The sequence below is a fragment of the Anomaloglossus baeobatrachus genome, chromosome 5 (genome assembly GCF_048569485.1).
Source record: "Anomaloglossus baeobatrachus isolate aAnoBae1 chromosome 5, aAnoBae1.hap1, whole genome shotgun sequence".
In the NCBI taxonomy this organism is placed as follows: domain Eukaryota; kingdom Metazoa; phylum Chordata; class Amphibia; order Anura; family Aromobatidae; genus Anomaloglossus; species Anomaloglossus baeobatrachus.
In genome coordinates, this window is record NC_134357.1 from 574,062,904 (window position 1) to 574,351,261 (window position 288,358).

At 45.9% G+C, this 288,358-nt stretch overlaps 4 protein-coding genes across 4 annotated transcripts; 2 read left to right on the forward strand and 2 right to left on the reverse strand.

Moving 5' to 3' along the window:
* Positions 1–539: 539 nt before the first annotated feature.
* LOC142310453 (uncharacterized) lies at positions 540–3,170 on the forward strand. Its single transcript, XM_075347979.1, has 6 exons — positions 540–558; positions 648–722; positions 880–957; positions 1,066–1,282; positions 1,362–1,521; positions 1,648–3,170. The coding sequence occupies exons 1-6, from the start codon at positions 553–555 to the stop codon at positions 3,089–3,091; spliced, it is 1,980 nt and encodes a 659-aa protein (XP_075204094.1). The 5' UTR covers positions 540–552; the 3' UTR covers positions 3,092–3,170.
* A 10,241-nt stretch (positions 3,171–13,411) lies between these two features.
* Positions 13,412–56,017, forward strand: LOC142313084 (uncharacterized). The gene is made up of 4 exons (XM_075352070.1): positions 13,412–13,470; positions 17,098–17,290; positions 51,145–51,244; positions 54,246–56,017. The coding sequence occupies exons 1-4, from the start codon at positions 13,412–13,414 to the stop codon at positions 55,034–55,036; spliced, it is 1,143 nt and encodes a 380-aa protein (XP_075208185.1). The 3' UTR covers positions 55,037–56,017.
* A 15,774-nt stretch (positions 56,018–71,791) lies between these two features.
* LOC142310454 (uncharacterized) lies at positions 71,792–74,260 on the reverse strand. Its single transcript, XM_075347980.1, has 3 exons — positions 74,024–74,260; positions 73,102–73,253; positions 71,792–73,024 (listed from the first exon to the last, which is right to left on the reverse strand). Exons 2-3 carry the CDS (start codon positions 73,218–73,220, stop codon positions 71,905–71,907), a joined length of 1,239 nt encoding a protein of 412 aa, XP_075204095.1. The 5' UTR covers positions 73,221–73,253; positions 74,024–74,260; the 3' UTR covers positions 71,792–71,904.
* Positions 74,261–80,948: 6,688 nt separating this feature from the next.
* Positions 80,949–220,363, reverse strand: LOC142313085 (uncharacterized). Its single transcript, XM_075352071.1, is given in 6 exon segments — positions 80,949–81,297; positions 170,534–170,541; positions 188,002–188,593; positions 213,706–215,104; positions 219,937–220,060; positions 220,142–220,363. Coding segments are annotated over 6 exon segments (2,694 nt in total).
* Positions 220,364–288,358: the final 67,995 nt, after the last annotated feature.

The window sequence follows — 288,358 nt, forward strand, 5'->3', positions numbered from 1 at the left end:
GGCAGCAAGCCAGCACCTCGCAGCGGCAGCAAGCCAGGCAGACGCCCAACTTCATTACTTATGTAAGTATATGTTCATCCCAACTGAACAGGTGAGTGTTCCAAAGCTGTTTAATTTTTTAATGTGTATTTTTTTTTCTCCAATAGATCTGACTAACAGCGGCAGCAAGCCAGCACCTCGCAGCGGCAGCAAGCCAGCACCTCGCAGCGGCAGCAAGCCAGCACCTCGCAGCGGCAGCAAGCCAGCACCTCGCAGCGGCAGCAAGCCAGCACCTCGCAGCGGCAGCAAGCCAGGCAGACGCCCAACTTCATTACTTATGTAAGTATATGTTCATCCCAACTGAACAGGTGAGTGTTCCAAAGCTGTTTAATTTTTTAATGTGTATTTTTTTTTCTCCAATAGATCTGACTACCAGCGGCAGCAAGCCAGCACCTCGCAGCGGCAGCAAGCCAGCACCTCGCAGCGGCAGCAAGCCAGCACCTCGCAGCGGCAGCAAGCCAGGCAGCAGCAAGAATGTCTTCTGAGGACAGCCCCCCAGAGAGACATCAGCGAATGGAGGTGAAATGTTCAAGTAAATTATTTTTTTTTTATTTAGGAATATGTTGAATTAATCAACTAGTACTAACAGTTTTTTATGTTGGATATAGGAGGAAGCTGCAGCCGAAGCGGGGGCGCCAGAAGCAGGACAGGGTGGAGAAAATAGTGGAGAAGGCTCGCAGGATGTAAGTGTATCCACAACAATGACATCATGACCATTACACCAGACACGCAGGACCAATTTACACAACAAAACTTAAAAGTTGCTATCATTACCATATCATGCCACATATTTAAAAGTAGAACTACACATATCGGTAATGTATTTTTTCATTTTTTCAGGTTGCACTGCCTGTCCGTCATAGAGTTCCTCCCAGGGGCTCCCGGGGTCGTCGAGGGCGCGGCGGTGGTCGACGGCATGTAAGTATTTTTTCTAGAACATATTTGGTTCCATTAAATTTTTCAAATGCATTATACCTAAAATACAGATTTTTAATTTTTTTTTTTTTTTTTTTTTCCTTGCCACAGGTTTCACAACGGCAGCAGGACGAGGAATCTGATGGGGGGGGGCGCGGTATAGACGTGGAACTCCTCATCAACCTCGTCCATGAACGGCAGCCGTTGTGGGACATGCAAGACCACCGCCATGCTGATTCTGTCATCACCCGACGGCTCTGGGAAGAGGTTGCCTCCGAAGTCGAAGATGGATGGGAGAATCTCAATGAAAGGGCAAAATCAAAAACAGGTAAGTAATCTACTTCAAAAATCAATGTTCTCAAATTCCCTATTCAAAGGCTAACCTTGTGCTTCTATTTTATTTTCAGTGCGTCGTCTGATAATACGGTGGCGGTCACTACGTGATCGCTTCAGGAGGGACTACAACTTGGAAATGGAGGCTCCAAGTGGATCGGCAGGACGCAAGGGCTCCCAGTACCGATATGCCAGAGCCCTTGCGTTCCTTAGAAGCACTATGCTGCCAAGACGGTAAGGAAACGATTTGTTTTTTGGAATGTTTTTAATTGTCTATAATTTTTTCTCAAACAGCATGTTATTGAAAATTTCATGAACAAATTTTAATTGTTTTTTTCCTTTTTGTTTTCATTCACACAGAACATTCACGAACACATTGGAGCCTGCATCCGGCCAACACCCTCCTGGAGCGATCCCACAAGTGACCGTTACCGGTGACCCCTCCAACATGTCTGGTGATACCTCTTCTGCTCTCTCCCTCCCTTCCACCTCTACCTCTGCTCCCTCCGTCCCGTCCACCTCTACCTCTGATCCCTCCGTCCCGTCCACCTCTTCCTCTGATCCCTCACAATCTACCCTCCCATCTTTCCCATCTTACCCACCCTGCCCATCAGCATACTGGCAGACCTCATTACATGAGGCTGGTCAGCGAGTAGGTGTTCCCTTATCCCACCCCTCTGACGCTCCCGACACTAGAACCGTGTTAGGTTCTGGGCGACAGCGACAGAGGGGACAGGATCGGGGCAGCGCCGAATTCTTACATCTGAATGCATCCATCCATAGTTTTATTAAAGTATTATCTGACCAAATTCTTGCTGGCTTCAACCTGATAAACCATAGTTTACAGGAGTTGACCAGCAAGATGGATCAGGTGCTTTCAGCTGTAAGACAAACACCTAGCCAGCATTATTTTCATTCAGTAATTGGTCAGCTGGAAAACCTACCGTCTGAACAGCAAATACATGTAATGAGGGCTTTCCAGAATGCTATTATGCTACTGAATCCACTACCCCCTAACACCACTGCCCCTCCTCAGCACCCTGCCCCTCCTCAGCCCCCTGCCCCTCCGCAGCCCCCTGCCCCAATGCAGCCCCCTGCCCCAATGCAGCCCCCTGCCCCTCCGCAGCCCCCTGCCCCTCCGCAGCCCCCTGCCCATTACCAGCACCCTGCCCATTACCAGCCCCCTCAACATTATTACCACTCTTCACTACCCACCCAGCACACAATCACTTCCCAGCATAATTACCCTGTACAAACATCCCTTCATTCCCTGTCTCCACATGTCATGCCTGTCACAAGTCCATGTCCTTCATCACTGTCTTCTACAACTACACTCCATTCCCCATACCATCATTCTCATTCTTCACCACTCTTAATCCAAACCCAACCATCTTTTTCAATTCCCACCGATACACCTTCCGCACAACACCCATCTCCCAGCCCTCAGTCATCTCCAAGCCCTCACCCATCTTTTGCAATGCCCACCTATACACCTTCCATACATCACCCATCTCCCAGCCCTCAGTCATCTCCAAGCCCTCAGCCATCTTTTGCAATGCCCACCTATACACCTTCCATACATCACCCATCTCCCAGCCCACAGCAATCTCCCAGCCCTCAGCCATCTCCTGTTGCTACACAATTTTTTCCACCAACTTCCATTTCTTTTTCAACACCCTCACCTTCTTCAAATGTCCAACCTTCTCCCTCCCCATCCTCTCTAAATACACCGCATGTTGAAGGGGTCAGTCCTGCGAGCAACACCAGCGATATCTCCACCCCACATAAATACTTAAATTTATAACTTTACAAATTTTTCTACTTTAAGAAATAAACAAACAATGGAATGTGTATTCAATAAAAATCTGTTTTTATTTAACTTATATATTGTCTGTTGGTTTTTAATAAAATAAGACATTTTGATACAATTAATAAACACAACAGGTGGTTTGCATTACATAACTGAAGCAAAAAAAAAGGGTTACAAAATACAATATTGCAATAATAAAATCTCTGTTAAGTATACACATTAAACAGGGACAAAAAAAAAATCAAATCATTCGGTCCTGCCACTCCAGTCGCCCTGCGTCAGTAACAAAATATGCAGCAAATTGGTCGCGGATTGCTAGGACTTCCCTACCGCTGCGGAAGGTAATGTTGCTGAAGTCTTGCAGATTACAATCTGACAGTTCCTCTTCTACAGGGGTAACTCCATTGCTTAAAAGATAGTTATGCAAGACAATGCATGCTTTAATGATGTCATCCACGGTGTCAACTTTTACATTGATGGCAGTGGTTAGAACTCTCCACTTTGCGGTAAGGATGCCAAACGCGCACTCAACCATACGCCGTGCGCGACTCAAACGATAATTAAATATTTTTTGTTCGTATGTCAACCCACGACTTGAATAAGGTTTGAGTAGGTGTGTGTGCAGTTGGAATGCCTCGTCAGCAAGGATGACAAAAGGCAGTGGTGGACCAGACGTTTGGGGAAGTGGGCTTGGTGGTGGGAAGCTGAATCTGTCTCCATAAAGATTACGGCCCATGATAGAGGTTTTAAAAATCTGTGAGTCATTGCTTCTTCCATAGGCTCCTATGTCCACTGCCAGGAATTTATAACTTGCATTGGCAATAGCCATCAGGACTACGGAAAAGTATTTTTTATAATTAAAGTGTTCGGATCCAGTGTTTGCTGGCTTCACTATCCGCACATGCTTGCCGTCCACCGCTCCGCAGCAATTGGGGAAGTCACATATTTCATAAAAATGTGCTGCTGTGGACATCCAGAGTTCTTGCGTAGGTTGAGGAATGTATTCTGCATTTAATGAATTCCATAATGCACTGCAAGTGCTGCTTACGATGCCGCTAATAGTAGAGATTCCTACCCGGAACTGATAATGCAGTGAAGAGTAAGACTCCCCAGTAGCCAAAAATCTGAAAAATTAGAAAAAAAAAACATTAGTTAACAGTCACAAAAAAACAACCATTACATCAGATGATGTAAAGCACAAAAAATGAATGTTGTGCTACCCATCACATGACGGGTAGCATAATACATTTTTTGGCCTTAACATCACATGACGGGTAGCACAATACGTTTTATGGGCTTAACATCACATGACAGGTAGTACAATACATTTTTTGGCCTTACCTGAGAGTGATCATGAGACGCTCTGCAGGAGTTATTGCCAGCCGGCAAAAGGTGTCGTGGCGACAAATGAGAGGCTCCACACGCTCCACCAAGGTGTCAAACATTGCCGCTGACATTCGAACGTATCGGAAAAAATGGTCTGGATGGCTCCTTAGCTCTAAATAAAGGGTTGTAAAAACTCCATGGGCAAGACGGACATCGTTGATGGGGTGGACCCAGAAGCGGCGTCGACGACGCTTCCTACGTTGCCGCTCCTTTTCAGCAATGTAAAATGCCAAAACATTTGCTTGATAAGAATAATCAAGGTACGCTTGGACGATTCTCCCATTAATAACATCCATCTCTCTTCTCTTTGACAGCCTCTACAGATGGCTGGTCGGAACACATCTATATATATATGTCTCAAAAATGCACTCCCATTGGGCTGTCCCAAGAGAAAAAAAAAAAAAAAAAAAAAACGGATCCGACGGATTCCGTTTAACGGACGCACAACGGACTTAACGGCAGCAACGGATCCGTTATTTCACTGGAATCCGCTAACGGATTCCAGTGGAATAACGGATCCGTTGCTTCAATTGACATCTCAAAAAAAACGGATCCGTTAAAAAAACGCAGCAACGGAACAAGCGGATTTAACACAACGCAAGTGTGAAAGTAGCCTACGATAAAGTAGAATATGCCACAGAAAAAAAATCTCAGAAACACTGGGATCAGATTCAGCATTACAAAGGTGTTATCATGTAAAGTGACAGATGTCAGATTGGAGAAATGGGGCCTGGATAGGAGCAGAAAACTGGCTGCAGTGGAAAGCCATGAAATAAGAGCGGCTTTGGTACTAACTACTATAGAGAAAACTGTGACTATAGACAATAACACATCTACTAAAATGACCGCCCTCCACCCCGACAGCCTTCACCGTCAGTGATTTAGTAACTAGAGGTGACATATCTGGAGTAATTACAGTATGTGGCTCGGGGGCTCTCGGCAATCCAAACTATTGTAGGGGCCAATATCTTCTGTCAGATGAGTTTCTTGAAGAAATATTAGACATTTACTTTCTGCCTCTCGGACTACACAATGGACGGCTCCAGTACAAGGTCTTATGTAATGGACATTTGTTGAATCCGGGAGAAAATATCTTTTAGGCTCTTAAAAGGTAAAAATATCAGAACTTTATGTGTTATTACTTTCCTTTTTTCTCCAAGTACATTTACTGTGGGATAATCCTAACCTCCCTCATGTGTTACAGTTACCCTGTGCACATTCAGCAGAAGGGAGAGAAGGAAGATCCATCAATAAGATGCCGAGATTCTAGGAAGATGGATTCATTGCTCTCAGTGGAGAAACAATAAGAATCTTGTAGTTATGATACTTATTAATTGCAAATAAAGATAAAATAAATGATGTTACAAAGCAAGCTTTCCAGACTACTGAGGTCTCTTCATCAACTACAAGATTATTATTTTGTTTCTCCCACTGAGAGCAATCAATCTTTATTCACCTGGAGAACACGGCACCAAACTAAGAATCTAGGACGTCTCCAGCATCACTACCCTCCGCTTTCTCTTAGGGGTCCACCACACAGATTAGATTTTTCTTCCCATGATTTTCTAAGTTGTCTGCACATTCTACGTACGCTGTCATTTGGGTTTGCAGATTAGAGATCTGGGCAGCTAAGGGTCAACATCTTCTAATTTCAGAGGATAGGATGGATCCTACCTGTGAGATCCGGCTGATACAGATCTCACTCCAACAGAAGGGCGTCCAATGCCCAAAATAATGGGGACAGTTTTGGGTGGAGGAGCATGTGGTGGTCTAGCAGCAGAATGGTGACCATTTGATATGGCCGGACTACAACCCTGATAAAGCAGCCACAGCCGGTGACTGAGAAGAATCTGTGACTTCTCTGCGTTCAGTGGTCACTACTCACCTGGGCGGTTATCTGTAGGAATCTCCTCTTTACTCCGCTCATCACCCCTCACATATGTCTCTGTAGTATTAATATGGGTCAGATCTTCCCCCTGAAACAAATATTGTAAAAGTCACAGACAGATGGAGAAGTCACATCTATGATCAGCTCTAATCCTGCCATCTCCACCACTCTCATTACACAAGTATAACACATATAATACTGGAGGATAAAACAAGACTGAGCACAAGACCTTCACAGCCGTCTACACATCATAGGGAGATTTCATGGCACCTTCTCTCCATCTACCTGATGATCCTGAGGAACATCGGGATCTTCTTGTTTACAGTCCTGTGGGAGAAGAGGACGGGGACATCTCTCTGGTGTTGTCCTCTTACTGGATAGACCTGGAGGAGACACATACAGGGACTGAATTAATTCCTTACATACAGATAATTATAGGCCGTGTGTATTTAGTCCTGTCTATTACCTGGTGATGTGATGGGCTGGGGAACCTCCATCATGACGTCCTTGTACAGATCTTTGTGTCCTTCTAAATACTCCCACTCCTCCATGGAGAAATAGACGGTGACGTCCTGACACCTTATAGGAACCTGACACATACAATGATACAGTCACCCCCCGATCCCTTCATAGCGTTACTGTATAATGTCCCAGCATTCCCAGCAGTGTCACCTCTCCAGTCAGCAGCTCAATCATCTTGTAGGGGAGTTCGAGGATCTTCTGGTCATTGATGTCCTCATGTATCGGGGGGTGAGGTGGCGGCTCCGTGATTGGGCTCAGGGGTCTTCCCCATCCCTCAGACACAGGGGCCTGACAGCGCTCACTAGAGGTCTTCTTCACTACTGTGTAATCCTGGTTATGGAGAGACACAGTAAGAAATCTCACTCCAGACATTTCCAGAGTCCTCACCTCTCCAGTTCTGTCCATCTGTTATTCCCATAGATAAGAATGATGTAATGTGACGTCATCAGAATCTCTCACCTCTCCAGTAAGCCGGAAGAGGATCTCTAGGGTGAGGTGTAATATCCTCTCCGCCATCTTGTCCCTCTCCATTTCCATGCTTGATGGGTCAATCAGAAGAATTCTCTTATATAGAAGATCTCCACTGAGAGGATCCGATATTGTAGGGACCTGAATGGGGAGAAGATGACGATGTAACATCATAAAGAATACGCTGTAATAATACAATTACTGGAGAGAATAAGGGGAAACATATAATGAGAACATTCTGGGGGAACATTATACTGTGTGGGGGCAGAAAGGGGCCGAGGACCAAGGGCAGAAAGGGGCCGAGGACCGAGAGCAGAAAGGGGCCGAGGACTGAGGTCAGACGGGTTTCCACACTTACGGCCTCTCATAGTTGGGGGAATCTCCACACACCTCCACCAGCAGAGCCGCACACTAGATATATAATACCCTGCACCTACCTCCACCTGCAGAGCCGCACACTAGATATATAATACCCTGCACCTACCTCCTCCTGCAGAGCCGCACACTAGATATATAATACCCTGCACCTACCTCCGCCTGCAGAGCCGCACACTAGATATATAATACCCTGCACCTACCTCCACCTGCAGAGCCGCACACTAGATATATAATACCCTGCACCTACCTCCACCTGCAGAGCCGCACACTAGATATATAATACCCTGCACCTACCTCCACCTGCAGAGCCGCACACTAGATATATAATACCCTGCACCTACCTCCACCTGCAGAGCCGCACACTAGATATATAATACCCTGCACCTACCTCCGCCTGCAGAGCCGCACACTAGATATATAATACCCTGCACCTACCTCCACCTGCAGAGCCGCACACTAGATATATAATACCCTGCACCTACCTCCACCTGCAGAGCCGCACACTAGATATATAATACCCTGCACCTACCTCCACCTGCAGAGCCGCACACTAGATATATAATACCCTGCACCTACCTCCACCTGCAGAGCCGCGCACTAGATATATAATACCCTGCACCTACCTCCACCTGCAGAGCCGCGCACTAGATATATAATACCCTGCACCTACCTCCACCTGCAGAGCCGCACACTAGATATATAATACCCTGCACCTACCTCCACCTGCAGAGCCGCACACTAGATATATAATACCCTGCACCTACCTCCACCTGCAGAGCCGCACACTAGATATATAATACCCTGCACCTACCTCCACCTGCAGAGCCGCACACTAGATATATAATACCCTGCACCTACCTCCACCTGCAGAGCCGCACACTAAATATATAATACCCTGCACCTACCTCCTCCTGCAGAGCCGCACACTAGATATATAATACCCTGCACCTACCTCCACCTGCAGAGCCGCACACTAGATATATAATACCCTGCACCTACCTCCACCTGCAGAGCCGCACACTAGATATATAATACCCTGCACCTACCTCCGCCTGCAGAGCCGCACACTAGATATATAATACCCTGCACCTACCTCCACCTGCAGAGCCGCACACTAGATATATAATACCCTGCACCTACCTCCACCTGCAGAGCCGCACACTAGATATATAATACCCTGCACCTACCTCCACCTGCAGAGCCGCACACTAGATATATAATACCCTGCACCTACCTCCACCTGCAGAGCCGCGCACTAGATATATAATACCCTGCACCTACCTCCACCTGCAGAGCCGCACACTAGATATATAATACCCTGCACCTACCTCCACCTGCAGAGCCGCACACTAGATATATAATACCCTGCACCTACCTCCACCTGCAGAGCCGCACACTAGATATATAATACCCTGCACCTACCTCCACCTGCAGAGCCGCACACTAGATATATAATACCCTGCACCTACCTCCACCTGCAGAGCCGCACACTAGATATATAATACCCTGCACCTACCTCCACCTGCAGAGCCGCACACTAGATATATAATACCCTGCACCTACCTCCTCCTGCAGAGCCGCACACTAGATATATAATACCCTGCACCTACCTCCACCTGCAGAGCCGCACACTAGATATATAATACCCTGCACCTACCTCCACCTGCAGAGCCGCACACTAGATATATAATACCCTGCACCTACCTCCACCTGCAGAGCCGCACACTAGATATATAATACCCTGCACCTACCTCCACCTGCAGAGCCGCACACTAGATATATAATACCCTGCACCTACCTCCACCTGCAGAGCCGCACACTAGATATATAATACCCTGCACCTACCTCCACCTGCAGAGCCGCACACTAGATATATAATACCCTGCACCTACCTCCACCTGCAGAGCCGCACACTAGATATATAATACCCTGCACCTACCTCCACCTGCAGAGCCGCACACTAGATATATAATACCCTGCACCTACCTCCACCTGCAGAGCCGCACACTAGATATATAATACCCTGCACCTACCTCCACCTGCAGAGCCGCACACTAGATATATAATACCCTGCACCTACCTCCTCCTGCAGAGCCGCACACTAGATATATAATACCCTGCACCTACCTCCACCTGCAGAGCCGCACACTAGATATATAATACCCTGCACCTACCTCCACCTGCAGAGCCGCACACTAGATATATAATACCCTGCACCTACCTCCACCTGCAGAGCCGCACACTAGATATATAATACCCTGCACCTACCTCCACCTGCAGAGCCGCACACTAGATATATAATACCCTGCACCTACCTCCACCTGCAGAGCCGCACACTGGATATATAATACCCTGCACCTACCTCCACCTGCAGAGCCGCACACTAGATATATAATACCCTGCACCTACCTCCACCTGCAGAGCCGCACACTAGATATATAATACCCTGCACCTACCTCCACCTGCAGAGCCGCACACTAGATATATAATACCCTGCACCTACCTCCACCTGCAGAGCCGCACACTAGATATATAATACCCTGCACCTACCTCCACCTGCAGAGCCGCACACTAGATATATAATACCCTGCACCTACCTCCACCTGCAGAGCCGCACACTAGATATATAATACCCTGCACCTACCACCACCTGCAGAGCCGCACACTAGATATATAATACCCTGCACCTACCTCCACCTGCAGAGCCGCACACTAGATATATAATACCCTGCACCTACCTCCACCTGCAGAGCCGCACACTAGATATATAATACCCTGCACCTACCTCCACCTGCAGAGCCGCACACTAGATATATAACACCCTGCACCTACCTCCACCTGCAGAGCCGCACACTAGATATATAACACCCTGCACCTACCTCCACCTGCAGAGCCGCACATTAGATATATAACACCCTGCACCTACCTCCACCTGCAGAGCCGCACACTAGATATATAACACCCTGCACCTACCTCCACCTGCAGAGCCGCACACTAGATATATAACACCCTGCACCTACCTCCACCTGCAGAGCCGCACACTAGATATATAATACCCTGCACCTACCTCCACCTGCAGAGCCGCACACTAGATATATAATACCCTGCACCTACCTCCACCTGCAGAGCCGCACACTAGATATATAATACCCTGCACCTACCTCCACCTGCAGAGCCGCACACTAGATATATAATACCCTGCACCTACCTCCACCTGCAGAGCCGCACACTAGATATATAATACCCTGCACCTACCTCCACCTGCAGAGCCGCACACTAGATATATAATACCCTGCACCTACCTCCACCTGCAGAGCCGCACACTAGATATATAATACCCTGCACCTACCTCCACCTGCAGAGCCGCACACTAGATATATAACACCCTGCACCTACCTCCACCTGCAGAGCCGCACACTAGATATATAATACCCTGCACCTACCTCCACCTGCAGAGCCGCACACTAGATATATAATACCCTGCACCTACCTCCACCTGCAGAGCCGCACACTAGATATATAATACCCTGCACCTACCTCCACCTGCAGAGCCGCACACTAGATATATAATACCCTGCACCTACCTCCACCTGCAGAGCTGCACACTAGATATATAATACCCTGCACCTACCTCCACCTGCAGAGCCGCACACTAGATATATAATACCCTGCACCTACCTCCACCTGCAGAGCCGCACACTAGATATATAATACCCTGCACCTACCTCCACCTGCAGAGCCGCACACTAGATATATAATACCCTGCACCTACCTCCACCTGCAGAGCCGCACACTAGATATATAATACCCTGCACCTACCTCCACCTGCAGAGCCGCACACTAGATATATAATACCCTGCACCTACCTCCACCTGCAGAGCCGCACACTAGATATATAATACCCTGCACCTACCTCCACCTGCAGAGCCGCACACTAGATATATAATACCCTGCACCTACCTCCACCTGCAGAGCCGCACACTAGATATATAATAACCTGCACCTACCTCCACCTGCAGAGCCGCACACTAGATATATAATAACCTGCACCTACCTCCACCTGCAGAGCCGCACACTAGATATATAATACCCTGCACCTACCTCCACCTGCAGAGCCGCACACTAGATATATAATACCCTGCACCTACCTCCTCCTGCAGAGCCGCACACTAGATATATAATACCCTGCACCTACCTCCACCTGCAGAGCCGCACACTAGATATATAATACCCTGCACCTACCTCCACCTGCAGAGCCGCACACTAGATATATAATACCCTGCACCTACCTCCACCTGCAGAGCCGCACACTAGATATATAATACCCTGCACCTACCTCCTCCTGCAGAGCCGCACACTAGATATATAATACCCTGCACCTACCTCCACCTGCAGAGCCGCACACTAGATATATAATACCCTGCACCTACCTCCACCTGCAGAGCCGCACACTAGATATATAATACCCTGCACCTGCCTCCACCTGCAGAGCCGCACACTAGATATATAATACCCTGCACCTACCTCCTCCTGCAGAGCCGCACACTAGATATATAATACCCTGCACCTACCTCCACCTGCAGAGCCGCACACTAGATATATAATACCCCGCACCTACCTCCACCTGCAGAGCCGCACACTAGATATATAATACCCCGCACCTACCTCCACCTGCAGAACCACACACTAGATATATAATACCCTGCACCTACCTCCACCTGCAGAGCCGCACACTAGATATATAATACCCTGCACCTACCTCCACCTGCAGAGCCGCACACTAGATATATAATACCCTGCACCTACCTCCACCTGCAGAGCCGCACACTAGATATATAATACCCTGCACCTACCTCCACCTGCAGAGCCGCACACTAGATATATAATACCCTGCACACACCTCCACCTGCAGAGCCGCACACTAGATATATGGCTGCTCTGTGCTTACAGGACCTGTGATGATGTCACATGGAGGGGAGGAGTCAGGGGTCACATGATCAGCTCCTCAGTGTAGTCCTATATTGGCGCACACACTGGATGATGATTGCTCTCAGTGAGAGAAACAAAATTATAATCTTGTAGTTGTGATTCCTTTTAATGACTAACTAAAATAAAATAATATAAGATGATGTTACAAAGCAAGCTTTCGAGATTTCTCAGGTCTCTTCCTCAGGCATGGTATGACAAAATATCTGAAGAAACACAAATATATACACAAACAGGTTAAATGCTGTAATAAGTTTACATTTATTAAATAATTTATAATATAATACATCCAGATAATAGATCTATAGATGGCAGAATTTATTGATAACAGTACTTATTGAAATTAATATTAAGGTATCTGTGTTGAATATAGATAGATACTGACATAGTCTTGTATATATTTATTTGCTTGGAAGGTTCTAGTGGGTTCTAGTGGGTTACCTCATGCTAGTTAGAATCCTCTTATATGGACATGAACAGTTGCATTAGGAATCTATATATACCATACCATAGGACATTGAGAGGAACTTCTCGGGGGGAGGGACACACTCCTGGCCCAAAGAGTCAAGCTACTTGTCAGATGCGCACGAGGGATGCTGGGAGAGAGGGGGGTCGCTTCAACACATGCTGGCAGACCATCAGCATGTCACCATGGCCTAACCCATTCAGGATCCAGGAAAAGATGAATGAAGAATAAGACTTCTACTGATTTAGTAAAGAAATGGACTCTTATTGAACTCCTCACGTAAGCTAACAAAGAATACTATTTTTCATTTCTGTAACTGAACTAATGAACTGTTCTATTTTTTGTCAATCAGTTTTACTCAATATAAAATACATCTATTTATTGTTACATTTTTGAAGTTTGTCTTTCATGCGCCTTATCATGTATTTGAAGAAAAATACATTTAAGGGATATATTTTTAACATTTTGGTGAGCAAGCCATTCTTGATTTTTTTTTTCATTTTTTGTACTGATTCCTTTACTTTGCACATGGGGGGACAGATACAGAAGTAATGCTAATACCTCTTGCAAAGTATCATAAATCGACAATTTAATGTTAAAAATCACGCAGAACCTAAAAATACGGATAACGCTTCAAGTCACATGAGTGTTTTTTGTTTCAATGAAGTTTGAAAAGTTCGCACAGCCATCCGTTGACGTGTCTTTGGAGGAAAAGGTGAGTCAAGTCACAAAAGAAGTTCTAAGCCAAGGTAAGAATGAATTTAAATTATTTTTCTGAACAAAATAAGCATTTAGATAAGTCTAGCTTAGCGAATTTATGGTTAGGCTTATATGGTGAGTGTGAACTTGCAAATTCACAAGTAAATTCTAAGCTGTCTTTTCAAAAAGAGAGAGCGAGGCTCAGAAATATATTGCATCTAGTCCAGGAATTCTACAAGTCAGTGGTAGAGAAATTCAAAGATTGTGAAACTTTATAACCTGAATTGTCAGGTGATATTGACTGTACTTCTGGAGAGGATTGTCCCCAAAATGGCTGCAGATATGTGACATCCATTCAAGGAGACTTTGAGGACGCTGGAAATGAGGGAGGAAATTACATAGAGGATCCAGAAGGGGGAGGAGCCAGAGAAGGACACATGCAGAGAGGAGTCAGAGAAGGGGGGGGAGTCAGAGAGCATGGCGATAGTCAGTTACTAAAAATAGAACAGGTGAAGCTAGAAATTAAACTCAGAAAGAACCTATTGGATTGATGCAGTCATATGAAAAAGTTTGGGCACCCCTATTAATGTTAACCATTTTTCTTTATAACAATTTGGGTTTTTGAAACAGCTATTTCAGTTTCATATATCTAATAACTGATGGACTCAGTAATATTTCTGAATTGAAATGAGGTTTATTGTACTGAAACAGAACTGAACAGAAAATGTGCAATCTGCATTTAAACTAAATTTGACAGGTGCATAAGTATGGGCACCCTTATCAATTTCTTGTTTTGAACCCTCCTAACTACTTTTTACTGAATTACTGAAGCACTAAATTGGTTTTGTAACCTCATTGAGCTTTGAACTTCATAGGCAGGTGTATCCAATCATGAGAAAAGGTATTTAAGGTGGCCACTTGCAAGTAGTTCTCCTATTTGAATCTCCTATGAAGAGTGGCATCATGGGCTCCTCAAAACAACTCTCAAATGATCTGAAAACAAAGATTATTCAACATAATTGTTCAGGGGAAGGATACAAAAAGTTGTCTCAGAGATTTAAACTGTCAGTTTCCACTGTGAGGAACATAGTAAGGAAATGGAAGAACACAGGTACAGTTCTTTGGACAAGCCAGTTACATTTTGGACGAAGGTCCTGTGGACTGATGAAACAAAGATTGAGTTGTTTGGTCATACAAAAAGGCGTTATGCATGGAGACAAAAAAACACGGCATTCCAAGAAAAGCACTTGCTACCCACAGTAAAATTTGGTGGAGGTTCCATCATGCTTTGGGGCTGTGTGGCCAATGCCGGCACCGGGAATCTTGTTAAAGTTGAGGGTCGCATGGATTCAACTCAGTATCAGCAGATTCTTGACAATAATGTGCAAGAATCAGTGACGAAGTTAAAGTTACGCCGGGGATGGATATTTCAGCAAGTAAATTATCCAAAACACCGCTCCAAATCTACTCAGGCATTCATGCAGAGGAACAATTACAATGTTCTGGAATGGCCATCCCAGTCCCCAGACCTGAATATCATTGAACATCTGTGGGATGATTTGACGCGGGCGGTCCATGCTCGGCGACCATCAAACTTAATGGAACTGGAATTGTTTTGTAAACAGGAATGGTCAAAAACACCTTCATCCAGGATCCAGGAACTCATTAAAAGCTACAGAAAGCGACTAGAGGCTGTGATTTTTGCAAAAGGAGGATCTACAAAATATTAATGTCACTTTTATGTTGAGGTGCCCATACTTATGCACCTGTCAAATTTTGTTTAAATGCAGATTGCACATTTTCTGTTTGTACAATAAACCTCATTTCAATTCAGAAATATTACTCAGTCCATCATTTATTAGATATATGAAACTAAAATAGCTGTTGCAAAACCCCAAATTGTTATAAAGAAAAAAGGTTAACATTAATAGGGGTGTGCAAACGTTTTCATATGACTGTATATTCCCAAGATACATGTGTGCAGAAATTCAGAAATATTTGAAAGTTTTGTTGAAAAGTTCAATTTAACCAATAATGAGAAAACTCAGATATTCCATATGTGGATACCACAACAATTTTTCAGACAGCTAGCTTTAAAAAGGTCTTTTGAAAATGAGACATGTGAGTGTCCAAATGATAATGGTATCAATAGGCTGAGGAATTAGATTTTTGTGAAAGGAATATAGTCCAAATTATGAGATGCTGAAGGAAATACAAATTGGACAGAATGAATGCACGTTCTTATTTATGTCCGTTTTTGAACGTTTGTATAAGACAGTGGTCATCAATGTGAAATTATAATCTATGATTCACACATTTGTAAAGAAATTTAAATTTCTGGATGATAAAACCTGCACGATTGCATTACAGAAAAATTCCATATTTGAAAGCGCAAGATTTATTGATTTTGTTAGCAATCACCAAAAACAATCAAAACAGAAATTAATTAATGCTGTAAAACGAAAAAAGGCGACATTTTCCAAAAAAACAGCATCAACGCCTCCAAGATTCATAGTTTCATAGTTTCATAGTTTCATAGTTTTTAAGGTTGAAGGGAGACTCTAAGTCCATCTAGTTCAACCCGTAGCCTAACATGTTGATCCAGAGGAAGGCAAAAAAAAAACCCAATGTGGCAAACAGGTTCCAATGGGGAAAAATTTCCTTCCTGACTCCACATCCGGCAATCAGACTAGTTCCCTGGATCAATACCCTGTCATAAAATGTAATATACATAACTGGTAATATTAAATTTTTCAAGAAAGGCATCCAGGCTCTGCTTAAATGTTAGTAGTGAATCACTCATTATAACATCATGCGGCAGAGAGTTCCATAGTCTCACTGCTCGTACAGTAAAGAATCCTCGTCTGTGATTATGATTAAACCTTCTTTCCTCAAGACGTAGCGGATGCCCCCGTGTTCCAGTCGCAGGCCTAGGTGTAAAAAGATCTTTGGAAAGGTCTCTGTACTGTCCCCTCATATATTTATACATTGTGATTAGATCCCCCCTAAGCCTTCGTTTTTCCAAACTAAATAACCCCAAGTTTAATAACCTATCTTGGTATTGCAGCCCACCCATTCCTCTAATAATCTTGGTCGCTCTTCTCTGCAGATCAAAATATTCCTGTGACAAAATATATGAAATTCGCAGGAAATTGCATGTAAATTACAAATCATACAATCCGCTCCAATTATTATCCTTTTTCACAGGAAAAAAACTTCTCTTTCCTTGTCTCCAATGAAGGAGGGAATTGTCATAGGATCTGACAAATTTAGACAGATGGTGGATCCTCCTGAGGGAGACATTCTGTCTCACATAAAGGAAATAGCGGAGTTACAAAATATTTTCAGAAATTTCAACAGTTTGAAAATGACCATAATAGATCAAATCTTTGAAGAAAAGGTGAGATTGGCATTTAGAATTGGCTAATATGTAAAGTTGGGAAATTCATAATTATTCATATACAATGAATCTATGTATTACATAACTATGGATAAATCTATACAAAGTATGTTGTATACTTAAAATTAGTTACAGTATTATTGCGCAGGCGCGAGATTATGGGCGGCGCTGTGAATGTCATCATCAGCGTCATCCAATACCCGCCCATAACATCGTGCCCACGCTTTTCCCTCTGAATCCACCGTTATGCGCTAGCGCTGGCCATATCATCCACATTACCTATTACCGCGGGCACGAGATTATGGGCGGGTACCTGGATGACGCTAGTGATGACATTCACAGCGCCTCCCATAATCTTGCGCCTGCGCAATAGCCTCACCAGCACTCGCAATTTGCACAATGCTCAGTCCCGCGATACACTGCGTTACATGAGGGCGGCGTCCTCATGTATGTAAATGAACAATGGGGGACGGCAAACAGCGGCTGGAGGGGGAATAGCGGACGAAAAACAGCCTGCCCCCGTGGCCAGAAAACATCATTAGCATAAATGAAAAGGTAAGATTTTATAAAGTGTTTCTTTAGGTCTGAAAGGGGGGCCAGTAGCAAGAGGAACCTTTCTAAAATGCAGCATAGGAGATGCAGAAGGGGATTCTTTTAGTTTAATTCCGAAAATTCTGGTGACAGGTTCCCTTTAATATCTCAATTGAGAAAATAATTTAATATTTAATTAAGTAATGTCTAATATAAGAATATTACTTCATTAAATATGATTTTATTCAAATTATCATATTAAAGAAAAAGTTTCAATTTTTGGAAAAAAACACTTCATTTATTAATATATTCATTCATTTGGTTTCTAGTTATACATTATTCTTACATTACTATGTTAATGCACTAAGGATGAAATATTGATTATTGTTACACATTTTCTTATATAGAAGGTTATTTAATAAATAATAGACAGATCAAATAAATTAAATTAGAGTAATAAAGATGGGAAAGACCTACTTCGGAAATACTTTCCAAATTTGACGGCTGAATATGTATTCAGTGTAGTTGGTACTTCGGTTTTACACAAAACTGAGGAGATGTGTGCACATATTTAGGGATCACTTAGTTATAATATTGAGCTCCTTCTCCCTTCCGAGTCAGATGTGTGATGTGAAGTTACTCACCCTTCACTTGATTTCTAATAGGTTCAATATATGATGTATCTATTTCCATACTTGGGAAATGTTCCCTTTACATGTATTATGGTTTTTTCTTGTATTGTAACACATGTGTAAAAAAACCTTTTTTTCAAAATAAAAAGTTGATAAAAAAAAAAATAAATAAACATGGGAAAGACCAAGGTACATCTAATTCTACCTTTCTACATGAAATATATTTTTAATCAATTATAATCATTTATAATGAATAATATTGTGGTTTAATGGAATCATCCAGTCTTTCTTAAAGGTTGACTGTCATAATTACCCCTTTGGTTTAGCATTTTACAAATGATCTAACTAAGAAGCCACATAGTTGCCTTTCATATTTAGTATTACATTTTGGTTACATTCAAACACATTGCCACCTATGGGTTGGAAAAGTAATTAGAACAATGACGTAAAAATGTATTATTACATGGAAATACTATTGTATGTATCATTATTCAGTATTATTTAATCACTTTAAGTATCAATTATATTAATACTTTTACGATAATAATAATGACAATGTATTATAATATCAGAGTTATGATATGCCGTGACATTTATTAGTGGTAGTACTATTATCATATTTTGGTATCTAGTCTTCAATCAAGATTACAGAAAGATTAAAGACTTTTATTTTTTTTTTTAAAGTTCAAGTGATTCTACAAAAAGTTGCAAAAGCCGATATCTAAAAGTCCAAAAGGTAAAATCCCAAATAAGACTGTGTCAATTACAATACACTTACCGCTTCTGGACTGCAGCAGAACGGTGATCTTATGATGCCAGGATGGACAATGTTATATAAAGTCTCTGTTTTGTTATCATTTCCAAACCTTCAAGATGCGGTATTTACAGGAAGCTGCAACCCTGACTTATGTTCTGTGCAATAAGACTAAAGCCTGCTTTACACGTTACGATTAAGCATACGATATCGTATGCGATCATACCCGCCCCCATGGTATGTACGGCACGTTCAATTTGTTGACCGTGTCGCACAAACGATTATTTCCCGTCACACGTACTTACCCGTCCATACGACCTCGATATGGGCGGCGAACATCCATTTCCTGGAGTGGGAGGGACGTTTGGCGTCATAGCGACGTCACGCGGCAGCCGACCAATAGAAGCGGAGGGGCGGAGATGAGCGGGACGTAAACATCCTGCCCACCTCCTTCCTTCCGCATTGCCGGCGGGAGCCGCGAGACGCAGGTAAGATCTGTTCATCGTTCCCGGGGTGTCACATACTGCGATGTGTGCTACCTTGGGAACATTGAACAACCCGACGTACAATTTTTAGCTTTTGAACGACGTGCGTGCGATGAACGTTTTTTTCGTTCAATCGCATTCGCACATAGGTTTTACACGCTACAATATGACTTACAATGCCTGATGTGTGTCACGTACGACGTGACCCCGCCAACACATCGTAAGATTTATTGTACCGTGTAAAGTCCGCTTTAACCACAGTTGCCAAGGAGAGCAGAAAACTTTCAAAGTTAACCCCTGTCATGCTGACAAAGACGTACCACCACCTGTTCCAGGAATGACAACAGGCAGCACAGAGGATCCAAGGTGACTAATGAAAATTTCACACTGCACAGATATCAAAAGCCTATGCTATTCTTCTACAATTAGTATGAACTTTGTGTCTTTATCAACATTTGATCATAGACTTTCATTAAATATATGGACTTTGCAATAAAGAATAAAGTTTATGGACTTAACAATGATAAACGCAATAATGGATTGTATTAAATCGATAAGAATTCATCTTTTATCAAAGGATCTATTTTAAAGGACTATGTTTATGCCGGAAATAATTAACAAACGTCAGATATAAGAAGACATGATGCCAGATGACATCAGATGATGTTTTGTATTTTTTAGATTTAGGAAAGTATAATTATGTATTTTGTATGACCATCAGCCACGGCCTACCATAACATGAATCTACATTATTATATTGTTCAACATACAACATGAATAATGCAAAATTGATTATTATTATTTTTATTATTCTCATTGACATTAATACAATATCACCAAAGAAGGAAAGAAGATCTGTTATCTTTATGATGTATTAATTTATTTGGAGGGTTTCATGTAAATTTTCCCTCCACAGGGGGAATTGTAAAAATATTAAAATTATTAATACATCTAGATATCAAACTTAGAATAGGACATATTGAGTATAGATGCTGACAGTCTTGTCTATATATATTTGCCTGGAAGGTTCTAGTGGGTTCTAGTGGGTTACCTCATGCGTACAGTAGAATTCTCTTATATGGACATGAACACTTGCTGTAGGAATCTATATATACCATACCATAGGACATTAAGAGAAACTTCTCGGGAGGGTCACTTCCCTCCGGAGAGTCAAGCTGCAGCGTGTGAGATGCACAGAAAAAAAACATCCACCCAAGACTGTCTCCACATTCTACATACGCTGTCATTTGGGTTTGTAGATCTGGCAGCTAAGGGTCAATGTCTTCTAATTTCAGAAGATAGGGTAGCTCCTACCTGTAAGGTCTGACATACAGATCTCAATCCAACAGAAGGGTGTCCAATGCCCAAAATAATGGGGGTAGTTTTGGGTGGAAGAGCATGTGGGGGGTCTAGCAGCAGAATGGTGACCATTTGATATGGCCGGACTACAACCCTGATAAACCAGCCACAGCCGGTGACTGTGAAGAATCTGTGACTTCTCTACATATAGTGGTCACTACTCACCTGGGCGGTTATCTGTAGGAATCTCCTCTTTACTCCGCTCATCACCCCTCACATATGTCTCTGTAGTATTAATATGGGGCAGATCTTCACCCTGAAACAAATATTGTAAAAGTCACAGACAGATGGAGAAGTCACATCTATGATCAGCTCTAATCCTGCCATCTCCACCGCTCTCATTAAACTTGTATAACACATATAATACTGGAGGATAAAACAAGACTGAGCACAAGACCTTCACAGCCGTCTACACATCATAGGGAGATTTCATGGCACCTGCTCTCCATCTACCTGATGATCCTGAGGAACATCGGGATCTTCTTGTTTACAGTCCTGTGGGAGAAGAGGATGGGGACATCCCTCTGGTGTTGTCCTCTTACTGGATAGAACTGGAGGAGACACATACAGGGACTGAATTCATTCCTTACATACAGATAATTATAGGCCGTGTGTATTTAGTCCTGTCTATTACCTGGTGATGTGAGGGGCTGGGGAACCTCCATCATAACGTCCTTGTACAGATCTTTGTGTCCTTCTAAATACTCCCACTCCTCCATGGAGAAATAGACGGTGACGTCCTGACACCTTATAGGAACCTGACACATACAATGATACCGTCACCCCCCGATCCCTTGATAGCGTTACTGTATAATGTCCCAGCATTCTCAGCAGTGTCACCTCTCCAGTCAGCAGCTCAATCATCTTGTAGGTGAGTTCTAGGATCTTCTGGTCATTGATGTCCTCATGTATCGGGGGGTGAGGCCCCGTGATTGGGCTCGGGGGTCTTCCCCATCCCTCAGACACAGGGGCCTGACAGAGCTCACTAGAGGTCTTCTTCACTACTGTGTAATCCTGGTTATGGAGAAACACAGTAATAAATCTCACTACAGATATTTCCAGAGTCCTCACCTCTCCAGTTCTGTCCATCTGTTATTCCCATAGATAAGAATGATGTAATGTGATGTCATCAGAATCTCTCACCTCTCCAGAAGAGGATCTCTAGGGTGAGGTGTAATATCCTCTCTGCCATCTTGTCCCTGTCCATATCCATTCTTCACGGGGCAATCAGGAGAATTCTCTTCTATAGCGTGATTGTTCTCCCCAGCATCTAATGTGTCTGGAGCCTGAGACCAGTAATGGGGAATCTCCACACACCTCCTCCTGCAGAGCCGCACACTAGATACCGTATTTTTCGCTTTATAAGACGCACTTTTGTTCCCCCAAATTTTGGGGGAAAGTAGGGGGTGCGTCTTATAATCCGAATATACGGGGGGTATATATATATATATATGTATACTAGAGTCCAGGGGAGGTTGGGGCAGCTCTGGAGTGCTGCTGGGGGCTGGTGAAAGCTGCAGGAAGGCAGCGTTAGATCTCCTGCTCCCGCTCATATAATATGCACTGCCGCTGTCCATCACCATGGTGCTGAAACCGCACCGCGGTGATGGACTGGGGCAGCGGCGCATATTATATCTGCTTGCGCCCCCCTTTGATGGCACATGCCCCCCCTGTGTTAGATATGGTCCCCATGCTGCTGCCCATAGTAAAATAAAAAACTCCTTATTTACCTCCTCCAGCGCTGATCTCCTGGTGTCTCCCCGGTCTCCCTGCTGCTGCTGTGATCAGGCACGCAGAGATGATATCACTTTGCTGTGCCGATCACATGACCGGCACCGAGAACCAGGAAGTGGAGGAGCCCAGCACCACGGAGGGAGACACGAGGTAGGACAGCACTGGAGAACGTAAAGTGTTTATTTTACTATGGGCAGCAGCATGGGGGCGATATCTAACACAGGGGGAGGTGTGCCATCCATAGGGGGCCATATCTAACACAGGGGGAGGTGTGCCATCCATACGGGGCCATATCTAACACAGGGAGAGGTGTGCCATCCATAGGGTGCCATATCTAAAACAGGGGGAGGTGTGCCATCCATAGGGGTCCATATCTAACACAGGGGGAGGTGTGCATCCAAAGGGGGCCATATCTAACACAGGGGGAGGTGTGCCATCAATAGGGGGCCATATCTAACACAGAACGAGGTGTGCCATCCATAGGGGGCCATATCTAACACAGGGCAAGGCGTGCCATCCATTGGAGGCCATATCTAACACAGGGGGAGGTTTGCCATCCATAGGGGGCCATATCAAACACAAGGGGATGTGTGCCATCCATAGGGGGCCATGGGCAGCACAGGGGGACGTGTGCCATCCATAGGAGACCTGTGCCAGCTGTAGGAGACGTGTTCCATCAATAGGAGACATGTGCCAGCAATAGGGGACGTGTTCCAGCACAGGGGGACGTGTGATATAAATAGGGGACGTGTTCCATCAATAGGAGACATGTGCCAGCAATAGGGGACGTGTGTCAGCAATAGGGGACGTGTGCCATCAATGGGGAACATGTGGCATCACTGTGTGACATGTGCCAGCACAAGGGGGCTATATTCAATATAAGGGGGCCATATCCAGATTAAGGGGGCTAATTTTAGGATGGGGGGCTATGAGGGACATATACCCTATATGATTTGTTAGATAGACACTGGCATTATAAGACGGACCCCATTTAACATTAAAAAAAATAATTCTCTTTTCCTTCACCAAATTTGGGGGTGCGCCTTATAATCAGGTGCTTCTTATAAAGCAAAAAATACGGTATATGGCTGCTCTGTGCTTACAGGACCTGTGGTGATGTCACATGGAGGGGAGGAGTCTGGGGGGTCACATGATCAGCTCTTCCATGTGCGGTAGAGGTTAATCCAAAAGGGCTACAGGACCTGTGGTGATGTCATGCCCATGTGACCATGTTAGGAATGATATCACAAGAAGGGGCGAAGTCTTCTTCAGTTCAGTACAGACTAGTGATGGGAAATCTAGTTCATTTTGGTGATTAGTTCATTGAAAAGATTAGTTCAAAAGATTAGCTCATTTAGTTGAGTATTTCTCTCCTGTGAGGAGGTGACAGGAAATGCATCATGTGACCTGTGAACTAAATGAACTATATGAGCTGCTGAGCTAAATGTTGTATTGAGAATGAATCAGGACAGTCTAGTTCAGTCTGATGCATCTCACTGAGCCCAGCAGCGCCCCCTGTGGTAGTGTAGAGTACTGACTCATAATGAATGTGTATGAGGGAGCCCAGCAGCGCCCCCTGTGGTAGTGTAGAGTACTGACTCATAATGAATGTGTATGAGGGAGCCCAGCAGCGCCCCCTGTGGTAGTGTAGAGTACTGACTCATAATGAATGTGTATGAGGGAGCCCAGCAGCGCCCCCCTGTGGTAGTGTAGAGTACTGACTCATAATGAATGTGTATGAGGGAGCCCAGCAGCGCCCCCTGTGGTAGTGTAGAGTACTGACTCATAATGAATGTGTATGAGGGAGCCCAGCAGCGCCCCCTGTGGTAGTGTAGAGTACTGACTCATAATGAATGTGTATGAGGGAGCCCAGCAGCGCCCCCTGTGGTAGTGTAGAGTACTGACTCATAATGAATGTGTATGAGGGAGCCCAGCAGCGCCCCTGTGGTAGTGTAGAGTACTGACTCATAATGAATGTGTATGAGGGAGCCCAGCAGCGCCCCCTGTGGTAGTGTAGAGTACTGACTCATAATGAATGTGTATGAGGGAGCCCAGCAGCGCCCCCTGTGGTAGTGTAGAGTACTGACTCATAATGAATGTGTATGAGGGAGCCCAGCAGCGCCCCCTGTGGTAGTGTAGAGTACTGACTCATAATGAATGTGTATGAGGGAGCCCAGCAGCGCCCCCTGTGGTAGTGTAGAGTACTGACTCATAATGAATGTGTATGAGGGAGCTCAGCAGCGCCCCCTGTGGTAGTGTAGAGTACTGACTCATAATGAATGTGTATGAGGGAGCTCAGCAGCGCCCCCTGTGGTAGTGTAGAGTACTGACTCATAATGAATGTGTATGAGGGAGCCCAGCAGCGCCCCCTGTGGTAGTGTAGAGTACTGACTCATAATGAATGTGTATGAGGGAGCTCAGCAGCGCCCCCTGTGGTAGTGTAGAGTACTGACTCATAATGAATGTGTATGAGGGAGCCCAGCAGCGCCCCCTGTGGTAGTGTAGAGTACTGACTCATAATGAATGTGTATGAGGGAGCCCAGCAGCGCCCCCTGTGGTAGTGTAGAGTACTGACTCATAATGAATGTGTATGAGGGAGCCCAGCAGCGCCCCCTGTGGTAGTGTAGAGTACTGACTCCTAATGAATGTGTATGAGGGAGCTGAAAAGCAGTTCAGCAGCCACCATTTTCAGAACACAACATGAGCCAGTGGTAAAGATTTTAGCAAGACTGATCTAGGCTACAGGAGGCTGCTCCTCTACAAGAGGCTGATCTTATCACACAGACAGGTGAGGGGCATGAACCACACACAGAAAAACTCTCTCTCATACACACATATGAGCTGTGTCTGTCTACTCTGCAATTTCAGTTTTTATTATTATTATTATTATTATTATTATTATTATTATTATTATTATTATTCTATTTGTATTTGATGTGTGGTATAGTGTTACTACCTTCTTTTCCAGCATCAGGAGCTATAAGGAGCCAGTGTGAGAGCAGGAGCCTCCTGGAGCTGTAGAGGATCACTCTGTCTCCTCACACTGCTGTTTAGTTCAAAAGATTAGTTCATTTAGTTCAGTATCTCTCTGGAGGAGCTGACAGGAAATGCATCATGTGACCTGTGAACTAAATGAACTATATGAGCTGCTGAACTAAATGTTGTATTGAGAATGAATCAGGACGGCCTAGTTCAGTCTGATGCATCTCACTGAGCCCAGAAACACACACAGAAACACACTCTCTCATACACACATATGAGCAGTGTCTTGTCTACTCTGCAATTTCAGTTTTTATTATTACTATTTGTATTTGATGTGTGATCTAGTGTTTTACTACCTCCTTTTCCAGCATCCGGAGTTATATAGAGCCAGTGTGAGAGCAGGAGCCTCCTGGAGCTGTAGTGGATCTCTGTCTCCTCCCACTTTCTGTTTAGTTCATAATGAACTAATCTCTGTCAGGATGGTGAACTAGATGAACTAGTTCACTCTGAGGAGTAGTTCATTTTGAACTACTCACTCACGAACTACCCATCACTAGTACAGACTGAGCTATGAGACTGAGGGGCTGCGTACATTACACTGAGAGGACCTAGGGGCTGCAGAAGATACAGTGTGAGGACTAGTGTTGAGCCCTCCCCCTAGTGTTCGAGTTCAGTTCGGTTCATCGAACGGCGGCTTAGTTCGGCGAACGTTCGACGAACACCTTCGAATCCCATTGAAAACAATGGCAGGCAAACAAAAACACATACAAACACATTGTACATGTACACATACAGTTAATAAACATTGCCATTACACGTACATGTCCCCGCGACGCGTCCTGCACTCTGTCTCCCGCCGCTTTTCCTTACGATCATCACTGCACCATCCCGGTAACCAGCACTGATGATAGGATCTTCCGTGACGTCGTCATAGCATGTGATTAGTCACGTGTCTATTATCTCATTGGCTGCAGACTCACATGGCTAGACGTCATGCTAGGTCCTGTCAGTGCATCTCTCCGGTACGCGGTGCTCCTTTGAGAATCTCCGTGTACGGCGAGATGCTTGGGCACATGGTCGACTCCCCGTCCCTGCATGTCAGCGCTCTTTACAGAGTCAGCCCACATGCAAGGACTGGATGCCAAAGCCTGTTACTATAGCAACGGTGGCAGTGGTGACATCACCACTTACAACCCGCAGCCTCTGCTCACTTACTGAGTGATTAGACTGCACGGGGGAGCAGCAGCGTCTTCCTCCCATGCAGTGCTGTCTGATGTAGCAGAGCTGTATGGGTTGAAGGAGAAAGAAGACAGAAGATCAGGATCGTGGAGGGGTGAGAGGGAGTAATAAACATGGAGCCTCTAAGTGTGTCTGTGTATTTATTTCTATTAAAGTATTTTTTCTCTGTGTGGTGTCTTTTTTTAACCCTTTATTGGAGATTCTTAATGGCCGGGTCAAACTTGCCTGACATTAAGAATCTCTGGCTTAATACTATCTAGTAAAACAAAGCTAGTATTAACCCTTACTACCCAGCAAGCCACCCGGCTTCAGGGCTGCTGGAAGAGTTGGATACAGCGCCAGATGATGGCACTTCTACGAAAGCACCATTTTCTGGGGCGGCTGCGGACTGCAATTCGCAGCAGAGGGGCCCAGAAAGCTCGGGTCAACCTGTGCTACGGATTCCAATCCCCAGCTGCCTAGTTGTACCTGGCTGGACACAAAAATTGGGCGAAGCCCACGTCATTTTTTTAATTATTTCATGAAATTCGTGAAATAATTAAAATAAAAAGGGCTTCCCTATGTTTTTGGTTCCCAGACGGGTACAAATAGGCAGCTGTGGGTTGGGGGCAGCCCGTAGGTGCCTGCTGTACCTGGCTAGCATACAAAAATATGGCGAAGCCCACATCATTTTTGGGGGGGGGGGCAAAAAAACTCCTGCATACAGTCCTGGATGGAGTATGCTGAGTCTTGTCATTCTGCAGCTGCTGTCTTCTCTCCTGCATACACTAGTGGATGAAGTATGCTGAGCCTTGCAGTTCTGCTCCCCCTGCCTCTCCCTCCAGCATACAGTCCTGGATGGAGGATGCTGAGCCTTGTAGTTCTGCAGCTGCTGTCTTCTCTCCTCCATACAGACAGACAGCAGACAGCAGCTGCAGAACTACAAGGCTCAGCATACTCCATCCAGGATTGTATGCAGGAGTTTTTTGCCCCCCCCCCCAAAAAAAATTACGTGGGCTTCGGAGATGTTTTGGTATGCTAGCTAGGTACAGCAGGCACCTACGGGCTGCCCCAACCCCCAGCTGCCTATTTGTACCTGGCTGGGAACCAAAAATATAGGGAAGCCCTTTTTTTATTATGATTTCATGAATTTCATGAAATAATTAAAAAAAAAAAACGTGGGGCTTTGCCCAATTTTGGTGTCCAGCCAGGTACAACTAGGCAGCTGGGGATTGGAATCCGCAGCACAGGGTGCCCAAGCTTTCTGGCCATCCCTGCTGCGAATTGGAGTCCGCAGCCACCCCATAAAATGGCGCTTCATAGAAGCGCCATCTTCTGGCGCTGTATCCAACTCTTCCAGCTGCCCTGTTGACGGGTGGCTCGCTGGGTAATAATGGGGTTAGGGATAAATGTATATTATCAACTGGCCCTAAGCCCGAAATTCATGGTGTCACACCAATATTAGACCATGAATTTCTAGTACAGATAAAAAAAACACAACACATCAAAAAATATTTTTATTAGAAATAAAACACAACACAATTAGTGACTCCATCTTTATTGAAATAAAGAACCCCCCCTTTGCAGTAATCCTGGGTCAAGGGTCCCGCGCCGTCCAATCTGGATCCAATATCATCTAATCGGTTTGCTGGAAGGCAAAGCGATCAGATAATGTGTCAGGTTCAAGGGCCTGAATCACATGACACAGCAGCTGATTGTATAAACGGCTTTTATACAATCAGCTGATGCATCAGTGCAAAAAAAACAAAAAACAAACTACACACTGCAGACTCCTGTCCAACAGCAGCAGCTGATAGTTTAGCCGGCCGGGCAGTAAAAAGCCGGCCTCACCGCTCGACTTATAGTGTCAGCTGATTCCGTCAGATGATCGCATCAAATGATCATTGCCAGGTGTGAGAGAGAGAAAAGACAGGGAAAAGATAGAGAAAAAAAGAGAGAAAAGAGAGAGAAAAGAGAGAGAGAAAAGAGAGAGAAGAGAGAGGGAGAGAAAGAAGAGAGAGAAAGGAGAGAGAGAGAAGAGAGAAAGAGAAGAGAGAGAGGAGAGAGAAGAGAGGAGAGAGAGAAAAGAGAGAGAGGAGAGAGAAGAGAGAATGAAAGAGAGAGAAGAGAGAGAAGAGAGAGGAGAGAGAAGAGAGAGAAGAGGAGAGAAGAGAGAGAAGAGAGAGGAGAGAGGAGAGAGAGGGAAAAAGAGAGACAGAAAAAAAGAGAGACAAAAAGAGAGAAAAAGAGAGAGGGAGAGAGAAAGAGAAAAAGAGAGAGAGAGAAAGAGAGAGAGAAAAAGAGAGAGAAAGATAGAGAGAGAGAAAGAGAATAGAGAGAGGAGAGAGCAATGCAGCCTCATTCCGTGAACTGCTCCGATTTTAAAGGTGTCTCCCGCGGCTCACAGCTGATGTCTGGCTCCTCCCCTCAGTGCATAATTAAATTAACTTATAATTATAAATAAATAATAATTATAATTTAAAAATAAATTAAATTCTTTACCGAGACGGCCTGGACTCGAACTCATGAACTAATTCTTCTTAGGCAGTAGCTCTATCCATTGAGCTACTGCCTCTAATGAAAAGCATAGGAAGATTTGGTAATCTTGACGTCCATACTGCAGTAGAGAATCTAGAAGCAGATTGTTCAGCTGCAAGGATGGATGGATGCATGGTTAAAGGAGGAAACACTGGCACCATTCAGCGAGCTAACCGCTCAATCTTCATATTTCAGGTTTATGCACGCATTTTATGGCTTGTAAATTTCCTTGCATTCTGGCCATGGTGCTCATTCCAATGAAAGGTCACGCCTTTCCCCCTGACCTGATGGTCGAATAAAACAGTTTTTTTTACCGCATATTTGATGAGTGCCTTCCGTCTCTTTCACATGGACTGGATGGGCGGATGGATGGATGGATGGGCGGATGGATGGGCGGATGGATGGATGGGCGGATGGATGGATGGGCGGATGGATGGATAGATGGATGGGCGGATGGATGGATGGGCGGATGGATGGATAGATGGATGGGCGGATGGATGGATGGGCGGATGGATGGATGGATGGGCGGATGGATGGACGGATGGATGGGCGGATGGATGGGCGAATGGATGGATGAATGGGCGGATGGATGGTGGATGGATGAATGGATGGATGGCTGGATGGATGGGTGGATGGATGGATAGGCGGATGGATGGGCGGATGGGTGGGCGGATGGACGGGCAAGCACCGGCAATACCGCAGTCATCATCCTCGCACACACGCAGGCACTACAACCCCCATCATCACTGCACACGCAGGCATTACCTCAGTGACGTCCCTGCTGACAGCGCGGCTCACTTCATTGCTCCGTGGATCTGACACAGAGCGCTCGTGTTCTACGGCGCTTCTGTCAGCTTCATGTAGCAGAGCTGGATGCGTCGCGGGACCTCTGTGGATTACGTCGGAACTGGAGGGGTATTTGGGGATTTTAATAAAATGATGAAAGAGGGTGTTTTTTGTCTTTTATTCCAAATAAAGGATTTTTCGTTGTGTGTGTTTATTTACTTTCACTTACAGGTTAATCATGGAAGGTATCTCAGGGAGATGCCTGCCATGATTTACCCCGCTATTACCCCAATTGCCACCGCACCAGGGCAATTCGGGATGAGCTGGGTAGAGTCCCGGGACTGTCGCATCTAATGGATGCGGCAATTCCGGGCGGCTGCTGGCTGATAGGGTGGTGGGCTCCCCATAACGTGGCGCTCCCCATCCTGACAATACCAGCCTCCAGCTGTGTAGCTATATCCTGGCTGGTATTAAAATTGGGGGGAACCGCATTTTTTTTTTATTATTTATTTTACTGCACGATATAGACCAGCCCGCCGGCGGTTGTGATTGGTTGCAGTGAGACAGCTGTCACTCATCGTGGGGGCGTGTCTGACTGCAACCAATCATGGGCGCCGGTGGGCGGGGAAAGCAGAGAATACCTGATTGCATAATGAAGCGGCAGCCATTTTCAAAAGAGGAAAAGCCGCCGGAGCTTTGTGACAGCCGTGCAGCCTCGCACCGGTGATCGGTGAGTAGGAAAGAGAGAGGGATTGTGCTGGGGACGCAGGACACATGCAGATACGCAACTTGCTCACATACAGTAGCCTTACTGTGAAAAGACACGCTTTTGGTGATCGAACCGTTATCGAACGGTAACTCGAACTGCCGAACTTGAAGCAAATCGTTCGAGTTCGTGGAACGACTCGAACGTCGCCCCAAATCACTTGAATTTGAAATTGGCGAACCGTTCGACTCGAACATTGCTCAACTCTAGTGAGGACTGAGGGACTGTTTAGGGTTACTTGCTGGGAGCGTTGCTTGGGGAAAGGGGTAGACATTTCTTCCATATGCTGCTGGTGTTACTTTCTTGCAGCTGCATGCTAGGGACTGATGTTACTCGTGTGGAGCGTGTGCTTGGGTTTTGCATGGGTACTGAGAGATTGATGTTTCTTGTTGTGGGGGAAGGAGGTGATGTTTCTCACATGGAGCGACGTGGGAAAGGAAGGGGTGATGTTATTTGACTGCTGGTGGGCTGTATAGGGAAGAGGGTGATGTTAGCACAGGGGGCTGCATTGGAAAGGGGGGGATGTTAATCGCATTAGGCTGTGTGCTATGAGAGGCTGCGTGGGAAAGTGGGTGATATTACTTGCATGGGGTTGCATTCTAGGTGCTGATGTTACTTGCGTTGGGTTGCGTGCAGGAGGGCTGATGTTACATGTGTGTGGAAGGATGATGTTATGTGCAGGGGGCTCTGTGCTAAGGAAGTTGCATGGTGGGGGGTTGCATAGAGAAATGGGTGATGTTAGTCGCATGGGGCTACATTGGCAAGTGGCTGATGTTACGTGTGTGGTACAATGTGCTTGGGGGCTGTGTGGAGGAGGGGGTTATATTCTTAGCATGGGTCTCTGTGGTGATGTATGGGGTGATGTTACTCCCATGGATCGAGATGACAGAGCAACCCAGGATTAAGTTACATAGTTAATCGCCTTCAGGGCAGACTAGACAAAACACTATATGCACAATGGATATACAGATACAATGGTCAGATAGGCAGACACAGGAGGTAATACAAGTGGCATAAGTAGACTTACATAAGTCACTTACCAGGTAGATGTTTAGGCCTTGGTGCAGGCAGCCACATGGGAGCTGTGTGGTATCAGGGGTGTCCGATTATTTCCACCATGATACACAGCGTACCCTCCCTAAAAAAACAACACTTGGTGACTGCCTGACCCTGGAAATGAGCTCTTGGTCAGTCACTCCCTTTCCCGCCCACTGAATGGTCCTACTACCTCCCCTGGGTCTGATGGATGAAAACTCCCAAAAACCTATAATAGGTCAGAACTTCTCACTGGGAGGTCGTAGAAAGGCTATTCTGGTGCCATTGGATCCAGACAGGCCCTAATCACGCTTGGAGGCCAAATACAGCTTCACTGCCTGGCTCCTACTAGCCATTCTCCGTATCTCCCCACCCTAGGGTGCTGGAAAGAGTTGAGACCCATGTGCGTGTACGGCCTGTCCCCACAGTCCCGGAAATATAATCAATGTACGGTTAGGACATATGATAATTTCATAAAGCTGGGTTCACACTAAGCGACAGCGACAACGACGTCGCTGTTACGTCACCATTTTCTGTGACGTAACAGTGACCTTGTAAGTCGCTGTTATGATCGCTGCTTAGCTGTCAAACACAGCGACGCAGCAGCGATCATAACGTCGCTGTGCTACATGTGCAGAGAGCAGGGAGCCGTGCTTAGCGCTGGCTCCTTGCTCTCCTAGGTACAGTACACATCGGGTTAATTAACCCGATGTGTACTGCAGCTACATGTCACAGTACAGAGAGCAGGGAGCCGCGCACACTGCTTAGCGCTGGCTCCCTGCTCTCCTTGCTACAGTATACATCGGGTTAATTACCTGATGTGTACTGCAGCCACATGTGCACAGAGCAGAAGCCGGCGCTGGCAGCAAGGGCGGAGGCTGGTAACGAAGGTAAATATCGGGTAACCAGGGAAAGGTCTTCCCTTGGTTACCCGATGTTTACGCTGGTTACAGCTTACCGCAGCTGCCAGACGCCGGCTCCTGCTCCCTGCTCGCTTCATTTCATCGCTCTCTCGCTGTCACACACAGCGATGTGTGTGTCACAGCGGGAGAGTGATGACCAAAAAATGAAGCTGGACATTCAGCAACGACCGGCGACCTCACAGCAGGGGCCAGGTCGTTGCTGGATGTCACACACAGCGACAGCGACGGGACGTCGCTGCAACGTCACAGAAAATGGTGACGTAGCAGCGACGTCGTTGTCGCTGTGTGTGACACCAGCTTTACTCTTTATAGCATTACGTCTTCTGTTTGTCTGAAGAATGTGAAGTCTGAACTCACAGCAGGGGGTTCATCCTGACAGAAACTTGTTCCAGCTATCAGCTGCTGGAGAGGTGAGGTTTTCCCTTTGAAGCTGGTTAAACTGGACCACCTGCTGACCCCAATATCATGTCTCAGATTCACTCTTTGAATAGGAGTCTATAGCTGCTCATCCAGATACAGTGTACTGACAAGGCAAGATATCACCCATATTTTTCACAGCGGCCAAAGTCAGAAAGATGAGTATAATTCCTCCTGACGGGCATAATAATAATATGGTTTTGACAAAAAAAAATATTTTCGTTAATCAATTTTATTTACAGAAGAAAAGTACAGCGATTGGGTCTAACGTGGCCCCACAGTATGCCAGCATTTTTATGCCCGCCTTTGAAGATGACTTTGTATATCAACATTCTCTGTTTAGACAGTATGCGGTTATTTGGAGGCGTTTTATAGACAATGTGTTTTTGATTTCGTAGGGTGACGTACAGTCACATAATACTTTCTTTAAAAATATTAATGAGTCTTTATCTGATATCACCTTTACATTGCACCAGGATGCATCTTCTATCAATTTTTTGGACACACAGGTGACCCTCGACACTGATGGTATAATTAACACTAATCTTTTTGTAAAATCTACAGATTATAACAGCCTGCTCCACTTCACAAGCTATCATCCAGCCCATGTAAAAAAATCTCTCCCTCAGTCACTACACCATCGGATTGACCACATTGTAAGTAATGAGTGTGAGACTCATGTGGGATTAGTGGATGAGGGCAGGTATATCTCACCCCGGTATCGGTCCTATGTGACTTAGCCTGGCCAGGATCACCTGGCTACTAATGGATTAATGGGAGGTGAAGGACGGAGGTAAAAGGAATCTGGGAAGTTGGGGGAGGGTCTCCATCTGGGAACACAGTAAGCCTGTCTGTGTAGGAGACACTTGTGAGGAGCAGTGCCTGATGTTTGTATGGTTTAGCTGGAAGGGAGAAGCCCTCCAGTTGGTAGTTAGGATAACACCGTGTATAGTTAGATCCGGACAGGCAAGGATTTATTTTGTTGGTGTTTTTTTTCTTTTTGTTTATGCTTCACTGCAATAAACCTGACCAAGCGTCAGTTACACCTTGATTTCGGCTCTCTGCCTGAGGTGAATACGTGCCCTTTGAACCCAGCAAAGGCGATCCCGGAGCGTGTTTTCACATGAGGTAATACGCAGCCAATGATACAAAGAAATGGACCAGAAGTTTAGATCTCGGGGGTAGGTGGATATTATTCTACAGATAGGATCTACATCCAATATTGTACAGATAGATAGAATAACATTTGTTAATACAGTTCATCCTTTTTAGTCACTTTTCACCCAATGCAAAGAAAACATTGGGCATTATTCCAGGAAGCGTACCCTACGATTACTGGATTTCAAACACAACCTCTCATTTATAATAAGAGGCCAGGTAATCTAAGAGATGCTTTAGTCAGAGCTGACATTGAGTGACTGTCTGGTAAAAAGGTCCAGCGCACATTATCAGCACCCCGTAGGGGCACATTACCTTGCCTTGGGTGTTTACTAGAGATGAGCGAACCGGTCCCGGTTCGGCTCGAGGTCGGTTCGCCGAACGGAGGTCCCGTTCGAGTTCGGCTCGTCGAACGTTCGACGAACCGAACTAGAACTGCATAGGAAACAATGGCAGGCAATCACAAACACATAAAAACACCTAGAAAACACCCTCAAAGGTGTCCAAAAGGTGACAAACAACTCAAACACATGGGAAAGTGACAAGGACATATACTCATGCGAAAACAAAAGAGCTGGACAAGGAAAAAGAGGAGGACACACAGATATATGAGTATATGCAAGGAAACGTCGATTCCATTATTGTGCAACTTGAGCCCTGCTCATTTTAGGCTTCCAATCTTGATAAATTGCCTGAGCTCGCCACGTACGCCTTGGGGATCTTGTCGTGTCCTGCAGCCAGCGTTCTCTCGGAACCTGTCTTCAGTGCTGCTGGGGGTCTGCTGGCAGATAAGCACACGTGTCTGTCCACTGACAATGTGGACATGGCTCTCAGAGGACTTTTCTTCCCCTGGGTCAGCCAGGGGACAGGAAAGGCACGCGTATTTTTGAGAGTGCTTCATGCAAAGCATCTTTTTCTTTTTCAAAAGGGGGCTCAACCGATGCCAGGCAAGTGGGGTGTGTGTGGCCCAGTTAGTGGAAACGAGGGAGACTGTGGTTGGAGTCCCCTCGCTGTGTTTCTAAAAGAACCAAGATGAACAAGTCATGGCTCTCAGAGGACTTTTCTTCCCCTGGGTCAGCCAGGGGACGGGAAAGGCACGCGTATTTTTGAGAGTGCTTCATGCAAAGCATCTTTTTCATCTTGAAAATTGGGTCAACTGATGCCAGTCAAGTGGGGTGTGTGTGGCCCAGTTAGTGGAAACGAGGGAGACTGTGGTTGGAGTCCCCTCGCTGTGTTTCTAAAAGAACCAAGATGAACAAGTCATGGCTCTCAGAGGACTTTTCTTCCCCTGGGTCAGCCAGGGGACGGGAAAGGCACGCGTATTTTTGAGAGTGCTTCATGCAAAGCATCTTTTTCTTTTTCAAAAGGGGGCTCAACCGATGCCAGGCAAGTGGGGTGTGTGTGGCCCAGTTAGTGGAAATGAGGGAGACTGTGGTTGGAGTCCCCTCGCTGTGTTTCTAAAAGAACCAAGATGAACAAGTCATGGCTCTCAGAGGACTTTTCTTCCCCTGGGTCAGCCAGGGGACGGGAAAGGCATGCGTATTTTTGAGAGTGCTTCATGCAAAGCATCTTTTTCTTTTTCAAAAGGGGGCTCAACCGATGCCAGGCAAGTGGGGTGTGTGTGGCCCAGTTAGTGGAAACGAGGGAGACTGTGGTTGGAGTCCCCTCGCTGTGTTTCTAAAAGAACCAAGATGAACAAGTCATGGCTCTCAGAGGACTTTTCTTCCCCTGGGTCAGCCAGGGGACGGGAAAGGCACGCGTATTTTTGAGAGTGCTTCATGCAAAGCATCTTTTTCTTTTTCAAAAGGGGGCTCAACTGATGCCAGGCAAGTGGGGTGTGTGTGGCCCAGTTAGTGGAAACGAGGAAGACTGTGGTTGGAGTCCCCTCGCTGTGTTTCTAAAAGAACCAAGATGAACAAGTCATGGCTCTCAGAGGACTTTTCTTCCCCTAGGTCAGCCAGGGGACGGGAAAGGCACGCGTATTTTTGAGAGTGCTTCATGCAAAGCATCTTTTTCTTTTTCAAAAGGGGGCTCAACTGATGCCAGGCAAGTGGGGTGTGTGTGGCCCAGTTAGTGGAAACGAGGAAGACTGTGGTTGGAGTCCCCTCGCTGTGCTTCTAAAAGAACCAAGATGAACAAGTCATGGCTCTCAGAGGACTTTTCTTCCCCTGGGTCAGCCAGGGGACGGGAAAGGCACGCGTATTTTTGAGAGTGCTTCATGCAAAGCATCTTTTTCTTTTTCAAAAGGGGGCTCAACTGATGCCAGGCAAGTGGGGTGTGTGTGGCCCAGTTAGTGGAAACGAGGAAGACTGTGGTTGGAGTCCCCTCGCTGTGTTTCTAAAAGAACCAAGATGAACAAGTCATGGCTCTCAGAGGACTTTTCTTCCCCTGGGTCAGCCAGGGGACGGGAAAGGCACGCGTATTTTTGAGAGTGCTTCATGCAAAGCATCTTTTTCTTTTTCAAAAGGGGGCTCAACCGATGCCAGGCAAGTGGGGTGTGTGTGGCCCAGTTAGTGGAAATGAGGGAGACTGTGGTTGGAGTCCCCTCGCTGTGTTTCTAAAAGAACCAAGATGAACAAGTCATGGCTCTCAGAGGACTTTTCTTCCCCTGGGTCAGCCAGGGGACGGGAAAGGCACGCGTATTTTTGAGAGTGCTTCATGCAAAGCATCTTTTTCTTTTTCAAAAGGGGGCTCAACCGATGCCAGGCAAGTGGGGTGTGTGTGGCCCAGTTAGTGGAAACGAGGGAGACTGTGGTTGGAGTCCCCTCGCTGTGTTTCTAAAAGAACCAAGATGAACAAGTCATGGCTCTCAGAGGACTTTTCTTCCCCTGGGTCAGCCAGGGGACGGGAAAGGCACGCATATTTTTGAGAGTGCTTCATGCAAAGCATCTTTTTCTTTTTCAAAAGGGGGCTCAACCGATGCCAGGCAAGTGGGGTGTGTGTGGCCCAGTTAGTGGAAACGAGGGAGACTGTGGTTGGAGTCCCCTCGCTGTGTTTCTAAAAGAACCAAGATGAACAAGTCATGGCTCTCAGAGGACTTTTCTTCCCCTGGGTCAGCCAGGGGACGGGAAAGGCACGCGTATTTTTGAGAGTGCTTCATGCAAAGCATCTTTTTCTTTTTCAAAAGGGGGCTCAACCGATGCCAGGCAAGTGGGGTGTGTGTGGCCCAGTTAGTGGAAACGAGGGAGACTGTGGTTGGAGTCCCCTCGCTGTGTTTTACATGCTTTTAGAAGGGCATGACATGGCTTAGAGGTTGACTTTCAGCATCTGGAAACTGTTGGCTACCAAAATGCTGCCTTTCCAACCTTTTTAACCGAGGATTTTCGAGACCTTATGCCCATCGCAGTGCCCCAAGAGCCGATGCCCAGGCGCCACTCCTTCTCCAACAAAGGCGTGCACGCGCTACACCAGCATGTCGCACTAAACATCACTGATTCCTTGAGAAACTCTGTGTGACAGGGTGCTTTTCACCACAGATAATTGGCCCAGTAAGCATGGACAGGGGCGTTACATGTCGCTGACTCTGACTAGGCAATGGGTTACTGTGGGGAGAGATGGAGAAGGGTCTGCTGTACAAGTCTTGCCGTCCCCACGAGTTGTTTCAATCCTTCTTCTGTATGTAGAAGTTAATACACTGCTTCTGCCTCTTCAACCTCGTGTGGGTCCTCCACCTTGGCGCAAACCCTGTGTGGTCAGGCCACCCTTCCTTGTAACTGCGCACAAGGACTACCACACACCTCCTTACTATGCTGGCAGCAGAGCTCAATGCCATCAGGCGGTCAAAGTTTTACTTTGAAATGTATGGGAAATGTGAGTCACACCGCTGAGAAGTTGTGGACGGTTAGCTCTGGAGACCGAGTTTCATCAATGGTTGTCTCCACTCAACCAGCAGCCAGGGAACGCCGGGTGCGACAATGATGCAAACATGGGTGCGGCCCTTCGCTGTGACAATGTGACACACGTGCCTTGTGTGGTTCACGTGTTGAACCTGGTTGTCCAGCAATTTTTAAAGCACTATCCTGGCCCACATGGCCTTCTGCAGAGAGCACGGTGTAACGCCTTCCTTGATCCACACACTCAGATGGGCTGTAAATGATAGGCTAGAGGGAAGCCACTCACCAAGCAGGACCCCTAGAACCCTGAAACCCTTTAACCCCTATACAGGGATTAGGAATTGCACAGGGCCCAAGGTGATTAATACCTGTGGAAGGCTGCAGTTCCAGAGAATAGTAGTCAGGCAGGGTCAAAACATTAATTGAGGAACAGGAACAGAATGGGACGGCCAGGACTTAATCAGAAAACAAGCAGAGGTGAAATGCGGATCGGCCAACAAGGTACATAAACAGCAAGCAGGAAAAGTAGTCAGGTAACAAGCACACAAAATCATAAAACTGAACTGGGGGTAAAAGCAGAGCTATGTCTGGCAGTGGTCTGCAGACAGGATGGGCATAAAAAAGGGTGTGGTGTCTTCCCATTGGTTGTAGCTGAATGATGGTATTTCATCTGTGAGATACCCACCAGCTACATTCAGCCAGAGATTCTGCATCTGTCAAGGTAATGCAGCCCAGTGGGTGAGCATAACCTGCGTCCACCTGCGCCGCTGGCATCGACTCCTCTCCCATCATCAGCACTATTCATGAAAGGAACACGTTGTCACCTGGCGACCGGAGTACAAATTGACGGACCGGACTCCGTTGGTGACTTAACAGCCGTGTGCGGCAATGATGCAAACCTGGCTGCGGGCCATCGTCAGGGCAATGTGACACACGTGCCTTGTATGGCTCACGTGTTGAACCTAATTCTCCAGCAATTTTTAAAACACCATCACGGCCTACATGGCCTTGTGCAGCGTGCACGCTCGCTATGTGCTCACTTCCATAGTGCGCACACAGCAGCTCAACAACTTTCATCGCTACAGAAGTCTTTAGGTCTGGTGGTTAAACGCCTGAAATGCGATGTGCCCACACGCAGGAATTTGAATCTGCACATGTTGCAGCGTTTGTGGCAGCACCGCCGAACCCTGCTGCAATACGTTATGACATATAGCCTGGGATAACTTGATCCAGAGGTGGTGCAGATCACGCTGCTGGAGTGGTGGCAGATCAAGGACCTATGAACCCTGCTACACAGTTTACAAATGTCGACGAAGATGTTTAGCACTGGCAATGTCATTCTCAGCGTGACAATTCTGGTCATCTACATGATGGAGCACACTGTAATTATTATTCGGAGTCAGGTGTTGGGACAAGAGGAAGGGGAGGAAGTACAGGAGGAGTCATATGCGGAAGGGATAACAAGATCTACGAGGTCCAGATGGTCAGCGGCACCTATGCGGCAGTCATGGTGAGGGAGAGGGATTAACAAGGGCGCATAGTATCAGCAAAAAGTGTTGAGGAAGGTGCAGGAGCCCATGAAGAAATGGAGGACGAACTGGCGATGGGCATGGAAGACTCAGCAGATGAGTTAGAGCTTGCTCACATTTCGGTTGTGCGAGGTTGTGGGGAGAGGGCAGAGGAAGGAGGCACGATTCTCACCTCTCTGCCACCAACACACCAAGGACTTGGTCCTCCTGGATGCACAAGACACATGAGCGCCTTCTTGCTGCACTATCTACAACATGACCCTCGGATTGTACGAATTCAAAGTAATCCAGAATACTGGGTTGCCACACTGTTAGATCCCTGGTACAAGACAAAATTTGGCAAAATAATTCCTGCCATAGAAATGGACGCACGTATACAGGAGTATCTGCAGAATGTGGTACGCAATCTTAGATCTACTTTTCCACTAAACACCAGTGCTGCACAGAGTGAATCTCAACACTTTGTCATGGATAGGAGGAAATGGTCTTTTACTTGTCCACATCTGAGGGACCGAGGGCTGGCTGCTGTGCTGAGATGGCGTTGAGTACGGTGTCCCTGCAGAGTTGCACTTTTGGTCATATACCAAAATGAGTTGAAAAAGGACAGATGCTGGTGGAAAGGGGAACAGGTGTGTTGGAAAGGGGAAAAAAGTTTTGGTCCGTGGATTTGGTGGTTAAGCAACAGTAACATTTGCTGAAGAAACACCATCTGTTACAGTGGGACTGGCAGATTTGGATAAAGTGGTATATACTATGTTACCGCTATATAACGAAAATTAATAAGAAAAGAAAGAGAAAGGTATATATCCCCATCAGCAGTCGGTGTCCACCGTGCTCCCAGTTGGAAAAGGAGAGGTTGGCAACTGGAAGGTTTGGTGGAGGATACAGAGCTGTGTGGCTATGAATCTAATAGTAGCCTTGAACCGAGTTAGACGCCATTCGGATCTGGAGACTGTGAGCCCTGTTAGCGTCACAGGGTCCACATGCCCACCCAGCCCAGGAACTCCCTGTTAACAACACAGGGGCCATTGAGTACGCTGACCGTGTGCGTAGGGGCACACCTGTGGACAGCAGGCGCATCAGCAGCAGGCCTGTTAATGCCACTGGGCTGCACAAGCAGGACTGGTAGGACAGGAGCTGGTCTTAACCGTTCTGCGTTACCAACTGTGGTGGTGGCCTGCATCGACACCCTATCCTTGCCTACCTCTGGCCTAAAGCCGCAATGGGTTCAACACATGGAGGTGTGCTCTTTCGGAGCATAATAGAAGACTGCGCACCTCCTTGTTGGCTCCAGCCCCTTTTATAACCTGGGTCCGCCCCAAACCAGGGTGAACCACAATGCACCTCCTGGAGACAAAAGTAGAGTGACACGTCATGAGTGGCATAACTAGCGTCCTATTTGGAACCGCAACTTCAATGATGACCTCATGGCTGCCATGACCCAAACACCTCACCAGTCATCGTCTGACCATCAATAATGCGGTGACAAGTCATAGGGGTGGGCCTCTGCAAGCCATTTGGGAGGACACCTGATGCCCTGTGGTCTATATGGGACCCCCACATCAGGGGCAGGGCCAAAGAGTTCATTACCGGACCTAGTCTCTGATGCAGTAAGTGCCTGAGCATGCTCAGTAGCATGAAATACAGTCTCTGAAAAAAGACTATCAGCTTTAGCATGGTGTCTAGGCACAAAACAGGACTTAGACCCGGCACGGAATGCAAGCACCTGTGCAAAGAGGCTTTTCACACTTAGTGTGGGAGCATGCGCTGTATCCCGAAATGAAGACTTAGCGTCAGGAATAGCACAGTCAGGCTGAGCATACTCACTAGGCGAAACACTGTAATTAGGCTGCAGCTGGGGTAAATCGGCACACGCATGCGCACTAGCTGCCTCTCCACACTTAGACGTGGAGGGGAAATTGCTCTTGGAGATGCTGTCTATGAACAGAAGGAAAAGCTAAAGGAAGCCTGACTTTCTATCCCTCCGAATTATCAAATGCAGCAATGAATTCCATGAGTTTGCTATAACATTAGCATAGCAAAATGTGCATGAGGGTGTCATGTAGAGGTGCTATAAATAGCTTGGCACCAGTGGGGCACTAATGGAATACAACAGCCAGTTCTATGATGCCACTAAATGGCAGTATTTTTTGCTATCATTATAGCTTATTAAAAACAGAGCAGGAGGGTGTCCTGCACAGGTGCTAGAAATAGCTTGGCACCAGTGGGGCACTAATGGAATACAACAGCCAGTTCTATGATGCCACTAAATGGCAGTATTTTTTGCTATCATTATAGCTTATTAAAAACAGAGCAGGAGGGTGTCATGCACAGGTGCTGCACATAGATTTGCACTAGTGTGACTAGACAAAAGTCCAATAGCCACGTTTAGGATGCCACTAGGTACACTGACTGTTTGCTAGTATAATGGCTTAGTTAAAAAGAGTTGGAGTGTGCAATGCAGGCAGACATGCTGCAAATATCTTTCCACTAGTTTGACTACACAAAAGTACAATAGCCACGTTTAGGATGCCACTAGGTACACTGACTGTTTGCTAGTATAATGGCTTAGTTAAAAAGAGTTGGAGTGTGCAATGCAGGCAGACATGCTGCAAATATCTTTGCACTAGTGTGACTACACAAAAGTCCAATAGCCACGTTTAGGATGCCACTAGGTACACTGACTGTTTGCTAGTATAATGGCTTAGTTAAAAAGAGTTGGAGTGTGCAATGCAGGCAGACGTGCTGCAAATATCTTTCCACTAGTGTGACTACACAAAAGTCCAATAGCCACGTTTAGGATGCCACTAGGTACACTGACTGTTTGCTAGTATAATGGCTTAGTTAAAAAAAGTTTGAGTGTGCAATGCAGGCAGACGTGCTGCAAATATCTTTGCACTAGTGTGACTACACAAAAGTCCAATAGCCACGTTTAGGATGCCACTAGGTACACTGACTGTTTGCTAGTATAATGGCTTAGTTAAAAAGAGTTGGAGTGTGCAGAGGACAGGAGGGTACAGTGGCAGGATTGTGGGGCTCTGGGTAGAGGAATGGAAGCCTGCCTTTCTATTCCCTCCTAATGGTGAAATGCAGCGACGAAATCCCTGACCTTGGCTACACAGACGCTGTCTCTGTTTTCAGGACCTGTCACCTATGGCTCTGACCCTACCGGTTTGAGCCCTTAAAAGGACTGATAGAAAGTGCTCTCCCTAAGCTGTCTAACGCTGTGTATGGAGCGCATACAGCTGTATCGGCGATAGGACTCAGGAGGACGGAGCTGCGACAATGATGTCTGACACCAAAGACGCAGAAGAGATAATGGCGTCCTGGAGGAAAATGTCCGGTTTTATAATGCAGGGACATGTGTCATGGACATCCTATCACACATGCCGTTGCTTCTCTGGCTAAAAGTCCACTTAGCTGTGTGTGTGTCTGGGATTGGCTGACATGCTGGCCCGCCCCACTACAAGCGCGCGCTTAGGGAAGGAAGACAAGGAAAAAAAAAAAAAATGGCGATCGCCATTATACATACAGCAGTGATCTGAATGCGCTGTTCCCGCACACTATAAACTGAAATGTCATAATAGTGTGATTCACAGAGTGACTTACACTATTACAGCGGAAAGCCAGCTAGGAATTAGCTGTTTTTTTGCTGCTAGAACCGTTCTCGAACGTTTCTAGAACTATCGAGCTTTTGCAAAAAGCTCGAGTTCTAGTTCGATCTAGAACAGGCCCCAAAATCACTCGAGCCTAGAACTGGAGAACCTCGAACCGCGAACCGCGCTCAACTCTAGTGTTTACATTGCTCTAATATTACTAAACGGGAATTTTTTACTCACCCAAGATCAGGCGAATAATTCCCAATCGATGGATTACTAGAGTACTAGAACATGTACCTTTATCCCATTGTGGAGGCAATAGAATTGAAAAATTGAAGATCCGTGAAGCATTTTGGATATTCACTCACTTTGGGTTTGAATAGAGAATATGAGATATTCTATTATGGCATGAATTTACATTAAGTGGTTGTGGCACTACGATTGATAAAGTTGAGGGTTTTTTTTCATATTATACTGTATATTTACTAATGTCTATTGCCCTTTTAGGTCTCACATTGAATATAGTAAGCAGCTCCTTTATTTTCATTCTATAATTCCATTGCTTCCTTATTCTCTATTTTTCTTTCATAATTTCTTATATTCCACTTGGAGTTGTTCCTTTTTCCTTTATTTTTTCTATATTTGTTTTTCCATTTGTTAATCTCACTCATTATTGTCTATCATGGTTTATTGTAGTTCTTTATATCTATCTCACCTCATCTGTATGGGTTCTTGTTACTACCTGCTCTGTGTCTTCATTTACATTGCTCTGTAGTTCTTCCTTCTGTATAAAGGCCCAGTCACACACACGACTTACCAGCGATCCCGACAGCGATTCCACCTGATAAGGATCGCTGGTAAGTCGCTGGTAAGTCGCTGGTGAGATGTCAAACAGTCAGACCTTACCAACAACGCAGTAACGATACGGGTCGCAGTAGTGACCTGTATAACGATCTCGGCAGTCACTGGGACCCTGTCACACAGCGTCAAACACAGCGATGCATCCTACCCAGCAGGACATCGCCTTTGAAGAATATGGTCCAGACCATTTGGCAACGACTAGTGATCTCACAGCAGGGGTCTGATCGCTGGTAGGTGTCACACATAACGAGATCACTAACGGGATCATTACTGCGTCACCGAAACGGTGCCTCAGCAGCGATCTCGTTAGCGATCTCGTTGTGTGTGACGGGGCCTTTAGGAGTCCTGCGCAGGCGCTCTGAGGTCGTTCACTTGATGACATTCTCCTCCAATGGGCTATTTACGCTGAAGTGACCTCGGGTACGGCCGCGGCTGAGTTCCCATAATCTGCGCCAACAAAATCCCCACGCTCGGATTTTATGTAAGGGTACATTTCTTTACTGGTAAACATCTCAATGACACACGCCGCTGGCTTAGCAGCACACATAATCAGGGTTTGCTATCCGGGTCTTTAACTTCAGACGCGCGGCGCAGAACACAAAAAAAACAGCAATGATAAACAAGAATTCTGTCCCTGACTTGCCCTATAGGTTATATTACCAGTCCAAAACACAAGGAGGGAGGGCTCCCACGTAGCGGGCCTGGACTCCGGGTAACCGGCGGCGACTCCAAGGGAGAGAAGTGGGAGGATCTTCAGCCCTCTCAACAGAGGACTAGCTTACAGTCTCTTGGTACGGAGGAAGGAGACGGTCCGGAGGTCCCTTGAGTCCAGTATCCCATCTGCAGCAGTTCTGGCAATCCCTCACACTTCAGCGATGAGGGCAGTCCGAGGCAGGTCTGCTCAGGTCCAGCTCCAGTAGCTCAGTGTCCTTTTCCCGCACTATTACTTCATGTACACCAAGTGCCTGAGGGAGGGGATCAGATTTTACAGTGTCCACCTCTCGAGCAGTTTTAGCACTTGTCCACAAGGTGGCAGCACCATCCTGTGTAATGTCAGTCTCCATGTCCATTTTAATCTCACAAAACAGTCAGAGCTGCTCGCCTCGTTACAACGCTATGGTTCGGGTATCTCCGCTCTGACTCACGCATGCGCACTGAGCACTCACACCTACAGGCTCTCCTGCTATCAGGGCTTGCAGATTATTTAGCACTCACTCACACTGGGTGCCTGCTCCTTGTGACTTTGATAACCTCTTATACCTTCAGATATGTTATCTGTATTATCTCTGGGTGGTATCCTTTTGTCCTCTCTGGAGCATGCTGTACTGTATTTCCTTTAGTAGATGTAGAAACTTGCCACTCAAGATAAATGTGAATAGTTGTCTTTTATTGAGAAGAACGTGTAGGACCAGCACAAGCACAGACTTTTTGGTCAAAGACCTTCATCAGTGTGCGTGCAGAGGGTCCTCAGAAAGTATAGCAACTTGGCAAACGGCGTAGCCGGGTATGATGTGGTGTCCACATAGACAATAGAAGATCACTATTCACACTGATCTTGCGTGCCAAGTTTCTACATCTACTTGAGATGGTTTTGGACCCTACTTGAGCACCACCCCAGAAGTGCCGTGTGTATACACTCACTACGTACTGTATTTCTTTGTGAGATATAAACTTATAAGGAAGGACAAAAGCTGAATAACAAGTAGAGCAGAATATATAATATATACACATATTCAATGATTTCCATAAAAAAACTATATAACTATACATATATATATATATACATACAAATAAAATCAGGATTTATATAATGCATAATAAATTCATAGAATTAAAAAGACACCAGCAAAATTACATCAATATAATATATATATATATATATATATATATATATATATATATATACATACAGTATATATATATATATATGTACTGTATATATTGTATATATACAGTGCATGATGTGGATATATATAATCCAAATCATCGGGGGATCTTATATTTCATCGCATGATCTATAAAGCTTCATTTACAAGAAAGACCTTCCCCCAATTTCCTCCCCTATGCGGTTTATCTATTTTGATTGCACCAAAAAAAACACAAAAAGTTTTTATGCAACAATTCTCATAGAAAAATTATACTTACTTATATAAATGTAATCAAGGTCTACACAAGGTCAACTATATTTATAATAAATTCATGTAGAGAAAAAAAACCAAAACAACCAGCAAAATTAAATCAATAAATAAAAGATAAATCACTGCGATAATTCAGACCATGGGGAGATGTTGTGTTTAATCGCGTAATCCATAAAGCTTCATTTAGAAGAGGAACCTTCCCCCAATTTCCTCCCCTATCAGGTTTATTTATTTTAATTACACCAAGAAACACAGAAGTCTCCAGGCTATCTGCATGTTTCTCTACAAAGTGTTCAGCCGCACCCGATGTATTAGTGACTTTATTTTTGTCTGATCATACATCCTACATATAAAAGATTACTGCAGGTACACATGATTATATAGATGACGTATGTCGCTTCATGATTGATTAAACTTTTGAATTTAAATTCACAAAGCCTTGCGTTTTGTATGCAAATTGGCATACTGATCATTGATTTCCTCCACATTTATAAAAACCACCTAGGTGTAACCAGGTTTTATTTAGTGCTGATATATTGCAAAATAACCTGGGAGACAAAACGTCTCTCAAATATTTGGCTCTTTTGGCAACAAACTTACACCCTGTTTGAGTATTTTCTCTGGGATTTCATCCTACTATAAAATTGGTAGATATTTTGCCACTATATGTTTTATTTTGTTAAGCTGTTTACTAAATGATGTTAAAAATTTATTTTATTGGTAGAATTTGTTCCAGAAGAGCCACATCTATTTTTATTGCAGGTTTTTTTGCAACAATTGGGTCCTGGAAATCTGATTAATTTTTTATTCTGCACTAGTTAGTAATCCCTTACTATAACCTCTTTGCAGCCAACAAAAGATGCCCAGTGTGGACAGCAAAATAGAAATCTCAAAGACTTTGCTGGGAGAGGGAAATGCATGCATTTAGGTGCATCTTTGCGACCTCAAAAATGCACCAAAAATGCAACATGCACTGTGTGAACATAGCCTTAGCTTTATATATATATATATATATATATATATATATATATATATATATATATATATATATATATATACATATAAACTAAGGCTATGTTCACACAGTGCATGTTGCATTTTTGGTGCATTTTTGATAATAATGCATGTTAGAGTGCTGTATATAAGAGCCTACTGGTCGAGGCCGCAGGTTATAGGCCACAAATCTGCTGACAGGTTCCCTTTAAGTTGAGAAATAAAATGTTTTTTTTTCTTTGAAATGAAGGGACAATGGTGACGACACATTCCCACATCTATGTTCATTAATGCGGCTCCTACATGCTGCGTCGTCTCACCAACATATAGGAGCCGCATGGACACTTCACTATATAGACAACATCCGATGATTCACGTGGATGAAAACCTCGGACTTAATACATTTCTCCAGTGTGGGGACGTGAGAATCATTCTCCTCTAATTACATTGTTGCATTGTGAGCAACTGAAACAGGGAAAAGTCCTTTTTTTCCTTGTGAATAAATAACTGGATTGTGTGGTATTTTTTTGCTCCAATATCGGCCCCTACAAGCTTATCACGAATAGTAGGTAGGTAGTTTTATTACAAAACAGCAGGAAATTGTGCATAAATAGTACTTCAGGATGTGATTGATGCAGAATGTTCCAATGTGTTAAATAATTCATCAATTCTGCAATGTATCGGAGTAAAATTCAGAACAAAAGCTTTTCTATTCCTAATCTCCTCGGATTCATTAGAGCTGTCTTCAGACTGTCTGGGTTGTGTAGTAGATGCAGAGGATAACCTCTTAATAAACTTCCAGAAAACTGGACCCGTAACTATTCTCTTAATTCTTACATATTTGGACTTGGGAATGGCTTTCCTTGTGGAATAAGAATGGGCTCTAGAGACATGGAGACCCCTGTCCCTTCCGTGGGTTTCTTATACATATCAGTAACCAGTTTCCCCTCCTGATTATTAATAACCGGGGGACCAAGATAGTGGATTTGTGTTACACTATAAGGCCCTGTGCGCACTAGAAAAAGGATTTTTCTCAAGAAATTTCTTGAGAGTCTGAAAGATTAGCCCACTTGCGGTAAAAAAATGCACCAATAACGCACCAAAAAACGCATGCGCTTTTACCGCGGTTTTGATTCGTTTTTTCCGCAGGTTGGTCCCTGTGGTTTTTTACCATTATCTATGGCAAAAAACGCGGATACCTGCAGAAAAGAAGTGACATGCACATTCTTTTTCTCAAGAAATTCTGCAGAAAGAATGTTCTTGAGAAATAAACGCAGCGTGCGCACAGCTATTTTTATTCCATAGGTTTTGCTGGGGAATGTCTGCAGAAAGGGAACAACCATTTTCTCAAGAAATTTCTGCAGCCAAAAAAGGGGGTAACAACGCAGTGTGCGCACAGGGCCTAAGATGCAGGAACTTTTACCTCATCCCATATATTATTGATGTAATCCATAAATTGTAATAGTTCTCCAGCCCCTCCCATATGCAAAATACATCATCAATAAATCTATACCATACATTCAGGGTGAGAAAGTGCCGGAGCCCTGTACACCTGGGGGCCACTCACTGTCGTCAGGGGGCGGTGATCAGTTCTGTGGTCCTCGGGTGAGGTTTGGCTGCCGACCCTGTAAGCTCAGCACTTACACCCAGTGTTCAGCTGAATACAGCATGCACTGTATAGAAGATCATCTATGGGTGAAGATATGCGATATGCTGTGCTCTAGGCCCACAGATGAAGAGAGGAGCCGCAGCGCTGCGCCAGGGAGCATCACCTGGGCCCAGAGCTGTATGGGCCCTCCCCCATCTCAGCTGTAGGGGCTCTTCAGAGTTATATGTGCCCCCCTAGAGCTGTATACCCCCACCCCAGTAATGTCTATGCCCCCGTAATGTCTATTCCTCCCAGTAATGTGAATGCTGCCAGTTATGTCTATGTCCCCAGTAACCTCTATGCGTGTGTATAGATAAATACAAGTGCAGGACAGAGTGGAGCATTCCCTCACTTTCAGGAGGTCAAGGCCCTAACACCTCGTACACACACGGCTCCGCTCCGTACACACACGGCTCCGCTCCATACACCTCGTACACACACGGCTCCGCTCCGTACACCTCGTACACACACGGCTCCGCTCCGTACACCTCGTACACACACGGCTCCGCTCCGTACACCTCGTACACACACGGCTCCGCTCCGTACACCTCGTACACACACGGCTCCGCTCCGTACACCTCGTACACACACGGCTCCGCTCCGTACACCTCGTACACACACAGTTCTGCTCCGTACACCTCGTACACACACGGCTCTGCTACATTCACACTGTAAACCCCTCCTGACCCCACACATAAACTTCCCCTCATCCAGCACCATGACACCCAGCACAGCAGAGTCCTGCATACACTGAGGAGCTGATCATGTGACCCCTGACTCCTCCCCTCCATGTGACATCATCACAGGTCCTGGCAGCACAGAGCAGCCATATATCTAGTGTGCGGCTCTGCAGGTGGAGGTAGGTGCAGGGTATTATATATCTAGTGTGCGGCTCTGCAGGAGGAGGTAGGTGCAGGGTATTATATATCTAGTGTGCGGCTCTGCAGGTGGAGGTAGGTGCAGGTTATTATATATCTAGTGTGCGGCTCTGCAGGAGGAGGTAGGTGCAGGGTATTATATATCTAGTGTGCGGCTCTGCAGGTGGAGGTAGGTGCAGGGTATTATATATCTAGTGTGCGGCTCTGCAGGTGGAGGTAGGTGCAGGGTATTATATATCTAGTGTGCGGCTCTGCAGGAGGAGGTGTGTGGAGATTCCCCATTACTGGGCTCAGGCTCCATACACATTAGATGCTGGGGGAGAACAATCGCTCTATAGAAGAGAATTCTGCTGATTGCCCTGTGAAGGATGGATATGGACAGGGACAAGATGGCGGAGAGGATATTACACCTCACCCTAGAGATCCTCTTCCGGCTTACTGGAGAGGTGAGAGATTCTGATGACGTCACATTACATCATTCTTATCTATGGGAATAACAGATGGACAGAACTGGAGAGGTGAGGACTCTGGAAATGTCTGGAGTGAGATTTATTACTGTGTCTCTCCATAACCAGGATTACACAGTAGTGAAGAAGACCTCTAGTGAGCGCTGTCAGGCCCCTGCGTCTGAGGGATGGGGAAGACCCCTGAGCCCAATCACGGGGCCTCCACCTCACCCCCCGATACATGAGGACATCAATGACCAGAAGATCCTAGAACTCACCTACAAGATGATTGAGCTGCTGACTGGAGAGGTGACACTGCTGGGAATGCTGGGACATTATACAGTAACGCTATGAAGGGATCGGGGGTGACGGTATCATTGTATGTGTCAGGTTCCTATAAGATGTCAGGACGTCACCGTCTATTTCTCCATGGAGGAGTGGGAGTATTTAGAAGGACACAAAGATCTGTACAAGGACGTCATGATGGAGGTTCCCCAGCCCCTCACATCACCAGGTAATAGACAGGACTAAATACACACGGCCTATAATTATCTGTATGTAAGGAATGAATTCAGTCCCTGTATGTGTCTCCTCCAGGTCTATCCAGTTAGAGGACAACACCAGAGAGATGTCCCCGTCCTCTTCTCCCACAGGACTGTAAACAAGAAGAGCCCGATGTTCCTCAGGATGTGTTTCCTCCAGCTCTATCCTGTAAGAGATATCTACTCATGTACTTTCTGCACTAATTTTGTGTTTACATTTTTAGACTTTCTGCTCTGGTTTTTTTCAGCTGTATTTTCTTTGCTTCTGCTTCTTCTGCTGGTTGTTTCTAGTGCCTTCTCTATGTTGTTATGAAGGCAACTCAAAGACCTGCAGAGGGTTCATGAATACCCTGTTTCCCCGAAAACATGACCAAAACCGAAAATAGGAACTAGCATGATTTTATGGGATTTTTGGAGAATGAAATATAAGCCCTACTCCATAAATAAGCCCTAGTTACAGTCAGGACCAGTGTTGGGAGGAGTCAAACTGCGCAATTTCTCAGGAACCCCACTCTCTTAGGGACCCCATCATTTGTATTCTAAGGTTGATTGTTTAAGGGCTTTTGATGACTTCAAAGTCATGTGACATGATGTAACCAAAGGTCAAATTGCAGGAGTCTAAATGAACTAAACAGGACACAGACTGGCATTAGGGGAAAGGGAAAGCAAACTGGACAATTTCACAGGGCTCCCATTCTCCTAGGGGCCCCAGTGTTTATATGCCAATTATAGGACTGCTTAAGGACCTTTTAAACATCACGTCATGTGACCAAAGCCTGGTGTGTGTTCACCCCAATTTTAACCAGCTTTACCAAAATAAGCAACACTTGGCCAGAAGAAGGGTGTGATGCCACAATTTCTCTAATTTATAACAAACTGCGGCGTTCCCTATGCTAGAAACCTCACTCCAGTCCCTGACGTCATTTTTCAGTGTCCATCACCGGTCTTGATGAACTGGAACCCTAATGTTTATCTGCACAGACATCAAGACCCTGCTACCTGCTTTGGTTAGAAAGCCTAAAGGGTGCTTTACACGAGACGCTCTATCGTGCGATAGATCGTCGGGGTCACGGTTTTTGTGACGCACATCCGGCATCGCTTGCGACGTCGGCCTCTGTGACACCGAGCGATGCAGTATCGCTCACAAATCGTGAGTCGTGTACTCGTCGCTCGGTTTCATAATATCATTTAATTAAAATTGCGCCGGTTGCTCATTGTTCCCCGGGTAGCACACGCCGCTCCATGTGACACCCCGGGAACGATGAACAGCAGCTTACAATCTTCATAGATTGTGCTGGGGACGCAGGACGCATGCAGTTACGCTGCGGTGCAAAACGCAGCGTAACCGCATGAAAATACGCTATGTGGGCACATAGCCTTACTTTCTTGCGGCTGCATGCTCGGGGCTGATGTTAAGTCCGCTTTACATGCTACAATATATCTTACGATGTGTCGGCGGGGTCACGTCGTAAGTGACGCACATCCGGCATCATAAGGTACATTGTAGCGTGTGACAGCTACATGCGATTGCGATTGAACGTTTAAACGTTCATCACATGCACGTCGTTCAATTCCTAAAAATTGAACGTCAGGTTGTTCATTGTACCCGGGATAGCACACATCGCAGTGTGTGACACCCCGGGAATGATGAACAGACCTTACCTGCATCCCGCGTCTCCCGGCCGGTAATGCGGAAGGAAGGAGGTGGGTGGGATGTTTATGTCCCGCTCATCTCCGCCCCTCCGCTTCAATTGGCTGGTGGCTGTGTGACTTCGCTGGGACGCCGAACGTCCCACCTCCTTCAGGAAGAGGATGTTCGCCGCCCACAGCGACGTCTCATAGCAGGTAAGTACGTGTGACGGCGCATTTGTTATTCTCTGCTGGGCTGCTTGTTAATGTCTTTGATCACATGCTGTTGAGGAGAAAGTATCTATCGCTCCCCTTCTGTATATGCTGGCTGGACTATTTCATTAATGCCAGCTATAGGTTACCTATACAGGTCTGGTGAGGTGTTGTGACCCAGACTTACAGGTGGTTGTTGTGTATTATTGCTGTGAGCTGTTGTGGTGTTAACCCTTGTTGTCTTTTTGTTGCTGCCTTTCTGCTCTTGCTTTTCTCCTTAGTTTCTCACTGTTTATTTGTGTGGGTTTGCATTGTGACCCATTTGTCTTAATCTGTGTTTCCTGTGTGTCTTAATCTTTGTTTCCATCATATTCCTGTCCCTGTCTTCCCCAGGAGATAACCGATTTAGATTTGGTCAGGAGAATAGTAAGTCACGGGACTCGGGCATCTCCATCTTAAGGGGTAATCGAGAGGTTAGGAATAGTTTAGGGTCCACTAGCGTGAGGGACAGTATAGGAGCCTCCTGTCCCTCATTATCCTGCAGTCACATTGTGACAATCAATCAGATTATTTACTGTAGCACATTCCAGAGAACTGGTGCTAGGAATGGGAGATTCAAATTACTGAGGATGTAACTCTTAAGGCTGCTTTACATGCTCCGATTTCATGAGCGATCGCATGTGGATTGCACCCGCCCCCATCGTTTGTGCAGCACGGGCAATTTGTTGCCCGTGTCGCACAATGTTTTACCCCCCCCGTCACACGTACTTACCTTCCAAACGATCTCGCTGTGGGCGGCAAACATCCTCTCCCTGAAGGGGGAGGGGCGTTCGGCGTCACCGCGACATCACACAGCGGCCGGCCAATCGGGGCGGAGATGAGCGGGACGTAAACATCCCTCCCACCTGCTTCCTTCCACATTGCCGCAGGTAAGCTGCAGTTCATTGTTCCCGGGGTGTCAGACGGAGCGATGTGTTCTGCCTCGGGAACATTGAACAACCGGACGTTCGATTTTTAGAAAATGAGCGACGTGTCAACGAGCAACGATAAGGTTAGTATTTTTGCTCGTTCACAGTCGCACGTAGCTGTTACACGCTACGATATATCAAACGATGCCGGATGTGCGTCACTTACGACGTGACCCCGACGACATATTGTTAGATATATGGTAGCGTGTAAAGCCCGCTTTAGATGTCGAAATTGGACAACTGATTCAGAATACATTTTTTCCTAATTTAATTTCTTATGTTATGGTTTAAAAAAAAAAAAAAAAGTACTTTCAAGATAATATCATTAAAAAATAATAACATTGTGTTTATTTTTAACAGATGACTGTATTCGGAGTTCAGATGGAAATCTATTAGAATTTAAAACAGATGATGAAAGTATCACACATGATAAAAGTTACAGAAGGGATGTGGAACATGAAACGGCTCCTACAAGGGAGAAACCATTTTCATGTTCAAAATGTGGGAAATGTTTTACCAGGAAATCAGAACTTATTGAGCATCAAAGAATTCACACAGGGGAAAAGCCATTTTCATGTTCAGAATGTGGGAAATGTTTTAATTTCAAATCAGATTTTGTTAGGCATGAAAAATCTCACACGGGGGTGAAGCTATTTTCATGCTTGGAATGTGGTAAATGTTTTACTAGGAAATCAAGTCTTGTTGACCATGGAAAACTTCACACAGGGGAGAAGCCATTTTCATGTTCAGAATGTGGGAAATGTTTTATTCAGAAATCAAATCTTGTTGTGCATCAAAGATATCACACAGGGAAGAAGCCATTTTCATGTTCAGAATGTAGGAAATGTTTTATTCAGAAATCAAATCTTGTTGTGCATCAAAGATGTCACACAGGGGAGAAGCCATATTCATGTTCAGAATGTAGGAAATGTTTTATTCGGAAATCAGAACTTGTTGTGCATCAAAGATGTCACACAGGGGAAAAGCCATATTCATGTTCAGAATGTGGTAAAAGTTTTACTCAGAAATCAGATCTTGTTAGGCATCAAAGATCTCACACAGGGGAGAAGATGTTTTCTTGCCCAGAATGTGGTAAATGTTTTACTAGGAAATCAGGTCTTGTTCACCATGAAAAAAATCACACAAAATAAACAATTTTTATGTTCTGATTGTGGAAAATGTAATTCTCAGAAGTCACATCTTGTTAAACATGTGAAGAAGCCGCACAGGGAAGGAACCTTTTTCATGTTGTGAATAATTGAAATGTTTAACTGGTAAATCAAGTCTAAAGTGCTTATCCTAAAATTGGCTACAGTTTCTTGGTAAGAATTTGTGAGGAAAAGAACCATTTTCTTTCTTTTTAGAGCTTTATATTTTTTTGGACCATAAGACACACCTAGGTTTTGAAGGAGGAACATAAGGAAAAAATTAACGCAAAAAAATGTGGTCATGAAGCACTGTTATGGAGAGGGATCTGCTGCTGACACTGATACGGGGATAAAAGTCACCAATTCTGTACTAATGTCCCCCATCCTGGGCCCGTTCCAGGTATGTGTCTCCCATACTCGTATATACGTCTTTCATCCTGGTATATATGTTGCCCATCTTTATCCCATCCTGGTATATATGGCCCTTGTCCTAGTGTATATGTCCCCATCCGTGTATATATATAGCCCTCATCTTGGGCCCATTCTGGTATAACTTTCCCCATCACACTGCACACATAAGAAAATAAATGATTATACTCTCCATCCCTCCGCTCTCCCTGTGCACGGTGTTCTCTTCTGATGCTGGCAAGTGACTTCAGCATGTAAGCGGCACAGCGCATGACATTACTGCCATGTGCCCCCAGTTACATGCGGATGCCTGCTACCAGAATATTCACTGCTCCCCACGCAAATAATACCACCCACCTTTTGGTTGGCACTGGCTTCATTGCCTAGAGGTGGGCGGGATTATGGCGTGGGGAACAGTGAATAATCATTTTCTTTTTTAGCAGGCACACTGTTAGCCCTTTTGAGAGCCTTTAAGAATATTTTTGAATAGTTTTGATACTGGATTATATTTAGATAATTCACTAATCTCAGGTTGCCCACTACTTTATTTACTAAAAAGCGCAGTCCCAGATTGGAGATAGGAACTCTGAAGTTTATCACATTGTATATAATTGCATTTCAAAACTTGTTGTTTTGTCAATAAATGCTTGTAAATATATATTCTTCATGCTTCGCTTTCTCTATTGTCTAGATTTGATGATTTTGCCTCTAAGCCTCTGGAGTTGGTGCACACCTGTAGGCATTTCACACAAAAATAGTGAGGGGAGAATTAAATCACACTGGATCCTAGATATGTGGAAGTTGTAAAGACGCTCTGGTCCCAAATCATCAAAGCTTTTATGCCAAAAAAATTGTCACAAAAGCTCTGAAAAGTCTCAAAAATTCGGAAAGTTGTGTCAACATTTGGTGGCTTTTGGCATTTTCACTCCAAAATTGGCAGAGCTTGGGTGGGATCACTGGCGGACATATAGCTGGTGCAGTATGTGCAGTCGCACAGGGGCCTCGAGCGGGAGGGGGCCCCTATGACCTGAAAACATGTATAACGTGTTAATATCCACTGTCGACATCAGCTTTGAATACTAACAGGAGAAGCAGGGGCCCGATCAGCTGACCGCATATAGCTATGCTGAGCTGACATGGTCCCCTTCCTCACCTGATAGGGGCCTGCAGGAGCGAAGATTCATCTCTGCAGAAACTGCCGGCCAGCGTGCAGAGGAAAGAAGACTGTGAGGCAGAAAGGAGGCTCCGCCCATAGCTCCGTCTGCAGCATAGAGGACTCTGCTGGATATATACATGGCTCCCTGCCTCCCATGCCGTCCTCATCATTGCTGAGCTGCTTTCATCCTCCTGCACTGAAACTTGGCGTACCGTCAATAGAGGCAGACCACGCCACTGCTATGGGGCCTGTGACTTGAAGGGGGTCCATGATGGCTGCCCGCTGCATCTGTGATTTCACTTTTCCTCATTCCCAGCACGGACGGGCTGCCCCGGGACGGTCAACAAGCAGCTGATTAAGGCCACATGGGGCCCGCACTTTGTATAGCTGCAGTCAACCGCAACACAGAGGAGCAGCCGACATTACACACCTTGTGGCCTTTGCTGAAGAGGAGGGAGTGGCTAGGCAGCAACTTCTTTCAATCAGATAGGTGTGAGAGATGCCAGGAGAACAGCCAATCAGGAGAGGGGGCGGAGCTTGTTCAGTAAGCGCTGGAGAACAGAAAATATGGAAAGCAAACCGGGCAGAAGGCGCAGAGACCTGAGCATTGCACGCAGAGAAAAGGAGTAGAGAAAACGAGGAGAAGTGAGAACAGAAGGAATAGAAAGAAAAAGCAGGTGAGTATTATATTGTGCAAGTGTTACTGCCCTGTCCTGTCACATCCCTGTGTGTTAACCCTGTACTGTGACATCACTGTGTGTTAACCCTGTACGGTGACATCACTGTGTGTAACCCTGTACTGTGGCATCACTATGTGTGTGTTAACCCTGTATTGTGACATCACTGTGTGTGTGTTAACCCTGTATTGTGACATCACTGTGTGTGTGTTAACCCTGTATTGTGACATCACTGTGTGTGTAACCCTGCACTGTGACATCACTGTGTGTTAACCCTGTACTGTGACATCACTGTGTGTGTGTTAACCCTGTATTGTGACACTGTGTGGTAAGCCTTTACTGTGGCATCACTGTTACCCCTATCTCTGTACTGTGACATCACTGTGTGTTAACCCTTTACTGTGACATCACTGTGTATTATCCCTGTACTGTGACATCACTGTGTCTGCTAACCCTGTACTGTGACATCACTGTGTGTGTGCTAACCCTGTACTGTGACATCACTGTGTTAACCCTTTACTGTGACATCACTGTGTATTATCCCTGTACTGTGACATCACTTTGTGTATTATCCCTGTGCTGTGCAGTGATTTATTATGGTACCTAAGACTATAAAGAAGGTCATAATCATTAGTATTATATGGGAGAGACGTGAAAATTTATTGTGCGTGTGCGTGCGTGGTGAGGGGCACAAAAGAGGACATCGCTACTTTAAGCCAAGTTCACACACTGCAGATTATTTTTGGGGATTTGCGGTGTGAACCCACTGGTCTTGGTGCAGTGGGCTCTGCTCATTAACTGGGCGGTGGTTATGTTCAGACTCCATGTGGTGATAATATTTGGTCATGGTGTGGCGGCATTATTTTGCAATGTATAGCAGTGTTATTGGTGTTGGTATGGTGGGTGCTGTTCAGTAACACTATGTAGTATGCATTATTTGGTAATTGTATGACTAGTTTGTCTGAGCATTACTTAAAAAAAAAAAAAAAAGGTAGACATTTATATGTTTCTATTATTTAATTTAATTTATTTTATCTTGGCAGTAAATGTATCAGTAATTACTGTGAGACACTTTGGTAGGAATATGTTTTAGTACTGTTTACTCTGGAGTTCTTTGGTTTCTTGGCTGCGTCTGATTCCACTGTTTGCAGACTGTGCGATGCTCAGCGACTGTCAGGCTCTGCGGTGCTCAGCGAGTGTCAGGCTCTGCGGTGCTCAGCGACTGTCAGGCTCTGCGGTGCTCAGCGACTGTCAGGCTCTGCGGTGCTCAGCGACTGTCAGGCTCTGCGGTGCTCCTGACTGAAATTACTGCAGGAGGACACAGCAGTCGGACCCCAGGAGAAGATAGAAGTGCAGGCTCCAAACAGCCATTCTGGGCACCATGTGCAAATGTGGCGCCCCTGACCTCGTCAGGCGCCACTGACTACTGCACCCATGCTGTGTCAGTACAAACAGGTAATCCCAAAGCCATCAGCCGTATGGCTTTATCTGGCTGGTATTAAAATTGGGTGGGACCGCACGCCGTTTTTTTTTAATTATTTATTAATTTATTTTACTGCACAGTATAGACACGCCCACCGGCTGCTGTGATTGGGTGCAGTGAGACAGCTGTCACTCAGCGTGGGGGGCGTGTCTGACTGCAACCAATCACAGGCGTCTGTGGGTGAGGAAAGCTGGGAATACGAGATTAATTAATGAGCGGCCGGCATATTCAAAGTAAATGTTGCCGCGTATTCTCTGCAAAAAACGAGCGCCAATGTAAGTATGACTGAGAACAGCAGGAAAAAAGGTAAGTATACTGAATTTAATTTAAAAAAAACAAAAAATAAGATCGCTAATGTAAAAACGCACACGCACGAAACGTGCTGAACATGGACATACTCCGTGTGCGGTACGTGCAGGCACGGACCCATAGACTAAAGCGGGTCCGTGCCTGCGTGCTGCCGGCCAAAAACGGACATGTCATCCGTGTAGAAAAGTGCACACACGTACTTACCACACGGTCACACGTTCCGTGTGATTTTACGTGTGTGTGCCATCTACCATTAAATAACATGGGTCTCCGTGTGTACGTGTCTCCGGTACGTGCAAATACGTACCGCACACGTACAAATTAAATGGATGTGTGTTGCGGGTCTAAACTGCAGTGGCGGTTACCCCTCATACTGACCGCAAAACCGAGAGTGGCATCACGATTCAAATTGAAGTTAACCCGACATACCTGTGGCCAGAAGGTCCCCAGCACGTGAAGACCCTGTGGCGTCCCTGGAGGTGGAGAGGAGTCCCTGAAGTCCATGAGGCGACCGCTACAGGTAAAGACCACTGTTTGAACAGTTTCTGGCGTCACGAACAGGATAAGGACTAGACCTGTTCAGACAGGTGGCCGTGCGCCTTGGCGGTCCGCTTGAAAAATTTGAAACGCCGCCATATTGCCACCGCAGAAAGCGCGCCAAGAAAACAACAGCAGCCTGTGCAGAAAAGAAGTAACCGCCCATGAAGGGGCGTGGCTATTGGAGAACCCCTGGAATGCTCTGACCGAGTGCACGGAGAAGATGAGGGCGGATCTGACCAGCGACGGCAGGAACATTGCTGTCTGGGAGAAACAAAACTTAAAACTTAGGCTGCAGCGAGACCAGAACTTGGTGAGCAGCGACGGAGAGAGGATGGCGTCTGCAAGCCGCGAGCCAGAACTAGGCATTGCCGCTTGGTGGGACTGGGAGCTTGCCAGTTCTGTGACTGGATGCAAGCACGGATCCTCCAGCAAGTGATGGAATGTCGCTCGGAGCTGCGGGAGATGGCGGTGGCGATTCAGGCCCATGAGAAGCGGGCCGCGCAGCCAACACCATGCAGAGAGGTGACCATCCAGACCCCCTTGCTGATACCGTAGGGTGAGTCCCACGCTGCCCCCACCCAATCGGGTGCGCTGACCCTGCCGGTGCCGCTACCGGAGGCTGAAGTGATCCCTGCTGTGATCCCGGAGGCGACCCCTGCAGCGGCGTCCCAGACCGCAGCGTCTCCACGCCCGGCCAGACCAGACCAGGCCGCAGCAACGTCCCGTCCGGCCAGACCAGACCAGGCCGCAGCAACGTCCCGTCCGGCCAGACCTGACCAGGCCGGAATGCCTTCTACTTTTACCCCCAGACCAGAAGCGGTCACAGCGCCCCAGTCGCTGACTGGGGATGCTGCCTCTACCTTCCCTCCAGAAGTGGCTGAAGAGATGGCGCGACTTAAGCAAGATTTAAAGGCTCGGTTCCCAGCCCACCTGGTGGACAAGTACTTGGTCCCAAGGCTGCCGGCCGGACCCGGAGCAGTCCCGACACCCTTTGTGGCAGAGAAGGGTCCACCACCCTGGCCCTTTGATGAAAGTCCGTCCCCAGGGCTGCTGCCAGAACAACCGGAGGAGTACTCAGCACCACTGAGGGGAAGCATGGAGGCTGAAGTGACGATCCCCAAACGGATGCAGGAGGATGCAGCACCCTTTGCGAGAAAGGGAGGCCCTGAGGTCGTGCTGTGCCCCCCCCCCCCCGACAATGGGAAGAGGTTACAACACCCCCTGCTGAAGAGGAAGAACTAACCGCCTTTATGCCCAGCCTGCGTGTGACCTGGGAGCCTGCAGACAGCGAGGTGATAAGGAGACCAGCCAGCAGAGGACAGCACCGCGTGAGGGCAAGGCAACCCCACCCCCTGAGCAGCTTACCCTAGAAAGAGCAAGTGGAGGCCAGGGATTTACAGGAGAAGTCCCTGCGGCAGTCCGGGTTCCAGACCCGAGGTCCTATCCACCGCGGAGTTTTTGAGGAATTCAACCTGCGCACTGGCTACGATTTTATTGTAGAGGCCGGTGTTAAGTAGGGCAAATTTGTGTCCAGAAGGGATGTCCAGTCCCACTTGCCTAGAGGACACCCTGGTCGAGACCTACGTATGGGAGACATCATTGAATTCACCAGGCACAAAGGTGAAAGGTGCTGGTTTGCCCTAGACGTGGTGCTACAGCCCAGCAGATTCCACCAAGTCTTCAAAGTTATTGCCACTAGGGGATCCCAAAGTTGAAGAAGTGGATGCTAGAGATGTTGAATATGTTGGAGTACAAGAATTAGCTCAAGACACAGTTCCAGATACAGAGGCACAAGAACCAACCCAAGACACCACCTGCCAGGAGCAGAGCACTGCAGTGCCAAGCACCAGTGAAAGGAGAAAGTCTGTTTGAATGAAGAGAAAGTAAAGAAAAGTTTTACCAGTTGAAGTTGAAGCAATGTTACCTGTTTAAGAAGATGTGCCCACAAGTACTGTTGTGAGAACATTTGAAAAATTATTTTTTTGCACTTGGTTATGTGCAACTACAAATGGACCATAAGGCTATGAACTGGCTATAGCCACAAACTCCCACAGTGTGTATAGTTAATCCAGAGGTACCAACCAGAGCATGCCTGTTTATGGGGCCTGACTCTGCACCAGAAAACCAGAGCACACCTGTTTATGAGGTCTGGCTCACCAACGTCAAGGGAGCACGCCTGTTTAAGGGGTCTACCTTTAACCACCATTTCCAGGAGAGGAAGATTGGAGGAAAGGCTGGGATAGAGCTGGCCCTGACCTGGTCACCAAAATGAGTGGTGACCTGCCTTCTGAAAAGTTTTTGGGTGGGTTACGGACTTGTGGGTGGAGGGTGGTGAAAAATGGTACTTGGAATGTTTTATGATGTTTTTATGTGAAAAGTTTGCACTTTAAAATTTTCTTGTCTTTACAGCCCGAGGACGTACTGTTGATAACTAAGGGGGAATGTGGCGCCCGTGACCTTGGCAGGCGCCACTGAGTACTGCACCCATGCTGGGTCAGTACAAACAGGTAATCCCAAAGGCTGAATAGGGTGTGGACACATACAGGCACCCTTTGACAGGACACATGCACATTAGAGAGGACCCCTGGGCAGACCCAGGAGGGGGCGGAGCCTCCACATCTCAGTTAGTGTGATGCTATAGTGAAGCTGGAGGAGAGTTGTGCAGTGGCAGTCAGAGGAGAAGGAGTAGAGCAGCCGTCTCTGAAGTGTAGGGCTGAAGAGTGGAACAGTGTCGGACCCTGCACGTGCAGTGGCTGCTGGCAGGGGATAAGATTACCACCAAGTCAGACTGAAAGACACCTGAAGAAAGAGAGCAGTAAGGAGCTGATTACGAGGACTCCTGGTAATGAAGGCACACACGGGGTACAGGTCCCTAGAGCCAGACATCCATTTAGTGGTCTGCTAAATCCTGCAGGTGGTGGGACTAGAGGTTCCACACCAACCAACACAGAACCCGAGCATCAACAGCAACGAGGGGGCCCATAAGGAGGATCGAGCCTGGAGCCATCTTATCCTTGGTCCACGCTATCAGCAAACGGGTCAAAAAGAGGAGGAAGGTAGCAGCGACTTCCCTGGATGCATCCCACGGTACTCTAAGTCCGGAATGGTCTGAAACCAAAATGCTAGGAAGGCGAGTCAGCAGTCACCCCTATAATCAGCCTGAGGGACACCTGGTTCCACCTGGTTCATCATAGCATTGCCCGGGTTGCCTCACAACTACAATCTGAACGTGAGTAAAAACCCTGAAAGACATTTGGACTCTGTTTGCATTTATTCGGCGACCTATGGTACTACGCACCCACACCCGAGCCCCTGGGGCCAGCCTCACTCTCGGGAGGCCACACCATCTAACTGCAATCACCACCAGCCGCAGACGCTCACTAAACTGCAGTGGCAGTCACCCCTCATACTGACCATAAAACCGAGAGTGGCGTCACGATTCCCATTCAAGTTAACCTGACATACCTGTGGCCAGAAGGTTCCCAGCATGTGAAGACCCTGTGGCGTCCCTGGAGGTGGAGAGGAGTCCCTGAAGTCCATGAGGCGACCGCTACAGGTAAAGACCACTGGGCGACACACAATCATCTGCAGAGAGACAGCAGAGAGGGTGAGTCCATGTGTAATGTGCATTTGTCTGTCTATCTATCCATTTATCTATGTATCCCTCTATCCATCTATCTGTCCATCTAGCTATCCCTCTATATAGCCCTCTATCTCTCCATCTATGAATCTATCATCTATCCCACCCCTCTATCTATCTCTCTATCCCTCTATCTATCTAGCTATTTACCTATCTATCATCCATCTATCTATATATCCCTCTATCTATGAATCTATCATCTATCCCATCCCTCTATTATCTATCCCTCTATCTATCCATCCATATGTCTGTATAAGTGTCATGTCTATGTATTTCTGCACATGTGTATGTGATGCCCATGTATTTATCTGTATACATCCTTGTATTCACCTATGTACTCATAGTATTTCAGCTCTATTACAAGTGTGAGAAAGGTCGGATGTGGTGATGCATGTGAACATATAGGTGAATACAGTCATATACAGAAGCCTCCTACTCTTTTTTTTTTTTTTTTTTTTTTTATTGATGCAGTGTGACCTACCGCCGGTCTTCTCCTCTACTCATCTGTGTGATGTCCCCACTCTCCAGTATTTCGGGTCACACTACACTCTGAGTCGGAAGTCTCTTTTAGGTCCTGTGTTTTTTATTGCAGTTTGGGTACAGTTTGTGGCCCTAAATTGCATGCATTTCCTTCCCCAGCAAAGTCTATGAGAATTCTGAAGTGCTGTGTGCACGTTGTCATTTTTGCGTGCAGTTTTGGGTGCAAAAAAAAGAAGCAGCAGCATGTCACTTCTTTTTGCATTTTTCCCAACATTTTTGCATTTTTTTTCTGCCAGAAGGTGCCTTTTACACTGGAGAAACAAAATTATAGTGTGCGCACATAGCCTTACAATGAAAGTCTATAGAGCCTCTTTCTAACACTCCATAGATTTACATTTTATAAGTCACTTTAGGGTCCTGCAGAGCTCAGTGTGACCTGGAGATGCTCGTGAGCGGTGATGTCACTGAAAAGAAGAGCAGAACAGCGCTGGACACCAGAGATACTGGAGAGCAGTGACGTCACTGAGAAGAGGAGCAGAGCAGCACTGGACGCTGCAGAGCGTGGCGGTGACATCACTGAGAAGAGGAGCAGAACAGCGCTGGACGCTGGAGTGAGCGGTGGTGACCTCACTGAGAAGTGCAGAACAGCGCTGGACATCAGAGAGAGCAGCTGTGACGTCACTGAGAAGAGGAGCAGAACAGCGTTGGATCCCGGAGAGAGTTAGAGAGGCTTCTTTAATGATGTCTATGGTGCTGGTGTGTTTTGTTGTATTTCCTCTGTTTCTCTTCTGTCGCCTCCTGTGATATAGAGCACTGCATAAAGAATCTTGACAGCAGATGCATGTCACATGTCACCCATTGATCAAGCAGCATGTATCAGACATCACATCTGTCCGACTAGCATTTCATGTCGCTCAGTCCCCGGCATCTATTAGGGCATGTGCCCACGGGACTATTTACCCGCGGATTTTGCCGCGGAAAACCTGCGGATTTTTCTGGATTTTCCCGAAAAATCTGCAAGTTTTAGCATGTACAGACACTCCCCATGTTACCCTATGGGACCTGGGGAGTGTCTGTGTCCACGATGCGGATAGTGCGGCTGCGGAATCTCCTGCGGATGTCCCGCAGCCGCACCTAACTGCATGTCAGTTATTCCTGCGGAATTACCTGCGGAAATCCCGGCCCTCCACTATGGAGATAGGGCCGGGATGTCCGCAGGTAATTCGCATGCAAGTCCGCAGGTTTACCGCTGCTATATCGCTGGCATCCCGCAGCTAAAAATAGCTGCGGATCGCCGGCGTTCGGCTGCGGGAAACCTGCGGCCGTACCTGCGGAGACATCCGCAGCTACGATCTCCCATGGGCACATGGCCTTAATGTCTTTCTCTGAATCTCTGCAGCGTTTTGGGGTCACACACCTGGCGGAGATCATATACCCACTGCCTGGTGCAGGCTGTCCATGGCTCATGGGTATCAGCTCTCAGGTTCCCTTTTAAAGGAGTTGTGTGAAATAATACATGTACTGTAAAGAAACTGTGTGGCAAAATAATCTATGGGGGTTACATTTTCTAAAACTAACAAAATAAATTATTCACACCTGTAGTCACCCGCCTGGATCCAGCGCAGGCCGTCCTGTGGTCTGTGCTACTATTAATTATGTCACTGTTCTACCAGGAACACGACCATTGCAGCTTGTGATCGGCTGCAGCGGTCAGGTGACTTGAACTGCAAGTATCACAAGCTGCAGCAGTCCTGTGTCCCGTAGAATGGTGAGATAATGCTGGCACAGACATCAGGGCGGCCTGCGCTGGATCCAGGAGGTGACAGCAGGGGAACACAATTTTTTTTGTTATTTTTACAGAATCTGGCCTCCAGGTAATGACCTTGTGTCTGGACAATCCCTTTTAATAAACTATAAATCTTCATGTTTCTTCCACCTGACAGCTCTAGTGTTACATTCCTTGATGCTTCTGTTTACAGTGGCTGCAGACGTCACAGCCCAGGTGCCTCATGTGACCGCTGCAGACAATCACTGGCTTTAGACTTTTGAGCTGTATACCACTGACAAGCTGCAAATCACTCAGGGTGTCCAAGCTGTGCCATTTCCAGCCAATGTGAACAAAAACACTGGAGACAGCGCTGAAGCTGCAGCAGATAGTATGAGGGCAGGACTGTGCTGTTTTTTTCAGATGGTGAATATGGAGCCTATTTATTGTGTAGATTTAGTAGTTGTGTCCTAGACTAAAGGCCCTGTCACACACAGAGATAAATCTTTGGCAGATCTGTGGTTGCAGTGAAATTGTGGACAATCAGTGTCAGGTTTGTGGCTGTGTACAAATGGAACAATATGTCCATGATTTCACTGCAACCACAGATCTGCCAAAGATTTAGCTGTGTGTGTGACGGGGCCTTAAGAATAAACTGCAATCTATATGTTTACATCATTTTGTTGTGGTATGAAGGGGGGACCCTGAAAGATTTCTTGCACAGGGGCCCCCTGCAGTCTGTGTCCGCCCCTGGGTGGGACGGGGGCGTGACAGCACATTTACTTTAATTCATGACGAGCTGTGGTGTTCCCTATGCCAGAGATCGCACTCCAGTCCCTGATGGGAGTAATATTTCTTGCATGACACAAGGAGGCACATGCCACTTGTCAAACGCTCCAGATTCATGAAGAGGCATGCACCACTTTATCAATCAAGAGTGGCTCCCGAATAAATTGGGCTCTTAATTTTTTTAACATTATCTTTTTACAAAGGATAATTATTGCAATAAAAACACTAAAGGATTTTAGATTTCTGATATCCAAGGGATTGATTATGTTTGTTGTGGGGCTACCCACAAATAGAGATGAGCGGAACCGTTGAAGTTCGGGTTGAGCTTTTTCAGTCGGACATTAGATAAAGTTCAGTTCGGGAACCGGACTGGTCCTGAACCCCATTGGAAACTACTGATTGGGCAGTTCGGGTCTCCGCCCACATGCAACCGGCCATAAACAGAGCATTTAGTATCTTGGGAGGACAGGTTTTTTTTCTTGTACACAATACATCCTATAACGATGTTTTTACCTCCCCGTGAAATCCATTCAAACACTGCAAGCGGCTCACACTGGGCCGAGCACTGAGTGTACCCGAGCACACCGATGCTAGATCGAGTGGTTAGGATACATACAGCACCTGAACTCCGAACTCTAACACTGATTTTTTGTATAAAGTCTGTATTTGGTACAAACCCCGAACTTTACTATTCAGGTTCCCTCATCTCTGCCCACAAACCTTTATTACAGTTTAGATTATGGGTGTAGAAGAGACCAGAACTGAAAGGGGCCTATCTCTTGGTGGAGAGGAAGTAACATTTATGATACCTATGCTGGGGTTTTATGAATTTTATGGGATTCGGTCACTAAGTTTTTACCCCTTAATTAAAAATCAGAATAATATAAAGACAGTGTCACATTATGTATGGGGAAGTACCAAGTGAATGGCGAAAGGGAAACCCTGTGTATAGCAAAAGGGGAGATGATGACCTCAGACCAAGCCTATCGCTGGACCCTGGGTTCCCTCACCACATTAGATAGGTTCCACATATGTGCCGATCCGGATACCTAACCCTAGGCTGACTCTGGTTTTGGCCCTAGGTAGGGAGCGGATGGGATGAGGTCTTTATCAACCCCACTATGCAGTAAAGGACACACAGAGATAACAAAAAAGGGGAAATAATATAAAACTTATCACTAGACGACTCAGTAAGAAGTTTGGTAAAGAGCAACAACGATCCTACTGGTGTATGCAAGCCACCTGCTTGCATCCAGAGCTTGTAAAGGAACTGAATATCACTAGTACAAGTTCAGGGAAAATGAGAGTATTTAAACCCAAGGGGAAATACAGATTATTAGCAGCTGAAGGGAAGAGGAGCTCCCCTGGGTCCTAAAGAAAAAAGGATGAAAACCCAGCAGAGGAGATATCAGTACACTGAATACTGACAGCAGGAACAATAGAAAGTCAGGGAACATTTTGCGCAGCCAAATGCTGTGACCTTCTAATGCCAAACACCACAGGACTGTCTGTTACCCGTGCTAGACAGGGACTATGATTCCAATTATGTGTCATTTACTGGGCTGCTTGCTGTAGTTTTGATAAAATCTAGTAGTAAAAAAAACTACTACTACAAAGCAGTATTATGTAGTAAAACTGCTGCAATGTGTCCTCTATCTCCATTAGCTCTGTATAACCCTGCCCCCACTTGATTGGCAGCTTTCTGTCTATGGCTGCTGTGTACAATGAGCAATCAGTGGTGTGGGTGAGGTTATACACAACAGCATTTTGAGAACGGGTAGATCTTAAGCAGATAAAACTGATTTTTATCAAAACTTCAGCAAGCAGCCAAGTAAGCGACACATTGCTGGAATCAGGGTCTCACGTTACAGGTAGCTGTAATGTTCGGTGCAAAGAAGGATCCACGGGACCATGCACCGTACTCCCCCAGTGAGCCCACCAGGAGCGAATCCCTGTACAGGGACTATCTGGCAGCCACCAAAGAGGGCCTAGATGCACAGCAGCTGGGACACGAGAGGAATACGGGTTAGTGTCCTTAAGATGTCCGTGGAGGATATGGAGGCTGGTCCAATGGTAGATGTGGGCTGAAGGAAATCATAATGGATGAGTGGAACCGGGTACAGGTGCCGACTGGTGGTAACAGATGGAGTCCGAGACCAGCGAGGGTGCAAAGTGATGATACCAGGTGGAGTCCAGAACCGGCGGCGAGTATAGACTGGTGGAAGATGATGGGATCCACAGCAGACTGTCACCGGGGAAACTCCTGGGAAACCGGAGGACTGGACACACTCAAGCTGGCATTCGTGATCTGTGGGCAGAGACAGAGTTAACCTGGGTGCAAGATACAGAGGGACCTGAACACCTAGCACAAGAGACAAAGCTACTAGTACATGTTGAACAGGCACCGCCCACATGTAAAAGGAAGTCTTATATACCCTGTACCTGTTATCAGCCATATCCTGTTTCAGAGACGCTGGCCCTTTAAGACAAGGTGAGAGAGCGTGCCTGTGGCCTAGTGCGCATGCGCAAGGCCCGGGAGCCAGAGATCAGTACAGGATGCAGAGGAGGAGACGCAGGACTGCTGGAGGCAGAGTCTCGGGCTGCAGCGAGTGTATTGCAAATCTAAAAATGGCTATTTTTGAGTTTATACATTATGTTAAACTATAACATATTGTTTAATCAGACAGACAAAGTGTACATAGTTACGAAATCTTGCGTATGCTTAAGGGTTTCTGTGTGTTTGTTGTATATGTACAGACAGACAATATACCATTGTAACAGAAACCTTATGATTTACTTTAGTTCAACCTGATGTTTTATGGGTTTGCTATAGGCCTAAAACACACTTCCGCAAAAAAAAACGTCCGTATGACACGGTCCGTTTTTGGGTCCGTGTTCCGTATTTTTGGGGCGTTTCTCCGGTACGTATGGTATCCGTGTGATGGCGTATGCGAGCCGTGTGTACGTGTGGAATGTCCGTATTAACATAAAATACGTACGTGTGCAGTCCGTGTGCCGTCCGTTTTTTCAGATACGTATTTTCACACAACCTTGTTAGCCCATCAAAATGTGCTCCTGGTGTGTTAAATTGGTCAATTAACTACCCAATTTAGTTAGTTTGCTTAAAAAACCTTAAAAAACATGGCTTCTAAGCTCATTCTCACATTAGACACACTCCAAAATGTCTCTCTCCAATGAAGCAACCATGTATTTGCTCTGGTTGATATCTAGGAGATTTGGGGTTAGGCGACATATGATTGAAGAAGAGCTACCACTGGAGAAAAGGATGTGGATTCACCCCCTTGTGAAGCTCAGGAAAACACATGGCCATTTTAATATTTTATATGGCGAAATGCGGAAATTTCCACCTAAATTCCAAGCCTACTGCCATCTCACCATGAATTCATTTGACAACATCCTTGACCTTGTGTACCATCGTTTGAAGCATCAGGACACCTCTATGCGCCTCAGCATCTCCCCTGAGGAACGACTGTTGGTGACTTTACGGTAGGTGTTGTCATGTATACTCATGCTTTATCTGTTATATTGAAATACATGTTAAGTCGCTAAGGCATCATTTTGTTGAAATTATGTAATTTAAAATTATGGTCCTTGTAGAAAACTTATATTGATCACTTAACCACAGTGCAATTTCAAAATAAGATCTGAGAAGTCACATCTACCATTCTATCTCTACAAAAATTAAAGAAACAAGAGGCTTAACTCAAACAAGCTTGTTTATTAAACACAAAATTAAATATTTTTTCCAATATGGAAAGTAAAGATCACATATGTTTTCCCAACCAAAGAAATTTATAAAAAAAACATACACAGTATCTCGCCAGTCATTGGATGATACAAATATTTGGTGTAAAATACAAATTACATGAATAGTCAAAGTAATGTCATGTTTTTATTCTATTTCAGTTACCTAGCAACTGGCCAATCCATCAGCAGTCTGCATTTCGAATTCTTATTAGGAAGGTCCACAATTGGCAAGATTATCCTGCATACCTGCACTGTGCTTTGGGAGACCCTTAGGCATCATGTCATGCAGCTGCCTTCAACACAGGAATGGATGCACATTTCAGATGAATTTTTGGAGAAAACAGCTTTTCCAAATTGTATTGGTGCCATTGACGGGAAACACATTAGAGTGAAGAAACCACCAAACTCTGCATCAAGATATTTTAATTATCATAAGTTTTTTTCTGTAGTTATTTTGGCCATGGTAGATACAAACTACTGCTTTTTATTTGCTGATATTGGGGCCTATGGCAGTGCCTCAGATGCACGCATTTTCAGAAGTTCACGTTTAGCAAGACGATTAATGTCTGATAGTTTAAGTTTGCCTGCACCAAGACCATTGCCTGGTACTAATTGCCCTATTGTCCCTTTTGTAATGGTTGCAGATCAGGGGTTTGCATTGTCTAGGCATTTGATGCGTCCATATCCCAGAAGAAGGCTGGACAGATCAAAAGCCCTATTTAATAGCAAATTGGCCAGAGCACGTTGCCATGTTGAAAGTGCCTTTGGCATTTTGGCATCAAGATGGCGCATTTATCAAACCACCATCCAACTCCAACCAATCACCGTCAAGGCGGTCATTAAATCGACAGTAGTGTTACATAATTACTGTAGATTACATGAAAGCAATGACGAAGACATTGAGGAGTTGCCAGCTTTAAATGCACCATTTGTAGAGAATGGTAGTGTCAGAACCACTGTGTCCACTTCTGGTCTACAAGTGAGGAATCAGTTTAAAGATTATTTTAGTTTAAATCGCCATAGTCATGTATAATTTTGACATTGTTATAGTTTTTTATCACTTGGTTACATAAGCACAAACACATATGTAATACAAAAGAGAAAATAACCATACATAGGTATAATGTGTTTTTTTTTGTTTGTTGGTTGTTTTTGCGGTCCCCATAAGCTATTGTGATATAACTATATTGCTATAACATCAGGATTTTTGGTTATTCTAAAAACTGTACTACTGAATGTACATGACTAATAAAAATATGGCAAATTGTTTTTGAACAAATTAGTCCAGAATTATTATTTTACCTATGTATGTATGTTATCTTTTGCAATACACCCTGTAATTTTTTTTTTTTTTTATAAACAATTTTGTCAGGGACATTAGCCCATACAAAACACCATACTTTATTATGCAATAATGTCACGCAAACATAATTTGTTGGACACTATTGGATACAAGTATGGGACCAGACCATATGCAGATACTGCATAGTGGCTGGATTTTTAATAATAAAGGTGTCTGAATGTTAGTGTAGTAGTTTATGTGCGTGCATTTTTTCCCTAAACCCAGTTTTTTCTAATGGATGGTCCAAACAACATGTCCAGAGCAAGGCAACATTCTAACAGGCAGGTATTGTTTTTGAAGTGATAGAGTAATTTCTATTGCATTTTTGTAAAGGAAAAAATAAATATGACCACATGCATATAGAGTAAGTAATGTTACATTTTGATATTTTTTCCCACCAGCAATACCCTAGAAAACATATCAAAATGTAAAATAATACATAAAATATCATATGATTCAACTAAATCCTCTAGGCTAGTGATGCTTTCCTGTGTAGGCTCCATTGCATTGACATCTACAGAATATGTTTGCTGCACAACAGTAGATGTTGTAGTGAGTGACTGATCAGTGTTTCCACTAGTAACAGTTGTTGTACTTGGAACAAATAATGAGGCAGTTGTTTGAGCAGATGGAAGACCAAGTGTAGGTGGTACATATTGATGTGTTGGAAGAGGCTGAGTATGTGTGTATGTGAAGTTAGTTGGGTAAGTCTGTTGTTGAAAGTACTGTTGTTGTGGATTATTAGGAACATGGTAGGTTGTTGAAACATTTGAGTTAGTCTATGAACATTACTAACAATACTAGGATAGTTAAAAGAGGTTTGCATTGGTGTTTGTTGGGGTACTTGTGGGACAAATGTTGGCTGTTGAGATGGCCTTTGTGTCATTAATGAACCTGTTTGGTGTGGGACAACTGTTGGCCTAATTTGTACATCAGTTACCATAGAAGAAGATTGACACTGTATATGTGTTTGTTGCACTACAGGATGAAGTTGAAAATTAGAGAAATGTTCTTCTGTTTGGGTTTCCACAGTTTGTTGAGTGGTGTTTGTGTGTGGGCCACGTGGATTGGCTCTCCATTGTTCTATCACTTCAAAACAATAAATGAGTTCTGGCTCACGTTGGGTAGCAGATATTAGTGTTATTAAGGACGCCCTCAATCTGTCCTGCCTATCAGGTGCAACCAATGCAAGAGAGGGAGAAAGGGAGCGGCAAAATCTCTCTCCATCACTCTCTGGTATCAGTGAATTCATCATGTGTATAATTCTGGTATCAATGATATCTGGCAGGGAACGTAAATCTTCATAACGCCTATGTCGCCGACCACGGATAGATTGTGCTACTGTGCGCATGGTATTAGTTGATATTCTTGGCTGTGTGCCTGCATGTTGCTGTGGACTACTGTCTGCAATAACTGGTGAAGGGCCACTTTGTTGCCCTGTAGACTGGCCTGCAATTATATTAGTGGATTGACTTGTTCCCAAACCCAAATCAGAGGACATTTCTTCTGCGTCTGGCTGGCTGGTGTTGGGGATTGTTGGTGGTTGATATGAGGTTGGCTCCATCTCCGAAGCAGAGGTCACTGTTAATACTGCTGACTGGGCTTCCTCACTATCTTCCAGATTATCCTCTGTACTTTGATGAAAAAAAAAAAATTAGTGTGCGCCTTTTTAAAAAAAAAAACACCATGTGATGTAATGGTTTAAACTTACTTTGGTACTTCCATAATGGGCATAAGGAAGCTCAGTTTTTCATAATGGACATATTTTTTTCTTTTTTGCAGCGGCAGCTGTGGTGGCCACTGGGTTATATTCTCTTCTGAACTGGTCATGGGCTGAGCGCCATCGCCGTTTTACAAGATCCACTGTTTAAAAAAAAAATACATTGTAAAATAAGGTCACAAATTTTAACAATTGTAGATTTAAAAAATTAGACATTAGTCTTGTATTGCAGCAATTGTAAAAAATAGGAACACACATCCATGTGTATGAAAACAACAACCCATAACTCATATAGTGACATAACACAATAAGCATGGGAGAGAAAACAAGTTCAGCAGTAAAAATCTTAAACCACTGAATAATTTATCTCCTTTTAAATGTCCGAAAAAAAAAAAATTCCTACAGAAAGCCATGAGAATCAAAATGACTACTAACCCATGAAGTGCCATATGTTCCACATAGATTTTACATTAGACACTACACATTACTGTTACCATTCCAGACATGGTGACACCAAGGAACATGCGTAATAAACCAAACATAGAAATACAACTCAAAATGTATAGACATTTCACAGCACATTTGCATTACAAAAAATCACAGAAATGCAAACCAAAAAAAAAAAAAAACCCCAACATGTTTAATTGTGGCTTAACCACCCTGAAATGCCTTTTGTACATGCATAAAATGCTTTGCCGCCCACATATACACATGCTGACATTACTAGTAAACTGCAATGAATACTTCAAAAGGCCAGAAAACTACACTCTCCTGTTTGTGAGTCTCCAGTGTATCTCAAAATGAGTCAGGCCCATTAATACATGCCAAACAAACTATACAAATATGTTATACTCTGCCTACAGAATGTGCACATATAGGTAAAGACAGAAGCAAGGCAAATATCTGTACTCACCATATCCATTTTTCTTTCCAGGGGTACATTGAGACCATCCATTCCTAGGGTAGACTATCTCTGCCACAGCCATCCATGCTCGTTCCACCATTAACCTGTCATGATAGCCATCAACACGTGTGTCCCACAGGTCTGGATGCCTCTCTACTTCTCCAATCAGCCTCTCTGTATCGATTCTGGGCGCCATGCTCAGTACCTGTGTTGTTCTCTGTGCTCAAAGTTCCCCTGCAGTGAGAGGACAGGTGCCCAGCTGCTGTCTGGCGTGCAAATGAGACAGGAAATGTATGTTTGGCGCCAGAATTAATGGCCTACAATTGACCTGATAGATTGGTAACAAGTGTTTCAGATTTTGTGATGAAATACGGACACGGACGATACGTGCTGAACACTAACATACTCTGTGTGCGGTCCGTGCAGGCACAGACCCATGGACTAAAGCGGGTCCGTGCCTGCGTGTTGCCGGCCAAAAACGGACATGTCGTCCGTGTAGAAAAGCGCACACACGTACTTACGACACGGACACACGTTCTGTGTGATTTTACGTGCGTGTGCCATCTACCATTGAATAACATGGGTCTCCGTGTGTACGTGTCTCCGGTACGTGCAAATACGTACCGCACACGTACAAATTACACGGATGTGTGTTGCGGGTCATATACACAGACCGACAATATATCCATTTACCTAGCTCAAATACCTGATGTGTATTCTTGGGAGATTTGAATATCTGTGGGTTTATTACCCCATTGACTGATGTGTGATGTATCTCTGGTTCATCTATCATCTATGCCCAAAGATTGGCCATCAAAGGGCATGGATCAATAAGACTACAACACATTAACTCTAAGGGGTACTTTGCACACTACGACATCGCAGGTGCGATGCAGGTGGGGTCAAATCGAAAGTGACGCACATCCGGCGTCGCTGTCGACATCGGAGTATGTGAATCGTTTTTACTACGATTAATGAGCGCAAAAGCGTCAATCGTATGATCTGTGTAGCGTCGGTCATTTCCATAATTTCGGAAGGAACGATGTTACGATGTTGTTCCTCGTTCCTGCGGCAGCACACATCGCTGTGTGTGAAGCCGCAGGAGCGAGGAACATCGCCTTACCTGCGTCCCGGCTGCAATGAGGAAGGAAGGAAGGAGGTGGGTGGGATGTTTACGTCCTGCTCATCTCCGCCCCCTGCTTCTATTGACCACCTGCCGTGTGACGTCTATGTGACGCCGCACGACCCGCCCCCTTAGGAAGGAGGCGGTTCGCCAGCCAGAGCGACGTCGCAGGGCAGGTAAGTGCATGTGAAGCTGCCGTAGCGATGTTTCGCTACGGCAGCTATCACAAGATATCGCAGCTGCGACGGGGGCGGGGACTATCGCGCTCGGCATCGCTACCATCGGCTTGCGATGTCGTAGTGTGCAAAGTACCCCTAAGGTTTGTAATTATTGTGCAAACCTGTATTTAAGATCAGATGAAATATAGCACAGACAGAAGCTCATGTTTCCTGCTCCTTGAGACGTCCGGGCAGTGATGTCCAGGAGTTCTCTGTCTATGTCATGCTTCTCTGACTGCAGTTCCAGACAGATGATGTTCAAAGCTCCTTGGTGATGTAAGTATTTAACTGTACTTAACCTTTGTGTGTTGAATATACAAAAGTGTACGCAATATCATACTTTTCCTTTAAGTTTGTATTTCATATTAACCTTTATAATAAAATTACTTAATTGCCTTCTTTAAAGCCGTATCTGAACCTTAGTGCTAAAAATATAGCAAAACAACTAGGTATCTCCTCTTCTGCGTTTTCATCTTTTACTTTAGTACACTGGGGAGTTCCTCTTCAGCTGCTAATCATCTGTATTTCCTCTTGGGTTAAAATATTTAAATTTTTCCTGCACTTATGGTGGAGATATTCAGTTCCTTCACAAGGTCTAGATGCAAGCAGGTGGCTTGCACACACACGAGTAGGATCGTTGTTGCTCTTAACTTCTTACTGAGTCATCTAGCGGTACATTGTTTGTTGTTTGCCTTGTTTGTTATCCGTGTGTGTCCTTTAGTACCTAGTGAGGCTGATGAAGAGCTCATCCCATCCGTTCCCTATTTAGGGCTCAGTTCAGGGTCATCCTAGAGAAGTGATTGCGAACCTATGGCACGCGTGCAAGCTGGGGCACGCAGAACCCTTTTTGCTGGCACGCGCGCTGTGTCCTCATACTGCCGCTTTGAACTGCTAGTGTGATCACGCCGGCAGTTCAAAGTTGTGTTGGAGCGGAGGGATATTTCTCCTCGCTCTGACACTCCTCCTCTCTTAGGCCGCTGGTCTGTTGCCTAGGAGACGGAGGAGCGTCGGTAAGCAGCGCCGGCATAATGAGGTCTTCTGACCGAGCGGGAACTGAGGACCCAGAGGCGCGCAGCAGTGGAGCAGGTGCTGGAAGGTGAGTTGTGTGTTTGGTTTTTTTTTGTTTTTTTTTATAACTTGTGTGCGGCTGTGCAAAGTTGGGAATGTGGGGGCCAGTGCCAGCATGGGGAGAACATACATGCCAGCATGGGGGGGGGGGGGGAACATACATGCCAGCATGGGGGGGACACAGCATACAAGCCAGCGTGGGGGGCGGACATATATGCCAGCGTGGGGGGGCATACATGCCAGCGTGGGGGGGGCACACACACATACATGCTAGTGTGGGGGGGAGAACATACATGTCAGCATGAGGGGGAGAACACGCATGCCAGGATGGGGGGAAAACACGCATGCCAGGATGGGGGGGAAATGCATGCCAGGATGGAGGAGAACATGCATGCCACGATGGAGAACATGCATGCCAGCATGGGGAAAACATGCATGCCAGCATGGGGGAAACATGCATGCCAGGATGGGGGAAACATGCATGCCAGGATGGGGGAAACATGAATGCCAGGATGGGGGAAACATGCATGGCAGAATGGGGAAAACATGCATGCCAGAATGGGGGAAACATGCATGGCAGGATGGGGAAAACATGCCAGGATAGGGTACATTTACCAGGGAGGGGAACATTTATGAGGATGGGGAACATGTTAAGATGGGGAATATTTACCAGGATGAGGAACATGCCAGGAAGGCGGACATTTACCAGGATGGGGTACATGCTAGGAAGGGGTACATTTACCTGGATGGGGGTACATTTACCGGGATGGTGGTACATTAACCAGGATTGGGAACATTTACCAGGAATGGGGTACATGCCGGGATGGGGGAACATTTACAAGGATGGGCAATATGTCAGGATGGGGTACATTTACCAGCATGGGGGAACATGCCAGAATGGGGTACATTTACCAGGATGAGGTATATTTATCGGGATGGGGCCATGATGGGGACAAATATCAGAATGTAGGAAATATATGTAAGGATGGGGGACATGTTTACCAGGAATTGGCCAGGAAGGGGGACATAACTACACAATGAAAGGGGAGGGTAGCAACTCGTACGTCTTTATGGGATTTCAGGATGTTCAGACTTTGAAATGTAGATGTGGATTACAGGGTGACATCTGATTGCATTCCATGCTAAAATCTCTGTCTAATATGCTGCAATTTTTTCCAGAAAGATCAATCCAACTGCTGTGTCTGGAAAGGGCAGGGTCTCAGCTTCAATGTGTGGTAAGCACGCATGAGCGTGATGCCCCCTGCTGAAAAGAAGACTGCAATGGTAATGTAAAAATCAATTATTTACATACAGTAATAGGATTGGTTGGCACTTCGGAAAAAAAATTGGGTTTAGGGCTACAGTTTGTGCACTCTGCCTGTAAAAGGTTCGCCATGACTGGCCTAGAGTCAGGTATCTGGCTTGGCGCATAGGTGTGGAATCTATATAGGGTGGTGAGGGAACTCAGGGGCTCAGAGGTAGACTTGGTCAGGGCTCTCATCTCCCCTTACCCTAGGCACAGGGTTGCCCTTCCGTTTCGCTGTTCACTTGGTACTTCCCCGTACCTAGTGTTAAATTGTCTTTACATTATTCTGATTTTTAATTAATTAAGTGGTAAACACTTAATGACCGAATCCCATTGAATTCACAATATCCCAGCATAGGTATCATAAATGTTACTTCCTCTCTACCAAGAGATAGACCCCTTTCAGTTCTGGTCTCTTCTACACCCATAATCTAAACTGTAATAAATGTTTGTGGACAGAGATGCGTGAACCTAAATAGTAAAGTTCGGGGTTTGTACCAAATAAAGACTTTATTCAAAAAAATCAGTGTTGGAGTTCGGTGCTTTATGTATCCTAACCACTTGATCTAGCATCGCTGTGCTCGGGTACACTCAGTGCTCGGCACAGTGCGAGCCGCTTGCAGTGTTTCAATGGTTTTCACGACGAGGTAAAAGCATTGTTATAGGATGTATTGTGTACAAGGAAAAACTCCGTCATCCCTCCCACGGTAATAAATACTCTGTTAATGGCTGGTTGCATGTGGGCAGAGACCCAAACTGCCCAATCCATGACTTCCAACAAGTTCAGGACTAGTCCAGTTCCCGAAATGAACTTTATCTAAAATATAACAGAAAAAGCTGAACCCAAACTTCAACGGGTCCGCTTATCTCTATTTGTGGGTAGCCCCACAAAAAAATAATCCATTGGATATCAGACAGATAAATTCCTTTAGTTTTTTAATGACAATAATTATCCTTTGTAATGGGATCATTTTTATAACATAAAGAGCCCAACTTTTTCGGGGGGCCACTCCTGATTCATGAAGTAGTGCATGCCTCGTCTGGAATCTGGAGCGTTTGACAAGTGGCATGTGCCTCCTTGTGCCATGCAAGAAATATTACTCCCATCAGGGACTAGAGTGAGATTTCTGGCATAGGGAATGCCACAAGTCTTAATGAATTTTAGGAGCTGTACTGTCACGCCCCCGTCCCACCCAAACCCTGCCAATTTTGAAGTGAAAATGGCAAAAGCCACCAAAATTTGGCACAACTATGAATTGATCCAAATTTTCTAAGCTTTTGTGCCAATTTTTTTTGGCATAAAAGATTGATAAATTGGGACCAGAATGTCTTAACAACTTCCACATATCTAGGATGCATAGTGTGATTCAATTCTCCCCTGTTACGGCTGGGGATAGAAGCTATACCAGCCGTATAGTACAATACAAAGGGAAAAGGAAAGGAATACTATCACTAGGGAAACGGGGAAGTGGTAACCCCTGACAATCATCTGCAGCTCACCCTTACTGCTCTCACCAACCCTATACAGATTCTGCACCTGTCGCCAAGCAGGAATACCTCACCCTAGGAAAACCCTGATCTGGGCCTAAGTAAGGATGGTAGGTATGAGCTCTTTGTCAATACCAGTAAGGCTAAGGGAGACAAAAGGAAACAATACAAGGGAGACACAAATGTTACCACCTGAGCCCAGGTAGATAGCAAAATTTAAACACTTATCTTAGGAGTAGCTACTACAGAAGTCTGTGGAACAACAAGAGGAGACGACCGCTGCAAACAACAGCCAGGAACAACTATAAACCTCACCCAAAGAACCCCATTGTGAGGTTTATAAAGGAAGTCTGAGGCTGGCAACTGAGAGGAAAAACTGACAGTTTTCCAGGGTCATGGAGTCCGCTACTGCAAAAACAGAGAACTGTCAGTTAACAACACGTTCTGCAAATCTCTGGGATTTTCCAACACTTCTGCCATTAGATTGTCAGCCGGCCGTGCAACTCCGTGAAATCCCCTCAGTATTTTTGTGCTAAACTCCTACAGCTCTGCCTCAACTCCAGAGGTTCTGAGGCAAAATCATCACATCTAAACAATAAAGACAGGCATGAAGAATATACATTTACAAGCATTTATTAACAAAACAACAAGTTTTGAAATGCAATTATATACAATGTGATATACTTCAGAGTTCCTATCTCCAATCTGGGGCTGCGCTTTTTAGTAAATAAAGCCGTGGGAAACCTGAGATTAGTGAATTATCTAAATATAATCCAGTATCAAAACCTTTCACAAATGTTTATAAAGGCTCTCGAAATGCCCAACTTACTAGCAAAGTTGAGCTTGAATTTCCATTTTGTGGGATCTCAGTGTGCAGAGCGGGATCCCACAAATCTCTGCGGCTGCTCTAAGCACGAGAAATTGCTCTCTCAACTAATCCAGCGCTGTCACATACTTTTTTAAAATTTTACTAAACTGCTTAAGAAGGATGCCGCAGAGCTGGGGTCGTAGAGCTCACTCATCCACTGTGAGATTGATCGATGAGGGTTGTGGGATCTCACAACCTGGAAGTTCATTTGGGGACATAAGGGGCACTTCTAAAAGTTTTGGTACTGGATTATATTTAAAAAAAATCACTAATCTGCAGCTCTTCACTGTTTTACTAAATAATAAAAGGCAGCCACTGATTTATCAGCACTATTTAACGGGAATGTCATCAAACACATTGCACTAGAAACTGTGGGATATTACCCCTGTAACAGTGTCAGCAGCAGATCCCCCCATAACAGTGCGTCATGACCACATTTTTGCTTCAATCGTTTTCCCTATTTTCCTCCTTCAATACCTAGGTGTGTCTTATGGTCCGAAAAAATATGATAGGTTTAAAAAGAGAGAACATTTTTCTTTCCCTCACCAATTCTTACTTGAGCAATTGTAGCTGATTTTTGGATAAAACCCTTTGAATGATAGTACATCATGATGGCTTCTCCCGTGTGACTCATCTGACAACAGGACCTGATTAATGACAAAAAAAAATTGGCAAATTCCGAAAACAAGAATAGCTGCTCCTCTCTGTTGTTTTTCTGATGTCGGCAAGACTTGATTTACCAGTTATACATTTCAATTATTCACAACATGAAAAAGGTTCCTTCCCTGTGTGGCTTCTTCACATGTTTAACAAGATCTGATTTCTGAGAATTACATTTTCCACATTCAGAACATAAAAATGGTTTATTTTGTGTGATTTTTTTGATGGTAAACAAGACCTGATTTCCTAGTAAAACATTTACCACATTCTGGGCATGAAAATGGCTTTTCCCCTGTGTGAGATCTTTGATGACTAACAAGATCTGATTTCTGAATAAAACATTTCCCACATTCTGAACATGAAAATGGCTTCTCCCCTGTGTGAGTTTTCTGATGTCTAACAAGGTTTATTTTATGAATAAAACATTTCCTACACTCTGAACATGAAAATGGCTTCTGCCCTGTGTGAATTTTCTGATGTCTAACAAGGTCTGATGTCCGAATAAAACATTTCCCACATTCTGAACATGAAAATGGCTTCTCCCCTGTGTGACTTTTCTGATGTCTAACAAGGTTTATGTTCCGACTAAAACATTTCCCACACTCTGAACATGAAAATGGCTTCTCTCCTGTGTGAATTTTCTGATGTCTAACTAGGTCTGATTTCCAAATGAAACATTTCCCACACTCTGAACATGAAAATGGTTTCTCCTTTTTAGGAGCCGTTTCATGTTCCACATCCCTTCTGTAACTTTTATTTTGTTTATAATTCTGTAATAAATCAGAATTTTGGACTTGTTTGAAAAGATCAGATGATAGAGCTTTCCGAGGAAGGACTGGAGGTATATCTGGGACAACAGCATATTCTTTATATGTATCATGTGTGATAGTTTGATCATCTGTTTTAAATTCTGAAAATATTAGATTTTCATCTGAATTCCTGATACAGTCATCTGCTAAAAATAAACACAAAGTTATTATTTTTTAGGATATAATTTTGAAAGTACATTTAGATTTTTAAACCATAACATAAGAAATTAAATTAGGAAACAAATTATTCTGAATGTGTTTTCCAATTTCGAGATCTAAAAGTTACATCTTCATTAATTCGGATCTCCCATTCCTAGAACCAGTTCTCTGGAATGTGGTACAGTAAATAATCTGATTTGATTGTCGCAATGTGACTGTAGGATGCTAGGAGACCTTAGGCTATCGTTAACCTCTGGATTACCCCTGAACGTGGAAGGAAGGTGCAGGAGTATGATGGAAATACAAATTAAGACAGACGAGAAAACCAAAATTCAGACACACTACAAACTCACAGAAATAAACAGTGAGAGACTAAGGAGAAAAGCAAGAGCAGGAAGGCAGAAACAAAAAGACAACAAGGATTAACACCACAACTGCTCACAGCAATAATGCACAACAGCCACTACTTTGTATCACAACACCTCACCAGACCTGTATAGGTAAACAATAGCTGGCATTAATGGAATAGTCCAGCCAGCATATACAGAAGGGGAGTGAATGATACTGGCTCCCCTACAGCATGTGATCAAAGACATTAACAAGGAGCCCAGCAGAGAATAACTCTTGCTAATCTTACTAAGTATGTGGTTCGACGCCTGCGTCTCCCTGTGCTGCTCACAGACATCAGAGAAGTTAGCAAGCAGAGTGCCAGAATGTGTAATTTCCACAGATCCTGATCCTGCCATGACAGTTGACATACCCTGCAAGCATCTCGTTGTGACATTGATCCACAACATAGACAATTTCAAAAAGGTTTTTTTTCGAAGATGAAAATAAAATAGAGACAGAAGCCAAATATTTAATGGGTTTGTTCGGAACTGTAAGATTGATGGCCTATCCTTAGGCTTTGTAACCAAGCAGGTAGTAGTGTCTTGCTGTCTGTGTAGATAAACATTAGTGCTCCAATTCATCAAGACTGCCGCTGTACACTGAAAAATGACATCAGGGACTGGCGTGCGATTTCTGGCATAGGGAACACTGCAGTTTGTTATGAATTAGAGAAGCGGTGGCATCACATTCTTCTTCTGGCCAAGCGCTGCCCATTTTGGCAAAGCTGGTTAAAATTGGCGTGAAACCTCCAAAAGTTGCACGATTTATTTTTCTTTACATTTATTTTTTTATTGACTGTAGAATGGCTATGATGTATCAATGTTTGGAATCAGCGGTACAAAAGGATGTTGATGAAATAGAGAATCATGACTGTACGGCACTAGAGTGTTAATAAGTGCTGAGAAAACCGTGCAATGTAAAAACAACAACGATCATCGTAATCCAAGCAATCAAGAGACTAACAATATAGCTCTGCAGTGCAGCCAGGCCAACCATCTGTCTTTATAAAATCCTTCTCCGGTCTTCTTTCCAAGCTTATTGAGCAATTCACTGGGGGCAAAAAAGGGGGTTTTCAGGTTCCATCTGGTACCAACCATCAATGGTGTATTTACTAGTGTCAAGACCAACATCATCCAAAAGCTCAAAAGGACCCATTGGGTAACAGGCTTAAAATTTAATTGCAACATCCTTGTCTTCCTTAGATACTTCTTTCATGAAGATGCACGAATTCCATTAGGTATGGTACCAGAAGATGGCTAACAATGAACCCTGGGGTGTCCTTATGTGGCGCCCTGGACTAGCCAGATCGTCACAGGTATTACAACAAACACCCCCACCCTGAGACAGGCACATCAGCCAGACACAAAATCCTAGTTGCCTCCCTCCAGGGGCTGATGTCCACACCAGGTGGGGTGGAGCCAGGGAGTTGGCCCCACCCACTGAGGAGTTCACAGTCCTGGAGGCGGGAGAAGGAAGGGAGTTCAGTTGAAGTTGAGTTAGGGAGGTCAAAGTGAGAGGAGTGAAGTAGTAGTGGAGGAGCAAACTGACCGTGTCCGGGTGTGTGGCCCGGGCACTAAGAGCAAGGTTGGCAGACGGTGGTGGCCATCTGCAGGAGAGGCAGATCAACGCGGAACCGTAGGACCGGGGACGAGCGGTGGCCCGCCGGTACCGAACCGGGGAGCGAAGTGAAGCCAGCACACACAGGCAGGGCCTATGGACCCCGACCAGGCTTGGAGTCGTTATTAGAGGTCAAATCCGTCAGTAACCGGCACCCCAGGGGTTTCCCAACAGCCAAGACCTGATTGAAGGCAACCGTCCAACCAACAGAAGGAAATACAGCTACCGCCACAGCTAGAGTTCCAAGGGCCAGAGCCTGCGGGCAAAAGGGCTCCTCCGGCACATATATACGCTGGGGAGTGGGTTACCGGTGGGAATCCATCGGGACCGAACATACACAAAAGGTGCAGGGAAAGGCAGCCACCACTAACCGTCCAGGAGAAGCCACAGCAGCCGGCTGCGGGACCCGTCCATCCAGCCGTTTGGTTTACCGGAGACTTTGTGTACCTTTGTGGCTGAGTGAGTACTACCGTGCCATCTGGCACCGCGCTGCGCAGTCCAAGCGACCCTGCACCCATCCAACCCTGCCTCCCCGTCATCTCACCGGGCCCCGGGACCACCAACCCCTACCCACGGAGGGGAAAACAACATCCCAGCTGCTCCCTGCGATCGCTCCCGGGATCCCCGTCACCAGCAGCGGTGGTGCCCAACCTCACGGACCAAATCCCCAAACCAAACTACCCCCTTTCACTCACGGGCGAGGAGCGCCGCTCGAGTCCCCGGATCCGGCCCACCGCTCAAGCCACCGAGCAGCCATCGCATCAGCGCCGGACCCGAGCGTTAGCGAGCGCAGCGCAGCGGCGTCCTCCCCGCCCGCAACACTTACATGACACAGGCATCTTTCCCAGTGCTTTACTGAAGTCCATGAGAGAGTCAGAAGTTGTTTGGCTAGTCATTGGTGTCTTAATGACTTCCACCAGCTTCATCATTGGTACTGGATTAAAGAAATACAGACCTCCGAACTGATCCTGCCTAGTTGTAGAGTTGGCGATGTCAGTTATTGCCAATATTCTGGTGCAAATTTGTCCAGTGTCTTCATTAGTGCGTTTTTCCACTTCCAAGTTCTCTATTATGGCTTCCACCACCAGATCATTGCTGTGCACCACGGCCGCTGGGTCTGTGCTTGTGTTTTGCTGATGAACTGTGAAGCAGCCTCAGGCTTGTCCGCAAACATCCTCTTAGTGACCCTTTTCAAGCTGTCTTCAATACTTTTGGCAGACGTTTTCAAGATGTCATCAGTCTGGTCGACTAAAACAACAGTGTGTCCGGTTGCTGCAGCTACCTGCGCTATCCCGGCACCCATCAGGCCTCCTCAGATCACAGTCACGTACTTGATAGTCAGCTTCTTCGTAGTGGCGCTGGAGGTCATACATTTCGCTATAAGCTACCAGCAAGAGGAGGCCATGTCTGCTTGTACTGCTGGGAGCTGAAGGACATGAGAGTGATGTCAGCACAGCGCGCCGTGATGATTTAGTCGCACAATTTTTTTTCACAACTCTGTGTTGCACAAAAAATTGATTGAAAAGTGATTTCTGTCAGAATTCTGCCATAATTGCTTTGAAGAATCAAGGTCTAGGTGTCAAATCTCGTTCTGTAGGTGTCTCCAATCCTTCCAGGGTAGTTTGCCAGTAGTTCACATTCTCTAAAGCAATAATTTTCTTAGATATTTTTTGGTAGTTTAAAAATTTGGTATTTCAGTGTGCGGCTGTAACTCTTTTTATTTCTATTACCTAGCTATCTACACACACACACACACGCACACGCCTGTCTCCTCTTCAGCTTTATACTCCTGCAATTAAGAGACCTTTGGTTACATCATGTCACATGACTTCATCAAGGCTTCTTAAACAATCAACTTCCGAATGCAACTGATGAGGTCCTTAAGGCCTGCAACACACATCCGTTTAAAACGTGCGTGTTTGGTCCGTTTCCGTACATACCGGAGATACGACCAAACGTGCACATATGTTTTTTTATGTTTAAAAACACACGTGCATGTTATTTGATCTTCTGTGTGTTCGTGTGCGTCCCACGTTTTTTGCTCTGTTTGGCACGGAAGCATGTTCGTTTTTGGGACGGAGCACGCACACACGGACATAATGTTAGCCTATGGGAGTCCAAATTAAACGTTCCTTGCACAGATGTGTGGTTATGTTGTCCGTGAGAAATGTCCGTGTGTGATGCAAAATGTCGTTACTACATGTCAGAAGACAGAGTAGCGGGATGAGAATGAACTCGGGTGAACTTCACCCGACTTCATTGTCATGCCTCGGCTGTCTGTGTGCCGTGTACTGATTAGCGGTCACCTTTGAAGGATTCACCGGTGACCGCTAATCCCCCGAGTGAGTGAAGTGCCCCCCCCTCTCATACTCACCGATCCTGCACGGCGTTCACACTGCTCCGGCGGCTTTTTCTAATTTGAAAAAGCCGGCCGCTCATTAAACAATCTCGTATTCCCTGCTTTCCCCGCCCACCGGCGCCTATGATTGGTTGCAGTGAGACACGCCCCCACGCTGAGTGACAGGTGTCTCACTGCACCCAATCACAGCAGTCGGTGGGCATGTCACAATGGAGTATAGAAATAAATAAATAATTAAAAAAACCAGCGTGCGGTCCCCCCCCAATTTTAATACCAGCCAGATAAAGCCATATGGCTGAAGGCTGGTATTCTCAGGATGAGGAGCTCCACGTTATGGGGAGCCCCCCAGCCTAACAATATCAGTCAGCAGCCGCCCAGAATGGCCGCATACATTAGATGCGACTGTTCAGGGACAGTACCCGGCTCTTCCCGATTTGCCCTGGTGCGTTGGCAAATCGGGGTAATAAAGGAGTTAATCACGCTACTCACCGCCGCTCCGGTCAGCTCCACGCAGCAACTGAGGTGAGTAGCGTGATCAGCTGAGCTGTCACTGAGGTTACCCGCGGCCACCGCAGCGGTGGTCGCGAGTAACCTCAGTGACAGCTCAGCTGATCACGCGGCTCTCTTCATTTGCTGTGTGGAGCTGACCGGAGCGGCGGTGTCTTCTGCAGCTCCGGTCACCTTCATGCAGCAGAGCTGGAAGAGACGCTGGACCATCCTGGATTACGCCGGACATGGAGGGCTTTTTGGGGCTGATTAAATTGGTGAACCAGGGAATGTGTTTGTGTTTTTTATTTCTATTAAAGGATTTTTCAGGAGAATAGTGTTCCCCCGTGGTCCCCGCATAGCTTTCTCATGAGCCAGATCAGACACCCCCATACTTTGCACTGACGAGGGGCAAGCACCCCGAAACACCGTGTCTGCAAATTGGGATTCTGATCTGGCTTATATATCCTGAGTCATATTGCAAAGGATTGTGGAAAATCCACTTGTGACTTTTAGGATCGCTACTTCCAATAGGTGGCGCTGTGCTAGAGTTTGTCTCCTTTACTGGAGAGACAATTTGAATATTTCCCAGAGGGGCATTGCAGCTATAAGTCCCCTTACCTGGCAGCCAGACTGGCTTGCAAAGTCTCCTTAAGGAGAATAGTGTTCCCCCGTGGTCCCCGCATAGCTTTCTCATGAGCCAGATCAGACACCCCCATACTTTGCACTGACGAGGGGCAAGCACCCCGAAACACCGTGTCTGCAAATTGGGATTCTGATCTGGCTTATATATCCTGAGTCATATTGCAAAGGATTGTGGAAAATCCACTTGTGACTTTTAGGATCGCTACTTCCAATAGGTGGCGCTGTGCTAGAGTTTGTCTCCTTTACTGGAGAGACAATTTGAATATTTCCCAGAGGGGCATTGCAGCTATAAGTCCCCTTACCTGGCAGCCAGACTGGCTTGCAAAGTCTCCTTAAGGAGAATAGTGTTCCCCCGTGGTCCCCGCATAGCTTTCTCATGAGCCAGATCAGACACCCCCATACTTTGCACTGACGAGGGGCAAGCACCCCGAAACACCGTGTCTGCAAATTGGGATTCTGATCTGGCTTATATATCCTGAGTCATATTGCAAAGGATTGTGGAAAATCCACTTGTGACTTTTAGGATCGCTACTTCCAATAGGTGGCGCTGTGCTAGAGTTTGTCTCCTTTACTGGAGAGACAATTTGAATATTTCCCAGAGGGGCATTGCAGCTATAAGTCCCCTTACCTGGCAGCCAGACTGGCTTGCAAAGTCTCCTTAAGGAGAATAGTGTTCCCCCGTGGTCCCCGCATAGCTTTCTCATGAGCCAGATCAGACACCCCCATACTTTGCACTGACGAGGGGCAAGCACCCCGAAACACCGTGTCTGCAAATTGGGATTCTGATCTGGCTTATATATCCTGAGTCATATTGCAAAGGATTGTGGAAAATCCACTTGTGACTTTTAGGATCGCTACTTCCAATAGGTGGCGCTGTGCTAGAGTTTGTCTCCTTTACTGGAGAGACAATTTGAATATTTCCCAGAGGGGCATTGCAGCTATAAGTCCCCTTACCTGGCAGCCAGACTGGCTTGCAAAGTCTCCTTAAGGAGAATAGTGTTCCCCCGTGGTCCCCGCATAGCTTTCTCATGAGCCAGATCAGACACCCCCATACTTTGCACTGACGAGGGGCAAGCACCCCGAAACACCGTGTCTGCAAATTGGGATTCTGATCTGGCTTATATATCCTGAGTCATATTGCAAAGGATTGTGGAAAATCCACTTGTGACTTTTAGGATCGCTACTTCCAATAGGTGGCGCTGTGCTAGAGTTTGTCTCCTTTACTGGAGAGACAATTTGAATATTTCCCAGAGGGGCATTGCAGCTATAAGTCCCCTTACCTGGCAGCCAGACTGGCTTGCAAAGTCTCCTTAAGGAGAATAGTGTTCCCCCGTGGTCCCCGCATAGCTTTCTCATGAGCCAGATCAGACACCCCCATACTTTGCACTGACGAGGGGCAAGCACCCCGAAACACCGTGTCTGCAAATTGGGATTCTGATCTGGCTTATATATCCTGAGTCATATTGCAAAGGATTGTGGAAAATCCACTTGTGACTTTTAGGATCGCTACTTCCAATAGGTGGCGCTGTGCTAGAGTTTGTCTCCTTTACTGGAGAGACAATTTGAATATTTCCCAGAGGGGCATTGCAGCTATAAGTCCCCTTACCTGGCAGCCAGACTGGCTTGCAAAGTCTCCTTAAGGAGAATAGTGTTCCCCCGTGGTCCCCGCATAGCTTTCTCATGAGCCAGATCAGACACCCCCATACTTTGCACTGACGAGGGGCAAGCACCCCGAAACACCGTGTCTGCAAATTGGGATTCTGATCTGGCTTATATATCCTGAGTCATATTGCAAAGGATTGTGGAAAATCCACTTGTGACTTTTAGGATCGCTACTTCCAATAGGTGGCGCTGTGCTAGAGTTTGTCTCCTTTACTGGAGAGACAATTTGAATATTTCCCAGAGGGGCATTGCAGCTATAAGTCCCCTTACCTGGCAGCCAGACTGGCTTGCAAAGTCTCCTTAAGGAGAATAGTGTTCCCCCGTGGTCCCCGCATAGCTTTCTCATGAGCCAGATCAGACACCCCCATACTTTGCACTGACGAGGGGCAAGCACCCCGAAACACCGTGTCTGCAAATTGGGATTCTGATCTGGCTTATATATCCTGAGTCATATTGCAAAGGATTGTGGAAAATCCACTTGTGACTTTTAGGATCGCTACTTCCAATAGGTGGCGCTGTGCTAGAGTTTGTCTCCTTTACTGGAGAGACAATTTGAATATTTCCCAGAGGGGCATTGCAGCTATAAGTCCCCTTACCTGGCAGCCAGACTGGCTTGCAAAGTCTCCTTAAGGAGAATAGTGTTCCCCCGTGGTCCCCGCATAGCTTTCTCATGAGCCAGATCAGACACCCCCATACTTTGCACTGACGAGGGGCAAGCACCCCGAAACACCGTGTCTGCAAATTGGGATTCTGATCTGGCTTATATATCCTGAGTCATATTGCAAAGGATTGTGGAAAATCCACTTGTGACTTTTAGGATCGCTACTTCCAATAGGTGGCGCTGTGCTAGAGTTTGTCTCCTTTACTGGAGAGACAATTTGAATATTTCCCAGAGGGGCATTGCAGCTATAAGTCCCCTTACCTGGCAGCCAGACTGGCTTGCAAAGTCTCCTTAAGGAGAATAGTGTTCCCCCGTGGTCCCCGCATAGCTTTCTCATGAGCCAGATCAGACACCCCCATACTTTGCACTGACGAGGGGCAAGCACCCCGAAACACCGTGTCTGCAAATTGGGATTCTGATCTGGCTTATATATCCTGAGTCATATTGCAAAGGATTGTGGAAAATCCACTTGTGACTTTTAGGATCGCTACTTCCAATAGGTGGCGCTGTGCTAGAGTTTGTCTCCTTTACTGGAGAGACAATTTGAATATTTCCCAGAGGGGCATTGCAGCTATAAGTCCCCTTACCTGGCAGCCAGACTGGCTTGCAAAGTCTCCTTAAGGAGAATAGTGTTCCCCCGTGGTCCCCGCATAGCTTTCTCATGAGCCAGATCAGACACCCCCATACTTTGCACTGACGAGGGGCAAGCACCCCGAAACACCGTGTCTGCAAATTGGGATTCTGATCTGGCTTATATATCCTGAGTCATATTGCAAAGGATTGTGGAAAATCCACTTGTGACTTTTAGGATCGCTACTTCCAATAGGTGGCGCTGTGCTAGAGTTTGTCTCCTTTACTGGAGAGACAATTTGAATATTTCCCAGAGGGGCATTGCAGCTATAAGTCCCCTTACCTGGCAGCCAGACTGGCTTGCAAAGTCTCCTTAAGGAGAATAGTGTTCCCCCGTGGTCCCCGCATAGCTTTCTCATGAGCCAGATCAGACACCCCCATACTTTGCACTGACGAGGGGCAAGCACCCCGAAACACCGTGTCTGCAAATTGGGATTCTGATCTGGCTTATATATCCTGAGTCATATTGCAAAGGATTGTGGAAAATCCACTTGTGACTTTTAGGATCGCTACTTCCAATAGGTGGCGCTGTGCTAGAGTTTGTCTCCTTTACTGGAGAGACAATTTGAATATTTCCCAGAGGGGCATTGCAGCTATAAGTCCCCTTACCTGGCAGCCAGACTGGCTTGCAAAGTCTCCTTAAGGAGAATAGTGTTCCCCCGTGGTCCCCGCATAGCTTTCTCATGAGCCAGATCAGACACCCCCATACTTTGCACTGACGAGGGGCAAGCACCCCGAAACACCGTGTCTGCAAATTGGGATTCTGATCTGGCTTATATATCCTGAGTCATATTGCAAAGGATTGTGGAAAATCCACTTGTGACTTTTAGGATCGCTACTTCCAATAGGTGGCGCTGTGCTAGAGTTTGTCTCCTTTACTGGAGAGACAATTTGTTTATTTACTGTAATTTACAGATCAATCATGGAAGGTATCCCGGGGACATGCATGACATGATTAATGTAGGATTTAGTGGCAGCTATGGGCTGCCATTAACTCCTTATTACCCCGATTTGCCAACGCACCAGGGCAAATCGGGAAGAGCCAGGTACTGTCCCAGAACTGTCGCATCTAATGTATGCGGCCATTCTGGGCGGCTGCTGACTGATATTGTTAGGCTGGGGGGCTCCCCATAACGTGGGGCTCCCCATCCTGAGAATACGAGCCTTCAGCCGTATGGCTTTATCTGGCTGGTATTAAAATTGGGGGGACCGCACGCCGTTTTTTTAAATTATTTATTTATTTTACTGCACAGTATAGACACGCCCACCGGCTGCTGTGATTGGGTGCAGTGACATAGCTGTCACTCAGCGTTTGGGCGTGTCTCACTGCAACCAATTATATTTGCCGGTCGGCGGGGAAAGCAGGGAATACGAGATTGATTAATGAGCGGCCGGCTTTTTCAAAAGAGGAAAAGCCGCCGGAGTTTAGAGAACAGTCGTGCAGCGCCGCGCCGGTGAACGGTGAGTAGGCGAGAGGGGTACTCCATTCAGTCACTCTGGTGATTAGCGGTCACTGGTGAGTCCTTCACGGGTGACCGCTAATCAGGACGCGACACAGACAGAGCCGCGGTATGAGGATGAAGTCGGGTGAAGCTCACCCGAGTTCATTCTCAGCGCGCGACTCTGTCTGCTGTCAGCCGGCATGTATCAACGACATTTAACATCACACTCGGACATTTCACACGGACAACACACACACACGTCAGGTAAGTTTCACACGCACACACGGCCATTCCACACGCACACGTGGTTACCATACGCCGGACACACAGCCACCACACGTGCGTTATTTACGGACCAAAAAACGGATTACAGACATGAAAAACGGCCCGTATTACACGTACATGGTTATCAAGGACGTGTGTTTTAGGCCTAAGAGAGTGGGGTTCCTGAGAAATTGCACTGTTTGACTCCTCCCACCGCTAGCCCTGACTGTAACTAGGGCTTATTTTTAGGGAAACAGGGTATTCATGAACCCTCTGCAGGTCTTTGAGTTGCCTTCATAACAACATAGAGAAGGCACTAGAAACAAACAGCAGAAGAAGCAGAAGCAAAGAAAATACAGCTGAAAAAACCAGAGCAGAAAACCTAAAAATGTAACCACAAAATTAGTGCAGAAAGTACATGAGTAGATATGTCTTACTGGATAGAGCTGGAGGAAACACATCCTGAGGAACATCGGGATCTTCTTGTTTACAGTCCTGTGGGAGAAGAGGACGGGGACATCTCTCTGGTGTTGTCCTCTTACTGGATAGAACTGGAGGAGACACATACAGGGACTGAATTCATTCCTTACATACAGATAATTATAGGCCGTGTATATTTAGTCCTGTCTATTACCTGGTGATGTGAGGGGCCGGGGATCCTCCATCATGACGTCCTTGTACAGATCTTTGTGTCCTTCTAAATACTCCCACTCCTCCATGGAGAAATAGACGGTGACGTCCTGACACCTTATAGGAACCTGACACATACAATGATACCGTCACCCCCGATCCCTTCATAGCGTTACTGTATAATGTCCCAGCATTCCCAGCAGTGTCACCTCTCCAGTCAGCAGCTCAATCATCTTGTAGGTGAGTTCTAGGATCTTCTGGTCATTGATGTCCTCATGTATCGGGGGGTGAGGTGGAGGCCCCGTGATTGGGCTCAGGGGTCTTCCCCATCCCTCAGACACAGGGGCCTGACAGCGCTCACTAGAGGTCTTCTTCACTACTGTGTAATCCTGGTTATGGAGAGACACAGTAATAAATCTCACTCCAGACATTTCCAGAGTCCTCACCTCTCCAGTTCTGTCCATCTGTTATTCCCATAGATAAGAATGGTGTAATGTGACGTCATCAGAATCTCTCACCTCTCCAGTAAGCCGGAAGAGGATCTCTAGGGTGAGGTGTAATATCCTCTCCGCCATCTTGTCCCTGTCCATATCCATCCTTCACGGGGTAATCAGGAAAGAAGGGAATTTTGTTACTTACCGTAAATTCCTTTTCTTCTAGCTCTTATTGGGAGACCCAGACGATTGGGGTATAGCTACTGCCCTCTGGAGGCCACACAAAGCACTACACTAAAAGTGCAAGGCCCCTCCCCCTCTGGCTATACCCCCCCCGTGGTATCACGGGTTCTCCAGTTTTAGTGCCAAAGCAAGAAGGAGGAAGCCAATAACCGGTTTAAACAAATTAACTCCGAATAACATCGGAGAACTGAAAAACCGTTCAACATGAACAACATGTGTACCCGCAAACAACAAAAAAAAACATCCCGAAGGACAACAGGGCGGGTGCTGGGTCTCCCAATAAGAGCTAGAAGAAAAGGAATTTACGGTAAGTAACAAAATTCCCTTCTTCTTCAGCGCTCTATTGGGAGACCCAGACGATTGGGACGTCCAAAAGCTGTCCCTGGGTGGGTAAATAAATACCTCATGTTAGAGCTGCAAAACAGCCCTCCCCTACGGGGGTGTCACTGCCGCCTGCAGGACTCTTCTACCTAAGCTGGCATCCGCCGAAGCATAGGTATGCACCTGATAATGCTTGGTGAAAGTGTGCAGACTGGACCAGGTAGCTGCCTGGCACACCTGTTGAGCCGAAGCCTGGTGACGTAATGCCCAGGACGCACCCACGGCTCTGGTTGAGTGGGCTTTTAGCCCTGAAGGAACCGGAAGCCCCGCAGAACGGTAGGCCTCTAGAATTGGTTCTTTGATCCATCGAGCCAGGGTGGCTTTAGAAGCCTGCAACCCCTTGCGCGGACCAGCGACAAGGACGAAAAGTGCATCGGCACGGCGTATGGGCGCCGTGCGGGAAATGTAGATTCTGAGTGCTCTCACCAGATCTAGCAAACGTAAGTCCTTTTCATACCGGTGAACCGGATGAGGGCAAAAAGAAGGCAAGGAAATATCCTGATTAAGATGAAAAGAGGATACGACCTTAGGAAGAAACTCCGGAATGGGGCGCAGCACAACCTTGTCCTGGTGGAACACCAGGAAGGGAGCCTTGGATGACAGAGCTGCCAGCTCAGACACTCGCCGAAGCGATGTGATCGCAACAAGAAACGCCACTTTCTGCGACAGCCGAGAAAAGGAAACTTCCTTCAGAGGCTCGAAGGGCGGCTTCTGGAGAGCAACTAGTACCCTGTTCAGATCCCATGGATCTAACGGTCGCTTGTACGGGGGCACAATATGACAGACCCCCTGCAGGAACGTGCGCACCTTAGGAAGACGTGCTAGACGCTTCTGAAAAAACACGGATAGTGCCGAAACTTGCCCTTTAAGGGAGCTGAGCGACAAGCCCTTTTCTAACCCCGATTGCAGGAAGGAAAGAAACTTGGGTAATGCAAATGGCCAGGGAGACACTCCCTGGGCCGAGCACCAGGATAAGAAAATCTTCCACGTTCTGTGGTAGATCTTAGCAGAAGTCGACTTTCTAGCTTGTCTCATTGTGGCAACCACTCCTTGAGATAATCCTGCAGATGCTAGGATCCAGGACTCAATGGCCACACAGTCAGGTTCAGGGCCGCAGAATTCTGATGGAAAAACGGCCCTTGGGACAGTAAGTCTGGTCGGTCTGGCAGTGACCACGGTCGACCGATCGTGAGATGCCACAGATCCGGATACCACGACCTCCTCGGCCAGTTTGGAGCGACGAGTATGATGCGGCTGCACTCGGATCTGATCTTGCGTAGCACTCTGGGCAAGAGCGCCAGAGGCGGAAACACGTAAGGGAGCTGAAACTGCGACCAATCTTGAACCAAGGCGTCTGCCGCCAGAGCTCTTTGATCGCGCGACCTCGCCATGAATGCCGGGACCTTGTTGTTGTGCCGGGATGCCATTAGGTCGACGTCCGGCACTCCCCAGCGGCGACAGATTTCCTGAAACACGTCCGGGTGAAGGGACCATTCCCCTGCGTCCATGCCCTGGCGACTGAGGAAGTCTGCTTCCCAGTTTTCTACGCCTGGGATGTGAACCGCGGATATGGTGGATGCTCTGTCCTCCACCCACATTAGAATGCGCCGGACTTCTTGGAAGGCTTGCCGACTGCGCGTCCCTCCTTGGTGGTTGATGTATGCCACCGCTGTGGAGTTGTCCGATTGGATTCGGATCTGCTTTCCTTCCAGCCACTGCTGGAAGGCTAGTAGGGCAAGATACACTGCTCTGATTTCCAGAACATTGATCTGAAGGGTGGACTCCTGCGGAGTCCACGTCCCCTGAGCCCTGTGGTGGAGAAACACTGCTCCCCACCCCGACAGACTCGCATCTGTCGTAACTACTGCCCAGGATGGGGGCAGGAAGGATCTTCCCTGAGATAATGAGGTGGGAAGGAGCCACCATTGTAGAGAGTCCTTGGCCGTCTGGGAAAGCGAGACTTTCCTGTCCAGGGACGTTGACTTCCCGTCCCATTGGCGGAGAATGTCCCATTGAAGTGGGCGCAGATGAAACTGCGCAAAGGGAACTGCTTCCATGGCTGCCACCATCTTCCCTAGGAAATGCATGAGACGCCGCAAGGGATGCAACTGGCCCTGCAGGAGAGATTGCACCCCTGTCTGTAGTGACCGCTGCTTGTTCAGCGGCAGCTTCACTATCGCTGCTAGAGTATGAAACTCCATGCCAAGATACGTTAGTGACTGAGTCGGTGATAGGATCGACTTTGGAAAGTTGATGATCCATCCGAAAGACTGTAGAGTCTCCAGCGTAGCATTCAGGCTGTGCTGACATGCCTCCTGAGAGGGAGCTTTGACCAATAAGTCGTCTAGGTAAGGGATCACCGAGTGTCCCTGAGAGTGCAAGACTGCTACCACCGCCGCCATGACCTTGGTGAAGACCCGTGGGGCTGTCGCCAGACCAAATGGAAGAGCTACGAACTGAAAATGGTCGTCTCCTATCACAAAACGTAGAAAACGTTGATGTTCTGTAGCAATTGGCACGTGGAGATAAGCATCTTTGATGTCTATTGAGGCAAGGAAGTCTCCTCTGGACATTGAGGCAATGACAGAGCGGAGGGTTTCCATCCGGAACCTCCTGGCGTGCACATGTTTGTTGAGCCGTTTTAGGTCCAGAACAGGACGGAACGAGCCGTCCTTTTTTGGAACCACAAAGAGATTGGAGTAAAACCCTTGCCCTTGTTCCTGAGGAGGGACTGGGATCACCACTCCTTCCGCTTTTAGGGAATCCACCGCCTGCAGCAGAGCATCTGCTCGGTCTGGATGTGGGGAGGTTCTGAAGAACCGAGCTGGAGGACGAGAATTGAACTCGATTCTGTACCCGCGAGACAAAATGTCCGTCACCCACCGGTCTTTGACCTGTGACATCCAAATGCCGGAAAAGCGGGAGAGCCTGCCCCCGACCGGCGATGCGGAGGGGGGGGGGCTGGAAGTCATGAGGTAGCCGCTTTGGAAGCGGTACCTCCATTTGCTTTCTTGGGGCGTGTGTGAGTCCGCCACGAATCTGAGTTTCTTTGCGTCCTCTGAGTCCCTTTGGACGAGGTAAATGGTGTCTTGCCCGAACCTCGAAAGGACTGAAACCTCTGCTGCCACTTTTTCTGCTGAGGTTTGGATGTTCTGGGTTGTGGTAAAGAGGAGTCTTTACCCTTGGACTGCTTAATGATGTCAGCCAATGGCTCGCCAAACAGTCTATCTCTAGACAAAGGCAAACTGGTTAAACATTTTTTGGAACCAGCATCTGCTTTCCAGTCCTTTAACCACAAGGCTCTGCGCAAAACTACCGAATTGGCGGACGCCATTGAGGTGCGACTGGTAGATTCTAGGACCGCATTGATAGCGTAAGACGCAAACGCCGACATCTGCGTGGTAAGGTGCGCCACTTGCGGCACTGCTGGATGCATGATAGCATCCACTTTTGCTAAGCCAGCTGAAATAGCCTGGAGTGCCCATACGGCTGCGAATGCCGGAGCAAACGACGCGCCGATAGCTTCATAGACAGATTTTAACCAAAGGTCCATCTGTCTGTCATTGGCATCTTTAAGTGAAGCGCCATCCTCCACTGCAACTATGGATCTAGCTGCAAGTTTGGAAATCGGGGGGTCTACCTTTGGACACTGTGTCCAGCGCTTGACCACCTCAGGGGGGAAAGGGAAACGCGTATCTTTAGATCGTTTAGAGAAACGCCTTTCTGGGTGAGCGTCGTGCTTCTGGATTGATTCTCTGAAGTCAGAGTGATCTAACAAAGCACTCAATTTACGCTTGGGATAAAGGAAACGAAACTTCTCCTGCTCCGCAGCCGCCTCTTCTGCTGAAGGGGCTGGGGGAGAAATATCCAACAGCCTATTGATGGCTGAGATAAGGTCGTTTACCATGGCATCCCCATCCGGGGTATCCAGGTTGAGAGGGGTTCCAGGAGTGGATTCCTGATCACTCTCATCAGACACATCACAGGGAGACTGATTGCGCTGAGACCCTGAGCAGTGTGAAGACGTCGAGGGTCTTTCCCAGCGAGCTCGCTTAGGGTGGCTGGGGCCATCATCTGAGTCATAATCCTCGGCCTGTGAAGCCGGGGACCCCCCTGTGGGCTGGATACATTCCAAGTAAGGGGGACCTGAGGACAGAGGCCTCGCCGTGCCCAGAGACTGAGCCCCATGCATAGATTGCAAGGTTTCAAGGATTTTTGCCATAGACACAGACATATTATCTGCAAAAACTGCAAAGTCTGTCCCTGTCACCGGGGCAGAACTTACAAGCGTCTCAGCCTGGGTCGCTACCTCTCCTGACTCCGGCTGGCGAAGCAGCACCGGGTCGGAGCATTGCACACAATGGGGGTCATCGGAGCCTGCTGGTAGATTAGCCCCACATGCAGCACACGCAGTATACACAGCCCTTTTTGCCTTGGCCGCCTTGCGTTTTGAGGATGACATGTTGCTGCTTCCACAGAGCGATCTGGGATATGCAGCCAGAAGCGACCTCACAGTGCAAGAAATACAATATCTATATATCTGTACACAGTACACCGATACACCGTGAGGCACTAGAGGGACCAGCACAGAAAAATCGCTTACCGCCCGCTTAAAAAAGCGGGTGTGTGGTCGCCAGATAGCCCCTAGTCCAGGTCTCCCAGAGCCTTGCGTCCTTCCTCCAGCCAGGCATGCATGTAATGGCTGCCGGCGTCTCGAGAGAGGAAGGGGGGCGGGCCCTGGGCGTTCCTGGCCAAGAGCGGGAAGCCTGCTTCCCTCTGTGCCAAGTGAGAGGGCTGGAGCATGTAAATCAGGCTCCAGCCCTCGTCGCTGCTAGCGAACAGCGTCTCTCCCCTACCCTGAATGACAGGGTGGGGGCGGGAACGAATCGGAGCTGCCGGCGTCCTAGGCCCAAAAAGCCGGGGACTAAATTTATAACCGCCGCCGCCGTAAAAGCGCGGACGGCGGATCCCCGGCGCACCACAAGTCACAGCAGCGCCGCCCAGTCCAGAGGGGGTCGGCGCTGCGTTCCCATACACAAAAAAGTCCCCCAGTAATCTGTAGGGACACCAACTCCACGTTGCGGTCCCCGGCGCACTACAACACCCAGCCAGCCCGGAGTGTGTCTGTGCCTGCCGGGGACACAGAGTACCTGTATGATGCAGGGCCTGTCCCTGATCGTACTCCTGCTCCGTCTCCATCAGGTTCTAATGGGTCTGTGGATGGAGCCCGGCGTCAGAGCTGAGAGGCCGGCAGGATCCCACTTCCACAGAGCCCTACAAGGGGATGTGGAAGGAAAACAGCATGTCAGGCTCCAGCCCTGTACCAGCAATAGGTACCTCAACCTTACAACACCATCCAGGGGTGAGAAGGGAGCATGCTGGGAACACTATATGTGTCCTCTTTTCTTCCATCCGAAACAGTCAGCAGCTACTGCTGACTAAAATCTGTGGAGCTATGCATGGAATGTCTGACCTCCTTCGCACACAAAGCTAAAACTGGAGAACCCGTGATACCACGGGGGGGGTATAGCCAGAGGGGGAGGGGCCTTGCACTTTTAGTGTAGTGCTTTGTGTGGCCTCCAGAGGGCAGTAGCTATACCCCAATCGTCTGGGTCTCCCAATAGAGCGCTGAAGAAATTCTCTTCTATAGAGGATCTCCACTGAGAGGATCCGATATTGTAGGGACCTGAATGGGGAGAAGATGATGATGTAACATCATAAAGAATCCGCTGTAATAATACAATTACTGGAGAGAATAAGGGGAAACATATAATGAGAGCATTCTGGGGGAACATTATACTGTGTAAGGGTAGAAAGGGGCTGAGGACTGAGGGCAGAAAGGGGTCGAGGGCAGAAAGGGGCCGAGGACCGAGGGCAGAAAGGGGCCGAGGGCAGGAAGGGGCCGAGGACTGAGGGCAGAAAGGAGCAGAGGACTGAGGGCAGACGGGTTTCCTCACTTCCGGCCTCTCATAGTTGGGGCGTTTGTATCTATCAGAGGAAAAGGAACAAAAACCTCACGATTCATAGAAATGAGAGAGAGAAAAACTCCAAGAAAGTCTCAGAGCTGAAGGGGTTAATGCCGCCTGCTCCAGTAATGGGGAATCTCCACACACCTCCACCTGCAGAGCCGCACACTAGATATATAATACCCTGCACCTACCTCCACCTGCAGAGCCGCACACTAGATATATAATACCCTGCACCTACCTCCACCTGCAGAGCCGCACACTAGATATATAATACCCTGCACCTACCTCCACCTGCAGAGCCGCACACTAGATATATAATACCCTGCACCTACCTCCACCTGCAGAGCCGCACACCAGATATATAATACCCTGCACCTACCTCCTCCTGCAGAGCCGCACACCAGATATATAATACCCTGCACCTACCTCCTCCTGCAGAGCCGCACACTAGATATATAATACCCTGCACCTACCTCCACCTGCAGAGCCGCACACTAGATATATAATACCCTGCACCTACCTCCACCTGCAGAGCCGCACACTAGATATATAATACCCTGCACCTACCTCCACCTGCAGAGCCGCACACTAGATATATAATACCCTGCACCTACCTCCACCTGCAGAGCCGCACACTAGATATATAATACCCTGCACCTACCTCCTCCTGCAGAGCCGCACACTAGATATATAATACCCTGCACCTACCTCCACCTGCAGAGCCGCACACTAGATATATAATACCCTGCACCTACCTCCTCCTGCAGAGCCGCACACTAGATATATAATACCCTGCACCTACCTCCTCCTGCAGAGCCGCACACTAGATATATAATAACCTGCACCTACCTCCACCTGCAGAGCCGCACACTAGATATATAATACCCTGCACCTACCTCCACCTGCAGAACCACACACTAGATATATAATACCCTGCACCTACCTCCACCTGCAGAACCGCACACTAGATATATAATACCCTGCACCTACCTCCACCTGCAGAGCCGCACACTAGATATATAATACCCTGCACCTACCTCCACCTGCAGAGCCGCACACTAGATATATAATACCCTGCACCTACCTCCACCTGCAGAACCACACACTAGATATATAATACCCTGCACCTACCTCCACCTGCAGAGCCGCACACTAGATATATAATACCCTGCACCTACCTCCACCTGCAGAACCACACACTAGATATATAATACCCTGCACCTACCTCCACCTGCAGAGCCGCACACTAGATATATAATACCCTGCACCTACCTCCACCTGCAGAGCCGCACACTAGATATATAATACCCTGCACCTACCTCCACCTGCAGAGCCGCACACTAGATATATAATACCCTGCACCTACCTCCACCTGCAGAGCCGCACACTAGATATATAATACCCTGCACCTACCTCCACCTGCAGAGCCGCACACTAGATATATAATACCCTGCACCTACCTCCTCCTGCAGAGCCGCACACTAGATATATAATACCCTGCACCTACCTCCACCTGCAGAGCCGCACACTAGATATATAATACCCTGCACCTACCTCCTCCTGCAGAGCCGCACACTAGATATATAATACCCTGCACCTGCCTCCACCTGCAGAGCCGCACACTAGATATATAATACCCTGCACCTACCTCCTCCTGCAGAGCCGCACACTAGATATATAATACCCTGCACCTCCCTCCACCTGCAGAGCCGCACACTAGATATATAATACCCTGCACCTCCCTCCACCTGCAGAGCCGCACACTAGATATATAATACCCTGCACCTGCCTCCACCTGCAGAGCCGCACACTAGATATATAATACCCTGCACCTACCTCCACCTGCAGAGCCGCACACTAGATATATAATACCCTGCACCTACCTCCTCCTGCAGAGCCGCACACTAGATATATAATACCCTGCACCTACCTCCACCTGCAGAGCCGCACACTAGATATATAATACCCTGCACCTACCTCCACCTGCAGAGCCGCACACTAGATATACAATACCCTGCACCTACCTCCACCTGCAGAGCCGCACACTAGATATATAATACCCTGCACCTACCTCCACCTGCAGAGCCGCACACTAGATATATAATACCCTGCACCTACCTCCTCCTGCAGAGCCGCACACTAGATATATAATACCCTGCACCTACCTCCTCCTGCAGAGCCGCACACTAGATATATAATACCCTGCACCTACCTCCTCCTGCAGAGCCGCACACTAGATATATAATACCCTGCACCTACCTCCACCTGCAGATCCGCACACTAGATATATAATACCCTGCACCTACCTCCACCTGCAGAGCCACACACTAGATATATAATACCCTGCACCTACCTCCACCTGCAGAGCCGCACACTAGATATATAATACCCTGCACCTACCTCCTCCTGCAGAGCCGCACACTAGATATATAATACCCTGCACCTACCTCCACCTGCAGAGCCGCACACTAGATATATAATACCCTGCACCTACCTCCACCTGCAGAGCCGCACACTAGATATATGGCTGCTCTGTGCTTCCAGGACCTGTGATGATGTCACATGGAGGGGAGGAGTCAGGGGTCACATGATCAGCTCCTCAGTGTAGTCCTATATTGGTGTGCACACACTGGATAAGGCGCGGTGTCAGTGGATGGTTATAGTAAACCACTGTTACGTATGCATGTGACCCCTGTTGCGTATGTATGTGACCCCTTCACACTCTTATTTCAATCTTTGCTGTATTGAATTCCTTATTGATAAGTTCAGGTGAGGAGAAGATTTATTGAGCGACTTTAAAATAAAGACGTTTGGACCTGATCGGTCTTGAACACAAGTCGCTGATAATGTGTGTATGACGTATATGGAGCAGAGTCGCATGTGTACGATGTGTACGGGACAGTGCTGTGTGTGTACGATGTCTACGTAGCGGAGCTGTGTATGTAACAGAGCCCTGTGTGCATGATGTGTATGTAGTGGATACCCTCTTTTACCACTTCATTAATCCACAAAACACCGGTGCAAGTCCAACATAATCCACACGAGGCCCACGACGATTCAAGCTTTGCTACATATAAAGTTACAGCGCGATCATGGCACATGGCTACCTGCTATGAGGTTCAGACAGAGACTGAGCAGCGATCAGTGGTGACGTCACTTAGGTTAGCCGCAGCCACAGCGAACTCACCTGAGTTCATTCACCGCTCATCACGCGACTCACTCAGTCTGTGCTGACCATCACAGTGTACGTAGGAAATACTGTGGATAGAAGCGCAGAATAGGGTCTTACCAGGTAAGGTAACAGATAAGCCAAGGTAATTTAAACCCAGAACTGCTGCTTTTGAATCCAGTAATTTGCATGATTTCACGCCAATTTTCATTACCACATACAGTAATGACAGTGTTTTTATTAGAAAAGTTTTGGAAAAACATTGGAACATGTTATTATTATTATTATTGTTTATTATTATAGCGCCATCAATTCCATGGCGCTTTACATGTGAAAGGGGTATACATAATAGGGATAAGTACAATAATCATAAACAATACAATGCACAGACTGGTACAGGAGGTTGGAGGTCCCTGCCCGCGAGGGCTCATAGTCTACAAGGGATAAGTGAGGATACAGTAGGTCAGGGTAGAGCTGATTGTGCGGCGCTGTATCAGACTGAGGGTTACGGCAGGTTGTAGGCTTGTCGGAAGAGGTGGGTCTTCAAATTCCTTTTGAAGCTTGTCAAGGTAGGCGAGAGTCTGATGTGTTGTGGCAGAGCATTCCAGAGTATGGGGGAGACACGGGAGAAATCTTGGATGCGATTGTGGGAAGAGGAGATGAGAGGGGAGTAGAGAAGGAGATCTTTGAGGATCGAAGGTTACGTGCAGGTAAGTACTGGGAGACTAGGTCACAGATGTAGGGAGGTGACAGATTGTGGATGGCTTTGTATGTCATGGTTAGTGTTTTGAACTGGAGTTGTTGGGCAATGGGAAGCCAGTGAAGGGATTGGCAGAGAGGGGAGGTCAGGGAGTAGCGGGGTGACATGTGGATTAGCCGGGCAGCATAGTTTAGAATAGATTGTAAGGGTGCGAGACTGTTAGAAGGGAGGCCACAGAGCAGGAGGTTGCAATAATCCAGGAGGGAGATAATAAGAGCATGTACTAGGGTTTTTGCAGCTTCTTGGGAAAGGAATGTACGGATCCGGGAAGTATTTTTGAGTTGGAGGCGGCAGGAGTTGAAGGGGGCTTGGATGCGTGGCTTGAAAGAGAGATCAGACTCTAGGATTACTTCCAGGCAGTGAGCACGTGGCACTGGGGAAATTGAGCAGCCGTTGACATTGATAGATATGTCAGGTGGGGGGGTTGAGTGAGGACGAGGAAAGACAATGAATTCTGTTTTGTCCATGTTCAGTTTTAGGGATCGAGCAGAGAAAAAGGATGAAATAGCAGACAGACATTGTGGGATTCTGGTTAGTAGGGAGGTGATGTCAGGTCCAGAGAGGTAGATCTGTGTATCATCAGCGTAGAGATGATACTGAAAGCCGTGGGACTCTATGAGCTGTCCCAGGCCAAAGGTGTAATTGGAGAACAGCAGGGGTCCAAGAAATGAACCTTGTGGGACACCGACAGATAGGGGGCGAGATGAGGAAGTGGTGTGAGAGTGGGAGATGCTGAAAGTTCAGTTGGTTAAGTATGAGGAGATCCGAGATAGCTCCAAGTCTGTGATGCCCAGAGATCAGAGAATTTGTAGTAGAAGGGAATGGTCTACTGTGTCAAAGGCAGAGGACAGGTCCAGGAGGAGGACAGAGTAGTGTCGCTTGGATTTTGCAGTTAGTAGGTCATTAGTGACTTTGGTTAGGGCAGTTTCAGTGGAATGATGGAGTTGGAAGCCACATTGTAACTGGTCAAAGATTCAGCAGGAAGAGAGGTATGAGGACAGTTCAAGGTGGACATGCTGTTCCAGTAGTTTTGAGGCATAAGGGAGAAGTGATATGGGGCAATAGTTTGACACAGAGGAAGGGTCAAGGGAGGGCTTTTTGAGGATGGGTGTGATGGAGGCATGTTTAAAGCATGAAGAGTATACACCAGTTGTTAGTGATAAGTTGAAGAGATGGGTTAGGGTCGGGAGGAAGACTGGTGAGATTGGGGATGAGGTGGGATGGGAGTGGATCAAGCAGACAGGTTGTGAGATGTGATCTTGAGAGTAGAGTGGAAAGATGATCTGTCATGGTGGAGAAGCTGGATTTGGAGGAAGAAGGCTGAGTAGTTTAGTTGTGAAGAGTGGCTGTGGTGATTGTGGGCCAAAGCTTGCTCTGATATTGTCAATCTTCTGCTTGAAGAAAGAGTCAAAGTCTTCAGCTGAGATGAGAAGAGAGGAAGGTGGTGCCAGTGGACGGAGGAGAGAGTTGAAAGTGTTGAACAGCTGTTTCGGGTTGTGGGAGAGAGAGGATATGAGGGATGAGAAGTAGATTTGTTTTGCAGCAGTGAGTGCAGACCTGAAAGTGGTGAGAGCTTGTTTGTATGTGACGAAGTGCTCGGCGGAATGAGACCTCTTCCAACTGCGCTCAGCAATTCTGGAAGCCCGTCTCAATTCTTTAGTCTGACTTGTGTGCCAGGGTTGCCTGTTGATTGTGCGGGTTTTGGTGTGTGTGAGGGGGGCAGCTGATTCGAGAGCTGCAGAGATGGTGTTGTTGTATAAAGTGGCAGCAGCATCTGCATTGTGTGAAGAAGCAATGTCTGCAAGAGGGCTAAGAGACTGTGAAAGTGAGTGTAAGTCAAGGTGATTGAGATTTCTGTGGGGATGTGAAAGTTTGTGGAGGGGGGGTTGCATACTTGGAGAAGAGAGGGAAGAGAATGTGAGTAGGTTGTGGTCAGACAGGGGGAGAGGTGAGTTAGAGAGGTTAGATAGGGATTAGAGGCGAGTGAAGAAGAGGTCCAATGTGTGGCTATCTTTGTGAGTAGCTGCAAAAGACCATTGCGTGAAGCCGAAGGAGGAAGCGATTGTTAGACGTTTAGAGACAGATGAGTGAGAAGTGTCAATGGGGATGTTAAAGTCACCCATGATGATGGTGGGGATGTCGGTAGAAAGGAAATGCAATAGCCAGGTGGTGAAATGGCTAAAAAAGGCTGTGGCTGGCCCTGGAGGGCGATAAATGACAGCCAGTTGGAGGTTGGAAGGGGAGTAGATTCATATGGAGTGCACCTCAAAAGAGAGAAGAGTAACAGAGGGTGGTAGTGGAATTGGTGTAAAGGAGCATTGGTCAGACAGGAGCAAACCAACTCCTCCAAGATGCTTGTTACTGGGGGGGAGTGAGAGAGTTGGGGACCGCCATAAGAAAGTGCAGCAGGAGAAGCTGTGTGAGAGGGGGTGAGCCAGGTTTCTGTGATGGCGAGGAAGGAAAGTTTAATAGTGATGAAAAGATCATGGATGAGGACAGTTTATTGCAGATAGAGCGAGCGTTCCATAGAGCTCCTGTTAGAGGGACTGGGGGAGCGGAGGATGGGTGAATGGGTATGAGGTTGGAAAGGTTGTGTTAGAGTGTGGATAGCAGTTAGATGTGACAATGGGGATGTGGTGAGGAGGGCCAGGATTTGGAGAGATATCTCCATCAGTGTTGAGAAGCAGAGAGAATGTTAGTAGGTGGGACCAGGAGAGGCCAAGAGGTGGCCATGTGTGTCTGGAGACACAGGGTGGAAAGTGGAGGAACCGATCTGAAGAGAAAGTGAGATTGGTAGGGAGGATGGAGGGAGAGATGAATAGTTCATTACTGGGTGTAGGGATTAGAAGGGAAAGTAGAAAGTAAAGTATTATAGGGGTAAAAACAAAAAGACACACAAACATTGTTTACTGTGACTATGCATCCAGTGACCTTCTGGGCTAATTCATTTTCTGCACACTCATAGATCCACACTTAAAGGATCCACTTGCTGACAATATCTAAGCCAACAATGTGAACCACATATATAGTGTTAGAAAGCCCTCAGGTGGATCACAGAAGGGAGGGGCTGGTACTCATCCTGTTTTCAGATATTTTCATTAAGATAAGGTTAACAGAATAACATATCAAATCCACACAATCAAGATATTATTATGCGTAGCATACCATTATTTGAATACATGTGGGGATCTATTGTATGAATAAAACTTTTTTATCTGGGGGGGAGAAATAAAGTGAAGAGGGAGTGGATAAAAGGAAGAACAATTAACATATACAATTCTCAACCATGTTAACAGGCTTCCATTCTAGGAATATAAGCATTTTGTCAAGAAAGCATGACTGAAGGTTTGAATAAAAGGATTCATGTTATAAAAAAAGGTTTTTAAGTAATTCTAAATATTTATTTATGCAATACCTTGTATAAAACTATTCCAGTGATCCCATCTTCGGTAATAGGAGGCAAAGGCATTGTTAATGGTAGCAAAGTACTTCTCGAAGTTGTTGTGAAGAGAAGTAGTGTCTACGACCTCAGAGATAGTGGGCACCGTAGGTTTCTTCCAATTAGAAGCTATAAGATTTCTAGTAACTAGAAATAAATGATTAGGATAGGTTTATATATAGGGTCAAATTTTTCCAAATTAAGTGAAAGCAGGGCCATTTGGGGAGTTACCTGAATTGTGGAGTTAGTAATCTGATTAATCAGACTCGAAATATTATCCCAGAGACTCTTCAATCTGGGACAACTCCAGAAAATGTGGAGTATAGTACCTCTCTCGTCACAATCCCTCCAACATAAATGGTACGTCTCTCTATTAAATTTAGCAAGTCTGCATGGAGTGAGATACCAACGCGAGAGAATTTTGAAGTGAGATTGATGAAGAGAAGCACATGCATTTGAAGAATAGGTTAGTGAAATGTCTTTCTGCCACACCTCATCTGTAAAGCTCTTAAGCTTATGTCACACACAACGACAGCGACAACAACTTTGCTGTTTCGTCACCATTTTCTGTGACGTAACAGCGACCTTGTAAGTCGTTACATGATCGCTAGTGAGCTGTCAAACCTGTAGTTTTAAGCAACGACAGAGAAGCGATCATAACGACCTCGACGGTCGTTGGGACGTGTCAAACGCGTCGCTGTGCGACGACTCAGAGATTGATAGAGGCGTGGTGTTTACCCCTAGACATGTTTTGCGTTGCCTTTTCACGCCCCCCTGTTCTGATTGGTGATTGCTACAGCGCCTTTGCGTTGCCTTTTTCACGCCCCTCTGTTCCGATTGGTGATCGCTACAGCGCCTTTGCGTTGCCTTTTTCACACCCCTCTGTTCCGAGAACCCAACTACCTTTTTAATCACAAGGTGTTGAAAGATCCACAAAGAACGATGCACTATTGACACAGACAGAGACTCTACGGCAAACCGCGTGGAACAAAGAATGGAACTTAAAGAATGAAATCACTGTAACGTCTTCTGCAAGTTACCCAATCGGAACGCTGTTGTGACCACCAATCGGAGTCGAAGGGGTGTTGTAAAATACAACGCAAAAACACGCCCATGTCACTGCCTTCAGCGTTGTCGCAATCGTTGCTACAGTGACAAACACAAGGATGCATGTGGCGCAGCGAGATAGCAGCAATCAAAAAATGAACTGGGATATTCAAGAACGAGCAGCAATCTCGCAGCAGGGGTCTGATCGTTGTTAGATGTCTCACATAACGACGTCGCTGCCAAGGTCTCTGCTACGTTACAGAAAATGGTGACTTAACAGCGACGTCGTTGTCGCTGTCGTTGTGTGTGACAGGGGCTTTACCCAAATCTTTTTCCCAATCTAGCATATATTTGCTTTTGTGGAATGTTAGATTGTTATTGAAGTAGTTATAGATATTTTTACAACACCATAGGGGTATTTTGGTTGGGTTACAGAATAACATGCAGGTTATTTCAGAAAGGGGGTTTGTAAATAATAATTTTGTCTTTAAAATTTTCCTAAATTTGATGAGGGCTTTAAAGTCAGAGTCTGGGAGCTTGTGTTTGATCTTTATATCCAGGAAGTTTATAAAGTCTTTTCCGTTAAAGATGTCTCCAACCATTTTTAGATTTGACTCCTGCCATGTTGAGGGAATTTCTGAGTTATCCAGAATCGACAAAATTTTTAGGGGAGTATTTCTAAGAAGATGATGTTTATTGAGATTAGTCGGAGTTTTGTCCAAAATTTTCCATGCTCTTTTTGTAGCGTATAAAGTAGGGGAGTTTGGAGGTGGGATAGAAGGGTTGAATAGGTGAGTTTAAATTAAAGATTTTATGGGTTGGTAATTAACAGAGGACATCTCTAAATCCATCCAAGGAAATAAATTGCTTCCCTCTATTAGCCTCTGACTGTTTAATTAAGTTAGAAAGATGATAGTTTTTAATATTGGGGAGCCCTATACCTCCCATTTTTTTCTGTTTGAGTAAAATGTTTTTGTTCACTTTTGGCCTTTTATAGTTCCAAAGAAAGTCACTAAGTACTTTTTGGAGTTTTTTTAATTGATTTGCTGGGATCATTAAAGGTATGGATCTAAGGATATATACAATTTTTGGTAATGTCATCATCTTTAAGAATACCACTCTACTTAACCCCGACAAATCCTTATTTGCGGTGCGTGTCAAGTCTTTTTGAATATTTTCAATCAGAAGACTAATGTTATTGGCAACCATTTTTGTTAATTTTTTAATGAGGAGCACTCCAAGATAAGGCATAGATTCATTCTCCCATGAGAAAGAAGTGGAAGTACCTATTTGTTCGAGAATATCATTGTTCAGGTTGAAGTGCATCATTTTAGGTTTTTTTTGTTTAACTTGTAATACGATATTTGAGAGAACTTTCCTAGTATCCTAATAACTTCAGCATCTGAGGTAATGGGTTCTGACAGGGATAATATCACATCCTCTGCGAAGAGCCCTATCTTATGATGGGTGTTTCTAGTGTGAATACCCTTAATGTCTGGGTTACTTCTTATGTGGTAATTAGTTCAATTATTCCAATTTTTAAGATTTTTTATTTTGTATAAATCAAGACTACATACCACCAACGTGCAGATATATCCATAAGTACTAGACCAGTGGTCGCATATATAAAATACACAGACAATATGTACAATAACCATATACAGTTGTCAAAAAAGTGAAGGTTCACAGAAAATGGGGATAGAGTCAGAGCCCAACTTATCCTTGGGACCATACAGACTGGTTCAGGCAGCGCCACATAGTATGGAAGTAAGGAAGATTTCAATCCTTATAAGTCCAAGGAAGTATATGGGGGAACTCTCCAGCAATTTCCTTTGTATTAATAGAGGTGAGCCTTCAATTTCATAGATTGGATAATCTCCACCTCAAACAGGTTATCTCCACCTCAACGCGTTTCCCCATACAGCACAAACGTATGGTTCATCAGGAGGCTACAAGATAAACACACTAAATCAGCAACCAAGACTTACAATAAGACAGACATTTTTAAACATAAACACCACATGTGGTATGGAGCGTTTGATAGAGTATAATAAAGTACTTGCCCAACGAGATATAGTTGTTAGATATGCAGGTTCATGGCGCCATCAGCAGGGATCCATAGTAGACAGACAATGCTGAAGATGTAACACTACCATAGTCCAGGGCGAGGCGTCATGAAGCTGCATATCAGGATGGATTTAAATAGCCAGGAGCAGCTGGGTGTAATCAATCAATTATGCAAAAATAAACCACTCAACAGGTGCAGATTGCCTAGTGTGGTGCGGGCGTAGTGAATAGACATAGTCTGATACAGGGCCGTCCCACATCGCCATTAGCATGATAGGGAAACTTGTCCCAGGTTTCCTAGGTAACAAGCAAACCTATACGGAGGCTCAGCGGCGCCACAGCAGGCCGGTCAGTGCGCACGCCCGGGATCTCCCGGGCAACGCACATAAACATCCGGCAGCCCTGGCAGCACGCACATATCGCGTACGTCCAGAGGGAGGCCCAGCGGCGCCACACGCAACCGGTTAGTGCGCATGCCCGGGATCTCCCTGGCGACGCGCATAAACAACTACCGGCCGTGTGACGCCACAACGCCTCCCATCGCGCATGCACAGACAAATGTCCGGCAGAGCGCATAGACAGAGGGACCCGGCGGCGCCTAGATACATAACGCACAGGTCCGGGACCCCTAGGCAACGCGCATATAGATCTTGGTGATGCGATAACACCACCCCAACACTAGTACCACATGCGTGGGACCCCTCATGTCAGAGCACCATCTTTAGATAAAGATAAAAATACCCTTCTGGACAAATTCTTGCCATTAGTCATAAGAATTAATCGTGTCAGCCAATCGCTGTAATAATACTACAATCAGACCCTTTAATATATTTATTACTGGTAGTGGCAATTATTAACCACACATAATACACCATGTTTACAGACAGGTGCAGTGACAGTTGGAGTCCCCGCTTACAACACTTGGCACAGATATTGAATAGATATGGACCTGTGCGTGTGAAGACGCTCCATACCACATGTGGTGTTTATGTTTAAAAATGTCTGTCTTATTGTAAGTCTTGGTTGCTGATTTAGTGTGTTTATCTTGTAGCCTCCTGATGAACCATACGTTTGTGCTGTATGGGGAAACGCGTTGAGGTGGAGATAACCTGTTTGAGGTGGAGATTATCCAATCTATGAAATTGAAGGCTCACCTCTATTAATACAAAGGAAATTGCTGGAGAGTTCCCCCATATACTTCCTTGGACTTATAAGGATTGAAATCTTCCTTACTTCCATACTATGTGGCGCTGCCTGAACCAGTCTGTATGGTCCCAAGGATAAGTTGGGCTCTGACTCTATCCCCATTTTCTGTGAACCTTCACTTTTTTGACAACTGTATATGGTTATTGTACATATTGTCTGTGTATTTTATATATGCGACCACTGGTCTAGTACTTATGGATATATCTGCACGTTGGTGGTATGTAGTCTTGATTTATACAAAATAAAAAATCTTAAAAATTGGAATAATTGAACTAATTACTATTTAATAATATTCCTGGGACGGTTTGTCCAATTAGTTTACTTCTTATGTGCTCAGCAAGAGGTTCAATGGATAAGGCGAACAGCAGAGGAGAGAGGGGACACCCTTGCCGTGTACGATTAGAGATGGAGAAGATATTAGACATCTGATTGTTTCCTGGCAGTTGGATCTACATATAAGGCCGTAACTCTATTTATGAACTCATCATCAAAACTAAATTTTCTTAGAACTGCTTTCAGATAAGACCAATTTACACGATCAAATGCCTTTTCTGCATCTAGAGCAGGGGTGGGGAACCTTTTTACTGCCGGGGGCCATTTGTCAATTTCTACCAACCTTCGGGGGCCGCACCAAATTATCAATGTGAAAATAATCCTGCTATATATGGTCAAACAATTAACTCACCCTTAGGGGTACTTTGCACGCTGCGACATCGCAGGCCGATGCTGCGATGCCGAGCGCGATAGTACCCGCCCCCGTCGCAGCAGCGATTTCCTTGTGATAGATGCCGTAGCGAACATTATCGCTACGGCAGCTTCACATGGACTCACCTGTCCTGCGGCCGTCGCTCTGGCCGGCGACCCGCTTCCTTGTTAAGGGGGCGGGTCGTGCGGCGTCATAGCGACGTCACACGCCAGGCGGCCAATCGGAGCGGAGGGGCGGAGATGAGTGGGATGTAAACATCCCGCCCATCTCCTTCCTTCCGCATATCCTACGGAAGCCGCAGTGACGCCGGTAGGAGATGTTCCTCGCTCCTGCGGCTTCACACACAGCGATGTGTGCTTCCGCAGGAGGAAGGAACAACATCGGACTGTCGCGTCAGCGTAATCATGGATTACACCGATGATACGATTACGACGCTTTTGCGCTCGTTAATCGTATCATCGAGCCTTTACACACTACGATGTCGCATGCGATGCCGGAAGTGCGTCATTTTCAATTTGACCCCACCGACATCGCACCTGCGATGTCGTAGTGTGCAAAGCCCGCCTTAGGGTAAGTTCACACAGTGCGTTTTTCGCGGCGTTTTTGCACAGTTTTCGGGTGCGTTTTTGCTCAGAAAACTGCATGACTTTGCTTCCCCAGCAAAGTCTATGAGTTTTCATTTTTGCTGTCTGCACACAGCGGTTTTTTTCAGCTGCGTTTTTGTGGTGCCACAAAAACGCAGCATGTCAATTATTCCCGCGTTTTTCACTGCGCTTTTCATCCATTGAGTGCAATGGGATGTTGAAAGATGCAATGAGAAACGCAAATAGCTGCGTTTTGGTGCGTTTTGGTGAGTTTCTAAGACCAAAAACGCAGCTATAAACGAAGGAGGTGGGTAGTAAAGTGACATGTACAGGAAGAGGATTCCTTCTGTCAGTAAACACAGAAGCGTGAATCCTCCCGGTACCGTCACCGCTGCGTCCACCTCCAGTCCTGTGCATGTATGCTGCCGTGCGGCACCATGTTCGGGCGGGAGGTGGAAGCGTCTGCGAAAACAAAAGTGAGCAGTAGAAAAAAAAAAAAAGTCATACTCACCTGTCTGCAGGGTCCCGGTGCCATGCCCGATCCCAGCTCCTCTCACGGTATCGCCGCTCCAGCTGTGTGCAGACGGCCGGGACACCTCCGATAGATGTAGGACCTGGCGATGGATCACCTGATGCAGTCACCTGACGCATCAGCTGATCGTAAGTATCGCGGTGACACGGGCGCCCGGCCGGCTTCGATGCGTCAGGAGACTTCATCCTTGATTACCGGCAGCTGCTGCAGCGATCGGACGGGATCAGACTCCTCCAGGAGCTGCCGGTAATATGCACATAAGTGAGTTTTTTGGTTTTTTTTGCACCGATGCATCTGCTGATTGTATAAACGGCTTTTATACAATCAGCTGATGTGTGATGTGCTTCAGCCCCTAGAACCTAACACATCATCTGATCGCTTTGCCTTCCAGCAAACCGATCAGATGATATTGGATCCGGATTGGACGGCGCAGGATCCTTGACCCAGGATTACTGCGGCGGGGGGGTTCTTTATTTCAATAAAGATGGAGTCACTAATTGTGTTGTGTTTTATTTCTAATAAAAATATTTTTCTGTGTGTTGTGGTTTTTTTTTATCTTTACTAGAAATTCATGGTGGCCATGTCTAATATTGGCGTGACACCATGAATTTCGAGCTTAGGGCCAGCTGATAATATACAGCTATCCCTAACCCCATTATTACCCAGCGAGCCACCCGGCATCAGGGCAGCTGAAGAGTTGGATACAGCGCCAAAAGATGGCGCTTCTATGAAAGCGCCATTTTCTGGGGTGGCTGCGGGACTGCAATTCACAGAGGGGGTGCCCAGAAAGCATGGGCACCCTGCACTGTGGATTCCAATCCCCAGCTGCCTAGTTGTACCCGGCTGGACTCAAAAATTGGGCGAAGCCCACGTAATTTTTTTTTTAAAATTATTTCATGAAATTCATGAAATATAAAAAAAAGGGCTTCCCTATATTTTTGGTTCCCAGCCGGGTACAAATAGGCAGCTGGTGTTGGGGGCAGCCTGTACCTGCCTGCTGTACCCGGCTAGCATACAAAAATATGGCGAAGCCCACGTCATTTTTTTGAGGGGCAAAAAACTCCTGCATTCAGTCCTGGATGGAGGATGCTGAGCCTTGTAGTTCTGCAGCTGCTGTCTGCTCTCCTGCATACACTATTGGATGGAGGATGCTGAGCCTTGTAGTTCTGCAGCTGTCTGCTCTATTGAATACACTAGTGGAGAATGAAGAACATATTGAAGAAGGAAATGACATCAGACCTTTTTGGGTTTTTTTTCAACAATCTTTAATGGCATTGTTCACTGATAAAAAACGCATAAAGACGCAGTGAGCAAAAACGCAGCAAAAAAATGCACCAAATCGCGGCCAAACGCATGCGTTTTTTGCCGCGGGTGCGTTTTTGTGCGTTTGACGCAAAAAACGCAGCGTCAAAAAAAACGCAGTGTGTGAACCTAGCCTTACTGTGGTGGCTGGAGCTGCTTCTCTTTGGTGTGGCTGTGATGTTTGATGATACTAATCATGTTGCTTCTGACAGCTGCTTTTCCAGGTTTGTCTCGGTGTGGAGCACAGTCAACTCTTTGTATATACATCACAGGAGATGCAGGAGGAACATACATCACTGGAGGGGCTGGGGGCATATACATCACATAGGAGACGCTGGGTCTGACGTATACACATCAGATAGGAGACACTGGGACTGCACAGGAGATACTGGAGGCACATATATTACATGAGGAGCTGGGGATATATATATATACCCACTTTGATGTAAATGCCCCCAGCCCCTCCTGTGTTGCGTATGTCCACAGTATCTCCTGTGATGTGTATGCCCCCAGCATGTTCTGGGCATACACATCACAGGAGACGCTGGGGCATACACATTACAAGAGACGCTGGAGGCAAACAACACAAGAGGGGCTGGGGGGTCGTACACAACGCAAGAGCGGCTGGGGGGCGTACACAATGCAAGAGGAGCTGGGGGCATACACAACGCAAGAGGGGCTGGGGGCCATACACAATGCAAGAGGGGCCGGGGGGGTGTACACAATGCAAGAGGGGCTGGGGGGCATACACAACGCAAGAGGGGCTGGGGAGCATACCCAACGCAAGAGGGTCCGGGGGCACAGATATCCCTGGGGGGTTGGGAGACATCACTGCGGGGTGGACATCACTGGGGTGGGAGGAGGTTGACATCACTGGGGGGAGGGAGACATCACTGGGGGGGAGGGAAACATCACTGGTGGGGGGGAGACATCACCGGGGGGGAGGGAGATATCACTGGGGGGGAGGGAGACATCACTGGGGGGGAGGGAGACATCACGGGGGGGAGGGAGACATCACTGGAGGGGCAGAGACATCACTGGAGGGAATGGGGGCACGGACAGCACTTTCAGAGCACAGACATGACTGGGGGAACACAACACTGGGCGTTATACACAGCATTGGGAGGGCACACGGCACGGGGCAGGCTGCACAAAGCACTTGCAGAGCCCTGACATAACTGGGGAGACACAACACTGAGCGTTGCACACAGCTCTGGGGGGGTGGTACACAGAATTGGAAGGCCCCACAGCACTGGACGGTCACAGATGGCAGGCGCTGGGCACACAGCGGTGGGAGTGCAGGGCGCCGGGCACACAGCACGGGAGTGCAGGGCGCCGGGCACACAGCACGGGAGTGCAGGGCGCCGGGCACACAGCAGTGGGAGTGCAGGGCGCCAGGCACAGTGCAGGAGTGCAGGGCACCGGGCACACAGCGCGGGAGTGCAGGGCGCCGGGCACACAGCGCGGGAGTGCAGGGCGCCGGGCACAGTGTGGGAGTTCAGGGCGCCGGGCACATAGCGGGGGGGGGGGTGCAGGGCGCCGGGCACAGTGCGGGAGTGCAGGGCGCCAGGCACAGTGCGGGAGTGCAGGGCGCCGGGCACACAGTGCGGGAGTGCAGGGCACCGGGCACACAGCTATAGTGCCGTACAGGAGTAGGTGGCACTATCTGTACCTACATCTTGTACAGGGGGAGGGGAGGAAGCAGCACTCTCTGCAACTAGATCCTGTGGAGGGGAGGCGGCACTTTTCTCAGAGGGGCGGGCACACACACACCGCTGAGCACGCTGACACTGGACAGCAGCGCATGTGGTGAAAACGGCCGGCAAACTATAAGACCGCAGCGCCAGACCCAGCACTGCAGCCCCCAGGAATCTGCCCAGGGGCCGCATAAAAGGTCATCCGCATACGGCCCGCGGGCCGGAGGTTCCCCACCCCTGATCTAGAGAGAGGAGAATTGCTGGTAAACCCTTGCCCTCTATATGATGGATTAAATCAATTGTTCTTCTTGTGCCATCTGATGTTTGACGTCCTTCAACAAAACCTAGTTGATCTTTCTGAATTATAGTTGGGAGTAATGCTTTTAGTCTATTGGCGATTATCTTTGCATATAGTTTTACATCAGAGTTGATAAGTGATATGGGTCTGTAATTACCCACAGCTTCCCCATCACCTCCCGGTTTATGAATTAGTGTGATAGTCGCCTGGAGCATCTCTTTGGGAAATTTCCCTGCAGACGAGGACTCGTTGAAGGATTTGACTAGATACGGGGCTAGAAGGTGTGGAAAGGACTTATAATAGTCGTTTCCAAAACCATCAGGTCCCGGTGACGTTTTGGGTTTTAATGTTGAGATAGCACAAATTATTTCAGACTCAGTAAATGGGGCTTTTAGTTTTTGAAGATCATCTTCCGATATTTTTGGCAACTCAACCTCAGATAAAAATCTATTAATTGAGTCAGGATCTGGTTGGGGCGTATTTGGGTCATCCTTCAAATTATATAATACTGAATAGTAATCAGCAAAAGTATCAACTATATCTTTTGGATGATAATCTAGAATTCCATCAATTCTCATCAGCGTTGATTCTTTGTCCGATTCTTGCTGATCTGATCCTACTTGCCATAAATTTAGTTGGTTTATCAATAGAATTATAGTAATTAATTTTTGATTGCCTAATGTATTTATCAAACTCGTCCACCAACAGGGCTTTCAATTGCAGCCTTAAGGTGGTGTCACACACAGCGACAACGACAATGACGTCGCTGCTAAGTCGCCATTTTCTGTGACGTAGCAGCGACCATCGCTGTGTGTGACATCCAGCAACAACCTGGCCCCTGCTGTGAGGTCGCCGCTCGTTGCTGAATGTCCTGGTTCATTTTTTGCTCGTTGCTCTCCCGCTGTGAAGCACACATCGCTGTGTGTGACAGCGAGAGAGTGACGAACTGAATGTACAGGGCGCAGGGAGCCAGCTTCTGGCAGCCTGCGGTAAGCTGTAACCAAGGTAAATATCAGGTAACCAAGGGAAGCCCTTTCCTTGGTTACCCGATATTTACCTTCGTTACCAGCGTCCGCCGCTCTCACGCTGTCAGTGCCGGCTCCCTGCTCCCTGCACACGTAGCCGGAGTACACATCGGGTTAATAAGCAAAGCGGTTTGCTTATTAACCCGATGTGTACTCTGGCTAGGAGTGCAGGGAGCCAGCGCTAAGCAGTGTGCGCTGGTAACCAAGGTAAATATCGGGTAACCAAGAGAAGTGCTTTCCTTGGTTACCTGATATTTACCTTTGTTACCAAGTGCAGCAACGCTTCCACGCGTCGCTGCTGGCTGTGGGCTGGTCACTGGTTGCTGGTGAGAACTGCCTGTTTGACAGCTCACCAGCGACCATGTAACGACGCAGCAGCGATCCTGATAAGGTCAGGTCTGCGTCGTGATCGCTGCTGCATTGCTACGTGTGACCCTAGCTTTAGATTCAATAGGTCTTTCTCTATGGTACTTGAAGGGTTGGATATACTCTGTAATATCCTCTCCTTATCTCTAATTTTCCCCTGTATCTGAACAATATCAGCTCCTCTTTGTTTTTTATGATGGGAGGAAAGCTTAATCAGCTCACCCCTCATTATCGGCTTATGCGTGTTCCAAAGTGTATTGGAACTAATTGAGTCATCTTCGTTGTCACTGAAAGAATTTTTAATTGTTCTATCTGAGATCTATATTTAGGTCTGTTGATTAACATGGGATTGCATCTCCAAATAAAATTCCCTTGGGGAAATTGACCTAACATTAGATCACAAATGACAGGAGCATTATCCGAAAAAGTCCTATCTCCTATGGCAATTTGTTTAAAACTGCTGATAGACAAATATAATCAGTGAGTATTAAATCAATTCTTGAAAAAGTTTTGTAAGTACCGGAATAATGAGAATATTCACGTGAGGATGTATTTAGACATCTAAAGATGTCCAAAAGTTCTTAACGAACCAACCAATTGCCGAGTGTTTCACTTCTCTGTTTTGTGCCGTAGAATCCATATCTCCATTGTGGACGATATTAATGTCACCTAACAGGATCAAAGCAAGAAGGCCTGCGGAGACACCATCACATGTTTCTCAACGCTGGCAGGAAACTAGCCAGGTCTTTCACCGGGAAGGAACAACCACGGGAAGGGCAGTCTCCAGTCAAGGAGACCACCTATGCCAAACATGGTATCCATCCACAGACAGCCCTTTTGGGGTATTTGCCCCTCATCAGTGTGGAGTAGGAATCTGGCTAGTGGGAGCATTGCCTAGTAAAAGACTATGTGAGCAAGGATGGTTGACCTTAGGGAGATCAACATCCACCACTGCGGAGACACCATCACGTGTTTCTCAACACAGTGATTCTAGAGCAATGCCCCCTGGGAAATATTCAAAGCAAGAAGGCCTGCGGAGACACCATCACATGTTTCTCAACGCTGGCAGGAAACTAGCCAGGTCTTTCACCGGGAAGGAACAACCACGGGAAGGGCAGTCTACAGTCAAGGAGACCACCTATGCCAAACATGGTATCCATCCACAGATACCCTGGTTACCCACCATCTCGGAGATCAACTGAAATGACACTGAGTTACTAATGAGAGTAACAACACCTGCCTTTTTTGCTAGTGTGTAATGAAGGAAATACATGTGGATAATTCTTGTCACTAAATTTTGGATGTGAGTCTCTGGCAAACTTAACCTCTTGAAGGCAAACTATGTCCGCTTTTGAATATCTAATATCTCTCCATGCCAGAAACCTTCGTCTAGGGCTATTCAAACCATTAACATTGTAGGAGAGTATTTTTGAATACATTCTTAAATTACAGGAGAGCGAAGATTACAAGAGGGATTTCTATCACTGGAATGTGAAATCCTAAAAGAAAACCACTTGTTTGATTATTGTCCTAAAAGGAAGGAAAGGGGTTAACAAAGTAAATGAGCAATTAACCAGAAAAATAAAAGAAAATCAACGTTCTCCCCGAGTAACCACGAAGGAAGGTTACTTTGCGAGGGGAAAGTTCGTGCAAGGGTATACCTCCACACACAGCATCCAAGGCTCCGGAGATTTCATATGTTGTTCATAGCAACAAATCCAGGCAATTTACAGGTTCAAATGAAGGAGTAAGTCAAGTAGATAGTTGTTTTTGCTCAACCGGTGTTTCCGAGTTGTCTAGCGAAGTAAGAAAGATAATTCTTTCTTTAGGTGTAAAAATTGGCTTAAATTCCCCTTTAACGAGGATCAGGAGTTTAGAGGAAAGACCCATTTATGTATAAAGTTCATCTGCCTTAATTTCTTGGTGATTGCGGAAAATGACTTCCTGAAGGTCATTGGTACTCATCCTGATTACTTAAACCAAAGCTGACCCCAGCTGTAGGAGAACATAGGCACAGATGTGACGCCCTGGCGCCGCCAGGTGGTCACAGAAGAACACACACCCCACACAACACCATCCCACACCAGGTTCCATCAGCCACAAAACTCTAGCCACCCCCCTCAGGTTAGGAAGGACCCACCAGTGGGCGGGACCAGGCAGATTGGGAGCGCACACCTAGGGGTCTTGAGGATCAGGGGGAGGGATCCAGTGAGTTCAGTTCGGTGCTAGTGCAAGTTCAAGTCAGAGCACAAGTGAAGTGAAGTCTGTCCCTAGTGAAGGGTAGCCAGGGTAGTGGCCCTGGTCTACTGGCTAGGTGGCAAGCAGTGGACCGTGTCCAAAGGTGACGGGAGTCCGGTTGCAGGAAATCCAGAGTGGACCGGGACAGGGTTGGAGCCCGCCAGTACCGACCGTGGAGATCCGGTCTGGAAACCGTGCACAGGCGGGGTACCTGGACCCTAGTTAGAAGACGGTTGCAAGCCCCTTCTCTAATTATCCAGGCTGGGAGCAAGGTTCCAGACGTTGTTCCAGAGTGTTAGCCCAGATAGAGCGAAATGGCAGCCCACCGCGGGGGATAGGGTATCCGCAACAGCCCACTAAGATCCCAAGGGTCAGTTTTCGCGGGCACATCTCCCAACCAAAACCAAACCGGGAGTGGACTTCCCCATTCCAAACGAGGTTGTCTAAAATAGAAGGAAAATACAGAGTGCCGGAGGAAAGGACATTGGTACACCAGCCGGGTGTGGGAACCATATACACCTTGAAGCGGCAGCTGGCCACTGACACCTTGGTTTACCAGCAGACTCGTGTGCATTTATTCAATCGTGAGTACACCAACACCCTCCGGTCCGGCCCGATGCATCACCACCCACAGCTATCACCTCCTGTGTTCTGGACACTAAGCCCCGGGGCATCCACCCCTGCCCACGGAGGGGTTAACATACAGCTGCCATTCCATCGCCCATGGGTGCTCCCCAACAGCAGCGGTGGTACTCCATCTTACCACACACCGTGGGTGGCATCACAAAGTATCTACACCAAATCCCCTGTACATATTACGCCCCTTTTAATTTGAGTGTCCGCACGACCCCCGGGTCCGGAGACCCCTCGAGCCACTGCGGATCCGGATTTGAGCAGCCTGGCTGCTGACGTGGGGGCGGCACACTTCAAAACCTGGTGTCACGAACAGGATTGTAACCCCCTCCACCTATCTGGTGGAAGTGTGCCTTGTTTTGGACGGTAAACGGTGCTTCGTTTTAAAATTTTTCGACAGCCGCCATTTTGCCGCCATTTTTGGGCGCGAAAAACAACAAGCCCAGTGTCTTCTTCCCTGAAAAAGAGCGTGAAGTTGAAGCCCTGCCCCCTGGGAACGCGGAGGGAAGTTGGTGACTCCCTAGACAGGAAGCACAAAGGACAGTGGGTCCCGCTAGACTGCTGTCAAAAAACCAAGGGGGAGGACGGAAAAAGCGGCATGTGACACAAGAGGATGAAGGGCAGGGACACCAGGACTTTGCCAAATCCCATTCCTGGACAAGCAAGCGGCAGGATGTCTCAGGAGTCTGACAACCAGCAAGTGGAGAGGCCCGTTCCCGGGACCGCCGACTGGATTGAAGCGCAGACGGAGAGGATCCAGGCCCAGGTGCATTTCGTTATGACGCGATGGAGCACCAAAATGAAGGGCCTGGCTGCACGTGTCCGGGAGCGCGAGATGGAGATGGCCTCGGAGGAGCGGGTAAGCGGTGACCCACGCCCCTATGTTCCCCAGGAACCGGCCGTACCGGCTGAGAGGCCCGTCCGCCACGTCGCCTCCCTCGCCACCCGTGTCCGTGGCCACCACCCCGATCGGCCCACTACCCCAAATAAAGGCAGCGGAACCCGTCATGTCTAACGAAGAGGACCCAGCAATGGGGACCTCGGGCCCTACCTGCAACCCCGCTCCAACACCCATCCCGGCCCTGCGACGGACTGCCGTCCGGAAGACATCCCCTCTGGCCCTGAGCCAGGCCGCAGCATCAGTGATGTCACCCCCGGCTCCGGCAGTCCACCCGGCCGCAACTATGATGACGTCGGCTCTGGCAGTCCGCCCGGCCGCAACTGTGATGACGTCGGCTCCGGCAGTCCGCCCGGCCGCAACGGATTCGGTGCCCGATCGGAAGACACCCGCGGCAGCCGCACAAGTTGCTACCCAGTGCCCGCTCCCGGCTGTGGAGCAGCCGGGATGTACCTGCAGGGAAGCAGAGAGGGCCGATGAAAAGTGGAGTCCTCGGCAGAGAGAAAGGCTGGTCGTAGCTGGCACTGAGGGCATCCGTGTGGGCCAAATTCCTGAGTAGGAGGAGGAGCACGGTGCCCCATACTGGGAGCGACAGCAGCGGCATCTGAAGCAGGAAATCGCTGCCCGGAAAAAGCGCAAAGCCGAGGTGCTGGCGCGCACCTACCAAGAGAAGGACAACCTACGGCAGGCTACTTTCCGGGTGCAGGGTCCGACCTACCAAGGGCAGGTCCGCCACTTTAACCCCCAAAAGGGATGGAGGTTTATCTGTGAGCCGGGACTGAATTCCGAGATCTTTGTGTCCCGGAGGGATGTGGCCCCTCATCTGATGACTGGCCATCTAGATCATTCATAGAATCTGGAACCTGGAGACATGGTCAGTTACACCAGACACTGTGGGGAGCGAGGGTGGTTTGCCCTTAATATAAAGAAGTGGGTGGTAGTGAATGAAACCCCCTGCCTTGTTTCCCACCGCTTTTTGCATGAAGATAAAGAGAAGGTAGCGGTTCCCGGCTACTCATTAATCTGTTTAAGTTTACCCCCGTTTCTAGTTTTATAATCATGGACCAAGACCTCAGGACTGGTGAGGTCACCCCAAAAACTTTCTTGGGTCCTGTAAATACCCTTACCCACTTTCTTGTTACTCCTCATCTGCATAGCCTCTGGAGAGGTAGATTGGAGTAAGGGCCTGCGGTGGAGTAGGCCGAGGCCCAGTCACTAATGAAACCGGTGGCTAACCTCCAGGCCATGGGTCCTCAGACTAAGGGCCCTTGAGATGGACTGCCGAGTAAGGAACTTTTTACCCGGACCGTGCAGGCGTTACCTGGAACAGCTTGGGACTGGGGAAAAGGGGTGCCCACCATTATTAGAGGTGGCACCAAGGTACCAGGTTGTTTGGGTGGCGAACAGAGGAGGGGAAAGTAATGGTTAACCCTGTTTTTGCAACGTTGAAGTAATGTGCCTCCCGTAAGTAAAAAAATATTTTAAACTGTTTTACCTTTTTCCCGTTCATTTCCAGAAAAATAAATGTCAGTGGTCGGACAGCCCGCGGACGGGCTGTATTAAACCTGGCACCGCCAGGTGACCACAGAAGAACACACACCCCACACAACACCATCCCACAACAGGTTACATCAGCCACAAAACCCTAGCCACCCCCCTCAGGGTAGAAAGAACACACCAGTGGGCGGGACCAGGCAGATTGGGAGCGCACACCTATGGGTCTTGAGGATCCGGGGGAGGGAACCAGTGAGTTCAGATCGGTGCTAGTGCAAGTTCAAGTCAGAGCGCAAGTGAAGTGAAGTCTGTGCCTAGTGAAGGGTGGCCAGGATAGTGGCCCTGGTCTACTGGCTAGGTGGCAAGCAGTGGACCGTGTCCAAAGGCGATGGGAGTCCGGTCACGGGAAATCCAGAGTGGACCGGGACAGGGTTGGAGCCCACCGGTACCGACCGCGGAGATCCGGTCCAGAAACCGTGCACAGGCGGGGTACCTGGACCCTAGTTAGAAGACGGTTGCAAGCCCCTTCTCTAATGAACCAGGCTGGGAGCAAGGTTTTAGACATTGTTCCAGAGTGTTAGCCCAGATAGAGCGAAACGGCAGCCCACCGCGGGGGATAGGGTATCTGCAACAACCCACTGAGATCACAAGAGTCAATTTTCACGGGCACATCTCACAACCAAAACAAAATTGGAAGTGGACTTCCCCATTCCATACGAGGTCGTCTAAAATAGAAGGAATATACAGAGTGCCGGAGGAAGGGACATTGGTACACCAGCTGGGTGTGGGAACCGTATACACCCTGAAGCGGCAGCCGGCCACTGACACCTTGCTCTGTTGTTACGGGCTCCACGCCGTGCTCTGTTGTTACGGGCTCCAGCCGATCCAGGATAGATAGGAGGTCAAGGCCGGTGTTTCCTTCTGTGTGACCTTTCCACTGGTCTTCCCTCCACCCCAGCTTATGGACCGTGGAAAGGGTCACGGATGGTTGCTGCACTCCTCGCGGACCCTGGGATTTCCCTTCTTCCTAAGAACCTGGGTCGAGAATCCAGCTCCGGACCATGGGCCCCTTTCTATTCTGTCTTCTTTTCCTGACGTCTCCTCCTGATGCCTTCTCGACCCCCTTCCTGGGTGCCGACCTGGCGCTAACTGAATTCTGTGTGAGATGGCTCCTAACTTCCCCTGAAGGTGCCCTGCCTCCTGAGTTGCTGAACTAGTGGGCAGGAGGTCCCATAACACGTGATGGCCAGGCTATGCACCTACCCTGGCCCAGTTCCAGTGAAAGAGCTCCCGTGTTATGTGTTGGATGTGTTATGGTGGTTTACCGGTGATAACCTCCTAAGTATCCAAGATGAATACTGCACCCCAGGTGAGGTGAAGTACCCTGTGATGCCTGAAGCTGTAGAGGCGCCACAGGTACAGTGAACTCTGTGTTGCAAGCAGGCTCATATTGATGCTTTGCAAAAAAACTGTTTATTCTGTAAATCAATCCAACATATTGATTCTGTGAAAAAGCAGAATAATAAAAAAAAGTTTGTCTTGTAATTTAATTAGTAGTATTAGCCACACCTGTTTCTAGAAGCTTCTAGCAGCTTCTGGAAGTCCTTGTAGAACTATATAAACCAGCCAGAGCAAGCGAGGTGCTGAGCGTGCGAGGTCTACAGCAAAGTGCGGGTTACAGATAAGTGCTTCATAGTTTAAACACAAGAACATAGTTTGAATTGATCCTTATACGTTTCTCATTATTTTCTTTTCATTGTTTTTCAACTTTACTGTCTATCCCCATTTAATAGCAGCTCCATGGACAATGCTACCGGGTGTGTATCTTGTCAGATGTATGCATGCCTTGAGCAGCCGTTCAAGGGTGAATATGTCTGAACTCGATGCAAGCATGTTGCGTATTTGGAAGCCAAGGTAACTGATCTAAATAAGCAGCCTGCAACACTCAGGGGCATTGCAAACCTGGAGAGGAGTTTAGAGCTCACTGATCTTTCTCTGGCTGGGGCCAGTGATATGGAGGAGGGTGGAGGTGGGAAAGATCAGGACCCAGAGGTAGGTAGCTGGGTAACAGTTAGAAGAAGAGGTAGGGGGAAAAGTGTCAGGGAGCCTAGTCCTGACCTGGCACAACCTAGTAAATATGCCTGTTTGGCTGATATTAGGAATGAAGGGCCAGGACTAGATCACTGCAGCAGGACGTTGTTCCTAGCAACCAGGAGAACGACTGCTGTAGGAAGGAGGGAAAAAGGAGTGCAGCAAAGCCCAGACAGATGTTGGTGGTAGGGGACTCTATAATTAGGAGGACAGACAGGGTCATCTGTCTCCGAGACCGTGAATGCCGAACAGTGTGTTATCTGCCGGGTGCTCGGGTTCAGCATATTGCGGATCAGATAGACAGATTGCTGGGTGGGGCTGGGGAAAACCCAGCGGTCATGGTGCACATTGGTACTACTGACAAAGTTAGAGGCAGGTGCAAGGTCCTTAAAAATGATTACAGGGAACTAGGAGAGAAGCTGAAGTCCAGGACCTCCAAGGTGGTGTTTTCAGAAATACTACCGGTGCCACGAGCGTCACTAGAAAGACAGCGGGAGCTTAGGGAGATAAATATGTGGCTTAGAAATTGGTGCAGGAAGGAAGGGTTCGGGTTCATGGAGAATTGGGCCGACTTCTCAGTTGGCTACAGGCTCTACGGTAGGGACGGGCTGCACTTCAATGGGGAAGGTGCAGCTGTGCTGGGGGAGAAAATGGTCAGACGGATGGAGGAGCTTTTAAACTAGGATCTGGGGGGAGGGAGGGTAGTGGTGCAAATAAGGGGATAGATAGAGCAGATAGAGACAGTGAGATGGTAAAGGTCAATGAAGGATTAGGGGGATGGGACATGCAAGGAACGTAGGGAGGCTAGGAGTAATAAAGGTGTTAATAGTATTAAATGTCTACTGGCAAATGCAAGAAGTCTTGCAAAGAAAATGAATGAATTAGAGACTCTTATGTCAACCATGGATTATGATGTGGTGGGCATTACGGAAACCTAGCTGGATGAAAGCCATGACTGGGTGACAAACCTACAGGGTTATACTACATTTAGGAAGGACAGGAAAGACAAAAAAGGTGGTGGGGTGTGTATATTTATCAAATTAACCTAAAACCTGTGTTGAATGATGACATTGGGGGGAACTGCAACAATGTGAAGTCAGTATGGGTAAATGTACATGGGGATAGGAATAAAGGAAAAATGCTAATTGGAGTTTGCTATAAGCCTCCTAACATACCTGAACAAATAGAGGGTGAAATGCTGGAACAAATTGAAAAGGCAGCTAATAATAATAATCGGGTTCTTATTATGGGGGATTTCAACTATCCAGACATTCAGTGGGACATAGAATCTTCTGGTTCTGCTAAAACCTGTAAATTCTTATCTACCATTCAAGACAATTTCCTCTCTCAGATGGTAGATGAACCGACAAGGGGAGATAATCTGCTAGATCTGGTCCTGTCAAATAGACCGGATACCATTTCAGACCTACAGATCCGGGAGCACTTGGGCACCAGCGATCATAATATGGTAAGCTTCAAAGTTATATTCAATAGAACATTTCAAAGGGGAAATGCAAAAACCTGGAATTTTAGGAAAGCTGATTTCAACAAATTTAAGAGAAGAGCTTAAATATGTAGATTGGGACAAAGTCATGGTAACTGGGGATACTGAACATAAATGGGGTAATTTTAATGATATACTGCTAGAGTCCTGTAAAAAGCTTATACCCTCTGGTAATAAAATGTCCAGGAATAAAAAGAAACCACTATGGATAAGTAAGACTGTACAAAGTATAATAAAGCAAAAACAAAGGGCGTTTAAAATCTTAAAGGCTGAGAATACAGAAAAAGCATTTCAGAAGTATAAAGATATCAATAGGAAATGTAAAAAAGAAATCAAGCAAGGAAAACTAGCTACTGAAACAAAAATCGCCAAGGACATTAAAATAAATCCCAAAATCTTTTATAAATACATTAATGCCAAAAGGAAAACAAAGGATAGTATTGGCCCCTTAAAATATAATAACAAGTTAGTTATAGAGGACAAACAAAAGACTGAGATATTAAATAGGCATTTCTCATCTGTGTTCACCAAGGAACTGACTGTACCAGGGATCATTCAACAAGAGAAAAATCAAAGTTCACCACCCGATATAATTAATTTAACACAAGAAGAAGTATGCCTACATCTGAGTAAATTAAACATTGACAAATCCCCAGGGCCAGATGGAATTCATCCACGAATATTGAGGGAATTGAGCTCCGTAATCAACAGACCGCTGTATCTCATCTTTTTAGACTCGCTTGTAACAGGGTTGGTGCCTCAGGATTGGTGGATTGCTGATGTGGTACCGATATTTAAGAAAGGTAAGAGTGTAGATCCAGGCTACTACCGTCCAGTAAGTCTGACATCAGTAGTATGCAAAGTTTTTGAGGGCATTTTATGGGATGACATGCAAAAATATATTGCAGAAAATAATATAATAACTGACAAACAGCATGGATTCATGAAAGATAAATCGTGTCTAACCAACCTGTTGGGGTTCTATGAGGGGGTAAGTGCAAACCTGGATATTGGTAATGCAGCTGATGTGATTTATTTGGACTTTGCAAAGGCATTTGATACTGTACCACACAATAGCCTTATATTAAAGCTCCAGAAGCAAGGACTAGGGGAAACTATATGCAACTGGGTAAGGAATTGGCTAAAGGATAGGAAACAAAGAGTAGTCATAAATGGTACATTCTCTAAATGGGCTGCAGTCAGCAATGGGGTGCCGCAGGGATCTGTGCTAGGACCAATTCTTTTTAATCTCTTTATTAATGATCTTGTGGATGGGATCGATAGTAAAGTGTCAGTCTTTGCTGATGACACCAAACTATGTAGGATATTAAAAACTGACCTTGATAGTACAATATTACAAAAAGATCTGGATAAGATGTCAGAATGGGCAGATACTTGGCAAATGAGATTTAATGTTGATAAATGTAAAGTAATGCACCTAGGACGGAGTAATCCTATAGCTGCATATACATTAAATGGAAGTAAACTCGGGACTACAGAACAGGAGAAGGACTTGGGTATTCTTATTACAAATAAGCTGAGTAGCAGCACTCAATGTCAGGCAGCAGCTGCTAAAGCAAACAAGACTTTAGGGTGTATAAAAAGAGAGATTAGATCCCGTGATCCCAACGTATTGTTACCCCTCTATAAATCACTTGTAAGGCCATATCTGGAATATGGGAACCAGTTTTGGGCTCCACATTTTAAAAAGGACATTCAAAAGTTAGAGTCAGTTGAAAGGTGGGCAACTAGACTATTACAAGGAATGGAAGGTCTCCCATATGATGAGAGGTTGAAAAAGTTAGATATGTTTAGCTTAGAAAAAAGACGTTTCAGAGGAGATCTCACTTATATGTATAAATACATGTGTGGTCAATATAAAGGACTGGCACATGACTTATTTCTTCCAAAGACAATACTAAGGACCAGGGGGCACTCACTGCGAGTGGAAGAAAAGCGATTCCGACAGCTAAATAGGAAAGGGTTCTTTACAGTTAGAGCAGTCAGACTGTGGAATGCCCTACCACAAGAGGTAGTAATGGCTGATACTATAACAGCTTTTAAAAAAGGGCTGGATGATTTCCTCAGTACACACAACATTGTTGGTTATAAATGACTTTGTGACCAAATGTAGAACTGGTGGAGGAAGGTTGAACTAGATGGACCTAGGTCTTTTTTCAACCTAAGTAACTATGTAACTATGTAAATAAGAGGAAATCCTTCTGCTCTTCCTCTCGTTCGGACAATTTTCTGATAAAGGGCCGTCTCACATGCCAGTCTTATTTTATGTATACCTGATAGAATGCGACTGTAATAAAGAGTATGTGGGCAGGACCTCTCAAACACTCCATGCGAGTGTAATAAACAGTATGTGGTCATGACCTATCAAACACTCCACAGCAGACTTCATTCCCACAGCAGAATATTAAAACTGTTTTTTACTACACGGACTTTCTAGGCATTGTACGGTAGTTCATAATAAAAATATGGCTTTAAGGGTGACCCCATCGAACAGATCCCTCCTAATACCCCTAATAGAGTGGAGGTATTAAGTACAAAAGAAACATTCTAGATGTACAAATTAAACACTTTGAACCCTATAGGTTTAAATGAGGTGACAGATCTGTGTTATTAATATTAATTTATCAATATATTTTTATTCAATTTAATAGATTTCTTGGTTTTATATTATTTATTTATATTATATTAATTTTATATTATTTTCATTCAGGTTCCGACTTTTAAATGTTTCATTTTAATAATGTTTATATTTATACATTTATATAACTATAAATTGTATATGATTGATGTTAATGATTCATGTTTCTAATTGAGGGAAGGGGTGCGTGATTATGGGGTCCTGTGTGTGGTCATTCCGGCACTGTCCTTCGCACTGTAGTCATGCGGGAGGGCTTCTCGTTTGAAGCTTGTGAACTTTCCGTAATCTGCGCAGACGCAGTGAGGTAATTCCCACGGTCTGAACTCTTTTATCCCCCACACATGCACGGTGTGGTTCTCTCCCACGGACCTGAACTCCTGTTACCCCTCACGCATGCGCACTCTTGCTTTGCTCTGGCACTCGCTTTCTGAACCTTCACAGCTAGAATCACTATACTAAGGAATACAAATATATGGTGCACATCAACACTCCCCACCAATAACTAACCCCTTAAGGACGAAGCCAGTTTTGTACTTAATGCCCAGGCCATTTTTTGCAATTTTGACCAGTGTCACTTTATAAGGTTATAACTCTGGAACGCTTCAATGGATCCCGGTGATTCTGAGATTGTTTTTTCGTGACGTATTGGGCTTCATGTTAGAGGTAAATTTAGGATGATATTTTTTTATTTTATTTGTGAAAAAATCTGAAATTTGACAAAAATATTAAAAATTTTGCAAGTTTCAAACTTTTAATTTTTATGCCCATAAACCTTAGAGTTATGTCACACAAAATAGTTAATAAATAACATTTCCCACTTGTCTACTTTAGATCAACGCAATTTTTGAAACAAAATTTTTTGGGGTTAGGAAGTTAGAAGGGTTCAAAGTTCATCAGCAATTTCCCATTTTTTCAACAAAATTTACAAAACCATTTTTTTAGGGACCACATCCCATTTGATGTGACTTTGAGAGGCCTGGGTGACAGAAAATACCCAAAAGTGACACCATTCTAAAACCTGCACCCCTCAAGGTACTCAAAACCACATTCAAGAAGTTTATTAACCCTTCAGGTGCTTCACAGGAACTAAAGTAATGTGGAATGAAAAAAAATAAAAATTAACATTTTACCTAAAAATGTTACTTTAGCACTAATTTTCTTACTTTTTCAAGAGGTAACACCAAAAATTGGACCTCACACTTGGTTACCCACTTTCTTATGAGTGCGCCAATACCCCACATGTGGTCAGAAACCTTTGTTTGGGTAAATGGGAGAGCTCGGAATGAAAGGAGCAATATTTGAATTTTGGAAAGCAAAGTTGACTGAAACAGATTGCGGGCACCATGTTGCTTTTACAGATCCCCTAAGGTACCTAAACAGCAGGAACCCCCCTCAAGTGACCCCATTTTGGAAACTAGACCCCTTAAGGCTTCTATCGAGGGGTATCCTGAGCATTTTGGACCCACAGGTACTTCACAGATTTTGCTAACGTTACTTTGTCATATTGAAAATTGTAATTTTTTTCTCAAAAATGTTGCTTTAGCATCAATTCTCTCACTTTTTCAAGAGGTAATTCCAAAAATTTGACCCAAATGTTTGTTACCACTTTTTTATGAGCGCGGTGATACCTCACATGTGGTCTGAAACCTTTGTTTGGACAAATGGGAGGGCTTGGAACGAAAGGAGCAATATTTGAATTTTGGAAAGGAAATTTGGCTGAAAAAGATTGCGGGCACCATGTTGCATTTGGAGGACCCCTTAGGTATGTAAACAGCAAAAAACCACCACAAGTGACCCCATATTGGAAACTAGGCCTCTCAAGGAATTTATCTAGATGTTTGGTGAGTACCCTGAACCCCCAGGTGCTTCACAGAAGTTTATAACGTTGAGCCTTGAAAATAAAAAAATAAAATTTTACCACAAAATTGTTACTTCAACCAGGTAGCTTTTTTTTTCACAAGGGTAACAGGAAAAAAATCAGCATGAAATGTATTCTGCAATTTTTCCTGAGTTTGGTGATATCTTATATGTGGTGGAAATCAACTGTTTGGGCACACGGCAGGTCTTGGAAGGGAAGGAGTGCAATTTGACTGAACATTTGGCTGGAATAATTAGTGGACGCTATGTCGCATTTGGAAAGCCCCTAAAGTGCCTAAACAGTGGAGGCTTCCCACAAGTGACCCCATTCTGGAATCAAGAAACCTCAAGGCTTTTATCTAGGTGTATATTGAGCATTTTGAATCCACGAATACTTCACAGAATTTGATAAGCTTAGGTTGCCATATTGAAAATTTTCATTTTTTTCACAAAAATGTTTCTTTAGCATCACATTTCTCACTTTTTCAAGAGGCAACAACAAAACGTGGACCCCACAGGTTGTTATCCAATTTCTTGTGAGCGCAGGGATACCCCATATGTGGCCAAAAACCTCTGTTTGGATATATGGGAGGGCTTGGAATGGAAGGAGCACCATTTGAATTTTGGAAAAGTTTAAATAAATTGCGCGCACCATGTCACATTAGCAGGGCCTCTTGGTTACCTATACATTAGAAACCCCCCACAAGTGACTCCATTTTGGAAACTGGACCCCTCAAGGATTTTATTCAGGAGTATAGTAAGCATTTTGAATCCACAGGTACTTCACAAAAATGTTGCTGTAGCAACAAATTTCTCACTTTTAGGCTATGTGGCCATGATCCAGCGACACGGCGTCCAGTACACAGTGTCAGCCTTCCTACAGAGATGTGAGTGTTGTCCACGGGAGAACGCAGCTGCCCATGCCCACGATTTGGGTTCAGGCTGCTGTGGACTTTAGTTCTATGCTACCTGCAGAGCACACTCATCTCCGCAGCATAAATTGACATGCTGAGGCTCGGGAAGCTGCGCCACAGGTCGGTTTATGCTGCGGAGAAAAGAAGCACAGTGGGCACGGGATTTCTAAAAATCCTTCCACTGTGCTTCTACTGCACAACGCAGCGTTATGGACGCAGGGAAAACACTCTGCGCCCAAAACGCTGCAAACCCTGATTGTGGGCACATAGCCTAAAATGCTACAATGGATGAATAGATAGATGTCAAACATATATAACGTCCCACCCCCCTGCATATTCTAAGCTGGCGCCCTTTAGTGTCTTTCATGTGGCACTAAAGGGTGCCTAGCCTTGTATTTAGCCCAAAAAGAAAAAAAAATAATTAAAATAAATGACGTGGGGTCCCCCCTATTTTTGATAGCCAGCTAGGGTAAAGCAGACAGCTGTAGCCTGCAAACCACAGCTGACAGCTTCACCTTGGCTGGTGATCAATTTGGAGGGCTCCCCAAGCTGTTTTTTTTTTTTTTTAATTATTTATAAATAAATAATTAAAAAAAACAAACGTAGGGTCCCCCAAATTAGATCACCAGTCAAGGTGAAGCTGACAGCTGGGGTCTGGTATTCTCAGGGTGGGAAGAGCCATGGTTATTGGACTCTTCCCAGCCTAAAAGTAGCAGGCCGCAGCCGCCCCAGAAGTGGCGCATCCATCAGATGCGCCAAACCTGGCGCTTCGCCCCAACTCATCCCGCACCCTGGTGCGGTGGCTAACGGGGTAATAAATGGGGTTGATACCAGATGTGTAATGTCACCTGGCATCAAGCCCAGCAATTAGTTATGTCACAGCGTCTATTTGATACCAGACATAACTAATTGCCAGTAATAATAAAAAAAAATTGACAACAAAAAAAAAATTTATTTGAAAAAACACTCCCCAAAAACATTCCCTCTTTGGCCAATTTATTGAAAAGAAAAAAAAAAAATCAAGTCCCTGCTGTAATCCATTGTGAAAGTCCCGCGGCGAATCTGGACCTTCTAGAATATGGGGGGCACGTTCAGGGAACGTATCCCCTATTTTCTAGGAGTGCAGACCATCCATTTGAGGAGAGTGGGTGCAAAGAATTTGCACCCACCCTCCACGGGTCACAGCTGCAGACTCTGTGCAAGCAGCAGCAGCAGCCAGCGTCTGAGTCACAGACACAGGAAGCTGTCAGCCGCGCTCTGCACGTGTGACCAGCGTGCACTATGAAGGAGCCGGAGGAGGGGGCCGCGGGGGATCAGAGCTAACAGGTACGGGGGACACCGGGGAACACCGGGGTGGGAATAGGGGGTGACCTGGCAGGGCCTGGGGAGCAGGTTTCTGTCGTATGTGTCATAGCACATGCGACAGAAACCATAGGAAAGGGGGAAATGCGGCCGGCGCGCTGCTGTGCGCGCCGGTATGTGCAACGCCATGTTAGATTTTCGGGAGGAAGGGGGGGTGGGGGGACACTTTAGCGACACCGGGGGACCGGGGGATGAGATTTATCTCCCATCTTACTTGTTTGTTTATGCCAGATGGGAGATAAATGATTTTTTACCGGCGTGGTCATTTACTGTAACCTGATCATCGGTATACGGTGTATACCGGTCATCAGGTGAGCGGGGACCGGAAAAACCGGCCAGAATCATGATCTCCAGGGTCTCAGCTACCCCCGGTAGCTGAGACCCCGGAAATTTTCTGACTCTGGGGGGCGCTAGACCCTTTTTTCCGACCGCCGTTAAAAAGCGGCGGATCGGAAGAAGTACCCTAATTTGTCGCCGTTAAAAGGCGTATCGGCGGTCGGCTAATATTCTTTATTCTATTAAAATTCATTATTTCAACATTCCATTTTGTTTTTAAAACTGAAGAAATGTTCATTAATTACTTTCCTCCATGGATTTTTCTTCATTGCTTCCTGAGCAGCTTCATCTGTATTTACACAACATTAAAACCCGCAGGCGGACCGCCACCTCCATGGCTTCTAACTGGGACTGTTTAGGGCCCTTATACAAAAAGAAATTTTAATTTTCACACATATTGCATTTTTTGCTTAGATTAACTCCTTCTAGTACGTTAACCTCATATGTACGATTGCCGCACGCGATCTCTGCACACACACTGTATATTATTATTATGTCGGCACTACTATATGAAACCTCTCAACACTTTTTACCCATAAGGACTTTCCTGCTCGTGGTCTCTGAACATTCGCACTGCATATCAATTTTTGCACAACCCGTCACTATACACACGCAATTTTTTATTTTTCTTCATTTTTTTCCTTTTTCCTTTGATAAATAATACACGATTGTGAGAATCAAAGTTTTTTATTGTTTTTATTTATTTTTTTTCTATTTCTGTAATATCATCATCAATTTATTTTTTCAGCACCACCCCCCATTTTTTAACACAAAAAATACCATAACCTTTCTTCTCTTCCCATTGTTTATCATGATCCCCTATACAGGGCTGTGGATAGAGCCTCCAGCCAGTGTATTACTACAATCCCTAGTAAATCCCACAGTTCTAGACTCTCAGCATTCTGTTATATTTCCAAGAAATATTTTTGCATTATTCCTTTTCTCTTTTTGCTTTTTGTTTTGTAATTTCTATATTGTTGTGATATTTGTTACTTCTAGGACTTTTCAAGTCGTCTTTTAATACATTATGCTTTAAATCTTGTTGCCGTTATTTGATAAGTCGATTGTCTCGCCAGTATTTGACATACAGCGGACGATCCTCTGACGTATCTGTATGTATATACAGTGCCTACAAGTCGTATTCAACCCCCTGCAGATTTAGCAGGTTTATACATTCGGAATTAACTTGGCATTGTGACATTTGGACTGTAGATCAGCCTGGAAGTGTGAAATGCACTGCAGCAAAAAAGAATGTTATTTCTTTTTTTTTTTTTAAATTGTGAAAAGTTTATTCAGAGGGTCATTTATTATTCAACCCCTCAAACCACCAGAATTCTGTTTGGTTCCCCTAAAGTATTAAGAAGTATTTCAGGCACAAAGAACAATGAGCTTCACATGTTTGGATTAATTATCTCTTTTTCCAGCCTTTTCTGACTAATTAAGACCCTCCCCAAACTTGTGAACAGCACTCATACTTGGTCAACATGGGAAAGACAAAAGGAGCATTCCAAGGCCATCAGAGACAAGATCGTGGAGGGTCACAAGGCTGGCAAGGGGTACAAAACCCTTTCCAAGGAGTTGGGCCTACCTGTCGCCACTGTTGGGAGCATCATCCGGAAGTGGAAGGCTTATGGAACTACTGTTAGCCTTCCACGGCCTGGACAGCCTTTGAAAGTTTCCACCCGTGCCGAGGCCAGGCTTGTCCGAAGAGTCAAGACTAACCCAAGGACAACAAGGAAGGAGCTCCGGGAAGATCTCATGGCAGTGGGGGACATTGGTTTCAGTCAATACCATAAGTAACGTACTCCACCGCAATGGGCTCCGTTCCAGACGAGCCCGTAAGGTACCTTTACTTTCAAAGCGTCATGTCAAGGCTCGTCTACAGTTTGCTCATGATCACTTGGAGGACTCTGAGACAGACTGGTTCAAGGTTCTCTGGTCTGATGAGACCAAGATCGAGATCTTTGGTGCCCACCACACACGTGACGTTTGGAGACTGGATGGCACTGCATACGACCCCAAGAATACCATCCCTACAGTCAAGCATGGTGGTGGCAGCATCATGCTGTGGGGCTGTTTCTCAGCCAAGGGGCCTGGCCATCTGGTCCGCATCCATGGGAAGATGGATAGCACGACCTACCTGGAGATTTTGGCCAAGAACCTCCTCTCCTCCATCAAGGATCTTATGATGGGTCGTCATTTCATCTTCCAACAAGACAACGACCCAAAGCACACAGCCAAGAAAACCAAGGCCTGGTTCAAGAGGGAAAAAATCAAGGTGTTGCAGTGGCCTAGTCAGTCTTCTGACCTTAACCCAATTGAAAACTTGTGGAAGGAGCTCAAGATTAAAGTCCACATGAGACACCCAAAAAACCTAGATAACTTGGAGAAGATCTGCATGGAGGAGTGGGCCAAGATAACTCCAGAGACCTGTGCCGGCCTGATCAGGTCTTATAAAAGACGATTATTAGCTGTAATTGCAAACAAGGGTTATTCCACAAAATATTAAACCTAGGGGTTGAATAATAATTGACCCACACTTTTATGTTGAAAATTTATTAAAATTTAACGGAGCATCATAACTTGTTGGTTTGTAAGATTTATGCATCTGTTAATAAATCCTGCTCTTGTTTGAAGTTTGCAGGCTCTAACTTATTTGCATCTTATCAAACCTGCTAAATCTGCAGGGGGTTGAATACTACTTGTAGGCACTGTATATATATATATATATATATATATATATATATATATATATATATATATATAGGTTCTTTCCTCTGTAGTAGACTGTTGATTTTTCCTTGATGTCCTGATGAAGGAGACAGAATTCTCTGAAACGCATCAACCTGAATAAAAGCATAAAGAGATGAAATAATCAACATCTGATTTTCTGGTGATAGCGCGGCATACACCCGATATCTCCCCCGTTATGTCTGAATTCGCTTTCCAGGGCTGCAGCTGTCGCCATCTTTTATGTGCGTTTAGGAGTTGTGACTGACACAACCCTAATAGGTGAATGAAATTACCTTGGCTTATCTCTTTCCTTACCTGGTAAAACCCTATTCTGAGCTTCTATCCACAGTATTTCCTATGTACACTGTGAGGTTCAGGCACAGACTGAGTGAGTTGCGTGATGAGCGGTGAATGAACTCCGGTGAGGTCACTGAAGTCACCTGAGGTCAAGTTACCTGCGGTCACAAGTGGAGGACCGTGGGAACCTCCAGCTGTGGCCACGGCTAACCTGAGTGACGTCATCACTGATAGCTGCTCATTCTTTGCCTGAACCTCACAGCGGGCGGTCATGTGCCATGATCACGCGCTGTAACTTTACATGTACCAGAGCTGGAATTGTCGTGGGACCTCGTGTGGATTATGTCGGACCTGCACGGGTATTTGGGGATTAATAAAGTGGTAAAACAGGGTATCCGCTACATACACATCACGCACCCACGGCTCCGCTACATACACATCATGCACCCACGGCTCCGCTACATACACATCATGCACACATAACTCCGCTACATACACAGAACTCGCCTACAAGATGATTGAGCTGCTGACTGGAGAGGTGACACTGCTGGGAATGCTGGGACATTATACAGTAACGCTATGAAGGGATCGGGGGTGACGGTATCATTGTATGTGTCAGGTTCCTATAAGGTGTCAGGATGTCACCGTCTATTTCTCCATGGAGGAGTGGGACTATTTAGAAGGACACAAAGAGCTGTACAAGGATGTCATGATGGAGGTTCCCCAGCCCCTCACATCACCAGGTAATAGACAGGACTAAATACACACGGCGTATAATTATCTGTATGTAAGGAATGAATTCAGTCCCTGTATGTGTCTCCTCCAGTTCTATCCAGTAAGAGGACAACACCAGAGAGATGTCCCTGTCCTCTTCTCCCACAGGACTGTAAACAAGAAGATCCCGATGTTCCTCAGGATGTGCACAAACGACGGGGGCGGGTACGATCGATCGTGAAATCGCATGATCGGTCGTCTCGTATAAAGCAGACATTAGGCTATGTGCGCACTTTGCGTCGAGGTAGTTGCAGTTCAAAAAGCATCCTCTGGCAGAAAGGACAATGCTTTTAGCTTTAAAAATGCATGTAAAAGGCAAAGAACGTAGCCTATGTGCACCTTGCGGTTTTCATGAGTTTTTAGTGCCTTTCCGGTGCTTTTAGAAACGCTGCAGTTTTGTATTCAATTGAATGGATCGGAAACGCAGCCAAAATGGCAAAAACAATTGACATGTTGCTTCTTTAAACGCTGAGTTTTTGCCCAAATTTCTGCAAATTAAATGCAGCGTTTTGAACAGCAAAGTGCGCACAAGAAAGCTCAATGTCCCATTGACTTTGCTTGAAAAGCATAACGCAGGCATTTTGGCATGAAAATGCTGCAGTTGAAAAAGCAGTGGAAAAGCAGGTAAAAAAGCAAAGTGCGCACATGCCCTTAGATCTCAAAATTGGAAAACAGATTCGGAATAAATTTTTCCCTAATTTAATTTCTGCTGTTATGGTTTAAAAAAATGTACTTTCAAAATAATATTATTAAATAATAACATTGTGTTTATTTTTAGCAGATGACTGTATCGGGAGTTCAGATGGACCTCTAACATCATCAGAATTTAAAACAGAGGATCAAAGTATCACACATGATACATATGAAGAGCATGCTGGTGTCCCAGATATACCTCCAGTCCTTTCTAGGAAAGATCTATCATCTGATCTTTTCAAACAAGTTCAAAATTTCGATCATCAAAAAACTCACACAGGGGAGAAGCCATTTTCATGCTCAGAATGCAGTAAATCTTTTACTCAGAAATCAAATCTTATTATACATTACAGAATTCACACAGGGGAGAAGCACTATTTGTGTTCAAAATGTGGGAAATGTTTTATTCGGAAATCAGTACTTGTTAGACATCAGAAAGTTCACACAGGGGAGAAGCCATTTTCATGTTCAGAATGTGGGAAATGTTTTATTCGGAAATCGGAACTTGTTAGACATCAGAAAATTCACATAGGGGAGAAGCCATTTTCATGTTCAGAATGTGGGAAATGTTTTATCCAGAAATCACATCTTGTTACACATCAGAAAATTCACATAGGGGAGAAGGCATTTTCATGTTCAGAATGTGGGAAATGTTTAATTCGGAAATCGGAACTTGTTTCGCATCAAAGATCTCACACAGGGGAGAAGCCATTTTCATGTTCAGAATGTGGGAAATGTTTTATCCAGAAATCACATCTTGTTACACATCAGAAAATTCACATAGGGGAGAAGGCATTTTCATGTTCAGAATGTGGGAAATGTTTTATTCGGAAATCGGAACTTGTTTCGCATCAAAGATCTTACACAGGGGAAAAGCCATTTTCATGTTCAGAATGTGGGAAATGATTTATTCGGAAATCAGACCTTGTTTCGCATCAAAGATTTCACACAGGGGAGAAGCCATTTTCATGCTCAGAATGCAGTAAATGTTTTACTCAGAAATCAGATCTTGTTATACATTTCAGAATTCACACAGGGGAGAAGCCATATTTGTGTTCAAAATGTGGGAAATGTTTTACTCCGAGAATAACACTTGAGATCATATCTTGTTAGACATCAGAAAATTCACACGGGAGAAGCCATTTTCGTGTTCAGAAGGTGAAAAATGTTTTACTCCGAGAATAACACTTGCTAACCATGAAAACATTAACTCTAGTAAGAGTCCATTTTCATGCTCAGAGTGTAGGAAATGTTTTAATTGGAAATCACAACTTGTTGTGCATCAAAGATCTCACACAGGGGAAAAGCCATTTTCATGCCCAGAATGTGGTAAATGTTTTATTAGGAAATCAAGTCTTGTTTACCATCAAAAAAATCACACAAAATAAACCATTTTTATGTTCTGAATGTGGAAAATGTAATTTTTAGAAATGAGATTGTTTGAGAAGCCATTTTTTCTTGTTCACCATTTTGTCCGCTCTTACACAATAGTATATAATGTAATTGATGTTCTATTAAGAAACTGTTACAAAAACAACATCTGCTACTAATAACATGTTTCCAAGAATATGTACTTTTAAGTTTCTCAGAATATGCTGCGTCTTTCCCAAAATATGACTTATTGTTAAATGATTTGGCATTCATATCATATCTCTTGAAACCTTTTGTCCGATTTGGCCAGTACTCCTAGGGACATGATACTCCCAAACTCCCTTCCTGACATAATATTTCCTGGGAACGTTCCTGTTATTTCACAGAACTAACAAAGATTAACCTTGACATATGGCTATGGTAACCACCTAAAAATCCATGACTATTGTAATAATATTTTATGTCTCACATTTTGTAATCACATTTTGTAATCAGTCTAAAGGGTATAAAAAGGCCAGCACTACTATTAATAAACGAGTGTATGCATTGATTTGACAAGTTACAGACTGGTTTGTATTGATTTGTTGAAGCGGCTCCACTCAGAATCGGCTGATCCATTACATCTACCTGAGAGGGATAGAGTCCGGGTCTAACAATTTGGAGGCTCCCAGCGAATCCGAGACTCAGAGATTTTCCTCATTACCTCCATCCAAGTGCACTGAACACATCTCTCTCCCCTCACTTTGAAAAAGATACTACATTCCCGGGGTGGAAGGAGCGAGTCAGTCCTGGGGGGTGAGAAACAGGAAAATAGCAATCCTTAGGTAGATTTTATGTTTATTATTGTTTGTTTCTGTTTATGTTTGTTCGTCTTGTGGCCATTGTATATGCATATAACTATTCTATAAATTATAACCGCTATACTACTTACATTGAACTTGTTTTCTGCTTTTCTGATAAATTACCTGCTAACCAGTAATACTTCTTCACGCTCCCGCCTCCCACTCATTTTTTTGCTATAACTTTTCTTCCTTTCCTTGTTGCATTGTAATGTAATAAGGAATAACAGGGAAAGGAGGTGGGAGGAACGGGGGAACGGAGTAACTGTTCGTACAAGACTCAAAGCTGAAACTGCAGCTTCATGTGTAGTTACAGACTTAGTGACTCATGCAATTGGAATGATGTGTATTAACTGTGTTAGAAGTATATCACTTTTCCTGGATGTAAGCAAGTTGTTGCCAGAAATAAATATTGAGTTTGAGTTTCTGCTTTCTAGTCCAGCTTTGATAGATGCTTATGTTTGGGCTTTAACATATACGGAAATAGCAGATAAAAGGTCTATAAACGTAAGGATTAATTCACATTTCTGCCCAACAGAAGGGAGTTCAGGATTGTTTTTGTCCCAAATATATGCTCAGCAGCTTCGTGTTGCAGAGAGTGATGGTGAAGAAGCATTGTTGATTTGTCCACGGGCATTTAAGAGCTTCAGTGTTGTTAAACATGTGAAGAAGCCGCACAGGGAAGGAACCTTTTCCATGTTGTGAATAATTGAAATGTTTAACTGGTAAATCAAGTCTTGCCGACATCAGAAAACCAACAGAGCGGAGCAGCCATCCTTGCTTTCAGAATTTGCCTAATGTTTTTAAGATTAATCAGGTCCTGTTGTCAGATGAGTCACACGGGAGAAGCCATCATGATGTACCATAATTCAAAGGGTTTCATCCAAAAATCAGCTACAATTGCTCAAGTAAGAATTGGTGAGGGAAAGAACCATTTTCTTTCTTTTTAAACTTATCGTATTTTTTGGACTATAAGACACACCTAGGTTTTGAAGAATGAAAATAGGTAAAAAATTGAAGCAAAAAAACTCCCCAGTGTGGGAGTGGGAACGTTCAGTTACATGCCTGACACGGGTTTATGGTCTCTATGGGATTTGATGTGCTGACTGACAGCCCCCTTCATGAGCCGATACCCTGCACCAATGCCCGCTGTTGACATCTGGACCTGGTAAGACCGTTCCCGTATAACGCGGGATTTATTTATTATGGTTTCCGTGGATATCAGAGCATCTGCCTGTGACACACACGTAAATACTCTCCCCTGAATGGGGCTGTGAATGTGATATACTATACTGTGTGCCTATGACTCTACCTCAGCTGGAGTTATTAATATATGAACTGTGTGATTTAATTCACCTCACTCCAAGCTAGCTTAGACAGTCCGTATTATTTGGGCCTACGCATTTGATGAGCCCATTATTGGTCCACAGGATTGGATCATTGTTACCTTGGTTTTAACTCCTTTGTGAGCTTCTGTTCACTTTTATCCGCACAAGAAGTAAAAGTGATGTTTTAGGTTTGTTTTTTCATTCTAGCTCCCTACTTGGTCTAGCTAAATTGTCGGCATTCTCTTGATGAGCTTCAAGAGGTAGTCACGGGAAATGGTTTTCACTTCACAGGTGTGCCCTGTCAGGTTTAATAAGGGGGATTTCTTGCCTTGTAAATGGGGTTGGGACCATCAGTTGTGTTGTGCAGAAGTCTGGTGGATACACAGCTGATAGTCCTACTGAATAGACTGTTAGCTGCTTTTTTCTTGCCATAATACAAATTCTAGTTAAAAAAAACACGAGTGGCCATCATTATTTTAAGAATGAAGGTGAGTCAGTCCGAAAAATTGAGAAAACTTTGAAAGTGTCCCCAAGTGCAGTGGCAAAAACCATCAAACGCTACAAAGAAACTGGCTCACATGAGGACCGCCCCAGGAAAGAAAGACCAAGGGTCATCTCTGCTGCGGAGGATAAGTTTATCCGAGTCATCAGCCTCAGAAATCACAGGTTAGATTACAGACCAGGTCAATACCACACAGAGTTCTAGCAGCTGACACATCTCTAGAACAACTGTTAAGAGGAGACTTTGTGCAGCAGGCCTTCATGGTAAAATAGCTGATAGGAAACCACTGCTAAGGAAAGGCAACAAGCAGAAGAGACTTGTTTGGGCTAAAGAACACAGTGAATGGACATTAGACTAGTGGAAATCTGTGCTTTTGTCTGATGAGTCCAAATGTGACATCTTTGGATCCAACCACCGTGTCTTTGTGTGACGCAGAAAAAGTGAACGGATGGACTCCACATGCCTGGTACCCGCCGTGAAGCATGGAGGAGGAGGTGTGATGGTGTGGGGGTGCTTTGCTGGTGACACTGTTGGGGATTTATTCAAAATTGAAGGCATACTGAACCAGCATGGCTACCACAGCATCTTGCAGTGGCATGCTATTCCATCCGGTTTGCGTTTTGTTGGACCATCATTTATTTTTCAACAGGACAATGACCCCAAACACATCTCCAGGCTGTGTAAGGGCTATTTGACTAAGAAGGAGAGTGATGGGGTGCTACGCCAGATGACCTGGCCTCCACAGTCACCAGACCTGAACCCAATTGAGATGGTTTGGGATGAGCTGGACCACAGAGTGAAGGCAAAAGGGTCAACAAGTGCTAAGCATCTCTGGGAACTCCTTCAAGACTGTTGGAAGACCATTTCCGGTGACTACCTCTTGAAGCTCATCAAGAGAATGCCAAGAGTGTGCAAAGCAGTAATCAAAGCAAAAGGTGGCTGTGACGACATGGACTCTCATGGATTAAAGTTTCTTAAAATCCAGCCAGACAGCATGATAGATTGTCTATAGATGGGGGGAGAAGTCCCTCATTGTTTTTACAAGACTCTTGTTGACTCAATGTAATTGTGTTGGCCACTGAAAGCTAGACATATTGTTCTCCAGACTTTTCCAGTAACCATTGTAATGTAGTTGTGTATTGCTAATGTGATTACCTTAGTAGCCATTGTCTAGTCGGTGACTTGCAAACTTCATGTAGATATACTGAGTCTTTCTATCCACATAATTTGAATGAGCATTGTCCATGTAGCTTGAAATTCGTCCAATGGGAGAAGCAATCTTGTCCAACCAATCGATGAGGACGCAGTGTGTCCAGAGGGAGGGCTGTGGCTATAAGAGAGGACTTCTTTAAGCCACCAGGTTGATGAAGGTTGATGGATGCTGATGGATCCAGTCTAAGCTCTCAGGAGCTGACTAGAGGATCAGGATATCTTATGGCTTCAATCTAGGGGCTCCGGTTCCGGTTGGAGACCCATATCCACAGCCTAGGGATTTCGACTCCGGCTGCCAGGATTTTAACATCAAACCAGGACTACCTAAGGAGGACACTCAGGTTGGGACAGTTCAGTCACCTGTTACAGACTTTGCAGACCTCAGACAGCTTGGAACCTGTGAGGCATGAACATTCTAAATCCCTGGTGAGCCAGCGGAAGGGTGAGACTCTGTTGCCTGTTACATTTGTGTGTTTTGCTGGTCATGTGTTATGTGCCGTTAATTGTTTGGGGATCCAATAAAGTCTAATTATTGTGGTTCCCTCACCCTGTGTTGACTGAGTAGTGTTACGCCCACGGTTAAGGAGGCCGGTGTTCAGTTGGGATGAGCCCTGAGCCACGCTGTCTTTCTAAAGGCGAGGGTTTTAGTGGACGAGAGCACCCACTGACCCCGTGTCTCCACAATTGGTGGCCAGCAGTGGGATACTACTCAGCCTGGTTTACCCAGGGGAGCTGCAGCGGACTGGTGTTCGTGGACACCGTCCAGGGCTCAACAACCAGGGAGGTACATAAGCATACCCAGCAGGCCATAGGGGAGGCATTCAGGTTTCGGACGCTGCCATGTCCAACCCCACCAGCTCAGCCATGGGACAAGGACAAGAGAGGAGTTACGACCGCTGCAGTAAATGGATGCTGCAGGATCTGTGCCGGAGGCGAGAGATTGTCTGCTGGAGCGCTGAGACTCGGTCGGACTTGATCCGGAAATTAGTCCGTTGGGATGCCCAGAATGATGCAGAGGACGATGAGGATCCCGCCGATATTGACCCAGAGGATTTAGACTATGTGCCACATCATGGATCTAGTGACAATCGGGAATCAACTTTGTCCAAGATGGCCCAAGCCACAGCGTTGTTGGATGCATTGGGGCCTAGATCCTCAAGAGAAGAGAGGGCTTATGTTCTGGAATATGTTTATGGGATTCCAGCTGCAGAACTGCTAGCACCAGCCGGTCGAGAAGGATGGTCCCGCTACCCAGCAGAAGCTGCGCCAAAACAAAGGACTACAAACAGGGCCTGTGACTCGCCCAATCTATGGCGCTGTTATACATGTGGGCGCCATGGACATATAGATAAAGATTGTCTCCAAAACCGAGGCCGCATGCTTGGAGCCCATCTACCAGCTCAGCCGGTCAAGAGCCAGGGATTACGAGACACTGTTTCCTCCATTACCCTGGTAAGTCCAGTTATTGTTTCCCCAGAAGACCCTGTACCAGATTCCCAATTATCCATCTCCCTGGCTGAGGGCCAGCGCTCAGACATTCCTCTGGCATGTGTGCAGTTGGACCTAAGGACCGACCAGGGAGAGGTCGAGGTGGAGCTTGTGGATAGCCTCCCCACACCTGGTATTTTGGGGACCAACCAGGAAGTGATCGATGTGGGGATTGTGAACAGCCTCCCCATACCTGACATTGTGGAGACTGACCAGAGCAAGGCTGATGTGGAGCTTATGGACACCGTCCCCACACCAGTTATTTCGGGAAAGGACCAGGGAAAGGTTGATGTGAGACATGTGAACAGCCTCCCCACACCTGTCATTGTGGAGACTAATCAGAGCAAGGCTGATGTGGAGCTTATGGACACCGTCCCCATACCAGTTACTTTGGGGTCTGACCAGGAAGAGGTCCATATGGAGTTTATGGACAGCCTCCCCACACCTGTTGTTTCGGGGACTAGCCAGGAGGAAGTTGAAGTGGGGTTCATAGATGGCCCCACCAAGCCTGTTGTTTCGGATACCACTCAAAGGGAAGTGAAAGTGGGGCTTGTGAATTACCTGCTCACACCAGTCATTTTGGAGAATGACCTAGGACAAGGACTATCCAGTCAGTTTGAAGCAGCCATCACCCACCTCCAAGCCAAGCAGGACCCTGATGTGGATCTTGCTAACATCTTTTCCAGGGATGGTTTGCATTCCCGGTCTCCATCATCCACTTTTGAGCCAAGAACCGTGAGTAAGCCTAACCACACTGTGGCTATTGACTGGGGGAGGATTGATAGTGGTAGATTTGTGCAGGCCCAACTCATGGACCCCACCTTAGTGCTTGTCCACAATATGGCTGCTCAACTTGGGGGAGGTAATCAGGGGGAGGTGCATAGATGCAAGCCTCTGTTGCTGACCTCACCATTAAAAAGGACAATGCCGTCAAGAGGAGAAGGATGATCGGAAGCCTATCATGTCTGGCTAATATTAAGAAGGAGGAGGAATGTGACGACATGGACTCTCATGGGTTAAAGTTTCTTATTATCCAGCCAGACAGCATGATAGATTGTCTATAGATGGGGGGAGAAGTCCCTCATTGTTTTTACAAGACTCTTGTTGACTCAATGTAATTGTGTTGGCCACTGAAAGCTAGACGTATTGTTCTCCAGACTTTTCCAGTAACCATTGTATTGTAGTTGTGTATTGCTAATGTGATTACCTTAGTAGCCATTGTCTAGTCGGTGACTCTCAAACTTCATGTAGATATACTGAGTCTTTCTATCCACATAATTTGAATGAGCATTGTCCATGTAGCTTGAAATTCGTCCAATGGGAGAAGCAATCTTGTCCAATCAATGGATGAGGACGCAGTGTGTCCAGGGGGAGGGCTGTGGCTATAAGAGAGGACTTCTTTAAGCCACCATGTTGATGAAGGTTGATGGATGCTGATGGATCCAGTCTAAGCTCTCAGGAGCTGACTAGAGGATCAGGATATCTTATGGCTTCAATCTAGGGGCTCCGGTTCCGGTTGGAGACCCATATCCACAGCCTAGGGATTTCGACTCCGGCTGCCAGGATTTTAACATCAAACCAGGACTACCTAAGGAGGACACTCAGGTTGGGACAGTTCAGTCACCTGTTACAGACTTTGCAGACCTCAGACAGCTTGGAACCTGTGAGGCATGGACATTCTAAATCCCTGGTGAGCCAGCGGAAGGGTGAGACTCTGTTGCCTGTTACATTTGTGTGTTTTGCTGGTTATGTGCCGTTAATTGTTTGGGGATCCAATAAAGTCTAATTATTGTGGTTCCCTCACCCTGTGTTGACTGAGTAGTGTTACGCCCATGGTTAAGGAGTTCAGTTGGGATGAGCCCTGAGCCACGCTGTCTTTCTAAAGGCGGCGGGTTTTAGTGGACGAGAGCACCCACTGAGCCCCGTGTCTCCACAGTGGCTACTTTGAAGAACCTAGAATATAAGACATATTTTCAGTTGTTTCACACTTTTTTGTTAAGTATTTCATTCCACATGTGTTAATTCATAGTTTTGATGCCTTCAATGTGAATCTACAATTTTCAGAGTCATGAACATAAAGAAAACTCTTTGAATGAGAAGGTGTGTCCAAACGTTTGGTCTGTACTGTAGGTAAAACAATAATAATTTGTGAATAGACTGAAATCAGAGAACAATGGCGGCTTTCCCTTTATGATTAAAAATTAATGCCACAAATCCATTTACATCAGCCGGAAGAGAACTTTGCAAAACACCAGAAACAGGGGAAGAGTCCTGCGTGGATAATTTGCATATTCCCAGTGCCTTCTGGGATAAGTGAAGAGTCACCGCGAGCTCAAGGAGAACCGGGTTTTGGCCGTTACAGCCGGAAGGAAGACTTCTGAAATTTTGGCCCGTCTTCTTCATTGTGAGTGTGAGTGAACAAAGTGTGAGCAAAAAATAAGTGTGAGTAGAATTGTTTGTATTTAGTTGTTTAATTAACTTAACATTTGTTTAGTGCTATCTCCATTAGAAAATGTGCTACACTATTGCTAATGCGATCCAGTGTACATCTTGTCTCATGTTTCATCCTTGAAAAGACAGGTGGCTCAGGAATTGGTGTAGGAAGGAGGGTTTGGGTTCCTGGAGAATTGGGCCGACTTTTCAGTTGGCTACAGATTCTATGCTAGGGATGGGCTGCATCTTAATGGGGAGGGTGCAGCTCTGCTGGGGCAGAAGATGGCTAGAAGGTTGGAGGAGTGTTTAAACTAGGAATGGGGGGACGAGGGTATTCACTTTATAGAAGGGGAATGTAGTGCAGATAGTGACCAGGGCACAAGTAATGAAATTGGGGGTGGTACGGGGGAAGGGTTAGGACAGTTAATACAGTAAGCAGGAATACAGGTACAGAGTCATACGTAATGTGCATGTACACTAATGCCCGAAGCCTCACAAATAAGGTGGAGGAATTAGAATTAATATTGTTGCAAGAAAATTATGATCTAGTGGGGATATCAGAGACATGGCTGGATGAGAGCTATGACTGGGCTGTTAATTTACAGGGTTATAGCCTATTCAGGAATGACCGTACAAATAAGCGAGGGGGAGGTGTGTGTCTATATGTAAAATCATCCTTAAAACCCATCCTGCGTGACAACATATGTGAGGGTACTAAGAATGTAGAGTCCCTATGGGTGGAGATAAGGGGGGGAGAATGAATAATAAAATACTGATAGGGGTTTGTTATAAGACGCCGAATATTATGGAAGAGGTAGAGAATGGGCCGATGCTGCGATGCCGAGTGCGATAGTGCCCGCCCCCGTCGCAGCAGCGATATGTGGTGATAGCTGGCGTAGCGAAAGTTATCGCTACGCCAGCTTCACACACACACTCACCTGCCGTGCGACGTCCCTGTGGCCGGCGACCCGCCTCCTTGTTAAGGGGGCGGGTCGTGCGGCGTCACTGCGACGTCACACGGTAGGCGGCCAATCAGAGCGGAGGGGCGGAGATGAGCAGGATGTAAACATCCTGCCCACCTCCTTCCTTCCGCATATCCTACGGAAGCCGCAGTGAGGCCGGTAGGAGATGTTCCTCGCTCCTGCGACTTCACACACAGCGATGTGTGCTGCCGCAGGAGCGAGGAACAACATCGGACCATTGCGTCAGCGTAATTATGGATTACGCCGACGCTGTACCGATGATACGATTACGACGCTTTTGCGCTCGTTAATCGTATCATCCAGGCTTTACACACTGCGATGTCGCATGCGATGCCGGAAGTGCGTCATTTTCAATTTGACCCCACCGACATCGCACCTGCGATGTCGCAGTGTGCAAAGTGACCCTTAGAGTCTCCCTTCAACCTTAAAAACTATGATACTGTCGCGGGTGGGGAGGAGGGTGCCGGCACTGCGCTCACCCCTCTGCTCGGGTCCGGCTGCTGCTGCTCAGTGGTGGCTCGAGCGGTGGGCCGGATCCCGGGGGTTCTCGAGCAGCACTCCTCGCCCGTGAGTGAAAGGGGTTTTGTTGGGGAGATTGTCCGTGACGCCACCCACGGTTGTGGTGATTTGTAGCACCACCGCTGCTCAATATGGGGATCCCGGGAGTGGTGATGCGGAGCAGCCAGGTGTTGTGTTGCCCCTCCGTGGGTAGGGGTTGGTGATCCCGGGGCCCGGTGATGGGGTGAAAGGGTGCAGGGCCTGGTGGGCGCAGGGACGCGGGGGCAGCGCCGTGCCTTGCGGCACTGTGGTACTCACTCAGCCTGAGACGTTGACACAGTTTTTAGTAAAACACTCGGCTGGATGGACGGGTACCCTCAGACGGCTGCGGTTGTTGTTTCTCCCCTGACCCAGTTTGGTGGTGTAAGTCCTTTCTTCTGCTTCCGTGCACCCTTCTCCTGCACTCCGGCTTCCAGCTGGCTCCCCGACTCTGTACCGGGGGGCCACCGCCCAGCCCCGGCTACCTGCGGTTCCACCAGCTGTCTCCCCGGCTCCCTGCAGACGGCACCTAGCGTCTGCCGGACTCTCTGTACGGGGCCCTAGGCTCCAACCTAGGCCCCTTGCTCTGTCTGCCTCTCTGCAGACCTTCACTCTTCCTCTCCTAGGACTAGACTGGGCTTGTTTCCTGCCTCCAGCCAGCTCACTCCTGGGTGGGCATCTCCATCTCCTGACTCCGCCCACCTGGTGTGTCAGTCTGAGCCCGAGGCAGAAAGCAGGTCACTTTGGGGATGTCTGCTGTGAACTGCTGGGGGTGGGGGTGTGTGTGTGTTGTTACCTGTGTCCCCTGGCTTGTCCAGGGCGACACATTCCCCCTTAGCAAAATGCAGACCGTCCTCGGGCTGCCCGTCCATCACCGGTTTTATTTTTCTTTTAACTGCAAAAGATCAAAACATCAAACACAAACATTTTCAATCCTCCCAAAACGGGATGCACATTACTTTAACGTTGCAGTAACAGTCCAACACTTTTAATAATAACAGGGTAACGGTTCCTTCGGTCACCCACCCAAACAACCTAGCCTTGGTGCTGCCCCTAAAACCCAGGCAGCACCCCTTGACCCCAGTCCAGGAACGGCTCCAGATTGGTCAACGGGACCAGTACTTCAATGCCGTTGCGGCCGGGCGGACTGCCGGAGCCGTCGTCATCTCCGTCGCGGCCGGGCGGACTGCCGGGGCTGGTGGCAGGGCGGTGACAAAAGTGAGGCCTGGGGACCCCAGGTCTGGGTCCTCCCCCACAGTCGCTGTGGGCTCCGCTACCGGTAACAGGGGTAACGGGTCGGTGCATCACTGCGGCGGCCCCTTCCAGGAACCAAATGCTGGCAGAGTCCTGGCGTCCCTGCTTCCACAGCCGCGGTTCACATGCGGCCGGACGCCATCCCGTCCCCCTTAGCTTCTTTTTAGCACTTCCTCCTTCAGGGGGCGGGGCTACACTTTCGCGCCTTTCCTGCTCGGGGAAGACGCTCGAGCGGGAAATTTTCGCGCCAAAGATGGCGACTTCTGGAAATTTTCAGCCGGATACCTCCGGCGGTTACAAGGCGCACCTCTACCCAACGGTAGAGCGGTAAGATCCTGTTCGTGACGCCAAGTTGTCGCGGGCGGGGAGGAGGGTGCCGGCACCGCGCTCACCCCTCTGCTCGGGTCCGGCTGCTGCTGCTCAGTGGTGGCTCGAGCGGTGGGCCGGATCCCGGGGGTTCTCGAGCGGCACTCCTCGCCCGTGAGTGAAAGGGGTTTTGTTGGGGAGATTGTCCGTGACGCCACCCACGGTTGTGGTGATTTGTAGCACCACCGCTGCTCAATATGGGGATCCCGGGAGTGGTGATGCGGAGCAGCCAGGTGTTGTGTTGCCCCTCCGTGGGTAGGGGTTGGTGATCCCGGGGCCCGGTGATGGGGTGAAAGGGTGCAGGGCCTGGTGGGCGCAGGGACACGGGGGCAGCGCCGTGCCTTGCGGCACTGTGGTACTCACTCAGCCTGAGACGTTGACACAGTTTTTAGTAAAACACTCGGCTGGATGGACGGGTACCCTCAGACGGCTGCGGTTGTTGTTTCTCCCCTGACCCAGTTTGGTGGTGTAAGTCCTTTCTTCTACTTCCGTGCACCCTTCTCCTGCACTCCGGCTTCCAGCTGGCTCCCCGACTCTGTACCGGGGGGGCCACCGCCCAGCCCCGGCTACCTGCGGTTCCACCAGCTGTCTCCCCGGCTCCCTGCAGACGGCACCTAGCGTCTGCCGGACTCTCTGTACGGGGCCCTAGGCTCCAACCTAGGCCCCTGGCTCTGTCTGCCTCTCTGCAGACCTTCACTCTTCCTCTCCTAGGACTAGACTGGGCTTGTTTCCTGCCTCCAGCCAGCTCACTCCTGGGTGGGCGTCTCCATCTCCTGACTCCGCCCACCTGGTGTGTCAGTCTGAGCCCGAGGCAGAAAGCAGGTCACTTTGGGGATGTCTGCTGTGAACTGCTGGGGGTGGGTGTGTGTGTGTGTTGTTACCTGTGTCCCCTGGCTTGTCCAGGGCGACACAATACTATGATACTATGATACATATTACATTCCTCTAAATAATGGGCACAATCTAATTACACCTATATCAATTCATTCTGTGAAATTCCGAAAGTGCTCGCAATTCCTGTTCTTCCAGATCAGAGCACAACATAAGTAATAACCTATACTAAAATGAATTTTATTTCTGTCCAACTCTGATCACACATTTTCTCACTCCAAATGTGTCCCCTGTTTGTCCCAGGAGTCCCACTTCTAGGGGGAGATCGATTGCCGCCTTTCTCTGCACCATGACAGACATTTGGCTTATAGCGCAATGTCGGGCAAATACCTTCTACTGGTTTATAGACACTGTTTGATGCGTTGTGTGTGTGGGTATGTCCGCTAAAGGAATCCGCACCATCGCATTTACAATCACAAAATTTTGCACAGACGCCTCATGTGACTCAGGGACCGTCGTAGACTATGTTTTGACAGGAAAATTTAACCCCGCGCTTTACAGTTACTCTCCAAACAACCTGCCTCCATTAAAGGGAATGGAGCTGCGAGCTATTAGGTTATTAATAGAAGTTGTGATTCGTTGCTATAGGAACAAAGGACATTGTTAGTATAAGAAGCTTATGTGTAAGGTAATATGATATCTGTGGAGAGACAGATAGCGAGAGACAGAAAGAGAGAGCCAGAGACAGACAGGGAAAGAGACAAACAGAGAGACAGAGAGACAGACAGAGACAGATGGAGAAAGAGACACAGAGACAGATGGGGAAAGAGACAGACAGAGACAGACCTGGAAAGAGACAGATGGGGAAAGAGACAGACAGAGACAGGCAGAAAGGAAAAGAGACAGACAGAGAGACAGATAAAGACAGATAGGGAAGGAGACAAACCTTGATAGAAACAGACGGAGAAAGAGACATAAATAGAGACAGACAAGGAAAGAGACAAACAGAGACAGGCAGACAAGGAAAGAGACAGACAAGAAAAGACACAGACAAAGAGATGGAAAAAGACAGACAGGTAAAGAAACAGGAAAAGAGACGGGGAGACATACGGGGAAAGAGACAGACCTGGAAAGAGACAGATGGGGAAACAAACAGAGAGATAGAGAAAGACAAATAAAGAGACAGGCAGACAGGGAAAGAGACAGACTTGGAAAGAGAAATACGGGGAAAGAGACAGACGGGGAAAGAGACAGATGGGGAAAGAGACAGACCTGGAAAGAGACAGACCTGTAAAAATACAAACCTGGAAAGAGACAGACCTGGAAAGAAACAGACCTGGAAAAAGACAGACCTGGAAAGAGACAGACGGGCAAAGAGACAGACCTGGGAAAAGACAGATGGGGAAAGAGAGAGACAGACAGACACATACATAGAGACAGACTGGGAGATAGAGACAGATAGACTGATACAAAGACTTTCAGAGAGATAGAAACAAACAGACAGAGACATAGACACAGACAGACAAGGAAAGAGACAGACTGAGAAACAGACAGACAGTGACACACAGACAGAGAGTGGGAGAGAGACAGAGAGACAGTTACTATCCCGGGCAACGCCCGGGTACCACAGCTAGTGTTTAGTAAATTTGTTTTATTCACCAGAAGGCTTTAAAAATGCTGTGGAAAAACCTATTGCAGCTAGTTATTAATATATGTAACAAAATATATTTGCAACATGATTCTTTGGACTATAAAGACTACAAAAAATATATACTGTATATAGTACAGACCAAAAGTTTGGACACATCTTCTCATTCAAAGACTTTTCTTTATTTTCATGACTCTGAAAATTGTAGATTCACATTGAAGACATCAAAACTATGAATTAAAACATGTGCAATGAAATACTTAACAAAAAAGTGTGAAACAACTGAAAATATGTCTTATATTCTAGGTTCTTCAAAGTAGCCACCTTTTGCTTTGATTACTGCTTTGCAGACTCTTGGCGTTCTGTTGATGAGCTTCAAGAGGTAGTCACCGAAATGGTCTTCCAACAGTCTTGAAGGAGTTCCCAGCGATGCTTAGTGTCGCGGGCGGAGAGGGATTTTTGGGGAACTCCGCTCGCCTGGGGTATCTCCGGCGCTCGGGTCCGGTGCTTCTGCTCCTTGGTGGCTCGAGCACGGGGCCGGACCCGGGGACTCGAGCAGCGCCTCCTCGCCCACGAGTGAAAAGGGGAAGGTTTGGTAATGGGATGTCGGTTGTGACGCCACCCACGGGGTTGTGGTGATTGTGGGAACCACCGCTGCTGGTGACGGGGGTTCCCGGGAGCGATGGCGGGGAGCAGCAAGGGTGTTGGCCCCTCCGTGGGTAGAGGCTGTTGGTCCCGGGGCCCCGGTTGGGAGAGTAGATGTCGGTGGGTAGAGGATAGGTGCCGATGCGGGGAGGCAGCGCGGATGCGGGGTCAGCGTTACGGTGCAGCGCTGTGCCGGTTGGCACTGGTATACTCACTCAAATAGTCAATGAGAGAGTCTCTGGTAAACCAAACGGCTGGAAGGACGGGGCTCACAGTCGGCTGCGGCTTCTTCACTCTCCCCGGACGGGTTGGTGGCGGCTGTCTTTCCCTGCACCTGTGTGTAAGTGTTTGACCCCTATGGATTCCCACGGGTGGTCCGCTCCCCGGCTTGTACGTGTCGGTAGAGCCCGTTTTGCCCACAGGTGCTGGCCCTTGGATCTCTGGCCGTTGGCGGTGGCTCTTATCCGGACGGGTTGGGCTGTTGCCTTCTGACGGGACTTGGTTGGGAATGAACCCATGAGGTCCAGACCGCAATCAGAGAATTTGACCGTTACGGCGGCTTCCGAGCCTAGTCGGGGTCTGAGTACCCTGCCTTGGTGCTTAGCTTCAATCTGCTCCTCGGTTCGGTACCGCCTGGCCACCGCCCGACCTCGGTCCTACGGTTCCGCAGACATCCACTAACTCCTGCAGATGGCCACCACCGTCTGCCGACCTTGCTGATTGTGCCTGGGCTCCGACCCAGACACACACAGTCTCTCCACTTCAATCTCCTAAACTTGACTGTTCCACTCCACTCCTGAACTTGACTGCTACTACCATCTAACTGACTACTTTTCCCGCCTCCAGGCCTGTGAACTCCTCGGTGGGTGGGGCTAACCGCCTGGCTCCGCCCCACCTGGTGTGGACATCAGACCCTGGAGGGAGGCAACAAGGGTTTTTGTTTGACGGATGTTTCCTACCAGGGGAGGGGGTGTGTATGTGTGTGGTGTTATACTGTGACTCCTGGGGTCCAGGGCATCACACTTAGCACTTGTTGGCCCTTTTGCCTTCACTCTGCGGTCCAGCTCACCCCAAACCATCTCGATTGGGTTCAGGTCTGGTGACTGTGGAGGCCAGGTCATCTGGCGTAGCACCCCATCACTCTCCTTCTTAGTCAAATAGCCCTTACATAGCCTGGAGGTGTGTTTTGGGTCAGTCTGGGATCAGAAGGTCATAGTGCCTTATTGTTCGCAGGTCTACAACTTGATTTGAGTGAATCTACTTTCTTTTAGTGCTGTAGGGGTTAAGGACTCTTTCCAATCTGGCTGTCCTTTGTAGCCTTAATCTCAAGTCCATCTCATTTGTGACCACTCCCCTTTGTTATAAAAAGTCATGTGTTTTACCATCGGACGCAGGTATAGATTCTCATTCTATACTGATCCCCTTTAGAAGGAGCCTGTCTCTGGAAGAAGCTGAGGAGTTGTGACTAGAGATGAGCGAACCGGTCGCGGTTCGGCTCGATTTCGGTTCGCCGAACGGAGGTCTCGTTCGAGTTCGGTTCGGCGAACCGGTTCGGCGAACCACTCAAACATCATAGGAAACAATGGGAGGCAATCACAAACACATAAAAACACCTAGAAAACACCCTCAAAGGTGTCCAAAAGGTGACAAACAACTCACAACACAACATAAACACATGGGAAAGTGACAAGAACAAATTCTTATGCGAAAACAAAACAGCGTTACGAGGAAAAAGAGGACGAGACACAGATATAGGTATGGCATGCCCTTCTAAAATCATCAAAAACACACCACAAGGTGACTCCAAGCAGAGTCTCCCTTTTTTTCCAAAAATTGGGCCACACAGACACCCACCCTTTCAGTGGCAGCACTTGTGCCCCAGTTGTACACTTCACAGGTAGATTTGCATCAAGCACATTCAAAAATACGCCATCCTTAACCGTCCCCAGGATGACACCGGGGTAGGTAGCAAAGTCTTTGCTGAACCATGACTTGTTCATCTTGGCTGCTTTTTAAAAACACAGCAAGAAAGGGTTACTCCAAACGGACTCTCCCTTTTTTGCAAAAATTGGGCCACCCAGACACCCACCCCTTAAGTGGCAGCACTTGTGCCCCAGTTGTACACTTCACAGGTAGATTTGCATCAACAACATTCAAAATTATGCCATCCTTAACCCTTCCCAGGATGACCCCGGGGTAGGTAGCAAAGTCTTTGCTGAACCATGACTTGTTCATCTTGGCTCCTTTTTAAAAACACAGCAAGGGTTACTCCAAGCGGAGTCTCCCTTTTTTCCAAAAATTGGGCCACACAGACACCCACCCCTTTAGTGGCAGCACTTGTGCCCCAGTTGTACACTTCACAGGTAGATTTGCATCAAGCACATTCAAAATACACAAGCATTTACTCTCCCCAGGATGACACAGGGGTAGTAAATTCCTTGTGGATCCATGACTTGTTCATTTTGATGAACGTTAGTCTGTCCACATTGTCACTGGACAGACGCGTGCGCTTATCTGTCAGCACACACCCAGCAGCACTGAAGACATGTTCAGAGACAACGCTGGCAGCTGGACACGGCAAGATCTCCAAGGCGTAAGTGGAGAGCTCAGGCCATTTTTCAAGATTTGAAGCCCAAAATGAGCAAGGCTCCAGTTGCAAAGTCATGGCATCGATGTTCATTTGGAGATACTCCTGTATCATCCTCTCCAGCCATTGACTATGTGTCAGACTTGTTGTCTCTGGTGGCCTTGCAAAGGATGGTCTAAAAAAATTATGAAAAGATTCAATAAAATTGCTGTTACCAGCACCAGATACGGTGCTACTGGTACGGGTAGACTGTTGAAGATGAGAAGACCGTCCCATGTTTGTCGAGTTACAACTGGGAGATTCACTCCCTGCACCACGGTTATTTGGTAGAAAAGCCGAGCTAAGATCGAGTAACAGCTTCTGCTGATACTCCTGCATATGTGCGTCCCTTTCTATGGCTGGAATTATGTCACAAAATTTGGACTTGTACCGGGGATCTAATAGTGTGGCAAGCCAGTACTCATCATCATTTCTAATTTTGACAATACGAGGGTCATGTTGGAGGTAGTGCAGCAAGAAGGCGCTCATGTGTCTGGCGCAGCCATGCGGACCAAGTCCACGCTGTGTTTGTGGCACCTTCCTCAACATTTCGTCTGCTACCATGCGCCCTTGTTGATCCCTGTCCCCCATGGTCCCATGCCTGCCGCCTTGGTGATCATGAAGGTCTGGACCTTGGTGATGTTGTTGTCCCTTGCACATATAACTCCTCCTGTAGTTCCTCCCCTTCCTGTTGTCCCACCTCCTGACTCCGAATAGTGTTTAGTGTGTGCTCCAGCATGTAAATGACTGGAATTGTCATGCTGATAATGGAATTGTCATGCTGATAATGGCATTGTCAGCGCTAAACATATTCGTCGCCAGGTCGAAACTGTGCAGAAGGGTGCATAGGTCCTTGATCTGAGACCACTCCATCAGGGTGATCTTCCCCACCTCTGCATCTCGTTGGCCCAGGCTATACGTCATGACGTATTGCACCAGGGCTCGGCGGTGCTGCCACAGTCGCTGTAACATGTGGAGAGTCGAATTCCAGCGTGTCGGCACATCGCATTTCAGGCGATTAACCCGGCAGGCCTAAAGACTTCTGGAGTGATGCAAGTCGCTCAGCTGCGGTGGTTGAACAGCGGAAGTGAGCAGACAGTTTTCGTGCCCTGTTCAGAAGGCCAACTAGGCCGGGATAGTGTGTTAAAAATTGCTGCACAACAAGGTTCAATACGTGAGCCATTCAAGGCACATGTGTCACCTTGCCCAGGCGAAGGGCCGCACCCAGGTTTGCAGCATTGTTGCACACGGCCTTACCAGGCTGCAGGTTGAGTGGAGACAACCATTTACCAAACTCAGTCTCCAGAGCTGCCCACAACTCAGCCGCTGTGTGACTCTTAGTTCCAAGACATTTCAAGACAAAGACCGCCTGATGCCGTTGCGCTCTGCTGCCAGCATAGTAATGAGGTGTGCGTGATTCCTTCTGCGCAGTTACAACGCTAGTGGCCTGACCAAGCAGGCTTTGGGCAGAGGTAGAGGACCCAGATGAGGTTGAGGAGGCAGAAGCAGTGGAGGAACTTGGAGAGACAGAGGATTGACACACAAGTCGTGGGGACGGCAAGACTTGTGCAGCAGACCCTTCACCATCTATCACCATAGTTACCCAGTGCCCAGTCAGCGACATGTAACGTCCCTGTCCATGCTTACTGGTCCAAGTATCTGTGGTGAAATGCACACGTTCACACACAGAGTTTCTCAAGGAAGCGGTGATGTGTGCGATATGCTGGTGTAGCGCAGGCACACCTTTCTTAGAGAAGTAGTGGTGACTGGGCATCTGGTACTGGGGCACAGTGACAGACATAAGGTCTCTAAAATCCTGTGTGTCCATCAGGCGGAAAGGCAGCATTTCAGTAGCCAAGAGCTTACAGTAGGATAAAGTCAACCTCTTAGCTTTGTCATGGGTCGCAGGAAATGGACTTTTATTTGTCCACATCTGAGGGACAGAGATCTGGCTGCTGTGTGTAGACGGTGTTGAGTAGGGTGTCCCTGGAAAAATGCAGGTTTGTCAGGAAAGTGCAGGCGTAGACATGATGTTGCCTTCATCCAACGTTGGTGCTATTGATGTCTGAGAGAGCTGTACACATGCACTTGTTTCCCCTTCCAAACCAACTGACGACCTACCAAGCAAACTGCCTGTTGCGGTTACAGTGGTGGAAGTTGTGCGTGGAAAACCAGGTGTGACAGCTGTCTCCACAGTCCTAGAAGTTGAAGAGCACGCGGATGCACTGGAAGGGGCAGGCGGTGGATGGTCTGCTCCGCTAGGCCGCATTGCAGCACGGTGAGCTTCCCGCTGGAACATATGATCTTTATTCATGTGACGATTCATGGAAGAAGTTGTCAAACTGCTGAGGTTTTGCCCTCTACTAACAGAATCATGACAAATTTTACAGATCACATGATTTGGGCGATCTTTTGCTATGTCAAAAAAGGACCAGGCTAGGCAAGGCTTAGAGGGCATGCGACCTGCTGAGCCCCCCCGACTAGTGCTCAGAGGCAGAGTGGTGGCTGAGGATGCAGTTGTACACGTGCTACTGTTAAAAACACTAAAATTAATACATCTAGTTATCAAATATTTTATAGTAGGACATATATGTTCACAGTTCTGTTTATGTTGGAGGGCATAGGTTATTAATAAAGTTTTTATAAGGAATAAATATTAAAATGCCCATATTGAATATACTTGAGTACTGACATGGAAGGATATATATAAATCTTCTGGTAGCTTCTAGAAGATTATGTCATATGGAACTATGTTCAACTAAAACACCCTATATGGACTGAACAGTTGGTATATAACACACGATGGAGGGGGCTACTCGCTCGCTCCTGCACGTTGTCAGCTGGCCAGAAGACTCCGTGGCTGCAAGATGAATACACGCTGTCCAGCCTAAGGGATATCACCCCTGCTTTGCCATTCAGAACCCAAGGAGAGATGGATGAAGATTTCCCATTGATCAGTATGGACTAAATGAACTCTTTTTCCGTAAGCTAATGAAGTATATTATTTTTCCTTTCTGTAACTGAACCCTGGCAACCATTTTTAAATAGATAAAATACATTTATTTTTTACATTTTTGAAGTTCTTTCTTTCATGCGCCTTTACGTATTTGAAGAAAAATATATTTAAGATTATATTTTTTAACATTTGGTGAGCCAGCCATTCGTGATTTATTTTTACATTTTTTGTGCTTCTTCCTTCACTTTGCATAAGGGGGGGAGAGAGACATCAGAGACATATATCTCCTGCAAAGGATCAGGAATCGACAATTTATAAAAATCACGCAGAACCTAGGAAATACGTATAAGTCAAGTTGCATGAAAGTTTTTTGAATGAACTTTAAAGTCTTTATAAAGCCTCAGAAGTTAACTTTTGACGTATTTTTGAGCAAGAAAGATAAAGTCAGTCCATAAGAAGTATTGTACTTGCTGAACAAAGTGAATCAAGTCTTAGAGGATCATCCATGAGATCATCTGATCATTTCAGGTAAGAAAATGGATTTTATCTCTTCATATGTTAAGCAAAGTAAACTTCAGTTCACTTATTCAGATATTTCTAATGTGGAAGAGCTTTGGTTACGCTTTTATGAGGAGTGTGAACTTGAGAATTCACGTATAGAATGTGCAAGGTCTTTTAATAGAGAGAAACAGAAAATCAGAAATGTCTGTCATTTAGTCTATGATTTTCACAAGTTAATCGTAGAAAAATGTAAAAATGGTGGAAATAGACAACCTGAATTGTCAGGAGAGTCAGTGACAGAGAAATCCAAAGACTGCTTAGAACCTGGAATGTCAGTCAGTGATATTGTGAATTCTGACTGTAATGTTGGAAATGAAAAGTCGGATTTAGACTGTAATTCAAATCAGAATCTTGACAATGGTGACAGACACGTGCTACCTAATCAAGGTGACTTTCAGCATACTGAGAAAGAAGCAGGAAATGACGTAGTGAAGCCAGAAGGGGGAGGAGCCAGAGTGGGACACGTGCAGAAAGTTGTCAGAGAAGGACACATGCAGAGAGAAAATGGCGACGATCAGTTTAAAAAAATAGAACAGACTAAGTTAGGAATTAAACTTAGAAAGAGTCTATTGGACATATGCAAATTAATTCCCGCATATAATCCTAAAATACATGTTTGCAGAAATTCAGAGATATTTGAAAGTTCCGTGGAGAAGTTAAATTTAACCAATAGTGAGACAAATCAGTTATTCCGTATGTGGATACCTCAGCATTTCTTTAGACAATTGGCATTAAAAAAGTCTTCTGACAATGAGACATTTGATTGTTCAAATGATAACGATATCATAAGGCTGAAAAATCTCATCTTCTGTGCAAGGAATGAATCTGATCCAAATTATGAGATGTTAAAGGAATTACAAATTGAACAGAATTAGAGTACGTTCTCATTTATGTCCGTTTTTGAACGTTTGTATAGGGCGGTCATTCCAAATGTCAGATTGGATGGAATGATACGTTTATTCATCAAGAAATTTAATTTCCTTTATAATGCAGCTTGTGTGGTGGCATTAAATAAAAAGTCCCTATTCGAATGTACGACATTTATCGATTTTGTTAGAAATCGCCAAAATCAATCAAAACAGAAATGAATTAATTCTGAAAAACCAACACGAAAAAGGGAGAGTTTCTGTGAAAAACCAACAGTGTCTCCCAGATCCAGATATTTCTGTGACAGGATATATGAAATTCGCAGGAAAATGCATACGTGTTATAAACCATATAATCCATCCCAATTATTATCATCTAAAAATCTTTTTCCACAGGAAAAACCTTTGTTTCCCTTGTCTCCAGTGAAGGGATCGGTCACTGGGATTGATGGTCCCAGACAAATGATGAGTAAAAGCTTTGAAAGACAGAAACAGGTGTCTTGTGCAGATTCTTTCCCTGGGTTAGAATTTGACAGCCAGCGACAGCTGGGTGGTTTTTCAGAGAGAGAAATTCTTTCTCATTTAAGGGACAAACCTGAGTTACAAAAGTTCACAGATTCCTATAAGTTTAAAATGAATCTAATAGACCGAATCTTTGAAGAAAAATTTAGGTTTGGTCTTCAGCTAAACAAAGTGGATTTCTGGGTAAATTAATTTTATTGTTTGATAAATATGATTATTCATATACAGTGAATCTATGCATATAAATATATATATATTAAAAGTAGTGATAGTAAATCAAGGTCATATTTTCATTTAGTAAAATGATAGTTTAATGTTATTAATTAACAATTTGATCTCTGTATATGAATAATAATATTTAAAATGAAATAATAAGAGAAAGTAACAGATTCTAAGTGTTTCATTTTTATCATAAATATGATAATAATTTTATTCTTTTATTTCCCTCAGAATTTATCAGTAAAGCAGATTGATGAAGTATTAACTTTTATTTATACATTTGTTCTTGTCCTCAATCAGGTAACATATATCTTATTGTGTAAGGTTAATCGCGAAAGAATGATTAATAATAATTATTATTTTCTCAGGTACCAATTGTCAGAGAACTATTACTTTAACGTTTCTTTTATGAATATATATATCGTCTTTAGAGTTATTAGAAATGTAATCTGAGCATTAGAGTGTAGTAAAACTGCTTGCTGTTTTGGAATGGTGTTCTTTGCACATGACCAGAGCATGTGACTTGAATTACTAAAGCTAATAATAAATGTTTGTTCTATGGTCAAATGTACAGTATGTAATACATTGGAATTTGTATTTTTCAAGAAGTACTTCAAATTAGTAACATAATTTTTGAAATGCGCATAGAATAATTGGAAAAAAAGGGATATGTGTCTGTCAATGTTTCTATGTAGAAGTATATGTTAAAGAACCATGGCAGTCTTGTGTGCATAGATGTGTCTATGAATGATTGATTGTCTGAGCAGCTGCCAATGTCGAGTACTTGGATCCAGAGAGAAAAAAAAAAAAGGGGAATTTTTGTTTTAACTCCGAGGTTATAATATGTATGTATATTATTAGAATAAATAAGTTATAGTACATAAGTATAAATAATGAAGGAACTTATACTGAATATATCTTATTCTTAGAATTTTTATAATATCATATTTCATGATATTGAAAGGGAAAGGTTTGGTCTCAATCACACATTTATATTTGATAAATATATGTGTTTACAGGATACTTTAATAATTAATATGTCAAGTACAAAGGAAGAATTGGAAATAAAAAAATATATTTGAAGTATATCATGATGCATTTATATACTAAGAGAAGAGTATTATTTGCAGGGTTACATGACTTAATTATTTTTATAGGTTACTGATATGATAGGTATGGAAATCCTATAAGATACTGGTAACATTAAGGTTATGTATTATTAAAGACATAGGTGTTATATCATAGGTGTTATATACATAGAAGGCCTTATTTTTATTTCAATTTTTATTTTTATTCCGATTTTCATTTTTCCTTTTCTTTCTATTTTTTATATTAATTATTATTATTTAATATTCACTTTTTTAATCAGAATTTTAATTCTACAATATTTATTTTTTCTTCAAATTTTAAATGTCTCAATTGAGAAAACACTTCAATATTTAGTTAAGTAATATCTAATATAAAACTATTACTTTATTAAATATGAATCATATAAAAAGGGAAAAGTTCCATTTTTTAGAAGAAAAGATACTTCCTTCATCAATATATACAATTGTTTACTTCCTTCATCAATATATACAATTGTCTACTTCCTAGTAATACATTATTTTTATATTAGTATGTTAACACAATAAGGATGAAATATTACTTATAGTTACACATTTTCTTATAGTAGGTTATTTAATAAATAATAGACAAATCAAATAAATTAAATTAGAGTAATAAAGATGGAAGATCGAGGTACATCTAGGTTTATCTTCCAATATTTACAAATAATATTTATATTATATTTTTAATCAATAATAATTTATAATGGGTATTATTGTGTTTTGATGGAATCATCCAGTCTTTCCTAAAAGGTTATTTGCTTTGGTTTATAATTTTACAAATGATCTAACTAAATAAGCCACATTGTTGCCTTTCATATTTATAATATGATACATGTTATAGGTACACATTATATTATATTTTGGTTACATTCAACACATTGCCACCTATGGGTTTGGAAGGATAATGCACCAATGACAAAAAAGGTTATTACATGAAATACTATTGTCTATACCATTATGCAGTATTATTACATCATTCTAAGTATCAATAATATTAATACTTCTACGATAATAATAATGACATGGTATTATAGTATTAAAGTTATGATACGCTGTGACATTTATTAGTGATAGTTATTGCCATATTTGGTATTTAGATTAGGGAATGAAGTCTTCAATCAAGATTACAGAAGATAAAAAGACTTTATAATTTTCCTAAAGTTAAAAGGGATTCTGCAAAAAGGTCCAAAAGGTGACGTCTCAAATAAGACTGTGTAACATACAAAATACTTACCGTGTTTGCACCTCAGAAACACAGTGATCCTATGGTTCAAGGATGGACAATGACACATGGTCTGTGCATTAAGATCTCACTACAGATACTAAGAAGAACAATGACGTGTTAAAGTTAACCCCTGTCGTGCTGACCAAAAACGTCTTAACATCTGTTCCAGGATTTGACAACAGGCAGCGCGGAGGATAAAGGTGACTAATGTAAATTACACTGCACAGACATCAAAGACTGATGCTATTCTTCTACACTCATGAACTGTGGTTTATCAACATTGGCTATGGACTTTGTAATAAAGAATAAAGTTTATGGACTTTGATCTAACGATGATAAACGCAATACGGGACTGTATAAATTGGTAACCATTCATTTTTTATCAAAGGATTTATTTCTAAGAGACTATGTTTATGCCAGATTATCGGAGATAAGAAGACATCAACTCAGAGGACATCATATGGTGACCGGATTTGGTTTTTTTTGCATTTCTTTTTAGGTCTAGCGAAGTATAGTTATATATTTTTATATGATTTATCAGTCACGGCCTATCATAACATGAATTCACATTATTATATTATTGAACTTACAACATGAATAATGCAAATTAATTATTATTCATCATTATTATTGATATTAATCCATTATCACCAAATAAGGAAAGAAGATTTGTTATTTTAATGATGTATTAATTAATTTTCGGGGTTAAATTCACCCGCTTCAAGGGGGGATTGTTAAAAACACTAAAATTAATACATCTAGTTATTAAATATTTTATAGTAGGACATATATGTTCACAGTTCTGTTTATGTTGGAGAGCATAGGTTATTAATAAAGTTTTTATAAGGAATAAATATTAAAATGCCCATATTGAATATACTTGAGTACTGACATGGAAGGATATATATATAAATCTTCTGGTAGCTTCTAGAAGATTATGTCATATGGAACTATGTTCAACTAAAACACCCTATATGGACTGAACAGTTGGTATATAACACACGATGGAGGGGGCTACTCGCTCGCTCCTGCACGTTGTCAGCTGGCCAGAAGACTCCGAGGCTGCAAGATGAACACACGCTGTCCAGCCTAAGGGATATCACCCCTGCTTTGCCATTCAGAACCCAAGGAGAGATGGATGAAGATTTCCCATTGATCAGTATGGACTAAATGAACTCTTTTTCCGTAAGCTAATGAAGTATATTATTTTTCCTTTCTGTAACTGAACCCTGGCAACCATTTTTAAATAGATAAAATACATTTATTTTTTACATTTTTGAAGTTCTTTCTTTCATGCGCCTTTACGTATTTGAAGAAAAATATATTTAAGATTATATTTTTAACAGCTACCATTACTCCTCCTCTGTCCAGGAAGGCGCAAGGTAACTTCGTCGTCAGTAGCATCCTCCTCCACCGCCTCTGTTGACCTCCTCAAGTGCCTGACTGTGGGTTGACAGTAGGTGGGATCTAGAAGTTCCTCATCAAGCGTTGTGTTTGCACTCCCCTCCCCCTCCGACCGAGCCTCTTCCTGCCCTGAACGAATATTTAAGTTGTCATCCCAATCTGGTATCTGCGTCTCATTGTCATCAGTATGTTCCTCATTGTCCATTACAACAGGTGTTTCAGTTTGTGAATAAGGCTCAACATTATGCTCATGAACTTGGTCATCACGACCTGAATCTGAGTCACAAAGGTTCTGGGCATCATTGCAGACCATTTCCTGGTCTGTACTCACTGTAGCTTGGGAGCAGACCTCTGATTCCCAGGCTATAGTGTGACTGAACAGCTCTGCAGACTCAGCCATCTCTGTTCCACCATACTGTGCAGGGCGGATGGAGACTTGAGAGCTGGGAGAAAGCAAGTGTGATTAATATGACAACTCAGAGGACTGGTGTTTTTTGGATGCGGTAGTTGAGGTGGAGGAGAGGGCACTTGTTGGACCACTTGAGATCCATTCAAGCATTTTCTTTTTTTGGGCAACATCTACCTTTGTTCCAGTTGTTCGTGTTCGTAAAAAAGGGAGCACATCCGATTGTCCATGGAAAGTAGTAGACATCTTACTTTTGCTGGAAGATGGCCTATCTTGAGCAGATGTTAATGGAGGTTTGCCACCTTCCCCACGGACACAAATTTTTTACCTTTTCCAACACGCCTGTTCCCCTTTCCACCAGCATCTGTCATTTTGCCACTCATTTTTCTAGCGACAAGAATGTCCACTTAAAATGTGGTAGTAAAAATTGAGAGGTGGTGTAGATTGCAGCAGTGGTCTACCTTTATTGACAGCAGAATAAGCAACAATAACTATCCCTGACAATGAAACTATGGCCCTTAAAATGGCAGCACAGTTTGCTAGTATAATGGCTTAGTAAAAATGAGCTTGAGTGTGCAATGCAGAGGTGCTGCAAATAGATTTGCACTAGTGGGACACTAATGGAAGTCCAACAGCCACTTTTAGGATGCCACTAATTTTCTTCAGTGTTTGCTAGTATAATGGCTTAGCAACAATGAGCTTGAGTGTGCATTGCAGAGGTGCTGCAAATAGATTTGCACTAGTGGGACAGTAATGGAAGTCCAACAGCCACTTTTAGGATGCCACTAAGTTTCCTCAGTGTTTGCTAGTATAATGGCTTAGTAACAATGAGCTTGAGTGTGCAATGCAGAGGTGCTGCAAATAGATTTGCACTAGTGGGACACTAATGGAAGTCCAACAGCCACTTTTAGGATTCCACTAAGTTTCCTCAGTGTTTGCTAGTATAATGGCTTAGTAACAGTGAGCTTGAGTGTGCAATGCAGAGGTGCTGCAAATAGATTTGCACCAGTGGGACACTAATGGAAGTCCAACAGCCACTTTTAGGATGCCACTAAATTTCCTCAATGTTTGGTATTATAATGGCTTTGTAACAATGAGCTTGAGTGTGCAATGCAGAAGTGCTGCAAATAGATTTGCACTAGTGGGACACTAATGGAAGTCCAACAGCCACTTTTAGGATGCCACTAAATTTCCTCAGTGTTTGGTATTATAATGGCTTTGTAACAATGAGCTTGAGTGTGCAATGCAGAAGTGCTGCAAATAGATTTGCACTAGTGGGACACTAATGGAAGTCCAACAGCCACTTTTAGGATGCCACTAAGTTTCCTCAGTGTTTGCTAGTATAATGGCTTAGCAACAATGAGCTTGAGTGTGCAATGCAGAGGTGCTGCAAATAGATTTGCACTAGTGGGACACTAATGGAAGTCCAACAGCCACTTTTAGGATGCCACTAAGTTTCCTCAGTGTTTTCTAGTATAATGGCTTAGTAACAATGAGCTTGAGTGTGCAATGCAGAGGTGCTGCAAATAGATTTGCACTAGTGGGACACTAATGGAAGTCCAACAGCCACTTTTAGGATTCCACTAAGTTTCCTCAGTGTTTCCTAGTATAATGGCTTAGTAACAGTGAGCTTGAGTGTGCAATGCAGAGGTGCTTCAAATAGATTTGCACCAGTGGGACACTAATGGAAGTCCAACAGACACTTTTAGGATGCCACTAAATTTCCTCAGTGTTTGGTATTATAATGGCTTTGTAACAATGAGCTTGAGTGTGCAATGCAGAAGTGCTGCAAATAGATTTGCACTAGTGGGACACTAATGGAAGTCCAACAGCCACTTTTAGGATGCCACTACGTTTCCTCAGTGTTTGCTAGTATAATGGCTTAGTAACAATGAGCTTGAGTGTGCAATGCAGAGGTGCTGCAAATAGATTTGCACTAGTGGGACACTAATGGAAGTCCAACAGCCACGTTTAGGATTCCACTAAGTTTCCTCAGTGTTTCCTAGTATAATGCCTTAGTAACAGTGAGCTTGAGTGAGCAATGCAGAGGTGCTGCAAATAGATTTGCACCAGTGGGACACTAATGGAAGTCCAACAGCCACTTTTAGGATGCCACTAAATTTCCTCAGTGTTTGGTATTATAATGGCTTTGTAACAATGAGCTTGAGTATGCAATGCAGAAGTGCTGCAAATAGATTTGCACTAGTGGGACACTAATGGAAGTCCAACAGCCACTTTTAGGATGCCACTAAGTTTCCTCAGTGTTTGCTAGTATAATGGCTTAGTAACAATGAGCTTAAGTGTGCAATGCAGAAGTGCTGCAAATAGATTTGCACTAGTGGGACACTAATGGAAGTCCAACAGCAACTTTTAGGATGCCACTAAGTTTCCTCAGTGTTTGCTAGTATAATGGCTTAGTAACAATGAGCTTGAGTATGTAAAGGGCAGGAGGGTACAGTGGCAGGGTTGGGGGTCTGTGTAGAGGAAAGGAAGCCTCACTTTCTATCCCTCCTAATGGTGAAATGCAGCAAGAAACTCCCTGGCCTTAGCTACACAGACTCTCTAATCTATAGCTGTTAAAACCTCTTTCCACTGACCTGACTGTCACCTATGGCTCTGAGCCTGCTGTAATTAGCCCTTACAAGGGCTAAAAGAAACTTCTATCCCTATTCTGTATAGCGCTGTGTGTAGAGCGTACACAGCAGTATCGGTGACAGGAGCTGCATGAGAGGTGACTGACACCCAGACGCAGAAGGCAGATAATGCCGTGCTGGAACAAAATGTCAGTTTTTATAATGCAGGGTCATGTGACATGGACATCCTATCACACATGCCGTTGCTTCTCTGGCTAAAAGTCCACTTAGCTGTGTGTGTGTCTGGGATTGGCTGACATGCTGGCCCGCCCCACTAGACGCGCGCTTAGGGAGGGAAGGAAAAACAGAAAAAAAAAATGGCGATCGCCATTATCCCAGCAGCAGTGATCTGAACGCGCTGTTCCCGCACACTATACGCTGAAATTTCATAATAGTGTGAGTCACAGAGTGACTTACACTATTACAGCGGAAAGCCAGCTAGTAATTAGCTTGGCTTTTTGCTGCTACAACCATTCTCGAACGTAACTAGAACTATTGAGCTTTAGCAAAAAGCTCGAGTTCTAGTTCGATCTAGAACAGCCCCCAAAATCACTCGAACCACGAACTGGAGAACCACGAACCACGAACCGCGCTCAACTCTAGTTGTGACTATTCCAGCTGTGGTGTTTAGCTGCATTGGAAGAGCTTGGAGTGTTTTTCCTTTCTGTGTCTATTTTCCCTCTGTCTCCTTTACCCTGTGTTGTAATATTGCAATGGTGAGACTACTGCTCTTGCCGGCCTTCTCACTAGCCAGGGTGAGATTAGGGCAAGCGAGTGCCTAGATACGTGATGACAACGGGGGAAGGACCTGGATGGAGATATTAGGGAGCGTAGGGTACAGACTCAGGCAAGTTGCAGGAAGTGTCCCCTCTCCCTATCATCGTTAAGCCGCACGCTATGCATCCCATGCTCTGACGTGACATAATATTTTGGTTTTGACAACCACAGTTTTACTGGTTGAGCAGATCGAAGTCCTGGTCAGGGGCTAAAATTTTCTACCTGGCATTTTTTTGATGAGGATAGAAATGTTTCAAGTCAAAATTACTCTAGTAATATCTTTACAACGTTCAATGAATTTGAAAGATTCTGCTTTGAACAAAAGGCCATTGTAATGCTAAGCTAAATGGATGAGGATCGTAATATGGAAGAATTGGTGGGGGACCATGATGTAAAGCCAAAGGTCTCAAACGCTCATTATTCAGTAACATCTCGCGTACCATCATTACACATGTTCCAGAATATGATAGAAAAGGACCTGTTGGCTCTACACCCTTATGTCTCTTCCAATAAAAATTACAAAAGTTATATAATTTAAACAAAAATTAATTTAATGCCATTTGTGAACTAAAACAATAACTAATTGGTTATATGTAAGCAGACAAGGTGGGATGTATAGTACAGTTAGATGCCTCTTTTTATAAATAAAAAAATTGAAAAATACATTTTGGGAAATAATACTACTTACAATAGATTGGTGTGGCAGCTGACCCCCAGGGCTAGGATGGACACAGATGCAAATGTGGCACCCCAGTGGTCTGTGAGCCACAGTAGCGTTACCCTCCTCACATGGGGTGATGCTATGTCTGGAAGCAAGGAGGGGGTCTCTCATGCTAGGTACAGCAGCACTCAACAGTTCCTAACTCCAAGATAGTAGGGAGATCTCAAGATCCAGTTTTGAGGGGAGCTTCCCTATGTATCCTGGCCTGGAGGAGGGGTTAGACACACACACACACACACACACACACACGCAAAGTGAAACTAGTCAGACAAATAAGGAGGACAGTGAAGATGGTCGCTGGGAAGAGAGCTACGATTTAGCTCTCTCAAGACCAAGCACAGAAAGCAAGACACTGGGGTCCTCAGCTGTGTGGGTGCTAAAGCCCCATTAGCGAAGCCCGGAGGGAAGGAGACTGCAAGTCCCCTGGCCCACAGAACACCCGAAGGTGACGCAGCAAATTAGAGCCCGGAGCCGTGACAAAAAAGAGCGGTACCCGTGAACGGCTCACGCTGCCCTCCATACGTAAATGGAGGAATCTGTAGAGGTAGAAGCGCAATAGGATCTTACCAAAATTAATGGGAGCGAAGAAGATTTCGTTACACTCACCAGATGAGGTTGTGTCAGTTACAACCCCTGTAACAGCATGAGAAACCAGGTGAACAGCTGCAGCCCCGGGTGATGACGTCAATGGATAAGGAAGGAAACGGGTAATTTAGCCGCGCTTGTCACCACATCGGATACATATTAATGATTTATGTCTTTTAATTTCATGCACAGGTCAACGCGTTTCAGGAGTCTCAGCTCCCTTCATCAGGACAACAGGCAAAAGAACATAAAATCTGTTCATAACAGGAAAAAGTCCACATATATAACTCCAGTGACATCAGAGGACCACCCACTTTACAAAAAACTTGGCGGGATTTCACCAGTTTAAAAGAAAACAACAGACGTTGGTCTATCAATTAGCAAGAGTTAATAGATGACAATTCATATAATGCAGACATTATTGTAGTGAACAAATAAAAGATAAAATGAAAAAAAGGAAAAAATTACAATGAAAAAAAGAAAAGCAATGATGGAGGCATTATTGTGGTGAACAACTGGAGAAACTGAAAATGCAATGCAAAGAAGACAAAAACATATGATGGAGACATGAAAAAAAACAAAAAACTTTTTCAAACGAAAAATTCAATGGAAAATTAAAACTAAATGAAAAGAAATCAAATGGAAAATAATACATAAAATCTTTTTTTGTAGAAATGCAATCTTCATCTGACACAGACAATCAGATGAAGATTGCATTCTAGTTATATACAGTATGTGGACTTTTTCCTGTTATGAACAGATTTTATGTTCTTTTGCCTGTTGTCCTGATGAAGGGAGCTGAGACTCCTGAAACGCGTTGACCTGTGCATGAAATAAAAAGACATAAATCATTAATACGTATCCGATGTGGTGACAAGCGCGGCTGAATTACCCGTTTCCTTCCTTATGTATTGCTGCCCTCCATACGGGATAGAACGATCAACCCACAAGGAACAGGGATGCTGTGTAGCTCCACGCCACAGGGATCCCTACACTTTAGCGCTCAAGGAAGGTCTCCAACCAACCTGGCTAGGTGGATTCCCTCCATTGCTCCAAGGCTGACAGACCCCGTTACAAGCTGGATCAGACTCCCGGGCCTGTAATAACAACTGCCAAGTAAAAGGTAGAGGAAACTACAGCCACAGTGTTGTCCAGTTATTACCGGCGCCCTCAATTCTGCACCCCAACGTTAAGTCCCTCTATCGATCACAAGAACTACTACCCCCATCAGCCCTGGGGCCCAGCTCTACCTGTGGGGAGCTGTTCCAACTAAGCTGCGTCACCATCTGCCCCTGCGATCACCTCCAGCAGCGACGGCTATCTCTGGCTGAGTACCACAGTCACGAAACCATCCTCTACCATCTTTTATGACACCACCAGGGTCACGAAGCCGGGCCTAGCTGTTGTGACATCCTTCCTACACCAGCCCGGTAACGAGTAACCCCCACGGCCCCGGTGGGCGCGTCATTTTGGTGTCACTAACAGGATTTCATGCCCGTTATGGATGGTTACTGTGCACCTTAAAGACTGTGTAAATAGTGTTTAATAATACCAGCGGTCGCCACTATTGGCCGAGTGGGCCGAGTACCGAACCATGCGCTAAGAGAAGCCCCAGCCACCAGAACGGCTGTGAGTTAACCCCCAATTCCCCAAGAGAGACGCGGAGCCTAGCTGAGGTTCACTAGGGGGGGGAGAAAGATGTCCAACCAAGAAGGGGATGAGGCTGCCGCTGCAGTTGCAGTGGTTATAATGCTGCTCTCTATGTCGTATATAATGCGAGCGGCATGGTTATCGCAATATTCAGGGGAATCGCATACCCTGAGTGATTTCCAAGAAAGACTGTGTAGTTTATTTGAAGTATACCCCCTGGCTGAAGGCCAGAAACTGAGCATTCTAATCGGCCAGTTAACCGATGCAGCCCAGCGGGAGGTAAAATCCTCGCCGGACACTGACAAAAGAACTGTAAAATAAACCCTGGCCAGGCTGAAGAACACTTTTGATACCCGCACGGCAGCGGAGATAAAAATTAAGCTATTTGGGTGCAAACCAAGGGTGCAGGACAGTGTACTGGACTATGCTTTAAACCTTCAAGAGGTGATGAGGACCATTAAACAGGTGGATCCCGGAAGTGTGCGTGATGAAAACAGGCTGTAACCGAGCAGTTTATTGAGAGGCTCCTGTCTGGCGCTCACCGGACACAGCTGCACATAATGGACGTACAAAACCCTGACCTTGACTTTGCCCAATTCAATGATCGGACCATCCAGGTGCTGCGAGACTCGACCCCAGGTGACGCTACACCCCTCCGGCTCCCTGCTATCACGTACCCGGAGGTGGTGCCCTCGACCCAGACCACCGTGGGGGCAAATGCACAGACCCTGAGTAGTGACTTCTCCGCAGACCTAAGGCTCCAGTTCCAAGAACTGACTAAAAACATGGCCACCCTAACAAAAACTGTGCAGACATTGCAGGCGGCCCCGCAGCCAGCAAACATCGGGCTGGCCTTAAGTCCAGATGATGCCCTGAGGCAATGGCAGAAGAGAATTCCACCGGCCCGGGGACATTGATCGCTATGACTCCGCTGGGCGACCGATTTGCCGCCGCTGTGATGAGGCAGGACATTGTGCTTGAAATTGTCCTCTAAATGGGCAGATCCTGGGGCTGGGGGCCAACGCTCAGGTGTAAGAAGATCTGACCCATCTGATTGGTGGGACAAGTATGTGAGGGGGCGACCAGTCCTAGACACTGGGTCCCAGGTGACAACCATGCTATATACCCTTTACAAAAGATACTGGGCTAATTCTGACATCACCCGTGGCCCAGATGCAGACTTGACCATAATCGCTAGTAATGGTCAGCCCTTGCCAGAAGTGGGGCATAAGGAGGTAACCATTAAGGTGGGACAAGTAGAATTAAAGTCACAAGGAATGATAATTGTGGATATCGATCTCGAGAACGTACTCCAATGATGACTATCGGTACCAATGTAATAGTAATTGTTTTTTACAGCAGGTAGCCGAGACTTCTAGCCCCGGGCGGCAGTAAGCCCTACAGAAGGAAATTAAAGCCCTGAGGCAACAAATTGAGCAGACTTGAGGGGAAATTGGCAGTGTCAGGGTAAGTGACCCCTTCCCCATTGTGATACCCCCAAGAAGTGAAATGTTAATCTGGTGTCGGGCGGCAATAGGCCTCAGAGGTCAAGATAACCAGGCCCTGGTAGAACCTATATATTCCGATGGTAGGCCCAATGTCTTGACGGCCAGAGAGGTAGTCAGTGTCAGCAAGGTGAGGGTACATATCCGTGTTCTGAATTGTGGGGAGAAAAAGGTCAAATTACCCCGGTATGCCGCCGTGATGCCATGGATTCACATGAGCGACGTCCCCCGTCGCTCATTCAGAATCCTGCGCATGTTTGCACTTACTGTTCCTGAAGTCTTTTCCGAGTGCTCGTTGTCAGTTTCAGACGTGCTTTGCGCATGTTCAGAAGACTCTGATCATGCGCAGAGCGCGTCTGAAACCACTCGGAAAAGGCTGCGGGAATGGTAAGTGCAAACACACGCAGGATTCTGAAGGAGCAGACGTGACGTCGCTCATGTGAATCCATGGTATCACGCCCACAGGGGCGTGATACCATGGAAAGTATGCAAACACCCACAGGGCAAGCTGACGCCCATGGGGCGACTAGCTCTGCTATTTACATAGGAAATACATAAGTAATAAAACGTTCTTATAACTTTCATATTACACAATTTTACAACACAGGGATGGTTAGGGAGGTGTAATTAGGGCACATATGCGTCTGCTGATAGGTTAGAACGCATATTGTATGTGACAGGTTCCCTTTAAGGATTATGGAGGCTACTGTGCTCTGTGGAACTTTGAGTACTGCAGAAATTCTTTTGTAACCTTGGCCAGAGCTGTGCTTTGCTACAATTCTGTCACTGAGCTTTTTGGGCAGTTCCTTTGACCTCAGTCTTACATGCTTTGTAAGCTGTGAGGTCTTAGTGAGGTTTTATATAGAAAGGTGTGCGCCTTTCCAAATCAAGTCCTTTCACTTTAATTAAACACAGCTGGACTCCAATGAAGGAGTAGAACCATCTCAAGGAGGATCACAAGGAAACGGGTAGCATATGACAAATCTGAGTGTCTGAGCAAAGGTTCTGAATACTTATTACCATGTGATATTTCAGTTTTTCTTGTTTAAAAACGTTAGAAATATTTCTCATTTTTTTCTGTCAAGATGGGGTGCAGAGTGTACATTAATGAGAAAAAAAATGAACTTTTTTGAATTTACCAAAAGGCTGCAATGAAACAAAGAGTGAAAAATTAAAGGAGTCTGAATACTTTCCATACCCACTGTATATCAAGAACAGCCAGTGCATCCTTGGTTCTCGCGGACAACCTTCCCAAAAGATGTCTGACAGTGTCTGATCATTCCATCTTAATTCAGAAGCGAGGGCACAGAACTGAATTGCATGCTGGCCCACAGTTAGATCTCCTTGACACAAGTGCAGAAGAGAAGACACAGCCGGGATGAACTCTCTGGAAGGACTGCAGAAATTCCAAGAGGTCAGTAGTAATTGGGTCATTTCTTTCCCACATGGGACAGACCCAGGCAAGAGCCTCTCCACCGAGGTGCGACATCAGAAACTCCACTTTGGACTGGTATGAAGAAAATGGTTGACCCAACAGCTTAAAGTGCAGGATGTACTGGTTGATGAAACCTTGGTATTGCGTGGGATACAGCATCCTAGTACCAGTATAGCACTGGCTTTACTTCATATAGCAAAATCCTGGTGGTTGGTTCTCTTTGAGATTCCTTTCTCAAAAGTTTTTGTTATGAAGAGAGCAAATTTTGTATTAAATGTAGAAAAAGGATTCATAGTTGTAATCCCTTAAGCCCGCTTTAGACGCTGCAATGTATCTTACAATGTGTCGGCGGGGTCACGTCGTAAGTGACGCACATCCGGCATCGTAAGGTACATTACAGTGTGTGACAGCTACGTGCGATTGCGATTGAACGGTAAAACGTTCATCGAACACACGTCATTCATTTCTCTAGAATTGAACATCAGATTGTTCATCGTACCCGGGATAGCACACATCGCAGTGTGTGACACCCCGGGAACGATGAACAGATCTTATCTGCGTCCTGCGGCTCCCGGCCAGCAATGCAGAAGGAAGGAGGTGGGCGGGATGTTTACGTCCCGCTCAGCTCCGCCCCTCCACTTCTATTGGTTGGCTGCCGCGTGACGTCGCTGTGATGTCGAACGTCCCTCCCACTCCAGGAAGTGGACGTTCGCCACCCACAGCGAGGTTGTATGGACGGGTAAGTACGTGTGACGGGGGTTAATCGTTTGTGCGGCACATTCAACAAATTGAACGTGCCACACATACGATGGGGGCGGTTACGATCACATACGATATCGTATGCTGGATCGTAAGGTGTAAAGCAGGCTTTAGTGTATGGGATTGGAGAGAATATTCTGAGCTTCCTTATATAGTCATCCCCTGTTTGGGATGACTATTCCAACCCCCTTTGTCGGCTGAGAGTTACTATATCTAAATAATTGCATAATGATTTTAGGTTCCTGTTTTTTGCCCGGTTCGACTTCCAACTACCGTATTTTTCGGACCATAAGACGCACCCTGGTTTTAGAGGAGGAAAATAACATTTTAAGCAAAAAATGTGGTCATGACACTGTTATGGGGCGAGGATCTGCTGCTGACACTGTTATGGGGGTAATTTAAAAAACAAACAAAAAAAACGGCGTGCGGTTCCCCCAATTTTCATAACCAGCCAAGATAGTCTTACAGCTGGGGGTTGGTATTCTCAGGCTGGGGAGACTCACGTTATTGGGAGACCCCTATGCCTAAAAATATCAGCCAGCAACCGCCCACAATTGCCGCATCCATTAGATGCGACAGTCCCGGGACTTTTCCCGGCTCTTCCCATTGCTGTGATGCGGTGGCAATTGGGGTAATAAGGAGTTAATAACAGCAGCCCATAACTGCCACTAAGTCCTAGCTTAGTGAAGGCAGGCGTCTATGAGACATCCCCCATAACTAAGTTGTAAATGAAAGTAAATAAACACAATCACCCAAAAAATTCTTTATTTGAAATAAAATGCTAAAAAAAACACCCTCTTTCACCACTTTATTACCCACCAAACATCCCTCTAGGTCCGACGTAATCCACACGAGATCCCACGACGCATCCAGCTCTGCTACGTCTGACAATCACAGAGAGCGGGCATAGAGCACGACCGCTCTCTGTGAGGGTCAGGCCGCAAGTGAAGTGAGCTGCCAGGATCAGAGGTGACTCCAGCTGTCACCGCACATCACCTGACTGAATTCACTGCGGATATCGCGGTCACTTCAGCCGCGGCTGGATTTGCGGTGACAGCTGGAGGTGTCCCGCCATATACTCACCTTCCCTCATCCACACAGCATCACGATCTCCTCATCCTCAGTCCTTACTTCTCTGATACCGGTAATTCTCCTCCTCCTCTTACCTCTGATGATGTGTCCGAGGTGAGAGACATCTTAGCCATGAAGAGGGTGAGGGGTAGGCCGTTCTTCCTTGTTAATTGGAAAGTTTTCGGTCCCAAGGAATGGTCCTGGGAACCCCGGAGAATATTGATGCTCCTCTTATTCTTCACAAATTCTTGTCCGGGTTGCGGGGAAAGGGCGTGAGGGGGGGGGGGGGTACTGTCATGCTCCCGACACCACGGCACCACTTGTAATGGCGCCGCTCATCACTCACCGACCCGGTCCCTGGGCACTCTGACCGCAGCCGCTGCTCCCGCTCTCCCTCCTCAGCCTCCTCTGTGCTGCCCGCTCGTCGGCCCCGCCGTCTCGCTGCAGCCCGGGACTCTGCCTTCAGCTCTCGTGCGTCTCCTCCTCTGCATCCTGTACTGATCTCCAACTCCTGGGCCTCGCGCATGCCCATTAGGCAGCGGGCACGCTCTCTCACCTTGTCTTGAACGGCCAGCATCTCTGAAACAGGATATGGCTGATAACAGGTACAAGGTATATAAGACTTTCTTTTCCATGTGGGTGGTGCCTGTTCAATATGTACTAGTAGCTTTGTCTCTTGTGCTAAGTGTTCAGGTCCCTCTGTATCTTGCACCCAGGTTAACTCTGTCTCTGCCCACAGATCCCGAATGCCAGCTTGAGTGTGTCCAGTCCTTCGGTTTCCCAGGAGTTTCCCCGGTGACAGTCTGCTGTGGATCCCATCATCTTCCGCCAGTCTATACTCACCGCCAGTTCTGGACTCCACCTGGTATCGTCACTCTGCCCCCTCGCTGGTCTCGGACTCCATCTGTTACCACCAGTCAGCACCTGTACCCGGTTCCACTCATCCATTATGATTTCCTTCAGCCCACATCTACCGTTGGACCAGCCTCCATATCCTGCACGGACATCTTAAGGACACTAACCTGTATTCCTCTCATGTCCCGGCTGCTGTGCACCTAGGCCCTCTTGGGTGGCTGCCAGACAGTCCCTGTACAGGGATTCGCTCCTGGTGGGCTCACTGGGGGAGTACGGTGCATGGTCCCGTGGATCCTCCTTTGCACCAAACATTACAGCTACCTGTAACGTGAGACCCTGATTCCAGCAATGCGTCACTTACTTGGCTGCTTGCTGAAGTTTTGATAAAAATCAGTTTTACCTGCTTAAGATTTACCAGTTCTCAAAATGCTGTTGTGTATAACCTCACCCACATCACTGATTGGTCGCTGTGTACAATGAACATAGACAGAAAGCTGCTAATCAAGTGGGGGCAGGGTTATACAGAGTTAATGGAGGACACATTGCAGCAGTTTTACTACATAATACTGCTTTTTACTAGTAAAAAATTAGATAGGGAGACAGATGGATATTCAGTACAATGTAAAAGGCCACTCAAAATAACAATGAAAAAATATAGAGGGCTGAGTTTTATATGGCCAAACATGTTCCAAAGAAAAAAGATAACTAGTACACCCATATAAATAACAAACATTTATTACAAATAAATCACATATACATAGGGGTACTGTAAATAGAAAAAATTGGATTCATAAAAATACAGAACAGTGAAGGGTTAAAGAGCAGACAGAGATCACCCTTCCAAGGACCCAGACAGCAATGATCAAATGTTTCATATAGGTAAACATACTATGCAGCCCATGTGGTGAGGTCTCTAAATGAGGCCCACCAAGATATATGACACACAAAGGAGCCAGTAAGTTATACATGGATTAGAATGACTGCTTACCCATATTATATATCTGTGTGGTGGCTGTATCCAGGGTCCGGTCAGGAAAAGGGAGAGAAACGCCCCGACGCGTTTCGCTTGCGCTTCCTCGGGGGGCGATGTGACCCAGTGCGGTGTGTCCCACGTATATATGCTCCCCATAATTGATTCCAGATAGCCGCCGTCTAATTATCGCATGCATTGCGACTGTGCCCGCACCGCGCGCGTCACTTCCGGGTCTCCCGGCGGAAGTGACGTTCACAATGGGAACGTCACTTCCCACCGGCCGGAGCTCCTCAGTGCGCGCGCGCCTGCAGGCAGCACAGGGCATGCGAAGCCCGCACGGCCATCTTGGGTAATGGCAAAGTCCCCATGTAAGTAACGGGACCTTGCCCATAGTGTGGAGAAAGTGTCACGTCAAACATTAGGGTATATAATATGCGCGCGGCCATCTTAAGTTCTGGTAAAGTCTAGATATAAATATAGGAATTTGCCCATAGTGACGTCCAGATATCAATATAGGGATTTTGCCCATAATTACGTTATAATCAGGTGGAAAAGGAGATAAACAACAACAACAAAGGGCCCCCTGGATCCACCACATGTCCCTAATCATTATAAAAGGCACACACCACGTGCCCATGGTTAGCGCCCAGGCACCAGCACCAGAATGCAGAGTTTCATACATAATGGCCTGAGGCCAAGTCATCCTACCCAGGGATTTTAAAAGGCTAGACACAAATCCCAGGCCATAGAGACACATACACCCTTATATGCCGGTACCACAACAAGAATCAGGCACAAATAAGTCAGGGACAGGTAGGTGGATCCGAATGGGGTCACCAGATCAAAAGACATTCATACACACAGCAATTTCATCACGTAAGAAATGACCAGGAACATATAACCCATAGATTCCACATATTGACATACATCATGCTAAAACCTCATATAATCCATAAGATGACATATATTATAGCAGATATCCCCATTCACAAAGAATAAATTTATTACATATTTATTTATACTACAAATATTCTCACCAATCACTATTATATCTCAGTATAATTATACATATTAAGCAATGTAGATATAAATATATGTTGCCAGGGGAGGCGATCCAGAATCTTGACCGTAGATGGCATAGGCCAGATGAGGTTCAGTAACTCCACATCATGTAATCCAACATAGTAGGGCAGTCAACGCATGTAAGCATATAGGGAGGCAGCCTTGTGGGTCACATCTCAGAAGAAAAGAAAAAAGAAGGGGATTAAAAATCACAAACATTTAAAAACAGCGGGACACAAAAAGGGTGAACCGCCACCAGAGAGACAGTTGCAAATCTATAAAAATGAGGAAAAACTCATTTTCTCATTCAAACCAGATGGTGTTAGGGTGCCCAGGCGCACTATCCAGCTACACTCACGCTGAGACAGCATCTTAGTGTAGTCACCGCCTCTAGTCCCCAGGTGAACGACATCAATGCCCCTGACTCGAAAATCTTTGGGATCACACCCATGTTCCAGTTTGTGATGTCGGGGCAGAGTCTTCATCTGGGGATCATCAAGACCGATGTCCACCGCCGCCAAGATGCCCCTCACATGCTCACGTGTGCGGAGCCTCAGTTCACGAGTGGTGAGGCCCACATAGATTTTACCGCAGCCACATGTGGCATAATATATAACATTGCATGTTCGGCACGTAATATGGTGTTGTATTGGGAATTCAGTATTGCCGTCGGCTGATAGGAAAGAGGATGCCCTTATCATATTACGACATGCAATGCAGGAGCCGCATGGGAAGAATCCTTTTAAGGGTTCCCCCCCGCCAAAAATGCGAGGTATACTAGCCACATAGTGGCTCTGAACCAATTTATCCCGTAAGTTGGGTGCACGTCGAGAGGTCACTAAGGGAGTAGGTGGTAATAAATCCCCAATGGATGGATCCATCTTCAGAACACCCCAATGACGTCTAAATATTGTACACATCTCCTGCCAACGATCATTAAAAGTAGAGATGAAACGTACGGGCGGAAAAGATTCCTCCTTCTGTTTAGATTTGGGCACCAGAAGATCGGTGCGCACCGCCTGCCGTGCACGTCCAAAACCACGGCGCACACTCCTCCCACTGTACCCTCTGGATGTAAATCTCTCCCGGAGGTCCAGGGCCTGCTCCTTAAAGAGGGCATCGGTGGAACATACCCTCCTTGCCCTCAAATATTGCCCAACCGGGATTGCAGAGATCGTGGAGGGAGTGTGCGCCGAGGATGCATGCAGGAGGCTATTGACCGATGTTTTCTTACGACATATAGTTGTCTGGATCGAGCAGTCGGGATGCACCATGATACGAATATCCAAAAAGTCTATTGTTTTTTTATCGCAATTGTAAGTAAGTTTAATATTAGAATCATTCAAATTTAAATCATGAATAAATAATGAAAAATCAGAAAAAGTGCCCTTCCAAAAAATCAAAATATCATCAATAAAACGGAGCCAGCACTGCGCCTGGGACACGGCGGGCACGCCCTCGCCGAAAACCTCCCTCTCCCAATAGCCCAGAAAGAGGTTCGCGTACGAGGGCGCGCACGCCGCGCCCATCGCAGTGCCGCGCTCCTGTAGAAAAAAACGATCTTTAAACAAAAAATAATTGTGAGTCAAAATAAACGAAAGTAACTCCAGAATTAATTCGACCAATGGTGCATCCAGACTGCTCGTCTCCAAAAAGAATCTCACCGCCCGCAGTCCATGTTCGTGTTTTATCGAGGAGTAAAGTGACTCCACGTCTACTGTGGCCAAAATGACGTCAGGGTCCACAAAGATCCCATCGATCTGCCGCAGGACGTCCATGGTGTCCCTGACATAGGAGGGCAAAGTCTGAACCAAAGGATGCAGGTAATATTCAATAAACCTGCAAACCGGTTCAGACAGCCCCCCAATGCCAGAGACAATGGGACGCCCCGGGGGGACCAGGGGGTCTTGTGGACTTTAGGTAATAAATAAAAAGTAGGAATTTTGGGGTTTCTTACTAGTAGTCCATCCATGATTTTTTTGGGGATAATCCCTTTTTGAAAGGCCAAGTCAATGATTTTAAAAAGATCCGCCATGTAATTATTCGTCGGGTTAGAGGCTAAGGAGGAATAGGAAGATCTGTCCCTCAACTGTCTAAAGGCTTCCCGTTCGTACATCTTAACGGGCCAGAGCACCACATTCCCCCCTTTATCTGCTGGTTCATTTAGAGACCTCACCACATGGGCTGCATAGTATGTTTACCTATATGAAACATTTGATCATTGCTGTCTGGGTCCTTGGAAGGGTGATCTCTGTCTGCTCTTTAACCCTTCACTGTTCTGTATTTTTATGAATCCAATTTTTTCTATTTACAGTACCCCTATGTATATGTGATTTATTTGTAATAAATGTTTGTTATTTATATGGGTGTACTAGTTATCTTTTTTCTTTGGAACATGTTTGGCCATATAAAACTCAGCCCTCTATATTTTTTCATTGCTTTTTACTAGTAGTAGTTTTTACTACTAGATTTTATCAAAACTACACCAAGCATCCCAGTAAATGGCACATCATTGGAATCATAGTCCCTGTCTGTCACGGGTAAGACAGTCCTGTGGTGTTTGACATTAGAAGGTCACAGCATTTCGCTGCGCAAAATGTTCCCTGACTTTCTATTGTTCCTGCTGTCAGTATTCAGTGTACTGATATCTCCTCTGCTGGGTTTTCATCCTTTTTTCTTTAGGACCCAGGGGAGCTCCTCTTCCTTTCAGTTGCTAATGATCTGTATTTCCTTTTGGGTTTAAATACTCTCATTTTCCCTGAACATGTACTAGTGATATTCAGTTCCTTCACAAGCTCTGGATGCAAGCATGTGGCTTGCACACACCAGCAGGATTGTTATTGCTCTTTACTGAAGTTCTTAATGAGTCGCCTAGAGATAAGTTGTTTGTGGTTTCCCTTTGTTTGTTATCTTTGTTTGTCCTTTAGTGCTTAGTGGGGTTGATGAAGAGCTCATCCCATCCATTCCCTATTTAGGGACCAGATTAGAGTCAGCCTAGGGTCAGGTATCCGGCTCAGTGTGGTGTGGCAACTCAGGGCCCAGCGGTAGGCTTAGTCAGAGGTTACCATCTTCCCTTCCCTACACACAGGGTTTTCCTTCCCTTTTGCCGTTCGCTTGGTACTTCACCGTACCTAGTGTGACACTGTCTTTACATTATTCTGATTTTTAATTAAGGGGTTAACACTTAGTGACCGAATACCATTAAATTCACAAAACCCCAGCATAGGTATCATAAATGTTACTTCCTCTCCACCAAGAGATAGGCCCCTTTCAGTTCTGGTCTCTTCTATACCCATATTATAAACTGTAATAAAGGTTTGTGGGCAGAGACGAGTGAACCTGAACAGTAAAGTTCGGTGTTTGTACCAAATACAGACTTTATATAAAAAATCAGTGTTAGAGTTCAGAGTTCGGGTGCTTTATGTATCCTAACCACTCGATCTAGCATCGCTGTGCTCGGGTACACTCAGTGCTCGGCCAGTGCGAGCCGCTTGCAGTGTGTGAATGGATTTCACGGGGAGGTAAAAACATCGTTATAGGATGTATTGTGTACAAGAAAAAACCCCGCCCTTCCTCCCCTGGTAATAAAAGTTCTGTTTATGGCCGGTTGCATGTGGACGGAGACCCGAACTGCCCAATCAGTGACTTCCAATGGGGTTCAGGACAAGTCCGGTTCCCGAACTGAACTTTATTTAAAGTCCGACTGAAAAACCCGAACTTCAACGGGTCCGTATATCTCTATGTGTGGGTAGCCCCACAAAAAAGTAATCTCTTGGATATCAGACATATATAATCCTTTAGGTTTTACTATTACAACAATTATCCTTTGTAAAGGAATCAGTTTTATAACATAAAAAGCTCAATTTATGCGGGGGCCGCTCCTGATTCATGAAGAGGTAAATGCCTCCTCATGAATCTGGAGCGTTTGACGAGTGGCATGTGCCTCCTTGTGCCATGCTAGAAATATTACTCCCTTCAGGGACTGGAGTGAGATTTCTGGCATAGGGAACACCACAGCTCGTCATGAATTAAAGGAGCTGTGCTGTCACGCCCCCGTCCCAGCTAAGCTCTGCCAATTTTAGAGTGAAAATGCCAAATCTTGGCACAACTTTCCAAATTTTTGTGAGGTTTTTTGGCATAAAAGCTTTGATAATTTGGGAACAGAGCGTCTTAACAACTTCCACATATCTAGGATGCAGTGTGATTCAATTCTCCCCTCACTATTTTGGTGTGAAATGTCTACAGCTCTGCACCAACTCCAGAGGTTCTGAGGCAAAATCATAACATCTAGACAATAGAGAAAGCTAGGCAGGAAGAATATATATTTACAAGCATTTATTAACATAACAACAAGATTTGAAAATGCAATTATATACAATGTGATATACTTAGGAGTTCCTATCTCCAATCCGGGGCTGCACTTTTTAGTAAATAAAGCAGTGGGAAACCCGAGATTAGTGAATTATCTAAATATAATCCAGTATCAAAAGCTTTCACAAATGTTCCTAAAGGCTCTCAAAAAGGCTAAAGGGTGCTTTACACACCACGACATCGCTAGCAATCTCGTTTGCGATGTGACACGCCAGATCGCAGATGCGATCTGCCGAGATCGCACATAGGTCGGTTTCATAGCGCTGGTCACATTTGCGATCTCGGCAGATTGCATCTGCGATCTGGCAAGTCACATCGCTAACGAGATCGCTAGCGATGTCGCAGCGTGTAAAGCACCCTTCACAGTGTGCCAGATAACAATATTGACTGCTCCCCACGCCATAATCCCGCCCAACTCTAGGCAATGAAGCCAGAACCAACCAGGAGGTGGGCAGTATTATTAGCATGGGGAGCAGCGAATATTCATTCTCTTTAATATTGGGTACACATGATTACTAAGGCGCCCGCTTACTGCTATGACTGGAGGATCACGTGTGTCTACTATTAGACATTGAATATTCACTGCTCCCCAAATCCATAATCCCAGCTGTGGGGAGCAGTGAATATTCTGGGAGCTTAAGGGGGCTTTACACGCTGCGACATCACTAATGCGGAGTCGTTGGGGTCACGGAATTTGTGACGCACATCCGGCCGCATTAGCGATGTTGCTGCGTGTGACACCGGTGAGCGATTTTGCATCGTTGCAAAAACGTGCAAAATCGCTCATCGGTGACATGGGGGTCCATTCTCGATTATTGTTACTGCAGCAGTAACGATGTAGTTCGTCGCTCCTGCAGCAGCACACATCGCTATGTGTGACGCCGCAGGAACGAGAAACCTCTCCTTACCTGCCTCCCGGTCGCTATGAGGAAGGAAGGAGGTGGGCGGGATGTTCCGGCCACTCATCTCCGCTCCTCCGCTTCTATTGGGCGGCCGCTCAGTGACGTCGCTGTGACGCCGCACGGACTGCCCCCTTAGAAAGGAGGCGGTTCGCCGGTCACAGCGACATCTCCGGGCAGGTATGTGTGACGCGTCTGCGCGATGTTGTGTGGCACGGGCAGCGATTTGCCCGTGTCGCACAACAGATGGGGGCGGGTACCCACGCTAGCGATATCGGGACCGATATCGCAGAGTGTAAAGTAGCCTTTACTGAAAGAAAATGTCCGTAGATCTTGAGAGCTAAGAAGACATTGTAGACAATCCGACAATCAAGCAAAGACTGAAGTTTATTCCGAGATAGCAACAGAGCAGATAAGACAGGTTATGTGGCAGGATGACACACGCAGGTGTCTTGCAAAACAGTAGAATTAGCAACAGATGAAGAAGTGTCCCCCGAAAGACATGTGGGGCTTTTATACATGTTACACAAAGGAAAGCTCATACTGCAGAGAAAGGCGTGTACGTTGGAGAACAAAGAATATAATAATACATCATGACATTATTTACGAGCATTGCGGTAAAAACTTATTGTATTCCTATGGGCCTCCATGATACTTTTCACTAGTTCAGCCGTGTCGTCATTGCTGACATTTCTGATCCCTGAAGGCGCCTCTACTTCACATAACTCTTCAAACACTGACAACTCTATTGACAACTTAATTTCTTTATCAATTCAGTATACCTGCTATTCATGACGACACATCACCATCTATCAACTGACGCAATTGTATTCTTCTATTCGATTTAACCTTTTTTGGACCTTTTCGGATACCTGCTAATTACACTGATGTCATCTCTATCTCCTCTCTGGGGGGAGAACTCTAGCCAGTGCATCTCATTAGCTGCAAAGTTAGTTTGCTCAAGTCTTCCCAAGATGGCTGTTAGATACAACATGGCTACTCAGCACATTATGGCTGACTATTCTCTAACACTTACGTCTGCGTGTAACTGAAGGCACATGGCAGCAATGTCATGTGCTTCTCCGCTTACATGATGATGTCACTTGCCAGCATCAGAAGAGAACACCGTGCACCGGAAGAGCGGAGAGATGGGGAGTATAATCATTTCTTTTCTTATGTGTGCAGTATGATGGGGAAATATATACCAGAATGGGCCCAAGATGAGGGCTATATATATACACGAATGGGGACATATATACTAGGCCAAAACCCATATATACCAGGATGGGGATCATATATACCAGGATGGGATAAAGATGGGCAACATATATACCAGGATAGATATACAGTATGCATGAGGATGGGAGACACATCAACAGTACCTGGAAGGGGTCCAGGATGCGTGACATCAGTACAGAATTGGGAGATTTTATCCCAGTAAGGCTGGAAACACATTTATGCGTGTAAAATCGGTCCAAGTTGCATGATAAAAAGTCGGACGATTTTAGTTCACTTTATGATCAGTGTGCAATGCAACTGCACTGCGATCCTGGGATTTTTCTCATGATTTCAGTGCATGTGCAATGCATGTTTGATGTGTATGGGATCCGTTTTTACTATGTCATCTGCCATTCATCTCTGCTACATGGCCGCTGACAGCAGACACAGACAGAGCCATGTAGCAGAGCTGAATAGCCACTGACAGCAGACACAGACAGAGCCGCACGATCAGAATGAAGTCGGATGAACTTCACTCGACTTCATTGTCATCCCGCGGCTTTGTCTGTGTGGCATGGCCTGATTTGCGGTCCCCGGGGAAGGTCTCACCGGTGAACGCAAATCCCCTGAGTGACCGCAGTGAGCCGTGCGATCAGCGGTGCCGTCACTGAGGTTACCCGCGGCCACAGCTGAAGTGCTCCCAATGAGATCTGTGGTCGCGGGTAACCTGAGTGACATCATCGCTGATAGTGCGACCCACTTCAGTCGCTGCGGGGAGCTCACAGAGCGGTCGTGGTCTGTGACCACTCTCTGTCAGCTTCTGATGTAGCAGAGCTGAAAGCGTCGTGGGACCTCTGTGGATTACGTCGGACATGGAAGGGTATTTGGGGACTTTAATAAAGTGGTGAAAGAGGTTGTTTTTTTGTCATTTATTACAAATAAAGAAAATAAACGCACACATCCAAAAAATCCTTTATCTTACAGGTTAATCATGGAAGGTATCTTGGGGAGACGCCTGCAATGATTAACCTAGGACTTAGTGGCAGCTATAGGCTGCTGCCATTAACTCCTTATTACCTCGATTGCCACCGCCCAACGGCAGCTGTGATTGGTTGCAGAGAGACAGCTGACACTCATTGTGGGAACGTGTCTGACTGCAACCAATTATGGGCGCCGGTGGGCGGGGAAAGCAGGGAATACGAGATTGAATAATGAGAGAGAGAGAGAGATATTGCTAGACTTCAGTCATTTCCAGTGTTTTGTGAAACATGCGATAAATGTATTTAGAAAAACGAATGTCACTAGTGCTGATCCGTGTAACATGCGTTTATTTACCCGCTCCCATAGAGTTGCATTGGAGAGACTCGCGCGAGAAACTCTCCAAAACGCAGCATGCTGCGATTTTTTTTCTCGATTTGAACTAAGAAAAAATAGCAGATGGGAGCTGCCTCATTGATTAACATGTATCCGAGTGCAATGCAAGAATTTCTCGCATTGCACTACTGCGAGAAAATCGCAAGTGAGAAGCCGGCCTAACAGTGTCAGCAGCAGATCCCCCCCCATAACAGTGCTTCTTGACCACATTTTTTGTGTCAATCTTTTTCCCTATATTCCTCCTTCAAAACCTAGGTGTGTCTTATGGTCCAAAAAATACAATAAGTTTAAAAATAAATAAAATGGTTCTTTTCCTCACAAATTCTTACTTGAGCAACTGTAGCCAATCTTTTTATAAAAGCCTTTGAATTACAGTACATCATGATGGCTTCTCCTGTGTGACTCATCGGACAACAGGATAGGATTAGTCTTAAAAACATTTGGCAAATTCGGAAAGCAAGAATGGCTGCTCCGCTCTGTTGGTTTTCTGATGGTCGGCAAGACTTGATTTACCAGTTATACATTTCAATTATTCACAACATGAAAAAGGTTCCTTCCCTGTGCAGCTTCTTCACATGTTTAATAAGAGCTGGTTTACTAGTAAAACATTTCCCACATTCTGAACATGAAAACGGCTTCTCCCCTGTGTGAGTTCTCTGATGCGAAACAAGAACCGATTTCTGAATAAAACATTTCCCACATTCTGAACATGAAAACGGCTTCTCCCCTGTGTGTGTTCTCTGATGCGAAACAAGAACCGATTTCTGAATAAAACATTTCCCACATTCTGAACATGAAAATGGCTTCTCCCCTGTATGAGATCTTTGATGCCTAACAAGATCTGATTTCTGAATAAAACATTTCTCACACTTTGAACATGAAAATGGCTTCTCCCTTGTGTGAAATCTTTGATGCCTAACAAGATCTGATTTCTGAATAAAACATTTCCCACATTCTAAACATGAAAATGGCTTCTCCCCTGTGTGAGATCTTTGATGCACAACAAGAACCGATTTCTGACTAAAACATTTCCCACATTCTGAACATGAAAATGGCTTCTCCATTGTGTGAATTTTATGATGTCTAACAAGGTGTGTTTTCCGAATAAAACTTTTTCCACATTCTGAACATGAAAATGGCTTCTCCCCTATGTGAATTTTATGATGTCTAGCAAAATTTGATTTACTAGTAAAACATTGCCCACATTTTGAACATGAAAACGGCTTCTCCCTTGTGTGAGATCTTTGATGCACAACAAGATGTGATTTCCTGGTAAAACATTTCCCACATATTAAACATGAAAATGGCTTCTCCCTTGTAGGAACCGTTTCATCCGTTTCATATTCCACATCCCTTCCGTAACTTTTATTCTGCTTACAATTCTGTGATAAATGGGAATTTTGGGCTTGTTTGAAAAACTCAGATGATAGAGCTTTCCGAGGAAGGACTGGATTTATATCTGGGACAACAGCATGCTCTTCATATGTATCATGTGGGATACTTTCATCATCGGTTATAAATTCTGAAGATATTAGAGATCCATCTGAACTCCCAATACAGCCATCTGTTAAAAATAAACACAAAGATATTATTAATGATATTATCTTGAAAGTATATTTATTTTTTTAACATCAGAAATTAAATTAGGGAAAAAATTATTCTGAATCTGTTGTCCAATATCGAGATCTAAAGGCCCCTTTAAACGCTACGATTTATCTGACGATATGTCGTCGGGGTCACGGTTTTCGTGACGCACTTCCGTCGTTGTTAACAACGTCGTTGCATGTGACACCTATGTGCGACTGCGAACGATATTAAAAATAGCGAAAATCGTTGATCGTTGACACGACGTTCAGTTTCAAAATATTGTTCGTCATTTGGAACGCAGCAGAGATATTGCTACGTTTGATACCCTGCCAACGACGAACAACATCCACATGACTGCCTTGGTCAAACAATATCTCGCTGAACGATGTAGCATCGTTTGTGGGATGGGTACGTGTGACCACTACAAAATGACCTATGAGCGATCTCGGCAAATCGTAGCAACGATCTGGACGTGTCACATCGCAATGAGATCGCTAGCAATATCGTTATGTGTAAAGCGGCCTTAAGAGTTACATCTTTGTTAATTCGGCTCTCCCATTCCTAGCACCTGTTCTCTGTTCTCTGCTACAGTAAATAATCTGATTGATTGTCATAATGTGACGGCAGGATAATGAGGGATAGGGGGCTCCTATACTGTCCCTCACACTAGGGGACCCTAAGCTATTCCTAACCTCTGGATTACCCCTGAAGATGGAGATGCCGGAGTCTCGTGCATTACTAGTCTCCTGACTAGATCTAATCTGTGATCTCCAAGGGAATGAAGGGGCAGGATTATGATGGAAATACAGATTAAGACAGATGGGACACATTGCAAACTCACAAAAATAAACAGTGAGAGGGTAAGGAGAAAAGCAAGAGCAGGAAGGCAGCAACAAAAATGACAACAAGGGTTAACACAACAACAGCTCACAGTAATAATGCACAAAAAACACCCATAAATCTGGATCACAACACCTCACCAGATCAGTATAAGTAAACTATAGCTGGCATTAATGAAATAGTCCAGCCAGCATATACAAAACGAGAGCAAACAATATTTTCTCCTCTACAGCATGTGATCACAGACATTAACAAGCAGCCCAACAGAGAATAACTCTTACTAGCCTGCCCAAGCCTGTGGTTCGATGCCTGCGTCTCCCTGTGCTGCTCACAGACAGCAGAGAAATTAACATGCAAAGTACCAGAGTCTATCATTTCAACAGATCCTGACGCTGCCATGACAGTTGACAAAACCTGCAAACATCTCCTTGAAAAAGTGATCCACAACATAGACAAGTTCAAAGAGGTATTTTTTCAAAGACTAAAATAAAGACAGATGCTGAAAATTCAACTGGGTTGTCTGGGACTGTAACGCTGATGGCCTATCCTTAAGCTTTGTAACAAAAGCAGGTAGCAGGGTCTTGCAGCCTGTACAGATAGACATTAGGGTTCAAATTCATCAAGACCGGTGATGTACATTGAAAAATGACGTCAGGGACTGGAGTGAGATTTCTGGCATAGGGAACGTCACAGTTTGTTATGAATTAGAGAAGCGGTGGCATCACACCCTTGTTCTGGCCAAGCTCTGCCCATTTTGGCAAAGCTGGTTAAAATTGTCGTGAACACACACACACACCAGCCTTTGGTCACATGATGTGATGTAAAAAAGTCCTTAAGCAGTCTTATAATTTGCATACAAAACACTGGGGCCGCTAGGATTATGGGGCCCTGTGAAATTGCCCAGTTTGCTCTCCCTTTCCCCTAATACAAGTCCTGCATGCCAGCCTGTGTCCTGTTCACTTCATTTAGACTCCTGCAATTAAGAGACCTTTGGTTACATCATGTCACAGGACTTTGAAATCATCAAAGGTCCTTAAACAATCAACCTTAGAATACAACTGATGGAGTCCATAAGAGAGTGGGGTTCCTCAGAAATTGCGCAGTTTGATTCCTCCCAGCTCCTGACTGTAACTATGGCTTATTCTTGGAGTAGGGCTTATATTTCAAGCATTCTCGAAAAATCCCATAAAATCATGTTAGGGCTTATTTTCGGGGAAACAGGGTATTCATGAACACTCTGCAGGTGTTTAAGTTGCCTTCATACCAACAAAGAGAAGACACTAGAAGCAAAGAAAATACAGCTGAAAAAAACCAGAGCAGAAAGTCTAAAAATGTAAATACAAAATTAGTGCAGGAAGTACATGAGTAGAAATCTCTTACAGGATAGAGCTGGAGGAAACACATCCTGAGGAACATCGGGGTCTTCTTGTTTACAGTCCTGTGGGAGAAGAGGACGGGGACATCTCTCTGGTGTTGTCCTCTTACTGGATAGAACTGGAGGAGACACATACAGGGACTGAATTCATTCCTTACATACAGATAATTATAGGCCGTGTGTATTTAGTCCTGTCTATTACCTGGTGATGTGAGGGGCTGGGGAACCTCCATGACGTCCTTGTACAGATCTTTGTGTCCTTCTAAATACTCCCACTCCTCCATGGAGAAATAGACGGTGACGTCCTGACACCTTATAGGAACCTGTCACATACAATGATACCGTCACCCCCGATCCCTTCATAGCGTTACTGTATAATGTCCCAGCATTCCCAGCAGTGTCACCTCTCCAGTCAGCAGCTCAATCATCTTGTAGGTGAGTTCTAGGATCTTCTGGTCATTGATGTCCTCATGTATCGGGGGGTGAGGTGGAGGCCCCGTGATTGGGCTCAGGGGTCTTCCCCATCCCTCAGACACAGGGGCCTGACAGCGCTCACTAGAGGTCTTCTTCACTACTGTGTAATCCTGGTTATGGAGAGACACAGTAATAAATCTCACTCCAGACATTTCCAGAGTCCTCACCTCTCCAGTTCTGTCCATCTATATTATATACATACATATATATACATATTTGCCTTAGGCTGCTTTCACACTACGTCTTTTTAACATGCGTCCTGAACGTTTTTTTGCTGCAAAAGCGGATCCTGCTTTTACAGCAAAAAACGCATGTTTACTTTCCTGTCACTGGATGTTTAGGGGCGGGCATAGGAGTCATGTGATCGGGAGTGAGGGGAACTAAACGTGCCAGACTGGGAGCCGGCTTCTTACAACTGCGGAGGTTCGTAACCAAGGTAAACATCGGGTATACGTGCTTGGATACCCGATATTTACATTGGTTACGAGCGTCTGCAGCTGCTAGGAGCCGGGCTCCCTGCACACGTTACCAACGTAAACATCGGGTAACTAAGATAAGTGGTTACCCGATATTTACGTTGGTTACGAGTGTCCGCAGCTCTCAGGTGGGGGAGAGAGAGGGGAGAGACAGAGAGGTAGGAGAGAGAGCCTGATCACGCGAGACTGGTTCTGGGCATGCTCAGTAGAGCAAGCAGGATCCTGCCTATCAGCATGCCAGCGTTCACATACGTTTGCATGCTGTTTAGTCAGGATCCAGCGATTTGTAGTATTTGGACGCAGCTCAAAAACGCTACAAGTAGCGTTTTTGAAAGATGTTAAAAAACTGCAAGTCGCTGGATCCTCCCTATAACGCACGCAAACGCAGGTGAACGCATGTTACCGCGAGTCCATTGCAAATGCATTGAAATGAAAACGCATTTGCATTGGATCCGTTTTTGCGTTAAAAAAACGTTCAGGACGCATGTTAAAAAGACGTAGTGTGAAAGCAGCCTTATTCTGTCTGTCTTGCTCCAAAATTACGTGATTACAGTGACAACCGTCGCATTGGCCGCTCTGCTCAGCCCCGCCCCCCGCACGCATTGGCCACTCCACTCAGCCCCATCCCCTGCATTGGCCGCTCCGCTCGGCCCCGCACACTGTGCCCGCTCAGCCACGCCCCCGCACAAATTGGGCACCTATACACCTCCCCCCCAGGAATACTCCCCTCGTTATCCTCTTCTCCCCCTAGGACTACTCCAAGACACACACACACACACACAAAAAAAACATACCTCCCCCCCAAAACACACAGAAACACACAAACCGCGTAACACACACTGCGCTCCACAAACAATGCAACACACAACTCAGCACACAAACACCACTCTCACACCCAGACAACACCCAGAACATTTACAGCGCCCTACACAAACACTTGGCAACTACATCAATATATATATATAACAAAAATCATACATTAACTACACAATAATTTCTAGAATACCCGATGCGTTAGAATCGGGCCACCTTCTAGTATATAAGAATGATGTAATGTGACGTCATCAGAATCTCTCACCTCTCCAGTAAGCCGGAAGAGGATCTCTAGGGTGAGGTGTAATATCCTCTCCGCCATCTTGTCCCTGTCCATATCCATCCTTCACGGGGCAATCAGGAGAATTCTCTTCTATAGAAGATCTCCACTGAGAGGATCCGATATTGTAGGGACCTGAATGGGGAGAAGATGACGATGTAACATCATAAAGAATCCGCTGTAATAATACAATTACTGGAGAGAATAAGGGGAAACTTATAATGAGAACATTCTGGGGAACAATATACTGTGTGGGGGTAGAAAGGGACCGAGGACCAAAAGGGGCCGAGAACCGAGGGCAGAAAGGGGCCGAAGACTGAGGGCAGAAAGGGGTCGAGGACAGAGGGCAGGAGGGGGCCGAGGGCAGAAAGGGGCTGAGGACTGAGGGCAGAAGAGGGCTGAGGACAGAGGGCAGAAAGGGGCCGAGGACCGAGGGCAGAAAGGGGCCGAGGACCGAGGGCAGAAAGGGGCCGAGGACCGAGGGCAGAAAGGGGCCGAGGACCGAGGGCAGAAAGGGGCCGAGGACCGAGGGCAGAAAGGGGCCGAGGACTGAGGGCAGAAAGGGGCCGAGGACCGAGGGCAGACGGGGGCCGAGGACTGAGGGCAGACGGGTTTCCTCACTTCCGGCCTCTCATAGTTGGGGCGTCTGTATCTATTAGAGGAAAAGGAACAAAAACCTCACGATTCATAGAAATCAGCGAGAGAAAAACACCAAGAAAGTCTCAGAGCTGAAGGGGTTAATTTTTTTTTTTTTTTTTTATTTTTTTTTATAAAACCTTTCAGGTTAAGATAGAGTGTCCACCATAGCCCTGTGCTCCCATAGGAAGACAGCATATGGTCATGTCTTAATCATCATATAAGGTTTTCCTTTAATTCAGTGTCATCACAAAAGAAAAACCATAACTGTTACAAACTTATAACCATGAAATCCAAATATACAAATCACACAAATATCTGTTTCCACTTCAAAAACTTCCACATCCCCTCTGCATCCAGTCCTCTCTCCAAATCATACTTATAATAGAAATGCAATTTCTCTAAGATCATACTGACGCAATCAGTCACCTCAATCACCTCCTCCTTATACACATACAGATTTCTACAATTCCAGAGCACTTCCTTCACACAAGCCACAAATATCCACAACAATCTATCCTCCGTCCTATTTAATTTACATAACCCAAACATAATAATCTTATAAGTCAGACACTGTATCCCAGTCAATTCCATACATAACCCACTCATCTTATTCCAGACATCCTTGGCAAAGTTACATGACCACAGCACATGACCCACCTCCTCATCACTTCCACACCGCTCTCTTGGACACCGTTCAGACACAGCCAACCCCTTTCTTTTCTGCACGCTCCTCACCGGCAGCACCCCATGCAAAGACATCCACACAAAATCCTTCTGTTTATTAGACAAGTCACAACGCTCCAATTTTTGCCAGACATCTTCCGCTTCTGCAGACTTTAACCCTGCAATCACGCACAGCATATCATCCATACACATTCTCTTAATCAAAACCTTCTTGTTAAGAAAGCTCAACATAGACATTTTCTCCAGATGAAATTTTTTGATAAAGGCTTCCACCCTCAAATACCACAGCGGACACAGAAAGGCAATTGGCTTACTATTGTCCTGAAAAGACCATTGTAGTCGGTTGGCCATAGTGCCGGCCAAATATCTGGCCATACTAGCAGCTTTAGTTTCCTTAGCAAATAAAGTTATTAAAAACCTAATGCAATTTAACCCAATATAAACCTCCAGGTTAGGGAAACCCAAACCCCCATTCCTTTTACTTTTCAAGAGAATCTCTCTTTTAGCTTTCTCTATGTTACTACCCCATAGAAATATAAACAATAATCTATTTATACTCCTAAAAAAGACACACGGCGGAGGAAACACCAACGCCAAATACATAATCATAGGCAATATTACACTTTTAATGACCAATATTTTCCCTGTGAAGGATAATTCACGTAGCCTCCAAAAATCCAATTTCCTCGCTATCTTACCACTCATTACATCCCAACTTTTCTCACCTTTCAACTCCTCATCCAAACTAACACCCAACACCTCAATACCCTCATTCACACATTCCATATCCACATCCCTCACCTCATGAGAACTAAAAAGAACCTTAATTTTACTTTTCCCCCAATTAATTTTGAAACCAGACGCAATACAAAATAATTTCACCAACAATTTCACCCTTTGCAAATCACACTCAGAGTCACACAACACACACACATCATCCATGTAGCCCACAGCCTTCACGACCTTACCATCACTACCCGGAACCAAAAACCCTTTCACAACCTTATCTTGCCTAATCAATTGTAACAGAGGTTCTAACACACAAATAAATAAAATAGGAGAAAGTGGACAACCTTGTCTAACCCCAGATAAAATCCTAAAAGGTTCTGTGAAAAAACCATTCACCTGCACCACACTCTGAGCCCCTTCATACAAACACGCAATCAACCTAACCAAACGCTCAGGAAAACCCATTCTAATCAACACACTAAACAAAAACAAATGGGCCACTCGATCGAACGCTTTCTCAAAATCCAATGCACACACAATTATACTTTTCTTCCTATTCTTACAGTCCTCAATCACATCTCTCACCAGGCACACATTGTCATGTATCCTACGCTTAGGCACCGCACAGACCTGTTCCTCACCTATCACCGAAGCAATCACCTCCTTCATTCTACTTGCCAGAATTTTTGCATAGATTTTATAATCTGCATTCAATAAAGTTATGGGTCTCCAATTCACCAAACTCCTCTTATCCCCCTTTTTATAAAGTAAAACCAGCAATCCTCTCTTCATAGAGTCCGGCATCTCCTTTCCTGTGAATAAGAATTTCACCACCTCCAAGAAGTCTTTACCCACAATGTCCCAGAACTTGACGTAAAAGTCACATGGTATCCCGTCATGCCCTGGGGACTTGTTCTTAGGTGATTTGCTTATCACATCATGGAGTTCCCCCATAGTAATATCATCCAGCAACCTAAGCCCTTCATCCTCATCCACAAAGTTCTTCACCACCTGCAGAAACTCATTGTCCCTCCCCATCTCACATTCCTTCACATCATACAATTCTCCATAAAATCTTGCCACTTCTTTTATCACACCTTCTCCACGCACTTCTTCACCTTCCTCATTCAGCAAAATTCTCATATCTTTCTTCCCTCCACACATTTTCTTAAAGAAAAATCGAGTACATTTCTCATTCTGCTCTTTGATTTTCACTCGAGAGCGGAACACAATCTCTCGACCTTTCTCAGTTATCCAGTCATTCACCTCTTTCTGCGCTCCCTGCAACTCTTTCTCCACACACATACCAAACGATTTACACCTACGCAGAAAAGCAATCCGTCTATCAAAGCGGGTAAAGGCCAATCTTCTCTGTTTAGCCCTGGTGCAACCAACTTTCCGAAAGAAACTGCGTATCCTACATTTAACCCATTCCCACCATTGCAAAATATCACCAAAATCATTTTTCTGCCTCACCCATCCAGCAAACCTCATAGCAAACATTCTTGTAACCCTTTCATCCCCTAGCACACTCACATTCATTCTCCACCTACCCCTTCCATAAGAAAATTCATCCACCTCAAACACTCCCATCAAACATTCATGATCAGAAAAACACACTCTCTCTTGGACATAATTAGTACAGTAAATTTCATCTGAAAGGAAAAAATAATCCAGCCGGGAGTCCGTGCGACCATCCGCGGCATGATAAGTAAAGGGTCCCGGTTTAGTAGCCACTGCATCCTTTAAGGAAAAATCTTTCAGTATCTTATTCCACAAAATACCTGTTGCATCCACCTTGTTTTCACAGGCACTTGCTCTTGCTGATTTGGAAAATACACAATTAAAATCTCCCACCACAAAAACAGGAACTTTACCGTGTAAAAATGAAATTAACTTCTGAAATAACAAAAGACGGTCATGTTTGTCCACATTTGCGTAAATGCATATGAGCCTGAAGTCCCATCCATGGTAACACAAAGAAACCAGCACACATCTGCCTTCTTCAATCACGGTGTATTCCTTGACAGAAATGTCCTTATTTTGTATCAACACCCCAATGCCATCATTCCTATGCAAAGCAGAAAAAGACCAGATAGAGTCTCCATATTGCCACTCACTTTTCTTGGGAAATTTCTTTAATCCACACTCTTGTACACAGACAATATCACTGCCCTTTGAGGCCAAAAAATCCAATACCACTGTGCGCCTAGGCAAAGAGGTAAACATACGCACATTTTGTGATAGGATCCTTAGTTGTAACACCATAGAGGTATAGGTTTATGGGAACCAAAGAGGGGAATAAGAAACCACATTCAAGCAGGTGCACAGCATTCACATTACGACGGATCTTCAAGCATATCCTCCAAGAGAGCCACCTTGCCGTCCTCCAAAAAACCCACACTGGGAGATATAGGATTAACTGCAGAAAGCGCCTCAGATTGCAACTCGTCCCCCAAGTCAGGAGACAATATAGCGTAAGGATTATGTGTTTCTATTGGAGGCGCATGAACCCTTGCCAATAGATTACTCCTTAACCTCTTCACAGATTTATGAGACATTTTATTTTTGTCCAGCACCTTCTTGAAAATAGCACTGCTCTCTGCCCTGGGCATCCTGGCTTCCTCCTTCTCCTCTGGAGACACAGAAAATGTATACATACTAGGGCTCAAGGGAGAAACAGGCTCAGGGCTCAGAAACTCCTCAATCAGCTCTGCAGGCGTGAAATCCACAGAAGAAGCAGGCAGTGGCACACTAGGAGTTTCTGGCACCACACCCAATGGCTCTGCACACACAGAGGGCTCTGCCACCCCCAATAGGGCTTCCACCTTGGGAAGGTCAATGTCCACCAACATGGCTTGCTTCTCAATCTTGGGAAGATCATCTACCACAGCCCCCATTACAGACACAGCTGGCACCTCAGACACCTGGGGGTTAACAGCCACATTCTCCAGAGCTGGTGTTTGCTTCACAGCCTTATCCCTGTCTCTGCGCCTCACAAACTGAGATCTCTCCAAAAATGACTGGCGATGCAAGCCAGGGCAAGACCTACAAGTGTGATCTCCTGCACCACAGATATCACACATAGGGGAAAAGGGACACTCCGAGGCTTCGTGCCCCACTTGTTTGCAATTCCTGCAGGCTACACCTGCCTCGCAGTTATCAGCCACATGTCCATATTTGAAGCATTTCCTGCAAAAAGAAGGCTGCCCAGGATAGAAGAGATAGCCCCTATCTCCCCCAATGGAAAAATTCCCGGGAGGGTGCATTATGCCACCAATGTTCTCTGGATCTTGTTTAAAACGCACCCAGAATTTTATGTTCCCATTAAACACCCCAAACATATTTTTCTGCTTAATGCCTCCTTTAACAGAAGAGCAATATCTGGCCAAAAACGCTCTAATCATGGCTATTTCTACAAAAGGGTTGTACATATGGACGGTGATGGGCCTCTCCACATTAGAAAAAAGTGGTTTAACCAGGATAAACTGCAGAAACTGGTGCGCCTGGTTCTCTCTCAGCAGCTGGTAAAAGTTCAGGCAGTCCTCCTCTGTGTAAAAGGAGATGTCAAATCTACCGGCCTTCGCAAATTCCTGGATGCAAAACACCTTGTCTAGGTCCACTCCGGCCAGCCCCATCACCACATTCCTGACAATGTACTCCAGCCAGCCCCATCACCACATTCCCGACAACGTACTCCGGCCAGCCCCATCACCACATTCCTGACAATGTACTCCGGCCAGCCCCATCACCACATTCCTGACAATGTACTCCGGCCAGCCCCATCCCAACATTCCTGACAATGTACTCCAGCCAGCCCCATCACCACATTCCTGACAATGTACTCCAGCCAGCCCCATCACCACATTCCTGACAATGTACTCCGGCCAGCCCCATCACCACATTCCTGACAATGTACTCTGGCCAGCCCCATCCCAACATTCCTGACAATGTACTCCGGCCAGCCCCATCCCAACATTCCTGACAATGTACTCCGGCCAGCCCCATCACCACATTCCTGACAATGTACTCCGGCCAGCCCCATCACCACATTCCTGACAATGTACTCCGGCCAGCCCCATCACCACATTCCTGACAATGTACTCTGGCCAGCCCCATCCCAACATTCCTGACAATGTACTCCGGCCAGCCCCATCCCAACATTCCTGACAATGTACTCTGGCCAGCCCCATCCCAACATTCCTGACAATGTACTCCGGCCAGCCCCATCCCAACATTCCTGACAATGTACTCCGGCCAGCCCCATCACCACATTCCTGACAATGTACTCCGGCCAGCCCCATCACCACATTCCTGACAATGTACTCCGGCCAGCCCCATCACCACATTCCTGACAATGTACTCCGGCCAGCCCCATCACCACATTCCTGACAATGTACTCCGGCCAGCCCCATCACCACATTCCTGACAATGTACTCCGGCCAGCCCCATCACCACATTCCTGACAATGTACTCCGGCCAGCCCCATCACCACATTCCTGACAATGTACTCCAGCCAGCCCCATCACCACATTCCTGACAATGTACTCCGGCCAGCCCCATCACCACATTCCTGACAATGTACTCCGGCCAGCCCCATCACCACATTCCTGACAATGTACTCCGGCCAGCCCCATCACCACATTCCTGACAATGCACTCCAGCCAGCCCCATCACCACATTCCTGACAATGCACTCCGGCCAGCCCCATAACCACATTCCTGACAATGTACTCCGGCCAGCCCCATCACCACATTCCTGACAATGTACTCCGGCCAGCCCCATCACCACATTCCTGACAATGTACTCCGGCCAGCCCCATCACCACATTCCTGACAATGTACTCCAGCCCAATATCCGTCCTGTCATCCTCCACCACCTCCAACCGCACAGTATTCTTAATAGCTGCCATTTCTAAAGTGCTCAAGGCACGGGATCACTCCTCCTCAACCCGGAACCCTACTGGGCAAGAACCCCCCGGCCCAGCCCAGGTCCCAGCATGTGCAGCAGACGCCACACACACCAGGACAATGGAGCCAATTCCCCCAGAGAGCCTGAGCCCAGTAATGGGGAATCTCCACACACCTCCACCTGCAGAGCCGCACACTAGATATATAATAACCTGCACCTACCTCCACCTGCAGAGCCGCACACTAGATATATAATACCCTGCACCTACCTCCTCCTGCAGAGCCGCACACTAGATATATAATACCCTGCACCTACCTCCACCTGCAGAGCCGCACACTAGATATATAATACCCTGCACCTACCTCCACCTGCAGAGCCGCACACTAGATATATAATACCCTGCACCTACCTCCACCTGCAGAGCCGCACACTAGATATATAATACCCTGCACCTACCTCCACCTGCAGAGCCGCACACAGATATATAATACCCTGCACCTACCTCCACCTGCAGAGCCGCACACTAGATATATAATACCCTGCACCTACCTCCTCCTGCAGAGCCGCACACTAGATATATAATACCCTGCACCTACCTCCACCTGCAGAGCCGCACACTAGATATATAATACCCTGCACCTACCTCCACCTGCAGAGCCGCACACTAGATATATAATACCCTGCACCTACCTCCTCCTGCAGAGCCGCACACTAGATATATAATACCCTGCACCTACCTCCACCTGCAGAGCCGCACACTAGATATATAATACCCTGCACCTACCTCCACCTGCAGAGCCGCACACTAGATATATAATACCCTGCACCTACCTCCACCTGCAGAGCCGCACACTAGATATATAATACCCTGCACCTACCTCCACCTGCAGAGCCGCACACTAGATATATAATACCCTGCACCTACCTCCACCTGCAGAGCCGCACACTAGATATATAATACCCTGCACCTCCCTCCACCTGCAGAGCCGCACACTAGATATATGGCTGCTCTGTGCTTACAGGACCTGTGATGATGTCACATGGAGGGGAGGAGTCAGGGTCACATGATCAGCTCCTCAGTGTATGCAGGGCTCTGCTGTGCTGGGTGTCATGGTGCTGGATGAGGGGAAGTTTATGTGTGGGGTCAGGAGGGGTTTACAGTGTGGATGTAGCAGAGCCGTGTGTGTACGAGGTGTGCGGAGCAGAGCCGTGTGTGTACGAGGTGTACGGAGCGGAGCCGTGTGTGTACGAGGTGTACGGAGCGGAGCCGTGTGTGTACGAGGTGTACGGAGCGGAGCCGCGTGTGTACGAGGTGTACGGAGCGGAGCCGCGTGTGTACGAGGTGTACGGAGCGGAGCCGCGTGTGTACGAGGTGTACGGAGCAGAGCCGCGTGTGTACGAGGTGTACGGAGCGGAGCCGCGTGTGTACGAGGTGTACGGAGCGGAGCCGTGTGTGTACGAGGTGTACGGAGCGGAGCCGCGTGTGTACGAGGTGTACGGAGCAGAGCCGTGTGTGTACGAGGTGTACGGAGCAGAGCCGTGTGTGTACGAGGTGTACGGAGCGGAGCCGCGTGTGTACGAGGTGTACGGAGCGGAGCCGCGTGTGTACGAGGTGTTTACTTTCACTCCCTGGTACACACATATCCTTGGCAGTCTCATTCCATACCTTATGATGTTTTCCTAATAGGTATAGTATATGCTCCGGATTCAGCACAGTCCAGTCACTCCCTGGTACATACATATCCTTGGCAGTCTCATTCCATGCCTTATGATGTTTTCCTAATAGGTGTAGTATATGCTCCGGATTCAGCACAGTTCCAGTCACTCCCTGGTACATACATATCCTTGGCAGTCTCATTCCATGCCTTATGATGTTTTCCTAATAGGTATAGTATATGCTCCGGATTCAGCACAGTTCAGTCACTCCCTGGTGCATACATATCCTTGGCAGTCTCATTTCATGCCTTATGATGTTTTCCTAATAGGTATAGTATATGCTCCGGATTCAGCACAGTCCAGTCACTCCCTGGTACATACATATCCTTGGCAGTCTCATTTCATGCCTTATGATGTTTTCCTAATAGGTGTAGTATATGCCCCGGATTCAGCACAGTTCCAGTCACTCCCTGGTACATACATATCCTTGGCAGTCTCATTTCATGCCTTATGATGTTTTCCTAATAGGTGTAGTATATGCCCCGGATTCAGCACAGTTCCAGTCACTCCCTGGTACATACATATCCTTGGCAGTCTCATTTCATGCCTTATGATGTTTTCCTAATAGGTATAGTATATGCTCCGGATTCAGCACAGTTCAGTCACTCCCTGGTACATACATATCCTTGGCAGTCTCATTCCATGCCTTATGATGTTTTCCTAATAGGTATAGTATATGCCCCGGATTCAGCACAGTTCCAGTCACTCCCTGGTACATACATATCCTTGGCAGTCTCATTTCATGCCTTATGATGTTTTCCTAATAGGTGTAGTATATGCCCCGGATTCAGCACAGTTCCAGTCACTCCCTGGTACATACATATCCTTGGCAGTCTCATTTCATGCCTTATGATGTTTTCCTAATAGGTGTAGTATATGCCCCGGATTCAGCACAGTCCAGTCACTCCCTGGTACATACATATCCTTGGCAGTCTCATTCCATGCCTTATGATGTTTTCCTAATAGGTATAGTATATGCTCTGGATTCAGCACAGTTCCAGTCACTCCCTGGTGCATACATATCCTTGGCAGTCTCATTCCATGCCTTATGATGTTTGCCTAATAGGTATAGTATATGCTCCGGATTCAGCACAGTCCAGTCACTCCCTGGTACACACATATCCTTGGCAGTCTCATTCCATGCCTTATGATGTTTGCCTAATAGGTATAGTATATGCTCCGGATTCAGCACAGTCCAGTCACTCCCTGGTACATACATATCCTTGGCAGTCTCATTCCATGCCTTATGATGTTTTCCTAATAGGTATAGTATATGCTCCGGATTCAGCACAGTTCCAGTCACTCCCTGGTACATACATATCCTTGGCAGTCTCATTCCATGCCTTATGATGTTTTCCTAATAGGTATAGTATATGCTCCGGATTCAGCACAGTTCCAGTCACTCCCTGGTACATACATATCCTTGGCAGTCTCATTCCATGCCTTATGATGTTTTCCTAATAGGTATAGTATATGCTCCGGATTCAGCACAGTTCCAGTCACTCCCTGGTACATACATATCCTTGGCAGTCTCATTCCATGCCTTATGATGTTTTCCTAATAGGTATAGTATATGCTCTGGATTCAGCACAGTTCCAGTCACTCCCTGGTACATACATATCCTTGGCAGTCTCATTCCATGCCTTATGATGTTTTCCTAATAGGTATAGTATATGCCCCGGATTCAGCACAGTTCCAGTCACTCCCTGGTGCATACATATCCTTGGCAGTCTCATTCCATGCCTTATGATGTTTTCCTAATAGGTGTAGTATATGCTCCGGATTCAGCACAGTTCCAGTCACTCCCTGGTACACACATATCCTTGGCAGTCTCATTTCATGCCTTATGATGTTTTCCTAATAGGTATAGTATATGCTCCGGATTCAGCACAGTTCCAGTCACTCCCTGGTACATACATATCCTTGGCAGTCTCATTCCGTGCCTTATGATGTTTTCCTAATAGGTGTAGTATATGCTCCGGATTCAGCACAGTTCCAGTCACTCCCTGGTACATACATATCCTTGGCAGTCTCATTCCATGCCTTATGATGTTTTCCTAATAGGTATAGTATATGCTCCGGATTCAGCACAGTCCAGTCACTCCCTGGTACATACATATCCTTGGCAGCCTCATTCCATGCCTTATGATGTTTGCCTAATAGTTATAGTATATGCTCCGGATTCAGCACAGTTCCAGTCACTCCCTGGTGCATACATATCCTTGGCAGTCTCATTCCATGCCTTATGATGTTTTCCTAATAGGTGTAGTATATGCCCCGGATTCAGCACAGTTCAGTCACTCCCTGGTGCATACATATCCTTGGCAGTCTCATTTCATGCCTTATGATGTTTTCCTAATAGGTATAGTATATGCTCCGGATTCAGCACAGTTCCAGTCACTCCCTGGTACATACATATCCTTGGCAGTCTCATTCCATGCCTTATGATGTTTTCCTAATAGGTATAGTATATGCTCCGGATTCAGCACAGTTCCAGTCACTCCCTGGTACATACATATCCTTGGCAGCCTCATTCCATGCCTTATGATGTTTTCCTAATAGGTATAGTATATGCTCTGGATTCAGCACAGTTCCAGTCACTCCCTGGTACATACATATCCTTGGCAGTCTCATTCCATGCCTTATGATGTTTTCCTAATAGGTATAGTATATGCTCCGGATTCAGCACAGTTCCAGTCACTCCCTGGTGCATACATATCCTTGGCAGTCTCATTCCATGCCTTATGATGTTTTCCTAATAGGTATAGTATATGCCCCGGATTCAGCACAGTTCAGTCACTCCCTGGTGCATACATATCCTTGGCAGTCTCATTTCATGCCTTATGATGTTTTCCTAATAGGTATAGTATATGCTCCGGATTCAGCACAGTTCCAGTCACTCCCTGGTACATACATATCCTTGGCAGTCTCATTCCATGCCTTATGATGTTTTCCTAATAGGTGTAGTATATGCTCCGGATTCAGCACAGTTCCAGTCACTCCCTGGTACATACATATCCTTGGCAGTCTCATTCCATGCCTTATGATGTTTTCCTAATAGGTATAGTATATGCTCCGGATTCAGCACAGTCCAGTCACTCCCTGGTACATACATATCCTTGGCAGCCTCATTCCGTGCCTTATGATGTTTTCCTAATAGGTATAGTATATGCTCCGGATTCAGCACAGTTCCAGTCACTCCCTGGTGCATACATATCCTTGGCAGCCTCATTCCATGCCTTATGATGTTTTCCTAATAGGTATAGTATATGCTCCGGATTCAGCACAGTCCAGTCACTCCCTGGTACATACATATCCTTGGCAGCCTCATTCCATGCCTTATGATGTTTTCCTAATAGGTATAGTATATGCTCCGGATTCAGCACAGTTCCAGTCACTCCCTGGTACATACATATCCTTGGCAGCCTCATTCCATGCCTTATGATGTTTTCCTAATAGGTATAGTATATGCTCTGGATTCAGCACAGTTCCAGTCACTCCCTGGTACATACATATCCTTGGCAGTCTCATTCCATGCCTTATGATGTTTTCCTAATAGGTATAGTATATGCTCCGGATTCAGCACAGTTCCAGTCACTCCCTGGTGCATACATATCCTTGGCAGTCTCATTCCATGCCTTATGATGTTTTCCTAATAGGTATAGTATATGCCCCGGATTCAGCACAGTTCCAGTCACTCCCTGGTGCATACATATCCTTGGCAGTCTCATTCCATGCCTTATGATGTTTTCCTAATAGGTGTAGTATATGCCCCGGATTCAGCACAGTTCAGTCACTCCCTGGTGCATACATATCCTTGGCAGTCTCATTTCATGCCTTATGATGTTTTCCTAATAGGTATAGTATATGCTCCGGATTCAGCACAGTTCCAGTCACTCCCTGGTACATACATATCCTTGGCAGTCTCATTCCATGCCTTATGATGTTTTCCTAATAGGTGTAGTATATGCTCCGGATTCAGCACAGTTCCAGTCACTCCCTGGTACATACATATCCTTGGCAGTCTCATTCCATGCCTTATGATGTTTGCCTAATAGTTATAGTATATGCTCCGGATTCAGCACAGTTCCAGTCACTCCCTGGTGCATACATATCCTTGGCAGTCTCATTCCATGCCTTATGATGTTTTCCTAATAGGTGTAGTATATGCCCCGGATTCAGCACAGTTCAGTCACTCCCTGGTGCATACATATCCTTGGCAGTCTCATTTCATGCCTTATGATGTTTTCCTAATAGGTATAGTATATGCTCAGGATTCGGCACAGTTCCAGTCACTCCCTGGTGCATACATATCCTTGGCAGTCTCATTCCATGCCTTATGATGTTTTCCTAATAGGTATAGTATATGCTCTGGATTCAGCACAGTTCCAGTCACTCCCTGGTACATACATATCCTTGGCAGTCTCATTCCATGCCTTATGATGTTTTCCTAATAGGTGTAGTATATGCCCCGGATTCAGCACAGTTCAGTCACTCCCTGGTGCATACATATCCTTGGCAGTCTCATTTCATGCCTTATGATGTTTTCCTAATAGTTATAGTATATGCTCCGGATTCAGCACAGTTCCAGTCACTCCCTGGTGCATACATATCCTTGGCAGTCTCATTCCATGCCTTATGATGTTTTCCTAATAGGTGTAGTATATGCCCCGGATTCAGCACAGTTCAGTCACTCCCTGGTGCATACATATCCTTGGCAGTCTCATTTCATGCCTTATGATGTTTTCCTAATAGGTGTAGTATATGCTCCGGATTCAGCACAGTTCCAGTCACTCCCTGGTGCATACATATCCTTGGCAGTCTCATTCCATGCCTTATGATGTTTTCCTAATAGGTATAGTATATGCTCCGGATTCAGCACAGTTCCAGTCACTCCCTGGTACATACATATCCTTGGCAGTCTCATTCCATGCCTTATGATGTTTTCCTAATAGGTATAGTATATGCTCCGGATTCAGCACAGTTCCAGTCACTCCCTGGTACATACATATCCTTGGCAGCCTCATTCCATGCCTTATGATGTTTTCCTAATAGGTATAGTATATGCTCCGGATTCGGCACAGTTCCAGTCACTCCCTGGTACATACATATCCTTGGCAGCCTCATTCCATGCCTTATGATGTTTTCCTAATAGGTATAGTATATGCTCCGGATTCAGCACAGTTCCAGTCACTCCCTGGTACATACATATCCTTGGCAGTCTCATTTCATGCCTTATGATGTTTTCCTAATAGGTATAGTATATGCTCCGGATTCAGCACAGTTCCAGTCACTCCCTGGTACACACATATCCTTGGCAGTCTCATTTCATGCCTTATGATGTTTTCCTAATAGGTATAGTATATGCTCCGGATTCAGCACAGTTCCAGTCACTCCCTGGTACACACATATCCTTGGCAGTCTCATTTCATGCCTTATGATGTTTTCCTAATAGGTATAGTATATGCCCCGGATTCAGCACAGTTCCAGTCACTCCCTGGTACACACATATCCTTGGCAGTCTCATTTCATGCCTTATGATGTTTTCCTAATAGGTATAGTATATGCTCCGGATTCAGCACAGTCCAGTCACTCCCTGGTACATACATATCCTTGGCAGTCTCATTCCATGCCTTATGATGTTTTCCTAATAGGTATAGTATATGCTCCGGATTCAGCACAGTTCCAGTCACTCCCTGGTACATACATATCCTTGGCAGCCTCATTCCATGCCTTATGATGTTTTCCTAATAGGTATAGTATATGCTCCGGATTCGGCACAGTTCCAGTCACTCCCTGGTACATACATATCCTTGGCAGCCTCATTCCATGCCTTATGATGTTTGCCTAATAGTTATAGTATATGCTCCGGATTCAGCACAGTTCCAGTCACTCCCTATTAGGATTAGATCAATTTAACAAAGCGGCGATTTAATGGTTCTCCTCTCCCCCCATACCCAGCTATCCACACCTCACCAATGTATTGCTGCTGGGGTGTAGGGAATGATATTATCACCTGCAGTTTATACTATACTCCTCAGCCTATTTTATAATACTCTGTTGCCAGATTCTATTCGTCAGTAAGGGTTTCCTGCCTACACTTGTTAATATCGATAACCGCAGTCACCGCAACGCGTTTCTTCTCACCTATAACGGTGACACATCAGGAGGTAATCTAAACCCCCAGGTCACTGTTATTGGACCTAGTGTTCTATTGTGCCTAGGATGTATTGATATTCAAGCACCATATGACTGATGAATATCATAGGTGCATAACCACAGGCATCAATCTATTGAATAGAGTGTCAGCAACTCATCATTTCAGTGTTTAACGCCCTGCCCGATACATTGTTATTCAGGGCACATCACAGTATGGCTCAGATGTGCCTTAGTGTGACCCCTATCTCAGTAGCGCGGGCCGCGCCCGACAGCGCTACTGAAATAGGGAAGTGCCCGCACCCTTTCTTTCTGGCGCACATTCCGGATTAACCAATCACACAGGCCGTTTCACCGGTCCAATCGTGGTTGGCCACGTCACCCGGAAATGCCTCAGCGTCATCACGGGGGCTTCACTGGAGACGGAAAGGAACAACATCACGTGACCGCTCATTGTCATGTGACCAACGGAGACTGACAGATACAGCGATATTTACAAAACTAACCGCCACTCCTTCAATTAAACATTAAGCAATATCATAATTAATCCAAAGCGCCCTATTTGAAAGGTATATGGACCAAGGGAAGAATAAAAAGACAGATGAACATTGAGGATATATACAAATTTAACCATTAGGCTAAACAGCCCCAGTATTGTACATACTATTTATCATCAATTATTGTAGGTAGAGAATTATTTGTTCACTAGATATCCATGGACACTCAATGGGCAGTGTTGTGGGCGCTGGTAGTAAACGGACGACACAGGGAGTGCAGCTCAACTTCTTTACTCACAGAGTTAGTTTTTTTTTTTTCAAAAATTCTAATGATTTTTTAACCTCTTCACAACACATGACGTACTGGGTACGTCATGGATCGTGTGAGGTTAATCCCCGCGGCGATCCACACACATAGCTGATTTCAACAGCTGACATGTGTGCCTGCTAGTCGCCAGTGGAATCGCGTTCCACCCGTGACTATTAACCCTTTACATCTCGCTGCCAAAATCTGGCAGCGTGATGTATATGCGCGTCGCCATTAAGATCACTTACCCCGCCCCCATCGGAAGTCACGTGACGTGATCACGTGACTTACGGTGATTGCCATGGTAGCACAGGTTCATGTGATGCCACCTGTAGCTATTATGAGTCACTTCCTCTTATACCCGTCAGGCTGCGGTGTGTAACAGGAGAGCTCCTTTTCTGCAGATCTCAGCTGTGTAGCTGTGATATGGAGATATGAAAGAGTGATCAGATTGCTGATTGTTATAATCCCCTAAAGGGACTAGTAAAATGAAAAAAAAAAAGTTTTAAAAATTTAAAATACTAAAAAAAACCCCTAAAAGTTCAACTCACCCCCATTCGCCCCATTGAAAATTAAAGGGTTAAAAAAAACCCACACACATATTTGGTATCACCGCGTTCAAAAATGCCCGATCTATCAAAATATAAAATCATGTAATTTGATTAGTAAACGGCGTAATGGCAAGAAAATTACAAACGCCAAAATTACGTTTTTTGGTCGCCGCAAATTTTGCGCAAAATGCAATAACAGGCGATCAAAACATAGCATCTGTGCAAAAATGGTACCGTTAAAAACGTCAGCTCAAGACGGAAAAAAATAAGCCGTCACTAAGCCATAGATCCAGAAAAATGAGAACTCTACGGGTTTCAGAAAATGGCGCAAAACGTGCACCACTTTTTTTGGACAGAGTTGTGAATTTTTTTAACCACTTAACAAGTAACCCTATATACAATCATATGAAAAAGTTTGGGCACCCCTATTAATATTAACCTTTTTTCTTTATAACAATTTGGGTTTTTGCAACAGCTATTTCAGTTTCATATATCTAATAACTGATGGACTGAGTAATATTTCTGGATTGAAATGAGGTTTATTGTACTAACAGAAATTGTGCAATCCGCATTTAAACAAAATTTGACCGGTGCAAAAGTACCCTTATCAATTTCTTGATTTGAACACTCCTAACTACTTTTTACTGACTTACTAAAGCACTAAATTGGTTTTGTAACCTCATTGAGCTTTGAACTTCATAGGCAGGTGTATCCAATCAAAAGGTATTTAAGGTGGCCACTTGCAAGTTGTTCTCCTATTTGAATCTCCTATGGAGAGTGGCATTATGGGCTCCTCAAAACAACTCTCAAGTGATCTGAAAACAAAGATTATTCAACATAGTTGTTCAGGGGAAGGATACAAAAAGTAGTCTCAGAGATTTAAACTGTCAGTTTCCACTGTGAGGAACATAGTAAGGAAATGGAAGAACACAGGTACAGTTCTTGTTAAGCCCAGAAGTGGCAGGCCTAGACAAATATCAGAAAGGCAGAGAAGAAAAATGGTGAGAACAGTCAAGGACAATTCACAGACCACCTCCAAAGACCTGCAGCAGCATCTTGCTGCAGATGGTGTCAATGTGCATCGGTCAACAATACAGCGCACGTTGCACAAGGAGAAGCTGTAGGTGAGAGTGATGCGAAAGAAGCCGTTTCTGCAAGCACGCCACAAACAGTCGCCTGAGGTATGCAAAAGCACATTTGGACAAACCGGTTACATTTTGGAAGAAGGTCCTGTGGACTGATGAAACAAAGATTGAGTTGTTTGGTCATACAAAAAGGCATTATGCATGGAGGGAAAAAAAAAACGCCATTCCAAGAAAAGCACTTGCTACCCACAGTAAAATTTGATGGAGGTTCCATCATGCTTTGGGGCTGTGTGGCCAATGCCGGCACCGGGAATCTTGTTAAAGTTGAGGGTCGCATGGATGGATTCAACTCAGTATCAGCAGATTCTTGACAATAATGTGCAAGAATCAGTGACGAAGTTGAAGTTACGCAGGGGATGGATATTTCAGCAAGACAATGATCCAAAACACCGCTCCAAACCTACTCAGGCATTCATGCAGAGGAACAATTGCAATGTTCTGGAATGGCCATCCCAGTCCCCAGACCTGAATATCATTGAACATCTGTGGGATGATTTGAAGCGTGCTGTCCATGCTCGGCAACCATCAAACTTCACTGAACTGGAATTGTTTTGTAAACAGGAATGGTCAAATATACCTTCATCCAGGATCCAGGAACTCATTAAAAGCTACAGGAAGCGACTAGAGGATGTTATTTTTGCAAAAGGAGGATCTACAAAATATTAATGTCACTTTTATGTTGAGGTGCCCATACTTTTGCACCGGTCAGATTTTGTTTAAATGTGGATTGCACATTTTCTGTTAGTACAATAAACCCCATTTCAATCCAGAAATATTACTCAGTCCATCAGTTATTAGATATATGAAACTGAAATAGCTGTTGCAAAAACCCAAATTGTTATAAAGAAAAAAGGTTAACATAAATAGGGGTGCCCAAACTTTTTCATATGACTATGTTTGGTGTCTACAAAGTCGCACCGACCTCAGGCATCACAGCAACACATCAGTTTTACCATATAGTGATCATGGTGAATAAAATATCCCAAAAACTATTGTGTGATCGCACTTTTTTTTGCAGTTTTTCAGTACACTATATGGTAAAACTTATGGTTTCATTTAAAAGTATATCTCATCCCGCAAAAAACAAGCCCTCATATGAAAAGACTGATGGAAAAATAAAGTTACGGCTCTCGGAAGAGGAAGAAAAAACCCCCCAGTAAAACGCCCGGGGGTGAAAGGGTTAATTTATTTTTATTCAAGGATTATTTCCTGCGACCATTGAAATATATGTAATATCATACTGCGTATTCCAGATATCAGCAGCCGGCCGGGGCTTTTATTTGTGTGCACTTATATTTTATTTGTAGCTGTGCCCCAAATATTTTATATGCGCATCATTTAATTATTGATCTTTACCAAACAATTGATTTTAAATTTTTTTTGAGTGTCTTTTATTTTTCCACCAAAAATAGTTATTAACAAAAAATTTAAATATTTCCTTTCGGTCTATTTACCCTATTTTACCCTATCTATATCCTTTTTGAATAACTTGAAGAGGCATAGAATACTATAAAATTATTATTTTATTTCACTTTTATACTTTTCTTAGGAGCAGCTACCACAGAAATATCTGGGAAAACAAGAGGAGACAACCACTGCAGACCACAGCCAGGAACAACTATAAACCACACCCAAAGCATCCCAGGGAGAGGTTTATAAAGAAAGTCAGAGGCTGGCAACAGAGGAAAAACCTGACAGGTTCCCAGGGTCATAGAGTCCGCTGCTGCAGAAACAGACAACGGTCACATAACAACTTGTGCTGTCAATCTCTGGGATTTTCCAACACTTGCTGCCAATGGATTGTCAGCCGACTGTGACACCTATGTGACAACCCCTCACTCTTTTTGTGTGAAATGTCTACTCCAGAGGTGAGGCAAAATCATCACATCTAAACAATAGAGAAATCTAGACAGGAAGAATATATATTTTACAAGCATTTATTAACAAAACAACAAGTTTGGAAATGCAATTATATACAATGTGATAGGAATTCTGAAATATATCTCCAATCTGGGGCTGCGCTTTTTAGTAAAAGCAGTGGGCAATCTGTGATTAGTGAATTATCTAAATATAATCCAGTATCAAAACATTTTACAAATGTTCATAAAGGCTCTCTCTGGGTTCGTAGGGCTCACACTGCTAAGGGTTGTGGGATCTCACAACCTGGAAGTTCCTTTCGGGGGACATTAGGGACAATTCCAAAAGTTTTGGTACTGGATTATATTTAGAAAATTCACTAATCTGCGGCTCTCCACTGTATTAGTAAATAAAAAAGGCAGCCACAGATTTGTGATAAGCACTATTTAAAGGGAAAGTCATCATTGCGCTAGAAATTGGAGGATGGCACCCCCCGAAACAGTGTCAGCAGCAGATCCCCCCTATCAGTGCAGCATAACCACATTTTTTGCTTCAATCTTTTTCCCTACTTTCCTTCTTCAAAACCTAGGTGTGTCTTATGGTCCGAAAAATACAATAAGGTTAAAAAGAAAGAAAATGCTTCTTTCCCTCACCAATTCTTACTTGAGGAATTGTAGCCGATTTTTGAATAAAACCCTTTGAATTATAGTACATCATGATGGCTTCTCGCGTGTGATTCATCTGACAACCGGACCTCATTAAGGATAAAAAACATTTGCCAAATTCTGAAAACAATAATGGCTGCTGCTCTCTGTTAGTTTTCTGATGTCAGCAAGACTTGATTTACCAGATAAACATTTCAATTATTCACAACATGAAAAAAGTTCCTTCCTTGTGCGGCTTCTTCACATGTTTGACAAGATCTGATTTCTGAGAATTACATTTTCTAGACTTAGAACATAAACATGGTTTATTTTGTGTGATTGTTTTGATGGTAAACAAGACATGATTTCCTAGTAAAACATTTACCACATTCTGAGCATGAAAACATCTTCTCCCCTGTGTGAGATCTTTGATGCCTAACAAGATCTGATTTCTGAATAAAACATTTCTCACACTTTGAACATGAAAATGGCTTCTCCCTGGTGTGAGATCTTTGATGCACAAGTTTTGATTTCTCAATAAAACATTTCCCACACTCTGAACATGAAAATGGCTTCTCCCCTGTATGAATATTTATGCACAACAAGTTTTGATTTCTGAAGAAAACATTTCCCACACTCTGAACATGAAAATGGCTTCTCCTATGTGTGAGATCTTTGATGCTTAACATGATCTGATTTCTGAATAAAACATTTCCCACATTCTGAACATGAAAATGGCTTCTCCCCTGTGTGAGATCTTTGATGCACAACAAGACCTGATTTCCTAGTAAAACATTTACCACATTCTGAGCATGAAAATGGCTTCTCCCCTGTGTGAGATCTTTGATGCCTAACAAGAACTGATTTCTGAATAAAACATTTCCCACATTCTGAACATGAAAATGGCTTCTCCCCTGTATGAGATCTTTGATGCACAACAAGATTTGATTTCTGAATAAAACATTTCCCACACTCTGAACATGAAAATGGCTTCTCCCTTGTGTGAAATCTTTGATGCCTAACAAGATCTGATTTCTGAATAAAACATTTCTCACACTTTGAACATGAAAATGGCTTCTCCCTGGTGTGAGATCTTTGATGCACAACAAGTTTTGATTTCTCAATAAAACATTTCCCACACTCTGTACATGAAAATGGCTTTTCCCCTGTGTGAGATCTTTGATGCACAACAAGTTTTGATTTCTGAATAAAACATTTCCCACACTCTGAACATGAAAATGGCTTCTCCCCTGTGTGAGATCTTTGATGCCTAACGTGATCTGATTTCTGAATAAAACATGTCCCACACTCTGAACACGAAAATGGCTTCTCCCCTGTATGAAATCTTTGATGCACAACAAGTTTTGATTTCTGAATGAAACATTTCTCACACTTTGAACATGAAAACGGCTTCTCCCTGGTGTGAGATCTTTGATGCACAACAAGTTTTGATTTCTCAATAAAACATTTCCCACACTCTGAACATGAAAATGGCTTTTCCCCTGTGTGATTTTTGTGATGTCTAACAAGGTGTGATTTTCGGATAAAACATTTCCCACATTCTGAACATGAAAATTGCTTCTTCCCAGTGTGATATTTTTGATGCGTTACAAGATTTGATTTCTGACTAAAACATTTCCCACATTCGGAACATGAAAATGGCTTCTTTCCTGTATGAGATCTTTGATGGTTAACAAGATGTGATTTCCTGGTAAAACATTTCCCACATTTTGAACATAAAAATGGTTTCTCCCTTGTAAGAGCCGTTTCTTGTTCCACATCTCTTCTGTAACTGTTATGTTGCTTAAAATTCTGTGGTAAATTGGAATTTTGGACTTGTTTGAAAAGATCAGATGATAGTGCTTTCCGATGAAGGACTGGAAGTATATCTGGGATACCAGCATGCTCTTCATATGTATCATGTGTGATACTTTCATCATCTGTTATAAATTCTGAAGATATTAGATTTCCATCTGAACTCCCAATACAGTCATCTGCTAAAAATAAACACAATGTTACTAGTTTTTAATGATGTTATCTTGAAAGTACATTTATTTTTTTTTATACCACAACATCAGAAATTAAATCTGGGAAAAAATCATTCTGAATCTGTTTTCCAATTTTGAGATCTAAAGCCTGCTTTACACGTTGCAATTAGTTGTACAATCGCATTTGCGATGTGACACGCCCAGGTTGCATACGGGATCTTATGAGATTACACGTAGGTCGTTCATTTGCTGTCACACGAGCGTTAGTAGTCTATGTTAAATTGATCAATTTTGTGTGTGATCCTTTAGATCATGTGTTCTGTGACGTATGCATTGGGCACCCTTTTTTTTTATTATTTATTGACTTGCCAAGCGTGTGTAATGTGTAGGGATGCGTTTTTACTATGTCATCTACCATTCAGCTCTGCTACATGGCTGTTGACAGCAGACACAGACAGCCATGTAGCAGAGCTGAATGGCAGATGACAGCAGACACAGAAAGAGCCGCACGATCAGAATGAACTTGGGTTAACTTCACCCGACTTCATGGTCATGCTGCGGCTCTGTCTGTGTCGCGTCCTGATTAGCGGTCACCTGTGAAGGGCTCACTGGTGACCGCTAAACTCCTAAGTAACTGAATTGAGCAGCCCTCTCTCATATACTCACCGAACCCCGATCCCCGGCGCTGCACGGCGTTCACACTGCTCCGGCGGCTTTTACTATTTTGAAAAAGCCGGCCGCTCATTAAACAATCTCGTATTCCCTGCTTTCCCCGCCCACCGCCGCCTATGATTGGTTACAGTGAGACACGCCCCCACGCTGAGTGACAGGTGTCTCACTGCACCCAATCACAGCAGCCGGTGGGCATGTCTATACTGTGCAGTGAAATAAATAATTAAATAATTAAAAAAAACGGCGTGCGGTCCCCCCCCCAATTTTAAAACCAGCCAGATAAAGCCATACGGCTGAAGGCTGGTATTCTCAGGATGGGGAGCTCCACGTTATGGGGAGCCCCCCAGCCTAACAATATCAGCCAACAGCTGCCCAGAATTGCCGCATACATTATATGCGACAGTTCTGGGACTGTACCCGGCTCTTCCCGATTTGCCCTGGTGCGTTGGCAAATTGGGGTAATAAGGAGTTATTGGCAGCCCATAGCTGCCACTAAATCCTAGATTAATCATGTCAGGCGTCTCCCCGAGATTCCTTCCATGATTAATCTGTAAGTGACAGTAAATAAACACACACACCCGAAAAAATCCTTTATTAGAAATAAAAAACACAAACATATACCCTGGTTCATCACTTTAATCAGCCCCAAAAAGCCCTCCATGTCCGGCGTAATCCACGGACCTCCAGCGTCGCTTCCAGCGCTGCTGCATGGAGGTGACCGGAGCTGCAGCAGACACAGCCGCTCCTGTCACCTCCACGCAGCAACTGAAGACAGCCGCGCGATCAGCTGAGCTGTCACTGAGGTTACCTGGATCCAGCGGTGGATGCAGCGGTGGCCGTGGGTAACCTCAGTGACAGCTCAGCTGATCGCGCTACTCACCGCCGCTCCTGTCAGCTCCACGCAGCAACTGAGGTGAGTAGCGCGATCAGCTGAGCTGTCACTGAGGTTACCCGCGGCCACCGCTGCATCCACCGCTGGATCCAGGTAACCTCAGTGACAGCTCAGCTGATCGCGCGGCTGTCTTCTGCTGCGTGGAGGTGACAGGAGCGGCTGTGTATTTTGCAGCTCCGGTCACCTCCATGCAGCAGCGCTGGAAGCCACGTTGGAGGTCCGTGGATTACGCCGGACATGGAGGGCTTTTTGGGGCTGATTAAAGTGGTGAACCAGGGTATATGTTTGTGTTTTTTATTTCTAATAAAGGATTTTTTCGGGTGTGTGTGTTTATTTACTGTCACTTACAGATTAATCATGGAAGGCATCTCGGGGAGACGCCTGACATGATTAATCTAGGTTTTAGTGGCAGCTTTGGGCTGCCAATAACTCCTTATTACCCCGATTTGCCAACGCACCAGGGCAAATCGGGAAGAACCGGGTACAGTCCCAGAACTGTCGCATATAATGTATGCGGCAATTCTGGGCGGCTGTTGGCTGATATTATTAGGCTGGGGGGCTCCCCATAACGTGGAGCTCCCCATCCTGAGAATACCAGCCTTCAGCCATATGGCTTTATCTGGCTGGTTTTAAAATTGGGGGGGACTGCACGCCGTTTTTTTTAATTATTTAATTTCACTGCACACTATAGACACGCCCACCAGCTGCTGTGATTGGGTGCAGTGAGACACCTGTCACTCAGCGTGGGGGCGTGTCTCACTGTAACCAATCATAGGCGCCGGTGGGTGTGGAAAGCAGGGAATACGAGATTAATGTTTAATGGGCGGCCGGCTTTTTCAAAATAGTAAAAGCCGCTGGAGCAGTGTGAATGCCGTGCAGCGCCGCGCCGGTGATCGGGGATCGGTGAGTATGAGAGAGGGAGTAAGAGGGATAGACTGACATGGACAGAGAGAGAGGGACAGAGATAGTGACCGACTGACAGAGATTAGTGAATGACAGACATTCACTTTTCAGCTGTGCTCTGAAGCCGACCTTTTTTAAGCTGCGGTGCAGAGCGCACACCTGAGCACATAACCTCAGACACCAAAATCTTATGAGGGATGTCACACGTTTCAATTGACTAGGTTCGTGCAACAAAACGTTCAATTCTAGACAAAGATACGATGTGTTAGCGATCAACGGTTTTGCGTTCAATCCTGATCGCATGTAGATGTCACACGCAGATACCTCACAAATGATGCCGGATGTGCGTCACTTACAACTTGACCCCAACGACGGATTGTGAGATATATTGAAGCGTGTAAAGCGTGCTTAACAGATACATTTTCGTTAATTCAAACCTCCCATTCCTGTCTCCAGGATATCTCTCCAGTAGCACCAGTTCTCTGGAATGTGCTACAGTAAATAATCTGACTGATTGTCACAATGTGAAGATATCAAAGGACAGTGGGCTCCTATACTGTTTCTCAGGCTAGGAGACCCTAAACTGTCCCTAATCTCTGGATTACCCCTGAAGGTGGAGATGCCATTGTACTGTACCTCACTATTGTCCTTACTAGATCTAATGTGTGATTTCCCAGGGAAGGAAAGTGAAGGAGTATGATGGAAATAAAGATTAAGACAGACAGGAAAACTACAAAAACTTAGGCACACTGCAAACTCACAGAAACAAACAGTGAGAGACTAAGGAGAAAAGCAAGAGCAGGAAGGCAGTAACAAAAGGACATCAAGGGTTAACACCACAACAGTTCACAGCAGTAATGCACAACAACCACCCGTTAGTCTGTATCACAACACCTCCCTCACCAGACCAGTATCGGTAAACTATAGCTGGCATTAATGGAATAGTCCAACCAGCATATACAGAAGGGCAGAGAATGATACTGGCTTCCTGCAGCATGTGATCAAAGACACTAACTAGCATCTCAGCAGAGATTAACTCTTGCTAGCCTGCCTATCTGTGGTTTGATGCCTGTGTCTCCCTGCACTGCTCACAGACATCAGAGAAGTTAGCAGGCAGAGAGTAGTTTCCACAGATCCTGACACTGCCTTGACAGTTGAATAACCTACAAACATCTCTGTGATATTGGTCCACAACATAGACAATTTCAAAGAGATTTTTTTCCAAGACGAAAATAAAATAGTTAAGGACAGATAATGGAAATTTAATGGGGATGTCCGGGACTATGACGTTGATGGTCTATCCAAAGGCTTTGTAACCAAAGCAGGTAGCAGGGTCTTGCTGTCTGTGCAGATAAACATTTGGGCTCCAATTCAAGACCGGCGATGGACACTGAAAAATGACATCAGGGACGGAAGTGACATTTCTGGCATAGGGAACGCTGCAGTTTGTTACGAATTACAGAAGAGGTGGCATCACACCCTTGTTCTGGCCAAGCTTTGCTAATTTTGGTAAAGCTGGTTAAAACTGGCGTGACTACACACACACACACACACACACACACACACACACACAAGCCTGTCTCCTCTTCTGCTTTAGACTCCTGCAAATGAGACCTTTGGTCGTAATGTCAGAAAGGTCTTTAAGCAGTCCTATAATCGGCATATAAACACTAGGGCCCCAAAGAGAATGGGAGACCTGTGAAATTGCCCAGTTTCCTCTCACTCTACCCTACCCTAATGCCAGTCCTGCATGCCAACCTATCTTCTGTTCAGTTCTTTTAGACTCCTGCAGTTAAAAGACCTTTGGTTACCTCATGTCACATGACTTTGAAGTCATCAAAGGTTCTTAAACAATTAACCTTAGAATACAACTGATGAGGACCCTTTGAGAGTGGGGTTCTTAAGAATATGCGCAGTTTGACTCCTCCCAACGCTGGCCATGACTGTAACTAGGGCTTAATTTTGGAGTAGGTCTTATTTACTGGGAAACACAGTAATCATGAACCCTCTGCAGGTCTTTGAGTTGCCTTCATAACGATATAGAGAAGGCACTAGAAACAACAGCAGAAGAAGCAGAAGCAAAGAAAATACAGCTGAAAAAAAAAACCCCAGAGCAGAAAGCCTAAAAATGTAAACACAAAATTAGTGCAGAAAGTACATGAGTAGATATCTCTTACAGGATAGAGCTGGAGGAAACACATCCTGAGGAACATCGGGATCTTCTTGTTTACAGTCCTGTGGGAGAAGAGGACGGGGACATCTCTCTGGTGTTGTCCTCTTACTGGATAGAACTGGAGGAGACACATACAGGGACTGAATTCATTCCTTACATACAGATAATTATAGGCTGTGTGTATTTAGTCCTGTCTATTACCTGGTGATGTGAGGGGCTGGGGAACCTCCATCATGACGTCCTTGTACAGATCTTTGTGTCCTTCTAAATACTCCCACTCCTCCATGGAGAAATAGACGGTGACGTCCTGACATCTTATAGGAACCTGACACATACAATGATACCATCACCCCCGATCCCTTCATAGCGTTACTGTATAATGTCCCAGCATTCCCAGTAGTGTCACCTCTCCAGTCAGCAGCTCCATCATCTTGTAGGTGAGTTCTAAGATCTTCTGGTCATTGATGTCCTCATGTATCGGGGGGTGAGGTGGAGGCCCCGTGATTGGGCTCAGGGGTCTTCCCCATCCCTCAGACACAGGGGCCTGACAGCGCTCACTAGAGGTCTTCTTCACTACGGTGTAATCCTGGTTATGGAGAGACACAGTAATAAATCTCACTACAGACATTTCCAGAGTCCTCACCTCTCCAGTTCTGTCCATCTGTTATTCCCATAGATAAGAATGATGTAATGTGACGTCATCAGAATCTCTCACCTCTCCAGTAAGCCGGAAGAGGATCTCTAGGGTGAGGTGTAATATCCTCTCCGCCATCTTGTCCCTGTTCATATCCATCCTGGATAGGAAGTTTTCTTAAACAGAATAAAATCACTGAGAGGATCCGATATTATAAATAATATAAATTTCCCAGTTTATCAGTTAAGAAAAGGGCAATGGAATTAGGATTCAATGTATTCTTGTCTCTAACAGAAGAAGAGGGGCCACACATGGCGTACAGATCCGTGCACTCGCTGACGCGCACAATTTACCACCCAATTCTTGTATGAAGGCAGCAAAATAGTGAAAATTAACCCAATTACAAAATGTGCCCACATTATATTTCACTCCTAAACTAGAAAAATTAAATTATGTAAATAAAAAAGTTTAGATATTCTAAACTGGTTTTGGAGCTCGTAGACTTTACACGTCCAGGCCATCGGACACCTACTCTACAATGTCATTACATAGCAGTGCATCTATACACAAACATGTAGCAACGGAGAGGAAATCCGTCCATCTCTACATAAGGCAAACACGGTTTATTACTGCCTCTGCCTTCTCTGTCACTGTATACACAGCTCTGCGGTGCAATGCAGCTGGAACAGCAAGGGACCTGACAGCGACACAGATCTCTGTGTGAGAGCCCATCTACCATTGGTACTTACCAGGGGCTGGCTGGCACAATTTAGCCTGGGGGGCAATCACAAATCAGTGGCCCTCAAGTTGCGGCAGCCCACTATTGGACTGTTTATCTCTGTCCGCTGCATTAAAGCGGCAGTGGTAACAGGCTTTATGAACAGGCTGGTGCATATACAGTATATGGAAACAGAGCCTAGCTTATATATGGGAACAGAGCCTAGATTATTGTGTACCTAGATACCGCAACAGAACCAAGATGACTACATAGATATGAGAACGGAAGCAAGCTTATGGGAGCAGAATCGAGATATGGGAGCAGAACTGAGCTTACTACAGAAATACGAGAGCAGAACCGAGCTTACTACAGAGATTCAAGATCAAAACTGAGCTTACTACAGAGATAAAGGAGCAGAACTGAGCTTACTACAGAGATAAGGGCTGTAGTGGGGGAGACAAGAAAGGCGCAATAGGGTTTTACCCGGTTTACAGAGCGAAAGAGGATAAAAACAGTGCACTCACCTGGCCGGGTTGTGCCAGTCACAACCCCTTTATTAGCATGGATGAGCGCTTGGGTGGTTCTGCAGCGGCCCCATTATAGAGCAGATTTTGAATATGAAGGACTGGAGAAAACGGGTTTATTGCCGCGCTAAAAACCACGAGCATGTATAAGTCAAAATATTCTCTTTATTTAGATCATTCCTACGCGTTTCTGAGGCTCATCTGCCTCCTTCCTCAGGGAAAAAGCTTTTTCCCTGAGGAAGGAGGCAGATGAGCCTCAGAAACGCGTAGGAATGATCTAAATAAAGAGAATATTTTGACTTATACATGCTCGTGGTTTTTAGCGCGGCAATAAACCCGTTTTCTCCAGTCCTTCATATTCAAAATCTACAGAGATAAGGGAGCAGAACCCAGCTTACTACAGAGATATGGGAGCAGAACTGAGCTTACTACAGAGATAAGGGAGCAGAACTGAGCTTACTACAGAGATAAGGGAGCATAACTGAGCTTACTACAGAGATAAGGGAGCAGAACTGAGCTTACTACAGAGATAAGGGAGCAGAACCGAGCTTACTATTGAGATATGAAAGCAGAACTGAGCTTACTACAGAGATTCAAGTTCAGAACTGAGCTTACTACAGAGATAAGGGAGCAGAACTGAGCTTACTACAGAGATAAGGAAGCAGAACTGAGCTTACTATAGGGATAAGGGAGCAGAACCAAGCTTACTACAGAGATATGGGAGCAGAACCAAGCTTACTACAGAGATATGGGAGCAGAACCAAGCTTACTACAGAGATATAGGAGCAGAACGAGCTTACTATAGGGATAAGGGAGCAGAACCAAGCTTACTACAGAGATATAGGAGCAGAACGAGCTTACTATAGGGATAAGGGAGCAGAACCAAGCTTACTACAGAGATATGGGAGCAAAACAGAGCTTAATATGGAGGTATGAGAGCAGAACAGAGCTTACTACATAGATATAGGAACAGAACTGAGCTTAGTGTATCACTACAGGAACACAATCATACTTACTCAGTCATCTACATAGAAACAGCAACAGACCCAAGCCTTCTACATACATACGTGAACTGAACAATCTTACTGCATACACATAGTACCATATCTAAGCTTACTACTCAAATATGGTACCATAACTGAGCTTACTATATAGATATGGGAGCAAAACCATGCTTACTACATAGATACAGTACCATTACCCAGCTAACTACATATACGACAAATACAAAGCTTCTATATTTTCAATGTTAAACACGTACAGCAAACTGATGGTATACGGACTATACACTAATGCCATCAATGTGCTGTATGTATTTTTCACGGCCCCATAGTCTTCTATTGACCATTGTCATCTGTGCTGCAGGAAAAAAAACGGACATCTCTATGTGGACCACATGGACATACGGTCTGTGTAAATACAAAGACATGTAAGTACGTAGCACAATGGGTTATAATGGGTATATATGTGGTAAAAAAAACAGATACCAGAAACACGGACATGTGAAAGAGGCCTAAGGTGACATAGTGTCACGCTCCCCGGGTCCCCTGCTCTGCTCCCCGGCTCACCTGCCACGCTCCCCGGTTCTTCTGTCCGGTCTCCGCCGCTCCCCGGTCTCCAGCCTCCATTGCCTGCGCTTCCCAGGCGTCCTGGTCCCCGCTCCCGGCGCCCGTCGGCTTCTCAGCCCCAGCCCGGCTCTGCTGCTTCCTCCTCACCGCTTCCTGCTCTGGCTTCTGGCACCCGGGACTCGCGCATGCGCATTAGGGCGCGCGCGCGGTCATTGACCCTTTCTTAACCCCTTCACGACCGCGGGCAGTAAAATTACGTCCTATTTTAACGTGACTTAACGACCAGGGACGTAATTTTACTGCCTAAACTTCATTTGATTGCCGTGGCCATAGCAACGGCTTTCAAATGATGTCCCCTGCTGTTTCTTACAGCATGGGACCTTTGCTTGACCCCAGGGGGGGTGGCATCGCCACCCCCCATAGGCGATCGATGTGATTGGCTGTTCAAATCGGAACCGCCAATCACATTGATCACGCTGTTTTCGGCAAAAAAAAAATGCCAAAAATAGCGTGATCTTGTAAAATCCAGCTAGGACCGGAGCTGCAGCAGCTCCGATCATTGGCTGGAAGCAAGCAGACACCGTGGCCCCCCCCTGCAGCACTGATTGGAGCGATCGTGCAATGACGCGCAATCGCTCCAATCAGTGTGCAGTGGGGCGGTCTGATCTGCCGGTGGCCGCCCTCCCCAGGCCTGTGCTCGTCTGGGGACCCTCCCCCAACATGTCTGCAGCGTGCAGCACTGGCTGGTACTAGTGGTACCACGCCACTGCTGCCGCTGCTGTCACGTCGCAGGAGCAGGAGCGGTGAGTATTGTACTCACCTTGCAGCCCCTGCGCGTGCCCCCCTGCGATCTGCCCCCCCCCCCCCCCCCAGACATCCCGGTCTGCCCCCAGCATTCCCGATCTGCCCCCAGCATTCCCGATCTGCCCCCAGCATTCCCGATCTGCCCCCAGCATTCCCGATCTGCCCCCAGCATTCCCGATCTGCCCCCAGCATTCCCGATCTGCCCCCAGCATTCCCGATCTGCCCCCAGCATTCCCGATCTGCCCCCAGCATTCCCGATCTGCCCCCAGCATTCCCGATCTGCCCCCAGACATCCCAGTCTGCCGGCCTCCCCCGTGATCTCTATTCTGCAGCTCCTCCGGTATCTCCCTCCTCTGCTCTCCCCCTCCCCCTCTGCTGTCGCTCTCCCCCTCTGCTGTCCCCCTCTGCTGTCCCTCTCCCCCTCTGCTCTCCCCCCCCCCCTCTGCTGTCCCCCCGACGTCCTCTTACCTGTCTTCACCGGCCGATCACATCTGCCTCCATCGCTGGGTCCTTCTTCCTGGGTCTTCTGCTGAGCTGTCCAACTTCCTGCCTGCTGGCTGCTGCAAAGCTGTTCCTCCTGCTAAACCTCTGGGTAATGTGAGTATAACTTTTTTTTTTTTCTTTTTTTCCTCTATCCCCTGTCAATTCTTACACCTCATGCGTCCGTGCGTCCCGCCGAGCGCTGATCAGGGATGCAGATAACGTATCTGCATCCGTGGTCAGTTTTCGGCGGGACTTTTTTTCCCGTATTCCCGACGCTTTTTGTATTGCATCAGTCCGTGCGTCCCGCCGAGCGCTGATCAGGGATGCACATAACGGATCGGCATCCCTGCTCAATTTTTGGCGTGACAAAAAGCATCGGGGATACGGAAAAAAAAGTCACGCCAAAAATTGAGCAGGGATGCCGATCCGTTATGTGCATCCCTGATCAGCGCTCGGCGGGACGCACGGACTGATGCAATACAAAAAGCGTCGGGGATACGGAAAAAAAAGTATCGCATCTGTCCGTGCGTCCCGCTGAGCGCGGATCAACATCCCTGCTCAATTTTTGGCGTGACTTTTTTCCGTATTCACGACGCTTTTTGTATCGCATCCGTCCGTGCGTCCCGCCGAGCGCTGATCAGGGATGCAGATAACGGATCTGCATCCGTGTTCAGTTTTTGGCGTGACTTTTTTCCGTATTCACGACGCTTTTTGTATCACATCCGTCCGTGCGTCCCGCCGAGCGCTGATTAGGGATGCAGATAACTGATCGGCATCCCTGCTCAATTTTTGGCGTGACTTTTTTCCGTATTTGCGACGCTTTTTGTATCGCATCCGTCCGTGCATCCCACCAAGCGCTGATCAGGGATGCACATAACGTATCTGCATCCATGGTCAATTTTTGGCGTGACTTTTTTTTTTACGTATCCCCGACGCTTTTTTTTATCGCATCCGACCGTGCGTCCTGCAGCGGCCGATCAGTGCACTGCGTCTGTGCGTTTGAAAAGTCAAATGGCGCTCCTTCTCTTCTGAGCCCCGCCATGCGCCCAAACAATTACTTTCCACCACATATGAGGTATCTGCGTACTCAGGAGAAAATGCACAATACATTTTATGGTGCATTTTTTCCTGATAGCCTTGTGAAAAAAAAAGCTACCTAGTTGAAGCAACCGTTTTGTGGTAAAAAAAATTTTTTTTCTTTTCACGGCTCAACGCTATAAACTTCTGTGAAGCCCCTAGGTGTTCAAAGTGCTCACCAAACATCTAGAAAAATTATTTGAGGGCTCTAGTTTCCAAAATGGTGTCACTTGTGGGGGAGCTCCACTGTTTAGGCACCATAGGGGGTCTCCAAACGTGACATGGCGTCCGCTAATGATTCCAACCAATTTTGCTGTCAAATGGCGCTCCTTCTCTTCTGAGCCCCACCATGCGCCCAAACAATTACTTTCCACCACATATGAGGTATCTGCGTACTCAGGAGAAAATGCACAATACATTTTATGGTGCATTTTTTCCTGATAGCCTTGTGAAAAAAAAAGCTACCTAGTTGAAGCAACCGTTTTGTGGTAAAAAAAAAAATTTTTCTTTTCACGGCTCAACGCTATAAACTTCTGTGAAGCCCCCAGGTGTTCAAAGTGCTCACCAAACATCTAGAAAAATTATTTGAGGGCTCTAGTTTCCAAAATGGGGTGACTTGTGGGGGAGCTCCATTGTTTAGGCACCTCAGGGGGTCTTCAAACTCGACATGGCGTCCGCTAACAGGTGCAGCTAATTTTGCACTCAAAAATTCAAATGGCGCTCCTTGCCTTCCGAGCACTGCTGTGTGTCCAAACATTTGATTTCCACCACATATGAGGTATCTGCGTACTCAGGAGAAAATGCACAATACATTTTATGGTGCATTTTTTCCTGTTACCCTTGTGAAAAAAAAAGCTACCTAGTTGAAGCAACCGTTTTGTGGTAAAAAAAAAATTTTTTTCTTTTCACGACTGAACGCTATAAACTTCTGTGAAGCCCCCAGGGGTTCAAAGTGCTCACCAAACATCTAGAAAAATTATTTGAGGGCTCTAGTTTCCAAAATGGGGTCACTTGTGGGGGAGCTCCATTGGTTAGGCACCTCAGGGGGTCTTCAAACCCGACATGGCGTCCGCTAATGAGTGCAGCTAATTTTGCGTTCAAAAATTCAAATGGCGCTCCTTCCCTTCCGAGCTCTGCCGTGCGCCCAAACAATTGATTTTTACCACATATGGGGTATCAGCGTACTCAGGAGAACATGCACAATAAATTGTATTGTGTGCTTTCTCTTTTCTCCCTTGTAAAAATGAAACTTTTATGGCTAAAGTAACATTTTTGTGTTAAAAAGTAAAATTTTCATTTTTTCCTTCCACATTGCTTTGGTTCCTGTGAAGCACCTAAAGGGTTAATAAACTTCTTGGATGTGGTTTTGAGCAGTGTGAGGGGTGTAGTTTTTAGAATGGGGTCACTTTTGGGTATTTTCTGTTACCTAGGCCTCTCAAAGTCACCTCAAATGTAATGTGGTCCCTAAAAAAAATTATTTTGTAAATTTTGTTGGAAAAATGAGAATTTGCTGATGACCTTTGACCCCTTCTACCTTCCTAACGGAAAAAAAATTTGTTTCGAAAATTGCGCTGATGTAAAGTAGACAAGTGGGAAATGTTATTTAGTAACTATTTTGTGTGACATATCTCTCAGATTTATGGGCATAAATTTTCAAAGTTTGAAAATTGCGAAATTTTCAAAATTTTCGCCAAATTTCCTACATTTTCACAAATAAACGCAAAAAATATCGGCCTAAATTTACCACTGACATGAAGTACAATATGTCACAAAAAAACAAATCTCAGAATCGCCAGAATCCGTTGAAGCGTTCGAGAGTTATAACCTGTCAAAGTGACACTGGTCAGAATTGCAAAAAATGGCCCGGTCATTAGGGTGTTTTAGTGGCCGGGGGTGAAGGGGTTAAAGGGCCAGCGTCCACTGACAGGAAATGAAGCACACAGGTACAGGGTATAAAGGGGTTTAGTGTCCAAGTGGGCGGGGCCTGTTCTTCGTGTTTCCCAAGCTAGGAGTCAGGTCTCCTTGTGTTCCTGTGAGATACTCACCTCTCTCTCTTCTAGAGCCGATCCTGCCTTGCCATCCGGTCCTGCCGAATCCCGAACCCCGAACGCTGCCTATCTGCCATCCTGACAGTCCGTACCATCTCTGATCCCTACGGTGACCCGTCATCTCGCTCCATCGGTTCCGGACTCCGCCTGACAACATCTCGGCTTCCGAACCTGAGCTCCGTCACCCGGACTACCATCAGTGACTCCGTGGTCCCAGGGACTTCTCCATTCTGCTCTTGTGCACGGACTGTCCTGCTACCTGTAGTGCTCCAGCTACCGGACCCCTTACCATCATCAAGGAGTTCGGCCCAGTGGATCCACCTCCTGGGTTTGCCCGTCCACCTGGCCCTAACAGTAAGAACAGGCCATGGATCCCGCTGAAGCACTAGCAGCCTTGCAGGAGGAACTCACACGCCAGCGTGAGACTCAGACCCGCATGCTGCAATTCATGTCTTCTGTGGACGCCCGCCTGAACACGCTACAAGCGTCAGTTACATCTTCAGCATCTCGGGCTTCCACTAGACAATCCACGGCTCCAGCTCCCATGGCAGCCTCTTCGGATGCTTCCAGACTTCGTTTGGCCTCACCACCCCGGTACGCCGGAGATCCCAAGACCTGCAGGGGATTCATAAACCAATGCTCCCTCCATTTCACGCAGCTGCCGCATTTGTTTGCCTCCGACCAAGCCAAGGTCGCCTTCATCATGTCCCATCTAGAGGGTGAGGCACTGGCGTGGATGAACCCCTTGTGGGAAAGGGAGGATCCTGTGACCACGAACATCCAGGAGTTCCTGCAGGCATTTCGTGGCACCTTTGACGAGCCCGGACGCGCCTCCGCGTCTGCCTCATCTCTTCTCCGGTTACGTCAGGGGACTCTGACGGTGGGTCAATACGCCATCCGTTTTCGCACCTTGGCTTCGGAACTCGGGTGGAACAACGAGGCCCTAACCGCCGCCTTCTGGGAAGGACTCTCGGGTCGAATTAAAGATGAGCTGGCTGGTCGTGACGTACCGTCCACCCTGGATGCCCTGATTACCCTAGCGACTCGAGTGGACATTCGCTTTCAGGAGCGATCCAAAGAGGTGTCCCATAAGAGACGTCCGGTACGGCATTCCTCTCCTCCGCAGAAGCCCGCCGTACTTCAGTCAACGGCTTCTGGTGTCTCCGTCCACGAGCCCATGCAGATCGACCGTGTGCGGCAGTCTGAACAACGTAGAGCAGAGCGACTCGCCAAGGGCCTCTGCTTCTACTGCGGAGAGGGCACACACCTGCTACGCTCCTGTCCAGAGAGGCCGGGAAACTCCAAAGCCTAGGGTTGGTAGGAGAGGCCACCCTAGGTGCTGGGACTCTCTCAGACCCGGTTATGTGGACTGTGCAAGTGACAACGGGAGAGACACGGTTCACGGCTGAGGCGTACCTCGATTCTGGGGCAGCAGGCAATTTCATCCAGCAGGCCACGGTGGACAAGTACCAGGTGCCTGTTACTCCACTCGACAAACCCCTCGTGATTGCCTCTGTGGATGGGAGACCCCTCTCTGACACCATCTCCTGGATCACCAGGCCGGTCGAACTGCGTATCGGTGCCCTGCACACCGAGAACATCGCTCTCTACGTCCTTCCACACATGTCCCATCAAATCCTGCTGGGACTTCCCTGGTTACGGACACACGAACCATCAGTCAGCTGGGGCACTGGTGAAATCACCCGATGGGGCTCTTCTTGCCATGAGAACTGTTTACAGACCATACAAGCCATCCGACCACCTCCGGTTCCAGAGTCCCTACCGGGACTGCCCTCGGCCTATTGGTCCTTCGCGGACGTCTTTGATAAAAAGGAATCTGAGGTACTCCCGCCACATCGTCCTTACGATTGTGCCATCGACCTGCTCCCGGGAACTACACCACCTCGAGGACGGATATATCCGCTGTCTCCAGCCGAAACAAGGGCCATGTCTACTTACATCACAGAGAGCCTGGCAAGAGGATTCATTCGGAGATCCTCCTCTCCTGCTGGAGCAGGCTTCTTCTTCGTTAAGAAGAAAGAAGGCGACTTACGCCCATGCATAGACTATCGGGGATTGAACCAAATCACCGTGAAAAACAAGTACCCCCTGCCGCTCATCCCCGAATTGTTTGATCGGCTTAGAGGAGCTCGTGTGTTCACCAAGTTGGATCTTCGGGGTGCCTACAACCTGGTCCGCATCCGCTCTGGGGACGAATGGAAGACCGCGTTCAATACTCGCGATGGGCACTATGAATACTGCGTGATGCCCTTCGGCCTGTGTAACGCACCAGCAGTCTTTCAAGAATTGGTGAGCGACGTTTTCCGGGACCTTCTCTACGTCTGTGTGGTGGTGTATCTGGATGATATCCTTGTCTTCTCTCCGGACCTGCAGACCCACAGAGAGAACGTGCAGCTGGTTCTACAAAGACTGAGAGAGAATCGTCTGTACGCCAAGTACGAGAAGTGTGTCTTTGAGCAGTCTTCTCTCCCCTTCCTGGGTTACATCATCTCCGATACCGGACTGCAGATGGATCCAAAGAAGGTCTCCTCCATTCTCAACTGGCCTCCTCCTTCTGGACTGAAGGCAATCCAACGCTTTCTGGGATTCGCCAACTATTACCGCCAGTTCATCCCTCACTTCTCTGCTCTGACTGCTCCTCTCTCCGCCTTGACCAAGAAGGGGGCTAATCCAAAGGACTGGTCACCTGCGGTCGACGCCGCGTCTGGCTCTCTGAAGCGGGCATTTGCCTCCTCTCCTGTACTCCACCGTCCGGAGTTAAACCGACAGTTCACCTTGGAGGTGGATGCCTCCTCCTCGGGAGCCGGAGCAGTGCTCATGCAGAAGTCCTCCTCCGGGAAGATGGTGACTTGCGGTTTCTTCTCCAAGAGCTTCTCAGCGCCTGAACACAACTACACCATCGGTGACCGAGAGCTATTGGCAGTCAAACTGGCTCTGGAGGAATGGCGCTACCTTCTGGAAGGAGCAGTGTACCCCGTTATTATTTACACGGACCACAAGAACCTGGAATACCTGCGGTCTGCTCAGCGACTGAACCCACGGCAAGCCAGGTGGTCCTTGTTCTTTGCCAGATTCGATTTCCAGCTCCATTTCCGACCCACGGACAAGAATGTACGCGCTGATGCCTTGTCCAGGTCTTTCATGCCCATGGAGCAGGAGGAGGAGACTTCCCAACCCATCATCTGTCCTAGTAAAATCATTCCGGTGGCCCCTGTCACCCTGGCCCAGATACCGCCCGGGAAGACCTATGTCTCTGAGACTGACAGGCAAAAAGTGTTACACTGGGGCCATGCCTCGAAAACAGCCGGTCATGCTGGTCAGAAGAGAACGTGGAGTGCTATTGTACGTCATTACTGGTGGCCATCCCTTCGCACGGACGTCGCTTCTTTTGTCTCTGCCTGCTCCTCTTGTGCCAGGAACAAGACGCCCAAACACCTGCCATATGGCCGTCTTCTGCCTCTGCCTATACCCTCAGTTCCGTGGCAACACATTGCGATGGACTTTATTACGGACTTGCCATTGTCCTCCGGACACACAGTCATATGGGTCGTGGTGGATCGGTTCTCTAAAATGGCTCATTTCGTCCCTATGGCTGGACTGCCCTCTGCCCAGGAACTCGCTGACGCCTATATACATCACATCTTCCGCTTGCATGGCTTTCCATCACACATTGTGTCCGACAGAGGAACTCAGTTCACCTCCCGCTTCTGGAGGGCTCTCTGCAAACATCTGGGAGTGACTCTGGACTTTTCTTCAGCTTACCATCCTCAGTCGAACGGCCAAGTGGAACGGGTCAACCAGATCTTGACCTCCTTCTTACGTCACTACGTCAACGCCCATCATGACGACTGGTCCACGCTTCTTCCTTGGGCTGAATTCTCCCATAACCACCACGTCAGTGAGTCCTCCTCCAGCTCTCCCTTCCATGTCGTTTACGGACTTCAACCTTCCGTCCCATTGCCTGTATCCTCTTCCTCGGATGTCCCTGCTGCTGATGCTGTAGCCCGTGACTTTACCACCATTTGGGACTCTGTTAAGGCGTCCCTTGCACGTGCCTCCCTGCGGATGAAGAGACACACAGACAAGAGACGTCTGGACCCTCCGTGTTTCTCTCCTGGAGATCTCGTCTGGCTTGCTTCCAAGTACGTCCGATTGAAGCTACCATCCTACAAGCTGGGACCTCGCTACATCGGGCCGCTTAAAGTCCTGAGCAAGATCAATGAGGTCTCCTACAAGCTACAGCTCCCGGCCACGATGAGGATACCCAACACCTTCCACGTCTCCCTGCTCAAGCCGGTTGTCCTTGGTCCCTTCTCCGCTGCTGCCAGTTCGGCTCCTCCTCCTATTGCCGATGACGACATCTATGCGGTAAGGAATATCGTGGTCATGAAGACCGTACGGGGTCGACAGTTCTTCTTGGTGGACTGGGCAGGATATGGTCCTGAGGATAGGTCCTGGGAGCCCCGGGAGAATGTGGGTACTCCTCTGATCCGTGCCTTCCTGTCCCGGTTGCGGGGAGGGGGGCGTGGGGGGGGGTACTGTCACGCTCCCCGGGTCCCCTGCTCTGCTCCCCGGCTCACCTGCCACGCTCCCCGGTTCTTCTGTCCGGTCTCCGCCGCTCCCCGGTCTCCAGCCTCCATTGCCTGCGCTTCCCAGGCGTCCTGGTCCCCGCTCCCGGCGCCCGTCGGCTTCTCAGCCCCAGCCCGGCTCTGCTGCTTCCTCCTCACCGCTTCCTGCTCTGGCTTCTGGCACCCGGGACTCGCGCATGCGCATTAGGGCGCGCGCGCGGTCATTGACCCTTTCTTAAAGGGCCAGCGTCCACTGACAGGAAATGAAGCACACAGGTACAGGGTATAAAGGGGTTTAGTGTCCAAGTGGGCGGGGCCTGTTCTTCGTATTTCCCGAGCTAGGAGTCAGGTCTCCTTGTGTTCCTGTGAGATACTCACCTCTCTCTCTTCTAGAGCCGATCCTGCCTTGCCATCCGGTCCTGCCGAATCCCGAACCCCGAACGCTGCCTATCTGCCATCCTGACAGTCCGTACCATCTCTGATCCCTACGGTGACCCGTCATCTCGCTCCATCGGTTCCGGACTCCGCCTGACAACATCTCGGCTTCCGAACCTGAGCTCCGTCACCCGGACTACCATCAGTGACTCCGTGGTCCCAGGGACTTCTCCATTCTGCTCTTGTGCACGGACTGTCCTGCTACCTGTAGTGCTCCAGCTACCGGACCCCTTACCATCATCAAGGAGTTCGGCCCAGTGGATCCACCTCCTGGGTCTGCCCGTCCACCTGGCCCTAACACATAGCTACGTCACAGTGCAGGAAGAGGTTAATTTCACTTGTCTTTTCATTAACACAGAAAGATCAATTAAATTCTCTAATACATATATGAACGGGCTCGTGCCCACGATCAGTGTCAGCAGCGTTTTGGATGCAGAGTGTTTTCGCTGCGTCCAAAATGCTGCATTGTACAGTACAGGCACAGTGGATGGATTTATAGAAATCTCTGTCCCCCTGGGCTTTTTTTAGACTCTCCATAAATTGACCTGTAGCGCAAGTTACTGAGCTGCAGCTTGTGACTTTATTCTAAGAGATACTAGTGCTTTGAGTGGGAGAATACAGCGAAAATCCACTGTCAGTCGTCCTGATCGATCGTGTACACGGACAGCGCGTCTCCGCTAGAGAAAGTACCCTGCGTCCAGACCGTGAGAGCGCCTGACGGTGGGCACTCATTCTTAAAGATAAGATATAAGATACAAATGTTTTACACATACACCACAACACTATAAGGGTATATGACCATGGTCCAGACATGCTGCGTCCTGGAGGAAGCGTGTCCTCTCCTAAGGGGTCGCGAGTGCTCTCCAAAGGGACTGCAGCTGCCTGATAAATTGACATGCTGCTGCTCGGGGATCCACGCCAGGTCAGTTTTCGCTGCAGGCCAGGCAGTACACGCAGTGTGCATGGGATATTTAGAAATCCATCGACTGTGTTTGTACTGTACAATGCAGCGTTATGGATACAGCGAAAACACTCTGCATCCAAAATACTGTGAACCCTGATCATGGTCACATACATGCATCATACACACATACATAGAACCCCAAAAACATGGACATGTAAACATACAGTACAGACACGTACACCCACACAACGTACAGACACGTACACCCACACGGTGTACAGACACGTACACAGATTTATTCACATTAAGCAGATACATATTTGAAGACAATCACAAACATAAATATACACATGCATAAACAGACATCACAATCCTATACACACAGACAGGCACACATACTGGGAGGCTTTTACTTTTGATGATAGAGGACAACACTTCTCTTGCCTCCTGTGTGGCCCACAGACTTGTTTGATTCTCCTCTTCGGTGGGGAGGCAGCGCGCGCTGCCACCAGGAATTTCAGGGCCCCATACTGGCAATATATCCAGGCCCCTTGAGACTCTGCCAAGGTTCCACCCCAGCTCCACCTTCACCCTGCAAACCTACCACAGGCTCACTGCCATTCTTGGAAAAACTCCACTTCCATCTTTGTCATCCTTCTTCTGAAGTCGGGGTGCATGAAACATCCTACGTCATGCATACGTGCCGACATTGAGGTCCTGCGCAGGCGCACTTTGATCTTCCTTGCCCTGATCAGATCAAAGAATTGTAGTGCGCCTGCGTAGGACCTCAATGCCGGCTAGAGTGGATGAGGTAGGACGCGTCATGCACCCCGACTTCAGAAGAAGGAGGACAAAGATGCCCGAAAGAGGAGGCGTCGCACCCGGAGAACAGAGACACTCCTTTGACCAGTCTGCACCGCACCGATTAGGTGAGTATTATAAAGTGATTTTTACGTTCTACACAGCGGCCTGGTCTCTGATATACAGCATGTTAGAATGCTGTATATAAGAGCCCACTAGTGGTGGCCGCAGCTTACAGTGACCACATCTGGTGACAGGTTCCCTTTAACGGCTGTTCAGCTCAGCTATGCAGCGCAGTTGTCATTTTGACAGCCTGAAAAAGCTGCATGTACCGTGTTTTTGGGTTATTAAAATGACAAAGCCTGATGGAATCATCAGCCATATGCGTATTTATATACAGTGCCTACAAGTAGTATTCAAACCCCTGCAGATTTAGCAGGTTTACACATTCGGAATTAACTTAGCATTGTGACATTTGGACTGTAGATCAGCCTGGAAGTGTGAAATGCACTGCAGCAAAAAAGAATGTTATTTCTTTTTTTATTTATTTTTTTTTTTTTTTAAATTGTGAAAAGTTTATTCAAAAGGTCATTTATTATTCAACCCCTCAAACCACCAGAATTCTGTTTGGTTCCCCTAAAGTATTAAGAAGTATTTCAGGCACAAAGAACAATGAGCTTCACATGTTTGGATTAATTATCTCTTTTTCCAGCCTTTTCTGACTAATTAAGACCCTCCCCAAACTTGTGAACAGCACTCATACATGGTCAACATGGGAAAGACAAAGGAGCATTCCAAAGCCATCAGAGACAAGATCGTGGAGGGTCACAAGGCTGGCAAGGGGTACAAAACCCTTTCCAAGGAGTTGGGCCTACCTGTCTCCACTGTTGGGAGCATCATCCGGAAGTGGAAGGCTTATGGAACTACTGTTAGCCTTCCACGGCCTGGACAGCCTTTGAAAGTTTCCACCCGTGCCGAGGCCAGGCTTGTCCGAAGAGTCAAGGCTAACCCAAGGACAACAAGGAAGGAGCTCCGGGAAGATCTCATGGCAGTGGGGACATTGGTTTCAGACAATACCAAAAGTAACGTACTCCACCGCAATGGTCTCCGTTCCAGACGAGCCCGTAAGGTACCTTTACTTTCAAAGCGTCATGTCAAGGCTCGTCTACAGTTTGCTCATGATCACTTGGAGGACTCTGAGACAGACTGGTTCAAGGTTCTCTGGTCTGATGAGACCAAGATTGAGATCTTTGGTGCCAACCACACACGTGACGTTTGGAGACTGGATGGCACTGCATACGACCCCAAGAATACCATCCCTACAGTAAAGCATGGTGGTGGCAGCATCATGCTGTGGGGCTGTTTCTCAGCCAAGGGGCCTGGCCATCTGGTCAGCATCTATGGGAAGATGGATAGCACTGTCTACCTGGAGATTTTGGCCAAGAACCTCCGCTCCTCCATCAAGGATCTTAAGATGGGTCGTCATTTCATCTTCCAACAAGACAACGACCCAAAGCACACAACCAAGAAAACCAAGGCCTCGTTCAAGAGGGAAAAAATCAAGGTGTTGCAGTGGCCTAGTCAGTCTCCTGACCTTAACCCAATTGAAAACTTGTGGAAGGAGCTCAAGATTAAAGTCCACATGAGACACCCAAAGAACCTAGATAACTTGGAGAAGATCTGCATGGAGGAGTGGGCCAAGATAACTCCAGAGACCTGTGCCGGCCTTATCAGGTCTTATAAAAGACGATTACTAGCTGTAATTTCAAACAAGAGTTATTCCACAAAATATTAAACCTAGGGGTTGAATAATAATTGACCCACACTTTTATGTTGAAAATTTATTAAAATTTAACTGAGCAACATAACTTGTTGGTTTGTAAGATTTATGCATCTGTTAATAAATCCTGCTCTTGTTTGAGGTTTGCAGGCTCTAACTTATTTGCATCTTATCAAACCTGCTAAATCTGCAGGGGGTTGAATACTACTTGTAGGCACAGGTTTATACACACACACATACACACGGCTCTGCCACAGGGATATACACACACGGCTCTGCTACAGGCCAATACACACACATACACGCGGCTCTGCCATAGGGATATACACACACACAGCTCTGCCACAGGCCTATACACACACGGCTCTGCAACAGGGATATGCGCACACACACGGCTCTGCTACAGGGATATACACACACACGGCTCTGCCACAGGCCTATACACACACATACACACACACACGGCTCTGCCACAGGCCTATACACACACATGGCTCTACCACAGGCCTATACACACGCATACACACACACACACACGGCTCTGCCACAGGGATATACACACACACACAGCTCTGCCACAGGGATATACACACACACGGCTCTACCACAGGGATATACACACACACGGCTCTGCCACAGGGATATACACACACACGGCTCTGCTACAGGGATATACACACACACGGCTCTGCTACAGGGATATACACACACACACAGCTCTGCCACAGGGATATACAAACATACAAATGGCTCTGCCACAGGGATATACACACACAGCTCTGCTACAGGCCTATACACACACACAGCTCTGCTACAGGCCTATAGACACACACAGCTCTGCCACAGGCCTATACACACACATACACACGGCTCTCCCACAGGGATATATACACACACGGCTCTGCCACAGGGATATACATACACACAGCTCTGCCACAGGCCTACACACACACGGCTCTGCAACAGGGATATACACACATACACACACGGCTCTGCCACAGGCCTATACACACGCATACACACACACACACGGCTCTGCCACAGGGATATACACACACACGGCTCTGCCACAGGGATATACACACACACACGGCTCTGCCACAGGGATATACACACACACACGGCTCTGCCACAGGGATATACACACACACACCATACCTCCCAACTTTTCAAGAAAGGAAAGAGGGACAAAGTATGCGGCACGCTGCGCGCGCCGCGGCAAATTTTGACCATGCCCCTAGCCACACCCCTAGCCACACCCATTTGGAAGTAAGGGTCATTCAGCAGATGCCGTGGACTGTTCATTCATATTTATAGCAGTCAGAATTTTTTTATATTTCTGTGTCACTATATGACATGTTGCTTATTTGTGCCTATCAATCTGTGTTCACACGTTGCATAAATTCTATTTCTTTTTGTTTCTGTCTGCACCAAACTACACAATAACAATCTCTGTTTTTTCCATTTTTGCTGCATTTTTTCTGCCTTTTCTCCATTACTTAATGCGTTTTTGGTTCAGATGTGAATCTGCGTTTTTAAGTGTTTTTATTGTACAGAGAAGCTTTTTCCTGCATTATTTTAAGCTGCACATAGAACCCCCCCCCCCCCGAAAACCGCAGAATTCAGCAGCATCTTTACATAGAATCACATCCACTTTACTTGGACAATTAAACACAGCAGAATAAATGTGCAAAGAAACAGCAGAAAAAAATGCAGCATTTACACTACATGTGAATATGGACTAATTGTCCAAGCAAAGTGGATGAGACGTGATGAAATCTCCGCCCCTGGTGCGTGGAAAGACGCCGCTGAACTGTGCGCATTTGGTGTTTCTTTCTTTATAAGCTTCAGGATTCACATCAGCAACAAACATGTATCAAATAAGGGGGACAATGTATAAAAAATACCGCAAACACGCAATAATCAGAGAACATTGTTATTGCACTCGTGGCGCGGACACCTGCAGAAAAAATGCAGCATTTACGCTATGTGTGAACACGGCCTCAGTGATCCATTTTTATTACATTTTTTATGGGTTTTAATAAAGAAAAATAATAAATTGCGCCTTTTTTTCCCGCCATTTACCGATCCCCATAAATAATCTGATCGCTGTGTTGTTCAGGTCATTACGATTACAGGGACACCAAATATGTCCATGTTATTTGCTGATTTGTGATGTTTATTATTTTATAAAAAAGTGCAATAAAATTACATTATTCTATTTTTTTTATTATTTTTAGTAACTTTATTAGAAGAAAAAAAAATCCTCTTTTCCTCTCCCTCTAGAATACAGGAGATAGAGACACTGCTCTGAACAATGGAGCTGTGTCCTGTGTAATCTGCTGTGTAAGAGGCTGCATTGTAGGTTCATTTATGTGAAATCCTCCCTCTGACATCATCAATCTTAGTGGCTCAACAGCTAGTGCAGCTAGGAAAGCCAGGAGGTTGCTGGACACAAGTTTTGAACGTTGCTGGTTTGAATCCAAGGTGGTGAAGAAAAAAAAAAATTGTATTTGTATTTTTTTCCTCATTTCTTTATAGTAGTTTTATGGGAACAAATTAATCTGACTCTTTCACCAACATTGAGATACAGTATTTATCTATCTATCTATCTCTATCCCTCTATCTATCTATGATTCTATCTATCTATCTATGATTCTATCTATCTATGATTCTAGCTATCTATGATTCTATCCCTCTATCTATCTATGATTCTATCTCTATCTATCTATTATCTGTCGTGTATCTACAGTTAGGTCCAGAAATATTTGGACAGTGACACAAGTTTTGTTATTTTAGCTGTTTACAAAAACATGTTCAGAAATACAATTATATATATAATATGGGCTGAAAGTGCACACTCCCAGCTGCAATATGAGAGTTTTCACATCCAAATCGGAGAAAGGGTTTAGGAATCATAGCTCTGTAATGCAAAGCCTCCTCTTTTTCAAGGGACCAAAAGTAATTGGACAAGGGACTGTAAGGGCTGCAATTAACTCTGAAGGCGTCTCCCTCGTTAACCTGTAATCAATGAAGTAGTTAAAAGGTCTGGGGTTGATTACAGGTGTGTGGTTTTGCATTTGGAAGCTGTTGCTGTGACCAGACAACATGCGGTCTAAGGAACTCTCAATTGAGGTGAAGCAGAACATCCTGAGGCTGAAAAAAAAGAAAAAATCCATCAGAGAGATAGCAGACATGCTTGGAGTAGCAAAATCAACAGTCGGGTACATTCTGAGAAAAAAGGAATTGACTGGTGAGCTTGGGAACTCAAAAAGGCCTGAGCGTCCACGGATGACAACAGTGGTGGATGATCGCCGCATACTTTCTTTGGTGAAGAAGAACCCGTTCACAACATCAACTGAAGTCCAGAACACTCTCAGTGAAGTAGGTGTATCTGTCTCTAAGTCAACAGTAAAGAGAAGACTCCATGAAAGTAAATACAAAGGGTTCACATCTAGATGCAAACCATTCATCAATTCCAAAAATAGACAGGCCAGAGTTAAATTTGCTGAAAAACATCTCATGAAGCCAGCTCAGTTCTGGAAAAGTATTCTATGGACAGATGAGACCAAGATCAACCTGTACCAGAATGATGGGAAGAAAAAAGTTTGGAGAAGAAAGGGAACGGCACATGATCCAAGGCACACCACATCCTCTGTAAAACATGGTGGAGGCAACGTGATGGCATGGGCATGCATGGCTTTCAATGGCACTGGGTCACTTGTGTTTATTGATGACGTAACAGCAGACAAGAGTAGCCGGATGAATTCTGAAGTGTACCGGGATATACTTTCAGCCCAGAATCAGCCAAATGCCGCAAAGTTGATCGGACGGCGCTTCATAGTACAGATGGACAATGACCCCAAGCATACAGCCAAAGCTACCCAGGAGTTCATGAGTGCAAAAAAGTGGAACATTCTGCAATGGCCAAGTCAATCACAAGATCTTAACCCAATTGAGCATGCATTTCACTTGCTCAAATCCAGACTTAAGACGGAAAGACCCACAAACAAGCAAGACCTGAAGGCTGCGGCTGTAAAGGCCTGGCAAAGCATTAAGAAGGAGGAAACCCAGCGTTTGGTGATGTCCATGGGTTCCAGACTTAAGGCAGTGATTGCCTCCAAAGGATTCGCAACAAAATATTGAAAATAAAAAATTTTTTTTTGGGTTTGGTTTATTTGTCCAATTACTTTTGACCTCCTAAAATGTGGAGTGTTTGTAAAGAAATGTGTACAATTCCTACAATTTCTATCAGATATTTTTGTTCAAACCTTCAAATTAAACGTTACAATCTGCACTTGAATTCTGTTGTAGAGGTTTCATTTCAAATCCAATGTGGTGGCATGCAGAGCCCAACTTGCGAAAATTGTGTCACTGTCCAAATATTTCTGGACCTAACTGTATATATCCCTCTATCATCCATCCCTCTATCATCCATCCCACTATCATCCATCCCTCCCTCTATCCCTCTCTCTATCTCTCCATTCATCCCTCTATCCATCCCTCTATCCCTCCATTCATCCCTCCATTCATCCATCCATTCCTCCCTCTATCCCTCCATTCATCCCTCCATTCATCCCTCTATGATCCATCCATCCCTCCCTCTATCCCTCCATTCATCCCTCCCTCTATCCCGCCATTCATCCCTCTATCATCCATCCCTCCCTCTATCCCTCCATTCATCCCTCTATCATCCATCCATCCATCCCTCTATCCCTCCATTCATCCCTCTATCATCCATGCATCCATCCCTCCTTCTATCCCTCCATTCATCCCTCCATTCATCCCTCTATCATCCATCCATCCCTCCCTCTATCCCTCCTTTCATCCCTCTATCCCTCCATTCATCCCTCCTTCTATCCCTCCATTCATCCCTCCATTCATCCCTCTATCATAGTATCATAGTATCATAGTTTTTAAGGTTGAAGGGAGACTCTAAGTCCATCTAGTTCAACCCGTAGCCTAACATGTTGATCCAGAGGAAGGCAAAAAAAACCCCAATGTGGCAAACAAGTTCCAATGGGGAAAAAATTTCCTTCCTGACTCCACATCCGGCAATCAGACTAGTTCCCTGGATCAATACCCTGTCATAAAATCTAATATACATAACTGGTAATGTTAAATTTTTCAAGAAAGGCGTCCAGGCTCTGCTTAAATGTTAGTAGTGAATCACTCATTACAACATCATGCGGCAGAGAGTTCCACAGTCTCACTGCTCGTACAGTAAAGAATCCTCGTCTGTAATTATGATTAAACCTTCTTTCCTCAAGACGTAGCGGATGCCCCCGTGTTCCAGTCGCAGGCCTAGGTGTAAAAAGATCTTTGGAAAGGTCTCTGTACTGTCCCCTCATATATTTATACATTGTGATTAGATCCCCCCTAAGCCTTCGTTTTTCCAAACTAAATAACCCCAAGTTTAATAACCTGTCTTGGTATTGCAGCCCATCCATTCCTCTAATAATCTTGGTGGCTCTTCTTTGCACCCTCTCCAGTTCAGCTATGTCCTTCTTATATATCGGTGACCAGAATTGTACACAGTATTCTAAGTGCGGTCGCACTAGTGACTTGTACAGAGGTAGAACTATATTTTTTTCATGAACACTTATACCTCTTTTAATACATCCCATTATTTTATTAGCCCTGGCAGCAGCTGCCTGACACTGTCCACTAAAGTGAAGTTTACCATCCACCCATACACCCAAGTCTTTTTCTGTGTCTCTTTTACCCAGTGTTCTACAATTAAGTACATAATCATAAATGTTATTTCCTCTACCCAAGTGCATGACCTTACATTTATCTACATTAAACTTCAATTGCCACTTCTCAGCCCAATGCTCCAATTTACATAAATCTCCCTGTAATATAAAATTATCCTCCTCTGTATTGATTACCCTGCAGAGTTTAGTATCATCTGCAAATATTGAAATTCTACTCCGCATGCCCCCAACAAGGTCATTTATAAATATGTTGAAAAGAAGCGGGCCCAATACTGACCCCTGTGGTACCCCACTATGAACTGAGACCCAGTCCGAGTACGCACCATTAATAACCACCCTTTGTTTCCTATCACTGAGCCAGTTTTTAACCCAGTTACACATATTTTCCCCTATCCCCATTATTCTCATTTTATGTACCAACCTTTTGTGTGGCACCGTATCAAAAGCTTTTGAAAAGTCCATATACACAACATCCACTGCATTTCCCTGGTCCAGGCTTGAACTTACCTCTTCATAGAAGCTGATCAAATTAGTTTGACAGGATCGATCCCTCATAAACCCATGTTGATACTCTGTCATAAGGTTATTTTTCTTGAGATACTCCAGTATAGCATCTCTCAAGAAACCCTCAAGGATTTTACCAACTGTAGAGGTTAAACTTACCGGCCTATAATTTCCCGGCTCAGTTTTTGTCCCCTTTTTGAATATTGGCACCACATTTGCTATGCGCCAGTCCTGCGGTACCGACCCTGTTATTAAGGAATCAGAGAAGATTAAAAATAATGGTCTATCTATCACAGAACTCAATTCCTGTAGTACTCTGGGGTGTATGCCATCCGGGCCCGGAGATTTGTCAACCTTAGTGATTTCGAGGCGGCGGCGTACTTCCTGCTGGGTTAAGCAGGTAATATTCAAGGGTGAATTTATGGTATCACTGGTCATGTCATCTGCCATGGCATTTTCTTGTATAAAAACCGTAGAAAAAAAGTCATTCAGCAGGTTGGCTTTACCCTCATCCCCTTCCACCATTTCACCAAGACTATTTTTAAGGGGGCCAACACTATCGCTTTTCAGTTTTTTACTGTTTATGTAGTTAAATAATATTTTAGGATTATTTTTACTTTCTCTCGCAATGAGTCTCTCTGTCTCAAACTTAGCTAACTTAATTTGCTTTTTACATATTTTATTTAATTTTCTATAATTATATAATGCCTCATCACTACCTACCCTCTTTAATTCTTTTAAGGCTTTCTGGTTTTCTTTTATTGCTTCCCTTACAGCTCTATTTAGCCATAGGGGTTTCCTCCTATTTCTAGCATGTTTGTTCCCATAGGGTATATTTTCTGCACAAGCCCTATTCAGGATGCTCATAAAAGTCTCCCATTTGCTTTGTGTACTTTTATTACTTAGTACATCATCCCAGTTTATTGCACTAAGATCATCTCTCAATCGTTTAAAATTTGCTTTCCTGAAGTTTAGTGTCCTTGTAGCCCCTCTACTAGACATCTTACTAAAGAATACATGAAAACTTATTATTTTGTGATCACTATTCCCCAAGTAACCCCCAACTTGTATATTTGATATGCGGTCTGGCCTATTGGTTAGTACAAGGTCTAGTAGTGCTCCCCCTCTTGTGGGGTCCTGTACCATTTGTGACAGGTAATTATCTCTCATTGTTATCAAAAATCTATTTCCTTTGCTAGAACTGCAAGTTTCTGTTCCCCAATTTATATCAGGATAGTTAAAGTCCCCCATAATAATTACCTCTCCGAGACTCGCTGCTTTATCAATTTGCTTTATGAGGAGATTCTCTACCTCTTCCATAATATTCGGCGTCTTATAACACACCCCTATCAGTATTTTATTATTCATTCTCCCCCCCTTATCTCCACCCATAGGGACTCTACATTCTCAGTACCCTCACATATGTTGTCACGCAGGATGGGTTTTAAGGATGATTTTACATATAGACACACACCTCCCCCTCGCTTATTTGTACAGTCATTCCTAAATAAGCTATAACCCTGTAAATTAACAGCCCAGTCATAGCTCTCATCCAGCCATGTCTCTGATATCCCCACTACATCATAATTTTCTTCCAACAATATTAATTCTAATTCCTCCACCTTATTTGTGAGGCTTCGGGCATTAGTGTACATGCACGTTACGTATGACTCTGTACCTGTATTCCTGCTTACTGTATTAACTGTTCTAAGCCTTCCCCCCGTACCACCCCCAATTTCATTACTTGTTCCCTGGTCACTATCTGCACTACATTCCCCTTCTATAAAGTGAATACCCTCGCCCCCCATTCCTAGTTTAAACACTCCTCCAACCTTCTAGCCATTTTCTGCCCCAGCAGAGCTGCACCTTCCCCATTAAGATGCAGCCCATCCCTAGCATAGAATCTGTAGCCAACTGAAAAGTCGGCCCAATTCTCCAGGAACCCAAAACCCTCTTTCCTACACCAATTCCTGAGCCACCTGTTAACCTCCCTGATCTCTCTTTGCCTCTCTGGTGTGGCTCGTGGCACAGGTAGTATTTCCGAAAATACCACCTTTGAGGTCCATGCTTTAAGCTTACAACCTAATTCCCTGAAATTATCTTTAAGGACCTTCCACCTACCTCTAACTTTGTCATTTGTGCCAATGTGTACAATGACCGCTGGGTCCTCCCCAGCCCCTCCCAGTAATCTGTCAACCCGATCAGCGATGTGCCGAACTCGAGCGCCAGGAAGACAACACACTGTTCGGCGATCCCTGTCTTTGTGACAGATTGCCCTATCTGTCCCCCTAATAATTGAGTCCCCCACTACCAGTACCTGTCTTGCCTGCCCTGCACTCCTATTCCCCCCCTTACTGGAGCAGACACTCCTCTGGCGTTCAGAGGTCATGCCTTGCTGCAGCAATGCTACCCCTGTAATGACATCCCCCTCATCTGCCAAGTTTGCAAACCTATTGGGGTGTGTCAGTTCAGGACTAGCCTTCCTAGCACTTTTCCCTTTACCCCCCTTTCTAACTGTCACCCAGCTACCTACCTCACCGTCCTGCCGCTCCCTACTACGATCCTCCCCCACATCTGACCCAGCAAGCTGCTGCTCAGTGAGCAGCACACTCCTTTCCATATTGCTAATGCATCTCAGAGTTGCCAGCTGCTCATTTAGATCCAGTATCTGGGCTTCCAAATGTGCAACTTGCTCACATCTCGAACAACAGTATGTATCTCGAACGGCTTTTCAAGGACTGCATACATGAGACAAGATGTACACTGGATCGCATTAGCAATAGTGGAGCACATTTTCTAATGGGGATAGCACTAAACAAATGTTAAGTAATTAAACAACTAAATACAAACAATTCTACTCACACTTACTTTTGCTCACACTTTGCTCACTCACGCTCACAATGAAGAACACAGGCTAAAATTCAGAAGTCTTCCTTCCGGCTGTAACGGCCAAAACCCGGTTCCCGGTGACTCTTCACTTATCCCAGAAGGCACTGGGAATATGCAAATTATCCTCGCAAGACTCCTTCCCTGGCTTTCAGAAGTCTTCCTTCCGGCTGTAACGGCCAAAACCCGGTTCTCCTTGAGCTCGCGGTGACTCTTCACTTATCCCAGAGGGCACTGGGAATATGCAAATTATCCTCGCAAGACTCCTTCCCTGGCTTTCAGAAGTCTTCCTTCCGGCTGTAACGGCCAAAACCCGGTTCTCCTTGAGCTCGCGGTGACTCTTCACTTATCCCAGAGGGCACTGGGAATATGCAAATTATCCTCGCAAGACTCCTTCCCTGGCTTTCAGAAGTCTTCCTTCCGGCTGTAACGGCCAAAACCCGGTTCTCCTTGAGCTCGCGGTGACTCTTCACTTATCCCAGAGGGCACTGGGAATATGCAAATTATCCTCGCAAGACTCCTTCCCTGGCTTTCAGAAGTCTTCCTTCTGGCTGTAACGGCCAAAGCCCGGTTCTCCTTGAGCTCGCGGTGACTCTTCACTTATCCCAGAGGGCACTGGGAATATGCAAATTATCACGTGTCTCCTGTACTATAATGCTACCGGCTGACACTGTCTGCACCTGTAGAAGTCAGTGCCGGCCCCGCAGCATCACAGTACAGGAGAAACGGCCGGGCGCAGTTCACTGTGCGCGGCCATGTATATGTTATAATGACATCATGCGGCAGGCGGTCGGCCCTTAACGGTTGGGAGGGCGGCCCGTGTGGCAACTGCCCCGCCCCCCCGGGCCAGCCTGCCCCTGGTACTTACCAATTGTAATTGTTTGGGGTCTAGTAAGTGCGATTTTTTTGGGGGGGACGTCTGCTTTCTTTTGAGGGTGTCCGCTATCTTTTGGGGGTATCTGCTTTCTTTGATGACGAGTCCTGCTATATTCTTAAACATTTTAGCTGCTTGGACACTTCCCTATGGAACTTTAGGGATTATTTTTGGAGTAGGGCTTATATTTTTAGTCTAGTCAAAAAAGCCCTAAATATCCTACTAAGGCTTATTTTCAGGGTTTCAAGGAAACAGGGTAGAAAGAGCGGACGGTGCTTCCTCCTCCATACACAGAGAATATGGTCACTGCGGAGACATTATATCAGCCCCAGTTACCAGGGAAGGAAGATGAAAATAAAAATGCTTAAATACGAAACTAACCCCCCCCCGCCCCCAATGTGTGAAATATAGGAAAATACCACTGTCAATCCAAATCTGTTATTAGCCCCGACCAGATAAAAACTGCCATATATACAAAATAATAAGTGTTACAAAATAGGTAAGAAATATTTACATGTTATTATAAACATAATATAACAGTGTCCGGCTTTCAGTCATAGGGATGGCCCCGATGAGGTTTTAGTCATTGCTCAGTATACAGTGATCAGTGGTTGTATCCGTGCTCTCGGCACTGACTGACAGCAGGTTCTAATGCTGAGCGGCTGTCAGTCACTGCGGGGGGCAGGGTATATATGTGGTAATAACAGACATTTCCCTTATTTTCCCACCAGTATCGCTCGACATCAGGAATAAAAAACTTGATACTGAAGTTGGTTTCTTATTGGTCCAGTTTCTTATTTGGGGCTGAGGTTGGTTTCTTATTTGGATTTGTTTTTTTCTTGTTTTTTTTTTTTTAAATGGAGGCTTTATTTTCTTTTATTTATAATAAAGGATTTTTTGGGTGTCTGTGTTTATTTACTTTCACTTACAGATTACAGATGAGTGTGTCTCATAGACTTCTGCCATCACTAATCTAGGGCTCAGTGGCAGCTGTGGGCTGCCATCAACTCCTTATTACCCTGATTGCCACTGCACCAGGGCAATGGGAAGAGCCGCGTCCAGCGAAAGAATTGGAGCATCTTATGGATGTGCCACAACTGGGGCGGCTGTGGGCTGCTATTGTTAGGATAGAAAGGGCCAAATAATGATGTCCCTTCCCACCCTAATAATATCAGGCCTCAGTTGTCTGCTGTACCTTGGCTGGTTTTAGAAAACTGGGGGGACCCCATGGATTTTTTAAATTATTTGATTTACTAAAAGAAAAATAAGCATGGGATCCCCTCTATTTTTCATAACCAGCCAATGTACAGCAGACAGCTAAGGGTGCAGCCCACAGCTGCTGCTGTTCCTGTGCTGGATATGAAAAATGGGGGGACCCCAATTTGTTTTTTACCCCCAAAATTTTAAAAAACAGCTGTCCAAGCTAGCTATCCCTCTATCGAGCTACCGTGTTTTTCCAAAAATAAGACCTCCCCCAAAAATAAGCCCTAGCAGGGATTTTCAGCATTTTCGGAGAAAGGCTTAAATATAAGCCCTCCCCTGAAAATAAGCCCTAGTCCCGGATCAATAATGAAGTGTCCGTGCAGCTAAAAAAGTTACAGATACTGCAGGACACTTCATTATACACAGCGGCACCCGGCAATTGCACTCACCAGACGCCGAGCAGAGGACCTGCAGTGATCACACACCCGCACACATCAGCTCACACACACACACACACCAGATCGCACACACAGTCAGATCGCACACATAATCAGATCGCACACACAAACATCGGATCACACGCAAACATCAAATCACACACAAACAAACATCGGATCGCACACACATCGGATCGCATACACACTCACCTCATCCAGTGACACCGATCTCTTCTTGCCGGGAGAATCCTGAGAGGCAGTGCGGTGCAGCGCGACGAACAGGACCTGCGGCCGGACACGTGACTTGCTCTCATTCCCTGCTGCCGTAAGTGCTGGATGTGATGTGATGTGTGTGTGTGTGTGTGTCATCTGCTGTGTGTGTCTGCAATCGGCTGTGCGTGTGTCTGCAATCGGCTGTGTTTTTCTGCGATCGGCTGTGTGTGTCTGCATTCGGATGTGTGTATCTGTGATCGGCTGTGTGTGTCTGTGATCGGATGTGTGTATCTGTGATCGGATGTGTGTATCTGTGATCGGCTGTGTGTCTGATCGGATGTGTGTATCTGTGATCGGCTGTGTGTGCCTGTGATAGGATGTGTGTATCTGTGATCGGCTGTGTGCCTGCGATCGGCTGTGTGTATCTGTGATCGGCTGTGTGTGCCTGCGATCGGATGTGTGTATCTGTGATCGCATGTGTGTATCTGTGATCGGCTGTGTGTGCCTGCGGTCTGCTGTATGTGATCTGCTGTGTATATCTGCGATCGGCTGTGTTTTTCTGCGATCGTCTGTGTGTGTCTGCGTTCGGATGTGTGTATCTGTGATCGGCTGTGTGTGTCTGTGATTGGATGTGTGTATCTGTGATCGGCTGTGTGTGCCTGTGATAGGATGTGTGTATCAGTGATCGGCTGTGTGTGTCTGTGATAAGATGTGTGTATCTGTGATCGGCTGTGTGTGCCTGTGATCGGATGTGTGTATCTGTGGTCGGCTGTGTGTGCCTGCGATCGGATGTGTGTATCTGTGATAGGATGTGTATATCTGATCGGCTATGTGTGCCTGTGATCGGATGTGTGTATCTGTGATCGGCTGTGTGTGCCTGCGATCGGATGTGTGTATCTGTGATCGGCTGTGTGTGCCTGCGATCGGATGTGTGTATCTGTGATCGGATGTGTGTATCTGTGATGGCTGTGTGTATCTGTGATCGGCTGTGTGTGCCTGCGGTCTGCTGTATGTGATCTGCTGTGTATATCTGCGATCTGCTGTGTGTGTGTGTGCCTGTGATCGGCTGTGTGTATCTGTGATCGGCTGTGTGTGCCTGCGATCTGCTGTGTATGATCTGCTGTGTATATCTGTGATCTGCTGTCTGTGTGTGTGTGTGTGTGTGTGTGTGTGTGTGATCTGCTGTGTGTGATCTGCTGTGTGTGTCTGGGATCTTCTGTGTGTGTCAGCGTATCAGCTAGCAGCAGGGTAGGACGGCGTGCAGCACCGACCGGAGATCACAGGAGGACCTGGGAACCACGCAGACGTACTGGTCTGGTGAGTATGAGTCTCCTGGGAAGTGGGGGGGTCTGCTTTTTTGGGGGGGTAAACTTACCCCCAACCGTGTTTTTCCAAGAATAAGACCTCCTCCAAAAATAAGCCCTAGTGCTTTTTTGGGGGGCAAAAAAAGTATAAGACAGTGTCTTATTTTTGGAAAAACACGGTATTCTGTTATTTCTTTCAATCTATTCTATCAATTATCCTATCCCTATCATATTTTATATCTCCTTTAAAAAACACATTAACAAAAATGCCGCAAAAACGCAACAGAATCGCAGCATCATTACAAGCGTTTTATTACATTTTCAGGCTCTCTGGGACAAGTTGCAGTTTTGGTTGCAGTTTGTGTGCTGAAAAAACTGCAGCGTGTGCATAGAGCCTTACATGACTTTGGGGGACCGATATCACCCCAACATTATATAGTGATGTCTCACATCAAAGTCTGGTCACTTTAGCCCGGCCCAAATGGGTTCTGGCCATCAGAACTGGCATCAAACAGGGCAAAATAGGCAATTCACCCAGATATTAATAAGTAACTGGTGTTTTTAAAGTTCACGTCACTTTGTTGGTAAAAACCTGTAAAAAAAAAAAAAAACTGAGGGCTGCTGATAAGTTTTTGGCTTTGTCATCTTTTTTTGTTTCTATGGTAACGAATGTTACATCACATGAAAGCCTTATGTGTCTACAGTGATGGCCAAAAGTATTGTCACCCCTGCAATTCTGTCAGATAATACTCAGTTTATTCTTGAAAATGATTGCAATCACAAATTCTTTGGTATTATTATCTTCATTTAATTTGTCTTCAATGAAAAAAAAATAAAAAAAATTGTTATAAAGCCAAATTGGATATAATTCCACACCAAACATAAAAAAGGGGTGGACAAAAGTATTGGCACTGTTTGAAAAATCATGTGATGCTTCTCTAATTTGTGTAATTAACAGCACCTGTAACTTACCTGTGGCACCTAACAGGTGTTGGCAATAACTAAATCACACTTGCAGCCAGTTGACATGGATTAAAGTTGACTCAACCTCTGTCCTGTGTCCTTGTGTGCACCACATTGAGCATGGAGAAAACAAAGAAGACCAAAGAACTGTCTGAGGACTTGAGAATCCAAATTGTGAGGTAGCATGAGCAATCTCAAGGCTACAAGTCCATCTCCAAAGACCTGAAAGTTCCTGTGTCTACGGTGCGCAGTGTCATCAAGAAGTTTAAAGCTCATGGCACTATGGCTAACCTCCCTAGATGTGGAAGGAAAAGAAAAATTGACGAGAGATTTCAGCGCAAGATTGTGAGGATTGTGGATAAAGAACCTCAACTAACATCTAAACAAGTTCAAGCTGCCCTGCAGTCCAAGTGTACAACTGTGTCAACCCGTACTATCCATCGGCGTCTGAATGAGAAGGGACTGTATGGTAGGATACCCAGGAAGACCCCACTTCTTACCCCGAGACATAAAAAAAAAAAACAGGCTGGAGTTTGCCAAAACTTACCTGAGAAAGCCTAAAACATTTTGGAAGAATATTCTCTGGTCAGATGAGACAAAAGTAGAGCTTTTTGGGAAAAGCCATCAACATAGCGTTTACAGGGCAAAAAAAAAAAGGCATTCAAAGAAAAGAACACGGTCCCTACAGTCAAACATGGCGGAGGTTCCCTGATGTTTTGGGGTTGCTTTGCTGCCTCTGGCACTGGACTGCTTGACCGTGTGCATGACATTATGAAGTCTGAAGACTACCAACAAATTTTTATAATAAGTACAGTTTGGAATGTTTAGTTCTGAAGTGCACATTTGGTGCTGGCTTTTTGTTTTTACCAACACATTTTGCAGCATAATGTAGGGCCCAGTGTGAGAAAGCTGGGTCTCCCTCAGAGGTCATGGGTCTTCCAGCAGGACAATGACCCAAAACACACTTCAAAAAGCACTAGGTTTGAGAGAAAGCACTGGAGACTACTAAAGTGGCCAGCAATGAGTCCAGACCTGAACCCCATAGAACACCTGTGGAGAGATCTCAAAATGGCAGTTTGGAGAAGGCACCTTCAAATCTGAGGGACCTGGTGCAGTTTGCCAAAGAAGAATGGTCTAAAATTCCTTGTAAGAAACTCATTGATGGTTACCGGAAGCGGTTGTTCACAGTTATTTTGGCTAAAGGTTGTGCAACCAAGTATTAGGCTAAGGGTGCCAATACTTTCGTCTGGCCCATTTTTGGAGTTTTGGGTGAAATGATCACTGATTTGATTTTTGTTTCATTCTCTTTTGTGTTTTTTCATTGCAAACAAAATAAATGAAGATAATAATACCAAAGAATTTGTGATTGCAATCATTTTCAAGAAGAAACTGCGTATTATCTGACAGAATTGCAGGGGTACCAATACTTTTGGCCAGCACTGTAATACAGTATATGATTTCAAAATTTTGTGTTTGTTGTGTGACGCCCCTGACTCTATCAGCGTGTCACAGGGAACTGCACCCCTTTCTCTTATGGTGCAGAACTCACCCTCCATGGTTCTGGGTTCCTACACACTGGTATTGCTTCCATCAGCACTCAAATCCTAACCACACCGCACACCTCACCCTGTCAGGCACACCAGTGGGTGGTCTAGCTGGAAAAGGGCCACCTGCCTAGGGGTCAGACAGACTGGTGGGAGGGAGGAAGTCAGTCGAGTAGTAGCCCTCAGAGAGTGAGGAGCTGAGGGAGTTGTAGCTTCCTGTGTGACCTTGGTTGGGTCGCAGACGGTGGTCTGGGACCAGAGGAGTGGGAGAACCTTTCACAAGGTATTGGAGAAGGGTGTACTGACTTAGTTTTGGAGAACGATCGGCACCGGAAAATCCAGTAACCGGACCGGTACCGAGCACGGCGGGGTACAGGACCCTAGATCAGGGAATAGCTTCACACAACCTGATAATTTCCCTGTGGAGGATAGTCTCTTAATAAACTTTCCCCAAGAGCTCAGAGATTGAAGGCACCAACACAACGAGGGGGATAGGGCTTTCCAGCTTATGCGGCCTACAGAAATCCCTAGTGTCAGCCATCGGGAGCACAGCTCCACTATAACATTATGGGGAGCGGGACCCTGACAGCTTTAGGCCGAAGGGGCACTTAGGAAAATCTACAAAATTGTGCATGGAGGTAGGCTCCGGACCACTAAGCAATACCAGCGGAAACAGATACTTGGACGAGTTCCCCCGAGTGGCAGCGGCACCCAGAGACTTGGTTTACTTCTGTGTCAGAGTCTGCTTAATGGTTGCACCAACGTCTACACCACCTGAGTGAGTACACTGCACACCCTGCGTCCTGCCTGCCCACTTAGCCTGCACAATGCTATCCTCCACCTACCTTCCAGAGTCCCGGGGTCTCCCGTACCCGTGGAGGGATCACCATCTGGCTACCCCACTCCATCTCCCCCCCGGGTACTGCCATCGGCAGCAGCGGTACTCCACTTACCACGAACCACGGGTGGCGTCACAAACTCTCCCTTGTAAATAACCCCCCCTTTACATTTTGAAGTGGCCGCAAGCCCCCGGGTCTGGAGACCCTCAAGCCACAGCAAACCCGGATCCGAGCAGTTCGACTGCTGCAGGGGCGGCACAGTTGCTTAAGGCAACAGTGTTCTACGCACGTGGGAAAACAAAATGGAGGAGTCTAATACGATTTTCACAGCAACTGAGAGCAGAGAAGTGATAAAATTCTTGTTTCTGCGAGGAAAGTCAGCGAAGGATATTCATGGTGATATGTCGCAGACATTGGGGGATCAATGCCCTTCATATTCCACAGTTAAGAACTGGGTTGCTGTTTTACCAAGTATCTAAAGGGATCGGATACAGCTTTAAAGAAGGTGATTCATTTTGTAATTATTAAATGATTACAGAAAATAGGAAATAGGGTGATATTGCGTACACTTTTGCATAACATAAATCACAAAGGTAAAGTACTTACATTGCACACTACATCAAAAAAACTACACGCATCATCTGCCCGGAAACATCAGCTGTGAGAAGCAAAACAGCAAAGACAGGGAACCTCCTGGGATCCACACTGTGGTGTAATGGGCGTCCCCTCCACAGGTAAACAGGCTTCTGACTTTGCTGTACTCTTCACCAGTCTATATCTCACTTGAAAACAAATTTCTTGCGCAACTAAATGTTACACAAACTCTAATAGGTTCCTTTTGTCCAATATAGTATCCCTCTTCTGAGTGGCCAACTCTTCAGATGTCACCTTACACCGGACAAATACGTCACCGGATGAGACATGCCAAAGGCTCCCTGTTTTAGATGTTTTACCATACTATAAACACGCACATTCTCAGTAAACATTGATAAGAAAACTATGTGGTACTGAATGATACTATACACAGGTATTTTCTCACTGGAACTATAATTCCAGGTGTCGGGGAAAACTACAGAGAAAACAAGCTAATAGAAACTACTGTATAACTGTTGCAGTCTAATATCTTAAAGGGTTTCTTAAAAACAGACTTCCAATATGGATTCCTGATGGCCACTAACATGTTAACACTACAGTTGCCAAATGTAAAACGGGCCACTTCAGCACCAATGATGAGGAACGTCCTGGACGACAGAGAGTGGTTGTTGTTCTGGAGATCGTCGATGCTTTGCCATAATCTCATACTGGAGAATCCACGAATTTCAGCTAAAGCAATAGCAGACAACATGGGGATTTCCCGTGAACGTGTTTGTGTCATTATCCTTGAACATTTTGACATGAGGAATGATCTGCAAAGTGGGTCCCCAAATGTCTGACAACAGATCAGAGAAGCATGCGAGTGAAAACTTCCCAGTCCATTTGTCAGCGTTTCCGCTCTGATAACAACATCCTGGATCGACCGGTCACGATGGATGAGACCTGGATTTATTTGTATGACCCTGAAAACAAGGAGCAGTGAAAAGCGTGGAGGCACAGTGGTTCTCCTCACCCAAAGAAGTTCAGGGTGCAAAAATCCGCCACTAAGGTGATGTTGTCTGTGTTCTGGGATAAGGAGGGTGTGCTGCTAGTGGACTACCTTCAAAAGGGTTCCTCCATCAATGGTATTACATTGAACTTTTGGACCAATTGAAGGCAGCTCTGAAGGCCAAAAGGCGTGGCAAGCTGTCCAAAGGAATCTTGTTCCTGCAAGACAACATCTCCGCTCACACTGCACAAGCAACCACGGCAAAACTGGCAGAGCCGGGCGTCCAGTTGGTGACCACCCACCTTATTCACCAGATCAAGCTCCCTCCGACTATCATCTGTTTCCAAACCTGAAGAAACACCTCAAGGCACCAAATCTCACACCATTTCTGATGCCATGGCTGCTACGTATGCCTGGTTTGAGGCACAACCGAAATCCTTCTTTTTGCTAGGCTTACAGAACTTGGAATACCAACGTAAGAAGTGACATCAGTGGAGAGTATGTGGAATAAATGGAAAGTTTCATCAGTCTATCTCGTTTCTTTCTGGGTAAAGCCAAAGACTTATCAGCAGCCCCTCGTAAAAACCCAAAAAAGAAACCGACTTCAGCCTCATAATAAAAGCAAAGAAACAATAAAGACGACGACAGGAAAATGAAGGAGAACAAAATACTAGAGACCCTGCACCTACCTCCACCTGCAGAGCCGCACACTAGATATATAATAACCTGCACCTACCTCCACCTGCAGAGCCGCACACTAGATATATAATACCCTGCACCTACCTCCACCTGCAGAGCCGCACACTAGATATATAATACCCTGCACCTACCTCCACCTGCAGAGCCGCACACTAGATATATAATAACCTGCACCTACCTCCTCCTGCAGAGCCGCACACTAGATATATAATACCCTGCACCTACCTCCACCTGCAGAGCCGCACACTAGATATATAATACCCTGCACCTACCTCCACCTGCAGAGCCGCACACTAGATATATAATACCCTGCACCTACCTCCTCCTGCAGAGCCGCACACTAGATATATAATACCCTGCACCTACCTCCTCCTGCAGAGCCGCACACTAGATATATAATACCCTGCACCTACCTCCACCTGCAGAGCCGCACACTAGATATATAATACCCTGCACCTACCTCCACCTGCAGAGCCGCACACTAGATATATAATACCCTGCACCTACCTCCTCCTGCAGAGCCGCACACTAGATATATAATACCCTGCACCTACCTCCACCTGCAGAGCCGCACACTAGATATATAATAACCTGCACCTACCTCCTCCTGCAGAGCCGCACACTAGATATATAATAACCTGCACCTACCTCCACCTGCAGAGCCGCACACTAGATATATAATACCCTGCACCTACCTCCACCTGCAGAGCCGCACACTAGATATATAATAACCTGCACCTACCTCCACCTGCAGAGCCGCACACTAGATATATAATAACCTGCACCTACCTCCACCTGCAGAGCCGCACACTAGATATATAATACCCTGCACCTACCTCCACCTGCAGAGCCGCACACTAGATATATAATAACCTGCACCTACCTCCACCTGCAGAGCCGCACACTAGATATATAATACCCTGCACCTACCTCCACCTGCAGAGCCGCACACTAGATATATAATAACCTGCACCTACCTCCACCTGCAGAGCCGCACACTAGATATATAATACCCTGCACCTACCTCCACCTGCAGAGCCGCACACTAGATATATAATACCCTGCACCTACCTCCACCTGCAGAGCCGCACACTAGATATATAATACCCTGCACCTACCTCCACCTGCAGAGCCGCACACTAGATATATAATACCCTGCACCTACCTCCACCTGCAGAGCCGCACACTAGATATATAATACCCTGCACCTACCTCCTCCTGCAGAGCCGCACACTAGATATATAATACCCTGCACCTACCTCCACCTGCAGAGCCACACACTAGATATATAATACCCTGCACCTACCTCCACCTGCAGAGCCGCACACTAGATATATAATACCCTGCACCTACCTCCTCCTGCAGAGCCGCACACTAGATATATAATACCCTGCACCTACCTCCTCCTGCAGAGCCGCACACTAGATATATAATACCCTGCACCTACCTCCACCTGCAGAGCCGCACACTAGATATATAATACCCTGCACCTACCTCCACCTGCAGAGCCGCACACTAGATATATAATACCCTGCACCTACCTCCACCTGCAGAGCCGCACACTAGATATATAATACCCTGCACCTACCTCCTCCTGCAGAGCCGCACACTAGATATATAATACCCTGCACCTACCTCCACCTGCAGAGCCGCACACTAGATATATAATACCCTGCACCTACCTCCACCTGCAGAGCCGCACACTAGATATATAATACCCTGCACCTACCTCCACCTGCAGAGCCGCACACTAGATATATAATACCCTGCACCTACCTCCACCTGCAGAGCCGCACACTAGATATATAATACCCTGCACCTACCTCCACCTGCAGAGCCGCACACTAGATATATGGCTGCTCTGTGCTTACAGGACCTGTGATGATGTCACATGGAGGGGAGGAGTCAGGGGTCACATGATCAGCTCCTCAGTGTATGCAGGACTCTGCTGTGCTGGTTGTCATGGTGCTGGATGAGGGGAAGTTTATGTGTGGGGTCAGGAGAGGTTTACAGTGTGGATGTAGCAGAGCCGTATGTGTACGAGGTGTACAGAGCAGAGCTGTGTGTGTACGAGGTATACGGAGCGGAGCCGTGTGTGTACGAGGTGTACGGAGCGGAGCCGTGTGTGTACGAGGTGTACGGAGCAGAGCCGTGTGTGTACGAGGTGTACGGAGCGGAGTCATGTGTGTATGAGTTGTATGGAGTGGAGTCACGTGTGTGTACGAGGTGTACGGAGCGGAGCCGTGTGTGTACGAGGTGTACGGAGCGGAGCCGTGTGTGTACAACGTGTACGGAGCGGAGCCGTGTGTGTACAACGTGTACGGAGCAGAGCCATGTGTGTACGAGGTGTACGGAGCGGAGCCGTGTGTATACAACGTGTATGGAGTAGAGCAGTGTGTGTACGAGCTGTACCGAGCACAGCCGTGTGTGTACGAGGTGTATGGAGTAGAGCAGTGTGTGTACGAGCTGTACGGAGCACAGCCGTGTGTGTACGAGGTGTACGGAGCAGACCCATGTGTGTATGACATGTAGTGAGTGGAGCTGCGTGTTTATGACGTGTAGTGAGTGGGGCTGTGTGTGTATGATGTGTACGGAGCGGAGCCGTGTGTGTATGACGTGTAGTGAGTGGGGCTGTGAGTGTGCAGTGACCCAGAGTAGACACTACTAGAATGTCCCCTGATGGGCCGTGTGTTTCTCTATAATGTTGCGCATTATCTGTGCCTTCTGAAGCCTTGCTCTGAGAGTTGTAGCATCTACACTGACCTCTGCTGGCCGTTCTCAAAACTACCTTTGCCTTATATGGTAAAAGGAAGTGACGCAGCAGTGAGGACATTTCCGGGTGCTTTTCTGACAGGAAAAATAGAGAAAGATGTCTATGGCTGAGGACTCAGGAGGTGAGGACTGAGTATTGGTGGAGAAGTGTATGACGCTGGAGGCGGTGGGGCTACTTCTAGTCACTTCTATCCTCTAGTGACGGTGTCTGGTAAGGAGAAGGAAACTCTCTGTGGAAAGGAAAATCCAGGCTGCCATTTATCCTAAATGAAGGTAGGCCCCGAACATAGCAAGATCCAGAAAGCCACAAACTGCTCAAAGCCAAGATGGTTATAGAGGCCAAGATGCTACCTACTCCCAGGAAGAGCTTGCACACAGCTCCGCCACTGCTTTTTTTATGTACATCTTTTTGTATTAATAAATCCTTTTTTATTGACCTTGGACTGCTTTTCTTATTCTGTGGATAATCCTTTGGACATTTTATTTCTCATCTGAGTGTGCTCCTCCTGGCTCGTTATTTTACAAGGACTAGAGCAGCTTTCCTTCAGCCACTAAACTGTGAAGGTAAACCCTGGTGGTGCAGGATCAATTTTTTTTTTATATTTGAAGCCCACTAGAGGTCACTAGCATCCGCAGAAGGATGCAATAGAATGGTCGATCAAGCCGTAATTCAGTACCGGGATGTCACGTAGGTACAGAGGGATAAGTGGAGCTGGAGGCAAGTGAGAGCCGAGGGTCAGAAAGCCATGAGGTATCGTCAGGAGCCGGAGGGGAGCAGAGCCGTAGTCAGATAGCAAGCCGGGGTCCTAAACCGAGAGGACAAGTAAGTATAGAGGGAGTGGAGACGGGATAACAAAGCAGAGGATGGGTTAGGGAGACAGAGAGGTAAGACAAGACGGGAAGGACGGAGGTCAGGGAAAGGAGTACTAGGTAGCGGGCAGTATCAGAACAGACTCACAGGAACCAGAAGCACTCACTGCAGAGCAGGAACTATTCACTGGAGGCGTACCAAGGAAAACAGTTCCAAAATAAGGCAGCGTGACCACCGGAATGAGGCACGACAGAATAGGGTCCTCCAATTGGACCTAACCCTGGAGAATGCAGACAGCAGGAAACCAAACACATACAATGGCTCTCCACAAGCAAAGTCATATGAGAATCATGACAGTAATATTTCTGATTTTATTGAACTCTTCATGCACCAAGTACAGGAAAGTGTCCAAAAAATGACCCTGGCTTAAAAAAGGTTAAAAGCTCAATTTTGGAAAAAGATGTATTAATATGTAGTCCTGTGTCATATAGAAATTATAAAATCCATAAAGACTCCTATAAAGGGGTCAGCTATGAAGCTTACTCCCTCCTTTGGAAACAAGTAACTAAAGAGAATCCTCTAGCAGATATGAGGCCAATCTCAGCTTGAATGCACAAGAATGCAGAAAAGGACAGATTTATGAGCGGTAGAGATAAGAGCAGCTCTTGAACAGAAAAATAGCAGATAAATTAAATCCTTTGTTTCCCCTTATAGAAAATATGAATTGAAGTTTTATGAACTGCATCAATATAATAGAAAAGTGATATTTTCGAATTTGTGATAAAACGGAGAATGCAAAGCATTGTTCTGCATCATTTGGTGATGGCCAGGGTCCCACCAAATGGATATTGGCGAGAGATGAAAATATGTATGCAATGTCTCCTATCTATGAGCAGATAAAATTATGATAGGAAAGATGACAGTAATATCTTCTGCCTGGGTCCTCCAGGTGCAAAGATATTGTAAAAGTTGGGAATCTCATCATTTTCTAAGACTTAAGCGGGCTTTACACGCTACGATATATCTAACGAGATGTCGGCGGGGGCACGTCGTAAGTGATGCACATCCAGCATCGTTAGTAATATCGTAGCTTGTGACAGCTACGTGCGACGGTGAACTAATAGAAATACTCACCTTCTCATTCATCGTTGACACGTCGCTCATTTTCAAAAGATCGAACTTCCGGTTGTTCATTGTTCCCGAGGCAGCACACATCACTCCGTGTGACACCTCGGGAACGATGAACACAGCTTACCTGCGTCCCGCCGGCAATGCGTAAGGAAGGAGGTGGGCGGGATGTTACGTCCCGCTCATCTCTGCCCCTCCACTTCTATTGGCCGGCCGCGCTGAGACGTCGATGTGAAGCCGAATGTCCCTCCCCCTTCAGGAAGTGGATGTTCGCCACCCACAGCAAGGTCGTTTGGAAGGTAAGTGTGTGTGACGGGGGGTTACGACTTTGTGCGACACGGGCAAGAAATTTCCCGTGCCGCACAAACGATGGGGGCGGGTGTGATCGCACATGTGAATGCACGATTAATCGACATGTGTAAAGCAGCCTTTAGACACATCCTTTAGTTATCTGAAGTCCAGCCGTGTTATGTGTCACCAGAGGGGAAGTATGTGGGTGTAACTTGTGTTAATAAAATGCTAATGCCAATTATGATCCTCGTTCAACATTGCTGTATAGGATTGTTCCACGTTCCATTGGCGTCCTTCCCACTATAAATCTGACTCTACAGTGCCTACAAGTAGTATTCAACCCCCTGCAGATTTAGCAGGTTTAATAAGATGCAAATAGGTTAGAGCCTGAAAACGTCAAACAAGAGCAGGATTTATTAACAGATGCATAAATCTTACAAACCAACAAGTTATGTTGCTCAGTTAATTTTTAATAAATTTTCAACATAAAAGTGTGGGTCAATTATTATTCAACCCCTAGCTTTAATATTTTGTGGAATAACCCTTGTTTGCAATTACAGCTAATAATCGTCTTTTATAAGACCTGATCAGGCCGGCACAGGTCTCTGGAGTTATCTTGGCCCACTCCTCCATGCAGATCTTCTCCAAGTTATCTAGATTCTTTGGGTGTCTCATGTGGACTTTAATCTTGAGCTCCTTCCACAAGTTTTCAATTGGGTTAAGGTCAGGAGACTGACTAGGCCACTGCAACACCTTGATTTTCTCCCTCTTGAACCAGGCCTTGGTTTTCTTGGCTGTGTGCTTTGGGTCGTTGTCTTGTTGGAAGATGAAATGATGACCCATCTTAAGATCCTTGATGGAGAAGCGCAGGTTCTTGGCCAAAATCTCCAGGTAGGCCGTGCTATCTATCTTCACATGGATGCGGACCAGATGGCCAGGCCCCTTGGCTGAGAAACAGCCCTACAGCATGATGCTGCCACGACCATGTTTGACTGTAGGGATGGTATTCTTGGGGTCGTATGCAGTGCCATCCAGTCTCCAAACGTCACGTGTGTGGTTGGCACCAAAGATCTCGATCTTGGTCTCATCAGACCAGAGAACCTTGAACCAGTCTGTCTCAGAGTCCTCCAAGTGATCATGAGCAAACTGTAGATGAGCCTTGACATGACGCTTTGAAAGTAAAGGTACCTTACGGGCTTGTCTGAAACGGAGACCAATGCGGTGGAGTACGTTACTTATGGTATTGACTGAAACGAATGTCCCCACTGCCATGAGATCTTCCCGGAGCTCCTTCCTTGTTGTCCTTGGGTTAGCCTTGACTCTTCGGACAAGCCTGGCCTCGGCACGGGTGGAAACTTTCAAAGGCTGTCCAGGCCGTGGAAGGCTAACAGTAGTTCCATAAGCCTTCCACTTCCGGATGATGCTCCCAACAGTGGAGACAGGTAGGCCCAACTCCTTGGAAAGGGTTTTGTACCCCTTGCCAGCCTTGTGACCCTCCACGATCTTGTCTCTGATGGCCTTGGAATGCTCCTTTGTCTTTCCCATGTTGACCAAGTATGAGTGCTGTTCACAAGTTTGGGGAGGGTCTTAATTAGTCAGAAAAGGCTGGAAAAAGAGATAATTAATCCAAACATGTGAAGCTCATTGTTCTTTGTGCCTGAAATACTTCTTAATACTTTAGGGGAACCAAACAGAATTCTTGTGGTTTGAGGGGTTGAATAATAAATGACCCTCTGAATAAACTTTGCACAATTTAAAAAAAAAAATAAAAAAAGAAATAACATTCTTTTTTGCTGCAGTGCATTTCACACTTCCAGGCTGATCTACAGTCCAAATGTCACAATGCCAATTCCGAATGTGTAAACCTGCTAAATCTGCAGGGGGTTGAATACTACTTGTAGGCACTGTTTGTTTGTGATCCAGGTTTATTTATTTTCTCTCGTTATTCCCTTTTATTTTATGTAATTTTATATGCTGTATTGTTTTGTTTACCTTTGTAACATATTTTATAAACACACCCTACTTTTCAGATTAAATATATAAAATTTAATAGCGTGTGGCTTCGGGATGTGGTTTATAGATTAAGAGGAAGCTACCTCTAACATGTGTCCAATCGACCTGTATAAGCAAAAGACCCTGATTCTAACGATGTGTGACTTACTTGGCTGCTTTCTGAAGTTTTGATTAATAGTTTTATCTGCTTAAGATCTACCAGTTCTCGAAATGCTCCTCTGTGTATAACCTCACCCACACCAATGCTTTTCAGCTGTGTATAATGAGCATAGACAGAAAGCTGCCAGTCAGGTGAGGGCGGGGTTATACAGAGCTAATGGAGATGGTGGGTACATGGCAGCAGTTTTACTAGTTCTGTAGTGATAATCCCCTAGCGATAATACAATGAATTGATTTTAACTACAACAAGCAGCCCAGTAAATGACACATCATTGGAATCAGAGTCACTGTCTGTCACTGGTAACAGACAGTCCTGTGGTGTCCGACAATAGAAGGTCACAGCATTTGGCTGGGCAAAATACTCCCTTACTTTCTATTATTTCTGCTGTTAGTATTCAGTGTACTGGTATCTCCTCCGCTGTTTTTTCATCTTTTTTTTCTTTAGGACCCAGGGGAGCTCCTCTTCCCTTCAGCTACTAATAATCTTTATTTCCCATTGGGCTTAAATACTCTAATTTTCCCTGGACTTGGGCTGGTGATCTTCAGTTCTTTCACAAGCTCTGGATGCAAGCAGGCGGCTTGAACGCATCAGTAGGATCATTGTTGCTCTTTACTGAACTTCTTACTGAGTCGTCTAGAGATAAGTTGTATATTGATTTCCCTTGTTTGTTATCCCTGTGTGTCCTTTAGTGCCTAGTGGGGTTGATGAAGAGCTCATCCCATCTGCTCCCTACCTAGGGCCGAGATGAGTGTCAGCCTAGGGTCAGGTATCCGGCTCGGTGCATAGATCTAAGGCGGTGAGGGAACCCAGGGCCCAGCGGTAGGCTTGGTCAGAGGTCACCAGCTTCACTTTTGCTACACACAGGGTTTCCCTTTCGCCGTTCACTTGGTACTTCCCCATACCTAATGTGACACTGTCTTTATATTATCCTGATTTTTAATTAAGGGGTATTTTTAATTAAGGGGTAAACACTTAGTGACAGAATCCTATAAAATTCACAAAACCCCAGCATAGGTATCATAAATGTTACTTGCTCTCCACCAAGAGATAGACCCATTTCAGTTCTGGTCTCTTCTACACCCATAATCTAAACTGTAATAAAGGTTTGTGGGCAGAGATGAGCGAATCTAAATAGTAAAGTTCGGGGTTTGTACCAAATACAGACTTTATCAAAAAAATCAGTGTTAGAGTTCGGAGTTCGGGTACTTTATGTATCCTAACTACTCGATCTAGCATCGGTGTGCTCGGGTACACTCAGTGGTCAGCCCAGTGCGAGCCGCTTGCAGTGTGTGAATGGCTTTCACAGGGAGGTAAAAACATTGTTATAGGATGTATTGTGTACAAGGAAAAAACTCTGTCCTCCCTCCCAAGATACTAAGGGTATGTGCGCACTAGGCGTTTTTTTCACGCTGCGTTTTTATGTGCGTTTTTGTCTCAAAAAAACGCACCCGCGGCTAAAAAATGCGACAAAAACGCATGCGTTTTTGCCGCGATTTGGTGCGTTTTTTGCTGCGTTTTTGCTCACTGCGTTTTTAATCAGTGCACAATGCCATTAAAGATTGTTGATGGAAAAAAAAAAAGGTCTGATGTCATTTCCTTCTTCAAAATGTTCATTGTATGCAGGAGAGCAGACAGCTGCATAACTAGTGTATGCAGGAGAGCAGACAGCAGCTGCAGAACTACAAGGCAGAGCATCCTCCATTCACTAGTGTATGCAGGAGAGCAGACAGCAGCTGCAGAACTACAAGTCTCAGCATCCTCCATTCACTAGTGTATGCAGGAGAGCAGACAGCAGCTGCAGAACTACAAGGCTCAGCATCCTCCATCCAGGACTGTATGCAGTTTTTTGCCCAAAAAGAAAAAAAAAATGACATGGGCTTCGCCATATTTTTGTATGCTAGCCGGGTACAGCAGACAGGTACGGGCTGCCCCCAACCCCCAGCTGCCTATTTGTACCCGGCTGGGAACCAAAAATATAGAGAAGCCCTTTTTTTTAATTATTTCATGAATTTCATGAAATAATTAAAAAAAAAAAAAAAATGACGCGGGCTTCGCCATATTTTTGCATGCTAGCCGGGTACAGCAGGCAGGTACGGGCTGCCCCAACCCCCAGCTGCCTTTTTGTACCCGGCTGGGAACCAAAAATATAGAGAAGCCCTTTTTTTTTAATTATTTCATGAATTTCATGAAATAATTAAAAAAAAAAAATGACGTGAGCTTCACCTAATTTTTGAGTCCAGCCGGGTACAACTAGGAAGCTGGGGATTGGAATCCGCAGTGCAGGGTGCCCAAGCTTTCTGGGCACCCCCACTGCGAATTGCAGTCCGCAGCCACCCCAGAAAATGGCGCTTTCATAGAAGCGCCATCTTGTGGTGCTGTATCCAACTCTTCCAGCTGCCCTGATGCCGGGTGGCTAGCTGGGTAATAATGGAGTTAGGGCTAGCTGTATATTATCAGCTAGCCCTCAGCCCGAAATTCATGGTGTCACGCCAATATTAGACATGGCCACCATGAATTTCTAGTAATGATAAAAAAAAAAACACAACACACAGAAAAATATTTTTATTAGAAATAAAACACAACACAATTAGTGACTCCATCTTTATTGAAATAAAGAACCCCACTCCGTAGTAATCCTGGGTTAGGGTCCCGCGCCGTGCAATCCGGATCCAATATCATCTGATCGGTTTGCTGGAAGGCAAAGCGATCAGATGATGTGTCAGGTTCTAGGATGTGAATCACATCACACATCAGCTGATTGTATAAAAGCCGATTATACAATCAGCTGATGCATCAGTAGAGAAAAAAAAAAATAAATACATACTCACTTATGTGCTGTGCTGATTACCGGCAGCTCCTGGAGCGATCGATTGGACGGGAGTCTGATCCTGTCCGATCGCTGCAGGAGCTGCCGGTAATCAGCTGATGAAGTCCCCTGACGGCAGGATCAGCTGATAGCCGGCCGGGCGCGAAAAAGCCGGCGACACCGCGAATTTACAATCAGCTGATGCGTCAGGTGACTGCATCAGGTGATCCACCACCAGGTCCTGCAAGCAAGGTCCTGCCCCGGGGAGACTGCACACAGCCAGAGCGGCGGTACGGGAGGAGATGGGAGCTGGCATGGCACCGGGACCCTGCAGACAGGTGAGTATATATGACATTTTTTTTTCTTCTACTGTTCACTTTGGTTTTCGCCGCTGCCTCCACCTCCCGCCCAGACATGGTGCCGCACGGGAGCTGATATAGCACCGGGCGGGTTGTGGACGCAGCGGTGACGGTACCGGGAGGATTCATGCTTCTGTGTTTACCAACAGAAGGAATCCTCTTCCTGTACACGTCACTGTAGTACCCACCCCTTGCGTTTATAGCTGCGTTTTTAGTCATAGAAACGCGGCTATATGCGTTTTTCATTGCGTTGTTGAACATCTCATTGAACTCAATGGGTGAAAAACGCAGTGAAAAACGCAGAAATAATTGACATGCTGCATTTTTGTGGTCACCACAAAAACGCAGCAACAAAAAAAACGCTGTTTGCGGACAGCACTTATGAAAACCCATAGACATTGCTGGGGAAGCAATGTCACTGCGTTTTCAGCACACAAACGCGGTAAAAAACGCCGCTAAAAACGCGGCAAAAACGCCTAGTGCGCACAAGGCCTTAATGCTCTCTTTATGGCTGGATGCATGTGGGCGGAGACCCGAACTGCCCAATCAGTGACTTCCAACAGGGTTCAGGACAAGTCCGGTTCCTGAACTGAACTTTATCTAAAGTCCGACTGAAAAAGCTGAACCTGAACTGCAAAGGGTGCACTTATCTCTATTTGTGGGTAGCCTCACAAAACAAAATAATCCCTTGGCTATCAGACATTTCAAATACTTTCGTTCTTTTATTACAATTATAATAATTATCCTTTGTTAAACGGGCCACTCCTGAATCATGAAGTGGTGCATGACTCTCCATGAAACTGGAGCATTTGACGAGTGGCATGTTCCTCCTTGTACCATGCTAGAAATACAACAAAGCAAAAGGTGGCTATTTTGAAGAAACTAGAATATAAGACATATTTTCAGTTGTTTCACACTTTTTTAAGTATTTCATTCCACATGTGTAAATTCATAGTTTTGATGCCTTCAATGTGACTCTACAATTTTTAGAGTCATGAAAATAAAGAAAACTCTCTGAATGAGGTGTGTCCAAACTTTTGGTCAGTACTGTACATTGTTGTATATCACATGTGTATAGTGTTTTTATCTTTATTTCTTTATTCTATCCCACCCTCTCCTGTATTGAGCTGCAGTAATGTGCAAATTTCCCCACTGTAGGATCAATAAAGTTTATCTTATCTTATATTAAGTATAGTCAAAAAAGCTCAAAAAATCCTACTGGGGCTTATTTTCACGGTTTCCAGGAAACAGAATAGAAAGATCTGATGGTGCTTCCTCCCCCATATACAGAGGATATGGTCACTGTAATTGACAGACCGCTGTATCTTATCTTCTTTGATTCTCTTGTTATAAGAAAACAAAAAGCGCAAGAATAGGGTCTTATCTGTGAAATACGGTAAACCTGCGATTAAGGTTTTGCTCACCTGAGAGAGTTATGTCAGACACAACCACTAGGAAGAATTTTGGAAACACAGCTGCTGCAGCTCCCAGTATCAAGGATACTTTGTGATCGCAAATAGGGGTGGAAAGGGTTAAACTACCTCGCTGCTGTCCAGTGAAGATGAATGCTGGATCTTTGATATGCGACTTTATTCAACGCGTTTCGGAGCAACCTCCTTCACATTCTGTAATGATCCTGATAAAGGAGGTTGCTCCGAAAAGCATTGAATAAAGTCACATATCGAAGATCCAGCATTCATCTTCATTGCACAGCAGCGCGGTAATTTAACCCTCTCCACCCCTATTAGCGATAGACTCTCTTGTAACAGGGATGGTGCCTCAGGATTGGAGGATTGCTGATGTAGTGCCAATATTTAAGAACGGTAAGAGGGTGGATCCAGGCAACTACCATCCAGGAAGCCTGACATCAGTAGTGTGCAAAGTTTTTGAGGGCATTTTAAGAGAAGCCATGCATAAATATATTGCAAAAAATAATATAACTGACAGACAGCGAAGGCCTAGGAACGTGATGACAACGGGGGGAAGGACCTGTATAAAGACATTAGAGAGCGTAGGGTACTGTGAGGAAAGAGTTAACCTTTTTCACTGACTTAGAAAATAATAGAAATTCATTCTCCCTGGCAAGACCAAACCAGACTTATTTGCGTAATAAACTGTGAGACCAACCTCAAGGACGCAGAATGTTTTGACTTAGAGACGACTGAAAAACATCTTGTTATGGGAGTATAAGTCATTATATTAGTTTCTCTTGCCGGGAATATGTAATTCACGCCTTTAATGAATATGTATGTTGCATAGTTACGCCCTAATCAACTTTGTATAACTTTGTAATGTAAACAATATCAATACACTTCTATTTCGGAGCCGCACATCTCCAGTCTTATGTGTATAACAGCGTCCACTTGTTTTCATTGAGACGGAGTAGCAGAGGGGGGGGGGGGTCACCAGTACCCTCTCTGCATTCGGACATCGCTGGCAACAGCTGTGACCGTTAGGTCAACCTAACATTATCTGGCGCCCGAAAAGCAGGGACCCATGTTTGTAATCCCAGGATGCAGTGAACTGTCTTGCCAAGCCGAGGAGGAGGTGACCAGACGTGGGGACCAGAAACACCTGGCCAGGTAAGAGTTGAACCTTATTCTTCTCTTTATGCTCCCCACATCTGATCTCCCCTCTCCTCAACGCGCAAGAGGTACACTGTGAGTAGATACTGGGTTATTGGCGGGTTTCTACTGAACTCTGAGAGAGCCTTGCCAGCAGATGTTTTTTGTGCCTTGTTTGTTTGTTTGTTTGTTTCTCTGTGTTTCTCTGCCTCTCCGTGTGTCGCGTGTCTGCTCTCCTGCTCTTTGCTTCTGTGCTGTTGTCCTTGTTGGTTGTCATAGATCCCATACATCAGTGAGTGTTGAAAGGGAATAGTGTACCTGCTCTGTCCAATGGATGTGATATTCACTGCCCTAGTGTTAGTGGGAATAGCCCTGTTTGCCATTGCCATCGGATATAGAGTGTACCTTTGGTACAAGAAGGGTAACGCAGCACCATTCAACATACTCAGCCCCCTCTGAAGTTAGGACACCACCTTTCAGTAGGAATACAGATCAAGAATCAGTCTCTGGGTACTTCCAGGAAAGGTGGTTCTAGACCTCACCTTAGGTAGGAATACAAAAGGAGTTAGTCTCTGAGTACTTCCAGGATAGGTAGGTTTAGTCCAAAGGACATTCAAGGGTCTAAAAGCTGAAGAAGATAGATGAAGAATGGGGCAAGGAATATCAAAAGACAGAAGAGCTGGATGCACCCTGCAACATCTCATTACGTGTTATTATGGCAAAAGAACAGCCAGTCAGTCCAAGGAAGTTTTTAAGACATTTGGATTGAAGGGGAAGGATCAATTGGACCCCAACAAATGGGACACAATAAGACCTACTAGAGCAGGAGTTATAGCAGATAAATCATGGACTAAACTAGTCAGAACTCTTTCTGACATGGCAAAAACAGCCCACGATCAAGGTTGGATATATCATGAAGAATCAGACACATGGGAAGAAGCTGGGAAGAAGGCTAATAAGGATCAACAGCAGCCTCCTCCGTACCTGTCAGCTACTCCTGGAACAACTCCAAAAATAGCAGGATCCCCGGAATGGACCTGCACAAACTGTGGCCAACAAAATCCGGACTGGAGTGAAACATACAGTCAGGGTCAGAAATATTTGGACAGTGACACAAGTTTTGTTATTTTAGCTGTTTACAAAAACATGTTCAGAAATACAATTATATATATAATATGGGCTGAAAGTGCACACTCCCAGCTGCAATATGAGAGTTTTCACATCCAAATCGGAGAAAGGGTTTAGGAATCATAGCTCTGTAATGCATAGCCTCCTCTTTTTCAAGGGACCAAAAGTAATTGGACAAGAGACTCTAAGGGCTGCAATTAACTCTGAAGGCGTCTCCCTCGTTAACCTGTAATCAATGAAGTAGTTAAAAGGTCTGGGGTTGATTACAGGTGTGTGGTTTTGCATTTGGAAGCTGTTGCTGTGACCAGACAACATGCGGTCTAAGGAACTCTCAATTGAGGTGAAGCAGAACATCCTGAGGCTGAAAAAAAAGAAAAAATCCATCAGAGAGATAGCAGACATGCTTGGAGTAGCAAAATCAACAGTCGGGTACATTCTGAGAAAAAAGGAATTGACTGGTGAGCTTGGGAACTCAAAAAGGCCTGGGCGTCCACGGATGACAACAGTGGTGGATGACCGCCGCATACTTTCTTTGGTGAAGAAGAACCCGTTCACAACATCAACTGAAGTCCAGAACACTCTCAGTGAAGTAGGTGTATCTGTCTCTAAGTCAACAGTAAAGAGAAGACTCCATGAAAGTAAATACAAAGGGTTCACATCTAGATGCAAACCATTCATCAATTCCAAAAATAGACAGACCAGAGTTAAATTTGCTGAAAAACACCTCATGAAGCCAGCTCAGTTCTGGAAAAGTATTCTATGGACAGATGAGACAAAGATCAACCTGTACCAGAATGATGGGAAGAAAAAAGTTTGGAGAAGAAAGGGAACGGCACATGATCCAAGGCACACCACATCCTCTGTAAAACATGGTGGAGGCAACGTGATGGCATGGGCATGCATGGCTTTCAATGGTACTGGGTCACTTGTGTTTATTGATGACATAACAGCAGACAAGAGTAGCCGGATGAATTCTGAAGTGTACCGGGATATACTTTCAGCCCAGATTCAGCCAAATGCCGCAAAGTTGATCGGACGGCGCTTCATAGTACAGATGGACAATGACCCCAAGCATACAGCCAAAGCTACCCAGGAGTTCATGAGTGCAAAAAAGTGGAACATTCTGCAATGGCCAAGTCAATCACCAGATCTTAACCCAATTGAGCATGCATTTCACTTGCTCAAATCCAGACTTAAGACGGAAAGACCCACAAACAAGCAAGACCTGAAGGCTGCGGCTGTAAAGGCCTGGAAAAGCATTAAGAAGGAGGAAACCCAGCGTTTGGTGATGTCCATGGGTTCCAGACTTAAGGCAGTGATTGCCTCCAAAGGATTCGCAACAAAATATTGAAAATAAAAATATTTTGTTTGGGTTTGGTTTATTTGTCCAATTACTTTTGACCTCCTAAAATGTGGAGTGTTTGTAAAGAAATGTGTACAATTCCTACAATTTCTATCAGATAATTTTGTTCAAACCTTCAAATTAAACGTTACAATCTGCACTTGAATTCTGTTGTAGAGGTTTCATTTCAAATCCAATGTGGTGGCATGCAGAGCCCAACTCGCGAAAATTGTGTCACTGTCCAAATATTTCTGGACCTAACTGTACCTAGCCTGTGGAGCCCCACAGCACAAGCTACAAGCCACAGCACCAGTGCCTCTCTATCCCGTAGTGGAAAGAAGAGTCCTGATAAGACCACCTGTTAATCCACAAAACCCAGATGCTCCCAGAGATGCAGTTCCTCGTACGTATGATGACTACATACCCTGGACTCCAGCTGAGCAGATGGCTTTCCTGCAAAATGCTCCAGACCCGACTAGAAACCCAGTCAGTTTTTCACGTTACCTGAACCAAATACAGGTCTCCTACAGAAGCACTTGGTTGGACATGGAAGGTTTGTGTAGAGTTAAAATGTCTCCCGAACTGTATGCCAAACTCACTGCCCACCTGACAGAACATGTTCCGGATAATACCCGTAATGTGGAATCGGGCCAAGACTTCATGATAAGACTCAATCTCTTCTGCGTCCAGGAGCAAAGAACTAAGGGCACAATGGGACCAGTGCATCAAGGTCCTGTGGAGAATGTCAGCTCATTTTACTACAGATTGATGCAGTCATTCGCAGATGAAGGGCTGGACTTACAAGCGGGTGCGATACGTCGCCTGATGGTAAGATCCTTCATGGATGGAATACATGCACCTCTGGCAGAAAGATTGAAAGCGTGCTGCCTAGAATGGAGAAACATGGAAGACATAGATCTTCTAGTTAACAAAGCAAGTGGCTTAGAAACCGACGCAAAGGATAAAAGGAGCAACAAGAAAGTTGTCATAGCAGCAGTGGACGGTAGCCAGAAGGTACAAGAAGGAAGGCACCAACCTGCTACTATTGTGGAGTCAGAGGACATGTGATCAGAGACTGTAGGAAGAAGAGGGACACTCAAAACCAACCTGAGAGTCAGGAGGAGAAGACTGCCTGACTTGCGGCAGCACGGGATAGGGATGCCAGAGGTCCATTTATACACGTCCCCCTTCACATTGGCAACAAGGAAATAAGAGCTATGGTGGACTCAGGAGCCTCACGCTCCATACTCCCCAGGAACCTGGTGCCTGAAGGACCCATCTCATCTGAAGCTACTGTAGTATCCGGATTTGATGGACAAGCCCAGATAATCCCAATAACACATCCACTGAAGGTGAAACTGGGACCACACACGTTCGTGTCTAAATTCTTAGTGTCCCCCCTGGGTGGAGATGCCCTAGTGGGAGCAGATCTACTATCAAGACTGCAAGCTCAGATTGTCTACAATGAAGATGGATCTGCTATCCTGCAAATTCCAGAAGATATCCCAGAAGAAGTCCTGTGCACTCTCCAGATGATAGAAGATCAACCAGAATCTGATGTTACACGTGAAGTTAACACGTATCCAATACTTCTAGAAGTTCCTGCAAAACTCTGGTCCACATTAAAAACTGACCTCGGCACACTTCCAGTGCCCACAGTAAAAGTTTCAGTCAAGCCTGGAATTACGCCACCGCAGCTGAGACAATCCCCCCTCCCGCTACCTCTCGCAGTACATCTACCAGTACGTGGATGATTTACTACTGTGCTGCCCTAGTGAAGAGGAATGTAAAACGGCTTCAATAAGCCTTCTGACCTTTCTGGCAGAAGTAGGATGCAAAGCAAGCAGAGATAAATGCAGACGGTGGATTCCCAATGCGTCACTACTCATGCAACCGCTGTATGATTGCACACAGAATGTTCCTTTCTCCCTTACAGAAGAAGCTCGACATAACTTTCAAAAGCTCAAGGAACTAGTGATTGATGCATTTGCTCTGGCACTACCAAACTATGATCTCACCTTTAATCTGTTCGTAGCAGAGCTTCAAGGATTTGCCGTAGGAGTACTCACCCAGAAGACGGACAAACATCACATAATCGGGTATTACTCCTCTCAACTTGACAACGTCACCAAAGCAGCACCAACCTCTGTCCGTGCTGTTACAGCAGTTTCAAACATACTGCAGAAAGCATCTGAAATCTCATTCGATTTCCCGACTACCATCCTTACCAGCCATTACATCTATGCTGTTCTCAATCAAGTGCAGTTGAAACACCTCTCCATGGCAAGACAGGTCAGACTTCAGTGCACACTGTTGCTACCCCCAAACATCTCATTTGCTCGAGTTACAAGTCTAAACCTTGCTGATTATTACAAGTTTAGAAGAGAGGACAGAAGAGAGGACAGAAGAGAGTGACAAACGTACCAGTGCACCATTTGATCATGATTGTCAGGAACTCATTGAACATGAGGCAAAGCCCCTGCACAATATTCAGGCAACACCGCTTACAAATCCAGACTTTGAACTTTTTGTGGATGGTAGCAGATACGCTGATGAAGCAGGCAAGTTCCACACCGGATTTGCAGTAGTGACTCTATATGCAGTCTTAGCCAAACAACCGCTACCTCCACGCATATCTGCTCAAGAAGCAGAACTTCTTGCTCTCATCTGGGCAATTGAGTTTCTGGAAGAACGAACAGCGAACATCTACACGGACTCAGCCTATGCACACGGCATTGTGCACGATTTTGGCACTATCTGGCAGACTAGAGGATTCCTCACAGCAATAGGAAATCCCATCAGGCATGGAGCCTCAGTGAAGAAACTAATGGAAGTAGCCTTGATACCAAAACAGCTAGCAATCATAAAGGTTGCTGCCCACACCCAAGGCAACGGGAAATCGCTTGGCCGATCAAACAGCAAAACAAGCAGCCTTACTCCCTTTGAAGGAGACGGAAACAGTGTCAATGATGGAGGAAGAAATGCAGAACCTCTTTGAGACACAAGAAAACGCCTCTGAGGAAGAAAAGGCCGGATGGCGGGCCAAGGGGGCAGAAAAGGTGGAGGGGATTTGGCGCCTAAACGGACTTCCCGTCCTGCCACGCAGTTGGTTCCCTGCCATTTTCCAAGTACTCCACTACCCCACACACGGTAGCACAAACTCAATCATGAACCAGATGCAACCATATTGGGTAGCCCCCGGCTTCAGACAATACGCCTCCCAGAGAATAAAAGCTTGTCATATCTGTCAACAACACAATCCAGGCCAGCTAACTAAAACCCCGCAAAGACACATGCCAAAGACGTTTGCCCCATTTCAAAGAGTACAAATAGACTATATACAGTTGCCAAAACATGGCATCTACAAGTTTGTACTTGTCTGTGTAGACCTCTTCTCAGGATGGCCAGAGGCCTATCCTGTAAGCTCAGCCACGGCCCGAATTACAGCAAAAAAATTGGCCTGTGAGCTGGTGCCTCGGTTTGGACTCCCTGAAGTCATAGAGTCAGACCGAGGTACTCATTTCACTGGACAAGTTTTCCAGAACACCTGTGCCCCTGTTAGGCATTCAGTCAGCCTTACACACGCCTTACCACTCACAGTTATCAGGGAAAGTGGAAAGGTTAAATGGAACTCTAAAGCTCAAACTAGCCAAGGCAGTGGAGGAGACTGGTAGACCATGGACAGAATGTCTCCCCATAGTTCTTTACTCTATAAGGACTACCCCGCAGGGAAAGCACAGGCTCTCACCCTTTGAAATACTCTTTGGTAGTGCACCCAGATTAGGATGCTACTTCCCGCAGGAGTTACACCTGCAATGTGATAGCCTAACGTCTTATGTTGTTTCCCTGCAGAAGAGACTAACTGAAACCCACCAAAGGGTCTACTCTTCTCTACCTGATCCTGATGCCATTCCAGGAACCCACTCTCTAAAGCCTGGTGATCGGGTCTACCTAAAGAAGCACGTGAAAAAGACCCTTGAGCCACGATTCGAAGGGCCTTTGACTGTCCAGCTGACCACTCCAACCTCCGTCAAACTTGAGGGGAGATCGACATGAGTCCATGCCAGCCACTGCAAGAAGGCCTAATACTGCTGATAAGTATTTCTATGTGTACTCCCTTTTTGGGGCCTTCTACACCACAGGAGGATTCCTTTGAGAACCATCATGAAGTGTTAGCTGAAAAACTTGAGATCACAGACTGCTGGATATGTACACACGCACCTGTGACAGCCTCTTCCATGCCATACTTATCCATACCAGTCCCAATAAACAAAGTGCTTCAATGGGGAGGCTGTTACAATAGACTATCAGTCAATGACACCAAGTGTTACTCTGTTTACTAGTTGCTTATGTAGTGTTCAAGTTGCTAATGGCTTTGTTTTCCCGCTGCTTGAAGCAGTGTAGATACAATGATTATTCAGCACCCGTATGAAATCATTAATATGTCTTTTTTCTCTTCTCTACTCTTTCCTCTAGAAATCACCTTGGCGTATCATGATGAGACTTCTATCGAGATGCATGCAGGCAGTCCTGGGTGACGGATGTGAGACGACACTCCCTGAGCAATGCGTGGCTCAGAAAATATCTGGAGGCTAGCCTGCTCTCTCTATAGTCCACAGCTTCTCGATAGCCCCCTGTCCATCAATCACGCCAATAGGGGGGATTGTGAGTGAACCTTTTTCACTGACTTAGAAAATAATAGAAATTCATTCTCCCTGGCAAGACCAAACCAGACTTATTTGCGTAATAAACTGTGAGACCAACCTCAAGGACGCAGAATGTTTAGACTTAGAGACGACTGAAAAACATCTTGTTCTGGGAGTATAAGTCATTATATTAATTTCTCTTGCTGGGAATATGTAATTCATGCCTTTAATGAATATGTATGTTGCATAGTTACGCCCTAATCAACTTTGTATAACTTTGTAATGTAAACAATATCAATACATTTTCTATTCGGAGCCGCACATCTCCAGTCTTATGTGTATAACAGCGTCCGCTTGTTTTCATTGAGACGGAGTAGCAGAGGGGGGGTCATTGGTACCCTCTCTGCATTCTGACATCGCTGGCAACAGCTGTGATCGTTAGGTCAACCTAACAGTACAGACTCAGGTGATTTGCAGGAGGTGTCCTTCCTTTTTTCCTTTTGTAACGCTTTTCAAATTAGAACTAAATTTCAGGGCCCCATACTGGCAAAATTATGGGGCCCCCTTGAGACTCCGCCCAGGCTCCACCCTTGCTCTGCCTCCACCCCGCAAACTTTCCACAGTCTGCCACTACTCTTGTAAAAAACACACATATAATATATATATATATATATATATATACACACACAGGTGCACTGTACATGATTGGAGGAACAGCTTCTGCACCTCTGACCATGCTCAGTGCGCCTCTCTGTAGCCGGGACGTGTGGGTGAGTGAGCACAGCGGCGCGAATGCTCAAAATTTCCAGGAGCTAGCGGTGACGTCGACTTGTGGAAATCATGTTATTATGCCTACAGAGGTGGGATAGCATGGAAAGATAGCCGACTAGTCTGGGGAAACAACGGCCCCTGCAACTAGTCACAGGCCTAATTAGCGCAGAAACAGCTGCTATCAAAGCTGGTGAGGCAGGGAATTCTGAGCTAGATACATATATATAGAGATATATATATATATATTATATATAAAAAATATCATATACAGTATATAATATATAGTGGGAAGAGGGACCCCCCCGGGGCCACCCGATTTAATCTCAGGGGGTTCAGTTTCGTGCTTCCTAGAAAATTGTTGGATGATGCTCCCGGTAAAAACTCTGGGTTATCAGTTAGTGGCATAAGGGGCCCTCTAGGCTGGATCATGAGAATGCGCGATGACACAGAGTGAACCGTTTTCAATGTTTGTTTAGTGCTAAAGGACATCTCAATCTTATGTTTGGTGAGGAGCGGCCAGGTCCATGGCAGGGTCGGTAACGATAAGGGGCACATATCCTGTGCCAGGCAAACCCAAAGCTTAGAACCAGAATTATGCAAAAGGTCCAAGACCCTGGCATGAGCGGCTGCCAAGTAGTCCCGCCTACAGTCAGGCAGTCCCGTTCCTCCCGCATTCTTGGTCCTAGTTAAGACGCTACTCCCTAGACGGGCACGCCTCTTAGACCAAACAAATTGATTGAATACGCGCTGCATCTTGGCCCAATAGGTTGCCGGAACATAGACCGGAACTGTCTGTATCAAATACAGCAATCTCGGCAGAGCAGTCATCCTGAGTGTGCTGATCCTGCCGAACCATGAAAGAGTACCTCTGTGCCATAGAGCTAACTCACCCTCGAGCCTTGACAGAAAACTTTGGTAGTTTAATTGAAAGAGCCTGGTCAGGTCAGATGGAATCTTGATGCCCAAATATCCAATACTGCCGTGGGGTGGCCATCTGAAGAGGAAGTTTGGTTTTATAGCATTCACAGTTGCTTGGGGTAAAGAGATATTTAGGGCCTCTGATTTATCAAAATTAATTTTAAAATTGGACCACTTACTAAACCGGTTTAGCTCCATCATTAAGGATGGGAGGGATGTGAGGGATTACACAGATATACAAGAAGATCGTCGGCGAAGGCGGCGCATTTATGCTCCCGATTGGCTATCCCAATTCCCCGTATGTCCGGGTTGATCCGAACGGCCGACAACAAGTGCTCCATGACTAAAACATATAGTAAAGGTGACAAGGGGCATCCCTGCCGGGTCCCGTTTCGGATGGAGAAGGGTTTCGACAGAGTGCCATTAATCTTAAGGTATGCAGTCGGGGAATGATATAAAGCCATAATCTTAGACGAAAAAAATGGTCCCAGGCCTATATGGTCCAAGGTCTGTGAGAGTGACTGCCAGGAGACTCTGTCGAAAGCCTTCTCGGCGTCCAAAGACAGCAACATCAAAGAAAGTTTTTTAGTATATGCGTGTTGGATTAAATCCAGGGTTTTTATGGTGTTGTCCCTTGCCTCTCTACCCGGGACAAACCCGACCTGATCAAAATGAATCAAGTCAGGGAGCAAAGGGCCAAGTCTATTTGCCAAAAGCTTGGCATAAATGTTTAAATCTACATTAAAGAGTGATATCGGTCTAAAACTGCTACACGCCGTGGGGTCTTTTCCGGCCTTACGAAGTAGTAAAATATGAGCCGTGGTGCAATGGGGCGGAAAGGGGACAGAGTCCGAAATTGAATTAAAGGAAAGGAGCATTAGAGGCGCTAGTTGTTCTGAAAAGGATTTATAAAATTTGGCGGGGAACCCATTGGGTCCAGGACTCTTATTACCAGGAGTGTCGTGAATCAGTGCCAATAAATCATCCAATAAAAATGGGCTTTCTAGGTTATCAATTATAGAGCTGTCAAGACATCTAAAAGGTGAGGGCATTGAAGGACACCCATCACTCGACCTAAAGGGCTCAACAAGTAAACAACAAGTAAATTATATAGCTTGGATTAATAGTCGTGAAAGGTATTTGAATTCTGGGGTGGCATAAAGTAATTTGTCGCGTGAGTTCTTGATGCAGGGAATGAGGGTATGGGCTCTTTCTTCCCTCAGCGCATTAGCCAACAATCTGCCGGGTTTATCCCCAAACTCATAAAACCTCCCCTTTCCCACCTGTATTAGACGCTTATATGAGGAATCAAGCAGTTTTTTAACCTCGAACCTAGCTTGTAAAAGGGCTTGTAAATTTGTGGCCGATAAGGTTCGCTTGTGGATGAGCTCCCGTTCAGAAACCCTATGGAGAGCTTTTACTATGTCTTGGGCCTTTTCTTTTTTGATTTGGGACCCGTGCTTAAAAATACCTCGTAGGACACATTTCAATGCTTCCCACTTATAAGTGGGGGCTGTGTTATCTACTGAGTGGTCCTCCATGAACCTTGCAACAGAGGTCTGAATATCAGTAACACAAAGCTCATCCAGTAGCAACGACTCATTCAGCCGCCACGACCCTCTAGGGGCCGAAAGAGAGGGGATCTCAATCGTGCAATAAACCGGCGCATGGTCTGACCACAGTATGTTATCCATTCCCGTGTGTTGGATCCAAGGAAGAACGCTATGTTGTATTAGTATGTAATCAAGACGACTATATGAGTCCTGAGTGTGGGAATAGAAACTATAGTCTCAGTCCGACGGGTGTTGTATTCTCCAGGTGTCGAACAATTGAATGTGCAGTAAAGCTTTTTTAATACGTTTAATGGTGGTGTATGCAATGTTAGATTTACCCTTGGAGTTGTCTAATGTGGGGTCGAAGGTGACATTAAGGTCGCCACATAAAATCACCGTACCCTGTATCAAGGGGATCGCGGCGTCGATCAGACGAGAAACAAAACTGTCCTGTTTTTGATTCGGGGCGTACGCATTAATTATCGTGAAGATGTGAGTCCCTACCCTCAGCGAGAGAATAATAGATCTTCCAAGACTATCTGTCGTGCACTTTAGGATTTGATGTGGGAGGGATTTATTGATGGCTATCGCCACACCTTTAGAGCGGGAGTCTGGGTTATCCGAGGATACCCATGTCTGGTAATATTTATTTTTAAGAATAGGGGTATGTCCTTGTTTGAAGTGTGTCTCCTGGAGACACGCTATTCTCACCTTCCGTTTATGAAGATGATACAGTATCTGTGTCCTTTTCTCCGGAACATTGAGGCCCCTGGCATTGAAAGAAGCGATGGTTAGGTCCGCCATCTATAGAAGAATAGGACATTAGAGATATATAAGAGAGGGGATCGAACACGATCAGCCCGGCCGCCGAAGATAGAGAGAATAGAAGACTTGAGGTAGGTATAATGTAGCGGGGGAAAAAAGGAAGAGAGAAAAGAAAACAAGGAGAACAGCAGGCAAAAAAACCCTTGCACAGTAGACTAAATCCGAACAAACGTTCCTAGGGAACATATCCGCCTCGTCTAGGCAAGACAGAGTATCCCGACCTATTTGGGGAAAAAGGATGTCAGACATAACCAAGCAGAGCTCTGTATATACTAAAAAGATTAAGGATAACCATAGGCACCGGCAAAAGTATCAAATGCTTATGCAATACGGGCGATGAATAGACTGGGAGGCAACGTGTGAAAAACAAATAACTCAAATGACTGTAAGTGGTATAAGTTATAAAGGCGTGCTCCACCACTGATCTCATCTATATCGGTCACCGAGGACGGCCTGCCCTACGACCCCGCTCTCCTCTCAGAGGTAGCCCCCTGCTGGACTCAGGAGGTGGGGTTGGTCTGGAAGAGGCAAGCTGTCCCCTGAGTACCCAGGGCTGGAGTAGAGTAGTCGGCCAGGTTGCAATAGAGATTGTAGGCAGATTCAGGCTCTCAGTAAAAGCCGGGAGGTCCTCTGGGGAACGCAGGACCATCCATCGGGAGTCCTTCTGTACCGATAAGGAAAATGGAAATCCCCACCGGAATGGTAGACCCCTCTCTTTTAAAACATCAAGAAGGGGTTTAAGCGTCGCACGTTGGGCCAGGGTGTGCCGTGAGAGATCTGGCATTATGCGAATGGTAGAGCCATTATATGACAGGTTCTGTTTCCTCCTGGCTGCTTGTAGAATGGCCTCCTTTACAGCAAAAAAAATGCACTCTGCACACGATATCTCTCGTGCGGGGGTCCTCTGGATCCGGAGGACGTAGAGCCCTATGAGCTCTATCAAGTTCAAGGGAAGCACCTGGTGGCCTCTTTAGCAAATTATTAAAAATGGAACGGAGAGCAGCAGGAATATCAGGAGCAGCAATAGATTCCGGGAGACCTCTAACACGTAGATTATTCCGTCTGTTTCTGTTCTCCAAGTCATCTACATGTTGTTGAAGGGCAAATAATTGCTTGGATTGGTTTTTTACAGTCTCTTGGATAGATTGAATAGACACCTGAGAATTTGATTGCTGCTTGTCCAGGGTGTCACCTTGTGAGTAAGTGAGGAGAGATCCTGCCGCAGTTGGATAAATTCTTGTTTACACTCTGCCACCACTTGATTAGCCAGTGCTGAAATGTCGTTCTTGGTGGGGATCGCTTGTAACAGTGACCGCAGGTCTGCCAAGGATGCCGGGTGATCCTCGCCCATCGAGGCGGCAGCGTGAGACATATTGGGGTATGCAAAGAAAGAGTCCTGTGGAGCTGGACCATATATCAGTGTCTGCATGCTTTGGGGGTTCTTTATGTCGTCCCATACCTGTGGCACGGACGCATGATGAATTGGGGGTGTCCCCAGTACCCTGGGCCCTCCGTTCACGGGGATCAATGTACCCTATTCCAGGTCCCCGCCTGCGCCTGTCGGACTCTCAGCCCAGGAGGATCCAGTGGACCACCTGGGGAGGGGGGGTGCTTCCCTCTGACGTATCCCCCAGGACTCACTAGCAGCCACCCAAGATTCAAGTGGCCCTCCTCTATCTCCAGCCCCCCCTGAGGGTCGTGTGGCCCCTGGTAAAGGCGCTTGGCTGATGATGTTGCCCCCCCCTCTGGCTAGGGCCCCGCTCACCAGGTACTCCTGTGGTCCCTGTACCTGAGTCTTGTAGTCTGGCAGTCCATCGGGGTTAGCTGCCTCTCCCTCTTCTCCCCTGACCACTGTGCTTGTGTGTGTAGATGGGGGCAATGGTGCCTATAGTTCAGCCTCTCCGTGTGGCGCCTGCTTCTTCAGTGCTCGGGCCTGCAGCGGTGAGTCATCTTCTGGGCCAGAGCACACGTGCGCCCCGCGCCTGCACGCCGCACCTCCCCCAGCTCCACTGGTGCCGGCCGCAGGTAAGTTACAAGGGCTCCCCGGTTCCATCAGAGTCACAGCGGAGGGTGAGGCAGGCAGGGCTGCAGCCGCGGGTGACCCGTCTTTCAGCCCTGGTCTGCCTGTCAGCGTCTCTGGAGCGCGGCCGCTATCTTGGAATAGCGCCACTGTTGGTACCGCTTCCTCCGCTGCGGGGGATCCGCCGACTGCCGCCGCCGCCGTGGGTCCTTTGGTGGGTGCCCTCAGATATTCTTTTTTTCTTAATCCTTTTGTTTTTTTACATACTCATAAATATTTCCATACTAAATAGCCTTATTTCTATATTTGTGTAATATGTACTCTCAGTAGAACATCTTGGTCTTTTATCCTCTGTTGTTGTAACGGACAGCATTGTTTTCATTCTTATTTTCACATTAGAGTAAACACTCATCTAGAAGGCTCCAATTGCCGCTTTTGTTTGTAATCCATTAATCATGATACATTTTGTTCTGTCATTTAGCCCATTTATATGCATTCCATTGAGGCTTAGCGGTTTTATACCTTTATTTCCCTGTCTACAGGATTGTCTTACTGAGATTGTTACATGGCTTTCTCTTCTCTCTATTGCTTTCTTTTTGTATAGCTTTTCATTGATTTTATAAAGGTGCAGTGTATGGTTCTTTGGGCTTGTCTTTAAGTGACATTCTGTAAGGCTATGTGCGCACGCTGCGTTTTTTTGACGCTGCGTTTTTGTGCGTTTTTGGCCGCTAAAAACGCACAAAAACGCACCTGCATCGAAAAAACGCATCAAAAACCGCATGCGTTTATACCGTGATTTGGTGCATTTTTGGCTGCGTTTTGCTGCGTTTTTGATCTCTGCATTTTGCTGCGTTTTTCCAATGCATTGCATGGGCGGAAAAACGCAGAAAAACGCAGGAAAGAATTGACATGTCCATTTTTTTTTTCAAGCTCAAAAACGCAGCTTAAAAAATCAGTTGTGTGCGGACAGCAAAAATTAAAACTCATAGACTTTGCTGGGGAAGCAAAGTCATGCAGTTTTGAGGCCAAAAACGCACCCGAAAAACGCGCAAAAACGCAGCGAAAAACGCACTGTGCGCACATAGCCTTATGTCATTTGTAAATTAAGTACTTTATGTCAACCTGGCTAATTGCTGTCTTTGTTTATTATCTATTTAATCATGGTGCATTTGTATTTACTCCATTCAACTATGTGTTTCTTATCTACATCTAGTGGCTTAATGTGGTCTGCGTCTGTGTGTGATTGCCAAACCATCCAGTTTTGCATGTTGCCAACCTTCGGATCGGAAGTGACGTTCCGTTATCAGTCATTTGCTAATCAAGCGGTCTATTTAAACCTGGCCATTATGCTGTGAAATCACACACATCGCAGACTTTCTTATCTTCTTGGAATCTTTATATGCGAATTGGAGCCTTTTTGGTGAGTGTCATTATGCCTTTGTTTCCCTGTCTATAGGATTTTCTTACTGAGATTGTAAGGCTAGTTTCACACTTGCGTTCAACGGTATCCGTTGCATTGCGTTGTGTGACGGATGCAACGGATGTGTTGCATATAGTGGCACAACGGATGCAACGGATGCTGCAAAACAACGGAATCCGTTTTGATTTTTTTTTTTTACAGTTTTACCGGCGGCAGACTATTGTGAACGATCAGCTGATCGCTCCCAGTAGCCGGCTGCCGGGTGATCAGCTGATCGCTCCCTGCAGCCGGCCGCCGGGTGATCAGCTGATCGCTCCCAGTAGCCGGCCGCCGGGTGATCAGCTGATCGCTCCCTGCAGCCGGCCGCCAGGTGATCAGCTGAGCGCTGTCACTTGCTGGCGGCCGGGCATGCCGGCGGGCGGGCGCTCAGCTGAACGTTCGGCCACCGCGAGCCAAAATAAAGTTTGTGATTTAAAAAAAAAAAAAAGAGCATGCGCAGTGAAATCCAGAGGATTCCGCTGCTCAAAACAACGTTACATGCTGTGTTCCTCCCGCTGGGTGGAAGCAACGGAGCGTCGCCCAGCGGAAGCAACGCAGGTCCTTTTGGTACAATCCGTCAACCATACAAGTCTATGGAAAACAGCGGAATCCGTTAACGGATTCCGCTGTTTTCCAAAAGGGCGGATTGTAACGGAAGGAAAACAACGCAAGTGTGAAAGTACCTTTACATGGCTTTCTCTCCTCTTCTGTCTATTGCTCTCTTTTTGCATAGCTTTTCACTGATTTTTTTAAAGGTGCAGTGTATGGTTCCTTGCTTTTGTCTTTTTTTGTTTCTCCCTCTTCCCCTTTTTTTTTTTTTTTTTCTTCTTTTTCTTTCTTTCTTTGTCTCCCTTTCTCTTGCTCAGCATATACAACTTATTTTTTTCCCCTTATTTTTAGGAGGACATGCTTCTGCTAGTGAAGTAACTCACCTGACAGATTATTAGGTTTGATTTTTTGTTTACCATTTGTATGGCTATAATGTCAATTGATGAAATTATTCTGCCGTTCTGAATGCTAAGAATGTTATGAATATTTCTTTTTTTGGAGAAAACATTTGTATTGATTCTAAATATATTTTTTTCTGTTATAGTGTTAAACTGATGAAGGTCGGAAGACCGAAACGTTTTTGACGCAAAATTGCGTTCTATAAAAATTTAAATAAAAATTTGAGTGCTGGATTTTTTGACAATTGTTGCTTCAACTAGGTAGCTTTTTTTTCACAAGGGTATTAGGAAAAAATGGAACATGAAATTTATAGCGCATTTTTTCCTGAGTACGACGATACCTCACATGTGGTGGAAAGTAATTGTTTGGGCGCATGGCGGGGCTCAGAAGAGAAGGAGCACCATTTGACAGCAAAATTGGTTGGAATCATTAGCTGACGTAATGTTGCATTTGGAGACCCCCCTGAGGTACCTAAACAATGGAGCTCCCCCACAAGTGACCTCATTTTGGAAACTAGAGCCCTCAAATAATTTTTCTAGATGTTTGGTGAGAACTTTGAACAACTGGGGGCTTCACAGAAGTTTATAATGTTGAGCCGTGAAAACAAAAAACATTTTTTTACCACAAAACTGTTGCTTCAACTAGGAAGCTTTTTTTTTCACAAGGGTATCAGGAAAAAATGCACCATGAAATTTATAGTGCATTTTTTCCTGAGTACGACAATACCTCATATGTGGTGGAAAGTAATTGTTTGGGCGCATGGCGGGGCTCAGAAGAGAAGGAGCACCATTCGACAGCAAAATTGGTTGGAATCATTAGCGGACGCCATGTCACGTTTGGAGACCCCCTATGGTGCCTAAACAGTGGAGCTCCCCCACATGTGACCCCATTTTGGAAACTAGACCCCTCAAGGAATTTATCTAGATGTTTAGCGAGCCCCAAAGGGCTCCACAGAAGTTGATAATGTTGAGCCATGAATACACTTTTTGTTTTTTCACCACAAACCTGTTACTTGAACCAGGTAGCTTTTTTTCACAAGGGTATCAGGAAAAAAATGCACCAAGAAATTTATAGTGCATTTTTTCCTGAGTACGACGATACCTCATATGTGGTGGAAAGTAACTATTTGGGCGCATGGCGGGGCTCAGGAGAGAAGGAGCACCATTTGACAGCAAAATTGGTTGGAATCATTAGCGGATGCCATGTCACGTTTGGACACCCCCTATGGTGCCTAAACAGTGGAGCTCCCCCACATATAACCCCATTTTGGAACTAGACCCCTCAAGGAATTTATCTAGATGTTTGGTGAGCCCCTTGTACCCCCAGGGGCTCCACAGAAGTTGATAACGTTGAACCGTGAAAATTATTATTTTTTTTTTACCACAAAATTTTTGCATCAATCAGGTAGCTTTTTTTTTTACAACGGTATCAGGAAAAACTGCACCATAAAACGTATTGTACCATTTTTCCTGAGTACGCAGATACCTCATATGTGGTGGAAATTAATTGTTTGGGCGCATGGCGGGGCTCAGAAGAGAAGGAACGCCATTTGACTTTTCAAACACACAGACGCGGTGCACTGATCGGCCGCTGCAGGAGGCACGGTCGGATGAAATACAAAAAGCGTCGGGGATACGGAAAAAAAAAAGTCACGCCAAAAATTGACCATGGAAGCAGATACGTTATGTGCATCCCTGATAAGCGCTTGGCGGGACGCACGGACGGATGCAATACAAAAAGCGTCGGGGATACGGAAAAAAAAAAGTCACGCCAAAAATTGAGCAGGGATGCAGGTACGTTATGTGCATCCCTGATCAGCGCTCGGCGGGACGCACGGACGGATGAGGTGTAAAAATGGACAGGGGATACAGGAGAAAAAAAAAAGTTATACTCACAGTACCCAGAGGATTAGCAGGACCAGAAGAACTGCAGGAGGAACAAAAGACAAACGAGATGGACAGCTTTACAGGAGCAGCAGGCAGGACGTTGGACAGCTCTGCAGAATACCCAGGAAGGACCCAGCGATGGAGGCAGATGTGATCGGGCCAGTGAAGACCTCGGACGACCCGGTGAAGACAGGTAAGAGGACGTCGGGGGGGGAGAGAGCAGAGGGGTAGGGGGAGAGCAAAGGGGGGAGAGCAGAGGGGGAGACGGAGACCGGAGGAGCTGCAGAAGCAGAATAGAGATCATGGGGGAAGCAGATCGGGATGTCGGGGGGCAGTCGGGGCGTAGGGGGGCAGATCGCAGGGGGGCAAGGGCAGGGGCCATCACGGGAACGCGCAGGGGGCGTCACGGGAGCGCGCAGGGGCGCAGGGGGCGTCACGGGAGCGCGCACGGGCTGCAAGGTGAGCACAGTACTCACGTGGAGCAGGAGCAGAAGCGGTGATATCAGCGGCGGCGGTAGCAGCGGTGGGGTGGTACCACAAGTACCAGCCAGTCCACGCTGCATACATGTTGGGGGAGGGCTTCCCAGACCAGCACAGGCCTGGGGAGGGCGGCCACCTGCAGATCACACCGCCCCACTGCACACTGATTGGAGCGATTGCGCATCATAGCCCGATCGCTCCAATCAGTGCTGCAGGGGCTGGGGGCGACATGTTTGAGGTCCACCTATGATATGCTGCAGCTGCTACAGTATCTCATAGCCGGATCTCACAGTATCGCACTAATTCAGGCATTATTTTTGCCGAAATTAGTGCGAACGATGTGGTTGGCGGTTCAGATTTGAACAGCCAATCACATCGATCGTCGATGGGGGGTGGCGATGCCAAGCAAAGGTCCCCTGCTGTAAGAAACAGCAGGGGACATCATTTGAAAGCTGTTGCTATGGTCACGGCAATCAAATGAACTTTAGGCAGTAAAGTTACGTCCCTGGTCGTTAAGTCACGTTAAAATAGGACGTAATTTTACTGCCCGCGGTCGTGAAGGGATTAAAGTATAAAGTGCATACATTAAAACAGAGAAGGATCAACAATTATTCATTCAGTGGTAAAATACACGGATACAAGGATAATATATGAGCCTTCAGCAGTGGCACAAACAATGGTAATTAAAGCACCTCCACTCAGGTTTCAATCTGCAATTAGATTAGTGTGCAGGTCATATATCACAAAGTCTTGTAACAAAGTCCTTTCAACATGAAAAGCAATGCTCTGCACACCATTCCATATTACATGAGACTTAAACATCACATCTATACAGAGCAATACAGGGTTATGTGCAATAAACAAAAAACATGAAAGCAAATAAGCAAACAAAAATGCTATTCTGCCACTATTATAACACTATTTCCAATGTGGGTTTACAAAGTGCTAAGTGCAAATAGATTACGCCTGCCACTGCCCGCAGCTCAGAAATAAAGTGCATAGTATATGAGCGAGCAGTGATAGATACACAAACAGCATCAGTGATTTGCTCTGCTATTACCCATGCGGGTTGAAAGTGCCGAGTGCAATCAGGCTCCAGCCTCTACGACCGTTTCACGGATACAGGTCCGCTTCTTCAGGGGGCGTGGTTTCGGAGACTCCTGTTACTCCTTATTGAAGCGTAGATCATTTATCACGGATTCGAATTCCACCAATCAGCTGTCCCAAAACTGCATGCATTTCCTTCCCCAGTAAAGTCTGAGATTTCATTTTTGTTGCAGTTTCTTTTTTCTGTATCTTTGTGGTGTCCACAAAGATGCAGCATGTCAATTCTTTTTGCATTTTGTCCATGTGTTTCGGAGGACTGGCAGATCAATCACCCGCTGACTCGGGGTCGGCAGGGTATTGATCCTTGATATCTGGCCAGGCGGGGTAGGAGAAAGCGCAAAGGGGGTAGTAGCAAGTGCTTCATACTCACTGATCACCGGCTTGGCTGTAACACTGCTCCCGTGGCCTCTCTTTCTTCTTCCCGGGCCACTCATTAACCTCATACATATTCACCGCTTCCCCCAGCCACTGGTGTCTGTGATTGGTTGCAGTCAGTTGACGCCCCACGACAGCCTGTCTGAGGCTTCCAGTTAGAGACGCCGGTGGGCGGGTCTATATTGTACAAGTAAAATAAATCAATAAAAAATTGCCATAGGATCCCCCCATATTATGATACCATCACAGTTAAAGCCTAACAGCTGGGGGTTGGTATTCTCAGGCTGGCGATACCAATAGTTATTGGGCGCAACGAATCCTAAAAATATCAGCCAGCAGCCGCCCAGGATTGTCGCATTCATTATATGTGACAATCCCAGCACTTTACCCAGCTTTTCCCAATTGCCCTGGTGCGGTGGCAAGAGTTAATGGCAGTCCACAGCAGCCACTAAGTCCTAGTTTAGTAACGGAACGCATCTGTGAGACTTTCCACCCCATCACTAATCTGTAAGTGAAAGTAAATAAACACAAACACCAAAAAAATTTATTTGAAAAAAAAGACAAAAAAAGGACCCTCTTTCACCACTTTATTAACCCCAAAAACACCCAGGTCTGATGTAATCCACACGAGGTCCCACGATGCTTCCACGACTGCCACATCTGAAGCTCACAGCAAGCGTTGTAGAACATGACTGCCTGCTGTGAGCTCCACGCACGAGTGAAGTGAGCCGTGAGCTTAGCGGGGGAGTCACTCGGGTTATCAGTCCTCCACCTTTGACAGCAAATCACCCTAGTGACTGAAATGAACCACGCAATCAGTAGGGACGTCACTCAGGTTAGCCACGGCCACAGCTGGAGTCCTCCACCTGTTACATCAAATCACCCGAGTGACTGAAGTGAGCCGCGCAATCAGCGGAGATGTCAGTCAGATTTGCCGTTGCCACAGCTGGAGTCCTCCATCTATGACTGAAAATCACTGATTGCATGGCTCACTTCAGTCACTTGGGTGATTTGCTGTCACAGGTGGAGGACTCCAGCTATGGCCATTGGTCACTTGAGTGATGTCCCCGCTGACCGCACCACTCACTTCACTCGTGCGTGGAGCTCACAGCGGGCAGAAATGTTCTATGG

Excerpts from the sequence above, each read along its gene's own strand:
- LOC142313084 (XM_075352070.1), top strand. The coding sequence starts at position 13,412 with ATGAAGAATAAGACTTCTACTGATTTAGTAAAGAAATGGACTCTTATT. Across the intron at positions 13,471-17,097 it reads ACTCTTATTGAACTCCTCAC|GAAAAAAACTTCTCTTTCCT; the intron begins GTAAGCTAACAA and ends CCTTTTTCACAG. Across the intron at positions 51,245-54,245 it reads GTTTCCTCCAGCTCTATCCT|ATGACTGTATTCGGAGTTCA; the intron begins GTAAGAGATATC and ends TATTTTTAACAG.
- LOC142310454 (XM_075347980.1), bottom strand. The coding sequence starts at position 73,220 with ATGACCAGTTCAGAAGAGAATATAACCCAGTGGCCACCACAGCTGCCG. Across the intron at positions 73,025-73,101 it reads CCCATTATGGAAGTACCAAA|TACAGAGGATAATCTGGAAG; the intron begins GTAAGTTTAAAC and ends TTTTCATCAAAG.
- LOC142310453 (XM_075347979.1), top strand. Across the intron at positions 958-1,065 it reads GCGGCGGTGGTCGACGGCAT|GTTTCACAACGGCAGCAGGA; the intron begins GTAAGTATTTTT and ends TCCTTGCCACAG. Across the intron at positions 1,522-1,647 it reads AGCACTATGCTGCCAAGACG|AACATTCACGAACACATTGG; the intron begins GTAAGGAAACGA and ends TCATTCACACAG.